The sequence below is a fragment of the Ostrinia furnacalis genome, unplaced genomic scaffold (assembly GCF_004193835.3).
Source record: "Ostrinia furnacalis isolate ACB-3 unplaced genomic scaffold, ASM419383v2 OfSCF3544, whole genome shotgun sequence".
Taxonomy (NCBI): Eukaryota; Metazoa; Arthropoda; class Insecta; order Lepidoptera; family Crambidae; genus Ostrinia; species Ostrinia furnacalis.
Window position 1 is genome coordinate 1,472 of NW_021133783.1, and position 257,965 is coordinate 259,436.

The following is a 257,965-nucleotide window of genomic DNA, read 5'->3' on the forward strand; positions in this document are numbered from 1 at the left end:
ATTCGGGAACCGCTGCTTTAGATAATATAATTTGTTGATATTTTAATTTTGCCATTCTGTTTTAAAATTACAAATCAGTATTTGCGAACAGCTAGGGACTGGAATTCGCTGCTTGCTGCTGTCTTTCCCGAACACTAATCCGGACCTTTTGAAGGTGAGAGTGAATAGGCACTTACAGGGTAGATATGTACCATCCTAGACTGCATCCCACTTAACACCAGGTGCGATTGCGGTCAAATACCTGCCTTGTTGTGCATAAAAAAAAACAAATCTTGCAAAATCCTCTGTAAAGTTCATCGAGGTGCGATTTTTCATTGTCCCCACTACTCGCAAGCACGGGGCCCTCTGAGTGCACCTTGGGCATTAATCCCGTCGCCCGCCACCGCCGACCAGCGTCACTGCAAACAAACCAGACACCTGCCACACTCCGCCGCAGATAACACTGGCTTTAAATAAATTATACTTTCTCGCGATGTAATGCTCATTACTTATATTGTAGAAATTAGGCTTGTTAATATAAACTGGACCTACTTCGGGAGGCAAGAAGTCGATTCCAGTCGAGTCGGTCGGTCACAGTAATTGCAAAAGGAACTTTTTGTTCGATGTAAAAGTACTACTACATAAATTTTAATCAAGTATACTATTTTAAAATAGGCCTATCTTCAAATAGACTATGACGTACAGAAGTCATTTGAATTGAGTTAATGAACGTACATTCAAACTGCTTCTTCAAGAAATGTATCAGCAGCAGTTTTTTCAGCTGACTATACGTTGCAAGCGAATGAATCCCGGGATTTAGTTTTGCGTGACAATAATTCCGCCGGGGATTATGGCGGCGAATTTCAGTTTGAGCCACCACGCTTCACAATGTTTGCAAAAACATGCCTTTGTAGGTACAATATCATCCTACTAATATTATAAATGTGAAAGTTTGGATGTTTGGATGGATGTTTGTTACTCTTTCACGCAAAAACTACTGAACGGATTTTGATGAAACTTTACAGTATTATTGTTTATAACATATATAGGGGAAGCCCGGGCAAGAAGCATAGGGTGGGTATTTAAGATGAATACTCGATTTTACTAAAAACCTACAACACATGGCGCTACTGGACGTTTGCGGGTCTGTAAAACAGCAACACAGCCACGCCATGATAGTTCCACCAAAACAATACGTGCGTGAACTTTTTGTCAATTCGAAATCAAAAGAATTTGGCTGTTTTCTTACGATTTTTGGCAAGGTATGTGTGTTGATTTCTTGTATTGCCTACGTATTAAGTAATACCTAAGTCTGACGCCATAACAACAATGTTAACAGCATTGTTGTGTTCCGGCAGTTAGAGGTAAGATAGCCAGTTCCTCCGTGGTTGAGGATTCCGGGTGAAGCCTGCTTCCACCTTCGGCCTGATCGTCACTATCAGGTGAGATACAGGCCAAGAGCTTCCTCGTTGTGGATAAAAAAAAATAAGTTGACAACAAAGCTGTTACCTATTTGAAAACAGGTCGCGTAGAAGTTGAGTTGATGAGGCCAAAGCTTCCTCGAAACGCTTTTCACACGTTACTTGGACACGAATCATGGCCCGAATCTAAATTAATCAGAAGTGTACATCAAACATGTACACTTCTGATTAATTTACATGACGCATGACACAACTTAAGGGCACGATTCCTCAAAATTATGAAGACAAGTTCAAACCTCTCCAATGGGCAGCAAATTGCTTAAGTAGGTTTTCCCTAATTATTCGCGTTAATTTCTTGAGACTATTTATTTTTTGTTTACATCAATTTCTTTTTTAAATTAAAAGTAGGTAATCTGCCTTTCCGAAGTTGTCATTGATATGATTGTAAATTAGGTATTATTTTAAAAAAGAAACGTAGAGGCGGCTGTTTTTTACCTTATACTTTAGAAATACACTGTACAGAAGTGCAAAGGCAAGGGCAGTAAAAGCTACAAACCTTCTGAGAAGTAGACAATAGGCGTGTATTTGCACTCAATGAGAAGGGAACCTCCGCCGAACCTCCAACCGTATTGTGCGCAAACACACCTCCTATTATCAGCAAATGAGCAAACATCGTCGCGTCAGGATTTACTTGTTCGCGGGTTATTCATTATAGTGATCGTGTTAACTGGCGTCTGGCATACAATTTCACATCTAAGCACTGTATTAAAGGCTAATTCTAAAAATATAGCTTTCGAATTTTTGAAAAGAATGAATATGATTTTCTTAAGTAAGTGCCTTTGGTTTACAAAGATTGACGCCTTTGAACTTACTCTAAATTTCTCACTGACTTGCTGTCCTTGGGATTCTGTTAAGATACTACAACCAAGTTAATACCATTTATAATTAAAATGGGTAAGTAGGTATGAAATTTCGGCTTACAATTTTCTTCCGTTTCTTAATTGCTTATTACATAACAGCAAAAACTGTATACCTTGATTTTTTAGAATCCAGCAGAGATGTAAACAAACACTTTCATACACAATTACACCATAATCACTTACGTGTTCATAATATCATACACATTATTTAACAAGCCCATGAAACCAACTTTATTTTCACGTTTATACAAGTTTGAAATCAATCTTTGAAACAAATTATTTTAGCAAAATACGTGGACGATGATAATTTGTGAGACTTGTCAAATTGACTTGACGTTTAAAATCATGTGTTATCTCCATATTGTCTATGACTTGTCTCTGACACATCAGTGCCGTAACCTGTGAGTCATAGACAACAATCTGTAAATTTAATCCTCAGATCATAGAAGGGAATAGATGTGAAACGGGGGCGTGGCGCGTGTCTCCGCGATATGCCCAGAAACGAACATCGCCCGCGACGCCAGGTTAGTCGCGATTCAGTCGTACTGAGGAAATGTTCTCCGATATTGTTGGATAATGCGTCGTAACGTGCAATAACATAAGTGAAACGAAGAACTACAGGAACAATGAAGTCATTTACCACAATTAAGTATTGCAAATCCATTGGTATTTTGCATATAAATAAAAAAAACTAAAAATTTTTACGAACGAATTCAGTGCCGTGACATTTACTGCGATATCGAAATTAGTGGTGATAAAAATTCAAACACGTTGTACATTGACGATTTAGTTAGCAACCACTTTATGTCATGCGTAACTACTGCGCAATGTATTTTATTTCTTCCGATATCCACTGACGCGTGAAAATACACAGTACGGCCGCATGTGCCGGTCGTAACATAGTGCAGGGCTCGTGTTCTAATACGGTTTCCTATTATCGATAAATAGAAGTAAATTATTATTTTCTATTTTCTAATTTTGAATGAAAAAATCATGAGTTGCTTGCGATTTTTAAGTTTTTACAAAAACAATAACAATAGTAGAAGGGATTAGTAACTGTCAACTATGTAATTACTATAAGAGCTAGTTGAAAGCCTAATATAGGCATTATTTTTGATAAACATAGGCGGTACGAATTTCGCCATAATTAAAAAGTTAATGCGCGATAGTAGTTAATAATAATTACAGTGATCCTGTTATTATTATTAAAGTAAATAATAATATATTACCAATATTGTAAATACTGGTAAAAATCGCAAGTACCTACTTAACCCATGACTTTTCATACAAACTTTGTCAGTCTATAACTTCTATACTCCATCGATAACGACATTGAGCTTTGGTTGGGGTAAATTAATTTGACTTGACGTTTAAAATCATGTGTTATCTCCATATTGTCTATGACTTGTCTCTGACACATCAGTGCCGTAACCTGTGAGTCATAGACAATAATCTGTAAATTTAATTGATATTATTTGAGGTATTCACTTATTCCGATTACTGATTAATTTTAAATAAAAAATATACGATACTTTTTTTAGTTTTCCAGCGATATTTTCGACAATATTGGAGATAACGTAAATGTATTTTTTTACTTTTAGTGTTTACTTTTTCTGAGTCAGTTTAATTTTTAGTCGGTTTTATTTAAACGAAATTATTTTACTTTTTTATGCAATTAATGCTTACGTATTGTTCCATTGTTTATTTTTAAGAAAATAAAAACCTTCTTTCAATGAGGGTTTTCGCGATTGAAAAATCCGCCAGATGGCAATACGTAGACACGAGGTCCAAATGCTGCATGATTGGTTATTTTTGACATGACATTGACAGATATGTCAAAATCCACCAATCACGCAGCAAGCAACAGCAAGCAACTGAAGTTTAATAACTTTACGGATATCATTGATTGTTTTACTGTCCAGTGTGTTTTTTGATTACATCTGTGCATACAGTTTGTTTCCTGAGTCCCGATTACGGTAACTTTTAACGTCAACAATCCAGACACGCTTCTCGATTCTGCGATACGATTGGTCGTTCAACAGCGTACGTCAGCTGTTTTGACCAATCGTATCGCAGAATCGAGAAGCGTGTCTGGATTGTTGACGTTAAAAGTTACCGTAATCGGGGCTCAGTTCTCGTAATNGTAATTACTTATTCTTGTTAATCTTACTTTCCTATCTCGAACAGCTAGAACTTGGCTCTCGTTCACAATATCAATGTGGCGTCAATATGATCCCGCGGTTCCGCGAACTAATCAAGGCGGTGCCAAGTCGGCAGATTAATTCGCGGCGCAATCTGAATATTCGCGAACGTTCGCTTTCGCGCCGCTTCGTTACGCACGATCAGATTACCATCTACCCCGCACATATATAAAAACCAACTTGTCAAAAATAACATTATTAAAGGTAGGTAGTTAACACTGCTTACTCAACATTTTGTGCAGGTACAGTCAGTCAAATGTAACTGTGCGTATAATACAGGTTTCGTCTGAAGTTTTTTTTTTAATTAGGTGTAATGTTCATAGACCTTATAATTTTATAAGGGTTTTATTTTTTGGTATTAATTCTGTTTTCTTTAATAAGAACTACCTACTTTATTCTAACAAAGTGCATCTATCTAGTCAAAATTATGTTTGAGTTACAATAATAAATTCGACTGAATTTGTAAATTTCCTATCTTAGACTCAATGCCTATTACATTTTGGTAGTGATTGTGTGTTGAGTAGTTTGATCACGTGGTCTTGCTCTTGTTGGCGATGCTGTGGCGCCGGGAACTTCTCATTCGCGTTAAGTTTAGTTGGATGAGGATTTATGATCTTGTCTACCCAACCGTCGTGTTGTCTACGAGGATATTAACTTGCGAGGCGTGCTGCAACTTCTTTGATTAGTGTATAACCAATTATTTTAGTGAAATCTTTTGTCTTATATTTATTTATACAACAAAAAGACTAACACTTTTCCTTGCACATTGTTGTTGTTGTAGTTGAAATGTTTTTTTTTTTATTCTATAAAATTTACGTTGAATATCAGCAAGTGGTCATGATTTTACAGACTTTTATGAGACTCGTAAAGAAATGCTTTCACTTAAAAATTAAAAAGGTAGTCGTAGGGTACCCATACAAATTACGGGTATCTATTCACTAACACATTTCGGCTTCAAAAGTACCTTCTATTAAAAATGTTTAATGTCGATAATTGGCCACTGGAACATGGCAAATAGGAAGCCAAAGAAGTGGAAAGGTAACAACAAATTGGCCGAAGTTCGGTATTCAGCGTGGCGCGGCAACGGACTGAGCCAATTAAAACTTCGAACCGATTAAAGAACGTGATCTGATGGTATTCATGGATTGCGCCTCCCCAACAAGCGACGAACCAATTTGGGTGGTTGCAAATAAGCGGGGATGGTTAATATAAACATAAGCACAAGAAAACTCAATACATACCTAATAGTCCTAATAAGTCCATATAAATATTGCAACTGTTTTTCTCAACTGTAACTTATACATCTAAATTCCTTTTAAAACGTCTTTGTCGTGCTTATCACAATAACATTTTCTAAATGGGATTTGAGTCTGCAACCGTGGCTGATGTTTACGCAATTAATCCGGTAAGACCTCATATTCTGGACACGTTGCTGTGCTACTTCCTATTTGGCTGAAATACTTGAAAGGCTACTTGAAAGTCACTTCCAATCACGATTACTATTACAGTTCCTAGTATGCCATAACGTTGTTTTTGTAGACTTACCCTTACATTACATATTATGCTGTACCAAAGATAAATTCATGTCCGACCACGGCCAGGCCTGGCTCACTCCGCGCGGTACATCCGATAATTACCTACAGCGAAGCGCCCCGCCGGCGGGTATTATAACAGTCGAGTGTCACGCGCGCGCCTGTCAGGACTTGATGTTTTGCCTTTAATAAATAATTTCTTTTGAATACAATTTATTATGTTTTAAGAATTTTATCGTTAAAATATTAACTATTAGGTACCTTTCCGTGTAGGTAAATGAAGCGGAAGAGTAACATCGATACACCAAATTACGACAAGCTAGTTCTTTTACCATAATGCATAGGTATTAAATAAATTGTTGCCAGAGTAGGTACAGCGAGTAACATTAGATTAAGTTTGTGCAAAGCCAAATACAAATATGATTTTCGGGTGACGCCTCTCGTTCTAGGATGTAGCCGTTTCGTGTTTGCGTAGTAAGTAGGTAGGTATGATGTCATTCTTTCTTCTGTGATAGTAGGTATGTTTAATTTATTTGTCTTATGTTAAAATAGGTATGAATGAAGACATTGTATTAAAATAAGTATTTTTATATCCTAAGTAGGTATATTTAAAATGTTATTTTTACAATGGTAAAATAACACTAATACTTACCTACATACGTACCTCATTACAAATACCTAAGTACATTAATTCTATTTTTTCACTAGACAGCATAGCAACCCTAACAGCGTAAGAAGAGTTCAGAGACACGCGATAGAAAGAGACAAAACTTGTAGGTGAATAAAATTGTAGGTACGTAGTGCTGTGCGAGCTGAATTACACTGTATCGCGTGGTAGCAAGACTCGCATTTATTTAAATCGTCTTGCGGAGTAATCCTTCTGTAGGTACTACTATTATTTATTCTGTGCCACGGCTTTAGGACATCTGGTTGACTTGACTACATAATTATGCATAAAACGACAACTGAATTATAATTATCTTGTCAAAAATCATCTACTTAAAATTATTATCTACTTAAAAAAATATGCTTTGAAATGTATTCACTCAGTTCATTTACGAAGCAATAAAATGATGGTGTATTTTATCGATCCTAAAATAAAAACCATGTTTATTTTGTATTTTACTAAACCGACTGTACTGTACAATTTACCGTTGAGCACCGTTGAGTCAAAATATTCAACAAGTGCGGGTGGACGGATATTTGTCGCCGGGCGCGTTAGCACTAGTGTCTCGCGGTCGTGGCGTGTTCGATCCAGTTTCTCGTGATCGTTGTTTCGTCTCGGACGAAATACCTTTACATATTTTTAATAATGCGAAAACATTACGGCAGTACAGTGATACCATGGTGTTAAAGTGCAGTGATGAAATATTTACACAATAATAATTGTAGAATAGTAATATTTACTACGAGATAGTTTTTATATTGATATAGTTTTTTTATAGTAATGTGACATGCAATAAACGTTTTGAATTTGAATTTGAATATTAACTATAATTACTCGTGACTTCATAGTGTGTGTGTGAATTGTGTTTTGAACGAGAAGGATGTATGTAAGTTCGATTTTATTACTTCCCATCCACCAAAACTATAAAGTGCAATAGAGGAATTAGATTGGTTACCCACTTCAAAACAGGAGAAGTTTTTAAATTTCTTTCGTCTTCTTCTTTCTTACGTACTCGAAAACACTAGAACCGTTTTTTTTAATTCATACTTTGTATTTTATCCTGTGAAAATCTGTAGTTTTTTAAAATGCTGAAAATAATGATTCCTCTATTGTTTTTTTTATTTTAAGCGTCGATCGAGTTGTTACCTACTTTTTTTTATCTAGTTGCATTTGTTCTGCGTCTGCATTTCATAATTTCTCTGGATTTATTAGCTAGCTAATTATTTTTATGAAATAGGTAATTGTTCTTTTCTTAGATATTTTATAGCGCCACACTATGTGACGAAAGGCCGATCTAGATGGACAAAAAGGGTTAACTCAAATCTCCAATAATACTAGCAAGATCGATAGCCGACAATCTGGAGGTCACAATTCTGGTGATAATTTTGTGCAAGTACCCTCCAATAAATTAATAAATATTTTTGAAGTGTCATTACGGGTGGAATTCATGAAGAAATCATTCACTTTTCTGCATTTGGTCTGTCGCTATTTTAAAGTGTTTATAAATTAATTGTGCTAAAGTTAGTGATGAATCGTGAGGTTGATGGTAAGAACTACCATTTTTATTCATTCACATTGCAAATAAATTTACAGTTGCCGAAAACAAAGCTGTCGAATGTGATGGATATTACATTTTTAATGCGAACTTTGTGTTTGTTGGACCAGAAACTACATGTACTTTGTTGTACCATGGCTGCAACTTATATGTTGTAGTCTCATTCATATTCTATTGATCAAAGTAAATTAGAAAGTGCGGACTGGTGCGGAACCTTGTCAATTTTTTTAGTAAAGCTGATGCCAAAATTTTTTTTAGTTCTTTTTTTTTTCAGAATACGTAATATTTATATCCCGAAGGGAGTTCTACGAACAATGGATAAAATATCCCAAAAATGAAAAAATAAGCGGAATGAATATTTCGATAAAATACGAAACTTACGAGGTAACTGAGGAGTTATGAAATATTGAAATGAAGATTTCCCGAATTTGTTGTAAAAATTGGCTGGAAAGTGGCTGGCATGGCATTCTATATTTTTATTCACTCATCCTTTTTATTTATTTTCAATTGCCATAAAAAAATCAGCTTTGTTTTTCTTCCTAGAAACATGTCCATTTTAAGCTGACCTCCTATCAGGTAGTAATTCTTTATAACCGTGTATCAACGTATACTGGTTTATGTATTATAGCGTTAAATGTACCAAAACTGAATGCAATTATGACTGTTTTTGCTATATATAGTCAAATCATCAATAGATACCGCCTTTAAAGCTAATTAATATTGTCAAATAATATTGTCCATCTAGATCGGCCTTTCGTCACATAGTGCGCCATCTAGACTCTAGTCCCTAACTAAGTAGCAAAGTTAGTATCAGTTTTGTGTTCACAAAATAAGACATAATTTTTTTTATATGCGTAATAAAGTGATTCTCCGTCATAATTTTATTTGAAAAGTTAGGTACGGTGCCTAAATTACATAAACAATGAAAAACTCTCGTAGGCAACAATAATATCATGTTTGGGTGTTCTATTTACCCACGACGCAGAGCGTTTGTTTGAGGTAGGGTTATTTAATTTTGTTCTTTTTTTAACAAAAGATTTTTGATAAGGATAAAATAAAATACGAATAAAAAATTAAATATACCTTTTACCTATCATTAAGCGTAAATTCCGGTATATTTTGGACAGAGCCGTTACTTTTTAATTACAACCTTACGTTCAGTCAAGCAGAAAACTTAACTCATCATAAGCTACGGCATTATAAATTTAATTTTTTCCATGATGGAACAAAATTATGCTGACCAGTTTTTGATATAAAATTAATGGGAGCGCTGATTTTTCTGCCTCTAGGGTTGTTCCTCCACCGGATGAGTGACTATCGAAACTGCTACGAAAATTAAGACACAACGATCGTATACATTAATCTATCTATGATTACTTGACTAGCTGTCTTTTGCCAATTGATTTCCTTGCTCAATATTCGATTTTTAGATACCACTAACGACATCTATTGGCATGATTAGAAAGTAATTTCTAATCGATGGCGCTAATTGCTTTGTGGTTTCGTATTGACGAGGAATCTATTTAAACTATTTTAATTAAACATTTATTCTTAATGTTTTTATTTTGCTAATTCTATTTTTAAATAGAATATTTTCATTGTTTTGCAGGAAGTATTATGATTCGCGATTATCAGATGAGCTGTCAAATTCAAATCACTTTGGATTTTATTTGGTTGTGCGTAGCCGCAATTTAGACTTTTTGTTGAGATGTTCTTGAAGTCTCCTCGTATAACATAATAATATGTATAACTGTATAAACAATATCTCTGCTTTATCGTAGAATAAAAATTGACAGCACTAGCTATCCATTGTGCTGACTCCGTGATGGACGGAACCCATCGAAAAATTCATCACTGAATTTATGCTAAAATACGTTTTGCTATAAATAAACTCGGAGATTAACGTAACGTACCTACTTAGTAATCAGACATAATAACGGTGGGAACTCGAGCAGTGATATAAGATTATTAATATTGAGAAAGACAACGAAAAACAGGTGAATGCTTGTACACTGGTACAAGTTTGCTATACATCCATAGACCAATAGAGTCGGAGTCTGACCCCAACATGACCGCTTAACTTCGCCAATCAAGTACGCACACGGCCGCGTGCAATCATTCCGGAGACCATGCCTACCGGTCCCTGCTGGAGGTTTAACGTATTTCAAACTAGTAGCACAGTGAAACTCCATGCAATAGGTTCATTCAGTAGGAATTTATGATAGACAGGACGTTATTAATTTCTTGAATATGGTTATATTGCCCTTGGGGTGAAATTATATAACGTCCTGTCTAACAAAATTAGCAGCCAGTGCTAGGTGCTATGCTCTAAGTGGAATACGTCTATCATTCAATTTTAGTTTAAATATTTATATTTTTATATTTATATTTATTTATATTAGGGAAACAAACAATTTTGATATACAGACAAATAATCACACAAAAAAATAGGACAGAAATCAGCAAAGTTTCCACAGTTAAAATTAATACAGAGTGCAGACTAAAAATTAATTAATTATCATGAACAATCGGCATGAAAATTCTAGTCTTGTTTAACCGATTGAGTCCCAGACGGCATTAATTAATGTCATAACAATTTTATTGATTATCTATTGTGTCTAGATTCGCGGAGCTTGAAGGATTAGGTAAACATTACTTATCACTAGCCCCCAAATCACTTCATGTGGTGACGTCATGACGCCGCGTGCGGAATGCGGCCCCACTGCACACTTGTCCGCTGTGCNGTCCAGACCAGACGGGCGCGCGCGTGACACTCGACTGATATAATACCCGCCGGCGGGGCGCTTCGCTGTAGGTAATTATCGGATGTACCGCGCGGAGTGAGCCAGGCCTGACTTGACTACATAATTATGCATAAAACGACAGCTGAATTATAATTATCTTGTCGCTTTCTACTTAAAAAAATTATGCGTTGAAATGTATTCACTTAGTTCATTTACGAAGCAATAAAATAATGGTGTATTTTATTACAGCCTACTCGTCTACAAAAGTTAACGTACCTACAATTTGATCGATCCTAAAATAAAACCATGTTTATTTTGTATTTTACTAAACCGACTGTATTAATTTACCGTTGAGTCAAAATATTCAACAAGTGCGGGTGGACGGATATTTGTCGCCGGGCGCGTTGGTGTCTCGCGGTCGTGGCGTGATCAATCCAGTTTCTCGTGATCGTTGTTTCGTCTCGGACGAAATACCTTTACATATTTTTAATAATGCGAAAATATTACGGCAGTGCAGTGATACGGTGGTGTTAAAGTGCAGTGATGAAATATTGACACAATAATAATTGTAGAATAGTAATATTTAGTACAGATAGTTTTTATATTAACTATAACTACTCGTGACTTCATAGTGTGTGTGAATTGTGTTTTGAACGAGAAGGATGTATGTAAGTTCGATTTTATTACTTCCATCCAATCCACCAAAACTAAAGTGCAATAGAGAAATTAGATTGGTTACCTACTTCAACACAGGAGAAGTTTCTAAATTTCTTTCGTCTTCTTCTTTCTTACGTAGGTACTTGAAGACGGCAGAATCGTTTTTTTAAATTCATACTTTGTATTTTATCCTGTAAAAATATGTAGTTTTTTAAAATCCTGAAAATACTGATTCCTCTATTGATTTTTTTATTTTAAGCGTCGATCGAGTTGTTACCTACTTTTTTTTTCTATTTGCATTGCTTCTGCGTCTGCATTTCATAATTTCTCTGAATTTATTAGCTAGCTAATTATTTTTATGAAATAGGTAATTGTTCTTTTCTTAGATATTTTATAGCGCCATCTAGTCCCTAACTAAGTAGCAAAGTTAGTATCAGTTTTGTGTTCATAAAATAAGACATATATTTTTTTTATATCTATACTAATATTATAAAGAGGAAAGATTTGTACCTATTTTTGTATGTTTGTAATGAATAGGCTCAAAAACCAATGAACGGATTTTGATGAAACTTTACAGTATTATTGTTCATAATCCAGAATAACATATAGGCTATAATTTATGACGATCTGTGACATACGAAATTTCACGCGCGTGCGAATCCGCGGGCGGAAAGCTAGTGCGTAATAAAGTGATTCTCCGTCATAATTTTATTTGAAAAAGTTAGGTACGGTGCCTAAATTACATAAACAATGAAAAACTCTCGTAGGCAATAATAAATAATTATAATGTTTGGGTGTTCTATTTACCCACGACGCGGAGTGTTTGTTTGAGGTAGGGTTATTTAATTTTGTTCTTTTTTTAACAAAAGATTTTTGATAAGGATAAAATAAAATACGAGTAAAAAATTAAATATACCTTTTACCTATCATTAAGCGTAAATTCCGGTATATTTTGGACAGAGCCGTTACTTTTTAATTACAACCTTACGTTCAGTCAAGCAGAAAACTTAACTCATCATAAGCTACGGCATTTTAAATTTAATTTTTTCCATGATGGAACAAAATTATGCTGACCAGTTTTTGATATAAAATTAATGGGAGCGCTGATTTTTCTGCCTCTAGGGTTGTTCCTCCACCGGATGAGTGACTATCGAAACTGCTACGAAAATTAAGACACATAACGATCGTATACATTAATCTATCTATGATTACTTGACTGGTAGAAAGAATTACGGTAAGGATTGTAACGTTGCATCTCAGCTGTCTTGCAAATTGATTTCCTTGCTCAATATTCGATTCTTAGATACCACTAACGACATCTATTGGCATGATTAGAAAGTAATTTCTAATCGATGGCGCTAATTGCTTTGTGGTTTCGTATTGACGAGGAATCTATGTATTTAAACTATTTTAATTAAACATTTCCTAATGTTTTTATTTTGCTAATTCTATTTTTAAATAGAATATTTTCATAGTTTTTCAGTTATGATTCGCGATTGTCAGATGAGCTGTCAAATTCAAATCACTTTGGATTTTATTTGGTTGTGCGTAGCCGCAATTAAGACTTTTTGTTGAGAAGTTCTTGAAGTCTCCTCGTATACATAATAATTATGTATAACTGTACAAACAATATCTCTGCTTTATCGTAGAATAAAAATTGACAGCACTAGCTATCCATTGTGCTGACTCCGTGATGGACGGAACCCATCGAAAAATTCAACAGAAATTAATTTATGCTAAAATACGTTTTGCTATTAATAAACTCGGGGATTAACGTAACGTAGAAGCTTAAAAAGCATGGGATAAGTTTATGAAATTAAATGTGATGGGTTAATAAATGTGGCTTATTTATAATCTGTATGATCGAAATACAGGTAACAGGGTGAAGTAATTCAGTGTACGAGTTTGCTATAGCATAGACCAATAGAGTCGGAGTCTGGCCCCAACATGAATCGCTTAACTTCGCCAATCAAGTACGCACACGGCCGCGTGCAATCATTCCGGAGACCATACCTACCGGTCCCTGCTGGAGGTTTAGCGTATTTCAAACTAGACTAGCAGCACATTGGAGTTCCATGCAGTAGCTCACATCAGTAGTAAAGTAGTAAAATTATAATAACTTGAAAAAATATAACTGGCTAAGGTGGCGAACCCACAATTAAGATTAATTTAGATTGAGATAGAACTCTTAACGCTAGAAATTTTAATAACTACGAATTTACCTAACAAGACATAGGCATAATTTTATTAAGTGTTCATAATATCTATCAAGTTTGTTAATATATAAATTATCATGCTTCACATCATGTAGTGTACTAAAAGCATAGATTCCACGGCGTAAACATTCTAGTCTTGTTTAAACTTCACTTACCAATAGCCTCCAAATCACTTCATGTGGTGACGTCGTCGCCGGAGTGCGGCCCCACTGCACCATTGTCCGCTGTGCTATGATTATACATTTCATACGTGACGCCTCAACTTTACTCATTTTCGAACTTTCCCGACTTCGCTCGTACTTGCGACGGAATATTTGCCGGTCGAATAGACTATTTATTAATAATTATTCGTCTCTCTCTTGTTTATTATGGTTCTCAGCCTTAAAAGCTAGTTGGTTTTAATTTTGTTGCACGCAATAAGTAGGTAGTGGTATGTTCCGTTCTTAAGTTATTTGTGTTTTTACACTCAGCGGCACGGAATTTGGCCCAAGCCTAAACACCCAGATGTGAGGCCAAATAGGTGTTGTATACCTAATTTTCGTGTGACATGTTAACAGAACATTTGTTTTTGTTAATTTAAGAGGCTAGATTAATAAAAAAGTGCGTCTGTTTAACTTTTTTGACTCTAGAAACGCATTTCGTTGTTGGAGCGTAAAGATTACGGGTAAGTTTAAATTCGATATTAAATGTTGTAAGGGTTTGGTGTTTTGTTTTTTGTTTTTAAATTAATCTTAAGGTTATTCTCAATTCCATAATTTGAGAATAATGCCCATTACTCCAGCTCAAGTTGCTCAAATAGTGTTGCTTAGAAGTCAAGTGCGTATGCAGCGGGAGATGGCTGAAACTTTCAATTTATGGCGTACAAACTTAAGATACACGTTAAAAAGGCATGACCAGACCGCCATTTACACAAGAAGACCAAGAAGTAAGGAATTAAGGTGTATGTCAGCGCGCGATGACCCGATTATCGTGCTTGTAATATCAAGAAATCCGGTTCTCACTACGTTTGAGATACGCCAGCGTTTAGAAACAGCAAGCCCAGTGAATATCAGTGAGCACACAATAAGAAGAAGGATGGAAGAACGTAACCTGCATACTCGAAGACCAGTTCGAGGACCAGAACTTCTCCGATACCATTGCGAAGTGCGACTCACGTTTTCTAGAGAACATGCAAATTGGACGTTAGACTAATGGAGTTAATCTCTTTATGAAAACTGTCTGTTCGCGTAGTAATTCTTCTCCGCACCTTCTCTATACACTTTCACGGCCGTCTGGAGCTCTTAAGGTGACTCTGCAATCATCGATCCATAGAACTTTACTCCATTAGCCTTGCGTCCAATTTGCATGTTCTCTAGAAAACGTCTGTCGCACTTCGCGAAGGTATCGGAGAAGTTCTGGTCCTCGAGCTGGTCTTCGAGTATGCAGGTTATGATCCTCCATCCTTCTTCTTATTGTGTGCTCACTGATATTCACTGGGCTTGCTGTTTCTAAACGCTGGCGTATCTCAAACGTAGTGAGAACCGGATTTCTTGATATTGCAAGCACGATAATCGGGTCATCGCGCGCTGACATACACCTTAATTCCCCACTTCTTGGTCTTCTCGTGTAAATGGCGGTCTGGTCATGCCTTTTTAACGTTGTACGCCATAAATTGAAAGTTTCAGCCATCTCCCGCTACATACGCACTTGACTTCTAAGCAACACTATTTGAGCAACTTGAGCTGGAGTAATGGGCATTATTCTCAAATTAAGGAATCGAGAATAACTAAGATTAATTTAAAAACAAAAAACAAAACACCAAACCCTTACAACATTTAATATCGAATTTAAACTTACCCGTAATCTTTACGCTCCAACAACGAAATGCGTTTCTAGAGTCAAAAAAGTTAAACAGACGCACTTTTTTATTAATCTAGCCTCTTAAATTAACAAAAACAAATGTTCTGTTAACATGTCACACGAAACTTAGGTATACGACACCTATTTGGCCTCATATCTGGTTGTTTAGGCTTGGGCCAAATTCCGTTCCGCTGAGTGTATTTATGTCATTTTTAAACGTATGGCAGGGGCTTATTCTAAGTATTAAGTTCATATTTTTTAATTTTAAATGTTATCCAAGCTGTTTGTAATGATCAGCACAACTGAGCATATGCTCGTAACAAGCTTTTATAAAAATTGAAACTAACTTATTGTCCTGGCCACTTAAACTTGAGTCCTTATTATAAGATTGGGGAGAAAACGAGTGGACGTTTATTAACTTCAGTCTAGACAGACTGAAAAGGAGGCTGGATATGACGGCTTCGCCGGCGTTATTCTGGAATTTCTGGATATTGGCCGGGGAGCATATTCATTCGGCAAGGCTCCGGCTATTTGTATGCTAATGTAGAGCTGGACAGTCATAAGCATAACGACGCTTTGCATAAAGCAAGGGCATCAGTGGCTTTCTAACAAATTCTACAAACTTAAAACATTTTCATGCAGAACAGCCTTTACTTATTATTTTACGAATCTATGTATGCCGCAGTACGCAACACATTTGCGTGCGTTGAAGAATTTTCGGGTTTAGCCTAATGTATGCGCCAGTCATCATCGCTCGAAGATCGATTTATACTCCTTTTATTACGTTAGGGATAATCGTAATATTACAATTAATTTGGACCAGGAAGACACGATTTAATTTTATCGTGACATTCGACGACATTTACAAAGATACCCATATTAATTTATTGTGTGCGGAATTCTTGATTGTAATGCGTAGGAATCGAACCTGTACGCTTTGTTTCTTATAATGAGGGGTTACTTTACACGTCAGAATATACTTACGCTGTCAAACCATGAAGGATCACGGAGCATGACTCGCCCCTCGACGCTTTTCTTTTTGGCCTCCATTATGGCCAGTTTTGAGAAGTCACTTCGCCTCCATTATGTCGCCGCATGAGCCTCTCATTAGTAAGGATTAAGGGTGTATGGCAGGAGAATAATTATGAAGTCGTTTGAATTCTAAATCTCATACAATTCACCTAACCATTCCTTAAAACGCTGATTTGGAAAGCTTATTTCGACTCGAAGGGTCGAGCCCTCTCGTGCTGCCGCAGCGTTCGAGTGGTTCAGAAATACGTAGAATCGGGAATCGCACACGTGTAATTAATTTATTGAATGACTTTTAAATTATGTACCTACTTACAAATACCTGGTAGGTACATGTCTATTAACCCACCTAGAGAGTGATGTAAAATACGTTAATGATACAAGTTCTATCTGTTACCACAATACAACAACTCTTCTTACAGGACCATTCCAGGTAACTAAATGACCGATCGTTGTTTCGAGTTCCGTCACATAATTAAGTTATTTTTATTTTATTTATTTATTAAGGTACAGCAACAGATTGCAAATCATGGCTTAAAAATAAAGTACATTGAACAAAGATTAACAATTAATTTATCTAAATTAAATGTTTTTTGTAAATTTCTTTCTACGAGTATTAGATAAAGCAGCAGTAGAAATTTGAGTATTAATTAACCTGCTGCACCTTAGGTACCTAAGTGTATGGAGCTGAATAAAATATGTAATTAATAAACTTGCTCGACTACTCGCGGGGTAATAAACATAACTATTTCATTTTGAAATTATCTTCGTTGCTAAGTGAGTATGAGTAAATTCATATCTTACCTAATAAAGGGCCGAGATTTGTCTTGTTATATTTGCTTATGCAAACAGTTTACTAATCTAAAGCTAAGTAAATTGGTTTCAGTTTATCGTTTTTTAATATTTACCTACTTGTACCTAGGTTGCTCTTTTTTATTTTTTATTGTATCATACCCAGGTAATGTGATCTGAATTTTTCGATGATATATTTGAGAGACTTTACAAGCATGTTCCTCAATATTCCATCCTACCTTTATTCTGCGTTTTAGTAATGTCTAACTGCCTAATTATTATTTTATGTCTAAATATAACCGCTTTAAAATCTTTATTCCTCGAGTGAGTGACGTGCGAATAGCAGAGTTTAGCACTTATTCATCAGTCGCATTCCTGAGGAAAGTCTTGTTTGTGTTACTGACGCAACTGAAATAGACGGTGTTTAGAATATAGACACCGAACGTTTGACTTATGGATCTTTCGTTTGCTGAGGCCCTACTTATGTGCACTTACCCTATTTTTTATATCCCACTAGTTTCTATTTGTTGGGGTTGAAGTACCTAATTTAATTTTCTGCAAATAGGCTTTGTAAATTAGGAACCTGACCTTGCAATCTTGTCAGCATCAGCCGATATTATTGTCCCAAAGTGGTGCCAATCTCAATAACGAATAAGTACAGCTGTTTCGACGCGACGTTTAAATGAAGTACGCTCGACTTTTTATGTTGAAGAAAACGTACGAGTATTATTTTAGATTACTTTGAAAATTAATTTACAACCGTTTGTGAGTTCGTATTTCGCTGGTAATCGAGTGAAGTTGACGCAGGCCGCCCCCGCGCTCCCCTCCAGGCTCCTTGCTCGTAACCAACTTCATGCGTGTTATATGTGCAGATGTGTCGATAGATGGCGTTAGCATGTATTTGTATGTAGCCGATAGATGGCGTTAACAACAGCTTAAAATTATAAATTAAAAATGAACCAACATCAATTTTCACGAAAGTAATTTTATTACAACTTGTGACATATAGTAATGACAATTATTTGTATGAATATTTACACGATATGTACATTTTTACAAATTAATTAATTACATAATTAATGGTATACAAACAGTAAACCTTAGGAGTCGCCTTGCGATAAAAAAATTACACCTTAATAAATTCATCGTTACAACCCTAGGCCGAATCAACCGTTTCAACTCACACACAATTGTGTACAGAAAACGCAAGGGATTTTAAACATTCACGAATCAGGAACGATGGTCCTCTCTCAACCTAAAGCTAACGGTGCGACGGGAGCCGGCGGCGGCGGGACAGGGCTCGGGTCCCGCGGCCGCCCGCGCGGCGATCTAGTCGATGGAGACGATGAGCGTGTCCTCCTCCGGGAGGCCGGCGGGGGCGCGCCGCGCCGGCACTCAGAGGCGCGAGTGCGACAGCCCGTTGGGCGCCAGCAGCGGCGCCAGCGTGGCCGGCCGCGCCTCCAGCGGCAGCGCCTCGCTGGCCGCCACCGAGCGCGACGTCAGCGCCGTGGACGCCTCCGAGCGCGAGCCGCCCGCGCCCGCCGCCGGCCCGCGCGCCTGCTCCAGCGCCTTGGCCTGCGCGCGCGCCGCGCCGCCGCCTCGCTTGCGCGGGATCACGCTGTTCTCCACGTGCAGCGTCGCGTTCACGTCCTTGCCCGCGGCGCACGTGCACGCCTTCAGGAAACTCTTCTTGAAGTTGTCGGACAGGAACGCGTACAGAATCGGATTCATGGCGGAGTTGCTGTAGCTGAAGCACGCGGCGACCAGGAACACCGTGATCGTGATGCGGCTCGCGCACTCTCGCGGCGGCGAGTAGATCAGGGCCACCTGGAACGCCCAGTATGGCAACCAGCAGAGGACGTATACCGCTATCACGGTGAGCACCAACTTTGTGACTTTTCTGTGAGATCGCTTCTTCTCTTTGGACTTGTTCTTTGGACCGACAGTCTTTAGTTTTCGGATGACGAGGCAGTAAAAGACGAAGATCAGAGTCAGCGGAGCGGCGAAGCCGAGTGCGAACGAGTAGAGCGTGAACGAGGTTTGGCCTTTGCTGAACTCCTGCTCGGGCCACACGATGTTGCAGGACAGGCCGTTCTCCGTCGGTATGAGTGTGGTGTACATGAATATTGGAGTCATGACGAGAGCTGACGCGGTCCAGGCGGCCGCGGACACGACCCTGGACACGAACGGGGTCCGCAGTCGAGGAGCAGCTATGGGATGGCAGACGGCGATGTATCTGTCGGCGCTCATGATGCAGAGGAATATACTGCTGGTGAACTGGTTGATACCGGTGGAGATCATGTACGCTTTGCACATAAAGCGTCCGAAAGGCCAGGAGCGGAGCGACATTGTGACAATGAGGAAGGGGATTCCGATGAGGAAGCACTCGTCGGCGATAGCCAGGTTCACGATGTACATGTTGGTGACGGTCTGCATCTTGGAGTAGCGCAGCACGACGTAGATGACGAGCGTGTTGCCCAGCAGCCCCACCACGCACACCAGCGCGTACAGCACCTGCGTGACCACGTACACCACGGGCAGGTTGATGTTGGGGCAGTTCTCGAAGGTGCCGTTGTACGTGCCGTTGTAGTCGTACGACTCGTTGGTCGCGTGGTACATTTCCACGTCCTCTAACTCCATATTGATGGCAAAATGGTTCTCTTGAAGAATGAAGATACTTTTAGGAAGATGCTCACCTGAAACAAAATAAATATGCGTATTACATTAAATACCTAATAAATAAAAACAATAGTTCATTCATGAAACCGCACGCCATCCGATTTATAAAGTAGGTATATAATAGCATTATATTACTATTGATCGAACCATTTTGCTCGAAATTAATTAGGTTATTCGAGGTTATTACTCCTGACATTATCAAAATAACTGAACTGATATCTGAATTCACAAATGTCAAGTGGTGCCCTTTGAGGGCTTAATCCGTAATAACCGCTAAAAGCGCTTACAGTGGAGGCGCGCGGTGGGCGTAGCGCGTAGTAGGCTCGGGCAGTGCACTGGCAACAAACTTTACGCCACGTGCAAGCGACTGTTTGACAGATTCTTGAAGTGAATACTTACTAAAGTGTTTTCTCACTCGAGATCAAATCAAATTAAGGAAATTAATCAAAAGACACAAATACAATTTAATTACAACTGTTCAGACTTGATTCGGGAACAAAGACTTAGGCTGACTTGCACCATCTTATTTTAACAAATGTCAAAATTTTGTTAAACTCCATACAAAAAACACCGGTTATTGCTAAATTTACGGTTAAAGTAAGTTGGTGCAACTCGGCCTTAGTGTCCTCGCGCATTAGGCGACCTACCTGGTCACGTGGCTTGGTCGCCGCCGGCGCGAAAAGACACTAGAGGTTTTTAGGGCTAAGTAAATTAAATGTATAATATTTGAAAAATAAAAAGTTGTCTCTTCGGATTTTTAATATCAACCAAATTATATGTGACCCAATATTACCCACTTGGAGTGGGCTTTCTAAACCTTTCTGTGTTGTTGTGCCAGGTGTCGACTTACATTTTGTGTTGGTGAGCGGATTATTTCTTCGGTTCGAGGAAGTTATTCGGGGCCCTGGAACAATAGTAAAAGGGATTATATTAATGTCGGTAGTCGAGTAATCGGATTTGTTTTATCGAGCGGTGACGATTAATGCTAAATACCTAAGTACTTTCACGATAAGCCTGATTAAGCCCGAAGAACAATAGAGAAAGAAGGTCGTGTATAAATTCCTTGATTTTTTTCACAAAAACATACCTAGTTTGAAATTATTTAATTTAAGAATATTATTTTTGCTACAAATTGGGAAGCGTTGTTAATATTTAATTATAAATAATTATTTTAATATGATTTACAAATATCTAAAAGTATCAAAGAAAATTCTTTTTAAACTTTAGGTCAGTGCACGATGTTAATACCAGTAAATAATCGCATCATTCCGCTTGCTAACAGTGGCTGTATTTCGAAAATCATGTCTAGCCCAAGACTATCTTTAACCGATTCGTACAGAATTAGAACGGGTGCGAGCATGGTGTCGACAGACGGGCACTGTGCGGCCCTTGTCAATCGCTGTCAGTCAGTCCTCAAGCGCGGACACTGATGGACGCACTCGCAGGCGGCTGGGGTACTGCTTCAGTGTCTGCTGGCAGTGCTGGCTTATAAACGAATGGCGCATACAGAAGTGCGACACAGTCATTTCAAGAAACGTTTTATTAACAAATACAGCGGTTTGAGGTTGATAATTTATCGAAGGAAGGAAGGCAATTTTTAGAATATTAACTTACATGCGTCATCAGATTACTTGTATGAACAATTGTTGACTTGCAAACCCTATTGTAATGAGGGCTATCGTTTTTATACTTAACAGTTGGCACCCCTGGCGATTGACAGGACCTTACTCTACAGTGGCGCCATCTTGATGAGTGCAAATGCGATAGTCCTCCTACCACTTTAGCGCTCACCAGCCAGCGCCACTGTCTTCGCTACTAGCAAGTGACAGGATCTCACTCTACAGTGGCGCCAACTGGTGAGCGCTAAAACGATAGCCCTCATTGTTGCATTCCTCATAATATTTCACCTCAAAATCATTAGTGTGCGGAGAAAATAGATGTTATGCCATGCCTGGCTCACTCCGCGCGGTACATCCGATAATTACCTACAGCGAAGCGCCCCGCCGGCGGGTATTATATCAGTCGAGTGTCACGCGCGCGCTCGTCAGGACGCTGGCGTGCGTTGTAGTATGATTATAATTCTATGATCGAAGTATTATTTAAAAATGGACATAAAGAGAAAGAAATATTATTGTGCGGCGCCGCGGCGTTCGGGTGTTTAAATTCGAAAAGAAATCTACCGGATTTATCTTTTTTTTCGCTTCCCAAAGATGCTGAAAGGTATGTTGGCCATGTAGGTAATTAATAATTCTTAGGATAGTATAGGAACCTAACCTACCATGACTACTGCTCAGAATGCGTTCGTTCGTTTCAGCCAAAAATGACGTCCACTGCTGGACAAAGGCCTCTCCCAAGGTTTTCCATAATGAATACGTACTTACCTACATACGTACCTCATTACAAATAAGTAGATTAATTATTTTTTTACTAGACACTACTAGACAGCAACCCTAACAGCGTAAGAAGAGTTCAGAGGCACGCGATAGAAAGAGACAAAACTTGTAGGTGAATAAAATTGTAGGTACGTAGTGCTGTGCGAGCTGAATTCCACTGTAACGCGTCGTAGCAAGACTCGCATTTATTTAAATCGTCTTGCGGAGTAATCCTTAGTACCTGTACTATTACTTATTCTGTGGTTATGCTCGCGTAAATAATAATAATAATAATAATAAGATTTATTTATTTCTCACACAAAAATACAGGATACAATATACAATACATTAAAGAAAACTCATTAATGATTGTGTGAGACCGGAGCCTGAGCTAGGTAAATGAATACCTGTGTTACAGGTCACCGGGCCCCCACCACCACGGATTTGAGCAAGTATGTATAGCTAGCAAAGGCGAGAACATAAAATACTAATAGATTAAATAATTTCTACAAGAGAAATGATAATCTAACCAAAATTCTATATTAAAAATTATATTAATTTAAATTGTATTATCAGATATAAATTAAATTGAATTGAAATATTAAACAAAATTGAAATAATATAAATTAAATTGAGTTGATATAAATAAAATTTAATTGATATAAAATTAAATGCGCGCGCGCCGCTCCCGGCGTTTGATTGTTGACTCGTGCTTTTTGTTTACGTGAATATTGATAATTTACGGCCTGAATAAAATTAATAATTGCTTCTACAGGTACCTACTGGGTTACTGACAGACCTAATTTACATGCGTAAAAAACGCTTGCTTTAATAGCTATAGTTTTTTGGCGCTTTTCGTGTTATAAATCGCGGTGAGCCGGATTACTCAAAACTTTCTTACTTCGAACGCTTTGTTTTAAAACAAAAAAAAACCCTTTCTATGAAACTTGACAGAGCAACGTGTTAGTCAAATACTGCAGTAAATCATGTAGTATTTTAGGTTACTCGCATATTTTATTTATTTGCGTATATCACCGTTTGTAACAGTTTCCTTTTTTTTTAAATATTTTTATCTCAAGACCTGTCTGGAAAAGTGATAGCGTATAAGATGTGTTGATGTAGGTAATCCTCATTTTGTTTAGTTTTTTTATGATTTATTAAAGAGTACGTTCTAGATCGAAGTTTAATGTTCTGTTATAAGTTACGGCCAGCAACATAATTCACTGTCGTCAATATTTGCGGCCGAGCCGAGATTGATGCGCGCGCGCAGCCGTTGTTGCGCCCGTATTTATAAACGGTGCGCGGTGTTTTAATCTCGCTGCTGTTCTAAACACGTTACGGGCGGCCTACGTAAACATTTTTTGAGCGATGTACGGAATAAACATGGCATATAGGTATTGCGACTTGAGTACGTAGGAAGGTAGATTGTATTTGTGCAAAAATTTTATTTCTTAAAGGTTTACAGGTTTAGGTACACGTACTTAGGACCTACAGCTTGAAATGTATATTATGAAAAATAACATAATTTAAGATTGGAGAGCAGTCACCCGGCAAACGAAGGGTCCTAGGGTCATTTCCCACCTTAGGCAATTCGTTTTTTTCAAAATATACACAAAATAATAGAATCAGGCCATTTAGACCTACTCGTATAATAACTAAAGGGGTAACTTTTTAATGTTAATTCAATAGATATTTACTTTTCACTTCAATATTCTGGAAAAGCTTTAAGTTCCTGTTACTTCGAACGATAACTTCTTATCTTAGTTTTTTAATTGACGAGAATTCGACGAAACTTAATTTCTTTGTTTTAATTTACTTTTGATAGGAAACGATAAATGGTTAATTTTCCGCGAAAACCAATTTTTGTTTCGAACAAAAGTATCGCGTCAAACAATAGGACTGTTGTGCTTTATAGGGTTCCGTATCTTAAGGAAAAATTATGGTCTATTAGTTATTTAAGATACATTTTTATTTAAGATTTAAACTAATTTTCAAACTCATGATTTTGGAGGTAAGTATTATTAGATAAAAGCACACGTTTAAAATCTTGGCCAAGAACTTGCAACGATACAAAACTTGTGTTTCTGTTTTCAAAAGTAAGTTGTTATAACTTTAAGGTTAAGGTTTAACTTTTAAAGCATATTACACTTATACGTTAGTAACGAATNTACCTAACGAATCCCATTATCCGGTTTTAGCGCCAATTTTTGAAAATTATTCACTTGTGTAAACTGTAACCATTAAAGCTCTAAGAAACCATATTTTATTAATTATGATTTGAAATAATCTGAAGTTCAATTTGCATCAACAGTTTTTGCTGTTGGCAAGTGAATATTTTCCGCGGTCATTCAGCTGCTGTTAGCGAGTGTTGCTGACAGCTAATTACAGGGTTCCTCGGGTTGCGTCCAATGAGCACTTGCTAATTGATCACATTCATCGGCATTGTTCACGCAGGCGTCTGTTTTAACAATACCTTCCAAATGAAATAGTAAACGACCGAACTTCATGAGCTTGCTCACTTATTTATCACACGTTAGTATACCGAACCCAGAAAAATACTTGTTCGACATTTTTACGCATTATATTTTGCCATGAAACACAGATGGAATGAATGGAGAATCATGAATGCTTTCACACACGATCCGTTGTTTTTATCGCACCCTTGCCGATGCTGCAGAGAATGTATACGTTGGAACTTAATTTGACAGTGAACAAACACTTATGCCTCAAATCAGTAGCATCAAGAAAATCACCAATCTTTATCTATCTCAGTTTTTCCCAAATTAAAAATTTTCTAACATTAACGAAATTTTCATATTTCTTTCATGTATTACAAGATGATTAATTTTGCTAGAATCAATATAAACAATTGAATTTCAATATAAACACTAGGTTCTGTTGGTTTAGTCAACTCACCTACAAATGTGAAGCGTCAGCAGCCTCATCACGGGCGGACCTGGAACAACAAACGTGGGCAGTTTAATTTAGTTACGGCCAGCACGAGCCTCATCCAGTTCCCATTAGTTCGACTTATTGAACTTCATTATTGTTGTTTGATGTTGTCCAAATTAGACGACTGTTTTGCTAACATTTGAGTTTGATTGAAATTATGTTCAAATAGTTCTTTAATTACTTTACGTGAATACTGTTTTAGTAGATTAATTAATAATTTAACGATAAAGGAAGAAAGATTTCGTTATTTTAAATGTGAACCATTCAACTTGATTAACGTAATTTTATTTAGAGAGGAAAAACAATATAAAAAGTTGATTTAAAAGCTTATTGTTAAATGAAAAGGGTCGAACTTAATTTGGTATTTTCAACTCTTGGGCGTCTGAGTTTGCGGCGTCTGAAAAAGTTAGTGAGGTCATCCAAACAATTAAGTTAATTATTTTTTCCTTCCTAACAAACATCTCTATTTAAATGAAATTGGAAAAGGAAACCTCATTAAAATACTCATCAATGGAAAGCACTAACAATAAAGATTTTGTAGTTACACGTTATAATAATGGGCAACGTATCTAATCTCGCCTGTTGATTCACAATGCCTTTTTATTTGCTTTTATTACATTAAATTTATTTTTCTGCTTATAGAAATACATTAACAAGGCATCTGCGTCAGGGCAAATAAATTTTTCACTTTATAAATCTCATAAAAAATACATGAGTCGTGAAAAGTGTGAACGAGAATAAAATATAATGGCATTAGCTATGCTTAGCTCAATCTAATCCCCTCAAGATAACACCAATTTGTTATTCAAAACTTATTAGTCTCGCCGCGCCCCGTCGTTCGCTGCATTATAATATCACTGAGCGATCCCGTCGCGTGCTAGTGCGCCGCTGTTTGAATAGATCAAGTGTTCTACAGAATATTACGTCGTCAAAAAGTCATCAGTCCCTTTTTATAGACTATTAATTTTGTGATTACGAAGCGTAAAATTTTTAAGTTCGAGACAAACATTTGGAAATTGCTGAAAATACGTGACGAAGTTCAAGTCAATCAATGTTTGCTACTTAGAATTATTTTACCTTAGCTTTTAGCTACCTTAGAAAATATATTGCCCTCCTACACTGTCATTAGGTGATCAAAACCAAACATTTACCGTCTCCATCACAACGACGTTTATCTGCTTTACAAAAGGTTTTTCTCAAAGAAAAGAAAATGTTTCCTTGTAAATCCTTTTTTTATCAGTCTGCGAGTTATCAGGGCGTCGCAGGAAATTACATTGATTCGTCCCAAATGCGCGGGAAACAATAATCGCCCGCTCCCGGCAGAGGGCGCTTTTTGGGCAATTTCCCGCGCGTCGATTAGATTTGCATTTGTCGCGACGAGAGCAAGGCCCGGTTTCCACCAAGACGGAGAGAAGCGGAGACAATAAGAGATGTGTTTTGAATTCGTTATTTCCACATCTCTTTCCGCTCAGTCTCGGTGGAAATGGATCGAGCGGAGAGGAGAGATGTGCCTCTAAGGCTCCGAACCGCACCTTACGAGTATGTTGTTTCATGGTTAAAGTAAGATGTAAGATGGTGCAACCCAGCAACAACGTCCCTTTTGCCATGCATATATTAGAATCTGAATATTATACATAAATATTTTAAGGGAACTTGAATAAAAAATAATATCGATCATCGTGACAGACGAATAATGAATATAATAATAAACCAAAAGGTTTTCTTGTTCATTTTCCTTACACGTGTAGTAATAAACGGTTATTTTACCTCGTTTTGTACTTTCTTTTATTATAATACAGTGGCAAATCAAGATAAAGTAAGTCTGCGGGCACGAAACTGGCGACCCGAGCGATGGCGGGGCGACGCGATGGCGGAGCAGCGGCGATTGAAAGAAAGAAAGAAAAATTGTTTATTTGGTTCAAACATAGTAATTTTACACAATTTGGATAGTAATTATAAGTAAATTGTTGAACCAAAATGGCTCCTACTCAGCTTGTATCATATTCCGTAAAGAACATGATGCTGGTATTCTGTAGGAACCATTTTGAAAAGAGCGTCACCAGGGACGCAATAAACATTGGCATTTCACCATAAACATTATATAAACTTTTATATAAAAATGTAACACTTAACAATATGAAATAAATTCTACTCTTTATTGCTTAAAAAATACCTAGATTTTTCTGGCGCATTGTACTCTCTTAGGTGAGCATGTGAGCGTGTTGTGTACTATGAGTGTATTTGTGTGAGCGTGTGTGAAGCAGGCAGAAAATAATAACAATAATAATATCTACATTACTTTAAAGCTACTCAAACACCGGATTGCAATAATACTCCTCATCGCCGCCTCACCGCCGTCGCGTCACCCCGCCATCGCTCGGCCGTCGCCAGTTTCGTGCCCGCAGACTAAGTGGTTATTGCTGATATTTGAATGACAGCAAAAGCGATCTCACTAGACCTAGACACTCTCAGTTTATAAATTCGTTCAGAAGTCTGATTCTAAATTAAACTCGTAACCCAGGGAACTGTGGAGATATACATTAAAGCCAGCAATCTGAGATAAAGCCGAACAAACGCCTAGATCCGAGCAAACAGACTAACGATGTACGCAGCACATTTGCAAATATGACGGTTATCTTTATTTGCGCATAACACGCGCTCGTACTTCCTTGTGTCTTCGCGCGAAGGTAATAAATCATTCCTACTCGTACACGGAAAGAAATGTACAATTCAATGTTAGCAACATTGTCTTTTTTATTTTAATACTCTGTACTATTATCTAGTTACACACCGTACCTATGCAGTGATGNGTTACACACCGTATGCAGTGATAAATTTGAACCTGATGATGATGTTTATATTATGTTTCTACAGTTTTGACATAAACATCGTCGAGTCTCATAAAGCTTTAACCTATAGTAATCTATACTAATATTATAAATGCGAAAGTAACTCTGTCTGTCTGTCTCTGTTTCACGGCTAAACCACTGAACCGATTTTTATGAAATTTGGCATAGAGATAGTTTGAGTCCCGGGAAAGGACATAGGATAGTTTTTATCCCGGTTTTTGAAACAGAGACGCGCGCGATTAAGTTTTTCTGTGGCAGACAAAATTCCACGCGAGCTAGTCAACAATAAACGTCTCATAAAACCTCAGTCTAAGTCTCGGAGTATTTTGACAACAAATTAAATCAAAAGTTGTGGAACAATTGAGACTTCATGATTAAAGTATAGCTTAAATAATTTCCTTAGAAGAACGTAATTTGATGAGTATGTTCCTATTTTGCGAAGTTTTAAACTGACTTGAGCCGCGTTCAAAACAAAATCTGGGAAGATAAGTGAGTTTGCGCACCGGTGCGTGGGGAACGTGGAAAGCGTATTATTTGTTATACCTATAGCTTATGCACAAAGTTTAAATGTAATATGTAAATGTATAAACGTGTGTTGTTTTACACAAACATGCAGAGTTTTGTTAAAAAAATAAAAAGATCCTGTGAAGGCACTTCCTCGTGTATCTCTTTATTGTACTACCATTACTTAATGAGTTTGATGAAGTATGTGTAAATAATATTAATTTTCTACATTTATTTAGTTGAATAGTGAAAGTTTGTGATGGCTTAAGTAGTTTTATGAAAAGCAGCTGATTTTCTGCAACGAAAGAGATTAACTTTCATTTAACTTCCAATGATTTTTCAAATCACTTATTATGCAATTTACTAGGTTAAGCTATGCTATAAAGTTAGTTTAAGACTAGACTATAAAATTAGATTAGTTTTAGATTATTTCTTATTTTATCTCGAATGATAAATAATGGAATCTGTAATTTGCACCGCCCTGTACGTGTAGGTGTTAAACTGTGGCGATGGCGAAAGGAGCGCGTCTCGACAGCGCGCAAGATTTATGAACCAGAAGTACACAGAAAGGGTTAGAGATAACTGACGCGGTTATATTTTATTTGGTGCCTTGAACGCTACCCTTATTATCTTCCTAATTTACAGTTCAAGTTCAAAACACGCATAGTTGTGCTTTTGTTAATTTGTAAAAGTAATTTAGCACTTTCATGATTGAAATCAACGCGACATTTATTATGCTCCAATAACCTAAGCGCGACTCATTAACTTACAAACTCCATCTATCCTTTATTACACCATAATAATGTACTGCCTCGCAATGACTGCAAAGTTGCAGCTCAATCTAATTTAAAAAATGCGTCAAAGTGAACTTGCAAAAGTTGACTACCCGCAGACATCGTAACGGATGGAAACATAAACTCGGAAAAGCTTGTAAAAATACATCAGTCACTTAAAATGTCTGAATTTCAGTTTAACAAAACGCAGATCTGTGACAACCAACTCCGTTTCATCCATATGAAAAACGAGCAGTTTCACTTCCAAGTAGTTTCCAACTCGCGAACTTTCCTCCTCACTTTTCAATCATCATTCATCATCATCATTTCAGCCACAGGACGTCCACTGCTGAACATAGGCCTCCCCCAATGACTTCCACATCGCACGGTTGGTAGCGGCCTGCATCCAGCGCCTTCCCGCTACCTTTATCAGGTCATCGGTCCACCTTGTGGGTGGACGTCCCACGCTGCGTTTTCCGGTACGTGGCCTCCATTCCAGAACCTTGCTGCCCCATCGGCCGTCAGTTCTGCGTACTATGTGCCCAGCCCACTGCCACTTCAGCTTGCTGATCCGTCGGGCTATGTCAGCGACTTTAGTTCGTTTACGGATCTCCTCATTTCTGATTCGATCTCGTAAAGAAACACCGAGCATAGCCCTCTCCATAGCACGCTGTGCAACTTTGAGCTTCTGTATAAGGCCTATAGTGAGGGGCCACGTTTCCGAGCCATAAGTCATCACAGGTAACACACATTGGTTGTAGACTTTCGTCNAGCCTACGTGTTAAAACTGGCTTGAGCCGCGTTCAAAACAAAATCTGGGAAGATACGTGAGTTTGCGCACCGGTGCGTGGGGAACGTGGAAAGCGTATTATTTGTTATACCTATAGCTTATGCACAAAGTTTAAATGTAATATGTAAATGTATAAACGTGTTGTTTTATACAAACATGCAGAGTTTTGTTAACTAAAAATAAAAAGATCCTGTGAAGGCACTTCCTCGTATATCTCTTTATTGTACTACCATTACTTAATGAGTTTGTTGAAGTATGTGTAAATAATATTAATTTTCTGTATTTATTTAGTTTAATAGTGAAAGTTTGTGATGGCTTAAGTAGTTTTATGAAAAGCAGCTGATTTTTTGCAACGAAAGGGATTAACTTTCATTTAACTTCCAATGATTTTTCAAATCACTTATTATGCAATTTACTAGGTTAAGCTATGCTATAAAATTAGTTTAAGAGTAGGTACTATTATTTCTTATTTTATCTCGAATGATAAATAATGGAATCTGTAATTTCTACCGCTGTACATGTAGGTGTTAAACTGTGGCGATGGCGAAAGGAGCGCGACTCGACGGCGCGCAAGATTTATGAACCAGAAGTACACGGAAAGGGTTAGAGATAACTGATGCGGTTATATTATATGTGGTGCTTTAAACGCCGCCCTTATTATCTCCCTAATTTACAGTCCAAGTGCAAAGCACGCGTAGTTGTGCTTTTGTTACTTTAAAAAAAAATAAGCACTTTCATTGTTTAAAAAACGCGACATTCATTATGCTCCAATAACCTAAGCGCGTCTCATAAACTTACAAACTCCATCTATCCTTTATTACACCATAATATTGTGTACTGCCTCGCAACACACTCGCAATGACTGCAAAGTTGCAGCTCAATCTAATTTAAAAAATGCGTCAAAGCGAACTTGCAAAAGTTGACTACCCGCGCAGACATCGTAACGGACGAAAACATAAACTCGGAAAAGCTTGTAAAAATACATCAGACACTTTTAAAATGTCTGAATTTTAGTTTAACAAAACGCAGATCTGTGACAACCAACTCCGTTTCATCCATATGAAAAGCGAGCAGTTTCACTTCCAAGTAGTTTCCAACTCGCGAACTTTCCTCCTCACTTTTCAATCGCGACTATTGAAACGCTCCAAGAAAGGGTTTAAATTCAAACTTCAATTAGTTCTTGACAAAAGTTACGCCACTTATGCTGCACTCAAAATTTCCGGAGCTTAGCGACAAATGAAACGGATAAAGTAGCATCGGGCTCATAAAACAATCAAACTAGGAACATGTAAAAAGTTATTTTACTTCATAATAGTGTCTAAAACACCAAGCATCATGCTTGGTGTTTCTTTGCGAGATCGAATCAGAAATGAGGAGATCCGTAAACGAACCAAAGTCGCTGACATAGCCCGTCGGATTAGCAAGCTGAAGTGGCAATGGGCAGAGCACATAGTACGCAGAACTGACGGCCGATGGGGCAGAAAGGTTCTGGAATGGAGGCCGCGTACCGGAAAACGCAGCGTGGGACGTCCACCTACAAAGTGGACCGACGACATCGTAAAGGTAGCAGGGAAGCGCTGGACGCAGGCTGCTACCAATCGATCAACATGGAAAGCATTGGGGGAGGCCTATGTTCAGCAGTGGACGTTCTATGGCTGAAATGATGATGATGATGATGAGTGTCTAAAAATCGAACCCAAAACTGAGTCAAGTGAGTCCAAACTTCTATCCACTGCAACATGGAGGCGTTATTTCGAACAGTGTCTGTTGTCAAGTATCATCACGCACGGTTTCAATCTATTCTCGTCAAAGTTGAATAGCTCCCGTGATTGTCGCGAGGAGGTCGGCGCCTGCAGGCAACGGTCTCCGTGACCTCAACCCAAACGGTTGCCCGTATCGCGTGTATTCATCAGGAGATCTCTCATTGTACCTAATAGAGATATTTATTTATAACTTATTGTACAAGGGTGCTAAAGGCAAAAGAGCCTTTTAAAAGCCTACTTTCAAAATAAATGAATTTGAATGCTATCTAAGCCTAAGGCATTTTCCTCCAGTTAACCTTTAGGCTAAGTAGTTATTAGAGTAGGCGGTAAAAACAGTTATAAATAGGTATTATTCCATTAAACCTACACACGAGTATTATGGCTTCGTCTACAGCGAATGAATTTATATTTTTCATGTTCAAATTTGTTTAGGCCTATTTAAATTAATTTTAGATTAAAAATAAAGGTAAAAAAATAGGGGCATATTAAAATATTAATTTCGCCTTCCTCTCGTCTTTCAATGTTAATATCATCAGCGTTTTGTTTTGCTCGAAATCCGAAGATTTTAATGAGCGGCCCGAGATCCAATAATTAATCATTTTTCCCAGCCGAGTCTTGCAAAGAGGCGGGCATCGAATTACCTAAGCAAGATTTTTAATGATAGATTTCTTCAATAAGTACTAGATGTAGTATTATCTTACGCGGGCAAAAACAAAGTATTCAAATTCTATTTTTAACGCTAAGAAACATTTTGTATTTTGCCATTTAATAAAAACTTATAAAAACGAAAAAACTCATAAAACTCATTTATTTCTATAAGTAGGCTTTAAAAAAGCACTTTTTTTACTTTTAATATTCAACATCATAATGTATTACAAGTTATAGAAAATGACAGTTATTAAATAAAAAATATAAGTTGATCGAATGTCCCACTGTAAGTTATACGTTATTATTTTTCCTGGTTCGTAGTAAATGTCTCAACAAAACACATTATCAAAGCTCCGTGAACTTCCATCATCATTATGTCGACCCTCGCGCGGTAATGCCCATAACATGCGTCTTCGATCCAATAATCATTATCCCCGCGTGTTCATACGTTACCTGGAGCTTTCCAATTCCATATCCAGCCGGGGTGCCATAAAAAACGAGCTGATACGAGGGTATTCAATAAGTTTCGTCTGACGAGCCACCCGGTATTATTATTGCAAGGAATGCAAGAGTTTTATTGAAATTGCGACCCGACATTAGGTGGTAGTCCCTATCAATGAAATTTGAGACCTAACTCGCTAGCACTATGATCCATTCTCATGAGGATGAATCTGTCGAGTTGCGGAACAGATGAATTTAACTTTAAATTGATGCGGATAGGGTGAAGTTTGGCGTGAAGAGGATTGCGACAGTTATTGAGGAGTTAGAGTGATTTCAAACAAGATAGATTACGCTGTTTATAAGAGTGTCGTCTGGGATGCGACTGCCGCTGCTGGGTCGTTAACCGGCATTTACTTTAACTGGGCGCCGAATAATATGATCTGCACTTTGTACGAGTCGTGCTAATAAAGTGTAGCTCCACTATGCCAGTGCCAGTTGTACATAGGACCTCATGCTAGTAACAATTTAGAGCAATAAATTATTTGGAATGATGACAGATGCGAGCGTGGTTAAAAATAATTTAATACGTGTAAAGCAAACAATAGTGACTGGATTCAAGCGCGTATGTCTTCGTTAATTATTGCACCTTATTAAAAACGTCAGTTATATGCTTAACTGTCCATCGTATGTATGTATTTCATCGACACCACGACATTAAGTGTGCTCGCGCTACGCCGCGCTTATAATCAGCACTGATATTAAACCCTTGGCGGCATTTGTATCAGAGCAATAAGCCGCAAAGGCAGTTAGAGCGATATTAACGCCGTTTGCTGCAACTGTTGCTTTGGCCTTATTATCTAATTATTCTACTCGTCGGATGGGTATTTGCAATGGTATACCATTATCTATAGATAGTATGTTCACTGACTCAAAAAAGTTTTAATCACAAAAGTATTATATTTAAACTTCTACTTTTGATTTACTTTTGATCTGATACAATTAACCAACCAAAACAACAAAAATGAAAAGCAGCCATAATCAGCAGTCTTAGCTATCAATCTGAATATTACCATTTTCTGCCAGTCTTTGGTCCCATTCGCAACATTTTTCAATTTCCCCTGACCCTTACCTTTGTTATTGTATTTCCATCGGGCACTCAAAATGAAAATAGATCGACCAATTTAACATTCAGAAAGTGTCCTTCGTAACGTGTCTTGACAGGGCCGGAGTCGAGCCAGGTCCCGGAGGCATGGGGCAGGGGACAGAAGCGACGCTATCAAAAACAATGCCAACAAGCGTACCTCGTCAGATAATAAAAGGATTATCCCCTGGCGAAATCACCCTAGCCGGTCAGGCGAAACGTGTCATCGGATCTTAACCGGCTTTTACCATAAGATGCAGCCTTTGTAAACATAGAATATCCATTGACATTAATTTCTCTCAGAATAATGTACACATATATTGTTTTTATTTATATTATGTTGTTTTTTCTCTTTATGGTAAAAATAATTTTGCTTTAATAATCTTGCAAACTTCGTGCTTACACGCGAAAATTAATATATTTAAAAAATCTGTGACAGCCTTCAAAGTTCTATTGCGGACCGTACCAAGATCACTAAGTACGTTGATAAACATTTTTGCCTAATAACTACGACTTCAAATCGCTGCGTGTAACCTGTTGCTCCGAGCCTAGCCCTGAGTGCGGCCCTGCGCGTCGAGGGCTTCAGAGCCTCGCGGGTGTTTGGAGAGCTGTCGAGCTGACCAGCGGTGGGTGTCAACGCAAATACGATGCGTCAAGTGGACAGATCGACACCATCGCTCTAAAACTTTATATTTGCTTAGCGTTGAATAACAATTGCTATTACCTATTGATATTATGACAACATTTTGGATTGCAAATTAATATTATAAACACTTGTGCAAAATATAGTTTTCTAAATTTTACAAACTACTTACTACTTATTTATCGTGTTTTACGTGGAATCCGCGAATGCTAGCCCATGCATGCCGATGGAAAGAAAGAAAGAAAAGATAACTAAAAAGTACAAAAACAATAAGGCGAAAAAAAAATGTTGCCAAAGAGGTCACCCACTCAGTATCATCTTGACAGTTGACATTTGGAGTCCATGCAATTGCATGCCCATACTATCATTTGTTCACGTTAATTACAAATTAACTAATAAAATAACTATATTTCTAATATGTCACATGTCATATAGAATGCCTCTGAAGTACCTACCTGCTAAAATTCTGTGCTTACTCTCAACCCTTGTTCTGAAGCGCTGAGCAAAATGCGTGTTGTGACGGTTCTAGTTCAGTCAGTGCCTGAAATAATTGCAAGCTGCGCGGTAATTATTTACTGTGGCTTCGACCCGTGTCCTGCGAAATTAATTTCGCTGAGTTTCCTATCCCCGACCAGTACATCAGTTTTCAATTAACCGCTCAGGGCAGAGGTGTTAATTCGCCTGCGCCCGGCGGACGGCTGCGGTCGCGGCCGGACTGTGGGCCTGATTGGAACCGCTTTGTGTATATTACGCTCTAGCCGTCTATTTGGGAGACGCATTTTTGAGGTTAAATGGTCGTTACTACCACAGAGACCCAAACTATAATGTCGTCTTTGTGATTTTATGTGCTAGGTTTTGAATGAGAACTTATCAAGTTTTGCGCGGTCCGAGGCAGCAGATTTTCTTTTGTGAATAACAACATAAACATCACCACTACTACCAGAACATCCACCATTTGTCATCATTCTCCATTTAACAAACATAACTTTATGCAAATTCGTACCTACCCCATGTCAAGACACCCCAACTAATTCCAAGTACGGCGCCCGCCCTATATTCGCTGCATGTGTTAATAACTGGCCTCTATTTCCGCGCGGCTGGGCGGGCGGCCGGCGGCTGGGCGGGCGGCCGCTCCGCTCGGAAATTGAAACCGGCCGCAACACCGCCGCGTAATTGAGCGGACCCGCGGAATACCAACTAGCTGTGACGAGGTCCCAATTAGTTCCTTGTTTATTTGGAACTGACCTAGAAAAATAAGGCTGGTCGAGCGGTGGTCTAACTAATATACTTAAATTATTATTTATATTGTTCATTAATCATCATTCATTTTATAAAATTACACATTCAACACATGTTACTCATACCTTTTATAAACAGTTTAAATAGGAAACTCTTTAAAGCCCTACTATTGCGGCATCCAACCGCTCTTTCAGCCTTCAGCAGGCCCAAATGGGAGTAATCTAGCTCTGAATGGCCGGCTTACGAGGCGGGTGGAAATAAGGGAAACACATTACGAGGATAAATTGGAGGCGGATTTTATAATACCGTTCAAAAACACTTGACACGCCTAAAGACTGATGTACGGTGGTCGGGCGAGGCTATGTAAATATTTTAGGGCGCGGAAAAGGGTCATTATAATGATTAAGTGTTGGAAATAAATTTTACGTATCCATTCCGTGGTAAGCAAGATCAGAAGTCTCGAAACCAAGTTTTATAAAAACTTTTATACCTAAGTAGGTGGGTATTATTTTCGAATTCTTATACTTTCAACTTTCAAAAGCCACGAATATTATAATAGAATGGTGTTTTTGTACAAATAGTTCAATTTGGTCACAAATCTTGCTTAATAAATAACACCACTATTACTCTTTGTTTAAGACTTCTAAAGTTGACTTGGTTACCGGTTTTGCTACTAAACCACCCAGTTTGCAAATTGCTTACTGTTTTGTGTAACTTTAGAGCTAATAAGCACCAACATTTTTTCAGTTATGAACCGTAAACGTTTAACAGTTGTCTGGTTGCACGCACGCTGCCGTCGAGTGCAGTCTAGACATGTTAACAGCCGCAATAAGGGCCAACTGGCTCAACGTCACGCTCGCTAATGGAGGGCCCGAACCGCATCGGTTCGGGCCCAATGACCGTGTCTTGTCTCCGAGACGAAACAAATTCACTATTTAGAGCCACTTCGGCTTAACGGATCCATTTAGTGCACTACGGTGCCTGTGGTAACAACAACACTAAGACGAAATAATCGTATTTGTGTCAATAATTACTTAATTACCTACACGCTTCAGATGGCACATTAATACTCAAAGGGGAAACGTATAAATACCGATGCTATCCTTCCAGACTCTCCATCATATTTTAATGTTATCGCATGAAGAAGAAAATATTTGGTCACACAAATTAGATTTTCCGAGGTTGACCATGAAAACGGACATAGGATAAACAGGGTTGTTAATATTCGTCCAGCCATTGCCCAAAAGCGTTGATTTTTTCTCTTGAGAGCGTGATCCATCACTGTGTTTTCATGTGGGTCATCGCTCGAGCATTGTGATATGAGAAGCGATTGCCTTTGTGCGTGGCGGCTCCGATCGCGGCCATCGCGCGCAAATCTAGCAGAAACTACAGTGTACAGTGGCATAGTAAGCCCAAGAGGTACCTACTTAGAACCTACCTATTAGTTTGTAAACGTTTTCTCAGCCTGATTATGATTTGTTGACCTGAAGAGGTCGAGGCTGTAAACGAGGGTAAAGGGCCATTCATATTGTTAAGGTGTCATTAAAATCTTAAACTAAGAAAGCCCCATGTGGCGGTTCCTTAGTTTATTTTGTTGATATCGACACCGAATTTTAACGACAAGACACATGCCGAATAGAAAAGGTTAAGAAGATTCAGTCTGCATGTTATTTGATATGAATATCTACCGATCCTTCTGTGCCTTCCCGCGTTGTGCAAATATGGCGATGCGTCACGATCACGAGCCGACTCGCACAACTCATTTGCTCCCTTTGTGCTGTGACATTACGTTACAGATCAGACGCGAACAAAAAGAGGATGTCGTTGCTTTCTTGTTCGCTAACTGGCGGTAAATGGCACGAGGACGTCACCATCATTCCATAAGCCGACGCGTGAGGAAAATCCAACCTCTTGCTCATTACGTTTACATATTTTATTTTACTAATAGAAAATCTACGATATCAGAAATGTATGTAACGCGATCTTAAGTGTCATTGATTTTCCAGTTTATCTTGATACTATATAACTTCTGAATTGTTTTAATAAGCTCCAGTAAAATTGCATTCTGTAGTAAATATCCGTCAAATGACTCGAACTTGTAACCACAGCTCACGTAGTAGTTTCATAACCGGTGCGCGTACTCGCCTACGAGTATAATACTGTCATCAGATAGGATACCTACTGGAGATTTATTGGAAGGTCGTAGCAACAAAAGACTGAAAGATAGATCTGATACTTCTCGTAAAAAAACAGAGTAACGATTATTTAAGGCACATTCCCGATTTATACCAGTCGCAAGACGACACTGAGCGATGGCGGCCCGCGATCCGGGCACAGCGCGTTTGATGGACCGCCGGCCGCGCGCGCGATTTATAACGCGGACAATGCCAAGCCCAATTGGGCTGTTTCTATTGAAGACAAATAAATAAAGCGTGATTCATATTTTGTGTATTGCCATTTTCCAATATTATTATGATGCCACCTACTTTGATATAAAAGGCCTGTCTTTGTTATCACAAACTACCAGACTACGAATATAATTTGAAAAACATGTTATTTGAACATCATGTGACGTAAGTTGAGATTGTCCTATATTTGGCTACTCGCAAATAAAGTAAACAAACTGTTTTTCTATCAATTTATTGTATTTATATGTATACAGACCGAAATACTCGTAGTAGATCCAAATTCTTCGAACAATATTTTTCTGATAAAGGAAGACTGATTTCCTAGACTACCTCGTCGTTGGATTATTATATCCTTCAAGAAGTCCTGAGAAAACTACATAAATTGCTTTATTTTATTCCATCGTAGCCTTTTCTTTGAGATCGATGAATAATTTAACAGAAAATGTGGACAGAATTGCGTGCAAACCAATAAAGGAGATAACCAATAGAGAAACGAATAAAAAAGGTAAAACCATAAAGGTAGATCGTACTTTTGAAGATAATGGAAGATTTTCTAACCTACCCTTTTTCTTTGCGGTCCAGTGTATTGTTAGTGTAATGAGTTGATATAAATACTATTTGTGATTTCACGTTGAAATCTAGATACGAGATTCATCATCACCACATCGATTCCACTGCAAACATTTCATTTCGCCGAGTGATTAGAACGTTCATTCGATTGCATAGTGGAAATACTATCAGTAGGCCTAAACTGCAATCCAATGTAGAAGGTATGATAATTTTAAATATCCTTAAATCAATGAACATTTTGGTTTGTAAAAAGCTCATAAAATAATATGTTAACTGGTAATTTTGTTAACATTTTGTTAATTTAAATCATTTATCTATTAGTCCATTCAATGATTAGACTTCGGTCGCAAGTCGGCCGTAGTAAGGACAATCTGTTTAGGTGGGGATTCTCAAATGGTTCAAACTTGGGGTGCAAGTGCGGTTGTGTTCCCCAGTCGATGAAGCACATGAAAGTCTGACAACTCGGGAGCAGAGTCTTGGGCTTACACTGTGTAGGTTTGTTGTTATCACGACAAGAAGAGAAGAAGTCCATTCAATGCCTAAATTCGACGTAGGCTTACTGACTTTTATTGAGCAGTGTTTCAGCGCTGCGCGGGATTGGGTGTCAGTCAGCGCCCACACTCGCGCACATTGTGCAAAACAGACATAACCAATAATGAGCAGACGCTTTGGCCTATTTTAGGATATTAATAATTAATAAGCCTCTGTAACATTGTAGATGCATTAAATAATTGAGTATTGAAAACTATTCTGATGTTTAGACTTAATAGACTTATAGTTAATACCTTCTGAAACTAACCTGTTGTGAAAATTAGAAGCTCGTTCCCGTATTGTGTTCCTACTCATATTAGATCCAGAAGTCTAGTAAGAAATCGTCTCATTTGGGCATAAAACTGTCGTTACCGTTGTCCGATGTCTTGGAACCTACTGTTAAAAAGAAGGCCTCATTGTGGCAGAAGGCGTGCGATAAGCGATCCTCCATCATGCCGCAAATAGAGGTCCAAGGAACCGACGGGCGGCGTTAGTGGGACCACTTTGTTATGGGAGTCCAGGATAATCTACTATCATTTTAAGGAAGAGCAATATTTTAACAAGCTCGATCTAGCTTCTTCTTCAAGTTTTTCTAAGAATAAGGAGGAAGACGGAGGAAGACGTTGTATAGGAATAGGTTAGGTACCTATAGAAAATCATGTCTATGTAAAAATATTTTTTTTAAATATGCAAGAACTATTAAAAGATAAGTAGGTACCTATAAATTGATTTCAGCAGCTTTACAAATGAAAAATCTCAATAAAATCTAGTTCCAATATTTTTATTAAGAAAGAGGTTGGGTTCATGATATATTCTGATTCAGCATTCGTAAAAATAAGACGAAGACGTTAGGATCGTTGTAAATACAACCAAGGAATATTTTCCCGAAACCCGCACGTCACATTCTACCTTTCCCACAATTTTTCACATTAGCCCGACAATGCCGCCCGCGCCCGCCCATTATGAATACGGGCCGCATAAATCCGCGCCTCGCACGTCCGCCTTGTGAATACGGCCTTACACAATGTGTGTTTGTCAGATTCACAAATTCGCTGCCAACAGCTAGGTCAAAACAGCTTGGTTATTAGAAAATATCATCATACGATGCCTATGTTCAGCAGTCGTCGGCAGCAGGACGTCCTATGGTTGAAATGATGATGATGATCATACTATGCTCCTCCTTCGAATCGATACGCGTAATAAAACGTCACCGGCACGTTTGAACCCTGCAGTTGGGAAATAAATATAAAAAACCATGCACATTAATCTATATTCCAGAGATGGAGAAACCGTTTGATAATTAGTGCCTCATGTCGCAAAATACATTAAAAATGTAGGATGGTTGACATAAAAGCATATCTTATGATACATTTTGCTGTGGAAATAATCTCAGTGAAATTACCGATCATTTTCTTTAGAAAGTTCAGTATAATATTCATTTCCGGTACTGTAATCAAATGTATCTGAAAATAAATACTAATAGTGAAGATATCGGCGACTTTATATAACCATTGCAGTTTCTTCAATCTATTTGTACACTAATAAAGTTAAGACCAAAAACTCTTTTGTTAAACTTTTTATAAATCATCAAATATTCAAATGACTACAGGTTTTCGTACACGTCTCTAAAGTTTCATGTTATCCTAGCTCTGTAAAAATGTGTTTGCTGTTACTTCCCAGCTTTGACAGCCATTCCGTCCTCATTTTTCGTCCCTTTGACTGATTAGCCGCCGTCAGGCGAGTCAGTCGTTGTCAGTCGTCGGCGGCCGTCGTCAGTCGCATCAAAAACGCGTTATGCAAATAAAACTACATGTAAATAGAGCGGCGCGTCGCGTCTGTCACTATTTCACTTACTTCCGAATAAAGTGATGAAATGTAATATTATTTTGTTATATTGTCATCTCCTGTCGCGTTTTTGTGACAGAAAATTCATTGCGGGTTCTCGTCTGCCTTTTAGATAGAAAAACGGTAGAATTCTCCTCCAACAGACGAGCTGACTCAGATTGGTAAATCTCATCTGGATCTAAGAATATGCTTTCAATCAAGGCATTTTCGTTCGACAGTGCTGGCATATTTAAGACTAGCTTTTGCCCGCGGCTTCACCCGCGTGTAGTTTGTCACAGAAGATCGTCATAAATTATAGCCTGTTTGTTGTTCTGGGTTATAAACAATAATACTAAAGTTTTTAAAAATTCGTTTAGTAGTCCATACAAACTTTCACATTTATAATATTAGTAGGAATTTTTGTAATATTTTTTGGTGGATATCGGGTAAATACTAAACTCATTGTATAATTAAAAAATACAAAGTATCATAGAGAGGTAAGTTGGCTCCACTTAAAATATCCTCGAAAAATGTATTTAATACACCGTACAAAATAATTGCTTACCTACACTCAAATATCTAAACATCTGAAACCATATTTAGGCTTAATTATGTTATGAAATAATGGTAAATGAAGAAGATCAGTGGCCTAAATAAGTTATTTATTTAGTTTACACGTGTTTACCCCGCATGTCCTTGAGAGCCACCAATCGTTAAATCCAGTAGGCTCACTACGCTCACGCTCGTTTCTACAACAGCATGTCAAGAATGAACGCGGTCTGGTACTTACCTTTGTCGTTCACCATCATCAACATTTTAGAGCCAATCATCATCATCTCAGCCACAGGACGTCCACTGCTGAACATAGGCCTCCCTCATATGTTACTCGGTTGGTAGAGCTAATCAGCCAGAGATAATTATTAAGTTTTTGAAACCATTGTAATATCAGTATAATGTTTGTGGCTATTTTGCTACGAGCTACTTTTGCGTGATCATTTTATGCGGTAAACATTAGGCAGCAAGAATTAATAGGTAAGCTTAGTTTTCTTTTGCTTGTGTCTTGCCACTGCCAACGTTGGTAAGGCTCCACTCCGTTGTGTTAGAAGCAAGACTGCTGGTTATTTTTCCTTTGTGCCATCAGCATCTTTTCGTGCGGTAATGGCATATCATTAATGTTTTGCTACCGCCGGATTAGATTAATTATTTACCTAACATGATATTAGATGTCAGGTATACCTACTTATTTACTAATGAACGCTTACCACTGACCAAAGGAAATGTGGTCGGAAAAATATGTTTATTTGTTTACCTGGGCTGGGACCTATATTTTCGATGTTTTTTTTCTTATAAAAGTACATATTTACACCGCTTCGAAAGTATGACACTCACCACCAACAGAACTTTTATAATACTAGGGCATTATCTTCCTTTCTTTGTGTCAGTTTCGTACTTATTTATTGAAATGAAAATAGGCAAAATTCAAAATTAAAAATTAATTAAAGTACAACATGCCATGTTTATGATATTTTAATGTTTCAAATTTATCTAAGTCATGAGATCTCCAGCAGCACTAAAATGCTACCTAAGGGATTAACATATTCTAGTCCAAATAACGAATTATCCAACCCGAACATCGATTCGACCGGCGTCGATGGACTGCCAATCTGACGCCTCTGCATTTTACATGCTCATCAATAATTCAAAACCCTTATCACCTGGACTTCAGAGTCGAAAATTCAGTAACAGTTGGTCGGTAGGCTAGCGATCACTCGATTGACCGCCTGGCTATAGGGTTGCCAATTTTACGAGCACTAATTGGCGATGCACGGGTAGGTAGCTATCCTTCTCACAGGAGAGGACCGCAATTGAATAACCATTGACAGGACTTGCGAAACCCAGGGGAGCTTGTGTTTTCAGCAATTTTATTTCAATCACGTATTTAAGAGTAAAAAAAAAAATGCTATTCCACCTACCTTTTGGGTGGACAAAGGACTTCATTGAGGTCAGTTTATTTATCGAAGCTTTACCAGAATAGGATAAATTATTAGAAAAGGCGTGTATTTTATTCTGAGTTCATTCTATTTAATTGAACTTGAGCGCACGCGCACACTCAAGAAGAATAGTTCTCATTTTGTGTTTTTTAACGTCGTCCCAATTGATACATCATAACAACTAAAAACTCTTTATCTGTTTTTAATTTAAAAACTCTGTCAATTTATTGTTAAAATAAGAACTTAAATTGCAGTTAAACTAAGTTTCAAACGAGACAGCCCTAATCAATTCGATTGGTCGGGGCCGATAGCGAAGATTACACAGTTACATGATTTACTCGACTCACTGAGCATCATTTCTAGGCCTTTGTAACGAAGATGCGCAGATTTAGATATCTTTCTCGAGCGCAGATAGTAATCCCTTTCATTTCGTTATTATAACTCTGGCAAGTTTCAGGCAATTATTTTAAATTATTACGCTACTTTTGAATTAAAGGGTTATCTCTTTCTAAAAGGCTGGATTTAATACTTCAGTTGCTATTTTTCTGTGCACTGAAGAGAATGAATGTCTTTGAAGTTCGGGGTCGCTTTGTTGCTTATTTATTCATTGCTTAAAGAGTAAGTTTGAGTCTTCAAATATGGGACCACCTTTAATTTGAATCTTTATAATTATGAAGAGGGTAAACTTTTTTACATTCCTTATAATTTTGCGACTCTGTTTTGTGGAAAAGTTAATTTTAGATCTTTTCGGAGCCCATTAGTTACATTTGAACACAAGAAGTTGTACAGCAAAATGGATATTTACCCAGTTGTTTGCGAAGTCCCGAGAAAGCGGCGCGGAGCTCAGTCCCGACTCTGCAACAAGCAAAACAAAAATATTTCATCAGCACCTTCATACGCGTCACTTTTTATGAGACTGTTTCTGACGTTAAAATTTTACGGACAATAATGGAGACTTTAATAGCACTTGGGCTAAATTTGGATTTATTACTTTGAAATAGGACTGAATAAACAAATACCTAACAGGCGCCCCGACCCACACAGTTTTTCGAATGCTCCCGTTAATTCTCAGAAATCTGAGGCCTTTTGTCTTCTTTGGCTTTGATTATGATTTATTAGAAATAGAAAAAACTTTTACTTAAGTGATCGTCAAGTCGAATTTATCTGGAAATGAAAAGAAATATTAAAAAACATATTTATTATTTATATGTATACAATCTGAAAAGTTTTGAACCTGCAAATGAAGCCATCAAAAATCGTATTAGCGATCCGTCAAGTGGATGGATGCCGATTAGCATTTAAATTGTCTCGCGATGTGTTCGCGGCGAACGCTCGCCTGTCTGGGATAAAATCTATAATGTGTCGTGGATATCAATGGCTTGACCTGCCGAAACATTGTGACGCGAATCAAAACTGTCACATTTTATTGACCAGTAAAGTAAAGGATGATGGGCACAAATGTATGGGAAGTGGTACCCGCTCCAATAGCCATAACCAATATATATTTCAAAAGGCCTTTAGATGTAGAAAAATGTCTGCTATGGGGCCAGTTCTAATTCACGTTTTGAAAGCAGTAATTCCACTAAGTATTATATGAAAGTATAACACAATCATCCATGTATACGAGTATGTACAATGACTAGAATCTATTAATATAACTAAAATAAACATTTAAAAGGAAAGGATTATACCTACGATGAACTACCCAAGCCATTAGCCCTTTATTCGCTTTCATCATCATCATCATGATCATTTTAGCCATAGGACGTCTAGTTGAACATAGGCCTCCACCAATGATTTCCACAATGGCCGGTTGGTGGCGGCCTGCATCCAGGCCTTCCCGCTACCTTTATGAGGTCGTCGGTCCATCTTGTGGGTGGACTTATTGGGTCTTGTGGGTTTATTCGCTTTAGCAACCCATAATAAAACCCTTAAGAAGTAATAAAACTCCAACCCCTTTATTAATAAAAGTTACACCCTAGTTGAACTCTGGCTTAAATTGTCATTTGGTATGGAAATGTCATTTTAATCCAAGGTTCATCCTAGGTATAACTTTTTATTAATAAGGGGGTAGTAGTTCTTCAAATAAAAACATTTATTTCACAATTATCACTATCAATAATTATAGAGTTAAGGAAGGATGCTGGAGCAGTAAACCCTTCATGCCTCGCATAACCTAAGTAAGTACCATACGATGGACAATTGGACATATGTAATACAATACGTATGATACTTCGGTTACACAAAAAGTATGTTTATCTTCGAACGCAACCAGATCTGAGGCTGGTGGCCATAGTAAATATTGTTCGTCTTGGTAAGACCTTTCAAATGACACTACAAACATAACCATTGGAGCCGGGTACCATTTTGCAAAAAAGTATGTTTATCTTCGAACACAACCAGATCTGAGGCTAGTGGCCATAGTAAAAGTTGTTCGTCTTGGTAAGACCTTTCAAACGACACTAGAAGCATATCTATTGGAACCGGGTACCATTTTGCCCATTGTCCTTTAGTCCAAATAACTTCCTAGCTCTTTATAACTAACGTTCGTATTTACGCTTATAATATTGGCAAAAGAATCAAAGTAAGCATGGCATTATTAAAAAGGATAGACTAGCCGTGACGTCATCAGCCTGAGCTATCCACCGAGTGCTGGAGTGTTTGGCCAAAGACACCGCCAAGGTTCCACAAATATTTGGCCCGATAAATCATTCGGCGGGTATCAGTTTTCTATTGATCTTTTATGCGATACTATTAATATAATGCAAAGAAATATTCTGATAGGATGGAAATGGAAACCAATTTCAGCCTGTTATTACTATTTCTTAGTTATAGATTTTCATTATTGCATACCTACTACACAAAATTTACAACTTATGAAAAACAAAAGAACTGAATCTTTAGTAACAGATTTATGTAACCGTTTAATCCTAAACCCATGCTAGTGCCAACCTAAGTAGGTATTGCTCCAGAACACATTATAAATACCATTATACTAAGTGCTTTCTATTTCTGACATGTATTCATCTTAATTTAAGAATAGTCTGTTTTGTATCACGAAAGAACTCATGTTAAAGTAAGTCACGTATTTTTTGCTATAATTAAATTTTCCGAGAAAGGCAGGAAATGAAAACAATTTCGAAGACGCTGAGAAGGCATACGTTCGTCGTGTGTTTCGCAGCTTCTAACATTAACGATATATTTCGCGAAGTGGGGAAATATATTTTTATTACGAACACGTATTTCAAATTTTGTTTGTTTTATATTTGGGTAGCCTAAAATAGGCAGCCTGCCCAGGCTATACAACATCAAATAAAAACCGTTATAGAGCAATCACAAAGTAATTTCATTTTATCATTCAGAAAGTCAGAACTGATGCGTAAATAATAATATGGAATCAATAACTACGCTGCCTTAGAAGTGTTGTATAAAATTCATAACTTTGGTGATTCAAGTCTACGCCTCAGTACATACTCAGAATTTCGCTTTTACTCTTACATCGTGTAGGTACAGCCATCACACGTGTAGATAGACAATAGGAAAGCAATTAACTGGAGCAATAGTTCAGAAACAATACATACAACACACGTTTTGTTACCATTGCCTTATTTGTTCAGAAAAAAAAACATTTAAGTACGTCGCACATTTATCAACCTGGAAAGGGATTGTAACCATATCAACTCGAGGCGGTCAGTAATCTTTGTATGAAACTCCATACTGCAATGCAACGTACACTTATCCGCACCGTAACGTGAACGCTTCGCCTCGCAATAGACAGCTCGCGAAAGGCCATACGGTGTTGATACCTTTCCGAGTTGATAAGTCTGCTATGCGCTTTAATCGTAATACACCATTAATGCTGCGTCGTCCTGAAACAGCTCTTTGGCGTGTTGGTTGGTAACACTCGCATCGAGCATGTACTGCAGCCCGGCACGCAATGTTCTCGTTAAGTTATTTATTAACGCTCTAATGAATTGGGCATTAGCAGCCGATCCTAGACAATGATTTTCTATCTTTACATCCTACATAAACGTCGGAGTTCGTTCGTTTCAGCCGAATGACGTCCACTGCTGGACAAAGGCCTCCCCCAAGGATTTCCACAAAGACCGGTCCTGCGCCGCCCGCATCCAAGCACCTCCTGCGATCTTCACCACGATCTGATCAGTTCACCTAGTCTGGCTACACTACGTCTTCTGGCTCGTGGTCGCCACTCGAGAACTTTTCTTCGAGAACGTAGGAGTATTAAAGAGAAATAGTTATTTGTCTTTGCCTAAACCGAGCGGTTTTCCTTACGTCTCGTACTATGGAGTCGACAAGGTCGGGCGTCGCTCGTTCCACGTGCAGATTGTGCTCGGGCGGGCCCATTCATTCGCCCTTTGTTAGGCTATTACCATTCTCGAATCGCTATCAGTCACGATGCCAATCGATGTCGTGTCGTAGGGCAGCGTCTATGACTGTCGATGATTTGTCGATAGACCAAACTTATGACTAATTATGTACAAAAACCGAGTTAAAATGATTAACTGTCATTAGAAAAAATTGGATAAATTGTTACCATGTTCGGTTTTAGGTACTCATATTGTTGTCTGTAGTGGTTAGACACAGATGAAGACCAGGAGGATCTGTCTGGTATCGAACTCTATACAAGTTTTTATCATAATGTACGAGTAGGTACAATAGTTACAGCCTTAGGTTCCACAGCGCACGAGTTAAAGTTTTCTATTTTTAGGTTTCTTAATCCCTCACATACTTATTCAATGAAGTCACGTTACGCTTAAAACGTTTATTCGATGCTTAGAGCCCGCAACACAATCACATGGTAACAAACTTGCATATAATAATAACTGGTGAACAATGAGAAACCTCATATTTCCCGAAGACAAGAAAGCCAATAAGTCACAGTTGGAAACTGATTTCCCAATAATAGTTTATTCATGTACGCTCTCTGTGGGCCAGACAGTATTGGAAAACTTTTTCATATAATATCATTTAGCATCGTCTATTATTACTATTTATAATGCAAAATTAGTAATTATTAGAATAATTTATATTGCGCGGGTTCACACAGGTGTATTAAAATCGATAAAATTCTAACAGAAACAATAGTATCGATAGAAAAATATAAATTCTTCAATAGGTACTAAAAATGTTGCGATGTGAAGGTACCATCTTATGCCTTCAAAGATAACTTTGAAAATAAAATCTTAAAGCTTGGCTGCCGGATATCTCGATTGTAGAAATAAAAGACGAAACAATTCGGTTTCTATTCCCACGTATTTGGCACAGTGGAGGAAGGCGCAGAGGTCGCACTTTACCTTTAACAAACGTCAAAAATGTGTCAAACTCCGTACCAAAAACATCGGTTATGGTTATAGTTACCGTCAAAGTTATGTCGTGCAACTTACCCTTAGATTGTAAATAAGTTATATGGTACATATGCAAATAATTATGATTATTATAAATAAATAAAAAAATACAAAAGCCTCAGGTTAAACCATTCACTGACGAGACACTACAGTAAAATTTAATGACTCAATCTCTCGAATAATACCTAATTATTAATTTTGTTTGTTGCGAAAACTGACTCTATATCCACTGTGACGTATTTCAGAAACGGGTTTACCTTCGGCCAAAAATAAAACACAATCAAGTCCTGTCCAAATCCGATCAGTCGGACAATCGCGACTGCTGTGTTGCTGTTCAATGGACCACGAATAATAAAACTAGTTTCGCTTTAGAGAAGATTCTTTTAGATTGCGGTTGTATTCTGGAACTCCCACACAAAACTCTAACATAGATTGGCTTTATTTTCATATTTAGTTACATCAGTTACAGTCTTGAATTGTTTTCGATTCATCAATTAGTGTCGTTTCATGTGTCATGTTGGCCTTAGAGACTGGATAATTTCAGACATGAAATTAATAAACAAAAGAAGAACAGTATTTTAAACAGTAGTTGCAACCATCGTACGTATGAACTATCGTATGTATTCATATAGACTAAATAATCAATCAATTAAAATAAAAAGAAAGGGTTAATATTTTGGACCCTACCAATATATGAGACACGAACACCGAACACCTGTCCAAAAAATATTAATCAGTGTAACGGAATAATGCGGTCGAAGATATTAATCGTGTTTCATTGTTTAAGTTCTCTTGTAAATATTTAAGTGTCTGCTCTTCAGGAGCACTTATTTGTTTGTAGTACTAATTTTACAGCAGCTCGTGAAATTAACGGTGTTTTTACTCCGTAAACCCCGTCATAATAAATTAAAATGGATGCTATAATCGTTAAACTGCCACTCGGCAACTTTTTGATTTACAGTTAATTTGTCTGAGTAAATGATGTGGACTGGACTGCGATAGTATGGAAGTAATTCTCAAATTAGAGTGTGATTGTGAGTAATTTTTATATTAAATCATGTTTAATTTTATATGCAACAATATACATATTTTGTCTTTGAACATTGATCGTCATAGATATTCGTAAGATAGGGGCTGATGCGGATTAATTATCCTCGGCATCAAAACATTTTTTTACTTTCAAATTCTAACGAACAAAGTTAGACATATCTACCGGTGGAATTAAGTTTTAATATTAAACAGTTAAATTGATAAACTGTTTAAAATTCTATATAGAGTTTGACATAAAAACAATAATGCTTTGACACTTTTTGGCTCTCATGTACAGACAGCCCACAAATACCATGCAGCCTAACCACATGAGAGAGCCGGCCCGTACGAAAGTTGCGAATAACTCGCGCAGTCAAGCGCGGATTATCTTCGCGGAAACAATACTCGTGCAACAACAACTCGAGAACTTTTACATCTCATTCTAGTTTAATCTAGCAGTGTTTATTCACAAACGCGAACGAGATAGTGCATTGTAGAGTTGGGACATCGTATATGTCGATCATTTTGGGACCCATTTTTGGGTCAAAGAATAAATTCATTTTCAGACACGAGCATTATAAGTCATGGTTGATGTTTCTAAGAGTTTTGAGTTAGAATCTCATAATTCCCGAAATATCCATTCTATCAGCGCATTGCTGCATGCATTAAGCTTCCTTTCCCCATACGTCTTGTCTACTATTCTACTACATCACTCTCTCATTCTTAGTATTCACTCGTTATTTATACACTTTTGCTAATGTAGGTACCTTTTAATCTGAGGTTCCTATAATATGAAAAATAAAAGCTCATATCGATAAGTATTCCACCGTACCCTGCCCATACCTATATCCCCAGCGCAGTTGCAAAGTTTCGGAATACAGGTGCAATTTAGGTTTAAACATATCGTAAATATTCGGAGAGCCGTTTATCTGAGTGCAATCAAACGGTCCGGCGGCCATGCTGCGGGATGCGAATGGACGGGAGATTTGCGGATTCTGCCGAAATATGGACAAGTATTTTGGGAAAACATTTAAGCTCGATAGAGTATATAGCGTGTTACGTGAACTGGACACAATTTATGGACATCACGGGGATTATAGGGCAGATTCATTAAATAACATTCGAAATTGGTTAGTCAAGTGAATTAAATACTTACTCTTATATGCTCAGGCATCTATAGTTCAGGGTATAATCACTCGTGCTTATCACAATAATATTTGTATTCCAGGGATTTGAAAACCAGTCATAGATGGTGTTTCACGCTAGGCAAACTGCCAGGATGAAATTCCATGTTAGGATACATGTTTGCCAGCAATAGAATTTACTCAAACAAGCGTTGGATTCGATCACTGGGACAGTAGGGATTGAAATAAAACTAACACCTTGCTGTGTTTGCCGCGATCCCGCGTGCTGTTGACGCCGATATCCCGCCGCCCGCCNCCGCGAAATAACTTTATTTTTATTTTGACACATTTGACATCAAAATATGATGTAATTTTTATATTAAATGCTGCTTAATCATATTACCACAGAATAATAATAAGTACTACGTACAGAAGTTTTACTTCGCGAAGGTATTTAAAAAAAATGTATGCTCAATGTCATTAACAATGGTGTAATTTAGCCTGTCTCAAGAGTCAAGCACCATTTTGTTGACAAACGTCAGTGATCGGCACTGCGTCGAAGCTATAGGGCTGACTTCGGTAAAGTGATGTGACGTGAGGTGCCAAACTGCGGAAAATGGCGGAGGAAATACATGATTTAGCATGAATTATCATGAATTGTAATATTAACTACTTATTTACCTCTCAGTTCGTTCGTTCGTTCGTTTCAGCCGAAAGACGTCCACTGCTGGACAAAGGCCTCCCCCAAGGATTTCCACAAAGACCGGTCCTGGTCCGCCGCCGGTAGGAGAACCAGAGTGACTGACATAGCCCGCAGAATCGCTAAAATCAAGTGGCAGTGGGCGGGGCACATAGCTCGAAGAGCTGATGGCCGCTGGGGCAGGAAAGTTCTTGAGTGGCGACCACGAGCTGGAAGACGTAGCGTGGGCAGGCCTCCCACTAGGTGGACCGACGATCTGGTGAAGGTCGCGGGAAGTACCTGGATGCAAGCGGCGCAGGACCTCTCAGTATCTTGAGGCAACTTAAAAAAGTACATTCTGTGTTTTTATTATTATTTAGGCAGTTAAATACTGCACAGTATTTAGTACGCCATTTTCTTTATTTTCTTCCGTCATACACAAGAATACGCGTGCGTGAGTCAATGTTCGCTCGTATGTGAGGCCTTGTCGAATAGTATCCTGTAGGTGGGCCATCGTGCGTGTTTTGTTTTCGATGTAAACTCGCGGAGATGAACAGGCCTGATATTACTTTCAAATTCTAACGAACAAAGTTAGGCATATCTACCGGTGGAATTCAATTAAACTGTTTAAAATTCTATACAGAGTTTGACATAAAAACAATAATGCTTTGACACTTTTTGGCTCTCATGTACAGCCCACGGATTACTAATGTTTGGCCAAAAAACGTTTCCCAAATTATCACATCGCAAACAACGTTTCGCAAATTTTCATTTGGCAAATTCTTATTTGGCAAAACAACTTATTGCAAACTTTTAATTCGCAAATGTCGTTTTTGGCATATTATTGTTTAGCAAATTATTGTTCGGCAAAGTATGTTTTGCCAAATGTTTCATTTGGCAAATATATTTCACGATAAACTATTTACAAAACAATTTGATTGGTGCATAAAATGGAATACAAATTAGCTTATGGTTATTATTTTGTTTAGTGGGTAGTTAATATAAAATTTGTTCTTAATTAATTTTCATATTTCATTCTTTTTATCGAAATTTCCAAATTATTCATTAACAATAGAGGTGATTCTAGCGTTAAGGGTCACTGTTCTAACCTAACCTAACCTACTATTTTCTGCAATAGGTACCTACTTTCTGCAACTATACTATTTTCTGCTATCTCTTTGTTTTACATAAAATTCTTGTGAAAACCACGAACATGTGCCATATGCTTTGATTTGTGGGTAACGGTGGGTAAGTATGTGAAGTGTCAATTTGACCAAACAAATTATTTGGGATATAATATTTGGCAAAATAAAATATTTGCTATATAAACATTTGCCAAGTAAAATTTTGCCAAATGATAATTTGACCAAATGAATTAGTTGCGAAAAGTACAGTTGCTAAAAGTTCATTTGGGAAATGAAACTTTAGCGATAAGTTGTTTGCGAAGTGAAATTTGACGAAAAGTAATTTGGCCAAACGGAAGGATACCGAAAATACCATGCAGCCTAACCACACGAGTGAGCCGGCCCGTACGAAAGTTGCGAATAACTCGCGCAGTCAAGCGCGGATTATCTCCGCGGAAACAATACTCGTTCAACAACAACTCGAGAACTTTTCCATCTCATTCTAGTTTAATCTAGCAGTGTTTATTCACAAACGCGAACGAGATAGTGTATTGTAGAGTTGGGACATCGTATATGTCGATCATTTTGGGACCCATCTTTGGGTCAAAGAATAAATTCATTTTCAGACACGAGCATTAATCATGGTAGACGTTTCTAAGAGTTTTGAGAGAGAATCTCATAATTCTCGAAATATCCATTCTATCAGCGCATTGCTGGATGCATTAAGCTTCCTTTCCCCATACGTCTTTTCTACAATTCTACTTACTCGTACATCATTCTCTCATTCTTAGTACCTATTCACTCGTTATTTATACACTTTTGCTAATGTAGGTAGGTACCCCTTTTAATCTGAGGTTCCTATAGTATGAAAAGCTCATATCGATAAGTCCATTCCACCGTACCCTGCCCATGCCTATATCCCCAGCGCAGTTGCAAAGTTTCGGAATACAGGTGCAATTTAGGTTTAAACATACCGTAAATATTCGGAGAGCCGTTTATCTGAGTGCAATCAAACGGTCCGGCGGCCATGCTGCGGGATGCGAATGGACGGGAGATTTGCGGATTCTGCCGAAATATGGACAAGTATTTTGGAAAAACATTTAAGCTCGATATAGAGCGTGTTACGTGAACTGGACACAATTTATGGACATCACGGGGATTATAGGGCAGATTCATTAAATAACATTCGAAATTGGTTAGTCAAGTGAATTAAATAAGTAGGTACTTACTATGCAAACTAAAATGTGATAAACAATTTGAATTTGAATTGAATTTGAAAATCTAATATTCGTATTCCAGGGATTTGAAAACCAGTTACAGATGGTGTTTCACGCTAGGCAAATTGCCAGAATGAAATTACATGTTAGGATACATGTTTGCCAGCAATAGAATTTACTCAAACAGGCGTTGGATTCGATCACTGGGACAGTAGGGATTGAAATAAAACTAACACCTCGCTGTGTTTGCCGCGATCCCGCGTGCTGTTGACGCCGATATCCCGCCGCCCGCCGGCGCAGCACGTATCCAATCCGCGCATCATACTGGGCTTATAACATGTGCCGCATTAAACTAAGCAAACACTTTTCTAAACATTTGTAATAATTGCACAGGTTTGTTTTTGAGACCAGTAAAACGAATATTTGAAAGACATTTGTCGCAAATATTATTCGTGGTGCCTAAAAGTAGGTACCTAAATTCAAAACACAATTGAAAAATTAAGATATTAACCAATAACCAGTGTCGAGGCACGCGCTCTTGCTGACTTCCACCTGAGTCGATTTTTTCACTTTTTAAGGCTGGGTTGCTTGTACCATCTTACTTTAACTTTAATAAACGTCAAAAATCTGCCAAAAATCACCGGTTACCGTTATAGTTAGGTGGTGCAACTAAATTAGGCGCAAAATGACAAATCCATCTCAGCCTTGGACATGTTTAACAAGCTAAAGTCGCTGAAATTTGAGGCAGATGCCACTTCCACTGTTAGAGTACGGTCAGCAACTTCATGAACCGGTCGGAGAGAATGTTACGGTCGGGTCGGAAGGCATCCGCTGATCACTACCGCCATCAAAGTTATTGCGGCCGCACTCCACTCAATGAACAAATTCCCCTACAGATTAAGCCGCAAACTATTTCAATTTAAAACCATATGGGTTGTGGGTTTCATTACTGAATAGGCTTAGAAACTGTTAATTGTAAACAAGGAGAGGTTTAATTATGAATAAGTCAAAGTTGAAAGCACTTATCACAGCGGACAAAAACATAAAAATGAACACACAACTAAGTAAAACTGTATCTAAAATCATATTATATCTTTCATCATTGCCGCGTCATTTCATACGCGTGCGATAAATGGTTTGCTAATATCGGCTTTTCAATTTAACTACATATTAATTTCACAATAAACATCACTCAGCATTTGGTGTGCCAGTTAGGCGTTCATGCAGATCATGTGCACATGCAGTTAAGTACATTCTGTAATATTCAGTAGACGGCCATTTACATTACTGCTCAAAGTTGGCAATGCCTTCTCGGGAGGCAGGGTTTGTTGCCAAGCCTGCACTTAGATAATGACTATAGTGGCGCTAATTACACACGCTNGCTACCGTGCCCCCAAATATTTTAGTTTTTCCTTGATTCATACACCAAACACTACTTATATTCCAAATTTGAAGCTTCTAGGTCTGCTAGAAGTGCCTTAGAGTTTTGATGATCGGCGAGTCAGTCAGTGAGTCAGTGAGTGACAAAATTAAGTAACTTTGACCCGTTATAATTCTTAAACTACTGGTTCAAATTGAATGAAATTTTAAATATACCGTGTTTTTACAATGCCTGCATAGCTAATGAAAATTCAGCCTTCTAGTTTTACCCACAACGAAGTTACAGGCGGTCGAAAATGGCCTGAATTGCTTCGAGAAAAGGATGGTACGGCCGTGCCGCTTTTTTGCTCGACTTGGTGGGGGCACTGCCGTGCCCCCAGATTATGACCAGAACATTGGAAACGAAGAGCTTTATGCTTTTATGAGCATCTTTTCATATCAGCAAAGCACCTTCACATTTTATTATAATTTAATTTACGCATACAAAATATCCGTTCAATGGACAATCGGGAAATGAGTTAATTCAACTTGCTGGATTTAACTCACCGCCGACAACCGGGACAGGTAGAACTTAATAAAAGCCTGTTAAATGAGAGCCCTGAAAAGGTACGCCCTTTATTTTTAGACCCTTTCAGTACCTATAGACCTGAATGATTAAGGTGGCACAGAATACTGACTAATTCGCTCGTTCGAGGACCCTCGTCACTCGCAGGGCAAATTAATATTCATGATAAATTCTGAATGTGAACGTTCATTTAGTTAGTACTTGCACATAAACGAGCATAAGCCACTGACGGGTAGAATTATAAACGAGTTAAAGTTAATTCTAATACATAATATTTTATTAACTAGAAGTTGTAGCTTTAGATCTTATTTAATATGATGTGGGATAAACAGACCTAAATGTATGTGTTTTATTTACCTTTTTCAAAGATTTAGTAAATGGGTATTATCTAATGTTTTATGTATTCATATTATGTTTCTTACTTTATCTGTTAATTAATTGCTGTAATAGGCACAATCTTTAATCGTAGTATTAAATTAAGTCGAATCTATCAGGGGAAACAAAAATATTACTCACCAAAGAACCATAGTTTTTCAACTCCACTCGAACGGAGCCGTATGCAGAAGTTGGTGTATAATTTAAATAAAAATGCTCACGTCGCAAGTTCCGACCCGCGCCGATATTGCTGCTCAGCGAAAAAAGCGCGGCGTCAGCGCAGCCACCCATAAATTGAGCAGCGCTGCAGCCGATATTTTATGCAAATCCGACGCTTTGCACGAAACATATTCGTTTGGAAAATGAAGAATCGGGCGGCGTGTGCATTGAAATCTACCTATAACATATTAGACGAACACGAAGAAATCGATAGGTGCTGGCTGAGTCTGTTTTTCATAGCTCTGCTGTTATATGTATTAGTCATATCTGAATTACTCGTAAATTTGGGAAGATAATGATGCAATTATTTATGAATCTAAACAGGAAAATGTCAGTGTGTTGTTACACATAGAAATGTTTTGTTTAGGACTACAATTAAAGCCAAAATTATCCGTTTCATGACACAATACGCGGAACATTGACGCAATCTGTGCACGTGCGTGTTTATCGCATTCTCATCTTCAAGTTTCACCATCTCCCTACGTCAGAACTACGATTACAGAGATGAGTCATGAGTGTGAATGGATATTACATTGTCATTGGTATTCGTGATTGAAACAAAATCTAATCATTGAGAATCTGTATCATTATGACATACTTTAGTTGTGACCTCTTAGCCCAAGGATTGAGATTTTCTTTTTTTTTTTATCTACAACGAGGAAGCTCTTGGCCTGTATCTCACCTGATGGTAAGTGATGATCAGGCCGGAGGTGGAAGCGAGCTTCACCCGGAATCCTCAACCACGGAGGAACTGACTATCTTACCTCTAACTGCCGGAACACAACAATGCTGTTAACATTGTTGTTATGGCGACAGACTTAGGTAAGATGGTGGTAGCTAGCCAGGCGGACTTAGAACAAGCCCTACCATCAACCAAACCGAACAGAAAAATCTGCCCCCACTGGGAATCGAACCCGGGACCTCTGCGTCTGAAGCAGGTGGTTTTACCACTAGACCACAGAGGCGGTTAAAAGTTCTTTGCCTTCATTCGAGTCGTTGAGTTGAGGCGGCAAAGTCAAGTTTTATAAACAGTTTCATGATGTTCACTTGAGTAATGAAGCGGGCATTCAATTCTGCAACTGAAACTTTACGAGTGGGGTTTTCCTGTAAATCTTCGCAGCCATTAACGAGCTCACCTTATTGCGGCGGCTTGCGGCGTGCGCGCAGCTGTCGCTTGCGCAAACGCACGCGTCGCGTCGCCGTAATATCGCGTTTGTTATTGTTGCACGCGAACTACGCTAAGTAAACTAATTCAGTAGGTTTCGCCCTAAGAAGTTCGTCCTTCTTTAGGAACACGGGTCCATAAAAACGGAATTATCACTTCTAACTGACCACACGGCGAAAATAGAGACATTGGTTGTGGATTTTCAGTCACGCTTATGCACGCTTACGCCCGTGGTCGGTCAGCGTCGCCGTTACATAGGTAAACTATGTAACAATCCAAGAGACGCAAAGCTCCCTGGCCCGCAACGCTGACCAAAGCGTGACTGTAAAACCACCCTAAGGTTAGGAAAAGACTAAGCTCATGATAAAAACACACAAGTCTACTTGTGCGACTTGGCCCAGGTTTTTCTAGACAGCGGACTTACTGCTTCATACTAATATTGGAGTTGCATCACGACTACGAGTTGGTGTATTTGTTTTGTGCGTGCAGCGGGCGCGTGGCTCACCTATGCATTTAAGATATTTTTAACCTTATTCTCTTTCCGAGTATCTAAAAATACTATGTTTTGTATTGAATTGCATTGTGACTAAGTTGAGACGTTTATTAGATGCTGCAATTTCCAAAAAGAAATATCGTTTCTAATAGCAAAACATTTGCGTCAAGGCAATGTTTAGGGAATGGGGACAAATGGAAATCACTAGCGAAATAAAAGAGATTGCCTTAAATTTAACGGCGCTTAATGGAGCAATTAAGATAAAATTCGGTCGCACTCGTGTCTGCGTGATATGGATCCGAGCCCGTTGTGAAACAGGCATTTTTGTGGCAATTGTTGTTCGAGTTTTAGGAAACTATCATATTTTTAGGTTATTCCGTACTCTCACGTAAATCAACTCGTAAAAACAATGTCCTGTAGGTATCTATGAATTATTTGTAATTGTAATTTGATGAATTTATAATTAAATTCAACCTACCCTGTGTGGCTGCCATATACTTTTTCTACAGTAGGTAAATTACAACTCATATCACCACAAAGTATTAAACGTCAAAATTTTAGTAGATATAAATAAGTACATAATTACCTACAAAACAATAATTATTTCATTTCATAAAGTTAAATGCACAGTGTAACATTTAGCAAACGTTAACAAACGACAAGTTGCAAATTTTTCCATTTAGGATTAGGAATCCCATTCAATTTAATATTCCAGCTATAATTTTGGCTAACTTTATATAAATTTATCTATTCCACATCATATATCACTGTACCTCGTTTGCATAACGTTAAGAACTAATATCTAATCAATTTATGCATAGCATATAAGTAAATTAGATAAAATCTTCTTGTGCTTCTTAGTAAAACGTTCGACGTACCCATTTGTAGTCTTACTGTGCCCAGCTCCATTATGCGAAGTGGTCTAAAATTATGGAAATATTATCAGAGCTGAGTCGTCTAGTTTAAAACACATTTTTGCTTATCCGCCGCTTAGATATAGCACTTTGGGAAATGTCTAGACGTTTCCCAGACTCGGCCGCGTGCTCCGGGCGGCGCCGGGAAACGCTTAGAAGCAGACCTACGAAACAAAATTGGGACCACAGGACTTTGAAAATCAAACAATTTTAGACTCAAGTTTTTGTGTACTTTTTTAACCAACAATGTTGTAAAAACACCAACGGATTTACTGTTACAGTACTTTTTACATAAAAATATCAATTTTATGGAAAACATATTTAGCTACCTATTGCGTTATCGTGCCTCTACGCCGGTGCTAGCTGAAGATGATTATTTATCTTGTGTTTGCTGACTCGAATGTCAAAGTCTATTTATTGACGGCAGGGCTGGTAATTTTCCACGTATAAACCAGCTCCTCTGTTGATTTAACCTGATAGGTACTGACGTATACCTACGGAGCATCTGAAATTGATATGATTGATCCCTGAAAATGGGTGAAATGTAATTTAGCGCTACAGAAAATCGTTATAACTTATTTTATTTTTAATTTCGGATAAAGTTTTTTAGCTAAGTTATTCCAATCAGCCTGTACTTAACTACTAACCGAAAGTGCAACCCAAAATATGCAAGTGAAAGATGATTATTTCCGTTTTTTTTTATAGAATAAACAATTAAGAGTGTGATTTTGCAACGCTCAATTCCGAAAGCTAAGTTTGCTTCTAAAACTTCTTCCGTCTAGTTTTAGGTTCAGACTGAAATGTAATCTCGGGGTTATCTGCCTCACTCGGAGGGAAGCGAGAATTGACTGAAACGACGCTACTTCTAAACAGTTCGCGAAATGATCCAAGTTAAAAAGGCGAGCCTGAAATATGGTGCTGGAAAACATACAGTTTTGTTTCTTTTTCAACTAGTTTTTTTTAGGTAGCACTACAAAGGCTAGGTTTTGTTTAAATGCACCTTTGCAAAAAACAAATGGTAGTTTTTCACAAAAGAACATCACATTCAGAAATAAAAAGTATTCCAAAAACCAGCATTCGTTAATTGAACGCGGTGTTTTATAAACGAAATTAGTGCTTCGACATTTCTAAGTACCTACCTACCCTCAACGCTATTAAGCACCTTGTGAACATAGTGTGGGATAGATATAATTAAGAAAATGACAAATCTTATAATATAAATGAAAATGATCATCCATTTCCACCAAGACAGAATACAATATCAGCATTCCAATTAATATCTTACCTGAGACTTACACTAATTAGCGAAAACTAACAATATCATTCCGACGATACATGGTATTATATTCGCCAGAGCAGGAGTTTGGTGGGTAATTAACGATATATTGAGATAATTAGCGGTTCTCGTCAAACTAACGAGAGCGATCGTTAGGCGGCCCGTCGAATTTAATTAATTTTGCGGTTTGTTTGAAACATGCTCTGGATTGATGGAAAACCATTTTTCTTAAATTACTGACAGTCATGGTCGCTAAGGCCTTGCACGCTAATGAGGATTGACTGAAGACGAATGCCCGGTCACTGAAACTCCATCCTCGTTAATAGTACCTACTGTTAGCCAGGTTTCCAACATATAAATAGTTACTGCTCTATGTCCGTACCTCCTCTCAACCCAGAGGTCCTGGGTTCTATTCTGAAAAATGATAAATTCTTGTTGTGCCAGAGATAACCTGTGCGTTTCTCTTGTTGTTTTTTTAGTTACGTACTCGTATAAATTGTACATGATTTTTTATTTTATTTATTGAGGTATACCAACAATATTACATACAAAGTAATTACATGAAAATCTTACATATAGAAGTTTAGGAGCTTGGTATTGAAATTAGTTTTCAAAGACATAGCAAAATAAAATCTACCACGCGCGTTGTCAACATTCCGTGGAATTATTAAATTTCATCCCAGTCGTAATATTAAACTTGGCGCAGAACCCATACAAAGAGATTACACCCACAATTCTCTTCTACACAAGTTTTAACGTTTGATTAAAACAGTCAACTTACTTGTACATACATACACGACATACTTAGAGCAAATCGAATAATACCCGGTAATTTTCCACGATTTTTATAAGTATTTTTTCTCATAATAATACCTATTTCTATATGATTTCAAATGATTAAAATATTTAAAACTATGAGGACGTTCAACTAGGTAATTATTTAAATACATATTTTTTCCAATCAGTGAGTCAGACAGAGGTACATACTAATTGTAACTTTCTGCATGTGAAACAGTTCGACAGGACTATAAAGCTTTAGATTTTTTTAAATTTATTTATTTTCACCAACTTATACAATCTTTACTATTAACTTAACTATGAATAAAGTTCACTTAATATGACAGCAAATATCAAAACCCATACCTGCTTGGTTAAAAGTTTTATCTTAAATTATGATATTGTGATGCTGTTTGGTAAACTTTCTTCATAAAAATAAACGGAAATTGTAGAACAGTTGATTCACCTAAAAAGTAGAACATACCTACTTACTCGTTGCGTAAACAGAAAACACAAAGCCAACAAACTTTGATTAAAACTATTATCTAGATATCTTAGGAACATAACTTTTGTTCTACTTTCGTGTTTCAGACATTACTAAATTATAACTTAAAAATATAGAATAAGACGAGAAAATTATGTTAAAACAAAATTTTCTTGTAAGTAATTGAATTAAAGAAAGAAAGAATTATTAATTATTATTAATTTATAATTTTATTAAGTGTCATACTTATCACTGTAAAATATCTGTGTTTTTCAAATTGGTCTTATCATTCTTAGAGCTATGATAATTTTACTATAATTCTAGATCTATATATTCATACACCCCATTTATATTATAAATATTTATATTTATTGTTACAATGTCGACGTAGGCAGAAGGCTAAAATTACTAAAATATAACCTATGTATCTTATATTTTTAAGACTTCTACATAATGTACGATTTTTATTGAGTATTCATGATAATCATTGTAATATGCGTAATATTATGAATAAATAAGCCACATAAGTGGTGCTTCATTAAGTAAACAGTATTTTTAGCCAAGTTCCTCGTTTAATTGTGCTCCAGCCTATGTATCTTATATTTTTAAGACTTCTACATAATGTACGATTTTTATTGAGTATTCATGATAATTATCCTGCTTTCGCCTCCGAGATTTATTTTACCATGTAGTACCCCTGTACGACAACCCAATCCGCACACAATATTCAGCGTAGTAGTAGTAAAAAACAAAAGAGCGGGCAACCCCACCCCTACCACGCTGTGGGCTCGGTGTCCGAGCGGTCTCATTCCTTTGTGCGCACGCGCAACGACCGCACGCAGTATAAGAAAAATGCTTAAGTGACGTCACCAGGACGTTTTTACCGACAAAAAACGTAATTATTTTAAGTTGTGCAGTGTAGTGACGAGAATTAGACCCAACACAAGGTTGGTTTTAACAACTATTTTGTGCAAGTGCTCGTACNTTTGCGTAAACAGAAAACACAAAGCCAACAAACTTTGATTAAAACTATTATCTAGATATCTTAGGAACATAACTTCTGTACTACTTTCGTGTTTCAGACATTACTAAATTATACTTAAGAAATATGGAATAAGACGAGAAAATTATGTTAAAACAAAAATTTCTTGTAAGTAAATGAATTAAAGAAAGAAAGAATTATTAATTATCATTAATTTATAATTTTATTAAGTGTTATACTTATCACTGTAAAATAATATTTACGTAAAGTAAGTACCATCTGTTTTTCAAATTGGTCTTATCTTTCTCAGAGCTATGATAATTTTACTATAATTCTAGATCTACTATATATTTATACACCCCCATTTATATTATAAATATTTATATTTATTGTTACAATGTCGACGTAGGCAGAAGGCTAAAACTACTAAAATATAACCTAGGTACGTATCTTATATTTTTAAGACTTCTACATAGGTATGTACGATTTTTATTGAGTATTCATGATAATCATTGTAATAAGCTTAATATTATGAATAAATAAGCCACATAAGTGGTGCTTCATTAAGTACACAGTATTTTTAGCTAAGTTCCTCGTTTAATTGTGTTCCAGCCGGCGCTTGGCGCTGCCCCGGTGCCAAGAAGCGCGGCGATGCGCGAACAAATTGCGCAATAAGTAATTGCGCTTGTTTATGGTCGGAATGCAAGTTTATTCGAGCCCGGTGCATTCGTAATCCGGGAACGTCCCCGTTTGTCTTACTTAGCGGCTAAAAGCGGGACTTCTGTTTTTGAGTGTTATCGTAGGCAGTTAACTGTTGAAATAGTGCCCGCGGAATGGCAGCGCACGAAGAATGTAGTCAAATTAATGAGATACAAGCATTGGGTACTAAGTTTATTTCTACAGAGATCGTGGAGAGTTGTGACATTGTCGATTTTTCGAAACTTATTAACATCAGCGAGCTCTAACAGCGCGTATTTGTTAGCTCGACTATTACAAGCTCGCTAGTAGTTAATAAGTTCCAAAAAATCGACAGTGTCACAACTCTTCCCTGTCACAACTCCCCTCGGTCTCCCCTATCAACCTGAATAAATTCATGAGTAAGCTACATTTAATAGAGTTTGTTTTACTGTACTTTTCGTAATAAATTGTTCTTTTGCATGAGTACAACTCATGCAAAAGACATGACCGGAAATATAATGTTTATCCACTTGACCATTGTATGACACATGATTGATTTGATTTATTCCACTTTTAATTTAAAAAATAACACATTAAACACGATAACTAAGTACTTACTCCTGGTAAGCCTAAGCCTTTTAGAATTGGGTTCAATTGGGCTAATTTGGATCCCGCAATTGAAAATAGACATTTTGCATAGTTCTCCGAGAGCTCGAAAGGTCAATTTAGACCCTCATGCCTCAGTATTCCCTCTTCTTACACTTAAACGAAGTTATTGGGATATTATTGGTTCACAGAATTTTAAGAGGTTTCGCAAATACAAAGTGGTAATTCAGTTTCAATTCAAAAATTTAATATCAATTCTGAAGAATACCTTTGACTTTAACAAAAGTATTTCTTAGAAAGCTAAGGTTATTCTTATTTTCAGATATTATGTCTGTATGTCTGAAATAATTTAACGGGTTTGTTATAAAAGAAGTACCATTTTGATGATAGAAGAAAAAAAATCGATAGAGATACCAACAAAATCTCCTATGAGTGCAGTTTCAGGTCGCCCCAAAAAAATATAAGTATTTTATGTGACAACCAGAAATCGCACTCATAGAAGGCAACTTAAAACTATACGAGTAAACATTTAAAGAAGAAGAAATCTCTTTCGTACCCCAGTCAGGCCTACGAGTGCTTAAATAATAAAGCTTCAGAACTAATAAAAGTCTTTATGACCCGGAGTATGCGAGTGCAGATGTTGAAAGCTGACGTTTCAAACGCGGTACTCAAATGAAACTCCGCCCGCGTACGAGCACAGAATAAGTAATAGTACAGGTACAGAAGGATTACTCCGCAAGACGATTTAAATAAATGCGAGTCTTGCTACGACGCGATACAGTGGAATTCAGCTCGCACAGCACTATGTACCTACAATTTTATTCACCTACAAGTTTTGTCTCTTTCTATCGCGTGCCTCTGAACTCTTCTTACGCTGTTAGGGTTGCTGTCTGTCTAGTAAAAAAATAATTAATCTACTTATTTGTAATGAGGTACGTATGTAGGTAAATACGCATTCATTATGGAAAACCTTGGTAGAGGCCTTTGTCCAGCAGTGGACGTCATTTGGCTGAAACGAACGAACGCATTCTGAGCAGTAGTCATGGTAGGTTAGGTTCCTATACTATCCTAAGAATTATTTATTACCTACATGGCCAACATACCTTTCAGCATCTTTGGGAAGCGAAAAAAAAGATAAATCCGGTAGATTTCTTTTCGAATTTAAACACCCGAACGCCGCACAATAATATTTCTTTCTCTTTATGTCAATTTTTAAATAATACTTCGATCATAGAATTAGGTACTACAACGCACGCCCAGCGTCCTGACGGGCGCGAGCGTGACACTCGACTGATATAATACCCGCCGGCGGGGCGCTTCGCTGTAGGTAATTATCTGATGTACCGCGCGGAGTGAGCCAGGCCTGGTACGAGCCCGTTTTGGCTTGAGCTTCCGCAAAAGCTCAAAGCTGCTGCCATATGAATTCCAGAGCTCAACTTTATTAAATTACGTTTCAGTCGCAATAGCATTGCATACATGTCACTTCAATTGCTTGTTACTAAAGTAGTTAAGAGGAAGTTTTAAAAAGCACTCGTGGAACACCACAAAAAGTTGTACTAACCAAAACATTAAGTAGGTACCGGATGCATAATAATATTTGTTTAAGCAATATGTGTTCGAAATACGATATGCAATAAAAGAACACTCGCAATTTTTGTGATTTGATTTACTATAAAAGGACAATGTGGAAACTTGGAAATATTATATAAAAAAACTAGAAAACTAGACTGAAAAGGCTAGCAACAGTTTTGAAACTTCAATTGAGCACTCTGTCAAAAACTTTCTTCATTAAACAGGACTAGGACACGATTAATCTTCTTCTACGCCAACGAGGCTGAGCGAATAAATAACAATATCATTTAAAGCCCTTTACACCTAATTATACCTACGACTACCTAAAACGGGTACCTACCTATCCAATACTTTAAGCCAAATTAAATAAATTAATATTTCACGGCGTTCCATATTTCCATGAATACAAATAAAATTGAGGTCAACATAAGAATCGTGAAAAAATTTCAAAAGCTGCATAATTATTGAAGCAAGGTATTAATTTAAGTGGAAAGCCGATTCAATATTCTTTTCAAAGTTAAAATATTCACCGCTGAAAATTTTCTCACTCCATTTCAATATATTTTTTATGATTTGGCGCACGAGTTAACAGGCTCCAGTTTTATGCACAGATTGTCAAAGTTTTTATTACTTCAAAAGGTGGCCGCGGCCGAGCCCCATGGACTTAAGATGCCTCTGTCTATAGCAACCTGATTTATTTTTGTAAGCATATCAGTTGTTGGGGTTTATTTATAGACAAGGTCGGGAATTTACTAATGTCTATACTCTAATACTGCTGTATAATGTCCTGGTCAGATCACAGCTCGAATATGCGTCGACTGTCTGGAATCCCCAGTATCTTATACAGTGTGAGTCACGTTAAAGTGTACGTATGAAAATAGATGAAACTAGACCTATTTTTATCGACAAAAAAGAGGTCAAAATTTTTTTGAGATTTTTTTTAATTTTTTTATAGAATTTTTTTTCTTCCAATTACTTATTGTAAAGAAAACGTAATAACTTTTAAACTAAGCGGTATATCCTGATAAAATAAAAACAGTAATAATGCTAAATAGCAGGCGATATTAAAAAAATACATAAAATACACAGAAAAGGCCAACAAATAATAAAAAATGATAATTTTTGAAAAAAAAACTGCTTTTAAATTCGTGTTTTTTTGGTTATTTGATAAATTTCTCCAACAAATGCCCCTATAACCGGTGGTTTTTATTACTTTGTATTATTATCTATCGTATTACCTTCGTAAAACCAAAAATCGCATGTCTCTATCCCTATCACAACGTTTGCAATAATCGTTTGAACTAAGCCTCTCCGGGCGCGCCATTCAACGCTTCGGTAACAACGAAACTGAAAATGGCTCTAGATTTGTAATTTTGATAAAGACAAGTTAGATTTCAAATAAAAACAAAAGATTTCGAAGCAAAATAAGCATTTTAGTTAAAATTAAAATTGTCTCTACCTGTAGCGGAGAATAATGTTGTGGCAGGTCTTTGTTCAAACGATCATAGCAAATGTTGTGATAGGGATAGAGAAATGCGATTTTTGGTTTTACAAAGATAATACGATAGAGAATAATACAAAGTAATAAAAACCACCTGTTATAGGGACATTTTTTGGAGAAATTTATCAAATAACCAAAAAAACACGAATTTAAAAGCAGATTTTTTTCAAAAAGTATCATTTTTTATTATTTGTTGGCATTTTTGTGTATTTTATGATTTTTTTTAGTATTGCCTATTATTTAGCATTATTACTGTTTTTATTTTATCAGGATATACCGCTTAGTTTAAAAGTTATTACGTTTTCTTTACAATAAGTAGTTGGAAGAAAAAAAATTCTACAAAAAATTAAAAAAAAAAACAAAAAAAAATTTGACCTCTTTTTGTCGATAAAAATAGGTCTAGTTTCATCTATTTTCATATGTACACTTTAACGTGACTCACACTTTTTTGTCGAGTCACGTTAAAGTGTACATATGAAAATAGATGAAACTAGACCTATTTTTATCGACAAAAAAGAAGTCAAAAAATTTTTGAGATTTTTTTTTTATTTTTTATAGAATTTTTTTTCTTCCAATTAAAATTTTAATTTTAACTCAAATGCTTATTTTACTTCGAAATCTTTTGTTTTTATTTGAAATCTAACTTGTCTTTATCAAAATTACAAATTTAGAGCCATTTTCAGTTTCGTTGTTACCGAAGCGTTGAATGGCGCGCCCGGAGAGGCTTAGTTCAAACGATCATTGCAAACGTTGTGATAGGGATAGAGACATGCGATTTTTGGTTTTACAAAAGTAATACGATAGAGAATAATAAAAAGTAATAAAAACCATCTGTTATAGGGGCATTTTTTGGAGAAATTTATCAAATAACCAAAAAAATACGAATTTTTAAGCATTTTTTTTTCAAAAAGCATCATTTTTTATTATTTTTTGGCATTTTTTGTGTATTTTTTGTATTGTTTTAGTATTGACTATTATTTAGCATTATTACTGTTTTTATTTTATCAGGATATACCGCTTAGTTTAAAAGTTATTACGTTTTCTTTACAATAAGTAATTGGAAGAAAAAAAAATCTATAAAAAAATAAAAAAAAATCTCAAAAATTTTTTGACCTCTTTTTTATCGATAAAAATAGATCTAGTTTCATATATTTTCATATGTACACTTTAACGTGACTCACACTGTATATAAACTCAATTGAAAAGATTCAAAACAAATTTATACGGAGAATGAGATATAAATTTCGAGGAGACTTTGACGCTGACAGCGTTGTGTCTCTTGCTTTGCGAAGAGAACACTGCGATCAACTTTTATTGTACAAAGTTGTTAATGGCTATGTTGACTCGCCCTACCTTTTGAGTAAGGTTTTGTTTCGATGTCCGAGAGCGAAGATGAGGTCATGTGATTCATTTGCCATTTCTTCTTGCCGTACTAATTATGCGATGAACCGATATATTCTAAGATCAATGAAATTGTATAACTCCAAATACTGTCACTTAGATATTTTCAGCCTAAAACCAAACAAATTTAGGTAGTTGTTAAAACAGTAATTACCTAACTATTTACTGTTTTAACAACGATGCGATATTTCGAGTTTAAATTAATTGCCAAGTCATAGTACTGTATTTAACATAGAACCTAAAAAAAATATTTTCTTTTTCTGTTTCTGTTTACTCAATTTTTAAAAACGATACCTATGTATAAACTGTTTGTGAAAACTATTTTGGCAAATGTGAAGTTTAATTGGTAACTCTATATGTGTTATAGAATGCTGTTTGTTTTCCTAACAAAAAATAAATAAAAATAAAGTAGGGTAGGTAGGTCTGTACCAGACGAGTAGGTAGGTATCGAGTACTTAACATCCACCGCCCTCGAAAAACAGACTGCCTAATCGCCGTGTTACCTTGGGAACGAATATACAGATAACATTATCAGCAGCCAGATTATATTTTAATTACACGTCATGTTATTTTTATTTGTGCGCGATAAAACGTATCTGTTTACCAGATCACTATGTGGGCCGGGGGAGTAATACGGCGTGTCTATATTTATACGAAATACGAGTTGATTTGATTTGATAACTTAATTTCTATCACCCAGAACCCTACACTTTCATGTGTCAAGTCTTTGAATAGCAGAACTATCCTACTTACATAATAAAATATATGGACACTCGTACATGTTACAAAACAATTTTGATTGCGTTTTTCCTAAAATATAATATTTCTTCTATGGATCTTAGTTTTAGGATATTATTGATAGGATCACTTTATAAATTACGCGAATGCTCATGCATTTTCCGCTGGTTTCTTTCAGACAGTAATAGATCCGGCTCTCACAGGTAGTTAGCGAGTGAAGTGTCGCCCGTTCAGTTTCCAGCGGCGCCAAGTTTGCGCACCTGAGCCGAATGCTCAATGGCCGGGAAGTTTTATTACCCTCAAGTAGACTCAGAGGTACACTGGAAATGTGGCTTGACGACTCCATTATGTAACGTCTATTAGTCTTTTATAAAGAAACGAAAATATTTTTTTCTTTTATAAAGAAACGAAAAGATTTGTTGTTTGTAAAAAAACAACATAATACTTTATGTAAATTGCAAAAAGTATACGTGTGGCCTCAGCTTTCACAAATGAAAATATCGTACTTAATTTCCTGGTAAGGCACCTCACATCCTACGTGAAGGGTACCCGATCAAGCGAGAAATATAAACACACGGCCTTATCCCGGCCCGGGGCGAGCACGAGACGTTTGATTTTATTACTCGCGTCATCATCATTCCTCAAGTTTGCGGAACTTCAGACGTACGACAAATATCCGCCATAATTCTTCTACGACTCATAAAAACGGCGACGGTTTATTCCTGTTTTTAAGAGATTAAGTAGGTACGTGAGCAAAGATAAAGTGTTAGCACCCTTGATATTCATTAGATTCTTATTAAGGTTAAAAGAATCAACTGTTGGGTTTTGAGATAAGTGGATTAAAAACCCTCGTTTTATGAGTGACAATAATTAAATGTGAAAAGGGCTCTCTCATCGTGTGACATGGCTCCAGCAATGCTCCAAATCTGAATCCGACAGTAATATNAGTAATATGTTCAACTGCTAAAAATAAAATTGTACTGACTTATTTAAAACAAATTACTTACTTTATTTCGTTAAACAACTTTTCAAGAATTCATAATAATCGGAATGTTCTCCTTAAGCCAAACGACTTCCTAGAGATAATTTTAATTTTATATGAGTTTCCTTTGATACATTTCCCGGCTGATAATTTAGCGTCCTAGGTTAATATCGTAAGTTCCCTCTCTAAAACGAACACTATTTTCAAGTAAAATAACCGCGATTCTGTTCACGATTCAACATCACCTGAGTGTCGTTTACTTTAAATTCCCGAAAGCGTTAAATTTCCAGTAGCTACCTGACTGGAGCGAAGTTTTATTATCTCTTGATAGAATTCAGACTCGTAAAACTTCCGTACATTTTACATTTCAATCCAATCGCAGAGAAAATATTTAGGATTCGCTGTGGCGGATGGTTGATGGTTTAAAACAGATACTTAGTATAAAACACTTATATTTGTTACGAATTTATGAGTGTGATCAATTAAATACTCGTCGTAAATAGATACATATAAAAAACTGCAAGATGGAAGAATGGTTACTAGGGTTGTGCAGTTAGAATACCTACTTAAAAATCATAGCGATTGAAACAGTGCCGAATTATAGGAAACTCGAAATTGAGGTACTTTAAAATATGTTTTAGAAAGTCCCATCTGTTGTAAGTTCATTGTTTCAAAGAAGTAAAAGCGCGTTTTTTTTATTAATTTTCTATTTGTAAATATGTATGGAAAGGTATCCTGTGCCCTAGGGAGACGCCAGGGGCTTACTTAGCAAGTGACAGCGCAACCCACTTTCCTTAAGCCTACTCTAAAACCTACTCTTATACCTTAACCCCTATAACTTGATAACTTTTTTTGTTCAAAGTTTACGACGATTACACCTGGGTTTGGTCTAATCACAAAACTCAAAAAATGCATTCACGATCTGATTGATGATGAATCTCTGTAGCAAATCCAAAAAATACATTTTTTTTCCTAAAAGTTAAACAAAGATAAATAATTAAAAAGTTATTGGATTTTTCGTGAGCCCGCTGAAAGATACTGGACTTTCTCAAGTGAAAAATAATTAGGAACGCAGATGCTGATGGAAAAGCTAGCCTTTAAGGACCCAAACAAAACCCTCGCAAAAGGCGCTTAAGAGTATTTTAATTGAACAGAACACAACAGCAATTTTGTAACAAATCGTAAGCAGAAAAGCCTTCAATAAACAAAACGGAACCTCATTTACCCTCTTAATATCCAAGTTTTCACGGCTGAATGCACTGAAGAGCCCTTTCAGTGACACAATAGGATTACCCTTTAGAATAAATGGTTGAGACACTTTCCCATAGGGTGAATGGTCCTACCTATTATACATTTTACTCTAGCGTGGCTTGAATATTGAATACACTATCGTGATACGTCTTTTTAGGCGGCTTTATTAAACTTTATAAAAGGGTAAGAGTAGGCGCACACCGTTGATTTTTAGTTGGCCGATAGTTGTGCCCGATTTTAAATTGTATGAAGAATCGGCCAAATCGAATCGGCGTAGTGTGCGCACTCCCATACATGCCCATACTGATCAACTGCCCGACTAAACTATCGGCCGACGAAAAATCAACGGTGTGCGCCTACTCTAACAGGACCTTTAAAAATTAATATCAGTAACCAGAGTGTTATAATTTTTTCCTTGAAGCGAAATTATGTAGACCATAGACAGCAAATCAATTTAGAACCACCTCTAATTTTTGCAATTTCTAAAAATACCTAACTGCTAAATTGTAGATCTTTAATTTTGTATAAGGAAAATGGCGGCCGGCTGAGCATCGCAACTCAATGGGGCGGCGGCAAGTGGCTCATTTCATACGCTGTTGATTTGCAAAACGTTTCCTTCGAGTAACGTAATTGCGGAGATCCTATTAGGTGTCGTGTAACATCTTCTTGATAACGTTATCTTCGCCCCGGCTGAGGAATGGAACTTTTCTTATTCAGCATTCCCGATAAGCTTAAACCAAACATTTTATTAGACTTACCTACTGGGGAACTCAAACAAAGCAATCGGAACAAACTTAAGACGTAATTCACTTTCTTGTGTGCTTATCTGTTTGTCATTTCTGACTTATGTTTTGAATGCTTTTTAAAAATCTCAATACAACATTAAACTTTTACTTAATGAAAAGTGTCAATGAAATTTTTACAAACTATTGCCAGACGCTGGAGAATGACATCTAAATCTACTGTATCTGCTGTAGAAATTGAATAAATGAATTTTCACTAAAACTCAATTAGAAAAGTGCGTGAAAATCTTAAAAGGCGACTGGCAAAGTCGGTCGTATCGTAATTGGTATGAGACAAAGCGCCCCCTTAATCTGATTGTTTAGGTCCTCCGCTAGGTCTAGACGGCTGATTTCCACTTAAAACTTTCAACGTCTAACGTCAACATTATTATGCTAATTTTATAATGAGGGGCTTCATTCAAAAGTGTGTTTAGACCGTGATTAAGACTGACGTTAACGACGAACCTTTAATTTATTTTTGTAGAATTAATGACGGCTTGCAGAGCAGAAAGCGTCAGGAGTGAAGACAGCCTGCTGACACAAACGGCGCTAGCACAATCCGTAGGATTTGAAAGATGGGTCAGTTGAATCAACAATTATCTCAAATATTTTTGTAGATAGCGCGTATTTCCCCCCAAATTCTTCTAATTTCGGGCAAAATTCTCAATGTTAACATTTTGTTTTTCATTTAATTCTTAGGCTGAGTTGCACCACCCAACTTTGACCGTAATTTTGACGATAACCGGTGTGTTTTGTATGGAGTTTGACAGATTTTTGACGTTTGTTAATTCGTTCGTTTTATGAAAGTCGGTAACTCTTTAATAATAACATTTCTCTTTAAAAATAATACTCTAATATTTATTCATTCATAAGCGAATCTTAGTACCATAAGTACCATTAAGCTCAATGATTAGGAGCGTGTAGACAGGTAGCAGGCGCAGGTAGCACATGCTGCTATCTCCCTATCTGATAACTAACCTCACGCCGAGTTAGACTAATTAAATCCGTATCTTATCGGAAAATCCGGTTCGGCTCGGACTAGGCTTAGGCTTAGGAATCTGGTAGTTTTTGTTCAAGAGCCATATAAAATCAGAGCTTTTATTAGTTTTGATATCTGTTAATACGCAATTTATTTACGGGAAATTATTTAGAAAATGATTCGACTCGACTCTCGATGGACAGACGAGTAGAGGCTACTCGAGGCTAGTTACTATTGAGTTGCATCTAAGTTTCTGCCATAGCGTCCGTTGAGAGACCACACATGACGCGACCAGTTTGAAACTTTCAGTTTCATTCATCAGAATCATCACAAAGTTGCAGTTTCGTTGCAGTTGCGTTTCACCGTCTGTTCTGGGCCTTAGAGTTGTGTTAAGTATTTGGCGAAACAAGCGTTAGCTTAGTGCAGAAGCCGCTGAAAATGTTGTTAACTTTTTAGAAATAAAGCTAGTGTCTTCCCGCTTGTTTTTTTCACGGACAAAGGCTGGTTCAAAAAACTTTGATTCTAAAACTTTCTCAAAAGGTATTGTTTTTTATCTTGTTAAATGTTGAGTGGCCTGACCTCTACCAGAATGCCACTAGAAACTAATAAGCCGGAGGAGTTTGTCTCCGCAAATCAATTAACAACTTACATCCTCGACCTTTGATGTAACTTTGATCCGGTCCCTGTATCAATATTGCATTACTTTCCCTCATGTTGACTCATAATTCAGTGGTACGGTAATTTAAGAGCAAATTAGTTTTTCAAATGACAAGCTTGATGAAAGAAACTTTTGTTTAGCAATCATCTACTTACTTATTGCATTTTAAAGATTTTTGATTGAATATTTTTCACGCATGAATTCGTACTCAAAATTTTGCATAGATTTTATAGCAATTTTTAAGGTTTTTACAATCAGAAAGTTCTAAGTTCTAACCTGGCGAATTCTGATTTTGGTGAATTTGTTGATGAAAATCAATGTCAAAGTTCGTCTACAAAATGCCCATTGCCCACTACTGGTTTTCTGTATAATTATTCCTACCTACTTAGTAAGTCCTTCCACTATAATGCCAACTTCGATACCGACCAGTAAAAATATCAGTTTGTCATTATACAGCGCGTAAACCATTTTATTGCAGGCTCGGCGTGGAGTGCCCTTGTTTTTCATAACGCCGTTTACTACCTATTATCGGTTTTATTACCGATATACCACCATAACTATCGCTGTTTGATTAATGTACGTTTTATACGATGTGATTTCTGTTTTATTTTGTTAGGATAGCTTTGTACAGCTATAAGTAATTCAGGTCAGGATGAGAGAAATATTATTTAACGAGTTCTAATAAAGCTCTACGTTATGAACAGTAATTCATTATTAAAGATGTCTACCTATTCTTTCATAGTATGTAGGGCACACAGAAATAGAACTTATTAGAGCTATTCTTAAAAAATATTAACCGCTTGAGTCCCAGACGGCATTCATTAATGTCATAACAATTGATTAATTATCTATTGTGTCTAGATTCGCGGCCCTTGAAGGATTAATGCCGAATTTCCACGACACCGGGTAGGTATTCAATATACACAAAAATAGTTTAGAATATAATTTTAAAACGATTGAAAATTGAAAGCATTTGTTTTCAATATTTAAATCTAATGATTGAGTTTCACCGGGCCTGCCAGCCACGAGTGACGTCACGCGACTGACACACGCCACCCGATGGCCGCCACCTGACACCCGCCACGTGGCCGCGGCCTGCCGGTGACGGCTCGAGTGAAAGAAAACAGATAAAAACAAACAGCTTGATCCACAGCAATAAAATCATTGATTTTGTTAAAACATATTTTTGATTGTTACTGCCTTTGACTGCAGTTTCAAACTCGTTTATTAGCGGTTCGGTTATTACATTTCTCAGAAATTGTGAATGTTTTGGCTTGCTGCCTCCCTAATGGATGTATAAAATTTGTTGACGCGGACTATCCACAACTATACAAAATGAAACCTTTAAATTCGTGCATTCCGTACCAAAGAAAAACATCAAAGATACTCTAATATCGATATAAACTAACCGCAATTCCACAGCCGCAATACCGAGCAAAAACTGTCCCTCTTTAATCTTTCCAATATCCCGATGCATGTTTGATTTTTGATATTGGCTTTTTTCCTCCCTTTCATTCCTGTCATGGGATTCGATTTTGGTTGTTAAAAGAAAGCAATGCTTAAAAATAAATGTACATTTTGCGGAAATAGGCCTCAGGTTGACCCGCGTGTCTCATGGCGCTCCAATCAGGACGAAGGAACGCGGGCGCATCCCTTGGGGGTACATCTTTGGTTTTGGTTAGGCCCTAACAAAACACATTGTAAGAAGGTTCATTCCGTATTAAAATATCCGGAGACTTTATAATTTACTTTTATTTAATTAACTTGATTTCCGCCCGGGGTCTTCCCGGAAATTTATGTCGTCGTAAAAAACCATCCTTGGACTTCCAAGGAATGTTTAAAAAAAGAATTGGTAAAATTGGTCCAGGTGTTGTTGAGTTATGCACTTAGCCAACACATTTTGCGATTATTATTTTTTTATATTATAGATAACTAATGTCTGAAATTACTGAACTAAAAAAATAAAACAAAATAGATTTTTCTTTTTTTTTTCATAAAATAATAAATAAATAAATAAATTGTGACTCTACCAAGATTGAACCTACTGCATTACTGTGTTGGGTCAAGGATGGCTTTGGAAATAGGATCGCTGTTAATAATGAAGTTTGGTTACGGTACAATGGTTAATTTTAGAGGAACTTTTTGGCTTGGTTAGATTTATGTTCCAACTTTATTATTTCGTTATTTGTATCCATCCCTATACTATCCATCTATCGCTTCTTTATCGAGTCTCTTTCAAGCAAAGAAGCTACTTTGTTTCGTACATTACTTTTAACTTTTTAATATAGGCATACTTATGCTGAAATTTATACAACGAGACTTTTTCTTTTTAACATAATATCTAGGTGATTCTTCGAACTGTAGAATCTTATACATAATAATGTATAGCTGTAATATAAGCTATTTTGTAACATAACAATACATATAGCCTGGTTGCTAGTGACTGTACTTAGACCCGGATTGATTACATGGAATGAAAATAACATCTAATTGCCATCTGACTGTAACCTTAATAAAAACATCACAGAAAAATAGAAAACGAGTTCCAAAGAAATGAGTTACGTGCCCGCCATACACACAGCGCATTACCAAGGGACAGGAAGGACAATTAGAATGGCGACAATGTTCACGGAAAAAGCGCAAATAAACAAAACAGAGCTAGCAAAATTTACCAATTAACTAAACGACGAAATTTACCAAGAACTAAGGCTGGGTTGCACCATCTTACTTTAACTTTGACAAACGTTAAAAATCTGTCAAACTCCATGCACAAAAACACCGGTTATCGTCAAAGCTACGGTCAACTCAGCTTAAGAAAATAATCTTTTAAACATTAACTGTTCAATCAACAATTTCTGAACAAATCTCACAGGAAATTACGAGTAATCATAATTTATTATGCAATAAAACATTACATGACTGTAAATGTGTCAAATGAGTGTATGAAGGAATCAGGAATAAAGATATTCAGGAATCCCTTCTTCTTTTCTATCGTTTTTGACATGTTAGCATTCGCACAGATTATTTGAGGAGGTACATAGCTTTGTTATGTTTTTGCATACTCTTTGATTACTTCTATGCTTTTTTACTCTGTGGAAACCTAATTAGCGGACAAAATGCGTAAAGGGCAATTTGTACGTTTAAAAACCACTTAGGTACTTTTGAATCAATGTTTGGGCCTCTCGTGTAATATTACATGTACACGTGTGGGTATAAATAAAACCACATTGAACCACTTATGTCAAGTTCAAAAACTACTGGCGAACTTGGTTAAACTTTAATATTAAAGCTGTCATCGACACCATTAGACAATGGAAAGACAAAATTAATAACGCAAAATTCTCCTAAACATTTCCAGCAGAGTGGCTGCCACATAAATCGTTTTCTCTATTTACTCACTAATCGACAAGTTGTATTGTTACCGCTTGGTACTTGTTTTTGGCGGTTCCCAGGAATAAACGAACTATTATCGCTAATAGCGTTAAGAACTCGGAAACGCCCGAAAATAATGGAAATGTTTTATCGCGCGCGATCCAGGCCTGCAAATCCTCGAGGTTTTGTTTTCACTTGTTCCGATATTTTTTCCGAAAATTGTTCTTTCGATATTCTTTTCTTTCTTTTTTCTTTTTTCAGCCAAATGACGTCCACTACGACTGGACAAAGTCCTCCCCCAAGGTTTTCCACAATGAACGGTCCTGCGCTGCCCGCATCCAGGCTCTTCCCGCGACCTTTACCAGATCGTCGGTCCACCTAGTAGGAGGCCTGCCCACGCTACGTCTTCCAGCCCGTCTTTCGATATACTTTGTATTAAATCTGGGAAAGGAATTTCAAATTTGGAAGGAAGAACTGGACGATGTAACTTGACCGCGCGGGTTCGTAGAACGACTTAATTATGATGTAAAGTACTTAATCATTTGGGTTTATTTCTTCTATCCTGTTCGGGTCTTTTAATAACCTAATAGGAAAAGATTAATTAAAATCACTTAAATATTTAAAGCTTTAATTTTCAGTCAGGCCCATACGGCTGATAAGTAAGACAACAGTTTAATGTGTGATCTCATTGTAACCAATACGATTTAGGAAATTATTTTACTATAGGTACTTAGTTGGTAAATGAATATTTGCAGGGAATATAATGATCAACTTCATTTAAGACTTTTTTCCACCCTATCCTAAAAATTAATGTATCGATGTATCGTAGGTATAGCGCTTAATCTTAACTGAAGCGAAGTCGAAGGCTCAGGAAGTGATGCAGGTGGAGCCGCGAGATCATTTGTCAAACTCACGGATGATGTGTTCATGGAGACCACGTATTAAATCGGGATTTCTTTACTTTGGGTTCACTTATGTATTCAGTGCCCGAGGTATACCTAGGCGCGGCACGGGAGGATATTGACATATTTGACGTGACAGAGCATACAAAGGACAATGACCAAAAGTGGTCCAAATGTCCACCACTAATGAGACCTATATTGACTTATAGTCCATTAAATAGACATTAACTTTCAGTATGGGACGTAAAAAAAATAAGCTGTGAGTAAAAAGTTATGACTGTTTGAAAAATTGTAGTAGTTTACGCTCTAATCTCAGGAACTACTGGTCCGATTTGAAAAATTATTTTTGTTATGGATAGCCCAATTATCAAGGATAGTTTTAGGATAAATAACATCACCCTACAACCAATAGGGGCGGAGCAGTAAAGAAAAATGTTGTAAAAATGGGAAATGTTATTCAAACTATTTTCACGCGTACAAAGTCGTAGGCACAGCTAGTATAATATTTAATAAAACTCATCTATAACCCCGCGCCACATGCGACATGACATAACATGCGTAGATTAGTCCAAAATGTGCAATGGATAGAATGATATCAAGAAAATTTTTCGGATGAAAAGGTAAAAAACAGACTTTTCATTCAGTCATAACTTTTTACTGACAGCATATTTTTAATTGCGGTTTGGATATAGTAAATCAGTATTTAGTAGACTATTTTACTACATAGGTCTCGTTAGTGGTGGACATTTGGACCACACTCCATACATTTTTGGTCATTGTCCTTTGAAAGAGATCTCAAGTTTTGACGTCGGACGTCTCAAAAACTCCCTCCCGCGCCGCTCCCATGCCTCAGGCACTGAATACATAAGTGAACCCAAAGTAAAGAAATCCCGATTTAATACCTTACGTGGTCTCAATGAACACATCATCCGTGAGTTTGACAAATGATCTCGCGGCTCCACCTGCATCACTTCCTGAGCCTTCGCCTTCGCCCGCTAATGGCCGCGTGACTCGCGCGGAGCGTTTCCGCCAACTTCATAAACTTTTTATCCTTCCCACAGCTATATTTCATGGCTAAAAGGTCAGGGAAAGTTGCGAAAGTACGAGTCACTCGATAAAATAGCGACATGTGTTAAGTGAACTGCTACGACGTCAATATTTGCCAGTTAGAGTTACATAACTATGTTTACGATTGTTTTATCGTGTCATCTCGGAGATAAAATTGGTCTGAAGCCGATCATCTGGTGCTTTGTAGGGCATGCTAAGCCAGCAGCCTGATTGAAGAGCCATACTAGACACAATGTTTGCATAATCTAAAAAAAATACCCGAAATCTGCCCTAGATACAATGAAAATAAGAAAATTATGTGAGAAAAGTTGACAGAACAAAAAATAGTAGGTAGCTTGTAATCCGTAATCCTATGATGGGCGATTTATTGGTTTTGTGAGTTCCCCCAAATAATGCATAGTTTGACACTTCCCCATTGAACCCATGAGAATTTATATGGAGAAAAAAGGAGGTCACGTCGATAAATTTGCATAAATAGATTTTGTTCAGCGGAGAATGATAAAATGCGCATAAGTTTGTTTTTATAGATATCTGCGGTTCTCCGATGACACGAAAACTATTTTATAAAATCGATGCAGTTATGTAGAAGCTAAAATAAAGATAATGGTTACACGAGTCTAAGCTCGTTTTCGTAAGCAAATATACCTTTCTTGTGCTAGACAGGACTCGTGCCTAACAAAATAATGTGTACCTATGTATTTGAAAGGGCCCTTTTAAGTACATAATGGATCGAGAGTAGGGTACCTACCCTACCCGAGTACTACCTACCCCCTCTCAAATGGTGACTAAGTCGTAACAGCAATGAAATAAGGCGTAATGTGAAAGGCCTAAAACGTTTTCGGCAAACCAAACAGCCAACTGCCAAGAACGTTCTGCCTAAGTATATCCCTATATTCTTCCCGCCAAAGTTCAGCGCCCCCATCAATGCCGCGCGGCGTATTAAATCGAAAAAGAAAAGCGCGTAAATTTTTACGCCGGCCCTAATAGAGTCCCATCCATACATATCAGCTCACAACTAAATAAGAAACAGCAGATTCTTTTTCTATTTCGAACAAAATGTTGGGTTTCTATGGTGTAATCTCATAGCATGCCTTAGTTCGTTGAGAGTTTTAAGGTATCGGCGATCCTTTTTGCGAATGAAAATGGATAAAAAAATAAATTGTTCTTTATCAAATTACAAATATCTTTCTCTAATCTGAAGCATTAGCTATCACATCATCATAATCATCATCATCATCATAATCATCATCATTTCAGCCATAGGACGTCCACTGCTGAACATAGGCCTCCCCCAATGCTTTCCATACTGCCCGGTTGGTAGCGGCCTGCATCCAGCGCCTTCCCGCTACCTTTATGAGGTCGTCGGTCCACCTTGTGTCCAGTACATGGCCTCCACTCCAGAACCTAGCTATCACATTATACCGATATGATACCGATACCGAATTTATACCGATAAAACCTACTAAGTTCTCCTAGTTTGCGGTGCGGGTCGTGTTCTTAGGCCAGTTTATAGCGCGGCCGTTGGAGTCGCCAACCTGCCGCGTGGGTCCCGCCGACCCCGGCACATTATTTACAGATAAGCGGGACGGCATCGAAAATTTGACGAATAGCGCCATTTCTGAACCATCGCGCTTTTTACAAACATTGGATTGGTTTTGTTCTTATTTTAAGAACTATTCTTTCGTGAAATATTTTAGAATTTAACGTTACGATAGTTAGTTAGTTTTCACGTCACTTCTTTTACTTAAAAAAGAAAAAACTATAAAATTGTAAATATATTTTTTCAATCATCACATCACGCCTTAAATAAGCAAAGCCTGAACTGTATTGTGAACTTGAAAACATATAGTCCAGTCATTTAAGCTTAAATTAGGTAAGAATCTCGGAATTAGAGATACCCAGCTGTAAGTCTGTAAATACTTGTATATTGACACCCTAAAAGTTGTCTCAAAACCTACATATGGTAGGGTGTAAGCAACTATTAAATTTTAAGGTCAAAGGTCACAAAAATCGGTTTTTTGCGCTTTTTTTGGAAATATCTCATTTCCTATGGGTTTTTTGCTATTTGTATTTATTATCAATATTGTAGAATACTAAATTCTCTACAAATTTTGTTTAAAAATTTTTTTTATACTGTGAACCGTTTTCGAGATAGAGGGCGGAGAGCGCGCGGTCACTGCATCACTTCAGGTCAACTTAAGCGGTTTAGGTTTTTCATACAAAAGGATTTTCCCGCTAATTCCCGTGGGAATTTCGGTAATTACTTGTTGTAAATAAGCTTTAAGTTTACTAAGGTACCTACATGCCAAATTTCAAGCGTCTAACTTCCGTTAAGCGTTTAGATTTTTCATACAAAAGGATTTTCCCGCTAATTCCTGTTCCCGTGGGAATTCCTAAGTAAACTATAACCTGCCCAGGTGTATGAAGAATAATTGTACCAAGTTTCGTTAAAATCCGTCGAGTAGTTTTTGTTTCTATAAGGAACATACAGACGGACAGANATTTCGCAAATCAGTCCGAGTAGAGTCAATGCACTAATTTAAGGAATTTGTGAAGTTGTTGTTATTATTTAAACAAGATTAGTATACCGTTTGAATGAGGATAGACTAGAGAAGTTTTGATAAAGTCCGAAGATCGCTATCTCTTTTAAAAAAAAAATTATACCCATGTAAACTTAAATGTTCAGTCCATTTTTAACTTTTCGGAAAACTTCAAAGATGAATTTAAAAAAAACTAGATGATATTTGCCAGTAAATTTAGATTTGATGCAACCCTACATTAATGCACGTCAAAACAAAATATTTACTTTAGGGCTGCGCCTAGTAGTTTTTTTTAAATCGAAATTAAATGATGCGATTTGGGTATTTTGGTGAAATTACTAAAAAAATTAATTTAAAAGTAGCCGCCTGGCATGGAACGTGTTATGGGGGCTGAAAATATAGGAAATGACCCATTCTATCCGCCAAATCATTTTGGCACACGATGCGCCAAACACCCTGTATTTTTCCAATCATCACATCACGCCTTAAATAAGCAAAGCCTGAACTCTATTGTGAACTTGAAAACAAATAGAATAATCATTATTTAAATATATTAATGTGCAATATTCATGACTGTACATTTACAGTAAAAAGCTCTCGCTTATAACCTCAACAATCGCTCTAAACGGAACATCAACATTAAAAGGCTTAGTAAAGTTGTCCGGCGCGAGCCCTAGGCCAGTCCGTTAGGTTTTACGTTTTACGCCATGCAAGTCCTCCGGGAACGGTGCTTGTGATGTCGGAGATAAAAATGCCTTGTATTTTATGTGCTATTCCTTTTTCAGAACAACGGGGGAACGTCCCAGCGGATTAGCGAGTAAAATGGCGCTGGACTTGTGGCGGGAAAACGACGGAAAAGTTCATGACTGGAGACAGCAAGAGAAGTGGCTTACAAACGCCTGCTCGATAGACGGACGACCTGAAGCGGGAACAGTGTTGATTCAGTTGTTATTTTTTTAAAGTATTACGACAGGGACACAACGTATATAAAGCTACTATGTTTTATAATATCTGGATAGAAATAACATAAATCATGGTGATGGGAGTGATACAAAAAATCTGGAGATGGTTCTATGGAACGCTAACGTTTCGCACCTCATGTGAATACGATATTGCGACGTGTATGGCGTTAAGATGTGTATGACATAATTTGAAGGGTAGTTTAATGTGTTTGGTGATATAGTAAAAATATACCATTAAATGTTTTTGTCTGTATTAATTTTGTGGTAACTTCTAATTCATTCTTTTGTGTATGAGAAATCAACATTAGTAGGTATCTAGCTAAGTTGGTAAATGTTTAACAGAATAACCTAGGTTTAATTTTCANCATTTTGAAGGATTAATGTTAGAAATATAATTTAAATCAACTTAAATCCTAGACCTACATAAAGGTTCTGCCAAAAACGCCATGGCAATAAAAATTCTTGTGTTCCACTTAGGAAGCACGCGGATTCCTGTCCAGGTATTTGGGATATGTCCGGGGCAGCAGTCACGTTTTATTTGGGGACGACAGAGCATTTTCAAAGTTTCCCCGTGTTTTACCAGGAAATTTTAAATGACAGTAAAGCACCTAATTTAAATTCAGGAAGCTTTGCAAATTTGCGTGTCATCCAAGCTTTTACTAAAGCCGATATTTTAGATATTAGGAATATTTTCTTAACTAATATCTTGATAAAATATTTTTAACATATCCAGAGTGTCTTCTATGGAAAAGATGAGGGCATTATCTTATTTAACACATAAAGTAAAAAATAGACTAGAGTTCGAAAAAACAGAATAAAAACTATGTTATTAAGTAAACTTTCTTTCTGTGCTAATAATTATAACCACCCTTCCTTACCCATCGCGCACTTATCTACTAGGTTATGGCCTAGTAGATAAGTGCGCGTAGGTAATGGCTGTTGGCGCTAACTAAACCTCCCGTTTAATAGTCTTATTACAATGAGGAGCACATTAGCGGCACACCTGCGGCGCGGCGGCGGTCCTGCATGGAGAATATAGAGATGTCCTCAGGTCGACTGTATCGATAAGCTTCTCGAATCGATTTCTCGCGTTCATAATCTGTTATACTGAGAGACATGAATGACAAAAAATAATGAAGTAATATGCTTTTGCTATTTAAATGTATTGTATAGTTCCCACCACCATGTGATACTGTCATGGAAATTATCGTCTTTTAGAAATTAAAAAAGTGGGTAGGTTAGTACTTAATAGCGATACTTAACACATCAGGTGCGATTGTGGTCAAATACCTGCCTTGTTATGCATTAAAAAAAATTAAGGTTACCAAAGCTAACTTTATTCGCGTTTTCAGCCCGAAAAAACCAGCAAATCCAAATAAATGACAGCGTGTTTTGAAACAAACCTGAAATTAAACGGCTATTTACTTTGGGAAAAACTAAATTTGTAAGATGTGAAAAGTTCGTGATGTTTAAAAATTGGGTTTCGTTAAAAAATAACTTATCAACATCTAAGGATAGATAGACAACATCCCTAATCTCCGCAGATGTAAAGGGCTGTCAACTATTTTATAACCGAAGCGCTCCCAGAATACGCCCAATTAATTTCCCAATAAATCTTTGGGCCAAGTTTGCAGTCTAATGCTTATTAAAGCGAAATCCCAAGATTAAAGCGTTCGCAAAGAGGTTTATTCATGTTTTTAATTAAAATTCTTCTAATGACGGCTGCAGGGAGAAAAAAGCCGTCTCATTTAGATCGCGAAGCAACAAGGTCGTTAAACTTTTCTATTTTAATGCGAGATAATAAGTTGCAGCACAACGTAATGAATAAGATTTTACATATTCAAAAGATTCATTCCTTGTTTTTTCCTGCTCAAGACATTTTTAAGTAAAATACCTGCCTTGGATTGCATGCAAAATGGTCACTAATGAAAAATGAAAAAAATACTTATAAAGGCTAAACAACACCTTAATTGAGGCATAACCTGAATACTGGAACATTGAGTTCAGTTAAACGCTATTATCATAGACCAACTCACGCGATTAGCAAGACTTACCTAATAGGCAACAGATTTTTGCAAGCCGTTGGGTTTCGAAATAAAAATGGTAATTAACGCCAGTAATGTAAAATTATAATTGAAATATTACCAAGTTCATTACGCGACCTAGCGATGAAGTGCATGCGAACCGAGATCCTTGAGACCAAAAATGAACTATCTGCAGTACCTACAAGATTTTCTATTTCTACAATAAACGTATAAAAAGTTTAACCTGTAAAATCATGGGTAAGTAGGTAACAAACACATGCCCTGTAAATCAACCCGGGTAAGTTTCCATGTCAACAACATCAACTGTAAACAACACCATGGCTTCACCCTTGTTACACAGTTATCGAATTAGCACGCCGTCAAAAGTTCTGTTAATTTATCAAGCAACTTGAGGAGAATTAATCAGAACAATAATTCATGGACGCATCACCAACATTGTCACGCAACATGTTTGCCAACAATAGTGTTTTTACTACTTCGAATAAGGATGCGAATAAATTGTGTCGATAAATCATTTTATCAAAATATCGATAGCCAACAGTTTTCAATTTTATGTCCGCATCCAGGTTATGTCACAGAACTAGCATAGAAGATAATAATTTTAAATAACTTATTTGGCTACTGTTTTTTATGTATTCTTTTTTATTCATTCAATTCTGTGATACTAAGTATAATTTGTTACATCTAAAAACATTCGTAATGATGTCACAGATTGAAATCGATATTGTGCTGAACCAACTCGATACTGGCATCTAAGTACTGTAGTTTCAGCCGGGTATAGTCCAATTAGGTTTATTTACAAATGAAAAGTTATTAGGTAAGTACAGTCGCGGAATGAAAAGGTTCGTCACCTTAGTGTCGGTTTTCGCTTGCACTAGGTACTGTAAGAGTCAAACCTGCCAACATTACAGTGCAAGAAACAGTGCTGCTAACATTTACATAAACATGACGTTTGCTAACGAATAAGGTTTTGCTTGTTTATTTTTCTATCCCATCAGTGCAATGTTACAAAATGTAGTTTTTTTTTATAGAAATAATACTGGCAGGTTGAACCAACAAAAAGGTTTTAGTTTATCAATCATAATAATCTTCTTGACAAGATAAATCGTCAAACAACTTCGATCTGAATAATTTTGAACTTTACTAAGGAACAGTTAAAGATTATTTTCTCTAACTCGAGATTATTCTGTAACATAGTTTCAAAAGGTAATATGTGCTCGCGATTCGTTGAAGGAATCAATTTGAAAACTGACGAACCTTTTCATTCCGTGACTGTACATTGTTCGTTTATTACAAAGTTTATGTTGGCTTGCGTGTCTAGCATTGTTCTTCTGTTGATTTTGCTTTCTAAATTAATGTCTATTTATTTAGTTTAAAACATAAACATAATTTATATTATTTATACGCGCGTAGTAGGTAAGTAGACAGATAAAAGTTTGTTGAAACAACCTAATCCTTCACGTAAATAACGAGGAAAAAAATATTAAAAGAAGCTTCGAAAAAAGTATATTTTTATATTCTTAGTCACAAAAACCTTCAAAAGCGCTAAAGCATGAGTTTTATTCACTTGATTATACTCTTTGCAAGCTGAGGTTCATTTACTTAACACTAGAGTACACGCGTGGCCTACTATAGTAGACCAGGGTAACATTTTACGCCATAACTTTTTAAAAACTTGCGCCAGAGAGCTGGCATTCCAGGAAAGCCTCGTTTACTAAATTTGTCAATAAGCCAGTAAAGCTTGGGTCGCTAGCGTCTGCGCATTTTTCTAAAATTGGCCGTCAAAACTGCGGGTCTACTCAAAAGCCCGAAATCACTCGACAAAAAAAATATGGAAGACTTGCAAAAAATGGATTTACCCCATGTACCAGCTAGTAGAAAGTCTTGAATATTATGAAAGATAAAAAACAAATCATATTTTTTCAGTAAATAATTTTTTTGCAAACATGGATCTCAGAGTGCAATTTGGTCCAAAAAATTTACAAATTTTAAATCCGTTTATAATGTTTGATCCCAAATAGTATTATTAAGAAACTTTGATTATAAAAGAACTATAATAAACACTTTTAATATTTACATAGTAATTTTATTCATTAATTGCTTACAAACTGATTTACAGTGATTTTAAATTGGCTTACCAGAGTAGGCCGCGCGTGTATTGGTGTAAAAAATGGGGCGCGTGTACTGTAGTGTTAACTTCTGCCACAGATAAACAAGCAGTATAAACCCACGTACACGAGACAGCGACAAAGTTCGGGCGGGACAGATTGCTGGTGTTGTTAATTATTTCGGCTTTTGTTAATTATTTTGTTTGTCACGAGTTGCTCACGTGTTCATTGCGGGGTCCATTCTGGAAACAGGGTGTATTGGTAACGAGCGACACTGCTCTGAATTATTTATTCGGTACTATTGTACCCAAATAATATTCGTAATTTGGAATATAACCGAGTAATATATACTTTGTCCAGCAGTGGACGTCTTTCGGCTGAAACGAACGAACGAACGAAGATATACACAAAGGTCATTAGCAACGTTCGCGTTGATTTAACAACACCTTTCCATACCTTTCTTTGCATTAGAAAAATGCATTGAATTACATGCCTACCGGTCTAAATGGGAGATCAATCACACACAATCGTTCAATAATGGAAAAAGAGAAAGGGATTTACTTTTCAAAGTTAGATCCTTTAAAACATACAGATTTTCGTTGAATCCATTAGAAGTTTGATCGAATAGCTATTACGTTATGTTTTGCAGAGTAGACCCCTTGAGCGCTTCTAAATAATAGATCGTTGTATTTTGCCCGCTGCTCATCCATTACCCATGGCCGGACGGTAAGCGAGTGAATACAATATTCCAGGTACTGATTAAGCAGAAATGAATGAAGTGTTTTGGGGNTGAATTGAATAATATTGATATCATTGCGTGATACGCTAGCTAGAACAGTAATTTTGTACGGCAATATCGTTGAGTACCTACCTAAAATAACAGGAATAACACTGTATGGTACAACATAACACCGTGTTTTTGCTAAAGCTACCTAATATTATGAGGACAAAGGGGTTCAAAGAGAGGCTTAATGATATCAAAATACAGATATTAAGTCTATTTCCTCGAGTTAATTTCGCCTCATTAAGTCCCTGAATAGTCACTGTAATGCATCCCATCCCATAAAGGGAACCCAGGATGTTGGGGACAGGTGGGCAAAAACTTAAGCTATTAAGCGTATCACTGATGGGTCACTCAGCCTGTCATGTTCTTGCCAAATCTGAGTAAATTCTAAGCTTTAAAGGTCCACAACAATGGTTAATGTCTGATGTCTTCCATCGTATTAGGTACCACCACTGTTAATTTATGTTTAAAAAAAATCTTGGGGTTTGCACGGGTGTACTAGTACTGTCAATATTTTTATTGTCTACTTAGAACCTGATTTATAGTGATTTCTTAAACTTTAACAAGATTTTCTTACAATTTTCCAAAAATTTCTTAGTTACATTTCTATGTAATTTTATTTTTATATTATTAATATTTTTATTTTAGTAATAAACAAAGAATTAGCCAAATACTCCCGAAATGTACCTACTCGTAGTTGTCCTGAAGTGATTCATATTTTTAATAGCCATTTTGTGCAATATTTTGCGAATTATAAATATTAACATAGACGTCGGGAGCACGGTATTGTATTGTAGATAAGTAGGGGTGATTTATATGGCGCGACCGCGGCCCTTCGCGGGTCTGGCGCATAAATCCGCGTCGACCTCAAACCGACTGAATTCATTACCACCGACGCGATGCAAAATGTTACAATTATTGCGCGATCGCTCCATTCAACCGATTTTTTATGTTGTGGTTAAATTTTGAACAACTTGTTTGGCAAGTAGGTAAGTTATGTCACATTTAGCCTAAGCGCAGACTAACGACTTTTAGTTGGCCGATAGTTGAGTCGGGCTGTTATACAGTATGACAGTTGTATATGATGCAGATTCTTCTTCATAAGTACTTGAATGTTATACTGAACTTTGTTACGTCTTGTTTGAATAGTGTAATTGGTACTACCGTTCTATTCATGAATAAATAAATGAATACATTTTTTCTGAATAAAGCAGTTTTCTGAATAAAGAAAAATAAAATAAAATAATAAATGAAGAATCGGCCGATCCAACATAAGTATATGTACTTCATAATTATAATAGTATATATTCTGCGTCTAGGCTTAAATACAAACGTTTTAGGTAGGTACTTATCGCTTAAATGTTTGTGAATTCGTAATAAAATGAATCTGAATCGAATACTCTTATTGACTTCGAAGCTTTGAAGACCTCTAAAAACTCTTTAAGTATTTTCTTTGCAGGGCTTAAAATAAAGTAGCAGTTTGACAAAGTACCACCTAAAAACAGGAGGGTGCAGGACATTTGAGTGGCCAGGTCCAGACACATCCATTAGGGCCGTCTGCTCCCGTGTTCAAAGTCTGGACACTCAAGTAAGTACCTACCGTCTTTAGTTTGTAACGATCTATCATTTCGTAACCATATTCTTAAGCTCTTCTTAAAAGAAAGCGTTTGATGATAAAATTGGTTCTTTGAGACCTGCATTGAAGATGCATTTTCCACAACGCAAGACTTCTTTTTGCACATCACCTATGTGTACCGCGTCCATTTTGTAACGATGTACGTATGTACATCGTCAATAAAGTTCTAACAGTGCGTAAGTAATTTTTTGACGGTTTTAACATTTTCATGCCATTGGATAACGAAAGATCGCGTGCTTTTTTCCGATCAATCTCCTGTAAAATTCTCATTTTTGACTTACGCACTGTTAGAACCACTGATAACACGACAGCTCTGACTACTGCTCCACTTATTCCAAGTCCTGATGACCTTTAAACTATACTTATTTATAATGCGTCACGTGTCATATCTCGCTGTTCTATTTGATAACCGTAGCGATAACGAGCGCCAATTAAAAGTTTCCTCCGCACCGCAGAGGTAGGTAATCCGTTTGTTTCCCTTTTATCTTTTTGTCGTTCCGAGTAATTATGTCTAAGTGGAGTGATACATGAATAAGATTTTGAGTTTAAAACTAATTGGAACCCCAGCTTCATACAAATGTACATGAAAGGCTTTTATGTTACGGTTGGTCTACAAAAAGGTATAAACCACCTAAAAAGGAAAGAGGATAAACACATGATTTGGAGTGTTTACGCACCGGCGAATTGAATCGAACTCAATGCGATCCTTTATACACTTGTTCAGTTAGGTAAATCGGACGAAGTGTGTGTGTTAATACAAATTCTACTTAGGTCGTTTCATCCTTTCCTGTGGATATCCTCAACTAAATATTAATACCTAATACCATTACTAAATAAGTAAATAATATCTACTTTATCTAATTCCGATTCGATTTTTAAGTTCGAATCATAAAGAATATTAATTGGAAGTAGCGCTCGCGCGTTCTATTTATATCTTTGTTTGTGGTTTTCTTGAGAAATGTTTCTGTAATTATAAGAAATAATTAAGTTCTATTACGTCTCACAAAGAAGTTTGACTGAATTCCATTTACGTCGCTAATGCCTACAGGTAATTTGTGAACGCTAAATTATAAAAGAATAATTCGTTATCTTGTAAGTTTAAGTTCACATTATTGGGAAATAATAATAACTTTATAAATAAGCAATTTCAAAACGACAGAAAACTATTTACTTAGTACCTAAATAGAACCTAAAGGATGTTTGTTAGTAAACTAATAGCTCTTTAGTAGTTTCGAATTTCTCCCCGTCTCGCAGGGTGGTGATCGGGTAAAAATCGAAAACTACCCCCGGTTTATTTTATTGCCACGCTGTTAACGACCAGGAGTTTCAACTTTATTATTATTTTGTTCGTTGTTTTTACTCTTTTAAGACTTAAAAGAATGTAGGTATTGTGGATAGTTAAGAGCCGCAAACAGCATAGTAAATATCCAACAATTGCTTCTAGAAATAATGTTTGGAAATAACAATTCAATTTTTTTATCCTCTCAAAACAAGATTCGAAAGTCCTTTTTCGTATAGTATGTTCCGCTATCAATTTTATCCAGAAACTGGAGGGAGTCGTACGTTGCTAAAACAACAACCATTCAGGAATAATGATGTAGGACTTAAAGTACTATAAATAAGTTTATGAAAGGCAAATAAGGTCATGAATATTTGACATCACAGAATATGTACAAGTTACGGCTTTAATGGCCCTGAAAAAGCATAATATAAGTCTTACGCGGTTAATCACAGCTCTTTTTATTGATTGCCAATAAAATAATGATTTCACTGAGCCTACTGCAGTCTGTGCTGGACCTTACAAAAACTAATCAACGTCAACTTGAACTGTAATATTATTATTTGTAATTAATTTCGTTTAGGCCAAGAAGGCGTCTGTTCCGTCGTGAAGTTGATTCCTTCAATTAGTCGTTCCAATTTCGCAAGATAAATACAATGTTTTAGACACAGCTCAATATTTCCAATTTAAATAAATTTTCAGAACATTTAAGTTGCTACCTACGCAATCGGATCCCCAGTGTTGTATGTCGGGAACAAAAAGTTGGATATACTGTTGTACCAGTGCTATAAATAATTTATAGAGCTAGGCCGATTTTCCATCCACCCACCTATGGTCATAGGGCTTGCAACAAAATCAAAAATATTTATTCGGTTTAGACCACAAGTGGCACTTATGAACGTCAAAATGTAAATAATAAAAAAAAGAAAAGGTAGCCCTTATGAGCACTTTACATGAACTTTGACGTTCGATGTTTTATTATAACATAAAAGCCCATAATTTCCGAGAATAAAATAAACTGCTGAAAACATTGTTATGTTATGATGTAGCTATATGGATGGATAAATAAGACTTTAAAATTACCTCTGACGTGTTCTTCTTCTTTTCGTGTCGACAACAAACCTACACAGTGACAGCCCAAAACTCCGCCACAAGAGTGGCGTTGTCAGTAGCACTCATCAAATCCTCCTGAGTTTCAGTTGCTTGGGCTGACGTGTTGAAAAACTACTTATTGACAAATCAGTATTAAATGTTTTGCTTTAAATTGAGGTAAGGGTAAGTACACAAAATATTGTTAATATTGACTACCCACACAGAACAGTGGCAACAAGACACTGACAATAAAAGTTAATCTGAAGTTATTGGGTCAAGTGCGCAGTTGTACTAATTCGAGTGCTCACCGAGTGCAGATGCTAATGCGCTAACTACCCTCCAGCCGGATTGCTACTAATGAAACTGAGTATTGAATTAATTACTGCAAAACGCTACTCCCGTTATACGAAATTGCATTATCTAATTAAGCTATATGATTATTGCTGTTCTGTTGATGAGGTTCACTATTTTAGAACGAACGAATGAATGTTCATGTCCCCAAGTTGCGATATGGATGCCCATATAAGGTAAACTTTCATCCCTTTAAGTATTATTTTTGCGGCAAAAGTTAGCATATATCTTTCTCTACGGTCTTACTTTCGTTGGAATAACCACAAATTATTTGCAATTACGGTTCCGTTGAGAATTTTAATGCAAAAGTAATGGTTGGTTCAAAGTTACAACGCATAGTAAAATTTAAAAGCATTTTACTCGAAGAAAATAGCTAAGCATAATTATTATGACGCGTTATCATAAAATGCTATGCAACGTAGAACCTTACTGTGAAGAAACTTCAAAATAAAAACCGAATTACATGTGCTATTAAAATAGGTTTTATAGGCCATTCTATTGTTTCCATAGTTCTGTTTGCCCCGGTTCCCCTTCTAAGATTAGGATATCAATGACTGATTATTAAATACATCGTAACAGACCTTTCTTGTATATTTCCAAGGCACAACGCCCCATATACCCGCGGCCTTACAACTGCCTTTATTTACCTAAATTCCGAAATAAATCATAACTGAAACCCTTCTTTAGTTCGCGCACAAAAGCGTACGCATTGTACGTATAACAAGTCATAAGCAGAAGCCAAAAGTGGGGCCGTAATGAAAACGGGATCCAATTTAGTGGCGAAGCCCAAAAAATCCGAGCGAAATGAACGCTCGACAAGTTCCCGGGAACAATTCATAATGAGGATCAGTACTGTTGTAGAAAATTCAATAAAACTAGTATCTACGTTAATCTTTAAGACATAAGAAAGATATATCTTTTTGAATTATCCAAATCGGACCATTACTTACGAAGATATTAAGTAATAAACATTGGCCGTTTTTGCCGCTAATAGTCAACGTACGCAAGGCCGCGTGACGTCATTATATCCGAATCGAGCGCAGCCGCCGTACTATTGGGATGGAAAANGTTATGCAGGCACTCTGCAAATCAGTACCTATTAAATGTTTTGCTTTAAATTTAGGTAAATGATAAGGGTAAGTACACAAAATATTGTTAAATATTGACTACCCACGCAGAACAGTGGCAACAAGACACTGACAATAAAAGTTAATCTGAAGTTATTGGGTCAAGTGCGAAGTTGTACTAATTCGAGTGCTCACCGAGTGCAGATGCTAATGCGCTAACTACCCTCCAGCCGGATTGCTACTAATGAAACTGAGTATTGAATTAATTACTGCAAAACGCTACTCCCGTTATGCGAAATTGCATTATCTAATTAAGCTATATGATTATTGCTGTTCTGTTGATGAGGTTCGCTATTTTAGAACGAACGAATGAATGTTCATGTCCCCAAGTTGCGATATAAGGATCCCATATAAGGTAAACTTTCATCCCTTTAATTATTATTTTTGCGGCAAAAGTTAGCTTACCTATATTCTTCTCTACGGTCTAACTTTCGTTGGAATAACCACAAATTATTTGCAATTATGGTTCCGTTGAGAATTTTAATGCAAAAGTAATGGTTGGTTCAAAGTTAAAACGCATAGTAAAATTTAAAAGCATTTTACTCGAAGAAAATAGCTAAGCATAATTATTATGACGCGTTATCATAAAATGCTATGCAACGTAGAACCTTACTGTGAAGAAACTTCAAAATAAAAACCGAATTACATGTGCTATTAAAATAGGTTTTATAGGCCATTCTATTGTTTCATTACTAACTATTAGAGTAGGCGCATTGATTTTTCGTCGGCCGATAGTTTAGTCGGGCAGTTGATCAGTATGGGCATGTATGGGAGTGCGCACACTACGCTGATTCGATTTGGCCGATTCTTCATACAATTTAAAATCGGGCACAACTATCGGCCAACTAAAAATCAACGGTGTGCGCCTACTCTAAATTAACCACAGCTCCATTTGCCCGGTTCTACTTCGAAAATTAGGAAATCAATGACTGATTATTATAATACATCGTAACAGTCCTTTCTTGTATATTTCCAAGGCACAACGCCCCAATACCCGCGGCCTTACAACTTGCCCTTGTTTACCTAAATTCCGAAATAAATCATAACTGAAACCCTTCTTTAGTTCGCGGACAAAAGCGTACGCATTGTACGTATAACAAGTCATAAGCAGAAGCCAAAAGTGGGGCCGTAATGAAAACGGGATCCAATTTAGTGGCGAAGCCCAAAAAATCCGAGCGAAATGAACGCTCGACAAGTTCCCGGGAACATTCATAATTCGAACGACTCCAGAATATTACCGATTCGTTCATCGGCGCATCGGCAAAAACGACGATCGGAAAGCGCGAAATGCAGCGCAGTTTTAATTACACTCGGACAATGGCGACCGGGGCCGTCCGGACCGTCCGGAGATCCGCCCGTTATGTGCCCGGACAATGTATTTGATATTTTCCCTTCACTGTGAGATTCTTTTATGACGAGAAAGCTTTAGAAATAATAATATGAAGTACTCGTAGATATTTTTTATTGGAATTATGTGCATGAAGAAATCCGAAACATCAACATAAGAGATGTTTTAACAGTTGTACGAAGTAATGTACCATGAGAATAAAATGATGAAAACGTGGATAGAAAAACAGTTTTATGCTAAGTATTTCAAGTGACTCAACTTTATTTCTCTTCGACTCTGTACTTAGGTACTCCTCTAAAATGCTGGCCTTTCTTTCTTCTTAGTACAGAATCTAATTAGCAGCTGTTATTGAGCGATGATTGTTCTAAGTATAGGTTTCGGCTTACAACTTAATTACACTGCTAATAACAGAGAGCGCCGCAATTACAACTATTTCTGGCGAGTCGTCGCAAACGGCGCTCTGCAAATATGGCGCGGATTGTAATGAACACCCTGTATCTATTTACACTCCACAACTATCGTGGGTCAAAGAGGAGAACCTATAAGGACTCCTGCCCTACAAAGGTCCTCTATTAATGGTGAGCGAAAGAGCAAAAAACCCTTTAATAGTTAATCGATTGTTTGATAGCGCACTAATTAATTTACTAAAAAAATATATTCATAGAAACGAATGGCGAGCACATAAGATGTTTTATTATTGCCTCCATTAGTAACAAACAAAAAAATATAAGATCCTTTTTGGAGGGACATCACTTTTAAAGCATCCGATCATATTGTGATATCGGCTATTTCGTGATGTTTCTTTTCTTCAAGCAAAATTCATTGCCGAAACTTCTACAGTTTGGGTTGAGATTGTATGCTATCCGATAGCTAGCAGCAGCCAGGAAGCCTCTCAACATAAGTACCTACATAATACCAAAGTACTACATCCTAAAATCTGGGAGCTTTGTTTGCGTAATTGAAATCGAGTGCGGAGTTCCTAAACTGCCCGGGATGGAGATTAATATCGGCGCTTCGAGACGTCGCGAGATTGGTGGGGACGTTCACCTTCATTGTGAAAAGATTTAAGCTAAAAAATCTTAGCAATATCATTACTTTAGCTGAAAATAATTACTTTGTAATTTTGGTTAAAAAAATTAACTGTGTGACTCAAGTCCAGGATCCATTGGTACAGCAACATGAATCTTTCAAGATCAAGAGATCGATCAATTCATTACTGATATGAGAGAAAATAAGTCTCAAATAGCTCTCATTCGGAAATACTCGTACATAAAATATAGAGTTAATATTAGGAACTGAAATTACAATTAGATGTGTAAATAAATAAATCTTTATATTCTCTTTTAAAACATTAGTTTACTAGCTAAACCGTTAATCCACATCATTTGTTTTTTCTTTGGGTGGGTTAATAACATAACTAAAATAAGTCTGCTCGGTTTATTGGGCCCTTGACAACCGCCAAGAAGTTGAAGAAGGTCCTAATGTCCTCAAGACATTGACCGTGGACCTCGCTGCGGGCGCCGCCGTCTGAGGGCTGACCTACTGGCTGGGCGCTTGGCTTATTGGCCGAGACGAATTCCAATTTGATCTTGAGCAAATATTTATGTTTACCGATAACGAAGCTTCATTAAATCATCTCAGCTCTTCGCCAGTGCAATAAAGCGATAATATAAGTACGAGTATAACCAGGCCTGTTCATCTCCGCGAGTTTACATCGAAAACAAAACACGCACGATACCTACAGGATACTATTCGACAAGGCCTCACATACGAGCGAACATTGACGCACGCGTATTTTTGTAAAATAAAGAAAATGGTGTACTAAAAACTGCCTAAATAATAATTAAAACACAGAATGTACTTTTTTTTTAAGTTGCCTCAAGACACTGAGAGGTAAATAAGTAGTTAATATTATTCATGCTAAATCATGTATTTCCTCCGCCATTTTCCGCAGTTTGGCACCTCACGTCACATCATTTTACCGAAGTCAGCCCTATAGCTTCGGCGCAGTGCCGATCACTGACGTTTGTCAACAAAATGGTGCTTGACTCTTGAGACAGGCTAAATTACACCATATTGTTAATGACATTGAGCATACATTTTTTTTAAATACCTTCGCGAAGTATAACTTCTGTACGTAGTACTTATTATTATTCTGTGGTATAACTGCAATAAAATAGTAGTAAATAGCCCAGAAGTAGGGAATATGTACTATGAGGGTTATGAAAAAATATATTCACAGGACGTGAGCTGCCACACTGGCGGATTGCAAACGTTTTCTAAGCGGAGCGGCAACGCAGCGAACACGCCGCGTACGTGTCCGCGGCTGCACGGCGAACACGTCGCGGATTCTCAACGTATCAACGTCTCCGTCTCGAGTTTTATGCCTCGTGACCGCCGCACAGTAGTTTGATTTTAAAAAAAGGTGGACATACGATCGAAAGTCATAATTTCACCGAAACAAAAATTGTTTTGGATAGCATTTTGAATGCTAATCAACATTTGTCATTATGCATTTTTCGATAAAACGAGCCTTTCATGCTTAAAAAAAATATGACAAGAAAATTTGTATGGAGAAAAATCTTTTTTATTTTTTTTTCGGCTACTGTTGCAAACTGTAGCGGTCAAACCTTATGTAGTCGTAAGTACCTATGGTGCCTAACATTACCACATAAATACTTTTTGCGGGCACGCGCGGCGAAGCGAGTAATGGACATGCAAAATTTTAAATATTTTTATTTATTCATTATTGATTTTAATGCACTTAAAGTAATTATTAATAGATAAATATACTTAGTCTTACTCACTACAGCCCCCTATTACCTCATTTCACGCTAAAACCTTTCAAACTAGAACCTAAGTTTGTAGGTACTAGGTAGTCTTAAGTTGTTTTTATTGTCATTATAATATTCACTACTGGTCTACTGGTTATCGTTTAAGATAGATTAGGTAGATATCAACCCTTTACCTAGGTATATACCTACTTCTTGGCACTTATAATACCGACATTATAATAAATACCATTTATGACCATACANGTACACAAAAACTACTGATACATGGTGCAGATAATGTGATAACATTTTTGTGTACTGCAAACCTGCCTATTGGATTCTTTCGGAAAAAGTAAGTATGTGATGTGATGGACTTTGATTATTTTGAACACTCTGATCAAGATAAGTGAATAGGCTAAAAATATCTTTTTTTGATTGTTTTTCGAACGAAGATAATAATTGAAGACATGAATGGAAGAAGGTGATAAATGTCGGATTTCAGATTTTTCTCAGTTCGATGATTGGGCAAAGGTATGCTTTATGCTTTATGTTTGAGGCTACTTATAAAGGTGTTATGTACGTTATCTTTTAAGGCGAAGGGAAAGAAACTTACACCTCTTTAAAGGAGCCAAAAAAAAAAAGAATATTTTAACGAAATTATAAGAATATTCATCAGAAGAACTGGAAATTACAGTTCTATCAAAATAGAAACTATCCCGCTACCTACTGTAATCGATTATGACAGTCAAAATGATTTAAGGATCTATTCAGGACTACTCTAGAAAGTTAAAAAATCTTTCATAACCATTGAAGTCAAGGGTTCTTGCTTGAAGACTTTTTTTAATCATGTATGTCGGTATTATAAGTGCCAAGAAGTAGGTATATATCTGGTAAAGGGTTGATATCTACCTAATCTATCTTAAACGATAACCAGTAGACCAGTAGTGAATATTATAATGACAATAAAAACAACTTAGACTACCTAGTACCTACAAACTTAGGTTCCAGTTTAAAGGTTTTAGCGTGAAATGAGGTAATAGGGGGCTGTAGTAAGTTAGACTAAGTATATTTATCTATTAATAATTACTTTAAGTGCATTAAAATCAATAATGAATAAATAAAAATATTTAAAATTTTGCATGTCCATTACTCGCTTCGCCGCGCGTGCCCGCAAAAAGTATTTATGTAGTAATGTTAGGCACCATAGGTACTTGCGACTACATAAGGTTTGACCGTTACAGTTTGCAACAGTAGCCAGAAAAAAAATAAAAAAGATTTTTCTTCATACAAATTTTCTTGTCATATTTTTTTTAAGCATGAAAGGCTCGTTTTATCGAAAAATTCATAATGACAAATGTTGATCAGCATTCAAAATGCTATCCAAAACAATTTTTGTTTCGGTGAAATTATGACTTTCGATCGTATGTCCACCTATTTTTAAAATCAAACTACTGTGCGCCGCGCAGCCACGTCTTCGGCGCGGAGCCGCGGCCGCTCCGCTTTGAAAACGCTTGTAATCCGCCAGTGTGGCAAGGCCCTTACGAGGACAAAAACATACATTCACATGTTACTTACGTGCCTACACGTACAAATCTTAAAAAACGATTAGGTAACAATATGAAAGCGGAGGGCGCAGAATGGCCGTCTACAAAAACGGAGGTCCAAGTCCCGATCCTTGGAGTAGGTATTCCGGAGCTGGATTTATGAGGGTCGGGACTCGGAAGGCGATCGTTCCCGCATTAGACTAATGATTAAATAATCATTTTCATTGTTATTGCCTGTTTTTAGGATTCCGTCAACGCTGAAAATGATACCCGAGTCCTAACGTTTATTTAGTTGTCTATTCGTACAGTCAGCTTCAAATAGAAGATGATCAAAAGAAAATAGTAAAAGAGTTCTGGAGTAACTTGAAATATTATTAAGTTTCTTACTGTGTAGGCGTTTGTGTAAACAGAAATACGTGTAAATATTAAGGATCCTACTTTGAATATCTTGAGGAAAAACGAGTTATTCCTAAGGTTGTTTACTAGGAAAACAATTTTCCAAAGTAGGTCAAAAATAATAATATGATACACGTGGTGGGTAGGTACGAGTTAGTATATAAATTTATCAAAAGATTGGCATATTACCTCGAACTCCGGGTAGTTAACTTGTATCCTATAAAATAAGTTCCCAAGTTGTCTTCGGTGTTACTTATTCGTCGATGGCAATTTTTTTTACATTTTATAAATATTGTACATGTTGGGTAGGTACCACGGCCACACTGTTAACTATCCATTTCCGTTTTCGCTCTCGCTCTCATCAAATGGTGATACTTTGCGATGGAACGAGACGACATGACCGGCAATGGGCAGTTAACACTTTTTACTCGCATGGAGTCAAAGCATTTTCGACTTGAAAAAATCGAACTGCCTAAGGCGGGACAAGTTAACACTGTTGCCGATAGTCCTTATTAAATTTTAGTTTTTTAAATATTTTGTTATTAATAAATCCAGATCTCTTCCTGTTGACATATTAAATATGCCAATGTATTTTAAAATCACATTGTTATAATAACAATACATCGAACCAATCTAGTACACATACTCGTAGCTATGCCTTTGTTAGTTTCTGGCCCGGAATTGCCTCTCCTAACACTCCACTACGACAACAAAGATGATCGCGACAAAAGGGATGTCATACCAATAAATTTGACTGCCTACAAAGTGTCTCGTGAACGCGAAGTGCGAGAACAAAGCCTTAACTGTATTAAAGCATGTTTCCATTGTGATGGTCCGAGTGCGACAAAATTTCCAGTGAGATATTTCTAAGTCGGGCTTTGCCGTTTCGGCTAAATCTAGAAAGGCCGAACATTTTAAAAATATTTTCGACTAGTGTCTATTTATTTGTCTCGCATTTCGTTCTAGTGAACTCCAAATCCATTTCATATTCGTATCGGATGACATCGGGAACGGACTTCGCAAAAGGTCTTTGTCTCCTGGATTTGTTTACATTGCCCGAGTTTCAATAGCTAATATTATTATAGCCGGGCCTATTGAATCGCCGTGAAACTACCCGACATTCAATCTAATGGATTACCGTGACATTGAAAAGTTTGGGTCAGGCTCCCTTGTCCTGAATGGGATAGATTTATGTAATTGGTTCACGTATAACCTTTTTATGGATTGAGCTGGCATAGAGGCTGCCCATTCATTGACAATAATACAGTTTGAGGTACAAAACTAATAAAAGTCCATACGTACCTATCAATTTTGTTTTATGGTTCTGGGTCTACGCATTTGTATTAGAGTAGTATTAGACCTCGAATATTTTGAATATTTTGAATTAGATTATTGAATATTTTGAATTCTGTCCCAATAATATAAAAGCTATGTTGTATTTGTTCACAGATTGATCGGAATTGTGGCATAAATGGATCAACCTCATTCATCATCATCATTTCAGCCACAGGACTTCCAATGCTGAACATAGGCATCCCCCAATGATTTCCACATCGCCCGGTTGGTAAGCGGCCTCATTAATCGAAAAGAAATATTTTATGAATCAACAATCTAACAAGAGAATCCAAAATTCAGACTTTATGAGCCTATAATGGCTCGTGGTGCACGTGGTCGTGGTTCAATCGAACAGGACGTGGGTTCCATTTATTTTCTGACAAAATTGGTTCAAACTACATCCATAGAGGCTATAAAACTATAAAATAAACATATACATGAAATAATATCCCGATTTCAAAGGTCGAGCTTTGGGTCTCAGGTCGCGAAACTTCTGAGCTTATCTAATATGGCTTACGAAGTTATCATCAGGCTCGGGTGGCCAGCAAACTTTCGGGGTAGCTTTTACCACTTTTACTTACATAGTTGCGAGAACTCAAAGTTGCAAACTTTATAGCTTGAAGTATGTTTACTTCAAAGGTTGTAGTAATACATAGGTACATTATTTATTACTAGACTAAGAGCTAGTGAACGCCAGACCTACGTCATTTTATAAAAGCTGAAAGTTTGTCAGCGTATGCTCCAAATATAGGTTAGAATGCTGGTGAATCATGAAGTTTGGGTAATCGTGGCTTTGGCAGCTATTCTAAAAAACTGTTTGGCAAGGAGTTGGAACTGTCAAAACTATCTGGCTGATGTGGAAACAACTTCTAATCATTGTCCAAATATTATGCATAAAAATCAGATTTTGATATGATGGGTCATTCTGACCCAAAACTTCATGATTCACCAACATTCTAATGTAACCTATATTGGGAGCATACCCTGACAAACTTTCAGATTTTATAAAATGACAGGTCTGGCGTTCACTAGCTCTTAGACTATCTAATATACCATACCGAATAGAATAATATTTAAAGATAGAGACTATAAATCAAAAGTTGAGCCCGATAAACCGATAAAAGGACCGACCTTTTTTTATAATAGTCTAAGTTTTTATTACTTTTTAATATCTTTTTTATTATTTTCATGGTTTATGACAGCTTAAGTGACAATTTTTGCCGTCAGCGCATTTAGCTACCTACCATTAGCCCTATTCACGTAACAAAACTTCAACGACATGCAAGCGATTTGATCGCTAGAGTCATTTTTCGTAATCTCGTGTTAATCGCCCGATTTTGTTTTGATTTCATTTTTATGCGTATTCAATCGTTGCCTTCGCGGTATTCACGTATTACCTATTTTTAAGTTTGGTTCAAGTGATTAAACGTCAAATGACAAGTCGCTGAGTTGCGATCCTATCGAGTAATCGTTCTATCGAAATGACACGTGAATACGGATTTAATAGGACTGTTTGTCAATAGGACGACTTCTAAACGTCAACGAGATTTTGACTGTGTCAAAACACGTGAATTAGGCCACAGTTCCTATAGTTGAAACATTTCTCTAAAGCGGTAACACAAAATCCACTAGTTATTTCCGAAGTGGAGCGTGAATGCGAATCGTGGCTAATCGGCATTACTTCGCCCTGAACGACGCGTTCCTTCCGCGCGACCGGTAACTGCAAATGAGGCGGCTACCATGTGATAGTTTCCAGCCATGTTCTTTACATGCTGCCAAATAAACGGCTTACAAGATTATTAGAAAATAGCACGATGGTTAGAAATAACAATCAAATGTTTATTGAAAATATTATTAAGTTTAAAACTTAATGATACTTGACACAATACTCGATGTAGGTTTTTCTTTATAATAATACCGTTCAACTCAGATTCAAGATAAAATGTGATTGTGTAACTTAAATTATAACTGTCGCATTATTTCTACTTTTAGTAGAAAGTAGGTATAATCTAAAATCCTAAAATATAGGGCTGATTTTACTATCGTCGGATAACTTTTACTGAAGAATAAGTTTGGCACATTGACAGTTTCAATATGGGAAATATGCCAAAATGACAAGTTTATTCTGCAGTACCTAATAAGTTATCCAACGATATTATAATCAGCCATAATAGAAAAAAAATGTGTAAATATTTTAAGTATAGTGTAATTTAAATGCTTGGGAAGGCTTAATAGGTATTGCGAGATTGATTACTAAGACCATAGTCGCAAGCTCGTCCTCATGGAACCAACTAGGCGTCCGCATAATGGAATGCATGCTCAAAGGGGATTTATGACATATGCTAGATTCATGGCTCATGCTGGATGGATGCGGCAGTATTTCACGAGGAGCGGACGAGCAATAACTAGACACGGGACGCGCGCGTTTACATTACGGTTCGGTTAGGGCTACATAATAATATCTAAGAGCTGTCAAGACATGAGAGAAAGCGTTTACGGTGATAGAAATTATAGAGAGAGATAGCTAGCTAGACAGTATTTGCTGAGGAGGTTTAAGCATGAGTAAAACAACCTTAAGTCCTTCAACTCTATTTAGAAATTTCAGTAGTAGAGGCGAGGATGGAATGTACAGCTTGTAGCAAAAACCGACACTGAGAACCTGATTGCTGCTGATTCTGTGATAACGTTATGACAATGATGAATCTGTAGGCCAACAAACAGTTTGTGGCATTGAATTTAAACTTTCGTGTAGGTAAATTAATTTGTTCTTGGTATTCAAATACCCTCTACTTCCTGACCCTTACTAGGCTAGCGGCATGGCTAATGAGGCGCATTAGGAATGCAGCGGATGGTGGGGCCGTTACAACTTGCATGCTCCTCAATATGCATGGGCGCGCGGAAATAGAAACATACGTCTTACGGCGTGAGTGATCAACGACATGTGCTTTTGTATGAATCGTATCGTATACGATCAATTGTATGTGTATACTGGTGGTACCAACAATATGAACAGTAAAATTTTAAAGAAATGGTAAAAAGTAAATTGAATCTCTGATCGTTAGAAACAGAAACTAAAGCAGCATCATAAAATTTTGAAAATGTATTAGGTGTCCTAGACAAAAATCAATCATAGTGCTTTAAAAAACAATAACAATAGTATCGGTTTTCTAGATCAAATTCTGCAAAGTAATAACGTGCCCATCTGAGAGAGTGTTATTTTTTTTTTGTGAATCGATCAACATTTTCCATTTGATTTACAATTCTATTACCTACACGATCCAATGTTTTTTTATGCTACGTTATTCCACCACACAAAATACATGAAATTAAAAGAGTATTATTGTTTTACTGGTAGGGCCCAAAAGTATTTTGACGTTCATAAGTACCACTTGTGGTCTAAACTGAATAAATATTTTTGATTTGATTTTATTGACGATTGAATGTTTTATCTTCTGAGCGTACGATGACGAAAATGTCCATTGCACGTTTTCGTGATTTCAGGATACTTTATTTAATTTTTATTTCCCGCTTTTAATTTAATACACGCTACGCTCATCGGCCACTGAGTGTGCGCCGGGCGTGTCGAGTCGCGGTTCCGCACAAAATTGCAATTTTACGAGCGACGGCCTCCGCTTTGACGCGCGGACCAATTATTAGGGCCGCTCGGGTATATGATGTTAATCGAAACTACAGCGAATATAGATCGTTTCATCCACAAAGACGCGTCCCACCAATTTTTAGTCGAGGGAAGTGCGGGGTGCGGGGAGTTTGATCCGAGCAATCCGAGCGTCATTATTGTATTTGTAGTGTTCTTGTGCATCATGGATAATTTAGAATGTACCGATAACAATCATTAGCGAAAGAATGGTGGGGCGCGTCTTCGTGGATGAAACGATCTATAACCGACAACCGTGTACTTTTATGATGGGAGTTTTATTTTTGTCTGCCCGACACGACACCGCGGGGAAAACTCGCAACAATAGGATAAACTTAGGTACTTTTTGAGAGGTTAGAGGAATTTATGTCCGGTGAATATTTGAAATATGGAAATAATAGGCTTACGTTCTACTTTTACTTGTTTAATATAACTCAGAAGAAACAGTGTAAATATTATAAAGGTATGTATATTTATTAATTTATTATACATCTAAGACTTAGTCTTAAATTTTAAGTAAATACGAGGTTCAAAAAACATCACCTTTTTTGTAAAAAATTTGAAGTTTATGTATAAGTACGTAGAGACAAGTTGATATTTCATTCGCGATTAAATTCCAGTCGCCGTTATTTTTCCAATGGATTCTGTAAAACAATTTTCATTTCTATTCATTTCAAACTGTATCTGAGAACAAGTTAAGTTGGTTCCAGAAAATTAGAATTTCAATCGGCTACAAATTCACTATTCGGCCAAGGCCGAGGAACAATGGGCTATTACACGACGGCCGATAATCACTGCACTATCAAGTATTTACCATCTCATTGAGATCGGATACATAACAATCTATTCCGAAGAAACCTCCTTGGCGGCGCTGTTGAAAAACAGACCGTAATGCAACGGAGGAAAGTTTTAAATATTAGCACAAAATCTGCTTAATTTGAGCAGTGTATCGAGCAGACTGGAGCTCCGTCTATAAATCTGGCCTAATTGGTGTCTGGGCTTTGTGAAAAACGTCCGTAATTAGTTTTTCGGAATAGTGGACGCGACACAGAATGGCTGCGAGGAGTTACAAAAATTTAAGACTTTAATAGAGTTTTAAGTTTGAAACTAAAATTAAAAATAATTAGGTGTGGCTGATTCATAATTTCAGGTTGTATTTATCAACAAAACATAATAATATAGAAAAACTACACAATAATAAATACATTAGCTTTTTATAAATATATTTCAACCATAGGTAATCGTAAAACGTTGGCGCTGTCAGTCCTTTCGAGTTAAAGAGGACGTCCTTGAAGTTAGGTATCATGTTACGTATAATTAGTAGTGACCGACCGAATATTCGTTTTCGTTTTCGTTTTCGGCCATTTTCGGCCAAAAAATGGACATTCGGCCATATTTTCGTTTTCGGCCAAAAACCAGCCGAAGCTTCGGCCAAACCGAATATCAAAAATACGTGACTAAGATGATGACTTACCTAACGTTTGGATATCTTCGGAGTGAATAGAGTGCACTCATGGTTCCAATCAGACTTGAACGGACGCGGTATTGTCATGTCACACTGTTTAGAAGTTGTGAAGTGAGGTTACGCTGTAAAGGGTGTCCAGCGGGATTTTTTTAAGTTCAAAATTGATTACAAAGCCAAAGAATTTTCATTAAGTTTAATTGGTTAGAAATAGAGTCTAATAATGCGGATTTGAAATACGCCATGAGTCACTGGTTGGGAGCCCCTAAAGCGTTCTCAGTTGAGCAATATTTGAAATGCAAGCAAGCTTAAAGCATGTAAAAACGAGGCAATAAAGTATTATCTTATCTTAAAATGCGACGAATCACGGTTCGAGCGCGTTGCGCTTTTCGTACTCATCTCAATATTCAGCGATTAAGTGATGGCCAAACTTACCTCATCGTGAGTGCAAAATATTCAGGCAAGAAAGAACAGTCGTCCACAGGATTCATCTAGACCCATGAAAATCAGCAACGACACCGAACGGGTGGCCTAAGCTCAAGACGAAATTATAAACAACAAGTCAATGCTGAGGTGTATTGGCGAATGATCGATGAATGTCTACTATCACAACTGCAACTGCATTCCGACTACAAATGCAGAACTCTATTTCAACAAGAAGGTGTCTCACCACACACTGATAGGACCTCGATGGAGACACTGAGGACAATTTTTTTCAAATAAATCACACCATACGACTTTTTTTATGGGGATATCTCAAATCAAAAGTTTACAGCAATAATCATCAAATAATTCAGGTTCTGTAAGAAAATATCCGCCGTGAAGTTGCAGAAAATCACCAGCGCGCTTTGCTCTCGCTCGCGTAGTTGCGAATGTAAGGGTCCGGCAACATTATTCCAGTATACACCGGAAATAATATTCCATTAAGAATTCATAATAATATCTTAAATTTTTAATGTTTTCTTTAATTAATGCTTATCCAAATCCGTTCGTCAACTGTGAAACGTCAATATGTTTTACTGTTTTCCAAGTTTATATATTTCTCATATTGTTTACAAGACTATTTAAACAATTTGAAAGTAAAAGCATCGAAAATTTATGGATATTTCATCGGAAACAAATTGAAATTTGATAGTTGAAGGTCATTTTCGTTTTCGTTTTCGTTTTCGGCCGAAAATGGGACTGCAGCCGAAGCTTCGTTTTCGTTTTCGTTTCCGGCTGAAAATCCATATTCGGTCGGACACTAATAATTAGTGACCGACCGAATATTCGTTTTCGTTTTCGTTTTCGGCCATTTTCGGCCAAAAAATGGACATTCGGCCATATTTTCGTTTTCGGCCAAAAACCAGCCGAAGCTTCGGCCAAACCGAATATCAAAAATACGTGAATAAGATGGTGACGTTTATCGTTCCGATATCTTCGGGAGTGAATCAGTAGGCCTAGGATGAGCGTCGCGATAAGCGTTTATCACGCCATCTTATCGATTTTACGCGATAAGTCCATACATTTGTCGTCTAAAATCATCGATAAAATTTTATCACGGCGCGCATCCTAGCCCGGCTGGTGCACTCATGGTTCCAATCAGACTTGAACGGACGCGGTATTGTCACACTCTTTTGGTGACTCTAAAGGGTGCCCAGCGACAATTTTCCAAGTTCAAAATTGAATACAATAAACCCAAAGAGTTTTCATTAAGTTTAATTGTTTCAAAATAGAGTCTTAATGCGGATTTGAAATACGCCATGAGTCACTGGTTGGGAGCCTACAGAGCGTTCGCAGTTGAGCAATAAGTATTTGAAATGTATTGTCGAATGATCGATGAATGTCTGATACCACAACTGCAACTGCATCCCAGTCAACTACGTAACTCTATTTCAGCAAGAAGGTGTCTCACCACACACGGAGAGTACCTCGATGGAGACACTGAGGACTATTTTTTTTTTTCAAATAAATGATCAGCAAGTACAGGGACATACCCTAGCCGCCTCGGTCACCAGATCTCACACCATGCGACTTTTTCTTGTGGGGATATCTCAAGTCAAAAGTTTACAGCAAACAATCCTTAAATAATTCAGGTTCTGTAAGAAAATATCCGCCGTGAAGTTGCAGGAAAATTATTAGCTCGAATTGCTCTCGCATAGTTGCGAATGTAAGGGTCCGGCTGTGAGAGTGCCTATAGTAAAACGGGCATCATTTAAAAGACATTGCCTATAAAAAATTTAATCCACATTGTTAAACTCCAGTTTGCATTAGTAATAAATAATAAAAAAAACATTAATTTGTATTCATTTTTTAAGTTAAAAAATTCCCACTGGACACCCTTTCTTTCTTCTTCACTTCCCAATATTTCAATATACACCGGAAATAATATTCTACTAAGAATTCATGATTAATTTTTTGTGTTTTAAAGCCGGTTTTCTATATTCAATTTATCAAAATCAACTGTCAAACGTCATTATGTTTTTGGTCAAAACATTAACGGTTTTCAAAGTTTTTACATAATTTCAGATTGAAATTTGAGAGTTGAAGGTCATTTTCGTTTTCGTTTTCGTTTTCGGCCGAAAATGAGACTGCAGCCGAAGCTTCGTTTTCGTTTCCGTTTTCGGCTGAAAATCCATATTCGGTCGGACACTACGTATAATGTACCGTAGTTTGTTAATTAAAATGTTAAAAAAGGTTGATGGCCTTTATAATAAAAAAAATATCATCAGGCCATTAAAAATAATTATATCAATCACCCTTTGATCAAAGAGTTCGTTGTCAAAGTACTAAAAGTTCAAAGGGAATGTCTAAAAATATCCTATTACCTATTTTTAACCCATCCTATTTTTTAGGTTCACCGATATTAATTTTTCAGCTTATGTTTCAGTAACTAGGAAAAATTATCAGATTTAGAAATAAAAATTAACATTAAACAATGATTACAGAACAAAAAAAGAAGTCTTCAAATTGACCGGTACTCTCTTTGGATCATCAACACGGAAGAAATCCTTCACCTACATACTTGACAGGACAAAAGAAACAAAAACATTGTAACTTCCGCATCATCCTCGAGCATATCCATCCATATGGAACGCAAGTTTATCCGGTACGTTAGTCTCAGTCCTATGTCAACAGAAAAACACCTTTTCATAGCTCATCGAGAACGAACAGTATTATTTTATGCAAGCAGGCTTCCTTTTATAACTAAAGTTTTTCATTTATATGTATAAATACATACGATTCTTCTTACGTAATGTACTTGTTATTGGGTTCATTAGAAGTGTCAATATACGCATAAAACTTGAAGCAACTAATATATGANAAGTCTTCAAATTGACCGGTACTCTCTTTGGATCATTAACACGGAAGAAATCCTTCACCTACATACTTGACAGGACAAAAGAAACAAAAACATTGTAATTTTCGGCATCATCCTCGAGCATATCCATCCATATGGAACGCAAGTTTATCCGGTACGTTAGTCCCAGTCCTATGTCAACAGAAAAACACCTTTTCATAGCTCATCGAGAACGAACAGTATTATTTTATGCAAGCAGGCTTCCTTTTATAACTGAAGTTTTTCATTTATACATATGTATAAATACATACGATTCTTCTTACGTAATGAACTTGTTATTGGGTTCATTAGAAGTGTCAATATACGCCTAAAACTTAAAGCAACTAATGTTAGTCATGACCAGGATTACATTTCTCTTTGTGCACTGGCTGTGACGTAGCTTACTACGTAGCGGTGTTGAATAATAATGTATCTGCTTAAATATTTACATAGAGAATATCACTTTTATAAGAGACTTTTCAAATCTGATAAAATCCTTTAACATTTGCTAGTAGAACTGGCTGTTCTCCTCATTGCAATGCCGAGTGCATGCGAGGCATTTATTCGCGCAAACACCATTGTTCGCTGTAATTATTTGCCGCAACTGGAAAATTACTCGCGATTGTTCGGCGCGCGCTCGCCGAGCACCTGGCCGTTAATCTCGGCGAAGATTATCGCATTAACAATAAGGGCACTGCACGCTATTACGCTTTCCCACGGCACCGAGCGTGGAATAAAGAGTGCTGCCCCTATTATGTGGTTAATGATCTGTCAAAATGCTGTTACTTTGTAGACTATGAGCGTTGGAGACGAAAAAAATAAATTAAAATAAAATTGATCGACCAAGCTTAATAGTGAACCTGAATGTTGCGGGACTTGTGGTGAACTTTTTTAGCTAAAAGAGGTAGGTACTATACATTTTAGTCTTATCTCGGAACATTATAAGAATGATTATGTCATCAAAAGATGGAAAACAAAGTTTTAACGCAAAACCCAATGGAGTATGAAATACGGAGGGCAAATTACAGCCGCAGGCGTCTGTTTTCCGCGAAGGGCTTCAATCCAATCCGACACACGAACAAATCGGTGTCAGACATGTCTTTGTCTCTTTGTTCAAAAACACTTTTACGCACTTCGCTGGCGTAATTACGCGAAGGGTAAATAATTTTACCCTAAAATTTTACGTTTTTAGGCCACTGATGGAAAAAGTTTTCCCACTGTTTCAATCAAACTTTGTCTTGCAAAAATGTTTAACCCATGTCTCCCTTGTAATAAGCCATGCGCTAATCACGAAGAGTTCGTTCCTAAAAGTATTCGCAACCGCAACCTAATACTTAATTCTTCGGAACATAAACCACAAAATTATTATAACGGTGCCTAGGTTAATTTGAATTCCATCCGGTAATAACGTAGTGTCAAAAATGCTGGCATGTCAAGAAGATAACAGCAAAGGTAGGTATCAAAATAAACGTAACAAAATAAAAATGTGACATAATGTAGCCGTCAAGAAAAATTCGACTCACCTGTTCGGGACAAAGGCCAGGAATACTCAGCGATCTGAAACAAAACAATTTCGTTATGTAATAAACCTCACGAAACGTAAATAAATAGGTAGGTACCTAAGTATGACGACGGTGGTGGGTGGATAAATACCACACTAAATTCAGGAGAAGTAATTTATATAATATCTTTTGGAAGCGCCATTGTGATTTTACTTGTCATTTATTTTATTTTTTTATTTTATTATTAATCCTCTCATAAGTTACATTGATTTTTCTTAATACTTATAAATACAACACACACACAATGAATAAATTAATCCTATCATTCTAAATCTAGTCAATGAGTCACATTGCACAAATACCATGGACTCTATCTCGTATTTTCTCACCCAGTATACTTGACATTTGTTATGCACTTTATTGGACTTTGAATAAACTTAAAATCCAGTCTAACAATCGGCCGCAAAGGTAATCTATCGATATCCCACTAGCATTCCCCATCACTACTCCTCCGTCGCTCATCCAAATATGCGCGGAGCTGGCACTTAACACTTCTATTTAACTTCTCCTGAAGTGCTTGCGCGTCTTTTCCAATACTTGGGTCGGAGGGAACTGAGTCTACTGCGATCCGAATCGGTTCAGAAACATCTCTGTATACATGAATACTGATTCGAGGATAAACATCGAGTGCTCGAGTCAATACGATGACGTTTCAGCGATCTTTGCGAGGAAATCTCGTGTGAAGTGGAATCGGGCTCGAGCGGCATACGATATTAAAATTTATCTTAAATAAAATGTTCACAGCCCCAAATATTCTTCAAGATATATTTTATGAATGATCTTATTTGGTTACTAGTTTATAAAAAGAGAAAGAAAGCTCACACACGTTTTTGTTGCAATTTAGTTTACTTAGGCTGAGGTACATAACAAATACCTAACCCTACTTACCTTTTGTCCTTTAATTACAAATTGTATATCATAATTATTTTTTTTGTGATTCACCTTTCTTGATCGACTTTCTTGTGATAAGGTTCCTGATAATAATATTATTTTAAATTTTAGATTGAACTCTGATTGACAGTTTCGTGTTATCTATCTACTTACCTATTCGACATCTTAAAGATAAAGTTTTAAAGGTGATGTTATAAATAAATGCAAACAGGCGCCGAGGTGATCTGTTTTGACTCCTTGAAATTCAAATGGATTGTCACTTATCGCGCTGAATCGTTTCGATGGTTCCGGAGCAAAACGCTCCGATTCAACGTCCACTGAAATTACCATGACAATGGTGTGTCTGTTCTGCAGTTCCATAATAAAATAAAATGAACTGTTGTTTATGTGCCATAAAGCCTTTTTTTTTCATTTCATAACCTTTAAAATTAAAATACGTAGTCTAGGTAACTAAAATTTAATAAAAATAATTATTATTTGTACCTTCACATCAGAAACGCCAGCTGCAGTTGCAGATTCGAATAATTATGCCAGTCAGTTTCAGTTTCTACAACTGACAGCCACGAAAATACGGCTAATAAGTATAATTTGTTTTTGTTTTACTCGGAACCACAGGATGACCAATAGGTAGTACGAGCATAACTCAGGAAAACAAAATTTTCACCTTTTCCAGGGCTACGGCAACTTTCCAGACGTGGAAACTTTGACCGTAACTTCTCGCAAAGCGCGTGAAAAGAAGGTAGGTTTAATAAGATAAAATTAGGTCAGTAATTCTTGTCGGGTGATAGGAACTACATTATTAGTAGTAATAAAACTTCTGACATCTTCTACCTCACCATGTTACGGTAGAAATCTCAGCGAAATATTAAGGTAATATAACCAAATTTCTGAAACTGCCTAGTCATAGAGAAATCTGTATAACTCCTCTCACATCGAAACCATAGACGTAGGCTCAGAAGGCTTACCCTCATTTAATAAGTTTAAATGTGTTCGCTCATATCGTATACAAATTCCTCTAATAGGTGGGCTAATAGGTACTCGTAATAGCAAAGGGATCGCTTTCAGACAATCAATAAAATAGAATTTGTTAAAAATGGGATAAAGCCCTTTTCAACAAATTCTATTTCATAATATTTTAATGTTGAATCATTTTTGGAATATCAAAATGAAAATGCTATCTACTTATTTATTTCAGTGTGATATGACGCCAGATGGGAATGACTTCGCCAAAATGCACGTAGTTGTGTGAACAGTGGACCTATATAGAGGTTATATAGAGGTGAAAACTATAGGCTTTGACCAACTACACTGTATCTATGCAATTTATATATTTGTAAGCTGTTTGTTTTCTGAATAAAACAAAATAAAATAAAATAAAATATCACTGACTGTTCCCTCACTGTGTCCCGGGGCGCAGTCAGCAAACAGGTCGAGTTCCAGCAATCCGACGCGCAAATATTTGAGCCCTCGTCGCGCGAGCAGCCGCGGGTCGTCTTATCTACTCACGCCGTTTGTCGGTGTTTATAAACCTTTACTTATGCTTCATTACAGGTCTATTAATATACTTATTGGACGGACTTTCAGAATTCATTTCACCGTGCAAACAATTTATCATATGGAAGAATAAACGTTTTTTTAACAAGCGACGAATTTTCAAGATGAACACCTAGTTTGAATCTAAATACACTAAAGTAAGATTGGTGGTCTTTATTTTTAAAACTATTTTCACAAAACAATTTTAGAAGTGTACCAATCACAAAGCTCTATTCAACGCTGTGCGTTCGATTTGCTGCTTCACTTAAGCAAGTATCGTTTGTAAATACGGGCGTAAACCTCGTCTATAAATTTTCACTCTGCAACAAAAGGGACTCTAATAAAAGAAACTCAAAATAAAAGTGATTACGGTCGCACGTAACTGTATGCCTATTGTTAATACCATCTTCTATTCTTATGCAAAACATGCCCATAATCAACAAACGCTGACCTGAAAATTGAACAGGCCCTCCATTCAAATCACAGCGCCATCGCCAGGGGAACCGACTTGAAGTGGGTACGCTACACAGCCAGTGAGCTAGATTAAACGAGGACGTGTTTAGAAGTTCTCGTGCTAACATCTAGTTTCAATTCCCTGGACGTATTTGATCAGCCAGTTCATCCAGTACGATGTCCCGGCAGACATAAGACTACTGAGATTAAATCGTTGGCGTATGCAAAGATATCGTATACCTATTGTTTTTAGATTTTTCTCTCATAATCATCAAGTGTAATTGGAGCGGCAACAAGACTCATGAAAAATGTAAAGAATGAAGGAAGTGGGAGCGAAAACACAAAGTCATCGTGTGAATGAATGAACACAATGAAACGTAAGATTTTTTAACTACTTTAAACATTTTCCAGGTTTACTAATCTAAAAGAAGGTAAATCCTATAGAATTCTGCCCTTGCTCGTAACAAACTTCACCTTTGTTTGACTTTTTTTTCATTTTGAATTTCCTCATGAATGCAAGTAGGGATCATTATCGCGATCGGAATTAAAATAATTATTCTCTTCCAGCCGATGTCCTTCAACATTGGTTCAGCACTCAGATCATAGCCCTTCTATGATCTGAGGTTCAGCAGTTTAAAGGTTCGGCCAAACCAACGCATGCACGATGGCGATAAGATAAATCGTGTATAAATTTGTAGCGATGAGTTCACATCAACGCGTCCTGTTATTGGTCGCGGCGATCAATGCATGCGCAGTGATCGCCATCGCCATGGCCGACGCGAGCTGCACGCGTTGGTTTGGCCGAAGTTTAAAAAATATGTTAGACAAAGAGACTGAACGGCTCGGTTTACTTGGACTGTGATGTGGGTAGTTGTAACATCGGGCACTGGCGACCGGCCAAAACGACTCCGGCGCGTTCCGCACTATTGACTCCCGAGCACTTTCGCAACCGAGTGGATATCATAACTCGCCCGCCCGAACTAACGCGGGTGTTGTGATTATTGTTCAGCTAAGAGGACTGATGGGGGCGATAACAACGAAAAGATAAATTGAAAATATTCAAGAAAATATTTGATGAAGACCACAACTTCACCTGCAGAATAATTACTTCAAGTTAGTTTTTTTCGATGAAGATAAAAATTTAAGAATCATCCAGTATTGAGGAGTGATTTGCATAAACTCTAATGACCCTCTTAAGTTTTTACGACTACAGGCAGCCTGAACATCCATCTAATATACCTTTACTGTATTTTTGTATAGATAATGGTAAACAATCATTCTAAGTTCCGATAAATGTATAGGTACATTTATCAATTTTTAAGTTAAGGTTGAGCTAGATAAATTACTTTTAAGCTCACGTAACTACAAAATATTATAACCACTCACCAACAATTACAAGTCCTTAAGCCTGGAGCAAATAAATCAAGCTCTAACGATACGCCTTGCAAATTTGCAATTAACAGGCCAAGATTACAAATTGAGTTTGGCAGAACACACAAACCCAACAGGGCATAACCGCCAAGTGCTCCTTTTCTAAAAGTGTTCCCGAATCGCGGATACCTGGCAACCGAACAAGCTTTTAAAAAAGGAAAACGTTACTTAGAAGCTTTGCGGGGCAGCGGGGCGGAACGGCTAGTCTCTCTACTTGGCTGGCCGCCAGTCGCCGGCTTATAAGTGGACCGCACATGAACTTATTCAATCTTTTTCTATGGTAGTTCCAAGTTTTATGTATTTATGATAAGTCTTTAGGAGTTACTCGGATGTTTAAGTGCTTCAGAACGACTACAATCTGAGGCAGAGTGCCGAAACGTAGATGCGGAATAGTTTGAGCACAATTTTAATTAGGTACTCCAAGAGCAAAGTTATTCTTAAATTATACCTACTTACAGTTAATTTTAAATCTATTCTTTTCACAGTAACCTTTTTGTACTCGGAGATATGAGTAATATACATTTTATCACGTTCCGGAACAACTCTACTTTCAATGATGTAAGAATTTTGTAAATATTAGCGTGTTCTTATAATGTATCCTTGATTAAATCTTTTAAAAACAACAGATCATAAATATCTGCAAACACCAGCCGTTATTATTGAGTAGCCGATAGTTAACATCTTTACGATCATACGATGCTCATATCATAATAGACAGTGCCGCTCTCAGCCAAATTGAATAACGATTAGTGATGTACAATCAGCCACAAAAGCGCATTTACGTACACAAATGTTAGTTCTAAGTTTAATTTATTAAAGTTTATCAGGACTTGGCAGAAATTAACATTGTTCAGTTCTTTTTTACTTTGATTGTACGGGATCAATGTATCAGAGGTTATCAACAGAAAAGATAAATGTTTTCGTACTTCAATGTAGGTTTCAATATTGGTTTCTTTCACTCACTCGAGCAAAAATTAAACGAGTTCTTACAGCCGATATCGGAATCGTTTTTCTTGCAGACTCATAAACTCCGGAGGAACAACCGAATCCGAATAGTGCGTATGTATTCCGCTCGCGAGTGTACGGGGGAGTAATTTATCGCCGCTTATACGCCATGGCTGATGAGTATTAATGCTCGGGTAAGTGCTTTATGAAGCCAATATTACACATTATCATCTGCTCCACAGAGCTAGATAGCAAATAGTCAAGTGGCATATCTAGCCGTGGGCGTATAGACTTTCGGTTTAATATATCATTTTGATTCGAGTGCCTAGCAAATAATAGGCTGCCAGATAGAAAAGGCTTCATTTTTTTCTCTGTTGTGCTTAATTACAGCCAGGCAATCCTAATAATTCAATAAAATACCTTTATTGCTTTGAAGAGCCAATCGTTAGGGTATTACACTGGACTAATAAATGTTTCAAATTATTTTGATGATTTCGTACTTAATCTAGAGATTAATAAAATGTTCGTTCGTTTCACCCAAACGACGTCCACTGCTGGACAAAGACCTCCCCCAAGGTTTTCCACAATGTAATAAAATGTAAGGTAATAATAATCGTATTACCTAACTAAATAACATAATTAATGCAATAAATCTAAAAATCTTCCTCTCTCCTAAAATGCAGTGCCCGACAGAGTCCATAATTTATTGTATCTTACCTTACCAATAACACCCTTTGTAAACATTATGGAAGCAATAAACTATTGAGTATTGAGTATTGAAATCATGCGCTAGACCTAGCCTGCTTAACCTCATGACGAGTCGGGCCAAACGGTGAATTCAGTCTTTAAAGACGGGCCACTTACGTTTCCTATTTCAGTAACTCTCAGGAAAAGCGCAATAAAAACTCAATTATTAAGATTTAAGATCAAACTATACAGGCGCAGGCTACTTAAAATTCTTTCACTGTGGCCCGCGGGCCTAGGGTTGAGCAGCGTATAAACTATTCAACCAGCGTGATCTGTGTGCTTACCATGAGTTTACGTTAGGTGTGCTCGCTAGCGACTGCGTAAAAAAATGACATTTAAATGTATGACATATTGTGCAGCGCCCCTAGTGGCAACTTTCAAGAAATAAAATCTTCATAGATTTTTTTGACGTACTCGCTAGCGAGCTCACCTAACGTGAACTCATAGTAAGCATACTGAACGCAGCAGAATTCAAAGACGCATTGTGTATTGTGTCTGTGTGTATCAAAGTCAAAGCAATAAAGAACGATCGCAGCCACACTCGACGTCGCAGTTGTACGCGCTCTACGTCATAGGAAGACTATTATATTGTAGGATCGACAAAGGCAATTGCATATGCGGAAAAGCGGGAGTTTGAGCAGTTTAGCCGGGGCCTATAATGTTGGAGTGTACTATGTACAAGAGATTCTGCTAAACTTTTTACTTCGATTGAAATCAACGTTGATTACACGTGTTCAGCCGAGCTAGGATGTGCGGCGTGATAAGATCTTATCGATGATTTTTGACGTCAAAATGTATGGGGCATAATCGATGAAATGACGATAACTGCTTATCGCGGCGCGCATCCTAGGCCTTCCTATCCTACATTTTGAGGAAAATTATTTATAAATCTTTGCCAAGGACAAGAAGAGAGAAGAAAAACAGGACATCATGGCACATAGAAGCCTTTAATCTTGGCCTGTCAATGCTAAGCTTTGAACTATTCAAAACTTTATTAACCTAATGCCAATGCCAGATAGTTCCAGCCCGAGGCAATTTGTCTAGTGCCAAAATCTAACCGCCATCGATTGTGTTTGATCAAATTCCTAGCAATATTTGCATTGATGGGAAGGAATATCAGATATTGTAATGTCATTTTGACAAGTCAAATCCCTGTTGCATGATGCAATTTGAGAAAATTGTTATTCGGTTCATTACAAGTCCACTATTAAGTAGGTATCTAGCAAATTGTCAACATGTGAATAAATTTGATATTTGAAAGTACCCTCTACTTACCTGAAAATAAAAGCTTTCGATGCTCTATTTTAAAATTCAATAAGTAAGTTGTTCACAATTTCAAAGAGCTACGGAGATTAAATTTGTTGAAGGGATAACACGAACCGTACAATGTGGCATGTTAAATTAAAAGATTTTGTTTGATATAATATTATAATCTAACACTATTGATAAATGAATTGATTGCTCTTATTTCATTTATTGGATTCCACGCGATTTCGGAGCAATTAAATGAAATCAACGGTTGTATTAATATTTTCCGATTGCAACATGTTTCTATTTGCTCACAAAGATGTTAATTGGTGATATTATTCTAAATCAGTGAGATAAAGAAGACTCCCATGTTCAATAACGAGTTTAAAGATAGCACAAAGTCATTATTTATTTGTATAGGATTTCAGTTGGTAAGCACATAAGCACTCTGGAAAGGGCCTAAGTACATAATAAAAAAACTTTGATTAAGGTTTTTGTGATTGCACAACCAAAGGTAGAGTAAAAGTAAGAGTTTAAAATTTTTAATACACACGCGATCCTAATTAGGTTTCGTTAAGGATAACGCTATAGATTCTGACCACGTGGAGTACACAGACGATTTACTTAGTACAAAATCGATCTACTGATCTGATCTACATTGTGGTGACGCTTCGGCATTTGTGTCCATTATCTGCCTGCAAACTAGATTTGACCATATAATGGCATTCGGAATATCCTAATTAGGTTTTGGTATGTATATCATATTAATTTATGATTATAGCTCTAGCTAATTGGGCTAAGGACATGAAGGTTAGGTTGCACCATCATACTTTAACTTTGACAAACGTCAAAAATCCGTCAAACTCCATACAAAAAGCACCGGTTATCGTCATAGTTACCGTTAAAGTTAGGTGGTGCAATAATTCAGCTTTAGTTGTGAAAATGTACCTAATTTAAACACGGTTTGATCGAGTAAATTATATTATCCTTAAACTGAACGTAAAATACATAATTGATATTCATTAAGGGCTGATATTTTTTGCATTTAATTTTTCAACATCAAAGAATTAGGTAAGTATGGCTAGCTTTTGCCCACGGCTTCACGGCGTGAAATTTCATATTTCACAGATCGTCATAAATTATAGCCTATATGTTATTCTGGGTTATAAACAATACTACTGTAAAGTTTCATCGAATTCCGTTCAGTACTTTTTGCGTGAAAGAGTAACAAACATCCATACATCCATCCATCCAAACTTTCGCATTTATAATATTACTAGGATATCCTACACAGTAAAGATATTTTAAAGATGAAGGATGTAATACGAAATTTTTGACTTTGCCATTTCACTGGAATGTCTTATTCAGCCTGCTTGCGCAAAGTAATTAAAATTTTAATTATCCCCGATTATGATGAATCCGAACCAGAGAAGAAAAATTAAAATAATTTATTTCCTGTTAATAAACACAATTTGCCAAGCATATTCTATTGAAATAAAAGAGAGATTCAGTAATTAAGATTATATGGGATCGTGCTCTGAATTTAACCGATTGCTGCAAATCCCTATTATACAAAAAGCGAAAGGTCACTCACTCAGTCACTCACTCACTCATCACGAAATCTCAGAAACTATAAGTGCTAGAAGTCTCAAATTTTGCGTCGGGGTTGCTTCTACAACGTAGGTGCTCACTAAGACGGGATTTTGCAAAATTCAACTCCTTAGGGGCTAAAACGAGATCCACGCGTACGAAGTCGCGGGCGGCTGCTAGTGATAAAAAAGAAGGTTAAAATTATAAACAGCAAAGATTAAGTAAGTATTATAAATAACAAAATTCCCTCTCTTGTATTTTTCAATGCACATTAAACACACGATAATGATACTTGCACGGCTGTACTTCAGAAAGCTCAACAAATTCCGTAAAAGCTTCGCCAAAGTTTCGGTAATACGAGGCGCTCGACTTTCCGACTCGCATCGAACATGTGAGTACAGTTCAAAAGAAAAGTTTCATTTAGCAAGAATAATTTTAAATAAAGTTATCCTTATGGTAAATTATGCTTGCCTCGAATCCCTTTCCAGTCATGCATTAAAAGACTTGAACTTCCGGAAAAGTGATACAGATAAAGTACCTAATGCCATTCTTGGCGTGCACAAAATAATAAACAAATAATGCAGTAAGATACATACATTGATCGGTCTCTGGGTGGTTTGAGGCTTCTCTTGAAATATTGGGAACCAAGTTATTTATAAGAGAAAATGACAATCGAGAAATATTGATTATTTTCCTTAGTCATCAACGCCACACCAACATCTTAATTACAAAGAACAACAGTTGCCCGTACTAAATAAATAGGCCCATCAGTATTAGTTTGTACGAAAATATTAAGTCTAGGCGCAGACCACCGACTTTTAGTTGGCCGATAGTTGGGCCCAATTCAAATTGTATGAAGAATCGGCCGATAAAAAAATCGGTGTACCTAATGTGCGCACTTTCATACATCTCCATACTGATCATCAGCCCGACCCAACTATCGGCCGACTAAAAATCGGTGGTCTGCACCTAGGCTAAATGTTTACCGATATTTTTACGACCCCAAGTCGTTGTAAACATGCAGTAAGGTTAACCCCTTTCCTACCTATGTCACATGGTCAGAGAAAATTAATTCATAGTTTCACGTATTTAGTGTGCGTTCCAAAAAATATCTTGTTTGATAGTGATTAATATGCCGAAAACGTTTGCGTGGTCTCCTGCCATTAATCACCTCCAAACTCCACCGTGTAATTAAACAACCGGTTATTACAATGGAAGCGGATGGAGGAGACTTACTACGTCCCGGTTAGATATGAAATATTATGTTTTAGAAATTATCGCTAATTCCCAGCTGATAAAAATATTTGGAAAGCAGTTTAGTTCGAAACAGCAACCGTTTTGATATGAAGGGATTTTAAAAACATGTTGATTAAAAAATAAAAGACTGATACAGAAAATATCTATACCTTATTTAGGGTTCAGCGCACCTAAAAGTCGACCACGTGACGTTACATTATGCAATATAAAGGGATTTTAAGTGTTACTTATAAAACAGCCCTCTTCATTGGCAAAATATTAAGACAAGCCCACTTAACACTTAACCATCCATTACGAAGTTATTTATGGTCCCGTGTGTTTGCTTATTATCAGTTATCAGCTACCGATTATAATAATAAACATAAACATTAAATTGTTGCAAAACAGTATAATAACGAAACTATTAAAATACTGTAACAATTATTATAAGTTAAAACATAATTAAAGACGGCGTTCTTTGCACCTGTCTCGCATGGGATAGGTAGGTATTTTTGTTGGGTATGGCCCATGGGTATTTAACATTACCACAAAATGGGTTTCTATTTTGTGACATTACCCTGATAATGTTTCAGGACGATTGATAGTTATGTGGATCTGAACTACATTTTGTATTGTATTTTAAAAGCTATTATTTTACTATAAATTTCAGTAAACGCATTCAAAATTAATTGACGTCGTGATTTCAAATTCAGCCTAAATTACCATATTATTTTTTGTATTCAAATCACGTTTCCAAATTGCTTTATTTAACAGAAATTACTCGAAATCTTATTCTGTGACATTCGGTACATGGCAAAGGCACCTCTATTTAATTGATCCATTGAACGGTGGTGTAGTTTATATTGCGATAACTTAATAATTCGAGTTTACATTTTATCAAGGAGTCAATATTTTCTTCAAAAAATGCTTTTAAAATTAAACATTGGGCCATTTACAGTACCTTATAATTTTATTCTTGTTCAATTATTGGTATTAAAATAGCTAAGCTTTAGCAGCAACTTCCAACAATTCACGAACATGAGATATTTTGTTCTGTCACAAAAGTAAACCAGAAATCGTCAATCGTTTTTTGTGATCAAAAAAATACCGGTTATTAAGTTCCACGTTTTATTTGTTAACTAATTTTAATACAGCCTTGGGGGTGATGTAAAAATATTAACAATGCTTTTAGACGTTCGATTGTTATTACTTTCCAGTTTTATGAGCGAGTGTACCTACTCATAAGCCCGAATATCGCCCGACCTGAGCCTCCAGCAGCATGTTCCTTAATATTCCGAATTTCCAGGCTAATCCATTTACCCTTTTCACATTTTTACACGACAACCCAGTTTTTTTGGACCTTTGGTTGTTTATGTAAGAGGAGTAAGTGTTTAAGTTTCTATTTAGCTTGTAAATAAATAGCGCAATTATTTGTCTACCTTTTAATGCTTAAACCCTAAATACTGTTTTAAATGAAAATATACAAAGGGGTCGCATTAAGCCTCATATTCATTACCTACTCTAATGTGATCATGGTTCTACATTTTGTGGTTCCACTTTCATGAGACAACTTATGTTAAGTAATTTGAACTTGTAACCTGTACTAAAAAGATCCCACTTATCGAAATTAATCGTGTAGTTTAATGACATCGACCTACATACATATTAGATTAATGTATTGATTTATCAACTAATATAATGATCAAATTAATAGTTCCGACCTTAGTACGTACACTTCAGATGGGTAGTTCAAGATTACACGCTGCAAACACATTCGCACCTCTATTTGTAGGTATGACAACAACTAAAACACAGAATCCCAAGTATCATTACAGTCGACAGTCGGAAGGTGGATCTTATCGCACAGGTGTCAGTCGCCCGATCGCGTTAATGAATGCGTCTCTCGAGTCGCTAGTGATGTGCGATTCTGTGAAAGATCGAGTTCAAAAGTCACTTTCAATGTCAAGTGACATAAAATAAATCTAGTTACCAAGTTAATATAAATTAAACTTTAAAAAACGATAGATAGGCTGGGAGAAACTATCTGAACACTATGTGTAATTATATCACGTCTGTAGTAGTCTGTACATGCTATCTAATATTTAACTATGTATAATAAGTATGTATTTACAAAAAAAAAAAGTATTTAAGTATGTTTATATCCGTTGTCTAGTACCCATAGTACAAGCTTTGCTTAGTTTGGGACTAGAAGCGCAGTGTAAAATGTCTAAGGATATTTATTTATTTATTTATTTATTTATTTAACTCGCACAAATACCTGTAGTTTTATTTAACAAACATAGTTGTTCACAGGTATTCAAAATATATGTATAAAAATCTTGTCTTAGTGAGCACCTACGTTCTAAAAGGAACCCCCAGAGACTCCTAGCATAGTTTCTGAGATTTCGTGATGAGTGAGTGAGTCATTCAATCAATAAGTGACCTTTCGCTTTTATAAATATAGATTGCGGTCTCCAAACAAATATTTTTTCCTCCAAGCCACGGTAATACTATCTATACAGTATTCCAACTCGGCCATATTTTTGAAATAAATGTCTACAGGCCCGCGGTACGTCACGGTATGACAACATGCGATAGGGCTGCCCACCTACAGTACCCATTCTAATTACATCTGTCTACTTAGAATATCTACTTTTGTGATTGTAATTTTTTTAATTTAGACAAACAAAATACTTTGTGAATGGAATAGGATAAAAATGCGTGTTGTTTTGTGATTAGCAGATTTAATAAAAAAACATATACCGAAATAATTTTGAATCTACTAATCATAATGAGTACTTAATGACCTGTTACTTTAATTTCAGGCGGGTGAAATCGTTGCAAAAGCTGGTTTTATACAATATACTAATTTTCATTTCAAATCAAACTGACTGAAAATGACCATTTCTGACAGTTAATGACTAGTTTTTGACAAATATGACCGTAAATGACGGTCAGTCAAATTCAATCACCTTAGTCATTTTCAACATTAGGCTATCGACGTCCGTTCGGCACATTCGCGACACCCCTAATTTTTTCATCTCGAAGACGTCCCGAGATTTGAAATTCGAAGGAAAGCTCGCGTTTCGTCGGTTTATATGAAGTTACAATACTGTATGATATTATTACCGTGTCCAAGCTGAATAGCCGGGGACAATAATCTCCATCGATAATCTTCGTCCGGCGCGGCCCTGGAGGAAGTTACCCGCTCAACGCCAGCTCGTTCGCGATAGATGTGATTACATTAGAGGCGGATTAATCCGATCTAATTGCACGGATTTCGGCTACCGGGAACTCTTCCATGGGATAAGTGATGGAATGTGATTACTTTTCGATGTAATTTAAACTTGCTTTTAATATAATAGTCAGTGATTTGACTCTTTGGTTTCTAGGAAGGTAGTAACTTACATGTGATGTGATGTCTTTTTAGATTTATACAACTGAAAGATCTAAGGTATTTTCGTAAATTGTTTAAAAGGTATGGCTTTTAGCAAAATTCAATAGCTCTTAATTATCACTCCGTGATCTTATTTTGTGACACGTGGCGTAAGAAAAAGTGAAACATTAACTCTTTTTTCTTTAATTTTCTAAAAATACGTTTCCTTTCAGAATACAATGAAGCTCGTCGTAAAACTAAATGGAACCAAAAATAGACTACATTCCAAGAAAAACAAGGTAAGAGCCTCGAATGAAATTTTATAACAGCCTTTCTTTGCTGATAGGATTATTACGAATAACATTCTTGCGGAGTTTAAAAATACCTGTTTCTTTGAAACCAATATCGAATAAACTTGTTGCTGACGACGCCGCACGCGCCGAGTTTTAACGAATAACTATGAGCGACGAAGAATGTTTATTAAGTTTGTTTTGGCGCGACAAAATTTAATTTAGGCAGGTAAGTATCTAATTTTGTACCTAGGCTAAAACAAGATTACTTTTTCAACTTTTTTAGCCGTAAACAGAAATTGAATCTTCGTTAGGTGCAAGCCTGCGGCTCTGGTAGCTAAGAACGCTCAAGTACTTAAATAAGTACTCGTACTTCACTCAAACTCCGCTACTCTTTGTCTAGAAATGAAGCAATTCCTAAGTATGTAAGAGAGCTAAATGGACTGACAATCGCTTTGGTTTGGCTGAANGAATACTGATACCGCAGTGGATAATGAGCACATAATTTGATTTCTTTGTGTGTGTAAAAGACAAGACCAAACCTTCTTTTTTGTTTACAAAATAGTGTAATAAACCAAACTTACTATGACATGTATACCTCTAAACTCAGTCTGAACTGAGTTACGAGCATCAGAAGTTTGATGATTTTCATACTAGATTTGCTGTTTGCGCGTAAGTTTTGTAAGAAATTGCAACAAAATAATGACATTGTATGTGTAAACAAACAATACCATCCATTAAAGGCTCCAGACATCAGTATGCAGCAGAATCAGCGCAATAAAAAAATAACGCAATANCTTAAATAAGTACTCGTACTTCACTCAAACTCCGCTACTCTTTGTCTAGAAATGAAGCAATTCCTAAGTATGTAAGAGAGCTAAATGGACTGACAATCGCTTTGGTTTGGCTGAACCTTTAGGGGCTTTTGCTCGCTAAACCCTCAAGTTGTTGCCACTTGCCACCCACTTGACGAGAGCGATGAAACAATAACCTCTCCCGCGCCTCCTCCCGCGTTTAGTCACGTCTCGGCGTAAAAATAGCACAATTATGCTCTTATTTGATACATATTCGTACATTATGAAATCCGTTCAGATATTTAGTACTAACCTGGAGCGAGATCAAGCGCGAAGCTCAAAACCGAACGCGATGGAGGACTATTGTGGACGCCCTCTGCCCCATCTAGGGGACATAGGACCTTAAGTCATTTAATACTAACGTGTTCAAATTACAGGCATAACAAAATGAACTATTTTAAATCTTAATGGGTGTAGAAAACACTATCGAAAGAAGTTGCCATAAAAATGTTATTCCATGCTACTAATATGCATATCAGTAGCATTCATTAAAAAAATAAGTTATAAATCAAGGACATGCAATTAATTATGATTAAACATTGCATTACACAGTAGCCATGAATGAAGTAGACTCACTTTCCACGCTATTCTAAGCGAGTTTATTTCTGGTAAAAATCTCGTAAAATTATCTGGGCACTGCCGTGCCCCCACCAAGTCGAGCAAAAAAGCGGCACGGCCGTACCATCCTTTTCTCGAAGCAATTCAGGCCATTTTCACTGCCTGTAACTTCGTTGTGAATAAAACTAGAAGGCTGAATTTTCATTAGTTATGCAGGCATTGTAAAGACACGGTATATTTAAAATTTCATTCAATTTGAACCAGTAGTTTAGGAATTATAACGGGTCAAAGTTACTTAATTTTGTCACTCACTGACTCACCGATCATCAAAATTCTAAGGCACTTCTAGCAGACCTAGAAGCTTCAAATTTGGAATATAAGTAGTGTTNCTCTCTCTTCACTCAAACTCCGCTACTCTTTGTCTAGAAATGAAGTAATTCCTAATTATTATGTAAGAGAACTAAATGGACTGACAATCGCGTTGGTTTGGCTGAATCTTTAGGGGCTTTTGCTCGTCTGTACCCCCGAGTTGTTGCCACTTGCCACCCACTTGACGAGAGCGATGAAACAATAACCTCTCTCGCGCCTCCTCACGCGTTTAGTCACGTCTCGGCTTAAAAATAGCACAATAATTATGCTCTTATTTGATACATATTCGTACATTATGAAATCTGTTCAGATATTTAGTACGAACCTGGAGCGAGATCAAGCGCGAAGCTCAAAACCGAACGCGATGGAGGACTATAATTGTGGACGCCCTCTGCCCCATCTAGGGGACATAGGACCTTAAGTCATTTAATACTAACGTGTTCAAATTACAGGCATAACAAAATGAAATAATAGTTAAAGTAATAATAATCTCAATGGGTGTAGAAAACACTATTGAAAGAAGTTGCCATAAAAATGTTATTCCATGCTATTAATATGCATACAGTAGCATTAATTAAAAATAACTTATAAATCAAGGAAAGGCAATTAGTTAAGATTAAACATTGCATTACACAGTAGCCATGAATAAAGTAGACTCACTTTCCATGCTATTCTAAGCGAGTTTATTTCCGGTAAAAATATCGTAAAATTATATTTTTCACTATTGCAACAATAAACTTTTTTTAATGTCCTAACATTATATTATTCTACTTCAAAATTGTTGTGATTAGTAGTCCGTATTTATTTCATGAATATTTTCAGATAACTATCATAAATGAAAAAAAATCCTTTCCTCTGAAATGTTGCGACTTTCAAAATAAACAGTATAGAATTGAAGTACTCAAGTAAGTGCTTATTAATTTTGTCCCCACTGTCTAGTATTTTTTGCTATTTCTACTACTTTACTATGTGGAGTAGTAGGAAACATCACGTGACGAGCCGCCACTAGCGTAATTAAATTCAGTTATTTGTCCGTGTACTCGTAATACATTATTAATGACGGCAAGCCGTTGTTTTTGGGGCAAACTTTTGTTTACTTTGTTGTAACTTTGCAGTGCATGGAGCGAGCGCTACGGGGTTCCAAAAATAAGAATTTAACAACACTCCTAAGGCTCTTATGTAAATTTTCTGTACTGGCATTTTAACAGAAATACCTCGTTGTACAATGCAATGTCTTAAAGTTTGTTATGACTTCGACATTCGTGTACAAGGTGCAATAGAAAATAAAGTTTAGAGTCGCCGAGTACCTACTTGCGCGCTCGTAAACATTGCGCTAGTACTAACGTTTATTTTCAGATCTTTTGAAATAGAAATAGTTTTTTACTTGAGTACTATAAACAACATAAAAATAACGTGACGTAGAATAACAAAGGAGAACAATAAAAAGAAACACAATCTAAAGAAACAATAATAAAGTTATTATGNAAAAGTCTAGTAGGTACTAAAATAGTTTCCGCTCTGTACATAGCTATGTTACTGTACTGATGATCTGTTCAACAACATTTGGGCGCATAACTAGAATATAGCCAACGTGCTGACCTCGAACCCGGTGAACGGACGACCTGATTAAGTGTGGTAATGGTAATTTAAACCAAACGGAAGGAGAGACCAACAAGACGATGGTAATTTTTACTCGCTTAAAATTTGTCCACATTTTTCCTGTAATGGATTTTCAGTTTGTCTAAGATCTCTCAGGACTGACTTTGCGGGTAGTATTTATTTAATAAATGAAAGAAACTTCCTCTTAAAACGTTTTACAACCATACAAACATTTCTGCTACATTTACTTTCAACATTCAACATAGNCAACATAGATTAAAGAATCAAGTAGAGCTTGTTTACTTAATGTTTATTTTAATAGTGTACAAACGTTGCCAAGTTAAACCAAGTATTTGCATAAATAAACTTGAGCCATTCGAATAGAAAATATTTTCTACGATTATTATGCATTCAAAACTTTATCCACGGCCATTACTCAGCAGTAATATAAACAAAAGACGTAATTTATGACGTCATCAGAATGCAAATATGCGCTAAGGACCGTTGCACACGCGACGCTTATCGCCGATCATCGCGCGATTAGTGTGCATTCACCTTAACAATGGCATAAATAGCACTTTCCCGAAACACTTTATGGGTGTCGAACCTTTTAGACTGATAGAAACGTGTAATTAAATTCCCATGCGTGTAATTGTTAACTTGAAAGATATTAAAAAGTACTTGGAAACTACTTAGGGTGGATTCGACCAAACATAAGTTTTTTTTATGTGACAAGAGTACCTATCTAAATATTAATCTCAGAATAAATTCGACATTTTGACATATTTCCCATACTGAAACTGTCAATGTGCCAGTTATACAAGGAGTTATTCTCTGGTAAAAGTTTGGTCAAATTGGGCCTTAGTTAAATACCTTGCATTAAGAGCCATTTCACAAAAATATTCCGCGCGAATTTAGGTAAAAGCTATCAACGCAACGTCAAAAGAGTAAAAAGAACGCTGAAATGGACAAAAAAATCTTGAGCCGTGACCGTATTAAGACTTGATTTAAGTTATTAATTTTAAGGTGGAATGAGGTATTCAAACTTTATAAATTAATTTAAATTTTTAATAGAGTTTATTAAGTCTTTTATATTTCGATTCATAATGAAACACGAATAGGTATAATATGTAAAATATATATTAAGTACAAAATAAAGACAGTCACATAGTGAAAAAAAAATCTGCCCCCTTACAGCTCCATCATCGGACCCTGGATACGAACTATTCGTCAAGGCGAATCACACAAGCCCAAACTCCATAGGGTTCTATTGTTTTGTTACGGAGGTGGCCATTGCATCTCCTCCAGATCCATTATCAGACAGAGCTAAGAAATAAATAAATAAATATTATTATAAGTAAACAAATAACTAGAAGCGCAGTGTAAAATGTCTAAGGATATTTATTTATTTACTANCCTCCTTTTTTGAAGTCGGTTGAAAATACGAGTATAGGACATTTGCGAAGGTAGGTAACTATAGGTATTACTTATTCGTAAATAAGTTTAATTATTATTCTGCAACAGGTAAGTAGGTAGGTAATCAATATATCAGAACTAGGGCCAACCGTCGACGACTGTCTTCGATCCCGATTCCCGACTCTACAGCTTTAGTCTTAGTCTGAGTTGCACCACCTAACTTTATCGGTAACTATGACGATGACGGTGCTTTTTGTATGGAGTTTGAAAGATTTTTGAAAGTTAAAATAAGATGATGCAACCCAACCTTAATGTTTAAGGTATAGAGACAACTATTGAGGTGCCATGCCGGTCGATTAATGGACATTAGGGATAACGACGCACGCACACAGGAGCCGCAACAAAACGAAGCATTAGTTATGAGAACAAAATAGTTATGGTTAGCTCGCAAGCGATGTTGCGGATCGAGTTAGCGTGATTAATGTGTGCCTGCGCATTGTTCCTAATGGATTATGGCGGGTTAACGACTTAGCCGTCCGTTTGCTGTCTTTTTAACCCAAGAACAAAGGGCGCGATTATGAATCTAGAACGTTCGCAAAGCCTGCGGTGTTTAACATCTGTTATTGTTAATGCCTGTGGTAGGTATAAGTAAACTTCTGTTTTAATGGCTACCTGGCTTATTGATACGCGTAGTGATAGCAAACCACAAAATGTGACATGTGTGGGCAGAGTCTCAGCAGTTTTAAAAATTGGAGCATTCTAGACGGTGAACTATAGATAAAAGACATCGTTTCTCATATGAAATATCTCTCTGCTTTTTTATCCGTCATCCAGCCCTTACTACAAGTTCTGCTCAAGTATCTAACGATTCGTATCATCATCATCTCAGCCATAGAACGTCCACTGCTGAACATAGGCCTTCCCCAATGTATAAATAGTCACGCAGTTCGCATTATTAAAACAGAGATTAATATCAGAGACTAATTACAACCCGTGTCTCATTCATACGGTCCCCCAAAATGGCACACTTTCCATGTTGCCCGGTTGGTAGCGGCCTGCGTCCAGTGCCAGCATCACGATTCGTATGGTAGATCTAATAGATACTTTAGAAAAAAATTGCTGCCTACTATTGTAAGGTTAAAGTTCACGTCATAACACAATAAGGCAAATAAAAATACGATAAATAAATAGGTCATATTAGTAGGTCGCTGGAAAATGAACGACATTGATGAACGCCGTAATGTCATCGCGTCCGTAACTCAGCGTGAGGCAAAAGGAACGGCAATGCATTCAGTATTGCACCTTTTAAAATGGCTCCAAGGCTGATATTATCAAAGCCTTGCTTATGTATTTGAAACTTGTTGCTTTAAGTATCTGGAAAATAAGTACTTTGGTCGCGCGACAGCAACCATTTAAAAAAACCTGGGATTAGTAGCGACAAAGCCACGTTTTGGTTATCTTAAAAGAGTAAGTACATTTTTATTCCGCAGACGGTCCTATAGGAAAAGTAGTAGAATAACCCCTATAAGTGGAGATAATTAATGGAGTAGGCCAACGCGTTATATTGGCTGCTTGCTTGCCCGACATTACAAGTCGCCGGCCCGATGAAAGACGTCACTAAAGTGACCGTGTGCACGCAGCCATTGAGTAAAACAACGACAACAAATGATGCCCGAAGATGACAAATAACAACACCTTATAAGCCTTTTTTCTCTTTTTGTAATTGACTAAGTAAGTCTTAAGGGGTAGGGCACCGACGAGATTGTCAGACGCGGTGAGGAAGACGGTGGGTGGAAGTATGCATCATGCGGTTCACGTTACACAGCTTATGACCGGATGGCCGCAGTTTGCGGAGAAACACTACATATATGTGGTCGCGATCCTCATCAGATAGGGACCGAGGAAGAAGAAGAAGAAGAATTGACTAAGTAGGTAATTATACATTCCCTTCAGTGTTAACACCACCATTGTGCTAAATACAATGTCGCGTAGTCGTTCCCGGCTGCGCCCATTTAACCGTTTGACTGCCGCGCGTTTGGCACATTTGGCACAGTTTGCGGGTTAACGACATGCCGTTGTGCCATCGGTATGGCAAGGCTTTTATGCAGCTAATTATGTTATCAAGCAGTAACCTGAGTAATATTGCCGTGGCACAAGTAAGTACGTAATAACGGTGGATTGTGATGACTGTTTTACGACTAACTTTGTTGGGAGCTTAACAGAAATCAGGAAAATTAAATTAAAAACAAAAACATGTTACCGTTTTATTTTGTATAATTACTCGTTAGATATCATTTGTTTTAGAGTACTTACTATAGCATAGAAAATTTAATTGGTAAAAAATAAGTAATAAATAAATAAATATCCTTGGACATTTTACACTGCGCCGCTAGCCCAAACTAAGCAAAGCTTGTACTATGGGTACTAGAGAACGGATATAAGTTACTAAATATTGGCATAAAGCAACATCAATGAAAGGCTCACACTTTGACAGTTCATCAAGTGTACATCGATTGATTACCCATAAAAGGTTAAGCGAAAAGCAGTTCCAACTGAAATATTTAACAATTAATTAGCGAACATCGTGTGCACTATTTGGAAATTAATATAGCATAGCGCTCGCGGTCGCTACGAACAGTCAGCGATGTAATAATGTAATTTCGTTGCGGCTGTACTGTACTGTACTGTGTGGTCGTACGACTGTAACGTGCTGGCATTATTCTCATGGCGAATCTAATTAATTAGTAACATGTTCAATGGTAATACGCATTGTGATTTTGCATGCTAATAAACATTAAAATTACGCCTAAGTACGTGTAGGTACGTTTAGCATTTAGTTACGTGATTTCGACAGTAACTAGGGTAAGGTGGGGCACAATGTTACACGGGGTACAATGTTACAATGCATATTTCTCCGTCCCTTTCTATTAGTTGAATGATGTTCAGCGGCTCAGTTCAGCAGCTCTTATGAGCTTGACAAACGTGTATACCAACATCATACAACTAATAGAAAGGGACGGAGAAATGCATTGTAACATTGTACCCCGTGTAACATTGTGCCCCACCTTACCCTACTCGTAAATGTGGCTGTATAGATTTTGTCTTTGATATTGAACTAGCGGCCGCCAGCGACTTCGTACGCGTGGATCCCGTTTTACCCCCTTAGGGGTGGAGTTTCGTAAAATTCTTTCTTATCGGATGCCTACGTGATAACATCTGCATGCTGCATGCCAAATTTCAGCCCGATTCGTCCAGTGGTTTGGGCTGGGCGTTGATAGATCACTATGTCAGTCACCTTTGAGTTATTGTATTTAGATTAGTACCTATAGCTACTAATTACTATCATAATGTTAAAAGAAATAAAATCATTAAAATTACACACGTACTTTTCAAACATAACACAATAACTTTCAATCAAGTAATTTGATCACAATTCATTATTCCGGCACAAGCTCATTACTTATCCGTTAAAATTCAATAAATCTGTTTATTTTCAGTTCAATCAGTACCTTTCAAAATATAACTATAGTTATGTGCAGATTGTAAAAAGGATTTGCCTTTTTGTATATCATCATAATTGTATTGTTTCGCCAAAATAATAAATAATTTATTCATAAAAGATTTACAACAATTTAAAATTACTGGCTGTTCCCAAACTAGGTAATCCTGCCTCTTAGGAGCTGGAGTTGATTGCTTACTTTGTATTTACGGTTGTACGATTAATGGCTGAATAATTTCAGCACAATGATAGGAATTATACAAATTAACATAAATGGCAGACACCCTTAAGGTAGAAATATTAGTTTTCATTTAATTTAGAGAATTTATGAATATTTTTCTTTATGACAATGAAGTGACTGTATCACTTCATTGTCATAAAGAAAAATAACGGTATACTATTTTCAACACTCATTTGATGTTATAATTTACTACAGTGTGTTGATCAAGCAAAAATCCTTCGTTCAATTTAACGCTCATTATTTGAACATTTTGAAGTGTTTCTAGGTTTTCCTCCAGTCCTTTTAATAAATAGGTTACTCAACCTTCAAGTACCTCCTACAACACCTCTCCAAAAGGACTGAGAAAATATGAGTAGAATAATTGAATGTTGCGGCAACTTCTTATAATAACACTTCCACAACTTCTCTCAAGAGCACAATGAATGAATAACTAATAGGGTTACACTAAACTTTCTTCGCTCTAATTAAAACTAACCGATTCACAAGAAGAAGGGCGAACAAACAACAAGTATAACAGTGTTTCTATTATTATTCTTACGTGGAATTGAGAAATCTTGTACAGTCATTTGTCTAAAGTAACTACTTGATACATTAGCTAAGTTAGTAAACTAGAGTAGAGAAGCTAGTTTATCATTTTACCTAAACATATCTATACTAATATTATAAATGCGAAAGTAACTCTGTCTGTCTGTCTTGCTTTCACGCCTAAACCACTGAACCGATTTTGATTAAATATGGCACAGAGATAGTTTGAGTCCCGGGAAAGGACATAGGATAGTTTTTGTTCCGGTTTTTTAAACAGGGACGCGCGCGATAATGTTTTTTTGTGACAGACAAAATTCCACGCGGGCGAAGCCGCGGGCGGAAAGCTAGTATTAATATATTTACCAGTACTGGGAGATAAAGTTATAAGAACTGGGGTTCATTGAAATGACTTGGTGTTGTAAAAATCTTAACCTTAATGTAATGGGGCTAGCTTTTATCCAAAAGAAGCCTATTTGTATCCTGAAGGCCTTTGTGTCGTGTGAACTCAGTAATAGAATAGTCCCAGGCATAGAATAACACCCCATAATTTATTAATATTGCTTGTAAACCTTAATTTACGACACAGGCACAGACATTCCTATCAAGATAAAGAAAATTAATGTGTAGTCTGGCACAATTTCACTACGCGACAATGACAGACATCCTACTCGTAGTTTCCTCCTTAATTGTATAGGTATTGTATTTCTTTTCAAGTAATTCATTATGCTCAAAGTCAATTCGAAATGGGACATGATGCTGACAAAGCTTAATTAGGTACTTCAGTTTGAATGACTGCTGACCTACAAACTAAAAATACGCGATTGCGACTGTTTTAGGCACTTAACAACAGTACGATATTGTTTGTACCCTGTCCATCTTCTTTAAGGGATAATTGTATTGTGAAAAATTGAATTGTCTGTAGCCAATTTTGATCAGAAATCAAGATAATAGCCCATTCACATAAATTCTAACGCCTACACAATGTTTCAGTTGTCCGGTGGAAAGAAAGATGACTCAATTAGTTTAATTGAGTCTTCGGGCTCCAAAAGACTGAACCACTTTTTTATGCATAACAAGGCAGGTATTTGACCTCAATCGCACCTAGTGTTAAGTGAGGTACAACAGTCAAGGATGGTACATATCTGCCCTGCAAGTGCCTATTCACTGTCGCCTTCAAAAGGCCCGGATTATAGTGTTCGTTCAGGAAAGACATCAGCAGGCATTGCAGCGAATTCCGGTCCCTAGCTTTTCGCATTATAAAAGAGTTATCGAAATTCTTAGTGCGAGCTGGTGGAATGTCGACAATGTAGGGATGGTACCTACGCTAAATCTGCGTCTGATTCCCCATGAAATAAAACTAAAACGATGGCTTTTACGTAATTGATAGGATAGTACGAAAACTGTCAAATAGCAACAACTACTAGAACCTTAATATTTTGTATTATTTACGCGTAATACTTTTTATACTACGTTATTTCTGATACAAATAGGTAATTCAGTCGCTTGAACCAACTACCCCACTCGTGTACAATCTCTCACAGGGCGGCCTCCCCGCTCGCTTTATGGGGTGTTGTTAAACACACTCCTCTGCCCGTTTTACGCCAGATGCATGTTAAAATACATCTTATAATACGGATCAGCTACCAAAACCTTGATATTTTTAAGAAAGATTAATTTTACCAGCGCTTGAAATTAATTTAGTTAATTTGAATCCGAAAAAAGGTGATAAGGACTTTTAACTGAGTAGGTAATTAAATTATTTCTGACGTTCACAAGCTTCACTTTTTCCCCTTAGTTAAGCGCTTTTCTTTGTGTTTCATTAGTTTGATCAACGCATTTCTTGGAAGCTTATGAAGTAGACAGCCCATAATTGACGCCTGATGGATGGACTTGTATTGTCCGTCATTTGTAGTATCTAATGGAATCAGCATTCCTATGAATTTGATCGACAGTCTAAAAGGGTAAATGAGCTAGCTAATGTTATTGAGTTATTTATAGAACTTTTACGTAAGTATCAGTCAACATCAAATTACCAACTGAAGGTTTACAAACATGTGACAGTAACCGCTGAAGATGTTATTTTTTCCAATTCCCAAACTTATTATATTTATTTATTGTTAAATTAGGTAGGTACTTTATACTTCTGAATTAGTATCTTTTTACATTTCACCTAATGCACTCTTTCACGAAAAGGTTTTTTCTAGTATAAATATAATCGTAAACAACATTATGTAAGACTACTTTATTTGTCTCACAAACAACTTAAGTACTATAAGACCCGAGTACTTAACTTTAGAAGGTATAACAAACATCTTACAACTGACGGACAGACAGATCTTAAAAGGGTATTATTGACTCGTGTAACAAAATCCCAACAGCACATTTCATATTCTCCGCCAGCATTGGAACAAACGTTGGCGCTGAGTGGTCCATTATGTCCAACACGCTGGCTCACCAGCTCGAGCTGTTCATACTTTACGCGCCACTTGCCAACCTACAAGTTGAATTCGTTTTGTTTTTATCTGGAAAGTTTCGGGGACCTGCACGTTTGAGGTACGGGACTATTCCCACCTCTCATTCCCACTACTTCAACTCCTGTGTAGCCCGGATCTACAGCTTGACTGCCACAAAAACCCAACCAATGAAGGTCAAATTTGTCCCGGGGGAAAGTTAAACTGTCATTGGTCCCGCAACGAAATTAATCAGTTAATTTCGAACTCCTCCTCCATTGCAAAGCGGATGACAGGTGACGAACAAAGACTTTTGAGGTACTAATTTTATGAAGGTGAAAATAACAACTGATAGAAATGGAAGCACATCGCCAGNCGTTAGTCAAAGTTTAAACAAGATGGTGCAACCCATGTTTGTTCTTAATGTTTAAGGTATAGAGACAAGACAATCGAGGTGACATGACGGTCGATTAATGGATATTAGGGATAACGACGCACGCACACAGGAGCCGCAACAAAACGAAGCATTAGTTATGAGAACAAAATAGTTATGGTTAGCTCGCAAGCGATGTTGCGGATCGAGTTAGCGTGATTAATGTGTGCCTGCGCATTGTTCCTAATGGATTATGGCGGGTTAACGACTTAGCCGTTCGTTTGCTGTCTTTTTAACCCAAGAACAAAGGGCGCGATTATGAATCTAGAACGTTCGCAAAGCCTGCGGTGTTTAACGTCTGTTATTGCTAATGCCTGTGGTATGAGTATACTTCAGTTTAACGGCTGCCTGGCTTATTGGTACGCGTAGCGATAGCAAACCACCAAATGTGATGAGTGGGCAGAGTCAGCAGTTTTAAAAATTGGAGCATAAATGAAGTTGATGAAAACGGACTTTTTTAAATACATACATTCTAGACGGTGAACAGCTGTTTAAGTATCTAACGATTCGTATCATTATCATCATCATCTCAGCCATAGGATGTCCACTGCTCTGCTGCATAGGCCTCCCCAATGCTTTCCATGTTGCCCGGTTGGTAACGGCCTGCGACCAACGCCAGCATGACGATTCGTNACCACTTCACACAGCTCCGTCGAAGTCGAAAACTTAGGAGACTCTTAATGGGCAACCAATGAAGCCATTAAAACAATAAAATCTTTTGTAGGAATTATTTCCGATTTAAAAGCTAATTCTACTGGACTATAAGGCCTACACTATGTTTCAGTTGTCCAGTGGAAAGAAAGATGACTCAATTAGTTTAATTGAGTCTTCGGGCTCCAAAAGACTGAACCACTTTTTTATATAATAAGGCAGGTATTTGACCTCAATCGCACCTAGTGTTAAGTGAGGTACAACAGTCAAGGATGGTACATATCTGACCTGCAAGTGCCTATTCACTTTCGCCTTGCAAAAGGCCCGGATTATAGTGTTCAGGAAAGACAACAACAGGCAGCGATTCCAGACTTCCAGTCCCTAGCTGTTCGCATTATAAAAGAGTTATCGAAATTCTTAGTGCGAGCTGGTGCAATGGAATGTCGACAATGTAGAGATGGTACGCTAATCTGCGTCTGGTTCCCCGCCCCCCGGTGATGGAAGGGGGCTGGTGAAATCAGGTTGCAAATAAAACTAAAACGATGACTTTTACGTTACGTCAAAATAGCAACAACCACTAGAACCTTCATAATTATTATGTATTATTTACGCGTAGTACTTTTCATATTACGTTATTTCTGAATTTCTGATACAAATAGGTAATTCAGTCGCTTGAACCAACTAGGTACTCCACTCGTACAATGTAAGCACCCTCTCTCTCATAGGGCGGCCTCCCCGCTCGCTTTATGGGGTGTTGTTAAACACACTCCTCTGCCCGTTATACGCCAGATGCATGTTAAAATACATCTTATAATACGGATTAGCTACCAAAACCTTCATATTTTTTAGAGATTAATTTTTTCAGCGCTTGAATTTAATTTAGTTCATTTGAATCCGAAAAAAGGTGATAAGGACTTTTAACGGAGTAGGTAATTAAATTATATCTGACGTTCAGAAGCTTCACTTTTTCCCCTTAGTTAAGCGCTTTTCTTTGTGTTTCATTAGTTTGATCAACGCATTTCTTGGAAGCTTATGAAGTAGACAGCCCATAATTGACGCCTGATTGATGGACTTGTATTGTCCGTCATTTGTAGTATCTATCAGCATTCCTATGAATTTGATCGACAGTCTAAAAGGATAAATGAGTTAGCTAATGTTATGGAGTTATTTATAGAACTTTTACGTATCAGTCAACATCAAATTACCAACTGGAGGTTTACAAACATCTGACAATAACCGCCGAAGATGATATTCTTTCCAATTCCCAAAATAGTTATTATTGTTAAATGAGGTAAGTACTTTATAAAGTCAAAGTCAACATTTCTTTATTTGTTTAGACTAATAAATAGTTCTTACAAATCGTCATATGCTCTTAAGGAGCCTCTACATGTCTCATAATCTTTTTACCAGCGCTTCGAGACCAACATTTGGCAAGTGCTGAGAAGAAGCGCCGCAACAAACTCAGTCTTACTTCTGAATTAGTATCTTTTTTACACTTCACCTAATGCATCCTTTCACTAAAAGGTTTTTTCTGGTATAAATATAATCGTAAACAACATTATGTAAGACTACTTTATTTGTCTAAGTACTATAAGACCCGAGTACTTAACTTAAGAAGGTATAACAAACATCTTACAACTGACGGACAGACAGATCTTAAAAGGGTATTATTGACTCGAGTAACAAAATCTCAACAGCACATTTGATATTCTCCGCCAGCATTGGAACAAACGTTGGCGCTGAGTGGGCCATTACGTCCAACACGCTGGCTCACCAGCTCGAGCTGTTACTTACTTCACTCGCCACTTGCCAACCTACAAGTTGAATTCGTTTTGTTTTTATCTGGAAAGTTTCGGGGACCTGCACGTTTGAGGTACGGGACTATTCCCACCTCACATTCCCACTACTTCAACTCCTGTGTAGCCCGGATCTACAGCTCGATCGCCACAAAAACCCAACCAATGAAGGTCAAATTTGTCCCGGGGGAATGTTAAACTGTCATTGGACCCGCAACGAAATTAATCAGAAGAACATAGGAGGAGTTCGAAATTAAGGTTCGACTTCCCTCCATTGCAAAGCGGATGACAGGTGACAAACAAAGACTTTTGAGGTACTAATTTTATGAAGGTGAAAATAACAACTGATAGAAATGGAAGCACATCGCCAGGAGAGCTACCCTCGGAGATGACATCGAACACCCACCGTACCTCGTCAGCGCAACCACGCCACTCTGACAGGAGTGCCTGACTAAGAAGAAGAAAATAACTCAATCTCTTTTGTTACGTTTTCACGCATAAAACACTTTATAATTTTTTATAGTGGTGGTTTATCTAAAGTATGAGTAAAACACAAATTCCGTTTGTTTATTTTAAACATGTAGGTAATGTATACTTAAAGCTTTAAAGCCTAGATTAAATAAATAAAGGAGTTTACCTTGAGTAAAGAAAGAAGTCCCAGTACAAAAAAGATATTTATATAACGGTCAGCGGCAGAAGTTGAAGTATTCCAGAACAATGTTACGAAGAGTTTTTGCTGCAAGTAGTCAAGTATTTGTAGAGTCTAGTTTATAAATAGCCTAGAGCAGCCTCACACGTCATAGGTTTGTTTAAAGTTAAGATCAAGTTGTTGAGCATCCTTAGACGGCATAATATCAATCGTTAATGTAGTTTTATCACCGTATTGGCTAAAAAAAATACATACAGCCGAACATATCGTCGCTTGCCTCTCTAACTGACGTAACATTTTGCGAAATTTTTAGGCGATTAGACAGATCGATTCGTCTTGTAAAATTGATTATGATGGTGTTTAGATAACTCAGTTTCGAAAAAAATGTCAGATACGTCAGTTAGAGAGGCAAGCGACGATATAATCTCCTCCTTTTTTGGAGTCGGTTAAAAAGTAGGTATTGCAGTCGGTTTTGATACAGTTCTGCTATTGGCATTTGAAAATGATAAGTATAAAGACTACAATGAATAGCTATAGTTTCCCAACTTGTTGGTTTGTAGATCTTTGCCTAATTTCCAAGAATATTACAGTTGCTCATTTGTACGATCCGTTATGTATTCCAGGTCTTTTTTCATGTCATTCATGTTTATTTCCAAAAATATCCGTATTAACACCGTCTGATTGACCACGAGACCGCCGCCGCCGGCTCTCGCTCATGACGTGTTATATTTCTCTTCGATTCGAATTCGAACGTAGAGTTTTGTCATCGCTTCGAACTCAGATTACTGGAGATTGACGGACGCGCACTAATGGGTTAATCGTTAGCCGACGCGAATCGATCGAGCTGGCCCATTTCTGGCCGCTGGGAACGTGTGACTTTCATATTAGTCTATGAAATACCAAAGTTCGGGAAGATTACCTACCTACATCAAACTTGCAGATATTTCAAGAAACTTTGACGTGTCTTTTTTAAATAAAATATTGAATAAAAGCTGTAGGTTGACCCTTGAAAGTATATTATATCAACAATAAAATGTTCGTTCGATATTGTATTCTCCCAATTTTTATTGGCGAGCCCGAATAAAACAAGTGAATGAAAAAGTTGTCAAAATTAATATTACCTACTTCAATCAAATAAGTCACAACAATTCCGAAATATTTTATATATCGATAAATAAATACCTACCTATAACTACATAGAAACTCATAATAAAAGAACACTCTGAGAATAGTACATTTTTACATTAATTTCTATTTAAAAATAGACTAGAACTTGGTCCATGTAAAGCTGTTTTGCTGGAATTCAGGTTTTATCTTGGATAAGAAGAATCCAAAAATAAAATACTCGATAAGGTGCTTATAAGGCGACGGTAAAGACGGATCATCCGTCTCATCAAACATCTGTGAGCATTAAATTATTAGCTGCTTTATTCTATCAGAATCTGCTTTATTTCTGTTCATATTTTCGGTTTTGTAAATTGTCTATTTGTATGTTTATGTCAATACAATTAAGAAAAAATACATGACACAAAAATAAGATAATTAAATGAAAACAGGATGAAACCGCAAAAAACTGAACAATCGGAAGAATCAAGGAAGATCGTACAAGGAATTGAAAAAATACATCGGAAAAACACGTGAATAAGAGCAATAATCATGTTGTTTGTTAACAAATGAACGCCTCAATAAAAACGAGTGAACATCTAAAACTGAGTATACAGGGTGGAATTTTGTAATGCCACCTGGAGGGAAAGTACTCTTAATACTTTAGATAGAAAATTTTACTGAAAGAATACATTCCTTTATTTATATTTAAAAGAGAACTGCATTCAAAGATTTTCGAAAATTTTTCTAATATTCACTACTACATATACCATACCATAAAATTTTCTGTAACATACCTAATTAAAATAATTTAAGATTTCATGGTTTTCATTTCATTTGATTTAGCAAATTTCATCCTTATGCTTAACCCTAACGATCGATGTAATAAAAATACAGGGTGTAATTATTAACAGATTTTAGTTGGTTCGATTCCCGGGTGTGGCAAGCAAATTTTTGGAAATCTTTGAATGCAGTTCTATTTCTTTTCAAAAATAAAGGAATGTTTTCTTTGAGAAAAAATGACTATCTACAATATTAAGAGTACTTTCCCTCCAGGTGGCATTACAATATTCCACATTCTATATTTAATACCTATTTATTTTAACTCAGTTGTAATACGACCTTCAGTAAATACGTGTTCTATTCGGATACAATCAGACAGAATCCAATTTCGGCTCATACATCTGAGCTACTCGTCCAGAAAACGAGTGATGCTAGTGTGAATAGTTGATTAGGGCATTTACATACAATAACAGCGTAATTCGGTGCGTCTGCATTGGATGATTGTATTATTCATGTCGGCCACGGCTAGTTAATTCGTGAGACGTGCTAATCAGAGGTATTATTGGGCTGGCTTTTATTACAATATAATTTTAGAAATGATGAAACATTTCATAACCTAAATAGAAATTTCGTCTGTGAGATAATAAAAGATAGGTTATTTTAAATGTTATGTGGCCACTATGAAGGGAGTGAGGATAAAGACAATCAACAGAGTCATCATGAAACTTCGATCGATGATCGTTGCGTGAAGCACCGTGAGACCTTTAGCGCAATTTGAAAAAGGTTGCCTATTTGGTACCGGTATGGTCGCACTTATTGTCTGCTTTAAATATTTTTTCGTCGTATGGGTTTAACCTACTGAGGCTACAACCCTAATGACAGACACTGGCTGCGGTAGGTATCTGACATGGCTCAACCAGATATCGCGCCCTCTGAGACACAGAATCAAATTTATTTCGCACAATCTGTGCTTTCAGCCTAGGCGCAGACCAGAGTTTTTCTCGGCCAATAGTTGGCTCGGGCCTCAGATCATATTCTATGATCACAAATAAGAATCAGGCCCAATTATCGGCTAACTAAGAGTCGGTGGTCTGCGCATAGGCTCGTAAGTCTTGCCTAGGACTCGACATAAGAACCTCTGAGTAAAATGAGCTCAACTGTGTAACCAGCCAGGGGCTTGAAAAATATAATATTGAATATGATATGACCAAACGAAAGGTCTTCCTACGAGTAATTTGTTTGCGAAATTGTTTGCGAGCGGAGATGAGCCCTGAATCAAACAGGCTCATCCCGAGGAACGCGGGGATTTGGTTACGCATACAGACGCGAATGTGATCAGTTGTGTACACGCAGTATGTAGCATATTAGCTCCATTGAAACAGGACAGGATCATCACGCTGTATGAATATAATATTCATGTATAAGGTGATAAATATATTTTAGCGAGCAGTAATAGTTTTTTGCACCGCAAAATAATTGATAAGTACTTATTAATTTTGACGTAGGGATTCGGTATCCCTATATACCGTGCACTCGACGAGCGAGCTATATTGTTTTGCTTGCCTAAGACCTGAACAAGTTATGGCCAAACCACAATAACAAGTGAAGGAGCGCTTTTTTTTTAACAAGATACCCTCGGACATTAAAAATATTGACTTGTTCGTTCAATGTATTAAAGAAGTGGCCAACGGGGCACATAGTCGCGAATACCTAGGTATTTGACAATGTGCTATCCTAGTCGCTCCTAAATCTGGGTCTATGAGTGAGTGATGGGTATATTTTTATTTTTTACTGAGTTCTCATGTAAGTGGCATACTTAATTGGTCTTTATGAGAATAAATGCATAAGTATTGCCTAAAGCACAATCTAGATTACTTTGAGTGATGGTAGTGATGTGGTATATTAAATAAAGTGAGGCCGAACTTAGGATTACAGAAAATAAATGTTGTATCCTACTTAAGTTAGCGTAACATTTTTCTCAATGCTCCCAATCACTAGTGACATGTATCATTTTTCCAGCATCACATCTGTGTGCGTGAGCCCACAGAAGTGCCTTGGAGCCGGCCGGCCGGCGCCCTAGTTGCGGCGTTTGGGACTGGGGCAGATAACAGCGCGCTCGGTCAACACGTCAATTAGACGGCCGACGGGTCGCCCGATCTGTTGACACACATGTTGACGTATGAACGACACCCCCGCGGAGGCAGACGTGGAATTATTTTTCTGTAACCAACTTTGATCTGCTGTAAATGTGATCGCACATATTTGGGGTAGTTGTTGCGTGGCATTGAAACACATCCATGGATTGGATAGTTACTATGGTAAAATCTTAGAAATAAAGTCTTACACACATGCTGAGTTGCACCACCTAACTTTGACCGTTACTTTGACGATAACCGGTGCTTTTTGTATGGATTTTGACAGATTTTTGACGTTTTTCAAAGTTAAAGTAAGATGGTGCAACCCAGCACTTAAGTTTTTTGGCCGATTCACAAAACTTGTTCTACTTAAAACAGGATTCCAACAAACTATGCTGTGAAGTGTGTAGAATTAAATAACTTTTTATCACACACTAAGTAAATAGAGGTGCAGGAATTCATATTATCAGATTTAAAAAAACAGTATTTAATTTAATATTTGATCCAACGTATAGAGCCATTAACTTTCCGAAGACTACAGACTTTTAGTCAGCGGGGTATTTTAAAAACATCATTGTATTTTCATCTTCAAAAGTTGACAGAGATGCAATGATATTTAAACATGTTTAGCATTCATCATCATCATCATTTCAGCCATAGGACGTCCACTGCTGAACATAGGCCTCCCCTAATGCTTTCCACGTTGATCGATTAGTAGCGGCCTGCGTCCAGCGCTTCCCTGATACCTTTACGATGTCGTCGGTCCACCTTGTAGGTGGACGTCCCACGCTGCGTTTTACGATACGCGGCCTCCATTCCAGAACCTTGCTGCCCCATCGGCCGTCAGTTTAGCGTACTATGTGCCCTGCCCATTGCCATTTTTAGCTTTACATAAACTTTATATTAACATTAGAATTTCAAAACTATTCAATAACTAATTTCATTTAGTGGAATTTTGTACAGGTGAATTTTCGTGGTATTCTAAAAACCGTTTTCAGTCACCAGTTTCAAGAAGGAACTTTTTCAAGTATTTGGCAGAAAATCAAGATTCAAAACTATAAAAAGGCAGGTAATGTAGGTATACTTAAACGAACATATGGACCATACAATAAATCTTGTTACCACGTAACCTAAATACGAGTACAAACATTTTCCTAAAATCAGTGCCTAGAAGATACAATAAATGTTCCACCAAGTTTTTATCGACAATCGAAAGAACCTACACGTGATTTCCACGAAGCCGATAAAAGATACTATACGCGTTTCTTTTTATTATTTTGCTGATCTTTCTGCAATTGGTCGGGTACAGTCGCTAGCACGTATATGTATATCTATGATGCAAAATAGCACGTATTACAGCCTACATAAGATAGTTAGTAGCTTGTCGTGCCGTCAGTCGTAGGTACTTCGGTCATTACTGGCTCGAATAAGTACGGCTGCGGGTAGCCGACGAATGTGACTTCTCCGCCATTTTGAACACTTGGCAACTTTGGGATAAGTATTATGATTATTTTGCTATTAGTGATTCGGATTACTTTAGCATTTGTTTTAGCACATCAATAGTTTTAGTAATTGTTGTTCACAGCAGGCAAAAAGATTTTACTTATATTCATAGTACCTACCTAATTGATTTTCTGGTACTTTTAAAGGAATTCACTTTAAGGTCGGTAAATATCTACGATTTTATAAAATTACTCAGATATAAAAAGTTGATTTATAACGAAGTTTACAACCCTGAATCCTGTGTAGCTCGAGAAATTTAATTGTGAAAATATTGTCATGTTTTTCAATTTTTAATATATTAATTTTTCGGGTAGGTTGGTATTATTTCCCTAATATTTCACGCAATTATTAACTTTTACTTGTTGTAACTTTTATTTATTCCGGAGATAAATCTAGATTCGCATAAATTTTGCAATTGTCTCGTGCGCAATCAACTATTAAACAAACACTAGAGCTAAAACTAATATTTAGAGCTAAAACTAATATTAGCGAGCGGTGCGCCTAATCACGGCGATAACGCTTATCACCACTCCACGCGGCTTAATTGTATGTTTAAACTGCATTTACATATATAGGCGGCAGTGGGTAGCTACTTCGTTACAGAATAATTTCCGTTAGACATTTATTAAACGCCGGTAAATGGTTATAAATTCTGACCTCACCAATTTTGAAGTCGCTAAATAAAAACTAATCCGTTCGCGATAAGTTTGCCGCTGGCGATATGACGTCACTCGAAAAGAAGTGTCTATAACTATAGTAAACTATATTGAAAATATTTTTTATTTATTAATATTGATAAATATTGTGTATTTGCGAAAAACAAGATACATTAATTGCGTTAATCACTAACTAATTGCGTTTAATCGCGGTTGGGGGAGGGGACGCGCATTCTACGGACCGGCAAACTTAGCGCGAACGGGTAAAACATGACCTCATAATTTTGTTTCTACCCTACAAATTAATATTCATAAAAGAAGAAAAAAGTAAGCAAGATTCCTCCAAAAACTTTCTTCGTAAAAAGAACCGCAAAAAGAACAAACAAACTCATCGAAAAGTTAACGACAAAAAATCAGCATACTCACATTCCAGCCGATCACCTCACAGCGCACAACACAAACAAAACGAAAACCATACGAGTGTTCGACACAAAGTTTCGCGCGCGTCCGAAGTTTCCGCGGTAGGTGGCGACAGACGTCCGACCAGAGCGGCGACCGGCGCTAGACTGGCTGTAGCGGGCCCGTAGCGCGTGGTCGTAGCGCGTAGTCCGTAGCCGCCTACGAGCCATTGATGATACAAAATTGCTTTTTCCTCTTGCTCAATGTGTATTTTACCGTTTTATTGTTATATTAAAAAATACTAACTAAAGTTAATAGTAATTTAATCACCTAGTTTTCTACTTTATTAATTTCGCTGTGTGACTATTAAAATGTTTGTAATGATAATTTACTTGCCTCTATGGCAAAAATCCAACTTCTTCCAGATGATGATAATGACAAGCTTGATTATTTGTTTTGAATTTAATTTATCCACAAAACTAATTGTTTTTCGCTTTTGTTTGTTTGAAATATGATCACCATTCAGTATTTGCTAGACTTTTACGTTTTCATGTTAACTTGTTAACGTTTGATATGCAAAAATGTTACTCCCTAAGCGCAAACTAGTGATTATGTATTTTCATCAAACTAGAGTTGTTAACTGTATTTTAAACTAGCTTTTGCCCGCGGTTTCACCCGCGTGAAATTTAGTTTGTCACAGATCGTCATAAATTATAGCCTATATGTTATTCTGGGTTATAAACAATAATACTGTTAAGTTTCATCAAAATCCGCGTATCAAAATCAAAATCAGTAGTTTTTGCGTGAAAGAGTAACAAACATCCAGACATCCAAACGTTCGCATTTGTAATATTAGTAGGATTATAATATTAGTAGGATAGCGTGTACGAGTAATATATTTCGTTTCACTCGGTGGTACTAACTACTGTTCATTACCATTTCGAACCGGTTTTAAACTGGTCGCGTCATGTGTGTTGGCAGAAACTTAGATGCAACTCAAAAGTAACTAGAAGTTGCAGTTTCGTTGCAATTGCGTTTCACCGTGTGTTCTGGGCCTTACAGTTTGAAAATAATGTTCCTTTGAATATTCGTCAAGAACGATCGCTATCGGCACCCGATCGCATCGTAATTAGATCAATATTAGCGCGATCAACAAGATCGACATCCTCCGGCTCACCGGCGTGTATAAAGATCCCGGATTACATGGACGATACATAGATAATATTCTTGACGTGATGATATCACGGCTTGATTGTTACAGCAATCTAGGAACATAATTAGATGAGATTTGATCTGATACAATGTTGTAATATACTATTACGGTATTATAGTGCAACTAGTACGCCCGGTGGAGTGATTTGTGGCTTGTGTCACATATTATAATGTTACACATTATGTGTTATAATATATAATATAAATAATATTAAATAAATCTTTAGCAAGCCAAAGTGGCAATGGGCAGGGCAGAATTACTGACGGCCGATAGGGCAGCAAAGTTCTGGAGTGGAGGCCGCGTACCGGAAAACGCAGCGTTGGACGTCCACCTACAAGGTGGACCGACGACATCGTAAAGGTAGCAGGGAAGCGCTGGGCGCAGGCCGCTACCAATCGATCAATATGGAAAGCATTGGGGGAGGCCTATGTTCAGAAGTGGACGTCCTATGGCTGAAATGATTATGATTATGCTTGTGTTATGGGTGTATTTTAACATTTAGTATGAGTGGCAAAACTTAAAATCCAATAAGTAAGAATGACATTTTTGAGAGACAATTCTAAGTTGAGCTAGCTTAGTTAAATGTTTCTATTTCAGTTACATTTAGAAGTCTTACACAATAGGCCAATGTCGAACCCCGATATTTATAAACAAAACTAGCTTTCCGCCCGCGGCTTCGCCCGCGTGGAATTTTGTCTGTCACAGAAAAACTTTATCGCGCGCGTCCCTGTTTCAAAAACCGGGATAAAAACTATCCTATGTTCTTTCCCGGGACTCAAACTATCTCTATGCCAAATTTCATCAAAATCGGTTGCGAGGTTTAAGCGGGAAAGCGTAACAGACAGACAGACAGACAGACAGACAGACAGAGTTACTTTCGCATTTATAATATTAGTTGGGATGGGATACTCCTAACTTACGCTCCAATCTATATGGGTCATGCGTGTATAGTAACAAAGATTCGTGATTCATTCAGATTTCACACTTCAACGTCTACGTCACTTTCATGTTGCCATTAGATCGTAATCACAAACAAAAACAATGATAACATTTGTTCAGCGATTGAAAATAATCGCCGTTTATTTTCCGATTCGACGAATAAGCTTTTAACCTCTCGATTTGTTTAACAATCGCAATCGATCTTTCACTCGGCCGCGCGTCGCCTAGCGCCAGGAATAGCGAGTTCGATACGCATTTTTAGAAGATTCCGTAAGAACCGCGTGACGGACAGACGGACGGCTTCGGCCCTTGAAGATTGTAGCATCAAATAACTACTTCAATCTGAATCATTCGAACTTGTACTTTATTAAGTAAATATACAAAAGGCAATAGTAGATATAAGTACTCGTAAGTAAAGCTCTTGTGTAAACAGTATTATACTTATTATGTAATTTTAATGAAAACACTTTTCATCAGAAAAAACAATATGCGGCACAACTTGTCAACTTTCTTGTTATTTGTAATAGTTTGTATATTTACAAAAAACCGGCCAAGTGCGAGTCGGGCTCGCACACCGAGGGTTCCGCCGTACAAACGTAGCGGTTTACAATTTATGACGTATTAAATCAAATTACTTACTTGATTCCGTTGCGAGTAGTGGCAAATTTCAANAAAATACGTTAGGTGGTTAGGTATTAGTTGGGCACTATTAAAATTCAAAATTAAACACTCCAATAAAACTCTTTCGGCAGATAAACCCCCATATAGTATTATTCAAAATTCAAAATTACCACCTCAAGTCATAGCACAAACCGGAGTCAATTTGATGATCAAACTGAACCGTTTTAATGACAAAATTGGATAGCAAAGAAAATGTTGACTCAATATTATGATAATATAGAAAATCAACATTTTAGCACAAAATCCGATAGCAAACAAATTTGGAAATAAAACATTTTAGCAAATTAAAAATATACATTGAACATAATAAAACAAGTAACAAGGAACATATATAAAATAGCAGAAAAATAAATAGCAAACAAAAAATTTAGAAACAAGAAAACAGTATTATTTCGAAAATTCAAAACATCTAAATTAAAACAGCACATTGGAGAATCTTTACAAAAGAAAACATAAATTAAAAAGAAAATTAGGAAAAGCAAAAACTCACACAACTAACTTTAAAACCCTAAACAACACAGTAAACAAATGAACCAAACATAATACAAAAGGCTCTGATAAGCAAACGTCAGAGGTACAAAGATTAAAAAAAAAACACCAGGGTTCGAGGATATACGAGGGGCGGCTGAAAAGTTTTGAGCCTAAGTATCTTCAAGTGTTATTATTGACTCGCGCTAAATTTAATTAATTTGCCAATAACCTCCTTAGTATATGTACAAAGTTTCATTTCATTAGCGTCATCACTCTTTTAGTAATTCATCCGTAAACATCATCATGTCTCAGTCATCCGCGCAATGTACGAAATTGAAGTACACAGTTGTCATAAAATACCTCAAAAAGAGGAACAAAACGCTGACGGTAACATTTGAAAATATATCTACAGTTTATGGGGCGTCTGGGCCTTCATTTGCCACCATGAAAGTTTGGATCCGATAATTCAAGCATGGCAGGGAGTCGCTAAAAGATGACCGCAAGTCAGGGCGGCCAGATTTCGCCATTAACGAATAAAATAATGAAAATTTAAAGAATCTTGCTTTAGAGATCAGCGAATTAAGCTGTGACATATAGCTGAAGCCATAGGCATTAGCAAGGAACGTATTGGCGATATTATTTATACTCATTTGCACATGAAATAGGGGTGCGTGCGATGGGTGCCAAAAATGCTCACGCCGTTCGACAACCAGCGTCGAGTCACAACTTCGCAAGAGTTTTAGGATATCTTTGGCCACAATCCTAACATTTTTTTTCTCACATTGTCACTATTGATAAATAATAGATCCGGCAGTACGATCTAGAGTCAAAATAAGAGTCAATGCAATGGATTCAAAAGGGAAAACGCCGCCTCGGAATTTCAAAGTGGAGCGATCGACACCCAAGCTCATAGCCACTATTTTTAAGATTGTGGAGGAATTTTATTCATTGACTACCTACTTAAAAAAAACTACAATAAATGGGGATTATTATGCTGTACTGTTGATAAACGTGCGTCAAGTGGTTGTTGAAATATTAAAAGGCAAACTGGCGAAAGGAAATCTGTTATTGCAAGACAATTCGCCCGCGTACACCGCGCATTTTGCATGGCTTGCCCCGGGTAAAACTGGGTTTCAAGAAATTAATCACCCACCACACAGTTTAGTCCGAATCTCTAGCTATTTTGTCTAATTCTCAAATTGGAAAAAAGACCTCCAGGAACGAAGATTTTTGAGTGACAAAGAAATGAAGGCGGCGTTAAAGGCTCATTTCGAAGGCAAAGATTGCGAATTTTTTTTCAGTGGGTTAAAAGCTCTTTTACATAAATGTAAGAAGTCCGTTGTAGTAGAGGGAGATTAAATAGAAAAATATATTTTTTATACTTTTCTATCGGCATTTTTAATACCCTAGGCTCAAAACTTTTCAGCCGCCCCTCGTATATCAAGGGATATATAATTATCAAGATANGCCTACAAAACGGCCATTTTGGAGACCCAAACCCCAAATGTTACACATTATGTGTTATAATATATAATATAAATAATATTAAATAAATCTTTAGCAAGCCAAAGTGGCAATGGGCAGGGCAGAATTACTGACGGCCGATAGGGCAGCAAAGTTCTGGAGTGGAGGCCGCGTACCGGAAAACGCAGCGTTGGACGTCCACCTACAAGGTGGACCGACGACATCGTAAAGGTAGCAGGGAAGCGCTGGGCGCAGGCCGCTACCAATCGATCAATATGGAAAGCATTGGGGGAGGCCTATGTTCAGAAGTGGACGTCCTATGGCTGCAATGATTATGATTATGCTTGTGTTATGGGTGTATTTTAACATTTAGTATGAGTGGCAAAACTTAAAATCCAATAAGTAAGAATGACATTTTTGAGAGACAATTCTAAGTTGAGCTAGCTTAGTTAAATGTTTCTATTTCAGTTACATTTAGAAGTCTTACACAATAGGCCAATGTCGAACCCCGATATTTATAAACAAAATACTCCTAACTTACGCTCCAATCTATATGGGTCATGCGTGTATAGTAACAAAGATTCGTGATTCATTCAGATTTCACACTTCAACGTCTACGTCACTTTCATGTTGCCATTAGATCGTAATCACAAACAAAAACAATGATAACATTTGTTCAGCGATTGAAAATAATCGCCGTTTATTTTCCGATTCGACGAATAAGCTTTTAACCTCTCGATTTGTTTAACAATCGCAATCGATCTTTCACTCGGCCGCGCGTCGCCTAGCGCCAGGAATAGCGAGTTCGATACGCATTTTTAGAAGATTCCGTAAGAGCCGCGTGACGGACAGACGGACGGCTTCGGCCCTTGAAGATTGTAGCATCAAATAACTACTTCAATCTGAATCATTCGCACTTGTACTTTATTAAGTAAATATACAAAAGGCAATAGGTATAAGTACTCGTAAGTAATATGTAATTAAAAGCTCTTGTGTAAATTAACAGTATTATACTTATTATGTAATTTTAATGAAAACACTTTTTATCAGAAAAAACAATATGCGGCACAACTTGTCAACTTTCTTGTTATTTATAATAGTTTGTATATTTATGAAAAATATGGTAAAACATAAGAAATTTGTAAAAATATAGATTAAGAGATACTTATTAAAAAAGGAAAAATATTAAAAGTAAAAATATAACTTCAGAGAAGTAGGTAAAATACCACGAAAAAATATTGAGACCTCCTTTGAGACTTAGGAATTATTTTTAAAAAATACTCGATAATTCAAAATGATTAGACTAATAAATCGGTCAAGTCAGTCAAGTTGTCTGATCGTCATAATTTTACGCAAAGCCCAACAGATGAATTAAGACGAGACGTAACAAAGAAAAACTATGAGATACTGTTTTATAGATAAATAGATAGTAATTAAAAATATTAAAATTCTGCGACTAGGTACTGTGTACTTACTGATCTAAAAATTTGTGTTGTTACTTTTGTTACATAATTACGCTGGAAAGGCTGAATCACGGCTGAATAGATTTTGTTTAATACGAGTATGTAAATAATAACTTAAAAAAAGAGATCCTAGATTTTACCCAGAAATCATTTCCTCGCCTCGGTAGAAGATTCTATATCGACAAATTTTTGAAATCTACGCAGACGAAGTGACGGGCAAATACTAGTGATATAAAAGTAATCAATTTTTTGTTACGCCCACCTTCTTGACGGTAGTCAAGATAAAATAAAGTGCCAGCTATTGGAATAAACAAATACTTAGCATATATCCAGGTATACATATTAATTCTTGGAAGTAACGGTACTTTAATGAAAAATATAGGCATTTTGTTTTTGTTCGGTACTGGTAATAAAATAATAAAGGGTGTAAGGTACGCGTTGAAAAGAAAATATTTTATTAATGTTGTCGATACGCAAGATCTGAACGTCGATATATTAGTTTCTTTTATTAACTAATAAACTTGTACTCGTATATTTCTTTCTATTAGCACAAAAAGCGTTTCGACGGCTCTTTTATAATGCGAACAGCTAGGGACTGGAATTCGCTGCCTGCTGCTGTATTTCCTGAACACTATAATCCGGGCCTTTTCAAGGCGAGAGTACCATCCTAGACTGCACCTTACTTAACACCAGGTGTGATTGCGGTCAAATACCTGCCTTGTCTTGCATAAAAAAAAATACCGGTCTTACACCACAATACATTAAAGTAAAAATATTTTACTAAATTAAATATTTTAATAAAAAATATAACAAAAGAATATCATTGAGTCCCAATTACTTATTTGCACAAAAGTTAATTTGATACAAACCAGACTACTTTTCAACTCTCTACCCTCAGGATTAGTAATTATTTTCCCACCAGATTCAAAATAGGACATGTCTTTTAGTTATTCATTGCGAGATATTCGTTTGTAGTTCAAAGCCTCCGCAATGCCTAGGGTAGGGTCAAGCTCGCACTCGCTATAAAGGCCCCGTTCAGGGGACTAATTACTACCCAAAACGACGCAGAAGAGATTCATTTGTCCACATCGAAATCGCTTTAATGGAAAACCTAAGTGGATTATTTAAGCGAAAATTGGGTTCCTGGGTTCTTGACAAGATCAATTAGATTAATAATGAATTCGCGGAAAAAGAACATGGTGTATTAACGTAAGAAACGCGGGAAGGACGAATTGCGAGGGTACCATGTTCCTTTAAAGTATATATTTAATATCAGATTTCCCTTAATTACCTTTTACTTATTCATGGCAAAGAAAGTCCGAATCAAGGAAATTAGATTTCATGATACCTACCGCTTTGCATTTACGAAAGCAACGTTAAACAAAATAATATAATATCAAAGAATATTCTGGAAACATTCAAATTTATTCTCAAACGGGTAGCACAAGGAGGATGTAATAATTCCATTTTTCCCTTTTGATATTCGGTTTGATATAATTTGTTTCTGAATAATGTAGACGCCTCTTATTCACAGTTTCGCTCCATTTGAAGTGACGCCTGAAAGTGTTCTAGTAATATTTTTTAAGATTAATAGCGTTTGTGATGGGGCCCTTTTAGTAGTTTAAATAATAAATATTTTGCCAGAGAAATTGCGACGAGAAATAAATGTCCATTCCGATTTTTTTTATTGGAGCTAATAAATTCGTGCCGGTCCTAAATCTAAAAGACTCCTCAAGGTTTTTTTCTTCTTGGTGTGATTTACATAAAGGTGATCAAAGGAAACTAAAATAATAATAATAACTTAACTGGAGTCCACTTTCATCACCCAGGTCATCTTATACATGGGTGATCAAAGGACACCAATTTTATTGTCGTTTGTTGTAATGAATTTGGAATAGACCTTTTTGTCACGTGTACTGATAATGGATATTTATGTTGAGATAAAGTTTATAAACCATTTTGAATCCATCTAAAGGAAATATTTTGATGGCATATTCGTTTATTAAAACTTATAAGTTATACTAGGTGGGTGAACTAGCAGTCAGAAGCCAGTAAGATTAAGCGATCCCCAACAAAGTGCATACATTTGTAACGAAACACGTGTACTCCTTTGTTGATAAACAAGCCGGGAGCAATCCGCTCGCCGCAGCCTGGCGCATACAAATAGGTACATTGTGCCTCGCAGGCGCATTCGAGCGGGAAACCACGTGTCAAGCCCGAATGGGATGGAGGTAGACGTGGTGTTGGACTTGGAACATAAAGGAAACAGCCGAACGGAACTTCATTCTTTTTTGCGTATTGCATAACACTATAAATGCGTAAAAAAATTGACATCATTACGAAGAGATATAATGACACTTCTCTTAAAAGGAGTGAAAAGTTTCACCATTCACTAGTCTCGAATCCGGGCCTATAAAACACACAGATCCCTCGGCCTTTTGTAAAAAAATCCGCTAAGCTTACCATTATTGAGGTAAGCTTTGGGCCTTACGGGGAATATGGTAAGTCATTACCAGCCATCATCGCGCGTCCGCCCCCGTCCGGCTGTGTCCGCCCGCGTCCGTCCGCGTCCGGCAATCGCCCGCGGCTATCGACTCGTGCGTGACGAGGGTCACCGGCCCATTCACATCATTCCGTCTCATCTGTTACGTAAACTCACAAAATGGACATCCAAAGTCGGGTTTTGAAGAATGATAGGTTTAGAAGCGGACGCGTTAGAGGATATTTAATCAGAAGATATCTCATATTTACTACAAAGACTCACGGAATAATTCAGCGTTGCTCAGAGCGGATGATATTTTTAACATCACCGGCGAAATAGGTAAGTATTTTATGTTTTAGTCTGGGTTGCACCATCTTACTTTAACTGTGACAAACTTCAAAAATCTGGCTTTCCACTCCATACAAAAAACATCGATTATCGTTATAGTTACGGTAAATGTTAGGTGGAGCAAATCAGCCTTAATGCCAAAAAAAAATATTTAAATAGCTGAATGTCCGCAAAGGTTTTGACTTTTTGCAATTTTTTTCATGGCATTTTTGCATTAATTCTTAACAGAACAAACCAGTACCTTAAGTTTCTCGATAAAATAATGACGATTAGTTTATTTAATTTGTTATAAAGAAGGCAATTATGTTAACAATTTCAACTTTATCAAATTAGTTCACGTCTAAGCACTAAAGTGAAACGGTCAAAGTTTTCCCACAGCGCGTAGGACTCAAGGCGTGTACCCCAACCACCTCCCGTTAGCGCGTCCGAAACGACAAGTTTGGAAGGCGCAATATCTAGCAAGGACCGTGTAAATAGCTGCTAAGTAACACTTAGTTAGGTACTATTAAACTCCAGTAATATCTATGTGATACAATATTTTATGACAAATAATTTAATAACACTTTTATTTGGTAATCATATCGCACGTCGAACCATAATAATATCGTAGTGGAATTGTACACGTAAGTAGGTACTAGGTACACCTACACCTAAACGATCAAAAGATACAAAAACATTTATTTTGTCCTTGTCACTCTGTCATTAAAAATACCCCTATAGAAAAATTTTACCTATAAAAAGACGTTCAGTTTTTTTGGAATTCCAAAATGTTTCTAGGAAACTTTTCCAATTTTCCTTTTCATGGACCTTTGTTGGACTTCAACATAATATTCGAAAAAAACTGCCGACTGATCCAAACATTCCCGAAATTTTTATTTATGATGTTATTAATTTGATCATGAAATACCAATTTTAGAAGCCAGCTTGAAACTTTTTTTTCTTTATTATTTAATTATTTTAATAAATTAATTATGTAGTAAGAACCAAGTTTTTCTTTGTCTTCGCATAGATATATCAGTCAGTCTAAATAAAGTCAAATACTCTAATAGATTTTGTTTTATTATCTATAGGAACGTAGGTTAATGAGAAGACACACCTGTACATTATACTAGGTTTAAGTATGTTACAAGAGTATTATTCCTTTTAAATAAGTTAACTCAAGTAAAGTATATTTCTAATTAGAGCTTATTCATTCCAGTTTAAGTAACCGAGTAAATTATTCGCTTATTGTCCATAGATAGAATTACGAGTAAAGTTATTATTTTCTCTGGTGAACCTAAATGGGTTGAGTTGAAACGTTAATTCTCGAAAACACAACAAACATGAACGTTTCTGGGAAGCAACATATTCAAAGACATGAGATAGCTCCGATCGAGTGGGAGCCCAATCACAAAGTTAGGATTCGTGCCCAGAAATGCGATATTGTGAAAACGGTTACATTGAATTTGATTCGCTTTCACGTGCCCCTTAACTTCTGCAAGGTTCGTGGAATAACGTTTTGGTACGTTAGGAATGTGCCCGACAACCTACATGCAGGTAATTTGATTAGAACGATTTCTAATGTGTTGAGTTTCAGATTCATCATTCACCATACGCCTACAGAAGTATTCTGTTGAATTCTTGGCCTTCGATACCGCTAGTGGTCCCGGGAGACTATGATACAGCAGCTTTTCTGGTACACCGGCTGAGACACTATCTCTTCCAGCTGAGCACATGATGTCGTGCCCTGACTGCCCTAACAACTGTACGCAGGAAGATTTAATTAATGCTGCTGACAACGCCTGGCTTGTAAGAGTTTTGGGCTGACACTGTGTAGGTTTGCTGTCGACACGTCAAGAAGAAGCCATGGTTGCCACTCGATAACCACTCCTTCCTCAGAAAAGCCCACTTGAAATCTTGGAATTATAGTCCTAAAGGTTTGATGCAAATACAATTTAGAATTCAATTTGTCTAGAATTATACAGCTCTCGCTCAAATTGATTACATTATTCAATATTGTATATTTCAAGTCTTTCAGAGAATTTAGGTAGGTACTTAACATTACTTCGACCCAGTCACCTTGTCAAAAATTAAGTCACGATTTCACTTTGAATAGTTTTATGTTATAACTCTAGTGAGATTTAGAATAATGTACAAAAACATAGCCAAACTCGTCAAAATATTTTTTTTAATCAATAATATGGAAACTAAAAACATGATCAACATCAGTTACGTAGATAAATAATAACAATCAAAGACTTCAGCACTTCAGTTGGTAAGTATTAGCTTTAGTAGCTATATTTCTAGAAGTCTTACTATTCTCACTGCAGTGTGCCTCAGACGGTTATTTTGACGAACGAGCAGCCGCCCACGGTCAGCCTTTGTTTACGCGCGCGCGCAGCTTTCATTATCAAATCAATCAGCCGCATATTGTTATCGTGAGCGAGTGAAAAATTGTGGCGTGCGTAAGCGCAGATGGAAATAAAAAGATTAGTTAATACCTACATGCTCACGTGGCATTTCCAGTTCTATTCTTATAGAATAAAGACGAAAATATAAAAAAAACAATAGACATAACATTTTACATTCAATAAAAACAACTTTACTGAAAACTCTTTTTTTACTCAGTTTTATTTAATGTTCAGATATCTTTTGTTTCTTCCACAGGAAGCTATCCGCGTCTAAAACAAAACGCCGAGAACAATCACCGCTGCCTTTGAGGAGTTTGTCGGATTTCCCGAGCGCTGGATGTTTTGATTCTGACGCGGAGCCGTGACAACAACAGAATAATCAGTATGTAAATTGATAACAAAATGAGTATCTTTGTAACAAACGTGAACTTCACGGTTATGAATTCTTGCCAATAATAACTCCCTGCGAGCCTTCCCTAACCTTAGGTAACGGAATCTGTCAAATCCACAGCCTACGGGGAATGTCCGTGACTGCGCGCCGGTACCTACTCAACTTTTTATAAAGGTATGTAGTAATGCCAGATTCCAGTCTGTACTAAATATAACTTTGTAGGTCGCTGTAACGATAAGAACTGTGGATAGTATAACTTTTGTCTATATGTACTGCATTCGACATACAGTAAAACCCGATTATAACGTCGGTAAAAAGGTCGGTCGTTATAAGCGCCGACGTTTTAAATATTAATTAGTCATGAGTATTTATTTATGTATCTCTCTAAAAATATTTTTTTTATTCCGGATCTCATAAGTCAGACAACGGGTATTAAAATGAACAACACGAATGCCTCCTAATCTCTCCAGCTTCCTAACCCCTTCCCAGACAATCTGGCCGGTTCCACACAAGGCAGGACACCGATACCCAATTAGCCGCCGCCGTGATCCGTGTTCCGCCGCCGTGATCCGTGTTTGTCGCAAATATTGTTTGACGCCAATTTGCGCCGACCCCCCAACCCCGACCCCGGCGGCAAACAAAACGGGCACGGCAAATTGCCCGGCCGATGGCATTTAACACAAAATTCCTCGTGTGAGAGTGTCATACTCAGCTGAGTTTTTGATGTAATACACGTAGTACATAAGCTAATTAAGATCAAACGCTAATTAGCATTAAAATAAAGCTACATTATGGTGATTAAAGTGTTATAAAAATTACTTACCTTACTTACCACAGCAGACGCGTACATGCACTCCTCTCCCTGCAATGAGTTGTAACCTCTTCTTACTTTGTCCGATGCCATTTGATCTGTAAAAAGAAAAGTTTTTGGTAAGGTAACATTGGTACTATCTTTTTTATCGTGTGCTAACTTTTTAACGGGCTGGAAGACGTACTTAGCGTGGGCAGGCCTCCTACTAGGTGCACCGACGATCTAGTAAAGGTCGCGGGAAGAGCCTGGATGCGGGCAGCGCAGGACCGTTCATTGTGGAATGCCTTGGGGGAGGCCTTTGTTCACCAGTGGACGTCATTTGACTGAAACGAACGAACTTTTAACGGCATATCAAAAGTCTAAATTTCTATAATAACACTCTTTAGACCTCCCATCTTCTAACACTTGGCTAGTGTCAACTCACACACAACGCACATAATTACCATCAGGGAAAAGACCTCCAAGAGGAGGCGTGCCCGTAGCGCTACAGTGAGAGCAGCAAAAACGATGCACGATTGCTCTATCAAGCTCTCAGCTCGGTGAACTGAGGCGAACTTCGGCGGGAGATACAGCGATAAACATTAATATCTACACTCGTGTTTCATCACTTTTTTAAAGTAGATAATAAACAAAAATTTAGACCATATTTAAGAGAAATCAGTAACCTTCTGAAAATTAAAGCTAAGCTCTAGAATGTTATAAAATATTATGGTGTGTAAAGTTTGGTTCAAATCACATTGCATCATCATCGTCGTTTGGACTCCTTTTTATGAAATACATAAACGCAGAGTTGAATCAANCTTCCAGTCTGTACTAAATATAACTTGTAGGTCGCTGTAACGATAAGAACTGTGGATAGTATAACTTGTATCTACTTAAAGATATTTAAAAGTTAAAATTACTTAGCTTAAAATTTCCGCTTAAAGACTTTTGTCTACATTCGCACCGTATTACCGCATTCGACGTAGTTAGTTTTGACGTTTTAAATATTAATTAGTCATGAGTATTTATTTATGTATCTCTCTAAAAATATTTTTTTTATTCCGGATCTCATAAGTCAGACAACGGGCATTAAAATGAACAACACGAATGCCTCCTAATCTCTCCAGCTTCCTAACCCCTTCCCAGACAATCTGGCCGGTTCCACACAAGGCAGGACACCGAGACCCAATTAGCCGCCGCCGTGATCCGTGTTCCGCCGCCGTGATCCGTGTTTGTCGCAAATATTGTTTGACGCCAATTTGCGCCGACCCCCCAACCCCGACCCCTGGCGGCGGCAAACAAAATGGGTACGGCAAATTGCCGGCCGATGGCATTTAACATTCAAAATTCCTCGTGTGAAAGTGTCATACTCAGCTGAGTTTTTGATGTAATACACAATACACATAGTACATAAGCTAATTAATATTAAACGCTAATTAGCATTTAAATAAAGCTACATTATGGTGATTTAAGTGTTATTAAAATTACCTACCTTACCACAGCAGACGCGTAGTACATGCACTCCTCTCCCTACAATGAGTTGTAACGTCTTCTTACTTGGTCCGATGCCATTTGATCTGTAAAAAGAAAAGTTTTTGGTAAGGTAACATTGGTACTGTCTTTTTTATCGTGTGCTAACTTTTTAACGGGCTGGAAGACGTAGCGTGGGCAGGCCTCCTACACTAGTTGGACCGACAATCTAGTAAAGGTCGCGGGAAGAGCCTGGATGCGGGCAGCGCAGGACCGTTCATTGTGGAATGCCTTGGGGGAGGCCTTTGTTCACCAGTGGACGTCATTTGCCTGAAACGAATGAACTTTTTAACGGCATATCAAAAGTGTAAATTTCTATAATAACATTCTTTAGACCTCCCAGCTAACACTTGGTTAGTGTCAACTCGCAATGCACATAATTATCATAAGGGAAAAAGAACTTCAAGAGGAGGCGTGCCTGTAGCGCCGCAGTGAGAGCAGCAAAGAGGACGCACGATTGCTCTATCAAGCTCTCTCAGCTCGGTGAACTAACTCGAGCTTCGGCGGGAGATATAACGATAAACATTAATATCTACACTCGCGTTTCATCACTTTTTAAAGTAGATAAGAAACAAAAATTTAGACCATATTTTAGAGAAATCAGTAACCTTCTGAAAATTAAAGCTAAGCTCTAGAATGTTATAAAATATTATGGTGTGCAAAGTTTGGTTCAAATCACATTGCAGGTCCACTAAATTCACTAAACAAAATAAGAATTTTAATATAATGTATATGGCTGCCTTTTCAGATTCCCTTAACATGCAAGTTTAGGAGGGGATGTCATTAATAGTTCCCATTTTAGCAACGTCGTGAATATCCACGCTTCAATAACTTGGATGTAGCGTTAAGGACGTAGCACACTAATAAATCCGGAAAGGGATCGTAGCCATATCAACTCGAAGCGGTCAGTATTCTTTGTATGAAACTCCATACTACAACGCACACTTATCCGCACCGTAACGTAAACGCCTCGCCCCGCGATTTACAGCGCGCGAAAGGCGATACGGTGTTGATCCCTTTCCGAGTTGTTAAGTTGGATGGCTCAAACTTGGAGTGCAGATGCGGTTTTGTTCCCCAGTCGATGAAGCACATTCATGATGTCGTGCCCTGAGTGTCCGAGCAACTGCACGCAAGAGGATTTAATGAATGCTGCTGACAACGCCACTCTTGTAGCGCAGTTTTGAGATGACACTGTGTAGGTTTGTTGTCGACGCGATAAGAAGAAGAAGTCTGCTATGAGCTTTAACCCTTGACTACCGCCGCTCGCAGCGTAGGAAAGCGACTCGGAAGCAACGCGTCGGCGACCTGCCTTCGCGGCGGATGCGGCGGATCAAAGCTGCAGCTAATTGCACATTACCCTCGTCGCTGAACTACGGTAATTACGATATTGCTCAAGCAGTTATCGTTGGGTTAAACATATCGTTATAGCGTATGAACATGATAATAATAATTAGGTAGGTACTAATACATAATACTCGTAGAAATGATTAAAATGTTATGTTGTCAAGGGTTTTGACAACTCCAGACTCTAGAGATTCATATAATACTCGTATATCACTCATTCAAATCGAACTGTGTACAATGACTTAAACAAGAAAAAAATCAGGCAATTTCTTTCAAAAAACGAAAACTAAATGCAAATAAGTTACCCAAAAATCCTTGTTCACTGACCCTCAGAGTACGTGTCAACGAGTGTCACGATGTGTCCAGTTTCTAAGATTAGGTGCGGAGGTGCTAAAGAATTTTGTCCCTTGCAAGTTCCAATCTCGGTCCTCGACCCTTGTCGGGAAGCCACGACACAAAGCGAGCGAGTCCATACGAAATGCCTAGCGCATAGTTACACTGCTGAACTAAAGCAATAAGCTGAGACTCGTACTTATTCAACAATTTTAATAAAACCTATCGGATGATACCAGAGTATTAAATAATGCACTGAAAAGACAAGTAGGTAAGTACATACCTTTTTAAATCGTTCACCTATCTTGCACTTGGGTTTAAAGATCGTAATATTTACATTTGTTTATTACCTACAGACATTAATAAGATTTATTTCTATAAATTGACTTAAAAAAAGCACTTTTACACTTTAAGCCAGAAATTGTGAGAAAAATTACACCATTTGAAATTAAAATTTTAACACTCTTTCATCTGTTCTAATTACTTAATAACCGAGCTGTGTAAGTTAATTCCAAGATCTTTATTTTTAACTCCAATTACTTAGTGTCGCAATGTCAAATCTCCGCCTTCCGACCCTCGTCACGGCGTCGGCCGCAGCGATTCCAAACGGAGGTAATGCTGGCTAAGGACTAAATATATTTCCGCCTGAATGTTCGCGGCGAAACCGCGCCGTGTCATGCAGTAATAAATTATGAGACTAAAGTGAAGCAGGGAATTCAATCAACAACTTTGTTGCGATTAAAAACCAAGTCAAGTAACTAGTATCAAAAACGTGAGCGTTATCATTGATAGTGTTATAAATAAGAATGTTATTATTACCTCAAAGCCTACTAACTGATGATATCTAAAAAAAAATGATGTTTTTGCTTAATACATGTGACTTGCAATAGGGGCGACATCTAAAATTGCACAAACCAATAAATATAAAAAAAAACAAGTCCTAATATTATGTGCATCACAGGAAAGCAGAGAGAGATGTTTAGGTACATGTTATATTTTTATTTTAATATAAAACATTTTCTTCTTTCTTTCTTTCTTTTCAGCCAAATGACGTCCACTGCTGGACAAAGAGAAATGTAACCCGTATTTTATACCGAATTTCCTTTGGGACCTATCAAGAGAGATTACAAGTATAGCTCTGTACATCCACTCTATCCCCGCAAAGCCTTGAAGCAACTTACATTAATACCCCGCCACCCATCTTAGGAGAAATTGTGAGAAATAGTTACACGTGAAAATACAGTATGACAGTTCCAACGTTTGTAACATTAATACACTCGACTGTGAGTGCACTACTCGTAGAGCCGGTCGTTTTATTTCACCTGTCCGCCGACGCAGCCGGGAAATAACCGGATAATTCCGCCTGCAGCCGGCGGGAACCGGCTCAATCCGGTATATCGATGGTCGCGCTCCGCCCACCCAGCGTACCGTCGGAATTCACGCAACCTTTCCAACTTGCTATTTTATTTGAAAAAAAAAAATCAACATGAATTCATTGTTCGCGCGTGGAGCAGTTAAATATTGGAAAATGGAAAAGGTTTTTTGAAACCTCTTAAAATATTGTAGGAAGGGTAAATAATACATATATTCTGTTTAAATGTGCGATTTCATAAATGNGAATTCATACTTTTCCTGTAACATGTACATGATTCCGCGGGTGTTTAACCCTAAAACAAATCACAAAAATCACTGGTTTACACAACAAGCTGAATTTCCGAAACTTTCTGCCTCCAACTTTGAATCGATTCTATTTTATTTGCCCGATCCTAAGTTAGAGCTCCGTAAGTTTGCTCTCTGCTCCCAAACTACCGGTGCTCGAGTCCAACTCTTTGCAACACTAAGAGCACCCTTTGTCCATTTAGTCAAGTTCTAATGTGAGTACACACGTTCACTCGAATGTTTATCCGCGACTTTTTCCTTTTCGATAAAATTTGACGAAGATGTGTTCGTATAACTGTTGTTGACTTTAAGCTTGGTATCAATAACTGGATATTTTTCTTTATCAATTTGTTTTGGCTTATACAAAAATGACGTCTGATTTATACTCGAAATTGTAAAATATAAAATACTCAACCATCAACAAATGTGACCACTCTTGACGATTTCGTCGTAAAAAGGCAAACCTTAAAAGAACCCTAGAAGAAATAAAAGTGTGAAGAAAAACACATTGGAAACCCATCGAACCGAGTTTTCCTTACGTGACAGGTGACAAAACAAATCTTTACTTACACGACCATCTTCACCCCACTTCCACGACGCGACACGCCAACATCACATCAAATGGACAAAAAAGACAACCTTTCTCGATCCCTCAATAACAACCGGAAAACGTAACATTTTAGAAGCAATAAGTTTAATATATACATGGAAAATTATAGTTTAATAATTTTCCATGTATAATTTTTGAACTGTGTGTATTCGTAAAATCTAATCCAGATTTGTTTAAAAAAAAAGATCACATACCTAACGCCTACCTTCGCCCTAGAAAACCCGAACTTTGCACAAATAATAAATGTAAAACCGCACTAATGCGTAAAAATGACACAGAAATGGCTCCAAAGGTTTACAACAAACTCCCAGAATCCTTGAAGCAATTTAATTTAAATAAATTTAAAATTATTTTATCAAAAATGTTAATAGATAAATGTTATTATAATATGAATGAATATTTTAATGATAGAGAATAATTGTAACCATTAATATAAATGTGATTGTATAATATGTAAATTTTTAACTTTTATTGTGTTTATGACATTGTTTTATTATTATTATTATTTTATTTTTTACTAATCTATTATGTTTAAATGTAATGTAGAATGTTTATTCAATTATAATATGACTGCGATTGATCTGACATTATTTAAGTGAAAATTCTTTTTTATGTAAATGAAATTTGATAAGTTTGATTTATAATTTTGCATGCCAAAAGGTGGAAGATGGAGATACTAAAATACTTGTAATACCTACATTTACCCATGTTCGCAAAATAAATATATTTGATTTGATTATTTGATTTGATAAGAAATAATCTATAAAACATTACCAAGTTGATGATGCGAAGAAAACAGGTTTTTTCGGTCTCGATTAGCAAAAATGTTATCTTTGGGAAGAATAAGAAATTGTGCGATAATAAGGAAATGATTATACAGCTGAAATAGAGAGCTTCAGTGAGTTTTCCTGTGGTCCCTGCAATAACATTTTCAAAACACAAAGGTCGCCCCCGACCTTAAAAGGATTCTAATCTGTTTAACAGCGATCTCAAAGAGTTCCCAACATTGTACGTACCTCTTACACGGTAACTCTTACAATAAGTTACAATGCAGTTTGAGTAACTTTACCGTACATGAAGTCTGTCTGTGGGGAAATAAATATGAATTTATTCAGCCAACTTTCTTATTACTAGACAACAGACTTGACGCAGTTCTGAGGTCGAATTGGGTACTGAAAGCACCTGTATTTTAATCGATTAAATACGGTTTTAACGTCAGCAGATATAAAAAAAATCTATGTTCCATGAAATTGTAGAAATCTGCAATTCACTTGACCAAAGTCAATGTTAAGAAAACATAATCATAAAAATAATTACTTTAGAATATTATATTTCGTTGAATTTTGCGTTCTTTCATTGTAGGTCGTACAAATGCTCATTCACCCGTATCCTATCAAATACTCTACCGCGTAAAACGATTGCTTCCGTTCCCTCGACCCATATTTACCTATAGTACTTGTCTCTCTCACTCTCCTGAAACTATCATGACCAACTAAAACGAAGACGAAGAAAATACAGAAACCATTCGAGATNTTCGAGATAGATGTAACTCCGAGTTGCCTTAGAGTTGTTATTCGCCGGTCCTCCAAATCCCTCAATAATAATCGGTGCTTTATGGCCCTCGCGCCGATACTCCTCTAACGGCGCTCATTAATGTGATGTAGGAGGCAGTTAATGATCCGCGTCTCTGGCGACAACTCAGCGGGGCACAGTCGAGGTGGACTCAGAAGGCAATTCTCAATCGTATCATCCTGAGATCGATTCAAATTCTAATTAGCCAGTTTTTTAAATTCGATTTTAAAATTTGATCTGATTGATACAATTAATTTACACAATGACTGAGACGTGGTCGCTAACTATGGGCCTCATAAGAAGGCTCAAGATCACACAAAGGGCGATGGAACGAGCTATGCTCTNCCCAAAGGGCAATGGAGCGAGCTATGCTCTGAGTTTCCTTGAGTGATCGAATCAGAAATGAGGAGATCCACAGGAGAACCAAAGTGACCGTGATGTGATAAAGCCCGCAGAATTGCTAAAATCAAGTGGCAGTGGGCGGGGCACATAGCTCGCAGAGATGATGACCGTTTAATGGACGATGAATGTTTATTAGGGCACTCACTCCTCCTTATAATAAAATAATTCCCGGAGATACACATTATCGTTTTACTTGATGTTTACCAACATGCTGGTTCTTTGGTATAGGTACACGCTGAGGAATCTCTATTTCTGAGTTGTCACTAGCCCCTTCTGTCCGTCGTGCAACCCTATCTTTTATACCTAAGGTATCTGCCCTAGAATGGGGATACGTCGAGCCTACTAAGCGTGTCTCTATTATAACGACTCGAATGGAGGGGACGAATAGCCTTGAACCTCAAATATGATTACGAGAAGTTCGAGCCCAGGAGGCCGCGCCGATGGNGCAGCGATGAGAAATACCCTCCCGGAGATACACATTATCGTTTTACTTGATGTTTACCAACATGCTGTTTCTTTGGTATAGGTACATGCTGAGGAATCACTATCCCTGAGTTGTCACTAGCACCTTTTGTCTGACGTGCTGTCTTATCTGTTAAACATACTCAAAAAAGGAATAACTACGAGCCTACTGAGCGAGCCTCTATTATAACGACTCGAAAAGAGGGGACGAATAGCCTTGAACCTCAAATATGATTACGAGAAGTTCGAGCTCAGGAGGCCGATGGGAATGTGACAAACTTGAACTTGACACTTCATTGGGCCATATTATCGTACAATACCAAACCTACTTCGGTTTTCCATGACTACATAACCTAGCATTTTTTTGTGTAAAACAAAGCATGTATTTCACCGCAATCGCACCTAATGTTACGTGAGATGCAGTCTAGGATGGTACAAAATATTATTTGCCCTGTAAGTGCCTATTCACTCTCACCTTGAAAATCCTCGGATTATTTGTTTAATTTTTGATGAATATGACGCTTCTCAAACATAATTTTAATAATAAATGTTTATTTCGTTTTTCCTTGTTATATTGCACAATATTAATATTTACACAACAATGTGAACCAATAACAAAAAAATATCTTTTGATGAACCATGGAGAAATATTGAGTAAAGTCGATTGTAGGAAAATACATTCTTCCCTAAGGAAACATTTTCATTGCAAATTTGATGCTTTCAATATTACTTTCCTGCTTTCCAGAGAAATGTATGTGAAAATAAATATTCTATTGAGTTCCTAGAAAAGGCAGTATACTACACGCGCGATGTTCTTAAAATATTGTCGTTTTAATAACTCAATGGCTGCTGAACCATGTTAATGGTAATAACATTTTACTGCGCGTAATATGCTCAATCGCTCAATGTTAATCTACAGTGCAATGTTAATTCATATATGAACTTACATCAATAGCGCTTATTGCAGAAGCACACATCACAATTAACTGAATTTTCTTACGTATTTACTAAGTTCTTGGTCGCCTAGACAATGGGTGGATTTGCGCTCTGTCATATAACATAAGAACTATAATATACTCATACCTACTTGCTTTATGTGTATTACATAACTTATTTATTTATTGATAAAGGTACACCAACAGCAATACACATTTAAGACATTCACAGTATACAACACATATTGGGGTTTTAGTTTAAATATGTTTGCCAGTTACAGGTATACACAACAATTTCCAAAACATTGCAGCTTATTAAATATAATAATATTATTTGTGTGTAACTTCATAAACTAACTTCAAAAGTAGGTCAAATTATTCTGAGTTCCAACATCACTTTCCAATAACATCATCAAATCAACTTAATTTGGACTAAAACATAAATTATGAAACGGAATAGTTGAGTATACTTTTGTTACTGTTCGGTACTCATACCCCTAATGAATAAAATGTAATATAATCTAGCCCAATCCGGTTGCGGGTCGTGTCCCAGGCCACATTGAAGTAATTAAGCCCCGCATGTAGATCTCTAGCCGGGCCATATTTTTTTTTTTTTTTTTTTTTTATACACAACGAGGAAGCTCTTGGCCTGTTTCTCACCTGTGGGTAAGTGACGATCAGGCCGAAGGTGGATGCGAGCTTCACCCGGAATCCTCAACCACGGAGGAACTGGCTATCTTACCTCTAACTGCCGGAACACAACAATGCTGTTAACACTGTTGTTATGGCGACAGACTTAGGTAAGATGGTGGTAGCTAGCCAGGCGGACTTAGAACAAGCCCTACCACCANTGATGTTCTTAAAATATTGTCGTTTTAATAACTCAATGGCTGCTGAACCATGTTAATGGTAATAACATTTTACTGCGCGTAATATGCTCAATCGCTCAATGTTAATGCATATATGAACTTACATCAATAGCGCTTATTGCAGAAGCGAATAAAGTTGTAAGAAAAAGTGATACTAAACATCACAATTATCTGAATTTTCTTACGTATTTACTAAGTTCTTGGTCGCCTAGGCGATGGGTGGATTCCCAATAACATCATCAAATCAACTTAATTTGGACTAAAACATAAATTATGAAACGGAATAGTTGATTATACTTTTGTTTCTGTTCGGTACTCATACCCCTAATGAATAAAATGTAATATCCAGCTCAATCCGGTTGCGGGTCGTGTCCCACCAGGCCACATTAAAGTAATTAAGCCCCGCATGTAGATATCTTGCCGGGCCATATTTTGCGGTCTAATCCGGACCAGGAAGAGGCGGTGCGCCATGACTCACGCAGGAGATGCACTTGTTAATTGCCCGCTGGTTCAAAGTTGGACCCGGGAAAGGGTTTGGAGTGGGAGTACGGGTCCCTACCTCAGTGTTACATGATTTTATTCTTAAAATCTATTTTGCTGATAATAATATTTATACTTAGCACTCATTATGAGTTCAGTGTTTAGTTAATCACTATCTAAGTGCTGAAGTGCTAAGCTACTTAAGTGAGGATTCCTAGAATAAAGAGAACGTTTTTAATCAATAAAAAAATGAAATTTCAGTTTACACTTTCTAAAAACTCAGGATAAATAAAAACGAACATTCTACTCAAAGACAACTTTAATTAAATGATCAAACGAACTTACCAAGTGAAGTTCGATCTAAATTATCCTGTTTTCGCCGAAGAGATTTAAGGTCCCTCCCAACCCGAAGATTTCTATATCTTCTTCCCTGGAGGTAAACGTCAATGTCATCTCTTCTCTAAATATAATGAGACCGCTCGGACACCGAGCCCACAGCGTGGTAGGGGTGGGGTTGCCCGCTCTTTTGTTTTTTACTACTACTGCGCTGAATATTNGTTTTGCTTTGTCATGTTGATTTCTCATAAAAGTTAACATTATTTGAAAGAAACACTTAACACCCAATAAATATTCTCTTTCGAAGTCCAATTTCATAATGAATTCATTTATTCAGTTTTGTAATGAATAATGTATAAAGGAGAAGTTTCAGATACACAATACGCGCTCGTGCGCTTATTAATTTGGGGAAGTTATTTTTTGTTTATAAGAACTTGCGTTGTCGGAGTCAATATTAATGAGCCCGGCTGCAAGACAAAACAGACTTTATTTTACCTTGAATACATCCCAAAACAGCATCATAATGGATGTTGAAACATAAAAATTATCCTACGCCATAGACTCACACAACTTATTTAAAATAATTCATACCTACCCTACTTTCATAAAATAATTTCAATTAAATCAATACTTTCACTATGAAAGTTAACAAAATGAAATCAATACATCATAAACTAGCAATAACCAGAAGAAATTAGGAGAACCTCTTTTTTAATTATGCGCTTTATGCTGAAATCTACCGTCTTTTCGTCACATTTTTCAGAGCAACCTGCCTACAAAATTATTTCAAAAGAATTTAACTGTTTCATTTTTATTTATTCTGTCAATAAAGGTAACATTTATCAAATTCTTGAGCAAAAATTTTCTGGAAATTTCTATTCAATATAAAAAAAATTGCTTCTCTTAAAATCTATACTAATATTAGGTATAAATGCGAAAGTAACTCTGTTTGTCCGTCTGTCTTGCTTTTACGACTAAACCACTGAACCGATTTTGATGAAATTTGGTATGAGATAGTTTGAGTCCCGGGAAAGGACATAGGATAGTTTTCATCCCGGTTTTTGAAACAGGGACGCGCGCGATAAAGTTTTTCTGTGACAGACAAAATACCGCGGGGGCGAAGCCGCGTGCGGAAAGCTAGTATAAAATAAATAAATAATAAACACAAGTATAAGTTATAACTACAAACAAGCTTATCCCCGCTATACTTGTACACCACGACAACCAATGAAATCGGCTTTATGTGATACGTTAAAGAGAACAGGATTATTTTGAAAAAAACAGTTTTGCTACATCGCCAAACACTTCAATATTTGGCTTATTTCGAAATTCCGCGACAAAATTAAAGCATTCCAATTTCCGATCCAATTGTTATTCTGACTATTGTGTTGACACTCTTTGATATGTGATTATGCAACACATCATTAAGCGATATTAAACTGTGTAACGATATCTGATGTCATTACATATTGTTGTTGATTTCGAAAATGTTTTATTAATAAGAGGAAATAAAATTAGGCCGTGTTCTGTAATAATTATGATTTCTATGGATTCGGTACACATATATCTCTTTCTCTCTAGAGCTATAGGTAGAAGCTTTGATATATCGATAGGTATCATTCTACGAAGTGTGCATCTATACGTCTTGCTAATTAACGATTCGGGGAAACATAATAATCGGATTTAATGATTAGACGAGGTGGAAAGCAGATAATAATATTTCATCCACGAATAATGAGGTACATATTTGGTACTTTTGACGATTAATTTTGGTGACTGAATACTTCATTAGTGAAATTAATATGTATAACGTTATTAATCAACGTTATAATATTTTCCTTCATAGACAAGCAACTAAATACGGTTGCGTTTCAGCGCTACCTTGGTTTGAAAATCGGTGGTATAATTCGCTTATTTAATACCTAAGGGAGAGAGTGAATGAGATTAGTTATTTACTTGTGCAGCACGTTAGAGATCGTAAATTTTTCGTATTTAACTTTTCTAATAACTAGGTGAGCGTGGCTCAATGTCCGCTAACGAAGTGCTGGTCCGATGCCGGTGCTACTCGATACCCCGCGGAGAAACGAAGTTAATTTTTCAAAGAGCTTTACTTAGTTACCTATGTTGAAAGTGCTAATGAAGTTCGAAAAATATCTTTGATAAAATTTATTGAGCAGTAATCGTATATATTTTTTAAAACATCTGTCATAGACGATACTAGCGGCCGCCCGCGACTTCGTACGCGTGAATCCCGTTTTTCCCGCTAATTCCCGTTCCCGTGGGAATTTCGGGAATTCCTTTCTTAGTGCACCTCTACGGTACCTATGCTACGTCCCTTCCAAATTTCAAGTGCCTACGTTTAACCGTTTAGGCTGTGCGTTGATCTGTCAGTCAGTCAGTCAGTTTCTCCTTTTATATATTTAGATTGTAAGAAACGACTTTCATGATGGATAGGTTTGGAATTTGTTAAAAAGTTCAAAGAAAATTATTAACATTGTTTTTGCTTAATATTTTTCTCACCTTATCTGTTAATCTGCCGTTATTTTTTCCTTCCTTGGATATATTTTTCCAATTTAATAATTTTGCTAAATACCAATGAAGTAAATTAAAATTTGAAAATTTGTTAACTTTTTGTGCGATACTAAGTAATCTGCTTGCAAGGATAGTCCACTCTTGGCTGATTTAACACCCATTCTCAGTGTAGGACAAGAACATACATTGTTGCCTAAGTTGCCTTTCAACTTTACGACGGGAATCTCATTGGGAACTCTTGAGCACTAGTTACATTGCGACGTGTCGTGAACAAAACGCGACGACCTGTTTCCGGACCTACTACTACTTTGTACCTTCTTTTGAAGAACATCTATGTACTTACTTAATAATGTTACAAATTGGCTGACGATGTCCTCTTTGCAGTAAATGTGATACTCTGAGCTGCAACCACCTAAGTTTGAACGTAACTTTAACGATAGCCGCTGTTTTTTGTATGGAGTTTGACAGATTTTTGACGTTTGTCAGAGTTAAAGGAAGATGGTGCAACCCAGCCTAAGTTGGGTGTCGTTAGGTGAAGCTAATTCTTAATATCTTTATGTCATCATGTTCAATATCATCAAAAATTTAATTATTTATAATTAAATAACTGAAAACAATTTCGTTTTCGTTCCTAAAGATTTAAATGGAAAGTTAAATGGATTTTCGAGTGGTGCACACGGTCTTATAAATTCAAAACGAAATTACTAAAGCGTGCCCAAATAAAAAATGGAGGAGGAAAGCTATCAGCGAACAAACAAGAACAAAATTACGTAAACACAGTATCCACTCCAGCCACCTGACTATAAACACTTGTGAAAAGGGATCACTGGGCGGCAGAAAATGTGGAGGAGCCTTTAGAGGTCTTATATTGAATGCTAAAAGCTACTATAAGTAGTTATTAAAAGACTCTCAAATCATAAACGAAAAGAAGGATATTAAATAATATAAAAAACGATCTACAAACATTGAAGTAATATTACTACGTAGTAGATAGATTATAACTCAATGTCTACAAAGGAAAAAACTAAGTACAAGTGGGCACTTAATAAAATCTGCAAATACTTAACATGAGTTTTTTCAAAATTACCTATAAAAATTCAAGAGAGTAAACTCGTCGATATTAGTAAAAGTAGAATGTTAAGTGATCCAGAAAACCTTGCTTTTAATTCAAAATAGTGCAAATTTAATTCAGAAATATTTAATCAGTTGCCATATGGGTTGCTATAACCTAACGAAGAAAAACGAAAAACAAAAACAAATCTAGGCCAGAAAGCGTGCTCCGCGAACCGATTTTCACTAAATTCGGTTATGGCCATCTCTTTTACTCACTAGTAGATATTGACACGAAGAAAGGGGTTGCGAAATAGATCAGTACCTCTAGTACGAAAAACTTTCGAGTTCGTTTCGTTTGCATATTCAAAGTGTCATCGAAAAATTTTGTATGAAAAATTAAACAGCGCCCCCTATATTATAGCCGCCCTAGGGGAACGAACTCGAAAGTTTTTCGTACTAGAGGTACAGTACCTCCCGAGCTGAACTAAGCTCGATTACCGCACCCTGCGGCCGCCAGGCCCATCGTTTATCATCCACCAATCCTATTCGCACTCGCTTCAAGGTCCGTTGGAGAATTCGTGATAAATTGAAAACTTATCGAGTTTGAACAACTCTGGGAATTACATTTCCTCGAGAAAAGAACCGATCTGTTATTTAATTTAGAAATGGCCAATTCCTTTATATTAATTAATTGCCAGCACAATAACTCTGTTTAAGTTGATTAAATTGACGAACTTCAGGTTTCTAACATTACTACCAAAGCTATATGTACAAAATACAGACACAAATTTCAAATCCTTCTGAAAAACAATTATTTTGTGAAAATTATAAGCAAGATTCTACATAATCTCAAAAATCCAATACCTTTCATTTCATTCTTATAATGATTTTTTATTAATAATCTGTACCTATTTTCGAGAAGTGGAGCACGTCATACGTTCAGAAACTAGTTCACCAGGCTTCGTCTCGGCAGCAGCAGCTTCATTCGCCATTCATAAGCTCTGGAAGCCGAAATTGAATCACCCAATTTTAGACTCAATTGCGCCTATTTCCAGGCTTATTAAAATTTACGGTACCTTCCATTCCGTCGGCAATGAGATTAGCGACTTCATAAAAACTGTCCTCACCTACCCATATTAAGTTAATAGGAAATATTTCAAATCAAATCAAATCAAATCAAAAATATTTATTCAGTTTAGACCACAAGTGGCACTTCTGAACGTCAAATATAAAAAAAGAAAAGGTAGCCCTTATGAGGCACTTTACATGTCTCCTTATCTTTTGGGGCCCTACCAGCGCTTCGAGACAAACATATGGCAAGTGCTGAGAAGAAACGCCGGAACAAACACACAATTTGCAATAAAAGTTTTATGTTAATGCAATAAAATTAACGATTTGGCAATTTACAAAGCATAGTAGCTACTTTAATTATGAAGTGTTACATTTACGTGTAAATATTCTGACAAGTCTCCATAAAATAGTGCATGGCACTAAAAGTGGCCTTAACTCTGCCTGCGGCGTGCTTTTACCGAAAATTTGCTACAATCACATTTTGTTGGCGCTGCGTTAGGACGAGTCAATTTAAAAGTGCAATCCTGAAATTCTATCTCGATAGTTTATTGGTAAAACACGTTCCATTTTGGATTTTTCGTGACATTTTCGTGTCGCAATTTGGCATACTGTTTTTTACTGATGGTTAACTATTTGTTCGCAAATGTTTTTTATCCATTCCGACTGATGAAAACGTCCGATGTGGAATAAAATACCGCATTCCCGCAAAATAATTTTATTTCGTTTAAAAGCCCGCTTTCAGATTTATTTACTTATTGGAAAACTGTGGTGTAAACGATGTAAGGTTGACTAGCTCCAAAATTCGCAAACACGGAACTTAAAATATTATTTTGAATTAATGATTTGAATAACAGTTCGGTGGGTACAAACGATGGGCAATTGGGCATATTTGATATTTTGCAATAAAACATATAATAAAATGGATATTCTATACTTATAATAAATCTGTAGAGAGGTCAATTCTGTACATGAAATATATTTTCAAAATAACTATCAGGGGGTGATTAGTGATCGATACTGATGCCAAAAATGCAATCAGTAAAATTTTTGTCTGTCTGTCTGTCTGTCCGTCTGTCTGTCTGTNCTAGCGTACCTACCTCATTTAGCAATTCGACCGTGCTATTGAAAAATAGTTTGGTAATGCGTAACATATCATGATGCTCTACACTTTAAATGTGAGTGATATAACTAGTTTAATCGATGGTACCCTGTGAAATAAGGCCATCTGCACATCATTAGACAAACCAGCAACACTTTATTAGTACTGTCTTCACTGACCCGCCTACCTTCGTGTTTTAAGAAGCAGCAAGAATAATTGATGAGTACATGGCCCGAATCACGTAACGTTTCCTTGCACAATCTGATAGATAACTTGCTGTTGACCGCTCTCTTTCCAAAATGTCATGAGCTTCAATTATTCTCTGCTTTGACCATTGCGATACACTATTGTTATAAAAACCGGTCAAGTGCAAGTTATGTACCCGGTGTTCCGAGGGTTCTGTAGATTTTATAGCTTAATTTATGAAAATATGGAAATTCATATCAGTACTTTGGAACATTATGCTTTTCCCATGATTTTTCCTGTATATTTACAATATTCTAAGTATAAGTTTTTATTTATTAAATCAAAAAGCATTTTTGTGGTTGCTCATGGACCCAACTAAACTAATCTTCTCAATGAACATTTCCGTTCACATAATGTGTTGTTATTTGTTCCGGAACTGGAACCTTAAAAAAAGACTTGCCTTACCGTAGCTGTAAACAATACTAATGAATAAATTACGTAAACACAAATGTCATGTCAGATATCATGATCTTATGTTATGATTAGTTTAAACCGCAAGATGGGTCATAAAGGGCAAAATGTTTTTACATAATTGCGCTGTGAGTTTTGTGCACTATGTTTGCGAATGAACGGGTATAAGTCTGTGAACTCAAGATAGAGTTTGTTGTTGAATAAATATGGTTAAATATATTCAAGAGATATCGTTTTTATGACGTTTGTATGACGCTTCACAACAAGAATAAGTAGTAATGAATTTGCCGATTAGTATTTTGTATTTTGTCAAAAATTGCAAATGTTTTGCTGGCGACTATACGCACTAATTTAAAATAAGTTACTGAGTTTAGTCAATGAAACTTAGTTTTCCCGGCAGTCATTGCCTTTCCTATTTGCTTTATTGCACCGCACGCCACTGGGAGAGGTAAAGATGTTTTTATAAATAGGGGGATCTCATAGAAACTATATTTTTATAAGTAAGGGGCTCATAGAAACCAGTTGCCACGCGGCTTAGCCTAACCCCACTGGTTTGTTTACATTCGTCGTTCGGTTCTTATCATACGTGGAAGAAACCGAAACGCTTATCTTCGAGGACAATAATTGGCAATGTTTAATTAGATAGTCTCATTATAGTTGTGTTGCCAAGTGGTGTTTATTTAGATTCTGACCTTAAACATTAATTACTTACAATTGGAATTTGGATACGTATACATCATCTTTACATGCACTTTATATTATATCCCGTTATCGTATCGACGTTTGCGGGTCTGTAAAACAGCAACACAGCCACGTCATGATAGTTCCACCAAAACAATACGTGCGTGAACTTTTTGTCAATTCGAAATCAAAAGTTTTTGGCTGTTTTCTTACGATTTTTGGCAAGTTATGTGTGTTGATTTCTTGTATTACGTATTAAGTGTTGACTTATAAGTCTATAGACTCTGTTTAGTTGATTGCATGTTAAATTAAGTTTAATTTGTGTGTGTTGCTTTTTTTCACCGGTAGAAATTTAACGGGTGGGTTGGGTATACAACTTTTAAATATTGGTGTTTTGGGCAAGACGGATATGGGCAGAACGGATAGGTAAAGACAGCCATAACTGAATAGCAGGCCCTAACAAAACCACACATCTGAAAACAAGAACTTCCAAACAAGACTTGTCAAGAGGAAAAATGACCAAAAACAAAAATCAGATGGAGAAAACAAAATATTTATGTTGTGTGCCCAGAAGAATACACTGAACCACCTACCGAGGATTGGATAGAGTGCAATCAATGCAAGAAGTGGGCACACGAGGATTGTACCTTATATTCAGGCATATTTTAATGACATTTTTATTGTAGAATTTGTTTAAGTTTCTAAGTTTATTCTTTACAATTCCAAAGATGATTACCTAAGATACAAATTATTAATTAATAGACTGTTGTTGATTGCATATTTATGTGGTTTTTTTGCCACTTTCCTTAAGGTATTCGTGCTACCCGGGCTTCCCCTACCTTTTTCATTATGATATGATACAGTATGATATTTTTGATCTCTAATTAATTCAACTCAAATATTTCAAAAATCTAGGATTGTTTATATTTCAAAATCGCATAGCAAAACTTCTTATGATACACCGTGTTTAGCACGAGGCCAGGTGCTGCTCGTACTAATATGGTTTACAATAACTTAGTTACCACCTGAATAGTGTATTTAATTCTGTTTAAGTACATTTCGCTGGTTGCTCTATGCTTCATGCATGTCGAAAGAGTGTCGCGGGCGCAGCCTCACTGAACTTTGTATGACCCCTGCTTACCAGTGCGACTAGTTACTGTGACCACTACGCGTTCCAAATAGATTAATGAATCCGCGTAGAATTAAATACAATGTGTAAAGAGATAGCTTTAAGCAGATAATATAGTTATTTATTGGATTGGAATTCAAATTGAAATCGGTATTCAATTGTTTTGTAGAGTCTTAGGTGAAACAGATGTAGAGATATATTTCACGCATAACTATAGTCCAGTCATTATAGTAAGTTCACCTCGGAATTCGAGATACCCAGCTGTAAGTCTGTAAATACGTGTATATTGACACCCTAAAAGTTGTCTCAAAACCTACATATGGTAGGGTGTAAGCAACTATTAAATTTCAAGGTCAACGGTCACAAAAATCGGTTTTTTGCGCTTTTTTTAGGAATATCTCATTTCCTATGGGTTTTTTGCTATTTGTATTAATTATCAATATTGTAGAATACTAAATTCTCTACAAATTTTGTTTAAAAAATTTTTTTATACGGTGAACCGTTTTCGAGATAGAGGGCGGAGAGCGCGCGGTCACTGCATCACTTCAGGTCAACTTAAGCGGTTTAGATTTTTCATACAAAAGGATTTTCCCGCTAATTCCCGTGGGAATTTCGGGAATTCCTTGTTGTTTACTTTTACTAAGGTACCTACATGCCAAATTTCAAGCGTCTAACTTCCGTTAAGCGTTTAGATTTATCATACAAAAGGATTTTCCCGCTAATTCCTGTTCCCGTGGGAATTCCTAAGTATACTATAACCTGTCCAGGAGTATGAAGAATAATTGTACCAAGTTTCGTTAAAATCCGTCGAGTAGTTTTTGTTTCTATAAGGAACATACATGTTCCTTATAGAAACAAAAACTACTCGACTCGACCGAAACCGATTTTTGTGACCTTTGACCTTAAAATTTAATAGTTGCTTACACCCTACCATATGTAGGTTTTGAGACAACTTTTAGGGTGTCAATATACAAGTATTTACAGACTTACAGCTGGGTATCTCTAATTCCGAGATTCTTACCTAATTTAAGCTTAAATGACTGGACTATACATAGACTTCGTAATTAAGAAGCCAAGTATTTTAAAATGTTGCAACATGAGTTACAAAGTATCTACGTGAGAAATTTAGAAGAAGTGCCTGAATATCNCGGCCGAATAAAGAATAGGTAAATATAAGCCAAATCCAACTGCGTGAACGCAAATTAAAAGCATGTCACTCAACACCATGGAACTGATGGGACTTGTTAAAATCTAATACGAGTATTATTATAGTTATCAATTGGGTTTAGGTATGAACTCTAGACCGATTGCAGGACAAGATACATTCTTCTCTTTACGAGGATAGGCATAGAGTATTCAAACGTAAACAAACCATATTTCTGTTGCGTCATAGTGGTTTAGGAAGATCCCACTGGCAGCTGTAATAAAGCCTCGCCCGGCTCTGATCGCGTCTTAATTAGCTAATTATGCGACCTTCTCATAGTGCTGTCGAAACATCGATATTTTTATCGATATTAAGATATTCTTACACTATCTATGTATACTTCTCGCTGCAGTCTTAGCACTGATGAAAAGTAGATTAACTATTCTGGAAATCTTTCAGGATTTTTTTACAAAAAACAACGCAAATAAATTAATTATGCATGGAAACCTTTCAGGTTGTAAGCTTCCAAGATTTTTAACGCACTAGCAAAGAGTATTTGCCACGACTGAACTGAACTTATTTATTTTTACTTAGAAACTAGCTGACCCGGCGAACTTTGTTCCGCCTTAATGGCAATAAATATGCAGACTTTTTTTTTATTTCGAACGGGATAAAAAGTATCCTATGTCCTTCTCCTGGCTCTAAACTACCTCCCTGACAATTTTCAGCTAAATCGGTTCAGCCGTTCTTGAGTTATAAGTGGAGTAACTAACACGACTTTCTTTTATATAAAAACATAAAAGCCACTTCTGAAAACTAAAAATAAAAATTCTGACACCCGCTCAATTTGGCATAAAATCAATGGCAATTTTTGCAGAAAAGGCGAGAACATTGCAAACATATGGTATTGCAACACCCCGACACACGTGTTCTGTGGTGGCGTAGCATGGCTTGGCACCCGGGGCGACCCCTTTCCCCCCTCCTCACCCCTCATAAGACCATAAGTTGGGTGTTCATATTGCGGGGGGCTAAGGCACCCCAGAATGGTCTGGTGTCCCCCAGAATTTTCAGGTTACCGATTTGAAGACGAAAGATGTTAGTACTAAGTCATGAGCTATATTATTATGATGAGATGATACCAATCGCATGCACCCCCTTATAATGAAATATCAGATGCGCGACGTCCTTATCATGCAGATGCACCTGTGGGTACTAATCTTCGCGACTGAGTTGTCACTCCGTTGTCACCCCCTGATGCTTGGCACCCTGGGCGGACCCCCCCCCCCTTACGCCGCCACTGCCCGCTGTGTACTCTGTCATTTTGTGTAGTTTAGGCAGACAAATACTGCATGCCCTTTGCTTGGCTTGACTTGTTTCAGGATGGAACAGACGGTCCATCGTTTGAACCTTGACGAGGTTCAAAAGGTTCAAACGATGGACTGACTGTTCGTAATATTTTATTCTTTGATGAATTCGTGGGCTGGAGTTATCATTTCCTAGTGTTTTCTGCCATTTTGCACTAAAAATAAAAAGTAGAGTGTAAAAGTTTTTGTATGACAACTAGGGACATGTAGCCTCACAGGCTACGATCGATTTTCTAATTCGTATAACTTACGTGCAAAACAACCGATAACACGTCTGCCTTCTTTTGTGGTCGTTTTAACACTAAAACAAAAGCTACTACGACGCTGGGTCGCTGCAAGCGAGGGGAAGTGGTCAATTCTAAGAATTTGAAAAACATGCGACGCCTGTGAGACTACGTGTCACTGGTTAAAGGTTAATGGCAATAAATATGCAGACTTTTTTTTATATTTCGAACGGGATAAAAAGTAACCTATGTCCTTCTCCTGGCTCTAAACTACCTCCCTGACAATTTTCAGCTAAATCGGTTCAGCCGTTCTTGAGTTATAAGTGGAGTAACTAACACGACTTTCTTTTATATATATAGATATAGATTCTGTATTTTAGTTTAACTTAGCTTCTCAAAATAGATGGTAAAAACGATATTTTCAGTAATAACTAAGTGTAATAACAGAAAACTCTAAACTGTTTGTCTCTACTTCTCGTTTGAAACCGAACCCGGCAACATTGTGCATATAAAAAATATAGTTATCCTCATCGTGATACAACCAACACTACTTCCAACCCGGTTTTATTGCGTGGGTACATTCATCCAATTAAAGACCGATTAACTTTATCAGGCAGAATTTCAAAATAGGCCATATCCGGACTAATACAGCTTCAGGACAACAATATGTATCGGAGAAAAACTTATATTCGTGTACTAATCATGTTTCGTACGTTCGTTTCAGCCGAAAGACGTCCACTGCTGGACAAAGGCCTCCCCCAAGGATTTTCGCAAAGACCGGTCCTGATCACCAGATCAGATCAGTTTCACCAGATCGTCGGTCCACCTAGTGGGAGGCCTGCCCACGCTACGTCTTCCGGCTCGTGGTCGCCACTCAAGAACTTTCCTGCCCCAGCGGCCTCTACGAGCTATCTGCCTCATTAATCATGTTTGATGGTTCAAAATTTTGCTACTTATTCTCCATTTGATATCTACTTAGATAATATTAACCTCAATACAATATCTCCCACAACCCGAGAGCTATTGAATTACGACGTATCTGTGAAATACGGCGCCTTTCAATAGATCCAAACAGGCAAATTGAGGCGTGTGTTTACTTGATACGAAAGGGTTCATACGTCAATATTAATAACGATCTTATCAATGCCAGTTTCGACGTATAGATGGGATGGGAGCTTTGGCTATACACGTGGAGACGTCGCTTCTGTTGAACGACTAGTGCAGGGGAAGGTTGAGGGCACAAGAGCGCGCGGCAGGTCGCCCATGCCTGGACTGACCAGGTCAAAACCGCACTTAATGGTCCACTCCACGAGTGTACAAGAAAGGCTGCAATGAGGGAGGAATGGCGACGAATTTGTGAGGCTTGCCACCGGACCAGGTGTGACGACCACTACCACTCTGGCAAGAGTGTAGCGACGAAGAAGAAGATAGATGGGAGTGTAGGTAGGTACGAGTACACGCGTCTTGTTTGTAAGAGGCTAGAAATTCTCGTGTAAGTACAGAAGCGCCATATAATAGGTCAAATTCTGTTACAGATAAAAGGCGAAAGGCTTATTATTCGCAAATGGGTTCGTGGAACTCATGACATACAACAACAAAGCGTTTGAAGAAAGAAATCAAAATCATAATAATCCACAAATCTTTTACGCAAACATCAAATCGTTCCAAAGCAAATAACTTATCATTTTACTGCGGGTAAATAATCCTAAAGCAATTCTCGAAGACAAGGAAAGTATCCGGAACGCTTGAAGGAAAATATTTAAAGTAGGAATATCTTTTGCGCGGAATGCTAGGTGGGTGCTCTTGAACTTTTGTTGGCTTCCAACGCAATGGAAGGGCACACAGTAAGGATAAATACCCCTAATTCACTTGATATTAACATAATGTCACCTGTCATCCGCTTTGCAATGGAGGGAAGTCGAACCTTAATTTCGAACTCCTCCTATTCTGATTAATTTGTCCAATGACAGTTTAACTTTCCCCCGGGACCAACTTGACCTTCATTGGTTGGGTTTTTGTGGCGGTCAAGCTGTAGATCCTGGCTACACAGGAGTTGCAGTGGTGGGAACGAGAGGTGGGAATAGTCCCGTTGATATTAGCTTCTTACTGTATTAACGTGGGAATATGTTCACATTTCACATACTAAACACACTAAGTAATATTATAAACGCGAAATTTTGTGTGTGTGTGTGTGTGTGTATCTTTATTACTTCTTCACGTCTTAAATGGGTGGAGAAATTTTAATAGAATTTGGTATGGAGTTAGCTGACATCCTGGATTAACATATTTTACTGCGGATAACACCGCGGCGCACAGTTATTACAATGTAACTCGTATTAAAATTTGTTTATTTAAAATAGTCTATGGCACTAAAATAACTATAATAAGTTTAGATAGAGCTGGAACTCAAATAGTCATCATTTGTCGCAAGAAAAATCTTGAAGGGGTTGAAATTGGGGATGAAAAATTGACAACACTGATAAGATTTACTTTATGTACTGATTTAACAAGAAGTGGGTACACTGTTTACCCATCCAATGTAATTTAATCGTGACATTGGGTACCTACTTTTCCTCGATTTGGGTCTTTGTATTTTTTTAAATTAATTTGGGTAATTATTAGGTAATTTGTTACATAATGTAACTCGGGCTTAAGAAGTCTAAAGTCCTAAATCGTTTGACAATACATTAGAGCAGTCTGTGTATTAAAGAAGGTTAATGATAATTTGAGGTTCTGGAGTGGAGGCCACGTACCGGAAAGCGAAGCGTAGGACGTCCACCCGCAAGGTGGACCGACGACCTTATAAAGGTAGGCGCTGGATGCAGGCCGCCACCAACCGGCCATTGTGGAAATCATTGGGGGAGGCCTAGGGTAAGTCCAGGATAGATGCCCCACTTTTTGAAACAGCTCTGTAACTCAGTCAGTAAGTTTTTATCAACAATTTGACCTTAGTATCTGTAAACTTTGGTCTTTCGTCTATGATATTACTATAATTATTTTAGTTTAATTTATACCGATTCTGAGTAAATGCCATTTTAATTGACCTCTAAAAAGTGGGATAGACGCCTAATGTGGGGGATAGAAGACTCACTGTATGATTGCTTCGAAGGATAGATGCCTGATGCAGGGATAGATGACTCGTTAATACAGTTTTTGAATTCTAAGGATCAAATGCATTTTGAAATCAAACAAGCCAAGTATTATTATTTAAGATCGTTTGTTATTAAATAAATTAAAAATGAAATATAATATTTTTTATTAAAAATAGTACATCCACCCGAAAAACATTTACTAGCGCAGTCGGGTAAAAAGGTAATTCGATCAGAAGGGCACCCTATTTATTACTTTCCTAAGGTTAGCCGTACTACATTCCTTTTTTCTTCTTACTTGCTACTTGTGACAAAAAGAGCAAGTTAGGATAGATGCCCCTAGGTGCATGGGACACGGCCCTCTAAGGATGCCCTTAAAAAATTAGGCAACTATCCTTTTAGCATAGGATAGGCGCCTTTTTAAATAAAAAATATAATAACACTAAAAATCGAATTAAACATAGCTATCCCGTCTAATTTATAAGATAGTCTATCAAATTATATAAAAATCTGCTTCATTTTACAGCTGACAAAAAAATTATCCATTAAAAGATACTTACCAATTTTATTTCGACGCTCGCTAAGGTTTGGCCGCGGAAGATTTTTGCTCTCACTGGCTAAACGAACCCACTCTTTGATGGTTTGCGAGGCGAAAAGTGGTTCGGGGAGGTCCCTTTCTATTATACGTACTATAACTTTAGGCTAAGTTGCTTGTAACATAGTGTACTTAAAATCGCGGCACCTATCCCACTGGGGCATGTATCCTGGAATTACCCTATGTTCAGCAGTGGACGTCCTATGGCTAAAATCAAAAATGATGATGATGATAATGAATGATAATTACTGAAATCGATTATTAGTATTACTTAAATACAATCTTAATTTAAACTGAACATTAATTCAAGCCAACAATGATCCAGACAAAATTTTCAAAAACCAATCATAGACTTGAATAAATGAAGTTTAGTGTGTTGTTTCATAATACATATTATTACGGGTCTACAATATTTAGAGGTTTCAAAAAGATGTGGCATTCTCTATTAGCTCTACCCCAGCCGTTAGTAAAGCAAGCTCACCCCGAGTCCCAGCCACAGACAAGTCGAACACAAAACGAATTGTGGCAGAGTGCACACTCACGGCGTTTTATTGCCGCATATTGTCACGTACCTTCGTGTGACCCACGCCTAACGAAAGATTGTTCATTACGTGTCAGTGAACATACGCTTATTATCTTTATCAAACAATTTGTATCGGCCATTCTCTAAATGGGGAAAAGTGGGGAGTTAAGTTTCCTTCCATTAAAATAAGTTATTAAAATCATTACTTCGCGTGCTGTGCCACTAGCAATAGCTAGTGCAAAAACAAGTTGTAATTTCATCGTCACCATCATCGCCGATGAGTTGTTAGAGTTTTCTGATAAATTAAATAAGTGCCTACTTTAATAATAAAAACAATTCATTTCTTCTTTGGAATTCCGTGTTTAGAAACTAACTACTATGAGTTTTCCCCGATTTTCTGATTATAAAGAAGAAAGTAGACAATAGTAAACCTAACTCACTGGTAAAAGCTAACCAGACCTACCACACTACTTAAGAACATGAATCAATCAACATCTGGGGGCNCGCGTTGCATCTCAGCCGCCATGGCCGCGCTGCTGCCGCTGCTGCTGCCCTTGCCCGCTGGAAGCAACCACGCAATTTTGTATACCCATTCTTATAAGATACACTATACAAGAATGCATGGTAAATTCAGTGAACTGCTCCTGAATCGAATGTACAGTCGCGGAATGAAAAATTTCGTCACCTTAGTGTCGGTTTTCGCTTGCACTAGGTACTGTGAGAGTCAAACCTGCCAACATAACAGTGCAAGAAACAGTGCTGCTAACATTTAAATAAATATGACGTTTGCTAACGAATAAGGTTTTGCTTGTTTATTTATCTATCCCATCAGTGCAANAAATAGTGTCCCACGTACTACTATTTCTATTTATTTATATTAACCGGCAGACAGTGGTGACTGAGTTTGTTGCGGCGCTTCTCAGCACTTGCCAAATGTTGGTCTCGAAGCGCTGGTAGGGTAAAAAGATTATGAGACATGTAGAGGCTCCTTAAGAGCAAAATGACGATTTGTAAGAACTATTTATTAGTCCAAACAATTAAAGAAATTTTGACTTTGACTTAGTTTGTGATATAGTATTCTGTTTATAGTCCGTATAGTGAAAATGTTTATTACACCATGAGTGTACGTACAACCATAAGTTATTAATCAAAAAGCTATACTTAAAGCAACCAAGTAGAACGCGCTGTCCTAAACTGTTATGTGTCATAATATTATTCCTAGGTCTAGACAGAGCAACAATGAAGGTTTTATGTTGGCAAAATAGATCGAAATATACATATTTTAGTAATATTTTTCAATAAATTTCACGCAACCAAAGCCACAGACCATCGCTAGTTACAATAAAAGGATACAAGAAAAACAGGATTAAGAGCATAAATCACAGACCATTCGAAGTCCATTTAGATAGAAAAGAAAATCGACTAAGTTTCGAACACGCTAATTGATATTAAAAGGAAAGTAAAGGGAATAACAGTTTGTCGGCCATCGCTCGCGAGCGCAGTATCATCCGATATAGTTTTACACGATGGCGACTTACGGGGGGGGGGGGGGGGGGGNTCACTCACTCACTGATGATCATCAAAATAGAACTAGTACTTCCCATCAACTCAGAGAGCTGAAATTTGGTACAGAGTAAGGGTTTAATGGCCACATAAAGGGAAAACTATAAAAACTAGGAAAATCGAAGATCTGGAGTAACACCACATTCATAATCAATACTACTCCGGCACCGTGGTGTTCGCCTGTATCGCTCACCGCTAGATGGCGCTAGCGGCGTCCAAGCGGTGTCCAGATTTTTTCCTTTCTAGAGCCCCCCGTCGATTAAGTTGATGTTGTGTAAATTTGCATTTCGTGGATTTCGTTTATTATATTGTAAGGTTCGCTAAGGTTATGTTATTAAAACAATTCTGATTCGTTGTCCATTTTAAAGGTCGTTGAGTTTATCTCTAAAAAGTAATGAAATCTAGACAAAGTCGTGCCAAGTCTATGGTTCCTTACTGAGATTTCTTTATTATTATAGTTAATGTTGTGTGACTTGGCCGTTGAACAATCTTTATTAAGATAATCATACATAAGTATTATTGAAATACGCAGCTTTATTAAACCTACAATTGAATGGTTATTGTTGAATCAACGTTTTCCAAGTGGCAATTTTCCATCGTCAATGGGTAGCGGTTCTGGCGACAGATTGGTGCAATGGTATCATGGAGCACCTGGTTTTGTACCCTTCAACGGCCAAGTCAAACAACATCTATATATATAAAAATGAAACCCGTTTCGCGTTGTCACGGCATCACGTGTGAACGGCTGAACCGATTTCGATAATTCTTTTTTTTAAATGTTTGTGGAAGTCCAAGGATGGTTCTTACGGAAAAAAATATTAAGAAAATCTCTACGCTAAGGCGGTACGAAGTTCGCCGGGTCAGCTAGTTAACTATAATAATAAAGAAATCGCAGTAAGGAACCATAGACTTGGCACGACTTTGTCTAGATTTCATTACTTTTTAGAGATAAACAAGCAGCTCCATCGAGACTTGGCTAGTTTTTTACAGAATGTTTTTAGTGGGATTTAAGTTTACATTTAGTACCTACTCAAATATCTTAGCTTATGAAATGAAGCCATTAAACCAAATAATAATTATATTCCAGGCAATCTCCAAGTCCGGGAATACCTCGGATCACACCGACTTGCAACAACGCGACGACCAGCCTTGTTTGGGCGGCCGAGGGCGGGCGGCGCCCTGCGTTTATGAATGGTTAAGACTGACATTTTCTTCGCGCATTGGTTTGGAAAGTTCGCTTATATTATTCCAAGTACTTCGAGTTTGTATAATATAGTATTCTGTGTATCGTCCGTATAGTGAGCACGGATGGGATAGGGAGTAAATGAAAATGTTTATTAGACGATGAGGAGTTAAATGGTGAGTTATTATTAATAAAAAAAATATAAAGCAAACAATTAGAACGCGCTGTCTCTGTTTTGTGTCATAATATTATGTCTAGGTCTAGACAGAGCAATAGTGAAAATGTTATGTTGGCAAAATAGATCGAAATATACATATTTTAGTAATATTTTTCAATAAATTTCACGCAACCACAGACGAACGCTAGTTACAGTAAGTAAAAGGATACAAAAAAAAACAGGATTGTCAAAGTCAAAGTCAAAATTTATTTATTTGTATAGACTATTAAATACGAGTAGTTCTTACAAATCGTCAAATATTTTGCTCTTAAGGAGCCTCTACATGTCTCATAATCTTTTTACCCTACCAGCGCTTCGAGACCAACATTTGGCAAGTGCTGAGAAAAAGAAATATAAATAAAATTGAGAGCATAGGTCACAGACCATTCGGAGTCCATTTAGATAGAAAAGAAAATCGACTAAGTTTCGAACACGCTAATTGATATTAAAAGGAAAGTATAGGCAATAACAGTTTGTCGCAAGCATGCAGTATCATCCGATATAGCTTTATGTTACACGATGGCGACTTACAAGGGTGGGGGGGGGCTATAACAACAAACGATACGCGGCAATTATCCCTTAACGCGGCGTCTTGGACTGCGCGGAGCTCGTAAAAGACTCGTAATGCCGATCGCACTATGCACAAGCAGAGCGGGAAAGTTTCTTAATCTATAAAAATGCACCTGAACCCAAGAGTTTACTTTAAAAAACATAGTACAAGTAATTCGATTTGCATAATTTACTAATAGTCCCGTTAACCCCTCGTGCTAAGCTATGCAGTGCAGCGGTGCCGAGGTTCGAAACAGCTTTCCTTGTATCTCGAGTCAGTCAGACTAAGTGCGAGACGTTTGCACGATTGCAGCTACGTAATTGATGTAATTGTACATACGCCAACGAGCAAATATTGATTGTTCGCCCTAATAGGCCAGTGCAATGGATACCACCTGGCACTTGGGTATTACAAAATATACAAATAAATATTTGAGTTTGAGGTAGAGACCTCAGAGTACTCGTATATCCCTCAAACAAAACGCTCCTTCGCGTTACGTGGCACGGGCCCATAGCAAAGGGTCCCCCGGGTCATACATAACGCACTCGTGGGGAGCGCGGCCATAACGCGTGTGCGTATGATTTACTACGCTTATTAGCACTCGAATACTACAAGTTTCCTCATTACAACAGCAAATTTTCAAAAACCCTTTTTACTATGTGTTCCTTTATTTAGAGATCCCCAAAAACAAATAATAAACGGATTGACACATGATCACAATCTCTCCCAATCCGATCTATAGATACCTACATAAAACTAGCTTGCTTAGAAGATGCCTTCATAACTCGACGGTACACAGCCCGAGAGACGCACTAGATAAATAATTATCCCAAAGCACCAATCAGTACCATTTGTTTCTTTTTAAGTAGCTGAATGTTAAAGAAAAATAGTATAATCCAATCTGACATTTATCCGGTACAGGTACATGTACCGGAACCCTCCACGTAAAAGATAATATATCCTCGTCAAACAACAATACGCTTTCATATTTTGAAAAAGTCGCTTCTTCCGTGAATGAATGTCACGTTTACATAAATTATAAATGACGTTTTCCATCGGAAGTAACTCCCTAATCCGCCAGGTAAACATCGTGCCGTTGAAACCGACATTGAGGAGTTTAATAATTCAGGAAGCTATCTGATTTCTCTCGGGCATTTTTGATAAACGAACAAAAGTTGACACAAATTGTGCACACAGATAAACAAACCACAAAAGCAATGCAATATCTTTATTACGTATAAAAGGTGTGCATAATAGGTAACTGAATATTATGGTTTATGGTCGCCCCAAGCAAACTTGGCGGCGCACAGTAGCAGACGAGGCGAAGAAAATCGGCAAGACTTGGAGCGAGATCAAACGCGAAGCTCAAGATCGAATGCGATGGAGTACTGTTGTGGACGCCCTCTACACACCCTCTACCCCATCTAGGGGGCATAGGTCATTAAGTCAAGTAAGTCATAATAACTGAATGAAAATGGAACACACTGTTGGGAAGGCTACAGATATTACCAGAAATACCTACTGTTAAACCTTATCTTTTAGAGCCCTTTTTATTGACTATTCCCTACAATAACGGCCGTTAATAGAAACCGGATCTTGGTCATTTTAACAATAATAAAATTAATTAAGGGAATAAAAGTCTCGTATTAACGGCTACAGGCTACACGACGCTCACTCGAGTGCCTCCGAAGGTGATTAGGCCACGAAATGAGATTTTGGACACATTAAATTAATGTATTGTTCACTAGTGTTGCTGGACAATCGGTTGGCTGTCGATAGCGCGGAGACATTTACAAGTTAAAAGTTTAACCCAAGAAAGTTTAGCTTCATTGATACTAAAGAAAAGATCATCCGAATTCCATAATGTATGTAGGATTAACGAGTTTTGTGTGTAACGGAATATGACGGATGAAAGATAGTTTATGATTTGAACGCTGAATGATGAGGAATGATTGGTCTACGGAGGAAACGGAAAGGATGAATGAGGAACGAGAATCGAGAGTGATAATAGTAGTTTAAAAAGTTTAAAAGAGGAGTCTGTTGTTATACGGAGAGTGTGTTGTGGACGACGTAAGACGGAAGACGATCTAGTTGTGTAATTATTATAATAAAAGACGTGTAGGTAATACTATTCTAGTGAAGGGAAATATATTCAGTTATCACATTTACTCCAGTGTTATTATTTTATTAGAGTACTCCCACTTCCCACATGTATGTTTCCCAAAAAAATAAATAAATAGTCCAAAATCCGTGAAAACTCTGTAATAGCAGTTTAACAGTAGGAGTAATTTGCTCGCATAAATCAAATCCATGAAAGTTTTAAGAGTGATTAGCTAGAAAATCATAAAAATGTGAATGATGATAAATCGATGAAATATTTGTTAACTATATCGATCATTCGATAGCCGATTTATAGCTGCACTTCAGTGGTCTTACTCGTACATAAAGGTCACCTAGGTAAGATTAATTGGACAGTAAATTCGCGAAAATGTGATAAAGATATTTATTGCCTACGAAACGGTTGTAAGCGATAAATTCATTTTAGTTAAGTGTTTGTGGACTTTCGGCTTTCTGGTGTAATAAAAAGAAAATACCATCTAGGCTCACAAAATTAACTGCCCTAAAGACGAGATTTTCTTTATTATGTTATTTATAGGGCAAGTGAAAATTAATGGCAAACTAGTCCCTTCTTTGTTTTTACTTTAACTTTAACCTTTTTTTGTCATTACATAAAAAAGTTTCAGTAAAAATTATTCTTTTTGGAGCTGTCAATATTAGTCCCAGTTTACCTACACGCATTATTCAGCCGTCAGGTATGAGAAAAAATAAGCTATCGAAAAGTATGTAGCGCAATTCTCAATGTGTCTCAACTGAGTCGTTAGCCGTCATTAGTGTCAATAAATAAACTTGTCAATAAATAAACGTGTCAATATAATTCTCGGGGCTCGTCTCCGGGGTGCATTAATCGTGCAACGTTTATTAATTGTTGTAAATTGCTCGCCACCCACCAGCATCCATTTGTACGCGTTCGTGTGTTGTACGACCGCAGAGGGAAAATAATTTCATTAAAAACAAAATAAAACATTAATCGGCTTAACTTTCAGAGCAATATTTCTGTTAGGCTGCAGTCGCTTGTTCCCACTAGTCGCACACAAACGAGTAACCTGTTACCATTCACACTGGTACCTACTGACCCCAAACATTAAGTAAGTACCTTTAGTACCAGGACATAAGATTTTTTTTATAAAGAAACAAAATATGTACATTAAAAATCATAATAATGAAGTAGTCTAATATAACGAGTATATCTATTAAACTTATGTCTATCGAAGACATTCGTCAAAATGTTTTATGTAAAAGAGCTTTTCCAATAATAAAATATGAACCAATTTATAAGCCCTTTTTAGAATTCAAAAATAAACAAAAACATATCAAATCAGTTGGAAAATGGTATTTCGCATAAACCTATGTAATACTCATATTTCCATGTTAAAATAAAATGTTATCGGTTTTAGGAAAAACGAATATTATAGGTCTTTACACGCACGCGTTAACGTTGTTGAAAAACAATATGACTTCTTTTTTATGGGTTCGCCTATAAAAACTTCAGGCATAATGTACATTTATTACAATATTATAAATCAATATAGCATTTTTAAAAAGTGTTGTCGCAGTCTGATTTGAAGCGCTTTTTACAGTTTTCTCTACAGAAAGGCGAACAAAACAGTAGGTACAGTTTTTATTCAAAATATCCAACCAAATGACCAGTATTTCCCAACCAGGCAACTTAACTCGCCTATGGGACTTCCCTATATGGAACGTGTTCTTTCTAATCAATATCGGATAGTTTAAACACCAAAAACAAACAAAAAATACATTGCAGATTTAATCTATCCAGTTCAATATTGTGTTGTCCGGCGACTAGGTGCCTACGTACGTACAGCAAAGGACAATTTTATTGCTAAAGTGTGTGTCTAAACGTGTTTTTTTATATTAGGCATTGTACGAGGGGCGGCTGAAAAGTTTTGAGCCTAAGTATCTTCAAGTGTTATTATTGACTCGCGCTAAATTTAATTAATTTGCCAATAACCTCCTTAGTATATGTACAAAGTTTCATTTCATTAGCGTCATCACGCTTTTAGTAATTAATTCGTAAACATCATCATGTCTCAGTCATCCGCGCAATGTACGAAATTGAAGTACCTACACAGTTGTCATAAAATTCCTCAAAAAGAGGAACAAACCGCTGACGGTAACATTTGATGAGATATTTACAGTTTATGGGGAGTCTGGGCCTTCATTTGCCATCATGAAAGATTGGATCCGATAGTTCAAGCATGGCAGGGAGTCGCTAAAAGATGACCGCAAGTCAGGGCGGCCAGATTTCGCCATTAACGAATAAAATGATAAAAATTTTATGAATCTTGCTTTACAGATCAGCGAATTAAGCTGTGACAGATAGCTGAAGCCATAGGCATTAGCAAGGAACGTATTGGCGATATTTTTCATACTAATTTGCACATGAAATAGGGGTGCGCGCGATGGGTGCCAAAAATGGTCACGCCGCTCGACAACCAGCGTCGAGTCACAACTTCGCAGGAGTTTAAGGACATCTTTGGCCATAATCGGGAAAACGCCGCCGCGGAAATTCAAAGTGGAGCGATCGACACCCAAGCTCATAGACACTATTTTTAGTATTGTGGAGGAATTTTATTCACTGACTACCTATTTAAAAAAAACTACAATAAACGGAGATTGTTACACTGTACTGTTGATAAGAGTGCGTCAAGTGGTTGTTGAAATATTGAGAGGCAAACTGGCGAAAGGAAATCTGTTATTGCAAGACAATTCGCCCGCGCACACCGCGCATGTTGCATGGCTTGCCCCAGGTAAAATTGGATTTCAAGAAATTAATCACCCACTACACAGTTTAGTCCGAATCCCTAGCTATTTTGTCTAATTCTCAAATTGGAAAATAGACCTTCAGGAACGAAGATTTTTGAGTGACAAAGAAATTAAGGCGGCGTTAAACGCTCATTTCGAAGGCAAAGATTGCGATTTTTTTTTCAGTGGGTTAAAAGCTCTTTTACACAAATGTAAGAAGTCCGTTGTAGTAGAGGGAGATTAAAGAGGAAAATATATTTTTTATACTTTTCTATCGGCATTTTTAATACCCTAGGCTCAAAACTATTCAGCCGCCCCTCGTAGGTATTACTTTTGAAAAAACAATCATAAGATCACTTACATGTCTGTCTGTGTGAGCATCCTTCGAAGGCGTTTTCCTTAGGAACTGAAACAAAAAATACCATGTGTAAGTCGTACTCTACCATTTTTTTTTCAAGAGAAAGGAAAGGGCATGAATATTATTCTGAATCCAGCGAGACCCAATGCAAAGGTTTGGAAACCCTGGAAGAGACCATATGTGTTGGAAGTTAAACAGCTTAACGAAAGTTTTTAATTAAATCTCCAATTACGCGGCGACTTATTTCGCGAACACATCGACGCTCATTTTTAACCCTCTGACTTCGGCGCCATTTTGGAGTTTCGAAATGTCGTTTCTCCGAAGCATTGATTAATTATTGAGGTTTGTGTGCGTAAACAATGTAGAGGGTTCACGTGTACATACAAATATAAATCTATAGATTTCCGGTAGAATGTATTTCCTGGTTAGCTGGAAGTTGTGTTTTCTGCAAAGGAAGGAACATGTTTATATTAATTGGATGTTTGTATTGGTACTTAATTAAAGGTATTTATATCATGATCTTTTGAAACTTGGTGTTGAACCATTTACTTATTAATTGTGTTTCTGTGTCAAAATTTTCAAGTGATTTTTATACAGTGAATTGCATCAGCTTTAAGAATCTCGTACTTGAAAGTGAAGACTATGTTGTTGGCTGTTGAATGTTTTTTTATGCGTAACAAGGCAGGTATTTGACCACAATCGCACCTGATGTTAAGTGGGATGCAGTCTAGGATGGTACATATCTGCCCTGTAAGTGCCTATTCACTCTCGCCTTGAAAAGGCCCGGATTATATAGTCTTCGGGAAAGATAGCAGCAGGCAATTAATTAATAGAATTATTTTATAATAGCACTGTAAACTCTTAAAATTGCATTACAGGGGAAAACTGCACAAAAGAAATAATAAATCAACAACCCTCAAGGAAAAAGTAGCCCTGCATTTTTATCATTGGAACTGCTCTTTCATTTTTCCTCACAAAGAACAATAAATTGCCAAAAATTATCTTAGCACGGCCGCGCAAATCTGACATCATTTCTACAAAAAAGGTCTGTAAAGAATTCCTTCAATTGCGACCAGGGAGAAGAATAAAAGGCAGACATTTCTCGAAAATGGAATTAATAAACCCTCAAAAGATTCGATCGAGTTGAGTGTATTAAGCTCTTACCTCCGCGGGTGTTTGCGGAAGCTCCGCTGTTTTGATAATATGTATATTCGGGAGTTTACGCGGGGCACGTAATGCGCTGAGCGTTGATAAGAATGTTTTGAAAACAAAGCTCATGAGTAACTTGTAGGAATTTTGCAGGATGTTAATTGATAAAAAACATTGATAATAACAGCTTTATATCTTCTACGCTTCTTTTTCTATAATGTTGAACTGTAACGAATGGTCACAATTCTCCTTATCATAGTTGTGTGAGTGATTGAAACAAATGTTTGCTTGACACTGAATTTAATATTATTATGTTTTTCTTAATAACTAATAGACATATTTATTTTTATGGTGATAAGGCTATTAAAAAGGTATATATGTAAGGTGGTCGTAACAATAGCTATCTGACATAGTTATTCGTTATTGTTGTCCGACATGGTTCAATCAGACCAACCTAGGAACTAGCATTGAACCCCGATTGCACCTAAATATTTTCCTATAACCTAAAAAGCTAAGTCAACCAAATTGTTTACTTCCCAGTATCTCGTGCCGCCCACTAAAGTCATCAAAACATTAAGGACAAGTCAAGACATTCACGAAAATAGCACTATATTTTCCCCACGTTATTTACCAACAAACGGTCAAAAGGGGGGAGTGGGGGGCGTCTCTAAAGTCGCCATGAATACTGAAGAGCTAGTTGGCGGTGTACAGCCTAGCAAAAACTGGCCATCAAATTGACCTTTAACACTATCAAGCATAGAGAACAGGTGTCATGGTGCTTCAGGGGAGACTGTATGCAGGATGAAACTTTTATTAAATTGCCTAAGTCCACCAATTTATTTTTCTGTGTGTAAGACTAGCCTTTGACAACTTGTGTTCTTAAGACTGGGAGAAAATAACAACTTTAATTTCCAAGTAACTAAAAGTAAATATTATTGTAGAGGGGAGTCGTTTGAACGTTGAACTTTAATTTCTATTTTATTTTAATTAAAATCTACAAATAAAAGGTAGGCCTATGTTTTATTTCCATTAATTCGTACCCTTCACTATTGAAACGCACCGGCGAATGCTGTTTTGCATGACAACATTTATTATGGCCAAGGATTAATGCGGAACGATTCATTAATAAATATTTCTTCGATAATTTCCACAAACAATCGTCGAAATACATTGAGCAGGGCGATTATTTAAACAGGCATATTCATTATTTATCTTGTAACTCATTTAAAATACTTCTTTGTCTGTGAATATTAACGTTTTTGTATTTATTGCCTCCCTTTGTGCTATTGAATTCGCATTAATAATACCGCCATGTTGGCAAGTAATGTTCGTCGGTCGTGGTTACAAATAACAAAACGAAATAGAATGGAGCCCTATATTTTAGACAGCGGCTTTTATTTTTCAATTAAGGTTGTATGTAATTGAGTCTGGAGTTTTATTTTTTCCGCTGTTCAGTGTTTTATTGCCAATTCCCTAATTGAGACACGGTTTTGCTAGTACTTACAATGTACGTAGGTAGGTAGTAACTAGAATGTTCTAAGAAAAATGCTAATTTACTTTTACAAGTGACAGTGGATTTACGAGGGGCGGCTGAAAAGTTTTGAGCCTAAGTATCTTCAAGTGTTATTATTGACTCGCACTAAATTTTATTAATTTGCCAATAACCTCCTTAGTATATGTACAAAGTTTCATTTTATTAGCATCATCACGCTTTTGGTAATTAATCCGTAAACATCATCATGTCTCAGTCATCCGTGCAATGTTATCGTAGTGCGCACTCGCTAAAATAATATTTTGTATATCTGAAAGTGTTGTGAATGCTTATACTAAAACGTTTGTTTTTATTTGTATAGAGAACAATAGTGTCTAGACAAAACTAAAAAGGATTTAGGACGCTATTTGGATCAAATATGTAATTGCTCAATAATGAATAATAAATAAAAAAAAATGTACGAAATTGAAGTACACAGTTGTCATAAAATGCCTCACAAAGAAGAACAAAACGCTGACGGTAATATTTGAAGAGATGTCAACAGTTTATGGGGAGTCTGGGCCTTCATTTGCCATCATGAAAGATTGAATCCGATAATTCAATTATGGCAGGGAGTCGCTAAAAGATGACCGCAAGTCAAGGCGGCCAAAATTCGCCTTTAACGAATAAAATAATGAAAAGTTAAAGAATCTTGCTCTAGAGATCCGCGAATTAAGCTGTGACAGATAGCTGAAGCCATAGGCATTAGCAAGGAACGTATCGGCAATATTTTTCATACTCATTTGCACATGAAAAAGGGGTGTGCGCGATGGGTGTCAAAAATGCTCACGCCACTCGACAAACAGCGTCGAGTCACAACTTCGCAGGAGTTTTAGGACATCTTTGGCCATGATCCTATCAATTTTTTTTCTCACACTGTCACTATTAATAAATAATAAATTCAGCAGTACGATTTAGAGTCAAAACAAGAGTCAATGCAATGGATTGAAAAGGGAAAACGCCGCCGCGGAAATTCAAAGTGGAGCGATCGACACCCAAGCTCATAGCCACTATTTTTGAGATTGTGGAGGAATTTTATTCATTGACTACCTACTTAAAAAAAACTACAATAAACGGGGATTATTTTACTGTACTGTTGATAAGAGTGCGTCAAGTGGTTGTCGAAATAATAAGAGGTAAACTGGCGAAATGAAATCTGTTATTTCCAGACAATTCGCCCGTGCACACCGCGCATGTTGCAAGGCTTGCCCCGGGTAAAACTGGATTTCAAGAAATTTATCACCTACCACACACTTTAGTCCAAATCCTTAGCTTTTTTTTTTAATTCTCAATTTGGAAAAAGGACCTCCAGGAACGAATATTTTTGAATGACAAAGAAATGAAGGCGTCGTTAGAAGATCATTTCGAAGGCAAAGTTTGCGAATTTTTTTTCAGTGGGTTAAAAGCTCTTTTACACAAATGTAAGAAGTGCGTTGTAGTAGAGGGAGATTAAATAGAAAAATATATTTTTTATACTTTTCTATCGGCATTTTTAATACCTTAGGCTTAAAACTTTTCAGCCGCCCCTCGTATTATTAGTAGTATTCAGAATATTCGGACTAATGAAAAAGTTGATTCTTGGTAGCATAATTAAGTTATTTTTTCCTCGCGTCACTTGAAAGTTTGAAAATAAATCGTAATAAGTATTTGTTGGCCGTTTTGTTAGGAAGTGATGTATCTGTTACGAAGTAAGTTATTAGCAATCTGTGATAATAGTGTTGACATCTATGTCATTTAGCAACTGAAGACTAAATCAATATTGATCTTGAGAGACACTTAGGCTGAGTTGCACCACCTAACTTTGACCGTAACTATAACGATAACCGGTGTTTTATATGGAGTTTGACAGATTTTTGGACATTTGTCAAAGTTTAAGTAAGATGGTGGAACCCAGCCTTAAAGAACGAAGTAAGACTGATCTCGTCAGACTAAACTTCTGTCCAACACATATTTCATATTCCATCAGCTTTGGAACTACCCCTAATGTTGCACCGAGAAGGTACTGTCAATCGTAAAAAAACAGTTTTATGTCGCCACAGACGCAAATGCAAATATGGAAATTTTAAGACAACTCTCTTATTGTTTTTTATACGTCTGCGAGGAGCAATTTGTTTTACGACTGTGTTTACGTGTTTGTGTTGATACGGTAATTTGCTCTACATGGGTTTTCGTTTAATATGAAACAATTGAAATTAAATGAAAGAAGATAAATTAAAGAAGCATGTTGCTGAAAGAAGATAAATTAAAGAAGTCTCTACGCGCTATAATTAAATTACTCGGTATTCAAAATAATAATATGCTCGGTACATAATGCTAATCTAATTAGAACTTCGCTGGCAAATTTAAATTCTCATTTCTGCCTTATAAGTTCTTTAGTCGTTTCCATTCTGAGCATTTATTATATGTAGGCCATTACGTCCCTGATATAGGTTATCATACCACCGCATTGGGATAACATAGGTATAGTTGCTGATTAGAAGGGATGGAAGAATCTGTTAATTTTGTCAGCCACTTGTTTATTGCAAGACTACCTTACTTTTAGTACGATGGCTTTCAAGCTAGGTAATATTCAAGGTTCGTCCTTTGATATTGCATCACTCTTTAATAAAAACGGATTAGCAGGGGTGCTGATATGTTTTTCCTAATGTTATAATTATGAAAATAAAAAATAGTCAACTAACATTCGAACCGTCTGACATAAATTTCCGTATTCGGCCTTTCGTTATTGATAACATCACAATAAAAATAAGTTTTCCCGTTATTTCCCCAATAACCGGGCAAATAAAGTCATGTTGGTGCGCAATCTTTCAATATTTCCTACTTATAACTCAGGGAGTGATCGAACGCGCAGTACCGCGGACGAATGGCCGCCCGGGGGGCAGTCAAGACGATACAGAACGAAATATGGGTAATATGGGTATGCTGCTACTAAGATATAGTATTGAAGTGATGGCAGTTTTTTTTNTTCTCTGATTTACAGTAGCTGTTACGACTCTCATAGAACCAGTTGCAATACGTGATCTTCATCTGAACTATACTAACTAATATGACAAATTAATTAACATAGGTCTACACCATCGAGATCCGAAAACAATCTACGGCACCTGGGTCTCTTTAATCACCTAGATCACTTCCCAGTACGCGATCTCCTATGCCATTGTTCCTCAAACTCATCATCACTAATTCTGTTTCTTCTTGTTTGCCTTAAACGAGTACTTATGTTTGAACTACAAACTACGTAATATTGTCCTTAACTTAGACTCTACTAAGATAGAGAAGGAAATTAATCAACGATTATAATTACTAAAGCTAAGTTTACACGTCTCTATCTAAACATCGCTCGTCCAATTGCCCCCAGGTGGGGCAGACGTGCACTATCACCCGCTGTTGACCCATTTTCGCACAATAAAAGCCCCCAATGAGTTATGGAGTGCCGCCCTTTTGCGGAGAGGGACACACGGACGTGTAAAGAATAAAAAAATAAACTTGTAATTTAATTTACGTTTTAGATTTATAACTATTTTATTTGAGTTTTTTGAAGAAAAACAGAACATATTGGCATTGGACACTAAAAACTGTAGTATGAATGTTGATGTTTCCGGGTGTAAATTCTCAAGCACATAAAATTCATTCCCAGCGAAATATTGAGTTATAACGCAGTTGCAACTAAAAACTTGTAGTCTCGAAGTTAAAATATTTATAAAAGCATCTTTCTTTCTTTCAAAATCTTAGTACATGAACTTAAATCATATAAAATTTATTTATTTATTTATTACATACTAGCTGACCCGGCGAACTCTGTTCCGCCTTAAAGGCAATAAATAAGCCATCGCAATTTTTCCTTATTTGCTCACCGTTTAGACCTATCCTGGACTACGACAAACATTTTAAAACCAAAATCAGCTCAATCAGCCCAGCCGTTCTCGAGTTTTAATCAGACTAACGAACAGCAATTCATTTTTATTTATAGAAGATAGATAGAAGAAGAAGATAGATATATTATTATAGATAGATTACGATACTATTTAACAACAAGTCTTCGGCCGCTTGTAAACATCTACTTATTAAACATCGACTACGACCGATTTTTTCGCCTGATTTAGCGGTAGTGTATGGTTTATAATGAACGTGTGCACATGCATCGGACATAGGTCCGGCGAGAAAATTGACAGCAAACAAAGGATATCCGTTTTTCGACGGTCCGTCGTCCGGTGAAAAAACGGATGTCTGCAAACGGTCTTCCATTCTCATTGCTCGTGTGTCCCATCCTCATAGGGTGCCATTACAGTCCTTGCCGGTCGTTCACCTGCCGAGCCTCTGTGTAATTGTCCCTGGGGCGGCCCTCCTCAGCCTAGCCTTTGCTGGCGAAGGCCCCCCGGGATGCATTCCGACCATCCGTCCATAGAGACAGGATATTAAGTCAACTCAAGTTACAACTTGACCTATCTACATGGATGGGACAAAGAGCGCAGGGTTTCTTCGTGATCTACATTTAGCTGTTTTTCCGATCCGAAGTTTGCATTCACAAAAACTTCAGTGGGCAGGCATATAAATTCGTTCGTACGTTCGTTTCAGCCAAATGACGTCCACTACTGGACAAAGGCCTCCCCCAATAGATCGGTCCTGCGCCACCCGCATCCAGGCACCTCCCGAGACCTTCAATACAATCGTCGGCCCACGTGGGGGGACTACCCACACTAAAGGCCTATTCAGACCTAAGCGGTATTCGCTACCGTCTGCGGCAGAGAAAACCCAGTGGGTATGCGGTAATAATACTGTTCAGACCTAAGCGGTATTCGCTACCGTCTGCGGCAGAGAAAACGCTCTAGCCGCGGTACTTGATACTAAATACCTGAGCGAAACCCGCGCGGTATGTACCTCTACCCACAGCGGCAGCGAATATCGCTCAGGTTTGAATAGGCCTTAAGTCTTCCGCTCGCATACAAATAACAAAACTTAAGGCTTGAGAATCTGATCAGAGTTCCGAAAAAATATAATTCTCAGATAAAAATAAATTAAGTATCTACCTACCTACATAATACCTACCTAGTATTTAGCTCTGATAATAATGAAGCTACACCTAGCCATGATGTATTAAAAGAGTATGTTCATTAAAATCCGCAAGCTGTCGCCAGCGGCCGGATCAGTGTCAGTGAGTGGGCGTGATGGATGGAGCCGAGAGTTCATCTCCCACTGCTAGATGAACGTCACTGGCAATAATACAACGTTCCTTAAAATGGCCATGCGCTCTGTGAAATCTTAGACTTTACTTTCAAAAGTATAGTCAATCATGAAAGAAATTATTATCATCACTCTTCAATATAATTACGACGGATACCAATATAGCTAATGCGTGATGATTTTAAGCATTGTATTTGCCTAATTCACGAAGCAAAAAGATACGACAAAAATGCGACATGAAACACCAGCCATGCTTTGAGGGCGCGCGTCTTTACTGATAGAGCCAAAAACGGCAGAAAAACTCTCTGGAGACAAATACGTTATTTGTTCAATTAACTAAATAATATCTCTTTTTATAATAAAGTTGTATCTTCCTGCACATTTATGTACAATTTAATGCTGTTGAAACATTGTTAAACAAATAAAATAAATAAATAAATAAATAAATAATCTAATACATATTTTAGTAGGTTGTTTTTAATGAGAACAAGCTATTTTCAGTCTATCTCTAGAAAAATTATCTAATTTCCGGGAAACTGATCTGAATTTCTGAATGAAAATCTGAGCCTTATAATCTCTACACATACTGAAATTATACAAAGTACATAATGCTATCAAGAAAAGTATTATCGGGGTCTTGTTTAGAATCTGCTTAAATGGGATTAGTAAGAATTTATACATATTTTAAGTGTGGGAATTTTATATTTACTTACATTGTTTGGCAGAAGTTTCCTGTTCTTTTATATCATCATCACAATCAGGTCATAACTACTGTAGGGAGACGACCCTCTTTAACTTTCAGAGGCAAATGGAGGATTTGGACCCGACTCCCCTCGCAGACCCCTTGCTTTTTTTTCCATATTCATTGTCATCATTTTTACCCACATTTATACAAATAAAGTGATTTGATTTGACCAGGCCTAATAAAAATAAACCAGTATACGTTCCTAGAACCCAGTCTCCTTCCCTAGTCCTTGTTCTTGGTCCACTGCACAAGAGACGCGTACAAAGCTACGGGCACAGCTAGTATAAAATAAAGCTACATTATTCCCGAGTGGCGTAAGCGTAATTAATAAATAAATGAACGAATTTCCTTACGAGTTTCAATAATGGAGTTATAGAGAGGATCTGGTGTCCCAAAATAGAAAATTTTCCTTCAATTAATTTATTAATTTGTATTTTAGAGAGTGGAAGATTTTAAGTACTAAAAAATAAGAAACTAAAGTAAGTAGGTATCTGTTATTTTTAACAGTTACTAAAGCAATAAGTTTTGTGGAAATATTGACAACATGAAAGAGACGCCTTGTTTTTTTTCATTAGCGAATAAAAATCATTTTTTTCGTATCTAGCAGCGGCATATGCGGCTTATGAATACAGACTGACAGCGCATCTATCACGCTGGCTGACCAACTGACAGCCGAATACGAACTACGCTATTAAATATACAGGGTGATTTTGTTATCAGTATCCAATTTTTTTTTATAAACTCTACAGAACAATTTAAAAATACAACTTTATCTTAATCTTATTTTACTAATATTATAAATGCGAAAGTTTGTATGGATGTCTGGATGTCAACTTGTTTGTTACTCTTTTACGCAAAAACTACTGAACGGATTTTGATGAAACTTTTCAGTATTATTGTTTATAACACAGAATAACATATAGGCGAATATAATATTATGACGATTTGTGAATAACTAAATTTCACGCGGGTTAAGCCGCGGGCAAAAGCTAATTCATAATCGCGGTATTTTTCGCAAAATATTGAAAATTTAATTCGCGGGTGCCCATATCATAATTTTTAAAGGTTTTTTAAGGTTTATTTTCGCGTGCCATTATGTCTATTCAGCTTTGTAGTAAGTATGTACATATTTTTCTATGAACCAAGCAAATTATCCACGTGAGCCAATTTTTAAACCACGCGCAGCGGATAAAAGTAATTAAATATCAAAAAATATATTGTCCTCTTGGGACGACAGTGCGACATATTCTATCGGTATCGATTTTAAATCGGAAATAATGGTGTTCGGCTCGGAACCATCGTGTGTGGCTTGTGAAACCTGAAGAGTGCCCGACGGAGATATTATTGGTAAGTGCGCATGTTTCCTTTCCAAATTTCCTGTCGCCATTTTTCTTCGGTCTCTTCGTCCCAGTTATTATTTGTAAGCTTACAACTGCGTTCTTTAGGCAGCTGTTTAAGCATCCGCAGAAATACAGTCCACTAATACATCGAAAACCTAGCCTAATAGGTCATGAACCAAAATTTATAAATTTAACCGCCATCTGATTTCAAACCAAAAGAGATGTAGGATTTAGGCTACTACACCTTTTTTTTGGTCATTAGGGATTATTTCCGATTTAAAATCTAATTCTACTGGACTACGAATATTGTTTTATTTACGTAAAATTGATTAGGTTACTGATTCTGAGTCGCTCCTAAAAATTTTGATACTGATAACAAAATCATCCTGTATTTATCTCCTATTGCAAAAAACTCATTTCAGACGTTCTGCCACTAAGTCGACGGTGGTTGCGGATTTAAATCGAAACACGTCATTATTATTAGCAATAATTTTATAGATTAAATTGATTTAGCTTTATTGTCTTATCTATAAGTACTACCTACTTGTCTGAAGTTATTTCATAGGCTTACAGGTCAAGGTCGAGTAGTGCTTAATACTCTCCTACGCATTCAAAGGATTACTTGGTTCTGAGTAAGCTGCTGTTCGCTCAGTTTTATAAGCCATATCACTTAGAGCCTTCGCCTGTCTTGTGAGCATGACATTTAGACGTTAACATGCTTTATTCAGTTTAATTATACAAGACGTTACTAAGTTCCTAATGTAATTTTAATTTCATTTGTAATTCATCACCCGAAATTGATCTTAAATTCGTATAAGAGAATAGGTAACTATGTAGGCACGTAATAATATTCGATTGTGAGGCGTTTATGGCATTAGTTTCAAGAAAAGCTTGAATTTTTAAGTTTGCTACATTCATCAATGGATGCTATCAGTGCACGGTGACCGTTGGATGAACCTGTGTCATCAGCAGCAGCAGGGTGCTAATTTCTATTCCACAGTTCATGGCAAATATACGTTTGTTTTAAGTTTGAAATCAAACAAATCACAATCCATAAAATTTAGTCAAATTATTCTGGAAATCAAATTAAACCCACAAGAATTTACACATGTCAATAGATATCTCAACGTTTACGCTTCAGAGTGGTAACATGCATATTTATGTAGTTATTAACACTCGGATAAACATTACCCTCCTCTTTGGAGAGGGTAAAGTCGCGTGAGACACGGATGCAATGGATAATACCTCAAACAACAAGCAATTAAGCAAATACCTCGACGCATGTCGCCACTGCACGTGTCACGGTCAGGGGATATCACAATATCAACAGATTAGCTACTAAATCAATTACACTGGTCAACAAAAAATCAAAATGAAAATGGTGCCGAGATTCTATTGATAGTTTATTATTAGGTGTGTATTAGTAATAATAAAAATATTTTTCTTTTTTTTTTCCTACGTGTAGTTTTGGATCTACCATCAGTTTTAAAATTTAGCTTTAATCGGTACTTTGGTTGCACAGTTTGTAGTGTTCTCGGTACATTTTTATAAATGCATTTATTTTAATATCATGTCTACATTGCCAAGAAGTTGTCTCAATAATCAAAATGTATTTCTGTTACATTGGTGGTGTGTACACAGTTAAAAAGTTCAAAAATTCAGGCAAATTTTATTAAAAGTGCTTATTTTTCTTACTTTAAGTCGGAAATTGTGGTTGCATTCAAGCCGTGGATACCCAAAATTGTTTTTATAATCTTCTGTGAACATTTAAGGCAATTTTACAATGGCCAAAGAAGCCGTAACATGAAGTTTAGAGTGGAGAAAGTGAGGAAAGAACAAAAAAAAATCCTAGTTTGAGCATAATTTATTTTTTAAATTAATTTATTAAGTAATTTTTAACGGTCCATAAATAACAATATTAATCAAAGATACTGATTTCTTAAGTTCGATGGACTATTTGGAACGATTTGCATAGATTTTGTTAATTGAAATTACAATTTTTTTTTCGGAAATCACTAGTCCAGTAACTACTCTGAAATTGTGAGACATGCCTTAAAAACTCAGGATGTCATAATTTTTATCAAAGAGCACTACCTCCACAGTCATCTTGACCAATTCCCAGAGAATCTTGGGTCACTATAGCATGCTATAGCTAAGAATAGGGAGAGCGATGCTATCAAGACCTAAAAACCATTGGAAGAGAGGTACCAAGGCAGATGGGATCGGNATTTAAAATTTAATTAAGCAAATACCTCGACGCATGTCGCCACTGCACGTGTCACGGTCAGGGGATATCACAATATCAACAGATTAGCAAGTAAATCAATTATCTCACGTGTGGTTTAACTTCCAGATTAATACTCCTGCCAGCTGGTAGATACTGCAGTTTTTCCTTAGATATCAGGTGTTTAACAGTCACCAGTGCATAAAAATCTATGTTTCGATCGCAATTTTTTGACTTTAATATAAAGCATGTTTATTTTATATCATTGTAAGCTAAACACATCCCTATAAGTAGACTGAGTGATCTTTTGTAATAAGAAAACATTTATTTATTTATTTAAGAAAAGATTTATTATTTATTTATTTATTTACAAGTAATTAATCAACCAAAGTCAATAAGCCGCGAGCAGCGATCATTCATGTTTTTGCTCCATGTCATTTTATCAATTAAGGATCGCGAAATAAATGCCGATCAAAGCTCGAATGTTGTACGCTGGCGGTCACAACTCGCAAACATCATACAAAGTCCATAAATATTGGTTTTGGTGTTGTAGCTGATTTATGGACAAACAGACCATTTATTTCCAATTTGTGTCGACAGTTAAAGTGAAAGTTGAATGCGTGTCACTTAAATAACGGTTTGATAATCTGTTTTATTCATCCACTGGCAACTGGGCTTAGTTTGTTAGAATTACAAACAAATACTTTATTGTTAGTCATGAAAATTACATTAACTAATCATCATGATTAAGTTTATATGCAATAGAAAAACTATAGATTCTACTCAACAAAATTGCTTCTTGTCGAAATCATAATAGCTTTAGTATAGCGTCTGATAAATCGTCCATTTATAAACGACACCAAGGAATTACCTACTTAGGTATTGTATGTATTTCTTAAATTACATATTCATACTCATTATTTCATACAAAATTATGTAATTTCTTTTAGACATTCCACACCAAAAGCTGCCTAGTTGCTGCCAAACTCGATTCCCGATCGGGTCAATTTGGCAAAGAACTTTCCTAAATTGGCTTGGGCCAGAACGTAATGCTGAGAACATTTGGCTGGAGCCCGGAGCGCCCTGGCCTGGCTGTTATCAAGATCGATGGAATCTCTATTAAAGTAAGATTAAGTATGCCTAATTCGTCCCACTGCAGGTCAGGACTTAGCTACAGACCACAGGGCTTAATGGAGAGGAAAGCATCAAAAGTTACCAGCCTACAGTTGTATTGCATTAGGTATGATATTTCTAATAACGTATCAAAAATGCACTAAAATAAATTAAATGGCAATGACTGCACTACACTGAGACGACGAGATCTTTTCAACAAATACATAGGTTTTACGTCTATTAGTCATCAAACTAATTATGGGGATAAATTAACTTCTGTTAAAACGCTAGCACAAATTTAATTTTAATATTTTGTTCTATTTCATAATACAAAATTGTCCATGAAATCTGCGCATCCACGAGGCTAGGCAAAAAACGTATTATTCAATTATTGGCTGTCGATATTCTGGAGTGCCGACTGATTGGCAACGCGCTTCGCGAGTTTTTCGTTTTGCGTGCTAGGCCGGCGACACGCGGTCGCATTGTAGCAGTGCGACTAGCTGAAGTTACCTAAAACTGCTCAAAGTAATCTTGTAGCTATAAGAGATTCCGTTGTGCAATCACAACGAAGCGACAAAGCATAACGAAGAAGGCTAACTTCACAAAATTGCATGCACTGGCCGGCAAAAGTACTGAACCAAAAGTACCGCAGCGTCGCTTTTGCCAAAACTTAACTTTTTGACTACCCTCTGTTCTATTGCCATTGTCTTATTTTTCACTTTAACTGATTTCCTCAGATCTCAAGTTGGCCAGTTTTTCACCGCCAGCGTTGGTCTAAATCAGGTTGAAATCAGCCCAGATAAGATACAAAAGTTCTTGTATTTTGAAGTAGTCGCCGATATTAAAAAGTTTAAAAATATTTTTACAGAATTTAAAACAATGCCGCCCAAGACTGCAACAATCCGCGCCGTAGGCCGCTCGGCTGCGGCGGCCGCGCAGGCGCCATTTGCATAAGCTGCGCCCGCCGCATATCTCAGCATAATTTTTAATTTTTGTCCCGCCCGCGTATGAACTTTGCTCATATTTTGCTGAAACTGACTCTTTTAAACACGTTCTTGGGGTTTAATGAATAATTTAGACTAGTTATCTTTTCCACAGATTTCCATTAATAGAAAAATATTAATACTGGATTGTAGGATTTTGTTTTGACTGTAGAAAAACTATATTCACAATTGGATACAGTTTTAAATCCAAAAATGATGTGAATCGGTAGTTACTTATTTATGATTCTGTACGTTTCGATTGAACGCAATTAATATGCAACGACACGCGTTAACATGCTTATTGTGACAGCGCCAAGGATCCATTGGAATAAAAGAGCAATCAATCGACGCTAACTGAATTTTCAACCTCGTTTTCCGGACTGATACATACAAACTTGAATTGAGTTTTCGAAAAATAAAGTCGCCTTTTTTATCGAAAAAGTATTCAAAACTTTAACCATATTATTAGGCACCTAAAGCAAATTGGGGTTTTGCGATCAAATAAGCGCTCAAAATTCAGCATTGAAGACCTCAAGTCAATTATTTTACGCTTAATCACAGAATAATGAACTTTTAAATACCCAGACTTATAATTATCTAGACGAGACTACAAAAAAATAAACTTTCACTTCTAAGATCTCTATTTACTTTGAAGAATATGAACTTGAAGAGACAGCTTAAAGAAAAATCTAGTCATTTTGCGCTGTGTATTACATTGTATATTTTGTTATTAGCTGTATGTACGTAGCTTTTTAAATAAATAACACTAAACATTGACACCACTGTCGTTAAGCAAAATTGATCGTCGGCTCTCGTAGCGCGCGTCCGCTACGATTTGTTACAGTGCTACGAGCTACGAGTTTTCGTAGCCGTTTTCGCGCGACAAAATCGTATAACGATCAAACTGTGTCGGGTGTTTTGATTTTTATTACTTTCAAACTCGCTGACAGCCAATTTAGGTGGATTGAACTACACCCATTTATCTCAAACAAGTATATCAAATGCTACATGTTAAATATCTAGTGAAGTATACATCTTGTAAATCTTGTTTGCAATAGGCTATTGCTAATATCTAACGGTTTTCATCTGGATGTCTATTTTTGCTTTCTAGCAAAGTTAACAAGTAATTTGCTTTGATTTAGTGGCCCAATGTGGAGAGAAAGCTGCAGCGCGATCGGCTATCATCCACAGCGTCTGCGGCACGTCTGCGGCGACCCTCTCGGTACAGACAGTCATCTTCCACTACAGACAGGCCCTGTCAGGGGTGGCATATGCACTGCCAATGTAGTGCCCAGTACTGGCAAATATTTTCATTGTTGTTAACATATTATTATGTACGTTTATTTAACTATGTACTCGTATTGTAATAGGAAACCAATACATGGTGCAAATGACATTAGAAATTGTGTTAATAAAAAATATTACACAGAATTAACGTTCATGAATTTTAAAACCAGTATAACTGCGGAAATTGTAATGAATAACGAATTATGGCCTAAAAAAGATAGCCCGATAAAGGCCACTTTACAAGCAAGGTCTGTACACTATTCACAAATAATTTCTTGGGCTGACTCGTAAAATAGAAGATTTATTTATAATTAGGTAAAATCTAGTTGGAAGACGTAGCGTGGGCAGGCCTCCTACTAGGTGGACCGACGATCTGGTAAAAGTCGCGGGAGCAGTGGACGTCATTTGGCTGAAACGACGACGACGAGGTAAAATCTAGCTCATTTTCGTTTATTAGCTATATTCTATTTTTCTTTGATTACTACCTAATTTCACTCGGTAAGGTTATTTAGCAACAGAACCTAGAATCTATATTAATTCATGCTGTTTGTTTCTTAAAGGGAAATAAAAAAACCTAACCTAAAAATAAACCTACTTTATTTTATTACGCGCTTGGCAACCCTTCTATGAAGCTCGCTATTTTCGCCATGCCCGTATCTTAATATTCGACAATCGAGACTAGTTCAGGTTTGTTTAGTTGAGCAGATAAAATTCGGCGGAGTGCACTCGCGTCGGTGGCTCAAAATGGCTAAAATAAAACGCAGAACTTTACCCTTGTCTATGTTTAGATGCTTTTAATGTTTCACAATTTCTTTGGTTGTTTCGTATTTTTGTGTTTTGAAGAACGTTTCATTTTGTATTTAAATCATCTGTTTGCATTTGTATTTATAGAAAATAAAGATTTTGCGGTTCATTGCCGATATATACTATTTTAGCACGAACGAGATTAAGTTTTTACTACCATAAATTTTTACTAAAAATATGGGAAATATTATATTAATCCCAAAGAGATTTTAATCACATTTTTCATTCATTGTGGTTCAAGAATATAAAAACTTCTAAAACAGACCATAAAGAAACAGGAAACAAAAAGCACCAAATTTTCCCAACGACTAACAACTATTTTGTGAAAATTAATGTTGTGCTCATGTCCACTGTCACGGGCAGGACGTTTTTATCTCGCGAGCACGCGGCCTTCCTCGCGACGCGACGCTTAGCGCTGACGAAGGCTTGCTGCTGACACATGGTTACGGGAAGTATACATTGTAGCAACTTTTTTTAAATATGTGAAACCTATCAAATTTGAAATATTTGATAAATAGCAAGGTTTTTAACTCGGAATTCGTTACACGAAGTAGCTGGTTTTAGTATTATTTTGTGACAGTATTTTTAAACTATGTAGTTGCTGATTTTATTTCAGAAAATATTGTTTGCTAGGTCGGCTTAAATGCTGCACGCCCCTGATCACAATATGAGGTCTATACTAATTTATTAACACGCTTCCCTGACTAAAAATTGCCGATATCGATGACTGACATCTAGAACTGTAATTGATAAGGTTGACAACAAGTATTCCATGGGCATTTAATATAAACTGTTGCATAAATATTGAAGACTGCTTTATCGAAATAGGGAGTGCTTACAAATTTATTGCAATCACTACATAAATAATTATTACTACCAAAGACGGTTANCGGAGCGCGTGACGACAGATTTAATCATTGTATGCAAGTACCTCAGTTTGTATAGAAAACACGCGCGGCACAACACACTGAAAACGCGTCTGCGCGCGGGATTTTTTATATGAAATCACGCGCTCCGCGGCGGAGCGCGGCGCAGTGTGATAACCGCCAAATTGTTTAGCAACGCTATCTAAGAATACAGATAACACTAGGAAAAGTTTAGAGCCAAAATGAAAACAAAATTTCGAGTGGCAAAATATTTATAACGAGGAAACTTCGTCCAATAGGTGGCGTTGCTGCGGAGTGGTATGTTTCAGAATAATTAAAAGTTTGTATTTCACGACTTCGACACGCTTCTGGTAAACAGATATAAACATCTCGTGTTCGATTTTCGGAGAATAGTATTGTTAATATTTATTGAACTAGTTTCCGTTCCATTATAAATGTTTGAGAAGGAGTTAGTATAGCTTTATTAATATCAAAATCATTTTTTGTTATGATCGTTTACGGTATATAGATTTACAGTATTTTCCGGTCGGAGACATCCCAATTTCATAAATAACAACTGTACACAAACTATTAGTTTCGTACAGGTACAGCATTACGTTAGCTTTGCGATTCCCAAACAAAGCTGTTTTGAAAAACTTTAAAGTACGCTGCTGAGCTTCTCATGCTTGTCCCTTGCCAGTCGTCGTAAAAAAATAAAAAAATAAAAAATAAAAATTAAATTCGGGAAACAGTTTCAAAGCACATTTGCGACGCGACCTCTAAAAAGTTGCACACGGAAATTCACCCACGACGAATTTCCGCTGCACACATTATAGCATTTTTGTGCATTTTAAAATGGAGCACACTGGACTAACTAATTTTATTTCGGGACACGGAAGACATGCTGGTATCGCGTGAAAAGTGGGACTCGCTAATTAAATTAGATTTTCGAGTACGATAACTGTTTTTTTTTTAATTTATTTAGGAAAACAAACAACTGAACAATACATATTTTTTCTTAAGATAGTTCAATAAATATACAGACTAATTGGACAGTCAACACCGTTATCCTAGTTTAATAAAATGAACATGCAATGTACCTACGTACCCTACAGATGGAACTTCATGATACCTTACAGAACCAACCAATTGTGTTTTTTCCGTTTCAACTTGCTTTTACATAAAACTGTGCGAGTGGGGGAGTGAAAGATTTATTTATTTATGGCTGACGTTTCCTTTTGCTAGGTAGAATCTTTTGTTTCAAAGCCGTCCTTAATTTAATTTAACTGAAATCCATGCCATCTGAAGAACTTTGGGCAGTTCAAATATGACTAAATAAGTACAAGCTATTAGTCATATTGGAATATCCATGTTTGTCTATCATGTAGGTAGGTAGATTAGGCATAGACTGATACTGCAAGCTACTGTGGTCATTGTGTGTGATGAATGGATATAATATTATAAAAGTGTAATAACGAGAACTCATCTATAAAGCGATATTTGTTCTTTCTTGTTATTCTGAACCTTTACATATTATTTCATTCTTTCAGAAAGTTGCGAAGATCCAAGAGCAATAGCAATTTACAAAAATATTGCTTTAAAACAGATGTTACCTTCTTTTAATATTTTCTAGTTCAAACAGCCTCAACTAAAAGGATACCTACGCCAAACAGAGAATGTAGAAAAGATTTCGAGATTAAAGTCCTGGGGCACGGCACAAAATGGGCAGCATATTGCGAGTTACAAACGCATCGTCGACACTGCAATATAACTGCAGTTGTATCAGAGGTGCAAATCCACCCATCAATCTCATCACTGAGTCCAGCTTTAATTTTTCATGTGCGCTTTCAGGCATTTTACATTGTGAAATATTAAAATTCAATCAACGTTTTCTAAAAATAATATTCAGAAAAATAGACACCATTTTTGGTCAATTAATTATTTTATTTCACGGAACACTTTTTTCCTAGTATTTCCTAAACAAACACTGGATCGAGAATTTAAAGTGATCATTTTTGGGGGCATTACCATACTAACTAAACTGAACAGATTTTCCTTTATTCTGTCACATTTTATCTACAAGATGATAAGTGAGACAATCTTTAATTGNTTATTATTTCGTCACTTTATTCGAAGATATAGTTCTAAATATTACCTATATGTATTTTAGAATACATATGTCAGTATAACACGTAGTCCTTTTATTGCTTGAGCAACCATTCGCACACTTTTCAGATTTAACGGTATTCGATGTATCGATTAGAAAATAAAATCAATTTCTACACTGGTATCCCTAGCGCCCCGCTCCCTGCATCGCGCCATCTTTACTTCATTATTTTATTGTGCGCGCAACGGAACGCCGCTTCGCTCACTTAATATACGTTCCTATTAGCAATCATGCCTAAACGTAGTGCAGAAGAACAAATTGCGTATTATACCAAAAAGATTAAAAAACTTAAAAGTAAAGAAAGCAAACGTCGTAAACGTGTTATTGTTTATTCGGATTCATCGGACAGCGAAGAAAACTTGGGTAAGCATAAAAGTTTTCATCACTACCCACTTTTGTCGATATTATTTTATAATGTTTTACAAATCATATCACAAGTTATTTTATTCAAATAGTGAAGCTTAGAGTTGACCGTGAGTCAACCAAAAGCGAATTTGGCCCAAGAGTTAACCGTGAGTTAACCAAAGGGTATCAGTTAACTAGAGTTGACCGTGAGTCAACCTGCCATGACAAAACAACTCACTGTCTCAGCCATTTTATTTTTATTTTTTATTTTGCAAATACTTACCAAAAACGTCTATTTTAGGTGTCGCTATAAACGAGAATATTGCAGACAGTGAAACAACTGCTCGGTCGAATAATGATCTTGAGGCGTCTACGTCAGATCAGGGGTTGAACTTGATGGATAATGATCAGTCGAATAATGATCCAGAGACTTCGATATTAGACACGACTTTGCCCTCGTTAGACCCTGACGTGCTCATAGCTTTAGGGGAACTTCTCCCGGAAGAAGTTACCTACGGAGAGGACATACACCCAGATTTAGCGCAGAGATGGGCTCCAATCCTGCGCAAAGGATTGCCTGATAAGGAACAAAAAGAGAAGCTAGTTAAGGAATATGCTATACCAAAAAATTGCAAGCTGTTTCGAGCTCCTCTTCTTAATCCAGAAATCGCTGCTGCAGTTTCTGAATTCGCTCGTACACGAGACAAAAAGATCGAATGTTCTCAACAACAATTGGGTGTAGGCCTAACGGCGATCAATAGAGCTATGACGCTTTTGCTCACGAGTGACAATAAGATACAAGCTATTAAATGTTTATCAGACGCTTGTCGGGTCTTATCAGATCTACATGCTTCAGAAACGCAAACGCGAACAAAGTCTTTAACACAAGGCTTAGAAAAGTCCTTCCTAAACTTGATTCAGGATACTGAACGTGACGAGTTGCTTTTTGGTGCTGGCTTGCCAGAAAAAATCAAAGCTTCAAAAGCCATCGAAAAGCAAGGATCCCAAATTAAGAAACCGGACAACAAGACGAATCCAGGTACATCGGCTTCACGTACGACAAGGCCTCAGGGAAACTGGAGAGGCCCCTCTCGCTCGACGCCGAACAGGGGGGGGCGCGGAGGTTCCAGGAAACCTTACACGAATCAGAAACCTGCGACGCAACAGACCAGCTTCAACCCATCGAGAGTTTGGAACAAACCTCCCCGTGCAGGCCCTCGGACATAGAGGTACACGCCGGTAGATTGCAATATTTCTATAGTTGTTGGTGTAATATAACTGACAATAGACTTGTCTTAAATTGGATTCGAGATGGTTACCCAATACCATTTTGTAAAAAGGTAAATATGGTGGCGGACAGGCATCGTAACTGGCTACCGAAAGAAAAGACTGAGATGTCCAAAGCTATTCAAAAATTACTCCATCTTGGGGCCATTACTGAATGTAAACCATCTCGGAATCAATATTTATCGGACATTTTCCTAGCTCCGAAACCTAATGGAGATAGTCGATTTATTTTGAATTTAAAATCGTTGAACAAATCCATACAAAAAACACATTTTAAAATGGAAGATTATAGGACGGTTTCTCTTTTAATTTCACATGGTTGTTTCATGGCCACAATAGACCTGAAGGAATCATATTTATTAGTTCCGATTAATCCCAAGCATAAAAAGTACTTAAGATTCCAATTCGAGGATAATAACATGCAGACTATTACATACGAGTTTAATGCAATGCCTTATGGTCTCTCTGCCGCACCTAGAACTTTCACAAAAATTATGAAAGTGGTTATAGGTTATCTTAGAAATCGAGGTTTTAAATCGGTTATATACCTAGATGACATCTTGTGCATTGGTTCCAGTTATCAGGAGTGCCTAAACAACGTAACAGAGACCCAAAAACTTCTAGAATGGTTAGGGTTTGTCATTAATTATGACAAAAGTCATCTTAATCCCGTTAACAAATGTAAATATTTAGGCTTTGTTTTTGACTCTATTGAAATGTCCCTCAGTTTACCCAGCGAAAAGCAAAAACATATTTTTACTCTCGTCCAAAAATTCCTGACCCTACCTCGATGCTCCATCCAAGAATTTGCACAGTTGATTGGAGTGCTGATAGCAGCATGTCCAGCTGTTAACTATAGCTGGATGTATACTAAATTACTGGAAAGGGAGAAACATTTAGCGTTACTCAAAAACCATAATAACTACGGTGCAAAATTTACACCCACGGCTGAAATATTGCCAGATCTTACTTGGTGGGCCAACAATATTTTTACTTATAAAAATCAATTGGAAAAACCTACATTTGTATTAGAAATATTTTCTGATGCATCTAGGCAGGGTTGGGGAGCCTTTTGTAATGACACTCGGACAGGGGGTAAATGGAAGGTAGACGAGCTGAAATTTCACATAAATTATTTGGAACTCAAGGCAGCATTCCTTGCATTGAAAACATTTGCCCGAGAAATGTGCGAATGCGCTATTTTGTTACGTTGTGACAATGTCACAGCTATCAGTTACATAAATCGAATGGGAGGAATTCAATTCCCCCATTTAAATGAAATTACCAGAGATATCTGGCAGTGGTGCGAGAAGCGAAAAATATGGCTGTATGCATCATATATTAATACAAAAGACAATATAGAAGCAGATCAAGAATCGCGTAACAAAAATGTGGATACAGAATTAGAAATTTCCAGTGCAATGTTTCAGAAAATTATTAATAATCTAGGAAAACCTGACATAGATCTTTTCGCTTCTCGCGCCAATGCCAAGTGTGAAAAGTATATATCTTGGATGCGGGACCCAGATTCATTTAAGGTGGATGCATTTACCCTAGATTGGCATCCTTACTTTTTTTACGCCTTCCCCCCATTTACCCTAATACCAAAGTGCCTTCAAAAGATTAGGACGGACAGAGCAGAAGGCATACTTGTTTTCCCCTTTTGGCCCTCTCAACCATGGTTCCCATTCTTAAGGCACATGTGTAAATCAGAAATTATTTATTTCGATGCAAATGACCACATAGTAAATTTCTTTTGCAGGAGAAGGCAACAGCTCAAACTTACCCTGGGTGTCGCGAGGCTCTCCGGGAGTCTTTTCTAAGAAAAGGAACCCCGNTAATTTCACATGGTTGTTTCATGGCCACAATAGACCTGAAGGAATCATATTTATTAGTTCCGATTAATCCCAAGCATAAAAAGTACTTAAGATTCCAATTCGAGGATAATAACATGCAGACTATTACATACGAGTTTAATGCAATGCCTTATGGTCTCTCTGCCGCACCTAGAACTTTCACAAAAATTATGAAAGTGGTTATAGGTTATCTTAGAAATCGAGGTTTTAAATCGGTTATATACCTAGATGACATCTTGTGCATTGGTTCCAGTTATCAGGAGTGCCTAAACAACGTAACAGAGACCCAAAAACTTCTAGAATGGTTAGGGTTTGTCATTAATTATGACAAAAGTCATCTTAATCCCGTTAACAAATGTAAATATTTAGGCTTTGTTTTTGACTCTATTGAAATGTCCCTCAGTTTACCCAGCGAAAAGCAAAAACATATTTTTACTCTCGTCCAAAAATTCCTGACCCTACCTCGATGCTCCATCCAAGAATTTGCACAGTTGATTGGAGTGCTGATAGCAGCATGTCCAGCTGTTAACTATAGCTGGATGTATACTAAATTACTGGAAAGGGAGAAACATTTAGCGTTACTCAAAAACCATAATAACTACGGTGCAAAATTTACACCCACGGCTGAAATATTGCCAGATCTTACTTGGTGGGCCAACAATATTTTTACTTATAAAAATCAATTGGAAAAACCTACATTTGTATTAGAAATATTTTCTGATGCATCTAGGCAGGGTTGGGGAGCCTTTTGTAATGACACTCGGACAGGGGGTAAATGGAAGGTAGACGAGCTGAAATTTCACATAAATTATTTGGAACTCAAGGCAGCATTCCTTGCATTGAAAACATTTGCCCGAGAAATGTGCGAATGCGCTATTTTGTTACGTTGTGACAATGTCACAGCTATCAGTTACATAAATCGAATGGGAGGAATTCAATTCCCCCATTTAAATGAAATTACCAGAGATATCTGGCAGTGGTGCGAGAAGCGAAAAATATGGCTGTATGCATCATATATTAATACAAAAGACAATATAGAAGCAGATCAAGAATCGCGTAACAAAAATGTGGATACAGAATTAGAAATTTCCAGTGCAATGTTTCAGAAAATTATTAATAATCTAGGAAAACCTGACATAGATCTTTTCGCTTCTCGCGCCAATGCCAAGTGTGAAAAGTATATATCTTGGATGCGGGACCCAGATTCATTTAAGGTGGATGCGTTTACCCTAGATTGGCATCCTTACTTTTTTTACGCCTTCCCCCCATTTACCCTAATACCAAAGTGCCTTCAAAAGATTAGGACGGACAGAGCAGAAGGCATACTTGTTTTCCCCTTTTGGCCCTCTCAACCATGGTTCCCATTCTTAAAGGACATGTGTAAATCAGAAATTATTTATTTCGATGCAAATGACCACATAGTAAATTTCTTTTGCAGGAGAAGGCAACAGCTCAAACTTACCCTGGGTGTCGCGAGGCTCTCCGGGAGTCTTTTCTAAGAAAAGGAACCCCGAAGGAAGCATTAGAAATAATGTTATCTTCGCTAGCTCAAAATACTGTTGTACAGTATAGCTGCACATATAAATTATGGTGGCCATTTTGCACCCTTATTTTCCTGTGTACCCTTGGCTGTTCCCTTGATGGTACAGTGGAAAATAAATTTTAACCGCTGTACCCTTGGCCGTAAAACCCAACCAACTTAAATTGTACACGTGACCAAGAGGACTAGCTTTTCTTGAATTTGGCCAAAAAACAAAAACAAATGAACATCGATAAAAATAAATGAAGTAACATGGACGTAGATAAAAGTAAAACCTAATTATAATTAATTAAGTACATATTATAATAAAGACAATATTATGCCATTTTCCTGTACCACTTCTGAAATGTCAAAATTGTAGTACTGTCGACCGTCATGTAATAAAACAATACCGCCATTCCTCTGAATAAAACAAGGTATATCATCGTCAATGCAATTAGCTTCCATGATAAAATTCACAAAAAAATATTGTTAAATCAGTTTTGAAATAACATTCACAGGGACAATTGGGCAGAAGAATAATATCAAGATATCATATTTCCTTTTCAGAATAATAAAATTAGCCAAGTGCGTGTCGTTCCACGTGCAATGTAGGGTTCCGTAGTTGTCCGTCGTTAACACAATATATTTCAGAAAAACCAAGCAATTACTTCATCTAGTCACTTTTAATATTTTCTTCTAAGGAATTTTCACTAGTTAAGAAATTTTGTAATACATGAGTTAAATGACTATTACTCTAAAAAGAAACGGTAACATTAAAAAAGTTCAATATCAATCCTAAAATAGGTACAGGATTACACTTAAAATGGAAAACTATAGTCTCAATTTCATTAAACATAGGTAAAAATTAATTTTTTTTTTTTTTTTTTTTTTTTTNGGACAGAGCAGAAGGCATACTTGTTTTCCCCTTTTGGCCCTCTCAACCATGGTTCCCATTCTTAAGGCACATGTGTAAATCAGAAATTATTTATTTCGATGCAAATGACCACATAGTAAATTTCTTTTGCAGGAGAAGGCAACAGCTCAAACTTACCCTGGGTGTCGCGAGGCTCTCCGGGAGTCTTTTCTAAGAAAAGGAACCCCGGAGGAAGCATTAGAAATAATGTTATCTTCGCTAGCTCAAAATACTGTTGTACAGTATAGCTGCACATATAAATTATGGTGGCCATTTTGCATAGGTTTAGATTTAGATCCATACAACACTTGTTCCGAATCAGTGATTTTGTCATTCCTTACAAACCTTTATAATCAGGGTGCGGCATACGGTTCCCTTAACAGCCACAGAGCTGCATTAGGTTTATTACTAAATTGTGATATTGGAAATTATAAATTAATTACGAGATTTTTTAAAGGAGTTTACAAGCTTCGGCCAACTCATCCCAAATATGTAGGCACATGGGACCCCCAAATTGTGCTTAATCATATAGCGCATTGGAAGCCCCATAGTGAGATTTCCATTGAAAAATTGACAAAAAAAGTCACTATTCTTTTAGCACTGTGTACAGCGCATAGAGCACAAACATTTTCTTTGATCAAAATAAAAAATATAAAAATCGGTAACAATGATATTAAAATATTTATTTCTGACATAATTAAAACTTCTCGCGCAGGACGAGCACAGCCATTGTTGATTCTTCCTTTTTTTCGTGAAAACGAGGATATATGTCCAGCAACTGCTATCAAAGATTATTTATCTAGAACGGAACAAGTAAGAACTATCGCTAACGATAATTTGTTGCTGACATTCAAACCACCGTACCGACCAGCGACGAGTCAGACGATCGCGCGATGGGTGAAACAAGTCCTAGCGGCGAGTGGAGTAGATGTGGCGATATTTAACGCGCATAGCACGCGGCATGCCGCCACATCTGCGGCCAAAAGCGCGGGCGTCTCACTCGATGTGATACGGAAAACGGCGGGTTGGACATCAACATCGGAGACATTTGCTAGGTTCTATGATAGACCACTAGTAAACAATGAAATTTTTGCTAGATCGGTTTGTTTACAAGATCAGTCCCCTTAGTTGTTCCGTTCTCATACTAAAAATGAACTAGGTATGTACTATTGCCTTTTTGGTTTGTTTCGAATTAGTCAAGATACGAATATTAATTTAGCATTAATATGAATTGTTAATACATATAAAATTATTTACAATAATCATAATAAAATTATTATTGTCATATTACATTATTTTATTTAAACTCTTTGGGGTTCGGTATAAGGTATACACAAAATTATTATCTTTCATAATATTTTGCTACTCGGCAAAACTTATCTCTAAACATCTACGTGTTATACTGACATATGTATTCTAAAATACATATAATAATATAGAACTATATCTTCGAATAAAGTGACGAAATAATAATACATGATCAAACGAACTTCCAAGTGAAGTTCGATCAGTATTATATGAGTCACTTTATTCGAAGATATAGAAAAGGGTCCCACCCGATTCCCTGCCCATCTAAGTTTTGCCGAATCCGGAGAAACTCTAAAGAATGAAGTAAAGATGGCGCGATGCAGGGAGCGGGGCGCTAGGAGGGATACCAGTGTAGAAATTGATTTTATTTTCTAATCGATACATCGAATACCGTTAAATCTGAAAAGTGTGCGAATGGTTGCTCAAGCAATAAAAGGACTACGTGTTATACTGACATATGTATTCTAAAATACATATAATATTTAGAACTATATCTTCGAATAAAGTGACTCATATAATACTGATCGAACTTCACTTGGAAGTTCGTTTGATCATGTATTATAAACGCATCGTCGACACTGCAATATAACTGCAGAAGTCAGAGTTGTGTCAGAGGTGCAAATCCACCCTTGAATCTAACCACTGAGTCCAGCTTTAATTTTTCATAAGCGCTTTCAGGCATTTTACATTGTGAAATATTGAAATTCAATCAACGTTTTCTAAAAATAATATTCAGAAAAATAGACACCATTTTTTGGTCAATTAATTATTTTATTTCACGGAACACTTTTTTCCTAGTATTTCCTTAACAAACACTGGATCGAGAATTTAAAGTGATCATTTTTGGGGGCATTACCATACTAACTAAACTGAACAGATTTTCCCATTTTATCTACAAGATGATAAGTGAGACAATCTTGTTTCGATGCGTTATCGTTATCTGATTTCAATTGCGTTAGTCTTTTGTAGTAGGTATGTCTTAAACCTGTGACATTCTCGAGTTCGCAATTATTTACAGGCTGATGACATTTTGGACTTAAAGGATCTTTAAAAGAACTATACCAATAAATTAGTTCATTGACCGCTGGACTATTTGTGGTGAGCCTTCTTCTAACACTAGTCTAGCATATTTATATTTAGCTCAGCTGGATGTGTTAAAATTAATCAGTAATTTCTACAAAACCGCAATTCAAATCCGTATATTATAGCATAATCACGTCAATATTAAGTACGTTTGCGTGTATCTTTGGATTCTCAAGCACGATGGTGGCGCCTCACTCGTATCGCACGAGTTTGTCGTGCATACGTAATACGAAGAAACTTTCACATGAAGAACTCCTTAATTATGAAGCTCGCTTGAAGCCTAGTAGAACACAATGGAGACGTGTGTTAAGTGGGTCAAACAACTCCAATGTAAGATTATATTTGGAAACTAGCGGCCGCCCGCGACTTCGTACGCGTGGATCCCGTTTTACCCCCTTCATCTATCTTACGCGGTTTAGATTTTTTCATACAAATGTTTTTTCAATATCCTGTAGTAACTAACTACCTGCATGCCAAATTTCAAGCGTCTAACTTAAGCGGTTTAGATTTTTCATACATAAGGATTTTCCCGCTAATTCCCGTTCCCGTGGGAATTCCTAAGTATTCTATAACCTGCCCAGGAGTATGAAGAATAATTGTACCAAGTTTCGTTAAAATCCGTCGAGTAGTTCTTGTTTCTATAAGGAACATACAGACAGACAGACAAAAATTTTACTGATTGCATTTTTGGCATCAGTATCGATCACTAATCACCCCCTGATAGTTATTTTGAAAATATATTTCATGTACAGAATTGACCTCTCTACAGATTTATTATAAGTATAGATTATCGAGTGAACTTCATCATTATAATAAGTACTCATAATAATAAACATTGCTTAATTTTAATCGTGGGAAAATCACTTAAATGTAAGAAACGCACTCAACGAAATTATATATATTTGTTGATACGCCCTCCTATAATATTAATTTTATACTATTAGCTATTGCGATGAATGTGCAATGTCACAACAAACATTTTTATGTTTAGTGATATAATAAATGTAAGATTATAAGAAATGTTAGATTATACCTAAGCCTAACCTTGTATTTAAATTAAATAAATAAATAAAAATAAATAAATGTAGGTAGACTAATAGTCATTTACAAAGTATTCTACGACTCATGCAGTCGTCTACACTCTACAGCGTAGTTCAGTCTACGGCGTAGCTCCGACTACGGCATATGGCCTGTCTACGGCGTAGTCACCGTAGCTAATAGGGGTAATCACATTATGGTTTTCTTTCAAACGTTTGATGTTATTTATCTTCATTTATTGATTTCGACTACTAATTGAGAATGTTACTAGGTATGCAAAATCACTTGAAACCTATGTTACAGTTAAGCTTTTACATTTACAAATACATTAGTTTTTATTTCATTCAAAAATACCCAGTAGTTATGATTTTATAGGCATTCAAAGTTTGCTTAAATATTGAGTCCCGCCGATGGTCACGTGACCCCGTGTGACGTACATTCACAGCGTCCGCTCACTAGAAAACGGATATAAACATACTTAAATATTTTTTTTTTGTAAATGCAAACTTATTATACATATTAACACCCAGACCCATCACAGAAATTAAAATTGAACCAAACCCAAACTTGATGCGATTGTGTCGTTTTATTTCGAATTACCTTCCAGTTTTTTTTTATCCACAACGAGGAACGAGCTCTTGGCCTGTATCTCACCTGATGGTAAGTGACGATCAGGCCGAAGGTGGAAATCATTAAATATGATCAACTAAAAAGTATCATCTAACTCCTAACTTACGAAGTTTGACCTTTCATCATCAGCTCACCTAAAAAACTGCATGTACTTAGACTTACACACGGCCACAATGTTATATCCATTTCCGTTTTTGCTCTTGCTCTAATCAAATGGCGATTCTTTGTAATAGAACGAGATGACATGACTGGCAATGAGCAGTTAACACTGTTGCCGATAGTACATACGTACCTAAAATATTTAAAGTATTATTCTCCAACTCCTAACCGTTAAGGAGTTTTACCTTCCATCATCACCTCATCAACATTAGATGATGACTACCAGATGCTTAAACTTGAATATCTTTGAAATAAATATTAAATACGATATACGTGCCTATAAAATTTAAGGGCTGCCCTCGATTTCCCTAGGATCCCATCATCAGATCCTGACTTGGTGACAATGGGACCACCACAGAAGTGTACCCTATTGAATAAAAAAACCGGCCAAGTGCGAGTCGGGCTCGCGCACAAAGGGTTCCGTAGCAGCAAATATAATAAACTTATTATGTCAATTTATACACCTGGTGAATGGAGCCTAAACTCTCCCGATATTTTGCCTTGTACTTTTATGTATGAATATTAATTTTATATATGTATTTATAAATATTCCGAGCTAAAGAGGTGGCAAAAGCAATGGCAAACAAACCACAATCAATAGTATTCGGTTGTCGCTGAACACTTGGAAACTGAATACATGACTCCGATAGATACGGAAACAAGGCTTTTACATATATTTTTTGCGATTTTCCTAGAACACCAACAAGACTATCGTACACACGCAGTATTCCATTAATGTAATAAATACAACTCCAGTGCCCCACTAATCCCACGTCACCGTCATANGGACATACACAAAGTTGAAAACTAAGTAAAACTTCAGTTTTAGATTCGAATTTCATCGTAAATTCGTGTTGAATAAGTTTCTTAATATACTGCGGTTGTTGTGATTCACCATATCTCTGTAATTATCAATAGTCTAATATGAAAGTTACCTCAAATTGCAAAAGTGACAGCAACAACAACAGGCTGAATAATATCCATAACCCAAAGACCTAATTAAAAGCTATTGTTGAAAATAATTGATTAAAACTTCATCTTAGATTCGAAGTTTATGTGGATTTCATCGTAAATTCGTATTGAATAAGTTTCTTAATATACTACAGTTGTTGTGATTCACCATGTCTCCTTAATCATCAAAAGTCTAATAATATGAAAGTCATCTCAAATGGCAAAAGCTTTGTAGATAATAGATGAATTTGTCGGATTATTTGGGAGTTGCTAGTCCGATAATATTATTATGAGCATATTATATTAACTTAGCTGATGGGTTGGTATAATATTTGAAAGAAAGAAAGAAAGAAAAAAAGAAAGAAATAAATATTTGTGCCATTCAATTATCCTGAAATTTTATTTCTTGACGAATCGCTTATTCGCTCGCAGATCAAGAGTTTAGGAAGCTCCTTCAAAACTACAACACTTAGGTATAAAACTTGTTTAGAAGCGCCTACTCTCAATCAATAGTACCGAAGCTTTTGCAATTAAATCGGTTCCAAATAGAAGTTGTAGGTTAAGTTTCGGCAGGTAATACCAGCAACAGTTTAGCTGACAACTCGAAAGTGATCTACTCGAGAACTATTCGACAAGACGAGCTGTGTCGGAAGTTGCCAATAGAACCCAAAGACAGATAGCACCGTTGGCGTGTAGTTCTGTCATTCAGGACAGCTGAATCTTGCTGTGGCGAAATTGCGATGTCCAATCGTTGTACAAATGTAAATAGTATAGTTCTTGCAACTCGCGAAGCTTAGGCGAGTGAGCTTTACTTGTTTGTGTGTACGTGTACATGCACATAAAGATAGTGTAACTTTTGAAAAACGCCTTCGTGAATTGCAACAACTATAGGTAAAGTGAACATTGCAGTGATACAAAGAGCTACTTTCAAAAGTTGTTAGGACATTAGACACATTTATGTTCGAAGGGTACCAATTTTCACTTAATGTCCCCTACATCTGGTGGTCTACTTGGGTTCTGCTACATGTTTTAAATACATTGCAGGACTTTTTTGTATTTTGCTTTAAATTCAGATTAATGGCTCTCAATGCCAAAATGAAAATGAAACTTGAATCTTCCTTATCTTATTGAATAAATAAATTAAGTCTTAAAAGTGTATCGTCAAGATCTCATAACTCTCTAACGCTATAGATCGCCACTGACCCAATAACGGCGAGGCCGGCAGAGGGCGCTTGAGAGTCGTATAATTAAAACTGCCTTATGAAGTGCCTCAGATCGTTGCAGTGATCTGACCAAAGATTTGCAATCTAAAGCACAAGGATCTCAATATTTCCATTGAAATCTCATGATTGCGATATTTAGAATAAAAAACAGCATTTTAGGTGCATAGCGTGGGACGTCCACCCAAAAGGTTGACCGACGACATCATAAAGGTAGCAGGAAGGCGCTGGACGCAGGCCGCTACCAACCGGGCAACATGGAAAGCATTGGGGGAGGCCTATGTTCCTGTGGCTGAGATGATGATGATGATGATTATTTTAGGTATTAATTTATATGGTCACCTTGAAGATACACTGCTTTCTAGACTCACATTGGATACCTAACTTAAATAAGTACGACAACTTTGTCTGAACTTTGATACCACAAAGCTGGACTGAACCACGCAATGTTTGCAGACTAACCTGACACATGTTACTTGTCTAGTGCTCAAATGCGAGCTAACTTAGGACAAGACTTAGGCGTGACGAAGGTCCGGGATATACGTTATAACACAAGACGGTTAATAATTAGCTATGCTATTCTTAGAGTTATCAACTGAACTCGACTTGAAGGCCCGTCCATCTGCCGCCATTCACTATTAATTATTTTGGCGGCGTGCTCAGATGCCCTCAATGTGCGAGGGGGTTTGCCGCGAAGATCGGCTACGTAAGCCACCTTCGGGCACACCAGCGCCGCCAAGACAGCTAGGAGTCGGAGTGGTCGCCATGGCCGAAATTGGATGGATCATAATCATCAGAGTTATAATAACTAACGCCCGTATTCACAAACGATGCTTGCTTAAGTGTAGCAGCAAATCGAACGCACAGCGTTGAATAGAGCTCTGTGATTGGTTCATGTGTAACCCTGTGCGTCCACGCGCACTGTTGATTGAGACCCCATAGTAATATTTGTGAATACGGGCGTAAATCTGTGGTGTCTTAATCCATCTGCCTACTAAAATAATTTATAATATAATTTTGAATATCTACGCCCTTCTGTTGTCCCTGCAACATCTGCAGCAAGTTAAAACATCAAAGAGCAACTAAACCCTGGCCCTGCCATTAGCGCCATCTATCTCGGTCGCCGCTAATTAGTTTATCGCTTCGTGCTGGTGATCAATCTCATTTGACATAAGCTGTGTGAGAACAGACAGCTCACTCCATGTTGAGATTTCAGTTCCATTCGTTCGTTAATCTAACCGTTAGATTCAGTCAGTCAATCAGTTAGCTAACGTACCTAATTGTGTGATGATACGACTTTTAATAGTAAAATGAATTAGCTACCCGCTCCGGCTTCTCACGAATAAAATGCAACGTTACATCTAAACCTTACTCTTGAATCACTCTATCAATTGAAAGAAAGAAAGAAAGAAAAAATATTTATTTGGTACTAAAAAATTTATGAAAACCCTATTAAAATATTCATAGTTCAGAAGACGTAGATTAGATAAGGCATAATAAATTATGACTAACATAAATACAAAACATGTAAGATAAATTAAACACTTATAAAAAGTTACACCCTAGTTGAACACTGTTTCTTTAAAGTGACATTTCACTGTTATTTCTTTGACAAATCATTTTACTTCTTGGGATTACTTTACCTAGGAGGATTTTAGCTCTTAATCTATTAATCAGCGAGCAGTCTGTTCTAATTGACCATTGGTTTGGAGTCGAATAATTAATAGTTGCGAGGCCAGTCGGAGGACAATGATTCATTTGTCGCACTTGTTGGATTTTGTACACACAATGTCATTTCATTCGGCCTCGCATTAAAACGCGTTTAGGAACATACTTCATGTAAATTGCTTTTAAAACATGTATGCAAATGACAAAATCGTTCATTAAAACATTACGACGGAATACATATAACTTTTATAGCCCTGTTAATTAATTAAACTATTGTTGGATTTATATTTGAAAGTTTAGATTTTTAGTTTTTGATATTCGTCTAGTTTCTATCCACAGACATTTCATGATGCTACAAATATTTTGCAATCATTTCTCATTTACTGCTAGACTCGTATAAATTTAAAAAGTGGTTGCAGTAAATACAACTACGTCAGCTAAAGTCACGTTAATTAACAAGTTCATTATTCACAAAATAATACGAGTAATTTAAGAGTGAATAGGCACTTACAGGGCAGATATGTACCATCTTAGACTGCATCTCACTTAACACCAGGTGCGATTGCGGTCAAATACCTGCCTTGTCTAGCATAAAAAAAATGAAATTAAAATTAATACAAAGTGAGTCAATTTTTACAAACTATGAAACTGCGATCCGCTGTTCTAGTCTATAGTTCTGAGAGCGGGATTTAGGTTCGAAATAGCATCAAAAGTGCTACGCGCTACACAAAATTGACTGCCGTCTACGGCGTAGCACCGTAGCAAATCGTCGTAGTCATCGCAGACATGCGACTGTACTATCGGGGACTCGGACGCCTTGACACCTTAAGGGCCTAAATTGTTTGCACACACACGCTCGATTATGCTCCGCCCCGTTCATTCATGTTTCGGGTCTAAGCAGCGTCGGCGCACCACTGTAATGTTTGCCCTAGCAAACCAAGCTCTATGTAAAGCGTTTAGGATTGAGTATTGCTTATTACCCGCATCCGTAGCGCTCGTTTGGCAACGTCGCATTTTAGTCAATTTGAAACCCAGTAAAGAATCGCTACAAAATATTATATGGAGCTNTAACGACAGTGTAACTTTTGAAAAACGAACAGTTGCAAACCACCACACAATGTAAAGCTCACTCGCCTTCGTGAATTGCAACAACTATAGGGAAAGTGAACATTTCAGTGATACAAAGGGCTACTTTCAAAAGTTATTAGGACAATACACATTTACGTTTAAAGGGCACCAATTTCAACTTAATGTCCACTACATCTGGTGGTTTACTTACGTCAATTTTTTTTAGATACATTGCAGGACTTTTTATACTTTGCCTTAAATTCAGATTAATGGCTCTCAATGCCAAAATGAAAATGAAACTTGAATCTTCCTTATCTTATTGAATAAATAAATTAAGTCTTAAAAGTGTATCGTCAAGATCTCATCTAACGCTATAGATCGCCACTGACCCAATAACGGCGAGGCCGGCAGAGGGCGCTCGAGTGCCGTATAATGAGGATCAGTACTGTTGTAGAAAATTCAATAAAACTAAGATTGAAGAAAAAGAAACATTTCGTTTTAAACCTTAACCGTATGACAATAAAGTGCACAATGGTATTTCGTATTGCAACCTAAGCCCTGATTGTCTCTTATTGGTCGTAGTAAAAATATAGTAAAATGCGTAACCAATTAGAGACGGGGTGAGCACGTGACCAGAGCGATGCGCTTACGCTAAAATTTCTACAAAGTGGTCAGGCGGAAGAGTCCCCGATAGTACATACTCGCACAATGACGTAACTTTTAGTAGGTTTTTAATCTAATTTAGGTGTAAAGCTAGGTTTTGGTATTCTTTATGTTGAACTGCTTGCAAACCTTGTAGCTGTTTTAACACAATTATGTACCTACAGCTTTTGCATTCTCAGCGGTTAGCAATCTCACTGTACAAACATCAGATTTAACTTACCCTAAAGTTTCAATTGGCGAAGCAAAGATATTGAACTTGAGTACTATGTAAATGTCAAAGTTATATGTCTGGACCGTTGGCCTGAATCCCATATTATTTTGATAAATTTGTATCGTACACACACGNACCCTGTGATTAAATTTAACAAAATTACAAACTAAACATGCATTGTCAAAAGTTACTTGAAAACAATGAAAAAATACTTTTCAAAATAAAACACACGTGTTCGTTGTCACGGCAAAAACCACATGGCCGATATTAATTGAATTTAGTTGTGTATCGCTGAGTGTTGCAATTACAGACATTCAATAAATACTTTACGAAATATGAGGGTGGTACAATTTACCCGGCGGTACAATATACCGAACTCTCCCCTATTAAACGTGCTACGCGCTACACAAAATTGACTGCAGTCTACGGCGTAGCACCGTAGCAAATCATCGTAGTCATCGCACTCATGCGCTGTACAATTCTCATACAAAATTATTTTAAATTAATTGCTTTAAAGTACCGTAACTTTTACAGTCGGTTTTTAATCTTATTTAGGTGTAAAGCTAGGTTTTGGTATTCTTTATTTTGAACTGCTTGCAAACCTTGTAACTGTTTTAACACAATTATGTACCTACAGCTTTTGCATTCTCAGACAGTACATACATCAGATTTAACTTACCCTAAAGTTTCAATTGGCGTAGCAAAGATATTGAACTTGAGTAGTATGTAAATGTCAAAGTTAGGTATATGTCTGGACCGTCGACCTGAATCTCATATTATTTTAATAACTTTGTATCGTGCACACACGTTTTTGTCACAATATTAAAGTGGCTGACGGAATACTAAACGGGGAGAGTTAAGGGTTCCGTGACAAAAATGCAGAGCGGGGAAAATAAAGTCTTCTCGGGGAGTTACTTATGGATTTTCCAAGTTTTTCGTGAGCTAAATTAAAACGCCTGCATTTTGTTGGCGACTTTCAGCGTGAACGAAAAACTAAAAACAAAAACATCAGCTGGTTATTAAAAGTAAAGAAAACAGTCAAAATTTTAAATAGAGGTGTTTTTTGTTATATAGTTCAAAACAAACATTAATTTAAATGCTGAGCGGGCGACTTTTTAGCAAAATAAATATGCGTGTATAGTTTTGAGTCCCTTTGTTCTTTTTTTATTTTCTTTTTGTTCAAATAAAGTTTTTCTTATCTTATCTTAATAAACATTATTACAATTTTATGATGTTGAAACGGGGTTCTAGAAATTTGAGGTGAAAATAATGTCAGTGATTCAATGATAAATGTGTTTGCTAAACGATATTGGCCATTTCTAAATGGATAGCCATTAAGTTAGCCATTTGTGAGACACTATGCGATGCAAATGACTCTGGGTACTCATTACTATGGATATAATAGTCTGGTTGTATTTTACGTAAATGTGTTTATCGAACTAATATTACGCACGTATTTACAAACGATGCTTGCTTAAGTGAAGCAGCAAATCGAACGCACAGCGTTGAACAGAGCTCTGTGACTGGTTCGTGTGTGACCCTGTGCGTCCACGCGAACAATGTCAAAGTCAAAGTCAAAATTTCTTTATTTGTTTAGACTAATAAATAGTTCTTACAAATCGTCATAAAATATGCTCTTAAGGAGCCTCTACATGTCTCATAATCTTTTTACCCTACCAGCGCTTCGAGACCAACATTTGGCAAGTGCTGAGAAGAAGCGCCGCAACAAACTCAGTCACCACTGTCTGCCGGTTAATATAAATAAATAAATAAATAAATGAGACCTCATAGTAATGTTTGTGAATACGGGCGTTAGTTTATTAACCTACACTTAGCAATTATGATGGCTTCATAACTTAGCTGCTAGGTGCTGTCACTAATCCAGTACCCCCAACCCCCTAGGGGGTTGGCCCCTCGCCGGCGCGTGATTTTGAATACGTCCATGCATATTGCTCCATTGATAGGTTGCACATACACTTATTGGAAGTTCGCAACTTCAATACTAGCCAGTTTGCGATTAGCTGATGGAATACAAAATGATATCTATCTCTATTTTATAATATTTATCTTTAAAATGTAGGTCAATGATGTCCAAAAATAGCTGTATCCAGGTTTGGTTACGTATTAAAATTGGCATTAAATAATGTCCAAAATTTAATTACTTTTTATTTTTAGTCTCATTTTCAGTCAATATAATATTAATAAAATGACACAATTTCATGAAATGGTAGCCAATGTGGTATGGCATTGGAATATCAATACGTTCGCATTCCGGGAACGTATTAATGAAAAATGTTTACTATACAATATCCAATATCCAAATACTTTCATAGCCAAAATGAAAACCAAATAAACATACCACTAATTACAAATGAAGCTTTTACATAAATTGGAGTGCTCCAATCAAATAAAAGCCTCCATAGCAATTGGAGGAATCCGTGTGTACGTTTATTGCGTAAAAGAGGAAAAGTTTATAAAGTAATTTATCGTTAGTATAGGCACAGAATAATAATAAGTACTACGTACAGAAGTTTTACTTCGCGAAGGTATTTAAAAAAATGTATGCTCAATGTCATTAACAATATGGTGTAATTTAGCCTGTCTCAAGAGTCAAGCACCATTTTGTTGACGTCAGTGATCGGCACTGCGCCGAAGCTATAGGGCTGACTTCGGCAAAATGATGTGACGTGAGGTGCCAAACTGCGGAAAATGGCGGAGGAAATACATGATTTAGCATGAATTATCATGAATAATATTAACTACTTATTTACCTCTCAGTGTCTTGAGGCAACTTAAAAAAGTACATTCTGTGTTTTTATTATTATTTAGGCAGCTAAATACTGCACAGTATTTCGTACACAATTTTCTTTATTTTCTTCCATCATACACAAGAATACGCGTGTGTGAGTCAATGTTCGCTCGTATGTGAGGCCTTGTCGAATAGTATCCTGAAGGTGGGCCCATCATGCGTGTTTTGTTTTCGATGTAAACTCGCGGAGATGAACAGGCCTGGTATAGGTATAATAAATATGACTCTTGAAATATGCAACTAAATAAATACGGTTATTTATTTACAAAATACGTACACAGATTAATTAAATTCTGATATTTTCGTTAGAGTAATGTTCATGTCATATCAAAGAATTAAAGCAAAATAATATACACGTAGAAGAGCTAAAGTGGCAGAAGATAAATACAAAAAGTCCGAGTGAACTTTGCGTTGTTCGAGAAGTTTTATAATTTTTTAATTAATTAATTAATTTCAATTCACAACGAAGTCGAACTCAATTTGTCTTGTCTATTAATATCGTGATTGGTGCTTGAAGCCAATTAAAATTGTGAAACAAGGCCAAGTTTAGAAGTTGGCGACTTGGAGAGCTGGCTCGAGGGCGGCGGATCGACTTGCTAACAAGGACGGCCTACAGTGACGTACAACTATCGATAAACCACTTCAAAAAATCAAGATATAATATATATAATATAATATAATATCTTTGGACAATCTCACACAGCGCCATCTAGCCCCAAAGTAAGCAATTAATATGCTTGTGATAAGGGTGCTAGCTTAACGGATATACTACTTATATACTTTTTTTTTAATACATACATATTATACATAGTAACACCCAGACCCGTCACAGAAATTAAAATTCATCATTTCAATTTCTGCCCGGCCGGGAATCGAACCCGGGACCTCTCGGCATAGTAGTACGTTCTGAACCACTACACCAAACGGCCGACAAAGATAAAGTTAGAGTTTTGACGCCTATGGTGACTCTTAAAGTCTTTCACATCACCAAAGTCCATGACGATAGTTAACGTGAGTCTACAGACGATATTAATATTTTCAAATATACTGTGTGTTTGGGATAGGGCTAGCGATACTTTTAAGGCGATGTTGTGATGTTAATTTTATCGACAAAAATGCCCACATTTGTGGGCCCACCCCCCTCCTCTTGGAATGGGGGGACTTAACTTTTTATGTGACTCTACATAAAAATTGTTTGTATTTCTTACAGATAAATAAAAAATTGCATTTGTAAGCCAATATGTGTCATTAAAAAATCACAAAAATGAAAAATAATTACCAAAAATCTTTTAAAAAATGAATGAAAACTGAAGTTTTTGTTAAAAACATCAGTTTTGACGGGAACGTTTTTGGGGTCATTTTTGTCGATAAAATTGTCATAATAACTTCGCCTTAAATTATCGCTAGCCCTATCCCAAACACATTGTATATTGTATAGTCAGATAGTATAGTCCTCTCTTTATTCACTGAACCAATATAAATATAAGTATATAAGTAAAAAAAAAAAAACTATATAAGTAGTATATCCGTTAAGCTAGCACCCATAACACAAGCATTAAGTTGCTTACTTTGGGGCTAGCTGGCGCTGTGTGAAATTGTCCAAAGATTTATTTATTTATTTATTATTTATTAAATATTTAAAAGTTGTATCTTTTATGATCTACCTGTTTTCTGAGTGTTCTACCTAACCTACTGGGTAACTTTACACAATATCGATAAGTACTCGTATTGTCTAGCGACCAGCGCACCACTAAAACACCCAAATCGAGGGTGCTTGAACTGACAACTTTTTAAATTTAGGTGACTGTAGACCTAAGGACTTAAACTCTGTTTTACTTACCTACTTGTCTAAATTTAAACACTTCTACTTCTAATTGGAATCTTACACTTTGGAAGTAAGCACTTGTGTCGAATATTCAAACGAAAATAATACTAACGTAGCAATGTAAAACAACTCAATATTTTAACTTATTCCATCGTTCGTTATATTCATCGCTACCAACACCAGCTTCTCTAGCTTGTGATACTCAAAGGTATACATATAGTCGCGGGTTCCACGCCGAATCGAGAGTCTACCGTTTAAACCTTTATTATCGGATACTCAGATCAATATTTATTCTTCCAGCAGAGATTCAATTTGGCCCCTCGCCGCCAGGTGGCGCATAAACAAACTAGGCTTTAATTACAAATCCACTTAATGAACGGAGTCGCTCATCCTCTCGAGAAGGAATTAAATCTACAATGCCCCAGGATTCTTGTTACGGAGTTTGTAGTGTTTTGCAAAGTGATATAGCAAGCAACTGTTCTATTTTTAGCTGAGAGCATGAAGTCTAGCTAAAGATTATGATCTCAGTTGATATAAAGGAAGAAACAGAAAGATATATTAAATAAATACCATGGCTTTAAAGGTGTTAATTTACGATGAAGAGAAAGTTAATTCGCCAGATAGTCGCCAAAATACAGGATTACCCCAGGATGGGGACACCTTATAAGTGATACATTACATCTTAAAATTTTGTATTTGTTGTGTACCATCCGCAAATAAAGTTTATCTTTTCTCTTTATGTAATTTTGAGTCTTTCTATTACGAATCACGTTATGACCATTAATTGACTAACACTTGCTCACGGCATCATAAAATAGATCATCCTGAATAGTATTTTGAACAGAATAAAATCGAGAAAGGCACTGAATAAAACATAGTAAGTATCCGTGCGGAACTTACAAAATACCGTTTACTCGGAATCTGCCTTCAGCCTATCTTACACGGGCCTCTAACAACGCGGCCATCACTCGGCTGTCAGATCCAGACCGGCAATCTACGGTGACATTGTAGGCTCGCCCAGGCACTGCGCGATACTTGACAGGTGACAGCTGACAACTGACAGCTCGTCACTTGCACCCGCGGCTGTTGTCGGCACCTTGTTAGGTATTTTAATATGATAAGTAGGTACAATGCTAAAGAAACGCTTTTAACAAATAAGTATGCAGGTATAAAAGGTTGCAGAATATCTAAATGCGATCGGAAAGTGTGTAGGACGTAGGTAGTATCAGATTTCATATCGCAGCGCGGCAGCAATTACATACGTCAGGTAATTGCTTTGCTTTTATTTTAAATTGTCTATAATAACACATTCTACTATTCACATAATACTCATAGCGAGAGCCTAGTTTATTTTTCACTAGCTTTCCGCCCGCGGCTACGCCCGCGTGGAATTTTGTCTGTCACAGAAAAACTTTATCGCGCGCGTTCCTGTTCCAAAAACCGGGGTAAAAACTATTCTATGTCCTTTTCCGGGACTCAAACTATCTCTGTGCCAAATTTCATCAAAATCGGTTCAGTGGTTTAGGCGTGAAATCAAGACAGACCGACAGAGTTACTTTCGCATTTATAATATTAGTATAGATTTCTAACATTAACTCGGTAATAAGTTTGCTTAGCTAGTGCAAGCCCGGAGCACGCTAGGTGGCCATCATCATAAACCTGCTTTCGGAAACGTTCGAGGCTGTAAACCAGGACCCAAATGGATTCTTGGCGAGTTGTGTTACTTCTCATTTTTATTTTAGAACACTTGTAAGAACTTTGTACCAAGAAAAAAGTTAAATTATGATAAGACTAAAAATATAAGTTAGAAATAAAACAGGCTGAGTTGCACCAACTAATTTTGACAGTAACTATAACGATAATTGGTGTTTTTAAATGGAGTTTGACTGATTTTTGTCGTTTGTCAAAGATAAAGTAAGATGGTGCAACCCAGCCTTAAAGAAACTTCTGTTAAAACAAATAACAACCACTTATAGCTAGATTGTAATGATCAAAGTTCGATCCAGATTTTCGGTTTAACTAAAGATTTGCGAGAACAATAGCGATAGACTTATTTTTGGGATCGGTCCAAGAACATGAATCTCTTTTTTCGATGTTAATTAATCAAATCATCCGCTCCCCGCCGACGGCCGGCTCGTTCATCAGAAGCCGGCGAAAACAAGAATTAATAAAAAATCGTGATTGTTATTCGACTCTTCGGAGTCAAATCAAATGCCGTGAATGTCTTTTGAGTAACTTCATTATGTTTCTTGACTGGTGCAATGACGAAAATAGCAATATTACTTGATAAGCATGAACTTATCCGGAGTAGGTAAGTACCTACTGGAAAACTTGACTGAATAATTACCCTGAGTTGGGTAAGACGTTTGTATAATGACATAATCGCAATATTAACAAATTGGAATATTAATTAATTAAATCTATATGGATCACATATTAACATAGGACCACCCGCACCCCCATACTATGCGGAAGGAGACGACTGAGGGACCAATATGCGATATGTCTCGAATTAATTGAGAATCTACCTATTTGTCATTTTCAAGTTGCTCGTATTGCAAAACAGGTTTAGGTACATCAATTTCTCACAAAAATAAATATTTCAATATCCAATCAATTTTAAATCAAATCTTTATTTTAACATGGAACAGAATCCTCACAGGCTCAGGGCAATAATTTTATCATTGGAATGCGCATTATGAAATAAAAATTTGATGACGGATATTAAAAGAATGAAAACGAATGAACAACTATAAACGACAGCTGCTCGAGAAGGCTTCCTTCGCAGTTAAATTCTCAATAAATTGCCATTCGTTCTATTCATAAAGAATTTAAGTGGTTTCGTGCTATGTTATCGTTCGTTGGTTTCTTTTAAGACAAGTTAAGTATTTTTTACCGCAGATGCTTTTATGTTATTACATGTTGATTGCCTTAGGTTATGGTTTTCATATTGGAAATAATTTAGTAGGCAAATAAACTTATTTGAAAAATGTATTCCATATTCATTCAAGCAAATAGCTTTTTTATTTAGATTGTAGCAACTGAACCCTGGTGTCAGACTTTATGAACGGTGACAATGTTGTTTTGCTTTAAACCAGGATTTCCCCACTTCAAAGTAAGTTTATTACACAAACAAAAACATAATTCAGGCACTTTACCGCTGAATGCAAATTGGAAGAGTGGCGCGTCCGACTGCATCTGCAGATGCATCGTTACACTCAAAATGTTGCTCTTTACGATTGTCACTGCTACTTAATTTGATTAACAAACCAAGTATTATTTCATATTCAATGAAAAAAACATGCGAAATAGACACAAAAGACACAGGACACGACATTTCAGGAAATGGATGCAAAGCAAAAAAATAAATAAGAAAGAAACATCTTTACATTACATAGAATTCGATAAATTGTAAAAACAGGCTATTAAGGAGACTTTAGCAATGAATTAAACAGTCTACACTTAATCACTGTTCCTAAGTCGATATAATTAATTACTTTTTTGTCCCAGAAATAAAAGCCGAAGCCGAAGTTTTTTTTAATTTATGTCTTTGTTTCACTTCCTAGTATACATAAATACAACATGCCGTTTCTATAGCGCGACACTGAGGTATTTTGCTTAGTAAAAATTGTTCAACATTTATTAGAGATTTTTTTTACTTATTTGGCGTTGACGAGACAATACAAAAAGAAATAGAAAATTGTAATTTTCCGGGTCAAAATTCCGCGTTTTCAACTCAAATGATCAGAGGTTTTCTTTTTTTAATTTGGGCATTTTGAATTTCAGAGAGAGCGCAGCGCTGTCGGTTTACGCGTTGCTCTCTCCTACGTGATTTAGAATTTGAAGATGATCAGAGGTTATTCATTTCTTATTAAAAGATTATAGTTTGGTTATTTACACAAAATGTACCTAGTAGCCGTTCCTAACAAAATTGTAAAAATCTCCGCGCACTCTCAGCCTGTGTAGCCACAATCCGTGTGCAATTTGTGCTCAAGGCGGTTAGCACGTGCGGTGCTCGGGGGGCACGTGATGTCCCCCGGGCCCCTGGCCCCCGAAGCCGGTCCAGTAATTAAACTTGTTAACACCTGCACACAATGCAGGCTCGTACGTGGTTGTTTGACCAATTAGAATGCAAACAGTGGTTTCTGTTGTCTTGTGTTTTTTGGTTCGGCTCCCGGGAGGCAAATGTTTGTGTAATGGTGGCACGTATGTTTGTTGTTGTGTCTAGTCTTAATGCAGTTTAGTCTGTTTATTATCTTTTGTGGTCGTGGTAACCAGTTTTGCTTCATAGGTACAGTAGAGTTCGTAAATATACAGGGTGTCCCAAAAACAATGGATAACCCTGTAACCATCGATAGGCCTCGCCATGATCTCCCTAACGTCCATTTTTGACCCCAGTAAAAATATCACCGTTTTCAAGATTTTTAAGTTTTTGTGCATTTTTAGAAAATTGCCACCTGCGATTACTTTTTCTCATGCCATTTCTACAAATGACGATACTTTTCAATCTAGTTTTTTTCCTTATCACAAGGGACAGTTGGGCNCAAGGAAAATCGGGGTCCAAGGTTATAAATGGCCCGCACTGCTCTCTTCTGCAGAACAAACACAGTTTCAATGTCCGCGGCTGAGCCCCACAACAATATGCCGTATGACATTATACTATGAAAATAGCTAAAATATACTAGCCTTGCCGTTTCAATGTCAGTTAACTGCCTTATCTTTCTCACTGCAAAAGCAGAATGTACCTAGTAGCCGTTCCTAACAAAATTGTGAAAATCTCCGCGCACTCTCAGCCTGTGTAGCCACAATCCGTGCAATTTGTGCTCAAGGCGGTTAGCACGTGCGGTGCTCGGGGGGCACGTGATGGCCCCCGGGCCCCTGGCCCCCGAAGCCGGTCCAGTAATTAAACTTGTTAACACCTGCACACAATGCAGGCTCGTACGTGGTTGTTTGACCAATTAGAATGCAAACAGTGGTTTCTGTTGTCTTGTGTTTTTTGGTTCGGCTCCCGGGAGGCAAATGTTTGTGTAATGGTGGCACGTATGTTTGTTGTTGTGTCTAGTCTTAATGCAGTTTAGTCTGTTTATTATCTTTTGTGGTCGTGGTAACCAGTTTTGCTTCATAGGTACAGTAGAGTTCGTAAATATATTGGCAGTGCCAATGTTTAAAAATATTGTAAGTGTTTTAACGATCATACATTTCAATACAAATTCAAACATCAATCAAATGTATTCGTAAATTTGCGGTAACACAGAATTGACTGCGCTATAATCTTTTGAAATATTGACACTGCCAACATATTTATGAACTCGACTGTACCTATAAATTAAATATGGCATGGGGAAGGTTATTAAGAATCAATATTTTATGGAACTAATTTTCTACAACTTGATAATGAAAGAAAGAAAGAAAGAAAGACACATTTATTACAATGGACATCACACAAATACAGGCAATTACATAGACATGACAGTGGCACATAATAATGGAAGAAGAAAAAATAAAAACAATAGTAAACTGAGCAGTGCCACCCATCCACCAACAAGATGCCCACTGCAACGGGACCCCACTCAGCATAATAATATGCCGTGGCCCACGGTGACGAAGGCCACGGCGCTGGTTTTCAGTGTGCCCCATGCCGAGTGAGGGTCACGGACCATTTTTAAAATAAATAAAATACTAAGCTGCATAAAATTGTCTAGATAAACATACATAAATAGTAATATTAGTCCACAGATAAATACAAAAGGCGGTAAATCGGTAAGGATGATAAGACTACGTTTATTAAGAATACTAATGAAAAGAATACTAATAAAAAGATAAAACTGTTTGTATTGGTGTGTGTGTAGTAATGGTAAAGTAATATTGTGTTAATGTGTAATATTCGTAAAGAGTGTCTCGACGCCCGCAAAACCGGTTTGTGCAATCGAATGATTGATTGCGCGCGATTAGACAATTTAGTTCATCCCATATTGTTCAGAGCGTTACACGCGTACCCACAAACAAAAAATAAAATAAAAAAATAAATAAATTCCAGCAGTATTGGTCGTCTAAACATATAATTCAATAATAATGCAACCTTTTCATATTTTTTGCATTTACGCGAACACGAAACATCTAGTAGAACTCTGAATATTTTAAGTTCAAAATGAATATTTACTGGGCCAAATCTAGCGATACTAAGTTGTAAACTACATAATATTGGGAGTAGTGTCGATACCGGCAAGAAGCAATAATCCTGCGCAATACGGCCGCAGGTGCCGTTGACGGCGGCGACGGGAACTTGCCCGGGCAAGCATGCAGCGTCGAAGGCACTGCTTCAGGGCTGGGACTTACAACGAGGAAACACCCTAGAAAGTGCCCCATAAGGGCTACCTTTTCTTTTTATTGTCTGCTATATTTGACGTTCATAAGTGCCACTTGTGGTCTAAACTGAATAAATATTTTTGATTTCGATTTTTGTTTTTTTTTTTATTTTTCTCATTTTTCAGCAGAATGTTTTTTTTATCTACAATGAGGAAGCTCTTGGCTTATATCTCACCTGATGGTAAGTTACGATCAGGCTGAAGGTGGAATGTGGAAGGTGGATATGGTTGATAAATTCAAAATCACATAAGGGAAAGAACTGAATATTTTTGTTAAAGAAAATGCAATAGTGGGTTATCATTAGGCTGAAGAGGTCAATAGTACATTTAAATTGGTCATCATAACAAAAATATCATTGTAAAAGTCTGAATAACAGTACAAATACTTACATAACCGTAGAATTACCGTCTATTACTTAACGATCTTTTTCAATACAATAATAATGGAATTACACACACAACTAGAATGATTGCTCCCCGAAAATAAACATGTGGGGGACACATCAGCTCTGATTAATTATTATGGCGGCTCATACAGTTGACATTAACCAGTGCTGCATCCAGACATTCAATTATACTCAAGATCGTCATCGCTCCAAGTGGCTCAAAGGGCTTAAAAGGAGGCTTTTGCCGTGGTTTCTGAATGTATTTCACTAACATGCCAGCCCTGCCGCGCAACTAATGTTGTCCAAACTAGTCCATTAACAAAACGTTCATTACATGGCTTTATTTTAAAAGGAGGCGTTTGCCGAGGTTTCTGAATTTATTTAAATGTACTTCACTAACATGCCAGCCCTGCCGCGCAACTAATGTTTTCAAAACTAGTCCAGTTAACAAAACGTTCATTAAGCTGGGACAATTTTGTCGCCGACCGGTTAGTCCATGCAAACTGCACTGTTGTCCGCTCAGTGCTCTCGGCTAAGTGCTCGCAGTCACTCTGAATAAATATTTGACTTTATGTTCGGGAGTTGCGTTTACATTAGTTTTGTTATCTTTTGTGTAACGTATTTTAATTAATGGGATTAACCCTTCATTTGATTTTGTTCACTGGGATGAACATTCAATTGAAAAAAATAATATGCCGAGTGCATACGTCTTAATTTCTGGTAAGTTTTTTTTTTCACTAGAAAATATACTTAAGTTTTGGTAGAAAAATATTTTTATGTGCTAGTCACAGTCTGAAAGTGTTAATTTTAGCCAAAATGCCGGCCATAGCGAAGACCAGGCTTTAGTGGCAAGGTGTTTATTCAAGCTTTACATGTTTTTTATTATAATTGAGTAATGACAGTGGTTTTAGCGTATTGCATAGTGTTCATGCTTAATAACTTGATTGATTTACAATGCTCATTTAATAAATAAGCCATGTTATACCAGGTCAAAGTCGAGTGTTCATCCCAGTGAACATTGCCAAATTACTAATAATCTTTGATTGTTCATCCCAGTGAACGTTGTCAAATAAAAGTGCAAGACAATGAATTAATTTTTCCTTCTCTTCTGCAATTTCTTAAAATGTTCATACTTTCAAACTAGTTTGTTGAACTTTGATCTTTTCTTTTGATAGCCCAACTATCCCTTGTGATAAAAAAAAAACTAGATTGAAAAGTATCGTCATTTGTAGAAATGGCATGAGAAAAAGTAATCGCAGGTGGCAATTTTCTAAAAATGCACAAAAACTTAAAAATCTTGAAAACGGTGATATTTTTACTGGGGTCAAAAATGGACGTTAGGGAGATCATGGCGAGGCCTATCGATGGTTACAGGGTTATCCATTGTTTTTGGGACACCCTGTATTGGCAGTGCCAATATTTAAAAATATTGTAAGCGTTTTAACGATCATACATTTCAATACAAATTCAAACATCAATCAAATGTATTCGTAAATTTGCGGTAACACAGAATTGACTGCGCTATAATCTTTTGAAATATTGACACTGCCAACATATTTATGAACTCGACTGTACCTATAAATTAAATATGGCATGGGGAAGGTTATTAAGAATCAATATTTTATGGAGCTAATTTTCTACAACTTGATAATGCAACCTTTTCATATTTTTTTCATTTACGCGAACACGAAACTTCGAGCAGAACTCTGAATATTTCAGTTCAAAATTAATATTTACTGAGCCAAATCTAGCGATACTAAGTTGTAAACTACATAATATTGGGAGTAGTGTCGATACCGGCAAGAAGCAATAATCCTGCGCAATTCGGCCGCAGGTGCCGTTGACGGCGGCGACGGGAACTTGCCCCGGCAAGCATGCAGCGTCGAAGGCACTGGTTAGGGCTGGGACTTACAACGAGGAAACACCCTAGAAAGATTCTCATTTTCCAGCAGAATGTTTTTTTTTATCCACAATGAGGAAGCTCTTGGCTTATATCTCACCTGATGGTAAGTGATGATCAGGCCGAAGGTGGATCGTGGAAGGTGGATAAATTCAAGATCACATAAGTGAAAGAACTGAATAATTTGTTAAAGAAAATGCAATAAAGGGGTTGTCATTTGGCTGAAGAGGTCAACAGGATATTTAAATTGGTCATCATAACAAAAATGTTATTGTAAAAGTCTGAATAACAGGCCAAATACTTACATAACCGTAGAATAACCGTCTATACTTAACGATCTTTTTCAATACAATAATAATGGAAAATTAATTACACACACAACTCGAATGATTGCTCCCAGAAAATAAACATGTGGGGGACACATCAGCTCTGATTAATTATTATGGCGGCTCATACAGTTGACATTAACCAGTGCTGCATCCAGACATTCAATTATACTCAAGATCGTCATCGTTCAAAGTGGCTCAAAGGGCTTAAAAGGAGGCTTTTGCCGTGGTTTCTGAATTTATTTAAATGTATTTTACTAACATCGCCAGCCCTGCAGCGCAACTAATGTTGTCCAAACTACTTAGTCCAATTAACAAAACGTTGATTATAGGGCTTTATTTTAAAAGTAGGATTTTGCCGGGGTTTCTGAATTTATTTAAATGTACTTCACTAACATCGCCATCGCCAGCCCTGCAGCTCAACTAATGTTTTCCAAACTAGTCCAGTTAACAAAACGTTCATTAAGTTGCGGCCATTTTGTCGCCGACCGGTTTGATGCAAACTGCACTGTAATATTGTCAACTCAGTGTTAGTAGGCTTTATTTTAAAAGGAGGCTTTTGCCGAGTTTCTGAATTTATTTAAACGTACTTTACTAACATCGCCAGCCCTGGCGTGCAACTAATGTTGTCCAAACTAGTCCAGTTAACAAAACGTTGATTATAGGGCTTTATTTTAAAAGTAGGATTTTGCCGGGGTTTCTGAATTTATTTAAATGTTTATCAGTAACATGCCAGCCCTGCCGCGCAACTAATGTTTTCAAAACTAGTCCAGTTAACAAAACGTTCATTAAGCTGGGACAATTTTGTCGCCGACCGGTTAGTCCATGCAAACTGCACTGTTGTCCGCTCAGTGCTCTCGGCTAAGTGCTCGCAGTCACTCTGAATAAATATTGACTTTACGTTAGGTGGAGTTGCGTTTACGTTAGTTTTGTTATCTTTTGTGTAACGTATTTTAATTAATGGGATTAAGGAATAGGGAGACGTGCTACTTTCGGGTTTATTAAAATATGTATTAGTAACTACCTGAACCGACATTAACATTTTACCTATGCTCTCAACTCTCAATTAAGAAAAAAAATTCGAAGCTGGCCAGTAACAAACTGGCTTCGAATTTTTTTTATCCCTTTTTTGTTTTGGCTAATTGTTTGGAATTTGGCTACGATATGGTCCAATAGCAAATACTGGAATTCGCTGCCTGCTGCTGTCTATCCTGAACACTATAATCCGGGCCTTTTCAAGGCTAGAATGAATAAGTACTTACAGGGCAGATAAAATATGTACCATCCTAGACTGCATCTCACTTATCACCGTGCGATTGCGGTAAAATACCTGCCTTATCTTGCATTAAAAAAAACTCTTTGTAAATGGGTTACCAATTAATTAGTCTCCCAATCAAACCCACATAACCTACATCACTTATTGTTTATTATTGGAACTGGGTGAGTTATAACTAGTTGCAGAGGGCGTGTGGGTGCATTACCTGCAAGAATGCACTTAGCGTCATTAGCGCCGGGCGCGGCCGCCGTGCCTCGCTGTGCAAAGGATATACGACACCACTGATTCAATGGTCGATGTTCACAAACTATTGATACAGCTAAAGTGATAAAATCAAAGTGGGCACATGGATGCATTAAGGTCCCTAATATTCAAATCTCTTAAGACAAAGAATATTAGCAATTTGGAAACACTAATTACTAATAACCCCGTTGACCCCATAGTGATAAGCTAAATACACTCGACATCAAATAAATCGACCCTCCCGCGACAATTACTTTCAAACGTATGCATCCCCACTTCCCACCAATATTGGCACCATTTAAAAGCCTATTTCTAAACTTCATTTTATTAAAGGAAAGGTTTTTACCCCAAAAATGACGTGTCTGTAGAAGAATCCCGAGTCACTTCTTCAAAAAATAGGTAGTTACGCTTGAGCCAACTTTTATGGCTATAAAACTATTAAGTTGAATAAGAATAAGATTAATCGCTATCCATCTGTTAAAGAGGACACGTGAGATCATTAAGTATTTGGTTTGATAACCATAAAAATTGGTCTAATTGATCCCAGAGGTGAGCCCAAAGTAAGGTCTGTTTTTCAAGTCACATTTCGATGGCTCCTACGTATACTGGCGTAAGTGAAAAAAGTAAATTTTACAGGAGAGCCATTTTAGTGGCCAGAACCATATTTTTGGGTCATATCTTCTGACCTACTAAAACGAATTTAATGAAATTTCACATTTAGCCTTAACATGTAATGCTTTTGCTACTGCTGTTATCAATTTTTATATTTTTCTTATATATTTTGAGATTTTACGCATTGCCCTTTTACGTCGGCATATTTCTATAATTTCATNCATGCAAAATAATTACAAATTTTAATTTAGCGGTTGTTTGTAGATTCAAAGTTTGTAGTTCCAAAGATTTTTTTTGATTAAAATCATTTTTACTTTTTTACTTATTTAAACCCTGAAGAATATATTTTATAAATGTGGGAGCTGTTTTTTTATTATTTAGTGCGACTTGTCCACTTTTAAGTTACATGAACTAAAAATTATGAGTTTTTTCTTTAAAAACATTAAACATTGTTTTACCTCAACGATCACACAAAATTGTATGGTAATAGTTACTTTCTTACTATTTTGTGCACCAAAAAGCGTTTAATAATATAAATTTTACTTTTTATATGAATAATTGTTTTAATTTAATGCCACTACCCTAAATTGGCAATGTTCACCCCAATGAACAGTTAAAATTCTCCGTATATTTGGCAGTGTTCATCGGGATGAACATTGTTTTTTTTCTATTTGGTGAAGTTCCGATTTTTTATATATTTTTTTCTGACCTATAAATAACCCTAAGAACATAAATCCGACGATGTATTTTTATTTTTTGATAAATAATGAGTCTGCCAAATTAAGGGTTAAGGAATAGGGACGTGCTACTTTCGCGTTTATTAACTACCTGATCCGATGTTAATATTCGCCTTTAGGCCCAATTTGGAAGAAAACGTATTTACCGGTTTGTTACTGGCCAGAATTCTTCGATTTTTTTTTCCCATTGCGACTTTTTCCAGCACGAAATTTGGATACGAAATTCCAAATATTCCCATTTGTAAATGGGGTACCAATTAGTTTCCCAATCAAATCCACCTGCAACCTCATCACTTATTGTTTATGATTGCAACTGGGTGAGTTATAACTAGTTGAAGAGGGCGTGTGGGTGCATTACCTGCAAGAATGCACTTAGCGTCATTAGCGCCGGGCGCGGCCGCCGTGCCTCGCTGTGCAAAGGATATACGACACCTGATTCAGTGGTCGATGTTCACAAACTAATAGCAACTATTATTATAGCCATTGATACAGTAAAATGATAAAATCAAATTGGGCACATGGATGCATTAAGGTCTCTAATATTCAAATCTCTTAAGACAAAGAATATTAGCAATTTGAAAACACAAATAGATAGATTACCACAATGGGGTCACCCATTGTGGTAATCTAAATCTATAGGATATCTATACTTCTTCTTCTATACTAATATTATAAATGCGAAAGTAACTCTGTCTGTCTGTGTGTCTTGCTTTCACGCCTAAACCACTGAACCGATTTTGATTAAATTTGGCATAGAGATAGTTTGAGTCCTGGGATAAGATATATGATAGTTTTTATCGCGGCATTTGAAACAGGGACGCGCGCTATAAAGTTTTTCTGTAACAGACAAAATTACACGCGGGCGAAGCCGTGGGCGGAAAGCTAGTAGTAAATATGCGTATGTTACGAGTGGATTCACCACAATAGTCGAGCAGCGGCGGAGTTCGAACCCGCGTTCCTCGAATCACGAGTCGGCCAGTCCGACCCCTTCACCGTTCGACTATCGTGGCTACGAATATCTCTAGATGTCTCAAGACACGTGTCTTCGCATCTCAAAACCCAAAAAACAAGTAGACATAGCAACATTATATTCACCCACCCACGCCGTCAATTATCCTTATCTTCATCTTAAAACATTTATTTTCATAATTATACGCTTAATAAGATAATAAGGATAACATAATAACTACGTTTAAAGCCACAAGCTCCATTTTCTGCGGGTAAATTAATAAGTCTAATAACTGTGAAAGCTAAGACTAGAGACGCAATACAATTATGCTATCTCGAAGGAAATAATCTCCTTGACGATTAATATACTTCGTTTATTTTTCAAAGAGTGCTCCATGTTTTTATTTTCTCTTGTGAGGTTTCTATACCAACAAAGAGACCTAGTTAGAAACTAGTCTTACAGTCCGTGACATGCCTAAGCGCATCTCATTCTTGGTTAACCTAATTGCTTTTTTGTCTTAATTTATCCCCTGAATAAAAGTAATTTGACAACAGACTAGCCTAGTGGCCTTCATCTAGTTCTCCAGTTGCTATGGCATATGTATATGAAGTCAGAACGTTTGTATTTAGGTACAATCTTTCTCGAAAAAGTTCTCGAGTGGCGACCGCGGGTCGGAAGACGTAGCGTGGGCAGGCCTCCCACTAGGTGGGCCGACGATCTGGCAGGAAGAGCCTGAATGCGGGCGGCGCAGGACCGGTCATTATGGAAATCCTTATGGGAGGCCTTTGTCCAGCAGTGGACGACATTTGGCTGAAACGAACGAACGATTTTTTTATCCACAACGAGGAAGCTCTTGGCCTGTATCTCACCTGATGGTAAGTGATGATCAGGCCGAAGCTAAGGTGGAGGCGAGTTAAGCGATTGTTTAATTAGTACCTACCTACCTAGTATTCATAATTTGTATGGTTCTATCTAGCAGTCATAGTACATGCACTACTTTGCAGCGGTCATAATAATCAAGTAATTAGAGTTTCAGTTGGAATATTTTCGGTACTTACAGTAAAGCTAACTAACATAGTATTCTTCAGTAGTAATAAGCAAATAATTGCACACAAATGGACTGAAGGAGTTTCTCTTGTTATTTGGACGAGCAGAAATACTCATGAGGGCGTAGTATACCTATGCAACCGCAACGTTCGTTGTACTTTCTAGTAAATTAAAATAAAATCCCTTTACATTCCAAAATGAAGCTTCACTTTTTATTCGTGTTCTCACATTATGCAAAAGCAAAGTCATTGTAATTTTTCATTCAATTTCAAACCCCTCGACTTTGCAATTCCGCTGCATATTATTCCTCAATTCATTTCTTAATCAAGAGCTGAAATTGCAAATGAAACAATAACTGCACTGGTTTTAATGCCGAGTGGAACAATGCGGTGTGTACCGCGACCACGAATCTTGGCGCTCGCATTGTACACCTCACAATGAATCTCGTAATTAGTTGATACTTGAATTTTTATAATTCTGTAAAACACCGCGGGGTTGCTCTTTTAATATACCAGTCTCCAAGATTGTAAAAAGTATCAATTTGCTAAGTGAAATTAAATTGTACTCGTATATACGAGGAGGTACATTATTTTGCTCTTGGTTCAACTTTAATATTACGTTCACAATGTTAAGTCGGGTTGAGAGTTTGTTCTTTTAAGTAATTAATCCGCGGAGAGGTTGTTTCATAAAAGTACTAGTTGAAGAAGAGTATAAATGTTAGATAGAAAATAAAACACACTAAGCAAGCAATAATGTTTATTAGATAACGTCTATTGTATTGTATAATACTTTAAACCTCTAGATTAGAAAATCAATACAAAATACTCGACTGCACCGGGTCAATCAGGCTCCCTAAATGCCAACTATTGCTACGGTGCTACGAATGCTACGAGATAACTGATGACATTACGAAATAGCTACGATACTACGAAATGACTACGACACTACGAAATGACTACGACACTACGAAATGGGCCATTCTTATTCTTACGCATTTTTGTGTGAGATGTAAGAATAGCATATGTTTTTTAAGAAAATCAGTGCACTGTATATTAATTTACTTAGTAAAATACCTCTATTAACTAGGCCGAATATAATTTTTATCATAAAACTATTAGAAGAATATTTAAAAAAAATTCAAAGTCCAAAATGTCACGGACCGTGTAGTGTGAGATTCCCGGATTTGGACATAAAATATTTTTTTCTGAAGAGATGTTATGTTATTTCGATAAATATTACAGTAATTATGCAAGATTAATATATGTTATATAAGACTGTTAAAAATATATATCAATAATTATGACCATTTTTGATTTTGAACACCAAACATTGTGTGAGCAGTTTTTGTGTCACAACCACGTGCGCCACTTTAAATATGCGTAACTCGGTAAAAACTATGTTTGATATTGACATCCCTTGCTAAGTTTTTTTAGAACAGTAACATTATCATCTTATTAGATTTGCAAATGGCTGAACGTAGTGAGTGAGCCGCAAAAAATTATTTCCTATTTATTTGAAAAAAGGGACAACCATAACACGTCCATCCCGTGTACGGTTTTTAAAGGTAGGTATCAATGTCACGGTATTGTTTAAAATATAATAATGTACCTCATGCAGCATAGTTTCAGATAATTACACAAGATCTGCTAATTCACTGATAGTTTTTTGGATATATCGGACACGTTTCAAATTGTCACGGCCATGGTATTAAAAATGTGTCACCACCGCAAACTATTTAAGTACATGGTCGTGACATTAAAACGCGTGGTTGTGACATTATATTTTTATTATTTTAATAGTTTTTGTTGTTCTGCTAAATTCTTTTGTGTATTGTGCAATATTTAGGAGTAGCCTTGTAGTAAGTATACTGATTTTTCGCTTGTATGATTTTCTAGATGCCACGAAGGAAAAATGATTGCACTTTCTCATTTCTGCAGTAATATCAAATTTTACTGAGACAGCTCCCGGTAAAGGCCCTGCAGAGGTGGTCGGTTTTGTTTTAAAAGGAATTGCTATTAACCATATTTTTAGTGGTAAAGTGACTATGAAACATGTTTAAGTTGTCAAAACTAACTGTTATGTGAATCCTACAAAAATCTCATTTGATACTCAATTACTGTGTTGAAGATTTACTAATTTGTTAAGCATATCATATCGAAACCATGTAGGTAGCATATCGGAAGCATGATCAGATAGTGCCAATAATAAAGAGTCTATTTTTTATTATCTAGTAGATATTATTAACTACCTGATGTACTTTTGATCCCAATTTTTATTAAATTTTTAGATGTTCAGAAAAAAGTACATATTATTACCAAATATCACCTTTGTTGATGAAATTAATTTAGTGTATTTTTATTGTTAATCAATTTAAACTATGATGATTTATATTTAGCAACATAAATATAAATATTTACAGTAAAAAAATGTAAAACTGTCACATCCGTGTCATGCAGTGTCACAGCCGTGTTTACGTAGGCTATTTTGTTTTCTTTCCGAGGGCTTTAAGGTTGTCCATATACATCAAAAGTATGCTTTTGGTTTATACTTTCGATACACATCGCAAAAAGTTTTAAAAAAAAATCTTTAATTTAAAAAAAAAATTGGCACAAATTTAAGAATGGCCCAAATGACTACGACGTATCCTGTAATAACCGATATTGGGGTTGGGATCGAACGTTTTCTGAGTAAAGACAATGTGTTTAATTAAAGACACTTAATTGCCTCTGATAGAATCTGAACCTACAAAAATATCAATAATCCTCCTTAACCACATGTATGAAATATAGCAATATTTACAGTTACTGTTTTACAACTATTCTTTTCTAATATTTCTCATATCGTGAGTGAATGTCGGTGGCAAATATGCGAGCGCAGTAAAACACCGCGGTGCACCTGTGCATAAATATGTCGGCTGCTTAGTGTTCATTACTCACTGTTCCCCAGGGCTCACACGTATGCAAGGACGAGTTTGAAGACATTGTAGTGTAGTCTAGAAGACATTCACCGAGATGACAGTTCCAAAACTTTTAGCGATAGTTAATTAATTGTAAAAGGAGTCAAATACCTCGGGATTTCATTCTCATATACAGTAAGTAGCAACAAAAATACATGTACAAGTATGTGTCGGGACTTAACAAATGAAAGTGTCAAATGTATCATTAACGATAACGACTCTTGCTGATGTAACTAAACGATTCTATAATCTTCATTTCAGCTCTGGATAAAAGTAATTTAGAGTGAATTGTATACTGTTAATTGGCAAAAACCTAAAATTTTAAAATAACGGTATCGTTACAGCCAATGAGCTGCTGTCATAGTGACATTGCCGTAATGTCAATGTCACATAAATTTAAATATTTAGGGAAGCGCGCGGGTGACTCTGCGAGCTTTTGGTGCTAAGTAAGCGTTTTTATGAGTTTTATCTAATTAACAATACCTAGGTGTCAAAATGACTAATCTTTCTTGTGCACAAATAAAAACCCCCCTAAAATATTGAGTATAGCAAACTCTAATAACATAAAACTGCTAACTTGTGTGCTTGTGTTTCCCCTGCGCTAGCGCAACAAGAATTTATAGTGGCAACCCTAACTAGTGCCACTACAAGTTCTAAGTATTTCGAAGCACGAAAAATCTCCCAGGGTGTGAAATGGAGCACTTTGCATTTTGGCAGCTTTTCACTTTATGCGATTCTGCCTTTTCCATTCGGTGCCGCCAGGTAACATTTGATAATTAATATTATGTTTTGGGGGTGCGTGAAATTGTTTATGAATGGTGGAATTTGGATATGTATTGGATGTCAACATCACCTAGTGGGAAGTATAATGGTAGATTTGATATTACACTCTAAAGGAGTCTGGAGTACCTACTGACTAGGTACTTATAGAAAACAGAATTTAATATAAGTACTTAGCACGGCACAGAGGAAACGTTTCAATCACTCGAATATAATATTCGAGTCCGTTGAATTTAAGACTCCCCTTAGACTAGTTTTTTAGTCGGCCAATAGTTGGGTCCGATTCTAATTTGTATGAAGAATCGGCCGATACCAATGTGCGCATTTTCATACATGTCCATACTCATTAACAGCCCGACCCAATCGGCCGACAAAAAGTCAGTAATCTGAGGCTAGGCTAAAGTTTAAAACATCTACCTACTGTGTTACGAGTAGCTTATGGAAACTACCATTACTTCGCACAAAAGATAACCAGTGAGCCTTCAGTGTTAGTAATGTCACGTTTTGTAGTGCGGTAAGCTTGATCAAGGTTTCTCTAGCTAGATGAAAAGATACTACCAACCAAATGTTCCAAAAAGCTTGGCTTGGATCCAGGTTGGCATGTCCTTATCGCTTGATCAGTTATGTTTAATTTGCATAATGTGTCGTACAATAATACTGGCATGGTTACCATGATGGACATAGCATTATATTGTAAGTATGTAAAATACTAATAATAATAACACTGACCTTTGGGGACTTTTTTGGCATATTGTTTGTTCCATTGGGAATATTTTGTGTGCCAAATAACAGTGTAAATAGCGACTCTATGCCAAATGTCTGGTGAAGCAGTCACAAGCAATATTTTCAACATTAATACCAGTCGCCATACCGCCCATTTGCGCTATAAATGGATAAAATGTGGAGAGTTTCTGGCTGGATTACCGCTAAATAATAAATAGCCACATCCAGGTAGGATGGCACGATGGCACTATCAGACATTTAGCAACTAAAAGGAATAAAGCACTAAAATATCTGTTGGTGCTCACAATAACGAATAAAACACTAAAATATCTGTTGGTGCTGTCTGTACTTGGGATAAGCATACCTATTTACGAACGAAGAATTGTTTTTTCTCTCAAAAACTTTAAGTTTCCTGCATTAGAAATTACTTGGTCACAGATCGTTATAAATTACCTGTACCTAGTCTAAGATGCGGTCAGTAGATTTCACGTGGAAGAGTAACCAACATCCATAAAACTTTCGCGTTTATAACATTGGCAGAATCGTATTCCCTTTAGGCGCATTGCTCGCGATTCTTAATGAATAACTCATTAATACGAAATGAATTCGCGCAGACTCCCAGATGTCCAGCTATCGCTTGGCGGCGCTCCAGCGGTCGTTCACGTTTATCGCTTGATATGCTGCCGGCTCATGCACACGGTATTGCAAGCCTATGAATTTACTGTATTGATAAAACAAACGTTTGTTCGCTATTTGCAAATGCTACCATGAAGTAAAGCAAGAATAAAATGCTTCGAAATGAACATCTTACTAATATTATAAATGCGAAAGTTTGTGTGGATGTTTGTTACTCTTTCACGTAAAAACTACTGAACGGATTTTGATGAAACTTTACAGTATTATACTACTTCCTACTAATCCTACTAATATTATAAATGCGAAAGTTTGTGTGGATGTCTGGATGTCTGGATGTTTGTTACTCTTTCACGCAAAAACTACTGAACGGATTTTGTTGAAACTTTTAGATTAACATATTATAGGCTATAATTTATGCCGATCTGTGATGCTAAATTTCACGCGGTTGAAGCCGCGGGCAAAAGCTAGTTTTAAATAGAGCAGAAATATGAGTATCAACAATTTTGTAACTGAAATACTAATTCAATTTACGAATTCATTCATGCACATTTTAGTAAACTAAAATGTCATTTGTTTTGTACAAAAAATTGCAGGGATATTAAAATTTTTACTATAAAAATACATTCAGAATACTGCGGAATTAAAAATATGATTGAAATGTTTTATGCTGGAGGCAACATTTCAAACCGTAAAAAATATAGTTCGGCAGCGGAATATTCCAGTTTATGTGCCTAATCTCTGCAGCTCTACAAACGGGGCAGACACTCTGTGCTGTTTGCGCTTAATCTGTGACATAAATAAATACTGAATGGTGCAGAAATAAAAAAAGGTTTGGCAAGTAAAATTGTAAAAAAGGAAACTGGACTGCGACACAAATATTGACATCGCGAATAGTAATATTAAATTATGAGTAATGTCGAGGAATTGCAGAAGGACTTCATAAAATTAAAGAAATAAAAGGATCTGCATGAAATTACTAAATCGCTTGATGAAATTCCATATCTTCAGACTGAAGAGCTTTTGCATCTAGATGCGTAGTTTAATTCATGTATTGGCGACTATTTGGGGCTAATCGTACGTAAATAATACAGACACCTGAATACATGAAGACACTATCTCTCCCAGACACAATAAACGAATTCGATTAACTCGTCTTTGTGTTGAAGACATAAAACATATACAATCTATTGTTGGTGTTTGCAGGGTTCACGTTGATTGCACTGGAACTCATTGTTAGTCTGGGATATTAACACAATAGTCTTCTAGAGCACAATACCTGCATCGTAATTAGCAGTTCAACTGTGGGCAGTTGTGTCTGTTCAGGGATTTCTAAAACTGTTCTATTCAAAGCTTCTAGACTTTACCGATTTTAATCTGCAATTAATTTTACTTTGTCTACTTTTTTAACAATTCCTAAATATAAAGTTTTACATAATTAAGGTCAAAACACACTTATCAACCCGGAAAGGGAACAACACCGTATCGCCTTTTGCCGCGCTGTCAACCGCGAGGCGAGGCGTTTACGTTACGGTGCGGATAAGTATGCGTTGCAGTACGGAGTTTCATACAAAGAATATTGACCGCCTCGAGTTGATACGGTTAAGGTTGGTAAGTGTGCTTCTTCCTTTAGGCAGTAAATGACTTCCACCAGTAAGAGTCTTGAAGAGGTCCTAGATTAAAACGTATGCTAATGCAATATGCTCCTCCGCTGGTAGGTAAGAATAAACTGCATAGTTGCAATAAACTGTTTCACCGCTGAATTTTTAAACTTAATTAGCATTTTTCTTCCACCTTGTGCAAATACCTAACCTTGTTAGTAATGTACGAGTATGTACCGAGCATATGACGTTGATATTCATGCAAAGCTGATGAAATTGAGTGTTCTTATTTTATGCAAAACGTTAGCAAGTCAAGTCGCTCGCACAACAATGTTACCCGCGTTGACGTCGCAGCACATGAGTGACTAGAAGCTTGAGGGTCTACTCACAATTATTCACATAAATCGACTATATTCATCTCCCTTTCTCATGCCAACACCTTAGGCTGAGTGAAAAAGAGGGATTGAGTCGAGTACATCAAAAATTATTGCGGAATTGAGCCTTGGAACGTGCTAAGAAGAATTTTAAACGTTATATTCAAGAGGAAAATTTAAAGGGAAAATATAATATTCCGCTGCCTCGTCTCGTTACTGATGTTGATATGAGACGTAAAAAGATGTACTTACTTTACTAGTTGACAAGCTTGAAGCCTTATTCACGTGGGTAGAGAGACGACAAAAATAAAAAAACTACTGCACTCAAAAAATATTTAGTTTAATATTTAGCAAGTTGCGAATAGATAGCATAGAACATAGTCTATTAAAAGGGTTCTCAGTTTCACTGATAATGTAGTTACTTACACATACTATTTTCCGTAGCCAAGTGGGTATAATAAATTCAAAGAATTCGTTCCACCGTCCTAAAATCGAATCATATTCGTTTTACCGTTCGATAATCGGATCATATTTCCGCCATAAACCTGCGGGACACGACCGTATTTTAAAATAGCCCCGAATTTCCGTACAAAGGCTTCCCGGAAAAGTATCGTTTTCGGCGTCGCATCAAAGTGCACCGATAACCGGCATTACCGGCATTACCGGTATCGCCGGTCGGAATACGCCGCGATTCCGGGATTTACCGGTGTTTTGAACTGAAATATGTAATGCAGGTGTTCAGGAACGGACGGGCAAACGATTATTCGCGTAGGTACCTAGTCATGAGTTTGTCGAATTGGCAATACGTCTGCGGAACAGCTTTGTAAAAGTTGAACGAAATAACTGGAAAGACTTAGCTTTAGTTATGTATAGACAGATATAAAGTTTTTCACCGATTTGCTATCGCCTTGAAGTACCTTTCGCTCCCAATTACATAAAATTAATATTAATTAAAATAAGCAAGCTCCGGACAGTACACAATGTTAAAGAGGAAAAGACTATGGGTATATTTTTATAGATTACGATGATGAACTTTCATAGCCTATAAAATGTCAGGGAAAGGTTTGCACGACCCCTTTGTTTGAAGTGGGTGATGGGTTTTTGTGTAATCCGCCATAACCTATTTGAACTATGACATAATTTCAAGATTAGGTCCGCAGTCGACGCACGTCCTGTATACTGTATACGGCACTGCGTTATGGACCATAAAAACATCCGTGACCGATATAATATCATCCACTTTAAGCACACGGCTTTTCTGGCTTTTATTAACCTACATACTTTTATTATGTTTGGACAATAATTAAGAATATAGACCACTTCATGGGAATAGCTTCTGAGGTTAGTAATAAAGAACACATTAATCGAAATAAAAACTAAATTAGTTATTTTATCTCAATTCATAAGAAATATGTAGAAGACGGAAAGCGAAACTGACATGTGCGATCATTTGAAGTATGCGCCATTCTTATTTTTTGCCTAATTCTTCTAATTGCATAGGAAATAAGTAAACCTGTTTCTGGTTATAAAATTAAGCAGACCAAAATAAATTGGAGACATTATTACGGATGCTGCTTTAAATATACGTCCTATTTACGGAAGTGAATCCACCTTAAATACCCTACCGTTCCATGGCATTACCAAAACCAAAGCCCCGTCTTACGTGGAAGACCCCTTGCTACTCGACGCGCTCCGGTAATTGCCGACATAAGTATAGCTTTACACGCACTTGGCCTAACTGGCTCTAAAACAGGAATAACAACAGTGGCAGGGCGTTAAAACTCATAACTTATGAAACTCATTTTATTTCTGCAAATAGGCTTTTAAAAAGCACTTTTACACGTCCCAGTATTAACCCTACCGCTGCTTTAAAGCAATGAATGGGCCAGTGTTAAAAAGAAGCAGCGCGCGCAAGAAACTCAGTCACTATTGTCAGTCTCTCTTTCAAGGGTTTACAGTCTTTAAAATACATATAGTTATAGTTATAGATATTGATGCGCGCTAGGCAGTTAAATATTCCAAACACATGGTCCTATAGGGTTCGACCCTATTCGACATTAATCGATGCTCTCGTGTCAGTCACTCAGTCTGCGAGTGACAGAGTCAACAAATCTCGATCATTTTGCAGAGTACCCTTTGAATGAATGAAAGGTTCGTATTTTCGTTATATGACATTAAACGCTTTACAGCCTATAACTGAAAATTGGGACGAGTTTACCGTCCAGGAACGACAGCCGTAAAGTATCAGAATTAATTTAAAAAATGTATTCTGCGCCATGGAAACCTAATTTGCTAAATTTTTATGCTTCTAAATCTGTAATAAAATGTTATTGTGTTTACGAGTATATCTGCAAGCTTTTATTTATTAATAAAAATATAACGAATACCAAATAAAAATGTTTATATTCTTCCATGGTACAAACGTTTATTTAGAACAGAAACAAGTTAGGATGGCTATACACAAGATAAATGATTTTAGCTGTGTTTAGTGAAATGCTAAATGTAATTCAATGAAACGGTTTTGGCAGAATTTATTTTTAGCAAATTGCTTCATGCAAATAACATCAATAGGCTTTATTTGGTTAACAGTAAAAGCTTATTTCGGTCGATTCAAAGCTAAAGTAATTTTAGTACGAGAGCGGCTATATTTAAAAGTGTTTTTATTAATTAGGTAGGTACTATTTTACCACTGAAATGTCTAAGATTACCTTCTTGATTCTAACATCTATTCAGTTTAAGTATTTACGTGCAATTTTTTTTTGTAAAAGCTATGAAAATAACGAGAATTTTAAATGAAAGCACAAAATTCGTTTGTTTTACTTAACAGAAAAAGAAAACTGTCTGAGTAATATTCTTTTGAAGAATTACATTTTATAACTGGTTAAAATATTTTTACACCAGAAAAATTCTTCTGGCGGGTATTATAATTAATTTTTATTCTACCTACGTATCTCTTTCTCTATTAAGTAATAACATTTTGTATACTTTGTAATGAAAAGTAGATAATCAGTAATTCTATATTTTTAACAATCTGGATCAATCAAGCCATGACTCCGTGCTCATTAAACTAACAAGCACAGGCTATTAAATTACCTTTTAATCTGTTTATTTTATTTTATTTGTTTTATTTTATTAGGAAAACCAACAGCAAGCAATACAAATAATGAAACTTAAGTTATGTATGATAAATTTTTATTTCAAGGAATATCACCATAAGGCTCGGTTTCTACCAAGATAGAGCATAGCGGAGCGGAGAAGTGTTTTGAATAACCAATCAGATTTAATTATTTTCACTTTTCGGCTGTCAAATTCTATAGAAAAATTTGACGACCCATCACATAATCTCCGCTCTGCTCCGTTGCGTTCCGCCTTGGTGGAAACAGGGCCTAAGCGCGAGAGAAAATAGCGAAATCAAATGGATAAACTTTTAACTATCACACAAGACAATTCAAATCAAGGGCTGAAAATAACACAAAAACGAATGCGAGGGTACCGATTACGAGACCATTCAATCACATTATTACTAGCTCGAGTAGTCCGCGGCCGCACGCGACTGCTGCTGGAGATAAAATTCAAAACTAACTGGTCAATCAAATGTATAAACTTTTAACTAACACACAAGACAGTTCAAATCAAGGGCTGAAAATGACACAAAAACGAATGCGAGTACTGATAACGAGTTCATTACAATCGCATTATTACCAGCTCGTTCTTAGTTCCCATTGTAGCATCCCATCCGAAGTTATGATTAACTCGCGAAGTAGTCCGCGGCCGCACACGACGGCCGCTCCGGGGAGTTCAGAAGCAAGGTCAATCAAATGGGTAAACTAACACACAAACTGTTCAAATCAAGGGCTGAAAATGACACAAAAACTAATGGGAGAGTACCGATTACGAGTTCATTTAAAATCGCATTACTATATCAGCTAGATCTTAGTTCGATTGTAGCATCCCATCCAAAGTTATGATTAACTCGCGAAGTAGTCCGCGGCCGCACGCGACGGCCGCTGCGATCGAGTT

The 257,965-nt window shown here is 36.9% G+C and overlaps 2 protein-coding genes across 3 annotated transcripts; one reads left to right on the forward strand and one right to left on the reverse strand.

The window, feature by feature from the left end:
- Positions 1 to 18,612: 18,612 nt before the first annotated feature.
- On the reverse strand, positions 18,613 to 146,161 carry NGR-A1 (neuropeptide receptor A1). Its single transcript, XM_028311727.1, has 6 exons — positions 146,036 to 146,161; positions 110,610 to 110,643; positions 44,476 to 44,525; positions 25,520 to 25,559; positions 21,082 to 21,135; positions 18,613 to 20,248 (listed from the first exon to the last, which is right to left on the reverse strand). The coding sequence occupies exon 6, from the start codon at positions 20,190 to 20,192 to the stop codon at positions 18,948 to 18,950; it is 1,245 nt and encodes a 414-aa protein (XP_028167528.1). The 5' UTR covers positions 20,193 to 20,248; positions 21,082 to 21,135; positions 25,520 to 25,559; positions 44,476 to 44,525; positions 110,610 to 110,643; positions 146,036 to 146,161; the 3' UTR covers positions 18,613 to 18,947.
- Positions 146,162 to 212,675: 66,514 nt separating this feature from the next.
- LOC114357922 (uncharacterized) lies at positions 212,676 to 215,950 on the forward strand. Of its 2 annotated transcripts, XM_028311729.1 has the most exons (3): positions 212,676 to 212,844; positions 213,128 to 214,055; positions 215,876 to 215,950. In XM_028311729.1, exons 1-2 carry the CDS (start codon positions 212,712 to 212,714, stop codon positions 214,051 to 214,053), a joined length of 1,059 nt encoding a protein of 352 aa, XP_028167530.1. In that variant the 5' UTR covers positions 212,676 to 212,711; the 3' UTR covers positions 214,054 to 214,055; positions 215,876 to 215,950. The 2 variants fall into 2 exon arrangements, with proteins under 2 accessions (XP_028167530.1, XP_028167529.1); XM_028311728.1 differs by lacking the exon at positions 215,876 to 215,950 and having other exon boundaries at positions 213,128 to 214,738.
- Positions 215,951 to 257,965: the final 42,015 nt, after the last annotated feature.

Excerpts from the sequence above, each read along its gene's own strand:
- NGR-A1 (XM_028311727.1), bottom strand. The coding sequence starts at position 20,192 with ATGGAGTTAGAGGACGTGGAAATGTACCACGCGACCAACGAGTCGTAC.
- LOC114357922 (XM_028311729.1), top strand. The coding sequence starts at position 212,712 with ATGCCTAAACGTAGTGCAGAAGAACAAATTGCGTATTATACCAAAAAG. Across the intron at positions 212,845-213,127 it reads GGACAGCGAAGAAAACTTGG|GTGTCGCTATAAACGAGAAT; the intron begins GTAAGCATAAAA and ends CGTCTATTTTAG.